This window comes from Salmo salar, chromosome 04, assembly GCF_965601325.2.
Source record: "Salmo salar chromosome 04, fSalSal1, whole genome shotgun sequence".
Lineage (NCBI taxonomy): Eukaryota > Metazoa > Chordata > Actinopteri > Salmoniformes > Salmonidae > Salmo > Salmo salar.
The window spans coordinates 59,018,071-59,248,874 of NC_138294.1; the positions used below are offsets into that span (position 1 = coordinate 59,018,071).

Here is a 230,804-nt window from a genome sequence, read left to right on the forward strand (position 1 = left end):
GAGCGTCGCTGCACAGCCATTTTCAGGTCTCTCCAGAGATGTTCGATCGGCTTCAAGTCTGGGCTCTGGCTGGGTCACTCAAGGACATTCAGAGACTTGTCCCGAAGCCATTCCTGCGTTGTCTTGACTGTGTGCTTAGGGTCGTTGTCCTGTTGGAAGGTGAACCTTCACCCCAGTCTAAAGTCCTGAGTGCTCTGGAGCAGGTTTTCATCAAAGATCTCTCTGTACTTTGCTCCGCTCTTTCCCTCGATCCTGATCCTTTTGACAAACTCCAAATGTCATGTGCTAATTACTGAGGAGTGGCTTCCATCTGGTTGCTCTACCATATTGGCCTGATCGGTGGAGTGCTGCAGAGCCGTTTGTCCTTCTGGAAGCTTCTCCCATCTCCACAGAGGAACTCTGGAGCTCTGTTAGAGTGACCATCGGGTTCTTGGTCACCTCCCTGACCAAGGCCTTTCTCCCCTGATGACTCAGTTTGGCTAGGCAGCCAGCTCTAAGAAGAGTCTTGAGTGGTTCCAAACTTCTTCAATTTAAGAATGATGGAGGCCACTGGGTTCTTGGGGACCTTCAATGCTGCAGAAATGTTTTGGTACCCTTCCCCAGATCTGTGCCACGACAAAATACTGTCTCAGAGCTCTATGGACAATTATTTCAACCTCATGGCTTGATTTTTTTCTCGGACATGCATTGTCAATTGTTGGACCTAATATAAACAGGTGTGTGCCTCTCCAAATCATGTCCAATCAATTGAATTTAGGTGGACAGGTGGACTCCAAGGAAGTTGTATAAACATCTCAAGGATGAACAATTGGAACAGGATACACCTGAGCTCAATTCCGAGTCTCATAGCAAAGGGTCTGGATACTTATGTCAATAAGGTATTTCAGTTTTTTATTTGTAATAAATTTGCAAACCTTTCAAACATTTTTTTATTTAATCAATTTTAGAATAAGGGTGTAACGTAACAAAATGTGGAAAAAGTGAAGGGGTCTGAATACTTTCTGAAGTATGTGGACACCCCTGCTTTGCTGGCAGGATTATAAAATAAAGCACACAGCCATGACATCTTCATAGACAGATATTGGCAGTAGAATGGCCTTACTGAACAGCTCAATGACTTTCAACGTTGCACAGTCATAGGATGCCAACATTCCAACAAGTCAGTTCGTCAAATTTCTGCCCTGCTAAAACTGCGCCAGTCAACTGTAAGTGCTGTTATTGTGAAGTTGAAACGTCTAGGAACAACAACGGCTCAGCCATGAAGCTCTCAGAATGGGACCGCCGAGTGCTGATGCGTGTAGCGTGTAAAAATCGCCCGTCCACGGTTGCAATACCGAGTTCCAAACTACCTCTGGAAGCAACATCAGCACAAGAACTGTTCATAGGAGCTTCATGAAATGGGTTTCCATGTTCAAGCAGCCGTACACAAGCATAATATCACCATGCGCAATGCCATGCGTCGGTTGGAGTGGTGTAAAGCTCACCGCCATTGGACTCTGGAGCATTGGAAACTCGTACTCTGGAGTGATGAATCACGCTTCACCATCTGGCAGTCCGACGGACAATCTGGGTTTGGCGGATGGCAGGAGAACGCTAATTGCTGAATGCATAGTTGCGCCTGTAAAGTTTGGTGGAGGATTAATAATGGTCTGGGGCTGTTTTTCATGGTTCGGGCTAGGCCCCTTAGTTCCAGTAAAGGGAATTCTTAATGCTACAGAATACAATGACATTCTAGACGATTCTGTGCTTCCAACTTTGTGGCAACAGTTTGGGGAAGGCCCTTTCCTGTTTCAGCAAGATAATGCCCCCATGCCCAAAGCGATGTCCATACAGAAATTGTTTGTTGAGATCGGTGTGGAATATCTTGACTGGCCGGCACAGAGCCCTGACCTCAACCCCATCGAACACCTTTAGGATGAATTTGAACACCGACTGCGAGCCAGGCCTAATTGCCCAACATCAGTTCCTGACCTCACTAATCTCTTGTGGCTGAATGAAAGCAAGACCCCGCAGCAATGTTCCAACATCTAGTGGAAATCCTTCCCAGAACAGTGAAGGTTGTTATAGTAGCAAATGCCCATGATTTTGTAATGAGATGTTGAACGAGCAGGTGTCAGCATATTTTTGGTCATGTAGTGTATCTTAAAAACAAAACTATATCATATAGGACTTGTGGTGGGCAGAAAGTGTTGAGAGATGAAGTCAGCTTGATAGGTAAGGTGTGTGCATGGACCGTTAACTTTTTGATGCTAAATATCATTACACTGAAGGCTTCTAGGATTACTTAGATTGATATTTCTTTCTGAGCTTGCAATAAACTCAGAGTCTGAACTTGACTGCATTGATCGATCTAGGGGATTTACTAGATGGCTTTAAAGCCAATAATGATGCAGTAGTCAACTGAGACCATTTAATCTCTCTATGCACTGAAAACTTGCTGATCAAATGCCTTTAAACGTACAATGGATATGCCTACGTAATGGGATTCTCAAACATTTCCCATACACCTCAATATCCCTTACACAGTATGGTCTCCATGCCAAACTCACAGCAATAACCTGTTATCAATAACAGTGGATTTGGTTTTGAGATCTGTGTGATATGTTCCTATTATATCCATGGATGGATAGAATAGGAACGAGAGTGTACACATTGACCCTATTCCCTAATAGAGAAAATAGTTTATATAAGTAAAAAATGTGGCTTCGTCAGTAACATCGAGGCCATCAGCAGCAATCCATATAACACTTCCATCCTAGGACAAGACAACTACTGTGAGAGCTGACGCTAAGGGGAGGAAGTTGCCATTTTGGCTGGAAAAAAGGAAAAGAAACAACTTTCCATGAAAACCAAATCATGTCTTATCTATGAAATGCTTGAGTCTCCGTTATCACCTCATTTATCATCTGATTTACTTAACAAAAGTAACAAAATCCACTGTTATTTTAGAATGGCGCCGGAGAGAATGGCTGACGTTTTACGTGCTCCTAACCAACTGTGCTATTTTGTTCGTTTTTTATGTGTTGTTTGTAACTTATTTTGTATGTAATGTTGCTGCTACTGTCTCTTATGACCGAAAATAACTTCTGGTCATCAGAACAGCAATTTCTCACCTCGAACTAGAAGAAGCTTTTTCCTTTAACGAGTCCGACGCGAAGGATATACTGCTTTCTCGGGAACTAGCACAAAACCCCGTCATTTGCGTGAAGAAAAGACTGAGAAAAAGGGGGCGGAGGTCGGGCTTCCTTCTGAGAATTCGTAGGCGAGCGAGTAAACCCCCACTGCCATCCGTTCTACTGGCCAACATTCAATCATAGGAAAATAAAATCGATGACCTACGATCAAGATTATCCTACCAGCGGGACATTAAAAACTGTAAAATTCACTGAGTCGTGGCTGAACGACAACACAGATAACATAGTGCTGGCGGGACTTTCCATGCACCGGCAGGACAGTTTAGCTACGTTTGGTAAGACGAGGGGTGGGTGTGTGTGTCTATTTGTCAATAACAGCTGGTGCGCAATGTCTAATATTAAAGAAGTCTTGAGGTATTGCTCGACTGAGGTAGAGTACCTTATGATAAGCTGTAGACCACACTATCTACCAAGAGAGTTCTCATCTATATTATTCGTAGCCGTCTATTCACCACCCCAAACCGATGCTGGCACTAAGACCTGACTCAACCAACTGTATAAGGCCATAAGCAAACAAGAAAATGCTCATCCAGAAGCGGCGCTCCGAGTGGCCAGGAACTTTAAAGCAGGCAAACTTAAATCTGTTTTACCTAATTTCTACCAGCATGTCACATGTGCAACCAGAGGGAAAAAAACTCTAGACCAACTTTACTCCACACAGAGATGCATACAAAGCTCACCCCGCCCTCCATTTGGCAAATCTGACCATAATGCTATCCTCTGATTCCTGCTTACAAGCAAAAACTAAAGCAGGAAGTACCAGTGACTCGCTCAATACGGAAGTGGTCAGATGACGCGGATGCTATGCTACAGGACTGTTTTGCTAGCACAGACTGGAAAATGTTCCGGGATTCATCCAATGGCATTGAGGAGTATACCACCTCAGTCATTGGCTTCATCAATAAGTGCACCGATGACGTTGTCCCCACAGTGACCATACGTACATATCCAAGCCAGAAGCCATTGGTTTACAGGCAACGTCCACATCGAGCAAAAGGCAAGAGCTGCCACTCTCAAGGAGCGGGTCACTAATCCAGACTCTTATAAGAAATCCCACTTTGCCCTCAGATGATCCATCAAACAAGCAAAGCATCAATACAGGATTAAGATTGAATCCTACTACACCGGCTCTGATGCTCGTCGGATGTGGCAGTGCTTAAAAACTATTATAGACTACAAAGGGAAACCCAGACGCGAGTTGTCCAGTGACGCGACCCTACCAGACGAGTGAAAATGCTTTTTATGCTCGCTTCGAGGCAAGAAACACTGAAGCATGCATGAGAGCACCAGCTGGAAGCTGATGTAAGCAAGACTACCAGGACGTGTACGCAAAGCATGCGCAGACCAACTGGCAAGTGTCTTCAATGACACTCCCTGACCGAGTCTGTAATACTTATATGTTTCAAGCAGACCACCATAGTCCCTGTGCCCAAGGAAGTGAAGGTAACCTGCCTAAATGATTACCGCCCCATAGCCCTCACGTCTAGACCCACTCCGATTCGCATACCGCCCCAACAGATCCACAGATGACACAATCTCAATTTCACTCCACACTGCCCTTTCCCACCTGGACAAAAGGAACACCTATGTGAGAATGCTGTTCATTGACTTCAGCTCAACGTTCAACACCACAAAGCTCATCACTAAGCTAAGGACCCTGGGACTAAACACCTCCCTCTGCAACTGGTTGCTCAACTAAATGTTTTGCGATTATGCTACGGGACTTAGAGGTAATTTGTGGTTTAGTACGGTACCCTGCGTCACTACTTCATTTTCTAGACCAGAGCAAGGGTGCGTAAGAGCACTGATTATGCTTTTGGGTCCCAAGCGCTACTGTGTCTCTAACTGACACTTATTTTTTACTACTAGTCAGTATTACTTACTAAAACTGTTGTTACACTAAGGTTTTTATTCTAAGAGAAACTTAGACCATAATTAGGGAGTGGAAATGTTAGGATTATTTTGCTCTTACTGTTGTACTGTAGCCTACTCCCAACTGGTCACATTGTACAGCGCCCGAGAGGCCCAGCGGTCTGAGACATTGCAGTGCAAACTGTGTTGCTACAGATGCTGATTCAATACCATGCCGGCTGCGACCGGGAGACCCATGAGGTGATGGTAGGCTTTTGATTTCTCTCCCTTATATATTAGTAACAATGTCTCATCCCATGTTCAAGAATGGCCTTTTTCCTGCTCACTTTACATTATTTGAAAACGAAATCATCTCCAAAATATCATTATTTTTAATACAAAGATATTAACATTATTAATTCATTTAGAATCATATACAAGCCCCTTAGATATTCTCACAGATATATTATTAACCCTGTTTTTCACAAGTGTAGCAGGCTGTGAATTCTGCAAACAGCATTTCTAGCAGAACAATATATATTGGTCATATTGGTCTTGGCTCCCGAGTGGCGCTCAATGGGATTACCTTGCAGAGCAGAATGGCGATGGGAGGAGGAGGAAGGGGAGTGGGGCGGGGTGGACCCCCACCCCTTCCCACTGGGTGGCACAGAGCAACACTTTAAGGGGCATTGCATTAATAATGGTGCTGACTAGGGAAACGTTCCCGCTGTTCTTAGTGCCTGTCGTCACGTTCAGTCTAATACAATGTAACTAATAATGGCATGAAAAATGCCCCTTAGATATGAATTCGGAGGGCAGATATTATTACATTTTAAAGCGTTAGACCTCTCACTAAAGGCGTTAGTCAAAAGTTATTTTTAAATCTGAACTGAATTGAACAAAAAATGACATGAAAAGTGCATATTTGTAAATCCAAAACTCTAAAAGTAATTGGAAAGGTAGATACAAATTATTTGTGACATTGTGGTTACAATAAAGCATGTAAACAGGATGTAAACAAGATGCTGTGTTTTTATTTACAGTAGTAATGGACAGCTGGAGGCATTTTGAAAACAGGTTTTCAAACACAAGTGTACCGTAGCACTGTAGCAGGTGTAGCCCTACAGTATTAGACTCTTTAAAACCTTGCTGTATTTGTTGCGTTGTTGTATCGTCAATTTCTCTAGCCAAAACGTCTTAATGACCTTGACCAGTTCATCTTTTCTGAATATTTTCAGTTGATGCCAAACAAGTTCGATCGGGTTTAAATCAGGAGAACTACATGTAGAGATTTAAAAAACATTTTTAGATGGACTGTAGGCCTACCGTAGGTGTTGTACGGATTTGATTTGTTTATTTTTATTGAACCTTTATTTTACTACATAAAGGTCTACTTACTCTGCTGGCGTCTTGACCCAGTGTATGCCCTCATTTGCAATTCAAACCCGGGGGGCAATGTGTTTTGGGTCATTGTCTGCATTTGGAGAAGAAAATTTTTTATTTAGCCTAACAGCCAACATTAGGTACAATACTAGAAATATACATGTAAATAGGCCTAAACATAACAAAATATTGCTAGAGTGCCTTGCAAAAGTATTCACCCTCTTTGGCGTATTTCCAATTTAGTTGCGTTACAACCTGTAATTTAAATAGATTTTTATTTTGATTTAATGTAATGGACATACACAAAATAGTCCAACCCAATCAAGGTTGGGTTATAAAAAAAATTCAGAAATTTGAACATCCCACGGAGCACCATTAAATCCATTATTAAAAATGTTTAAGAATATGGCACCACAACAAACCTGCCAAGAGAGGGCCGCCCACCAAAACTCACGAACCAGGCAAGGAGGACATTAATTAATCAGAGAGGCAACAAAGAGACCAAAGATAACCCTAAAGGAGCTGCAAAGCTCCACAGCAGAGACTGGAGTATCTGTCCATAGGACCACTTTAAGCCGTACACTCCACAGAGCTGGGCTTTACGGAAGAGTGGCCAGAAGAAAATAGGCAAACATGTTTGGTGTTCGCCAAAAGGCCTGTGGGAGATTCCCCAAACATATGGAAGAAGGTACTCTGGTCAGATGACACTAATATTGAGCTTTTTGGCCATCAAGGAAAATGCTACGTCTGGCGTAAACCCAACACCTCTCATCACCCCGAGAACAACATCCCCACAGTGAAGCATGGTGGTGGTAGTATCATGCTGTGGGGATGTTTGGGACTGGGAAACTGGTCAAAATTGAAGGAATGAGGGATGGCACTAAATACAGGGATTTCTTGAGGGAAACCTGTTTCAGTCTTCAAGAGATTTGACTGGGACGGAGGTTCACCTTCCAGCAGGACAATGACCCTAAGCATACTGCTAAAGCAACACTTGAGTGGTTTAAAGGGAAACATTTCAATTTCTTGGAATGGCCTAGTCAAAGCCTAGACCTCAATCCAATTAAGAATCTGTGGTATGAGTTAAAGATTGCTGCATACCAGCGGAACCCATCCAACTTGAAGGAGCTGGAGTAGTTTTGCCTTGAAGAATGGGTTCGGGGCATAGCCGTTTCAGGGCGTAGCCCCCACTCCGCCTGCTGATCCCTCTGCTTTTGTGCCACCGGACCGTGGATCCTCGTCAGAGGAACCAGACTGTTGATCATTGCCGGAGGCTGTGGGCTGCGGGCCGCCGCTGGAGGCTCCGGGCTGCGGGCCGCCGCTGGAGACTCCGGGCTGCGGGCCGCCGCTGGAGACTCCGGGCTGCGGGCCGCCGCTGGAGACTCCGGGCTGCGGGCCGCCGCTGGAGACTCCGGGCTGCTGGCCGTCTCAGGAGGTTCCGGACTGCGGGCCGTCTCAGGAGGTTCCGGACTGCGGGCCGTCTCAGGAGGTTCCGGACTGCGGGCCGTCTCAGGAGGTTCCGGACTGCGGGCCGTCTCAGGAGGTTCCGGACTGCGGGCCGTCTCAGGAGGTTCCGGACTGCGGGCCGTCTCAGGAGGTTCCGGACTGCGGGCCGTCTCAGGAGGTTCCGGACTGCGGGCCGTCTCAGGAGGCTCCGGACTGCGGGCCGTCTCAGGAGGCTCCGGACTGCGGGCCGTCTCAGGAGGCTCCGGACTGAGGGCCGTCTCAGGAGGTTCCGGACTGCGGGCCGTCTCAGGAGGTTCCGGACTGCGGGCCGTCTCAGGAGGTTCCGGACTGCGGGCCGTCTCAGGAGGTTCCGGACTGCGGGCCGTCTCAGGAGGCTCCGGACTGCGGGCCGTCTCAGGAGGCTCCGGACTGCGGGCCGTCTCAGGAGGCTCCGGACTGCGGGCCGTCTCAGGAGGCTCCGGACTGCGGGCCGTCTCAGGAGGCTCCGGACTGAGGGCCGTCTCAGGAGGTTCCGGACTGCGGACCGTCTCAGGAGGTTCCGGACCGGGGACCGTCGCTGCAGGCTCCATGCCATGGATCATCACTGCAGGCTCTGCGCCATGGATCACCACTGGAGGCTTTGTGCCATGGATCGTCACTGGAGGCTCCGGGCCATAGATTATCACTGGAGGCGTCGTGCCATAGATCATCTCTACAGGCTCCGAGATTATCCCTACAGGCTTCTTGCCATGGATTATCACTGGAGGCTCCGGGCCATGGATTATCACTGGAGGCTTCATGCCATGGATCATCACTGGAGGCTTCGTGCCATGGATCATCACTGGAGGCTTCGTGCCATGGATCATCACTGGAGGCTTCGGACCATGGATCATCACTGGAGGCTTCGGACCATGGATCATCACTGGAGGTTTCTTACGTGGAGCCGGAACAGGTCTCACCGGACTAGGGAACGTCGCTGGAGGCTCTGGACTGGGAACTGTCACCAGAAGCTCTGGACTGGGAAGGCGCACTGGAGGCCTGATGCGTGGGGCTGGCACAGGTGGCACCAGACTGGTGACACGCACCTCAGGGCAAGTGCGAGGGGCAGGCACAGGGCGTACCAGGCTGGATATACTCACTGGAGGCCTGGTACGTGGGGCAGGCATAGAGCACACCGGCCTGTGAATGCGCACTGGCGACACAGTGCTTGCTCAGTCACTCGCTCCCCACGGTAAGCACGAGGAGTTGGCTCAGGTCTCCAACCTGACTCTGCCAATCTCCCCGTGTGCCCGTGGGATCTTCTGTGACGGACGTCAAAAGGAGTAGACCAAGGTGCAGCGTGGAAAGTGCTAATATTTATATTTATTGTAACTCAGAACAGTCAAACAAAATAACAAACCAAGGAACAACGAACATCACGTTCTGCAGGCTTACTGCATTGACAAAAACAAGATCCCACACTGAAGGGGGGAAAAATGGCTGCCTAAGTATGATTCCCAATCAGAGACAACGATAGACAGCTGCCTCTGATTAGGAACCATACTCGGCCAATCAAAGGAAAAAACAACATAGAAATATAACACATAGACTGCCAACCACACAGCCTGACCTAACAAAATAGAGAAATAAACCGTCTCTCTCAGGTCAGGGCGTGACAGATACAAACCCCCCAAAAATCTATTTTAATTCCAGGGTGTAAGGCAACAAAATAGGAAAAATGCCAAGGGGGTGAATACTTTCGCAAGCCACTGTATAATCCTACCTTGAAAGAAACAAACTTGTCCCAAAAACACCTCTCTGACACACCTCTCTGACATAGGGTCCAGCATATCTCTTATTTCCATATCTCATATTTCTTCCTCAAAGAATTCTCGAGTCACGATACCTGAAAAAGGAGGCAACAGTGATTTATTTAAGCATTCTTTTTAGCATTATTAGGCCTACTTTACAGTATTGTCGCCTACTGTGCCTGTTCATTTTCTGGGCTTTCGCGTTCGGCGTAGCACAGGCATTTGATGATAGTGTTTGCGAATAGCACTGTCCGTGGCCAAAATCCCCAAGTCTACCAGTATTTTTGAAATGTCTCCAGTAGATTTTCCGTTCCTCCTGAAAGCCCTAATCTGCTCACTTAAATGAATAGATACCCTGGTCGTGGTGCTACAGTATGTTGTTACAGCATAATCAAAGTGAGGACAATCGGCGATCTGCTGTATACTTATGGCCTATTGTAAGCACTTTCAGTTAAACCCACCAGAAAAAACAGAACAAAAATAATACAACAAATATTGTGGTTCAACTCAAATATCCTAATTCATTAAAAAAAAACATTTATTAATTGGAACATTAATCATGTAGAAGGGGGGAAAAAGTATAATTATTATTATTATGTATCACATCCGACCGTGATTGGGAGTCCCATAGGGCGGCACACAATTGGCCCACCGTTTCTCTCCCTCTAAAAACAGAAATAAATTTGTTTGCCTTTTTTAAGATTACAATCGCTCACTTTAGTTTTTTTGAAAACGAAATAATCTCCAAAATATCATTATCATGAATCATTAATCAAATTGATGGCACCATCATACAGCCCGGCACCTACATAAAGCTGAGTGACTCATTCATTCATGGCTTTGGATCAACATTCTTTCTGATAGTCTTTAATAAAGAAATGTTTTGGTTATCCTGACCTGTGTTATAATAGCCCATTATTATTGAAATGGGAAGTTTACAAATTTCTTGTTAACAAACTATAGTTTTGGCAAGTAGGTTAGGACATCTACTATGTGCATGGCACAAGTCATTTTTCCAACAATTGTTAACAGACAGATTATTTCACTTATAATTCACTGTATCACAATTCCAGTGGGTCAGAAGTTTGCATACACTAAGTTCAGTGTGGCTTTAAACAGCTTGGAAAATTCCAGAAAATTATGTCATGGCTTCAGAAGCTTCTGATAGGCTAATTGACATCATTTGAGTCATTTGGATGTGTACCTGTGGATGTATTTCAAGGCCTACCTTCAAACTCAGTGCCTCTTTGCTTGACATCATGGGAAAATCAAAAGAAATCAGCCAAGACCCCAGAAAAAAAATCTGGTTCATCCTTGGGAGCAATTTCCAAATTCCTGAAGGTACCACGTCCATCTGTACAAACAATAGTACGGAAGTATAAACACCATGGGACCACGCAGCCGTCATACCGCTCAGGAAGAAGACGTGTTCTGTCTCCTAGAGATTAACGTACTTTTGTGCAAAAAATGCTAATTAATCCCAGAACAACAGCAAAGGACCTTGTGAAGATGCTGGACGAAACAGGTACAAAAGTATCTATATCCACAGTAAAATTAGTCCTATATCAACATAACCTGAAAGGCCGCTCAACAAGGAAGAAGCCACTGCTCCAAAACTGCCATAAAAAGCCAGACTACGGTTTGCAACTGCACATGCGGACAAAGATGGTACTTTTTGGAGAAATGTCCTCTGGTCTGATGAAACAAAAATAGAACTGTTTGGCCATAATGATCATCGTTATGTTTGGAGGAAAAAGGGGGAAGCTTGCAAGCTGAAGAACACCATCCCAACCGTGAAGCACGGGGGTGGCAGCATCATGTTGTGGGGGTGCTTTGCTGCAGGAGGGACTGGTGCACTTCACAAAATAGATGGCATCATGAGGGAGGAAAATTATGTGGATATATTTAAGCAACATCTCAAGACATCAGTCAGGAAGTTAAAGCTTGGTCGCAAATGGGTCTTCCAAATGGACAATGACCCCAAGCATACTTCCAAAGTTGTGGCAAAATGGCTTAAGGACAACAAAGTCAAGGTATTGGAGTTGCCATCACAAAGCCCTGAACTCAGTCCTATAGAAAATGTGTGGGCAGAACTGAAAAAGCGTGTGCGAGCAAGGATGCCTACAAACCTGACTCAGTTACACCAGCTCTGTCAGGAGGAATGGGCCAAAATTCACCCAATTTATTGTGGGAAGCTTGTGGAAGGCTACTCAAAACGTTTGACCCAAGTTAAACAATTTAAAGGCAATGCTACCAAATACTAAACTTCTGACCCACTGGGATTGTGATGAAATAAATAACAGCTGAAATTAATAATTCTCTCTACTATTATTGTGACATTTTACATTCTTAAAATAAAGTGGTGATCCTATCTGACCTAAGACAGGGAATCTTTACTAGGATTAAATGTCAGGAATTGTGAAAAACTGAGTTTAAATGTATTTGGCTAAGGTGTATGTAAACTTCCGACTTCAACTGTACCTTTACCAACACCTCTCTGTAATTTGATACTTTGTGCAAGGCAATTGATCAGCATTAACAACTTGTGGCTTGGGCCACCCAAGTGGCGCAGCGGTCTAAGACACTGCGCCACAGTGCAAACTGAGATTCTGTTTCGATGCCGGCTGCCACCAGGAGCTCCATGAGGTGACTTTTAGTTTCTCCAGAAATAAATAATTCTAAATAACAAACTGACTTTATTTACAAATTAGTGAGAATGTCTCACCCCATGTTCAAGAATGGCCTTTTTCTCGCTCGCTCTCGTTTAAATGAAAACTATATAATCTCCAAAATATTGTTACTTTTTAAACAAAGCGATTATTATTATTGTTAATTCATTTAGAATGATATATTCTCAGATATTCACACAGATCCTAATGAAAAAATGTCCCTTAGATATTAATTTAGAATCCTCTAAATGTAATTATTGATGGAGAGTCCCGTCATTGAAAAAAATATTTTTTAGATATACTGTAGGCCTACCGTAGGCGAAATAAGTCTCACTAGAGTTGGGTAATGTGCTGTTAAAAGTGGTGTATGTCTTATTTATTTAAAAAGCATATTGAAGTTAGAAGCAATAGGATTTGAAGCAATAACTATTTCTGCATTGTTTCGCATTGCTCTGAGACAAGCATGGGGACTGGTCTTGATAAATCAATTATATTTTTATTTTCACTGAATCTCCATTTGGGTATTGGTTACACTACAATTAGGGTGTGGAAATGTTATGCCCCTTAGATATAAATTTAGAATCCTCCAATCCTCTTATGCTGTAGCCTACTCCCGACCGTCACGTAGTACAGCACCATATTTTCCATTCCATCCTAACAGAAACCCTGAGGGTTTCGTTTTTCATTTTTCTTGGAATAGAAAAATCAAATTAATTAAGCTACATTTCTTAAAATCAATCCCATATACTATGTTCTTACAAAAAAGGTTTTAAATTCTATAGTAATGCCAATATGGAAGACTATCAAATGCTTCTCAAAGATGTCCTCTGATGGTCAAACTATCACTAACTTGCATTAATGGTAAAAATGGCTGACAATTAAATAACGTGCCATAGAATTCTGCAGCAGCTGTAACGGTCGTCGTGAACACAGGACCAAAATGCAGCGTGGTAAGTGTTTGTCATTTTTAATGATAAAACTGAACACTAAATCCGACAAGCAAAACAAAAGAACAACCGAACAGTTCCAACAGGTGCAAAACACTAAACAGAAATGATCTACCCACAAACCCCAAAGGAAAACAGGCTGCCTAAGTATGACTCCCAATCAGCGACAACAAAGTACAGCTGTCCCTGATTGAGAGCCACACCAGGCCAAAACAAAGAAACACAAAGCCTAGAAAAAAGGACATAGAACGCCCACCCCAGTCACACCCTGGCCTAACCAAAATAGAGAACAAAACCCTCTCTATGGCCAGGGCGTGACAGCAGCCCGCAAGGTGTGCTGCAGTATGACGCAACTTTTAAAGGAGGAAACACTGTACATGTACAAATTACCTTGACTAACCTGTACCCCTGCACATTGACTCGGTACCGGTACCCCCTGTATATAGCCCCGTTATTGTTGTTTTATTGTGTTACTTTTTATTATTTTTTACTTCAGTTTATTTGCTAAATATTTTCCTAACTCTTTTTTGAACTGCACTGTTGGTTAAGGGCTTGTAAGTAAGCATTTCACGGTAAGGTCTACACATAAAGTTGGATTTGATTTGATTTGATTTGAAAAGGCACATCTCAACAAGTGGTCCAGATATCCTATTGAAAAAGAGCTGAAAGAGGTGCCGGTTTAGATAATAGGTACAACTGTCCTAGAGTCCAGGTTAGAGGACAGAAATGACCAGTAGGAGACAGATACACAGTTCACACATTTATTACCAGACAGACATTCCCACACAGACAGAAAACAGGAAGAGGATAATAATGAAAGTGTAATGATGGTGATTAGTGATGTTCTGTAGGACAGAAGAGAATATAGAGCATGTATTACATAATGGCACTAATGAGTATATAATAGCAATGCTAACAGTGCTATGCTAGCAGTATTTCACAGCAGTAGTACATAATGCAATCCCAAACAAATAGCAGTATAGTAATATAGGCTAGCAGAAATGGCAGTAAAGAAATAGCAGGGCTATAGGCTAGCATATATTGGCTATAGCATATATTGGCTAATAGGCCTTAGTCTATTGACTGGCATAGCAAAAAATATGAACGGTATACACATGGTGACTTTTAGCAGGGCTAGGCTCACAGTGTTGGCTAATGGGGTTGCTATAGCACACAGTATTCCTGTATAGACAATAGCAGGTAGCAGTAGCATGCTATGCTACTGGTGCTGAGCTAGCATGTTAACAATAGCAAGGCCATGGCTGCAGGAAGTGACCAAGTGCTCAGAACCAGTGCTGGTTGTGGGTCTGGCTGTGCTGTGTCCTCGGGGGATGGTGAAGGTTATGGACTAGGGCTGTAGCTGATGGCATTGGGCCTGTGACAGTGGATGGAGGGCCCAAGACTGGAACTGAGTCGGCTGGTGGGACCAGGGCTGGGCATTCAGCTCAGAGTTGGTGCTGGGTCTGGAGATGGGCCCAGGTCAGTGCTGAACTGGTCCTCAAGGACGCAGTGGACACTGGGTCCAGGACGGTGGTCAGGTCTGGTGACAGCAGGTCGACCAGGAGAGACATGGGTTGTGTCGGTTGGGGTGCCAGCTCAGGTACCGGTGGCTGCAGATTGGGGTGGCAGTCTGCAGGCGGAGGTGGAGCAGGCTGGAGCTCTGTTGATCGCAGGGCAGGCTGCAGCACTGGCAACAGCTTGTCTGACTTAGGTGCTGCTCGTGGTAGCACCGGCTGTGTTGCAGGATGGTGCTTGGCCGGTTGCTGAAACGAATTGGGCTCTAGTGGCTGTCGTGTTGGAGGCTCGAGCACCGGCAGTTGTTGGTCTGGCTGTACCACTGTTGACTGGGTGACTACTTGGAGCGTGTTGGAAGTAGTTGGATGCAACTCTGACAACTGCTTGGCTGGCTCAAGGGCTGGCAACTTGGTTCCGGCAGCTGGGCAGAAACAGGACTCAGGACTGGCGCTACAGGTCTTCTAAGCCTGGGTAGTTTCATGTTCTTTCTAAAATAGTTTTGGTAGGCCTCCAACTGCCATCTGGCTCGTTCCTTCCTGTAGGGGGACAGCAACCCGACTCAGGAGGTCTGCTGAACTTCCCAGTCCTAATTTTTTTGCCAGCGTGTGTGCCTTGTCAGGGGCATGGCTTGCGGCATGATCTGCATCCCGTCATTACTGGTCATAGTCCAGGACAATTGTACCTATCCGGCTTGAAGATCCATGAAAAAGAGCAGTCTGGTGAATAAAAGGACCCATGTTTTTTTGTCCCTTTAAGCTACTCTAATCCCATACAATCAGTACCTACTCAATGTACAGGATAGGATCATGAATATGTTGTATGGAGAGACTATTGATTTACAGCACCATAAGGTGTACTGTGGTGGAGCTAGCCAATCCTCTTCAGTCTGTGTAGAATGTTTCTATGGCTGACCCTAACCCATGAATGTCGTATTTATCCTTTCCACTGACAGCTGCTGCACACTTGTGCTTTCACGTACCAAGAGATACAGCCTTATGACTCAGTGCTGGTGGTCAATAGAGGAGGGTCTGCGTCAGAGGTGACAGAGACAATCAACACTCTACTCTAAATACATTGCACGCGACCAATGACTCTCAGTAGCGATTTGCCAAGAGGTTAATGCACCCCTGAGCCCATGCAGATGGAACGTCATATTAGCAATGTTGGTGTCAGACTGGGATGTACTGCCCAGTGATTTGATGTATGTCTGGGACTGAGGCATGAGGGACCATCATGCAGATATGTGAGGTGGTTTCTATTCCTGGAAAAAGCTGCAAGATTTTTGGTTCAAGTCCCACTCAGGTCACCCCCGAATTTGATGCACTGTTCTTATATTCTCCCTCTGGTAATGAATTGAGCTCTGGATACTCACTACATGTATGATGCAGAAGCTATTTTTGTATTCATATCACTCAATCACCTATATAAAGTTCTACGATCAAAGTAAGTTCTGAGACAAAAGTACTGTTTGATGTCAAAGCACTCAGGATGCCAGGTTTGAAGTAGACCAATATACTGAGTAGAATGGTGGTAGATTGGATAAATACACTGACTTTAGAGTAGGATGGTGGTACAATGGAAGTTAAAAACCAATGCAGTAGATTATTGATCCCCAGAGGTACGCAACTGATCCCCGATGGTACGGCAACTGTAGGTTACTGTAACACACACCCAGTTCAATAATGCTTATTTCATCTCCATTGAGTCATATGTTCGAAACAATCAATCTTCCCACTTCCATGTCATTATATACCCATGTCCCACTATCTCATAAAGAAAATGGTATGTACCGTATGCCACACCAGATGCCAAACAGACTCCATACCCCCACCCTCTCTAAACACACACTCGCACGCACACACACGCACACACACACACACTCCCTTAATCCCTTGGCCGACGGTGTGATTGCGTTTAACACATCCTAATTAAAGCAAATCAAGCTGCACTCCACGTCCTTCCCCAGATGCAATCAACATCCCACCTGACCTGGTGACAGAAAGCTCCATATTTCTCCTTCAGATCAAAGCGAAGAATTCAATCTGGCCCTGCCTTTTATTTATGACAGCAGTTTATAACGGCCAAGTGTGGTGGGCTGAGTAAATCTCTGTCACCACGCTTAATTTGTTGTGTACTTCAGAAGCGGATGGCGAATATAGTTGTCATGCTGAGTAATACGCCTTCCCATTAGTCTGTGATATAGGACTGTAGAAGCAATTTTCAGGCTGAGGTGTTGTTTGGGGAGCTCAGGCTGAATCTCCAGAGTGACAGTCTGGAAGGCTCTCAATCAATAGACCAATTTAGGAGAAAGGAGCTTCTCTACTCAAGTCACAGCTCACTGGGGGATTGAAATGGAGCAGTTTTAGCACCTAATGGGTTAAAATGACAAGTTGTGCCAGCAACTGACACCTCAACTCGCACCTCAGAGAGATTTTGTTTGAAGGGATTTAATTGTTAGGCCCTGAAACATAGCCTTTGCATTCCAGTAGCAACTGAGTGTGTTTGTTTAGGTTTCACTCATGCGAAGCAGTCCCATGAGAGTTGAATGTAGGCTAATTCTGACTGTAATTGGCACACACTTATTTGCAGCAGGTGCGTAAGGATTGATTAGTGTGATCCATCCTGGCTATGGATCCTGTCAGGTCTCATTCCCCCTCTCATTCTCCCTCTCATTCCCCCTCTCATTCTCTTAATAGTCTTTGAGAACACCACACACACAGATTCTCATTTCCAGGCCTCTACCAACAATATGTCACAGAATGGAAATCATCTCCTGGCTACACTCTTAGAAACAAAGGTGCCATCTACAACCTAAAAGGGTTCTTTACCTGTCCTCAAAGGACAAGCCTTTGAAGAACCCTTTTTGGCTCCAGCTAGAACATTTTGGGGTTCCATGTAGAACCCTTTCAACAGAGGGTTCTACATGGAACCCCAAAGTGTTCTATCTGGAACCAAAAAGGGAACCCTTTTGGAACCCTTTTTTCTAAGAGTGTACACTACTGCCTTAAATCCTATTGTTCCTCGATGGATTTGATGTCAATGTCCTTATCCGCTGATTATTGCTGATTAAAGCATCTACAGGTGTGACAGACTGAATAAGGGGGACAAACTTGACTGCTTTTGGGAGAGGCCCCTTTTGGGATAGCTTGCATCCAAAAATGAAAGGGGCAAAAGTTATCTCGACCAACATCAAAGAAGCTCTTATAAAACATTGACTCAAAAACAGCCCAATCGACTATTTCACAGAGTTATCATCATAGTTATTATCATAGTTCTACAGATAATCATATTCACAGGGGTATTGTCAGTAATAATCTTGTGATCATAAAGTTGAATTCAGCTGTTAACTCTGTTACTGTTAGCCCAATTGGGAAGCCCACTGTGGTGAACATGTCCAGTGCTATTATTTCAAATACCATAAATATGAATAACCCCTATGATTTAAAATCGCGTAGAGGGACCACAGAATCGTGTTTCTCATGGTCTGAGAGTCTTTAGGTTCCTTTTAGCAAACTCCAAGCGGGCTGTCATTTGCTTTTTACTGAGGAGTTGCTTTCATCTGGCCACTCTACCATAAAAGGCCTGATTGGTGAAGTGCTGCAGAGATGGTTGTCATTCTGGAAGGTTCTCCCATCTCCACAGAGGAACTGTAGAGCTCTGTCAGAGTGACTATCGGGTTCTTGGTCACCTCCCTGACCAAGGCCCTTCTTCCCCGATTGCTCAGTTTGGCCAGGCGGCCAGCTCTAGGAGGAGTCTTGGTGGTTTCAAACTTCTTCCATTTAAGAATGATGGAAGCCACTGTGTTCTTGGGGACCTTCAATGCTGCATACATTTTTTTGGTACCCGTCCCCAGATCTGTGCCTCGACACAATCCTGTCTCGGCGCTCTACGGACAATTCCTTCAACCTCATGGCTTGGTTTTTGCTCTGACATGCACTGCCAACTGTGGGACCTTATATAGACAGGTGTGTGCCTTTCCAAATCATGTCCAATCAATTGAATTTATCACATGTGGACTCCCATCAAGTTGTGGAAACATCTCAAGGATGATCAATTGGAACAGGATGCACCTGAGCTCAATTTCGAGTCTCATAGCAAAGGGTCTGAAGTAAGGTATTTCTGTTTTTACATTTTAAAACATTTCTAAAAAGCTGTTTTCGCTTTGTCATTATGGGGTATTGTGTGCTGATTCCTGAGGAAAATGTTTTATTTAATCCATTTCAGAATAAGGCTGTAACGTAACAAAATGTGGAAAAAGCCAAGGGATCTGTATACTTTCCGAAGGCACTGTATCTGTTGCCGGGGGGACGCTGTTGGTTCTATTTCTGAGTATTTCAAACCTTTTATGTCATCTGAGTAAGTTGTCTCAGGGGATTTTAATTTGGCTTACCGTGGCCTCAGACCATTTGAATAATATTTGTCTTGACTGCAAAACCCACACGGATGAATGTAAAAGATTCAGCAAACTCCTAACTGATTGACCTAATTCTGACTTAAAGCCCCCACAAGTAATTGTCCAATGGTGGCTTTGCTAATGATCTCAGTGATCACTGTCCTGTTGCATGTATTAGAGATATCAAACAGATGAACACTGATCCTCTTATTTTCGATTTAGGACAAAAAGTTAGTGCCTGAAATACTATTTCAAGTTTGGTACTGATAGTCCTGCTATGTCTTTCCCTCTTAGTAAGTTTGTTAATTTTATCTGGGATCGCTTACCTTGCCATATACATTTCAATACCACACTATGGACTTTATCCCAATAGCCAGAAGGGGGTGACAAGAGAAGCATTGAACTACAGAAATTCAGCTGTGGTAATATATTCATTTTGACAATAGATATTCTGCTGGTTAAAGCAACTGGGATGTTAGTCCATCTACTGAGGTAGAATTGATTTGTGTCAACGTTTCTATATAAAATAAATAGAGCCGCACACTCATAAGCTCCACCACGTACCTTTATTAATAAACAAACAACATTTCCATCCTACAAGGATCATTGAGGTGGTAATCAGATATGTTGGAGAGCCTTGGTTGTCTGTGGATTGTAGTTGGTCTTGTTAGATGTCCAGAATGGCATTCATGTGTGTCTCAATAACCAGTAGGTATTCAGTTAATTCTAACAATATGCTGTTCAGAGAATAAAAAAATGTAGGATTATATGAATTTGGAGTATACACACTAATAAAAGCATTTTTTTTTGCATTATACAGTTAAAGTCGGAAGTTTACATACACCTTAGCCAAATACATTTAAACTCAGTTTTTCACAATTCCTGACATTTAATCCTAGTAAAAATCCCTGTCTTAGGTTAGTTAGGATCACCACTTTATTTTAAGAATGTGAAATGTCTGAATAATAGTAGAGGGAATGATTTATTTCAGCTGTTATTTCTTTCATCACATTCCCAGTGGGTCAGAAGTTTACATACACTCAATTAGTATTTGGTAGCATTGCCTTTAAATTGTTTAACTTGGGTCAAAGGTTTCGGGTAGCCTTCCACAAGCTTCCCACAATAAGTTGGGTGAATTTTGGCCCATTTCTCCTGACAAAGCTGGTGTAACTGAGTCAGGTTTGAGTTCTGCCCACAAATTTTCTAAAGGACTGAGGTCAGGGCTTTGTGATGGCAACTCCAATACCTTGATTTTGTTGTCCTTAAGCCATTTTGCCACAACTTTGGAAGAATGCTTGGGGTCATTGTCCATTTGGAAGACCCATTTGCGACCAAGCTTTAACTTCCTGACTGATATCTTAAGATGTTGCTTCAATATATCCACATAATTTTCCTCCCTCATGATTCCATCTATTTTGTGAAGTGCACCAGTCCCTCCTGCAGCAAAGCACCCCCACAACATGGTGCTGCCACCCCCGTGCTTCACGGTTGGGATGGTGTTCTTCGGCTTGCAAGCCTCCCCCTTTTCCCTCCGAACATAACGATGATCATTATGGCCAAACAGTTCTATTTTTGTTTCATCAGACCAGAGGACATTTCTCCAAAAAGTACGATCTTTGTCCCCATGTGCAGTTGCAAACCGTAGTCTGGCTTTTTTATGGCGGTTTTGGAGCAGTGGCTTCTTCCTTGCTGAGCGGCCTTTCAGGTTATGCCGATATAGGACTCGTTTTACTGTGGATATAAATACTTTTGTACCTGCTTCCCCCAGCATCTTCACAAGGTCCTTTTCTCTTGTTCTGGGATTGATTTGCACTTTTCACACCAAAGTACGTTCATCTCTAGGAGATAGAACGCGTCTCCTTCTTGAGTGGTATGACGGCTGCGTGGTCCCATGGTGTTTATACTTCCGTACTATTGTTTGTACAGATGAACGTGGTACCTTCAGGCGTTTGGAAATTGCTCCCAAGGATGTACCAGACTTGTGGTGGTCTACAATTTTTTTCAGAGGTCTTGGCTAATTTCTTTTGATTTTTCCATGATGTCAAGCAAAGAGGCACTGAGTTTGAAGGTAGGCCTTGCAGTACATCCACAGGTACACCTCCAATTGACTCAAATGACGTCAATTTGCCTATCAGAAGCTTCTAAAGCCATGACATAATCTTCTGGAATTTTCCAAGCTGTTTAAAGGCACAGTCAACTTAGTGTATGTAAACTTCTGACCCACTGGAATTGTGATACAGTGAATAAGTGAAATAATCTGTCTGTTAACAATTGTTGGAAAAATGACTAGGCCATTCTAAGACATTTAAATGTTTCCCCTTAAACCACTCAAGTGTTGCTTTAGCAGTATGCTTAGGGTCATTGTCCTGCTGGAAGGTGAACCTCCGTCCCAGTTTCAAATCTCTGAAAGACTGAAGCAGGTTTCCCTCAAGAATTTCCCTGTATTTAGTGCCATCCATCATTCCTTCAATTCTGGCCAGTTTCCCAGTCCCTGCCAATGAAAAACATCCCCACAGCATGATGCTGCCACCACCATGCTTCGCTGTGGAGAAGAAGTTCTCGGGGTGATGAGAGGTGTTGGGTTTGCGCCAGACATAGCGTTTTCCTTGATGGCCAGAAAGCTCCATTTTAGTCTCATCTGACCAGAGTACCTTCTTCCGTATGTTTGGGGAGTCTCCCAAATGCCTTTTGGCGAACACCAAATGTGTTTGCTTATTGTTTTCTTTAAGCAATGGCTTTTTTCTGGCCACTCTTCCGTAAAGCCCAGCTCTGTGGAGTGTATGGCTTAAAGTGGTCCTATGGACAGATACTCAAATCTCCGCTGTGGAGCTTTGCAGCTCCTTCAGGCTTATCTTTGGTCTCTTTGTTGCCTCTCTGATTAATGCCAACCTTGCCTGGTCCGTGAGTTTTGGTGGGCGGCCTTCTCTTGGCAGGTTTGTTGTGGTGCCATATTCTTCCCATTGTTTTAATAATGGATTTAATGGTGCTCCGTGGGATGTATTTTTTTATAACCCAACCCTGATTTGTACTTCTCCACAACTTTGTCCCTGACCTGTTTGGAGAGCTCCTTGGTCTTCATGGTGCTGCTTGCTTAGTGGTGTTGCAGACTCTGGGGCCTTTCAGAACAGGTGTATATATACTGAGATCATGTGACAGATCATGTGACACTTAGATTGCACGCAGGTGGACTTTATTTAACTAATAATGTGACTTCTGAATGTAATTGGTTGCACCAGATCTTATTTAGGGGCTTCATAGCAAAGGGGGTGAATACATATGCACGCATCACTTTTCAGGGTCTTATTTTTTAGAATTTTTTGAAACAAGTAATTTTTTTCATTTTACTTCAGCAATTTGGACTATTTTGTGTATGTCCATTACATGAAATCCAAACAAAAGTCAATTTAAATTACAGGTTGTAATGCAACAAAATGGGAAAAACGCCAAAGGGGATGAATACTTTTGCAAGGCACTGTATTGCCATATTTAGCCCAAATGGATTTAATGCGCTGTTGCCACACAAGGAAACATTTTACTCCAGTGGGCTAAATCAGGGTCACACACAGTGTTTCCTGTTAGTCTTAAAGTATAAGACAAATACACCTCACACACATGGTTAGGGGCTTAAAAAAAGAAGACACCTGTACCGTGTCAGATATAGAGTTGAAATGTATTCAAATTTGAGTTTGTAACCCAATATCATACTTTATATACATTACAGAAGACTGAAATATAACAAAATTGTTTCACATAAACACCAGATTTTTGGGAGTATTTAAAAAAAAAAGTTTATTAATTATGTCATTATTACTGTGAAAATGTCCTGGACCATAGGCAATATAATTATAACAAGTTCAGTGCTCAGTATTAATAGTAATATTGTTCCTTGTACCTAAACATGAGGGGTGTCCTCATCATTGTCTGATTGTGCATGGATAGCCACCTGAATAATGAGCCAATCATGGGGTTCCATCTGTCGTCTTGTCCCCTTGTGTGTTGGATTTGATGTGCTTCTCGAAGAAACCATGTGTTTGAGGTATTTGATACCATTCCACCCAGCCATTAGCACAAGGCCATTCTCCCCAATTAAGGTACCTCCCCAATTAAACTGTGCACCAGTTTCAAGTCCTGTGATCCGCACATTTAATTTACGGGAATGATTTGAGTGATTCTATTTTCTCTTTTACGAGTTTAATTATCCCTTCCGATTTAGCTCGCGCTGTTTCCAGGTCATGGAGTCGCACCTCTGTCGCAATGGCTATCCTCACCAGACTTTCCACTTTAGTAGAATAGGTATCCACTTTAGCAGTGAATACTGCCAATGATTAATTTACCGGTTTTAATTGTAAGTCAATGGGAGAGATAATCTCCTCACAAACAATCTCTTGTATAGCAGTGACCAGCTCCTTCTGTTGTTGAGAGTTGCCATGTTCCCACAGTTGAATTGTGGACAGACAAATTCTAGTTGCTGGAGTGTAAAAGACCTGCTTGTTATTTCTTGTCACACAATGAATGCTCCATACCTTAATATAATTTTTAGGAAATAGGTCTGTCAATTCATAGTAATTTTGCAACAATTTGCAACATATTTAAAGGGATGGCTTAAGATAAATGTACTGAAAACCCTATTGAATGAAAAATTAGATAGGGTTTTCAGTACATTTATCTTAAGCCATCCCTTTAAATACGGTGTACCTTTAATTTCAATTTTATCGAAAGACTAGAATACATCGAGAGAATGGGTTCAGAATATAGGGATCAATGAAAGAAAGTATAAAGGCACAAGGTGAGACCCAGATGCAGACACGGGAGGCAGATGGTTTGAGTCTTCATATTTATTAAACAATCCAAAAGGGGAAGGCAAGAGAATGGTCATGGACAGGCAAAAGGTCAAAACCAGTTCAGAGTCCAGGAGATACAGAGTGGCAGGAATAATGGTCAGGCAGGCGGGTACGGTGTCCAGAAAACAGGCAAGGGTCAAAAACCAGGAGGACTAGCAAAAGAGAATAGAAACAGGAGTACAGGAAAAACGCTGGTTGACTTGAAAAACATACAAGACGAACTGGCACAGAGAGACAGGAAACACAGGGATATATACACCAGGGGATAATAAGTGACACCTGGAGGGGGTGGAGACAATCACAAGACAAGTGAAACAGATCAGGGTGTGACAGAAAGACACCTAAATATATGCATATTCGTCTCCGTTTCAACAATTGGTCAATTTAAAAATACTCAGATTTTGTAGATTATTTAGGCAAATTTTAGGGTCAGGAAAGTATGTTTGAATCATAAAAAACAGGTTTGGATAAACTTTACACACTAAATATATTAATGAATCATTAATACATTAGTTTGATTCATCCTGAAAGATGCCATATTCAAGTACAATCCATTAAATATTGCAAGGCGAAAAAAAGTGTACAATAGGAGTTCAACAATAGTCCTATAAATGTACCCTTAATCCTCACTATTCATGTAACTCTATTACAACAGTCCAGTTGTTGTGAACCATGTGCCAGGCTCCAGGTTTAAACTGCTACCTGGTCTGAGTTCCATAATGATTCAAATAGACTACATGTCCCAAATTACTGCACAACGTTAGCCTAATATGATCCACTAATGCTAGCAACCCCCAGGAACAACTACACGGACGGGAAAGAGGAAAGAAAGGTAAACAGAATGGAATGTAATGATGCAAATTGTAAGCAACAAATTGAAGGAAACTAAAGTGACAGTTCTAAATATATGTGGGTATTACTGACAGTGATAGGATTGTCAGTTTGCTTCCATATGACTGGTTTAACATTCACCTCCATGGATCAAAAGGAACAATTATCTAAAACAATTGCTATGTGTATTTACCTAGCTCTTAACAATATCTCTTATCAATTTATAAATTACAGTGAATTGAGAATGCTGTTATTTCTATTGGAAAAAAAGAAAGTCAATACTTTTCCCATTTATAACTGGCAGGTTCACTCAACCTTATTAATGGATTCCTCGCTCGTAAACGTGGTGGAATTATGGGGGAATTAAATTAAGGTCAGGATACAGCATATCTGTAAAAACACCTCCGCCACACCTTAATTTTGTTAATCTCCACCGCAAACGAATAGTGAGTGGGTGAATATCACGCTACTTAAATTCACGTCAGAATACACATAGAAAAAGTGCATAAAAGGGGAATTTAATTTAATTTACACATGCTTAACTCAGTTCGGAATTCCCCCCTTTTTGTCTATAAAGACCTCTTGCATAAACCTCCGCCATACCTTACGTCATTCATTGTTAACCTTCGGACGTATAAATGACCAGACCCGGACTCAGGGATGACCAACCCTAGAGATCCGTTCAGTCTCCAGCCAGTTAGGTAAATCTGCTTTTTTTCACCTGGAGATCATTTTGGAATGATCTCCAAAACTTCATAAAGTGGGTGGAGTTGGTGCCTCTAGGGCAATTCAGGCGGATGTTTCTATTTTACTGAAGAATGTGTTTGTTTCATCTGATTGTGTTATGATATTCATGTATTGTGTAATTGATTTGCATATAGATATGTATAGTGTAATTGATTTGCATATAGATATGTATAGTGTAATTGATTTGTATATAGATATGTATAGTGTAATTGATTTGCATATAGATATGTATAGTGTAATTGTTGTTTATTGATGTGTTCATGCAGGGCTCATCTGCGAAAGAGACTGTGGTCTCAGCATGACTCCCTGCTTAAATAAAGGTTAAATAAAAATTGTATAAGTCGATAGGAAGGAACAGTCTCACACCCTTCACAATACATTAAGTATGCAAGATGGCAATCATTACCAAATTTGCTCAAAGTTAGTGTTATAATCAGAAATATGAGAAGGTAAGTGTGACATTTGCCTGATATGACTGGAGGCAACTTGGAGATGATGAGTTAGATGAGGTATGTTATTCAATGCAATGCAGGTAGGCAGCTTAACTTTGCAACACTGCCACCTGCAGGCAAGGAGTTGCGCACATGTTAGCGTCGATGTCTGCGCCCCACCCCCGGAAATCCAATTAGCATTAAAAATCAAAATCCCCATCAAAATCAGTCTGTTTAAGCTTGAGATTTCTGTTTTTTTGCATGGGCTGCGTCTTAATCCACCGCATCTGCTGATGTTGACATTCCACATCTGTGGTGGAAGGTGGCAGAGGTACAGCGGGGTTTGTCAGAACAGGACACATCCCGAAAATCAGTCTTCTCACGATTAAGTCTGTAGTGGCCAAACGGAACATGACGATGTTCTACATTTTGCTCTATGACACCCACAAGCATCACAGGACGGTTCTGAGTCGGTACCGCCGATCTGCCAACATCTCTCTGTAGTGTCCAACCAGTTTGTGCTACACACTAAAGGCGTCTGCATAAAAAGTTTGGTTTGCTACTAGCAGAATGCGGCTAAGTGAAGTGATAACTCAAGAAATCTGTAACTAATTATGACGTTTTTTCCGAGGAGGTCTCACTCGAGCAATTTTACATCTAACTAAGATGTTTGGTGCAGTATTTCTCAAGTGAATGAAAACAAGTAATCTCTCATCTCTCATTAAGAAAGATGGTGCCGGAGAAGAAGGCAGACGTTTTATGTGCCCCCAGCCATTTGTTTTTTTGTTTGTTTATTTGTGTTGTTTGTAATATATTTTTTGTACTTATTTTGTACATAATGTTGCCGCTACCGTCTCTTATGACCGAAAATAACGTCTAGACATCAGGACTGCGATTACTCACCACGGAGTAGCAGAATCCTTTTTTTCCTTTCACGACTCTAATGAGCCAGAAGAGAAAGGTATACTGCTTCCTCGGGAAAAGGCCCCGATTTGCATGAAGAGGAGGTGGAGAAAGAGGGCTGAAGGGCGGGCTGCCTTCTGAGAATTCACTTCGCTCCATTCTGCTAGCAAACGTGCAATCCTTGGAGAAACAAATTGACGAGTTACGCTGAAGATTAAACTACCAACGGTACATTCAAAACCGTAACATCTTATGCTTCACGAAGTCGTGGCTAAATGACGACAATATCAACATACAGCTGGCTGGTTATATGATGTACCGGCAGGATAGAACAGCTGCGTCTGATAAGACACGGGGCGGCGGACCATGAATTTTTGTAAAGAACAGATGGTGCACGATATCTAAGGAAGTCTCAAGCTATTGCTCGCCTGAGGTAGAGTATCTCATGATAAGCTGTAGACCACACTACCTACCGAGAGAGTTTCCATCTGTATTCTTCGTAGCTGTTTACATACCACAACAGTCAGAGGCTGGTACTAAGACAGCATTGAATTAGCTGTATTCCGCCATAAGCAAACAAGAAAACGCTCACCCAGAGGCGGTGCTCCTAGTAGCTGGGGACTTTAAAGCAGGGAAACTTAAATCCGTTTTACCTCATTTCTATCAGCCTGTTAAATGTGCAACCAGAGGAAAAATAACTCTGGACCACCTATATACCACACACACAGACGCATACAAAGCTCTCCCTCACCCTCCATTTGGCAAATCTGACCATAATTCTTACAAGCAAAAATTAAAGCAGGAAGCACCAGTGACTAGATCAATAAAAACGTAGTCAGATGAAGCAGATCTAAGCTACAGGAATGTTTTGCTAGCACAGACTGGAATATGTTCCGGGATTCCTCCAATGGCATTGAGGAGTACACCACATCAGGTCATTGGCTTCATTAATAAGTGCATTGATGACGTCGTCCCCACAGTGACCATACGTACATACCCCAACCAGAAGCCATGGATTACAGGCAGCATCCACACTGAGCTAAAGACTAGAGCTGCCACTTTCAAGGAGCAGGACTCTAACCCGGAAGCTTATAAGAAATCCCGCTATGCCCTCCGACGAACCATCAAACAGGCAAAGCATCAATACAGGACTAAGATCGAATTGTACTACACCGGCTCTGACGGTCATCAGATGTGGCAGGGCTTGCAAACCATTACAGACTACAAAGGGAAGCACAGCTGAGAGCTGCCCAGTGACACGAGCCGACCTGATGAGAAAAACTACTTCTATGCTCGCTTTGAGGCAAATAACACTGAAACATGCATGAGAGCACCAGCTGTTCCGGAAGACTGTGTGATCACGCTCTCCACAGCTGATGTGACTAAGACCTTTGAACAGGTCAACATTCACAAGGCCGCAGGGCCAGACGGATTACCAGGACGTGTACTGCGAGCATGCGCTGACCAACTGGCAAGTGTCTTCACTGACATTTTCAACGTCTCCCTGTCCTCCCTGTTCGAGTCTGTAATAACTCGGACAGTCTGCATAAAACATGTTTTAAGCAGACCACCATAGTGCCTGTGCCCAAGAACATTAAGCTAACCTGCCTAAATGACTACCGACCCATAGCACTCATGTCTGTAGCCATGAAGTGCTTTGAAAGGCTGGTCATGGCTCACATCAACACCATCATCCAAGAAACCCTAGAACCACTTTAATTTGCATACCGCCCCAACAGATCCACAGATGATGCAATCTCTATTGCACTCCACACTGCCCTTTCCCACCTGGACAAAAGGAACACCTATGTGAGAATGCTATTCATTGACTACAGCTCAGCGTTCAACACCATAGTGCCCTCAAAGTTCATCAATAAGCTAAGGATCCTGGGACTAAGCACCTCCCTCTGCAACAGGATCCTGGACTTCCTGACGGGCCACCCCCAGGTGGTAAGGGTAGGTAACAACACATCCACCACACTGATCCTCAACACAGGGGCCCCTCAGGGGTGTGTGCTCAGCCCCCTCCTGTACTCCCTGTTCACTCATGACTGCACGGCCAGGCACGACTCCAACACCATCATTCAATTTGCTGATGACACAAGTGGTAGGCCTGATAACTGACAACAAAGAGGTAGCCTATAGGGAGGTCAGAGACCTGTCCGTGTGGTGCCAGGACAACAACCTCTCCCTCAATGTGATCAAGACAAAGGAGATGATTGTGGACTACAGCAGGAAAAAGAGGATTGAGCACGCCCCCATTCTCATCAACGGGGCTGCAGTGGAGCAGGTTGACATCACCAACAAACTAACATGGTCCACGCACACAAGACAGTCGTGAAGAGGGCATGACAAAACCTATTCCCCCTCAGGAGACTGAAAAGATTTGGCATGGGTCCTCAGATCCTCTAAAGGTTCTACAGCTGCGCCATCGAGAGCATCCTGACTGGTTGCATCACTGCCTGGTATGGCAACTGCTCGGCCTCTGACCTCAAGGCACTACAGAGGGTAGTGCGAACGGCCCAGTACATCACTGGGGCCAAGCTTCCTGCCATCCAGGACCTCTATACCAGGCGGTGTCAAAGGAAGGACCTAAAAATTGTCAAAGACTTCAGCCATAGACTGTTCTCTCTGCTACCGTACGGCAAGTGGTACCAGAGCGCCAAGTCTAGGTCCAAGAGGCTTCTAAACAGCTTCTACCCCCAAGCCATAAGACTCCTGAACATCTAGTCAAATGGCTACTCAGACTATTTGCACTGCTCCCCCCCCCCCTTTTTACACCACTGCTACTCTCTGTTGTCATCTATGCATAGTCACTTTAATAACTCTACCTACATGTACATACTACCTCAACTAACCGGTGCCCCTGCACATTGACTCTGTATTGGTACCCCCCTGAATATAGTTTCGCTATTGTTGTTTTACTGCTGCTCTTTAATTACTTGTTACTTTTATCTCTTATCTGTATTTTTTTTAAACTGCAGTGTTGGTTAGGGGCTCGTAAGTAAGCATATGTGACTAATACAATTTGATTTGATTTGAATGACAAAAACTTAATTGAAGAATCGCTACTGTTGACCAATCACTGACAAAGGGGCGTAAACTTTGGCTACTGAACTTCGGTTGCCTCAGGAAAAAAATGATTGTGCACGAACAGCCAAAAACACCCTTACTGAAGACCAAAACGAACAAAAACATCACAAAGTAATATATAATGTAATATACTGTATGCACAAACTGTTTCAGATGGGAAGCATGTGGACGCCTTAATATGAGCCCACCATTGAAAGATGGGACTCTCACGAACACATCGGTTGTTTTGCTCTAGGACGCCCACAAGCCCCACAAGACTTGTCTGAAGGTAGTCCGGGACCAGTTAAAAAATTCATGGAAGTATACTGTATATGGAAGTATGCTGTATATGGAGGTATGCTGTATATGGAATTACTTTAGTGACCAAAAAATTGTTAAATATGTGTAATTCTTTTTTTAAAGAATTTGATGATCTTTCTTAAATCTCTCAGATATAGGACAGACACTACAAAACATACTTCCTTTTTATTTTTTGGGACTATTTTGCCATGTTTGAATATTTTATTCAATGCGCTTCAATGGGCTAATAGCAGTAAGGCCAAATTCAATGTTTCATCAAATAATTTTCTACATATTTTGGGGGGATGCTTAAAGGGGTATAAATTAACCTTGGTATGATGATCTTAAAACAATGACATATGTTAGCTTAGTAGAAACCCAGCCACGGGCCCTTGGGGGGTTTAGTACTGAAAAAACATGAAATGTCATTGGTACAACAATATTTTTATTTGGAGAGTTTGAGTTTTATGAGACTCATGAGTGCTTTTACATAAACAGGAATTAGTGATAATCAGTGACTGTTGTTCAAATTCATTTCAGATGAATTACCCAACAATCCACCCCTATCACCACTCAATCACTGACTCAGTTCCTCGCTCACTTATTCACTCACTCACCCAGTGACACACCCCACCCACAACCTTTGCGGGCGTGCTCCTCTATCCGTGCCTCTAAACAACCCATCGCCAGTCATTCATGTCAAACTGTGAAGGATCATTTGGGGAACAGCCTTTTTATTAATAAAATGTGAACTGTGGGTTAGTTTCTCTTTATTTCAGTGCCACCATGGTGAACACCATGTTAAAAATAAAAAGCGACATCTTGTTAAAAGGAATATCATAATGAAGACAATTAAAACAAATAATATAAACTGGCAGTAATGACCACACAGCATTCTTATCAAACTCTCCCTCCAGGACTAAAATACAAAGAAAAATGGGCCAGGGTAAACAACAACTAAAACTGTGTAGTTATATCCACACTTTAGATAGACATTTCCCATAGATTTTGGTTTGGTTTGAAGGGGGGGATTGTCTCAAGTTTTTTCCCTGTAGAGGAGCATCACGGCAATGCAGCGACAATAAATCTACTGAGGAGGAGAGTGAGAGCCTTGAAGACTCGACCTAGTGCACTGAGAATAGGGGCTCTGTCTGGACTGTTGTTGGGGGTGTCGCGAAGTGCAAACCGTTATATCTCTGACCCTCCCTGTTCTAACTAACTTCATTTACCACCCTGGCAAATTAGCAGTGGTAAACTACACCTGAATACATAGCTGGGGTTTGTCCCGCCCTGTAAGTATACTAACATAGTTATTCTTCATTACAGTACAGTATAGAGCAAATAGTATCAATATAATTTTCATAATCTTTTTTCATATTGCACCATCAGAGTATGCGACACAGAGAAAGATCAACAGAGACTCCATTTCCTAATCAAAACAAGATATGTGCAAACATGACTAAGGACTTTATTAACCAAATCAATTCTTCCCTGTATCCACAAATAAAAGTGATTTCTCTTTTTATATATATATATATATATATATATTTATATTAATAAGAATAATAAATCTTCACATTTGATCATTTCATAGTGTGACAAAAATGGTCAACTGGGCTGTCCAGTCGTGATCATAATCCTCTTAATCGTCTTTAATTGGTCAGTCCCCATGCATCCATAGGAAATAGATTTTTTTTCTTCAAAAAAGTAATAATTTGAGAGCAGCTGACAAGTTTGGACTGGTGTTGATTGCTTCCATTCCAGATTTCTCCAAAGTTTCATTCTGTGTTTTAGAGGAAGTTTCCATAGAAAAAAATGACAGGCTCCAAATTATCATCTCATACTCCGGGAAAAAAGTTGTCCAGGTTCTAATTCAAATAGTGTAGTAATGGTAATAATCAATCATTTGTAATCAATAATTAATAATCATTAATAGTTGAGAACTAACAACAAATAATCAATGATTAATAATTCATGATTAACAATAATAATCAAGAATAAATAATGTTCCCTCATAACATAATTATCTTGGCAAGCTCCGCATGGAGTCATTTCAGATGAATGAATTTTCTCACAAGTTTAAAAAACAAAGAAAGAAAGCTCCAAAAATAAATAAAAGAAGATTAGTAAAAGTTACCCATCCTTTAAGAAGAAAGGGGACATTATATACAGGACTGTTTGGTGAGAGTCAGTTTACTGCACTTGTAAGTGTAATAAGTCCAGTGTTAGTGTGAGTTTTAGTCTGGCCCCATGCCACTGATGTTATACCAGCGTGTAGGACTTTGCGTAGGGGTTGTTGGTCTGTTTGAGGTGTCCTCGTGAGTCCAGCAGGGACTCTTGGGAGGAGCTAAGCTTGGCAGCCTGGGCCAGCTCTGAGCCCTCTCTGTGGGGCAGGGTGGCTGCTGAGCCGGGTTGCCACTGGGCCACTGGGTCCCTGCTGCTGGCCCTGCTGCTGGCCTGGGGGGCCTCCGTGGGAGTTGGGGGCGCCATGCGTGATGGCCGTTTCAGGGAGCGACTCTTCTGGGGCTCCAAGCAGGCCTGGCCCATGGCCCCCTCTCCCCCGGCGCCACCCCTCCCTCCAGTGCCAGAGCACGATATGCCGCGGTTCAGCAGGAAGTCCATGCGCAGGTAAGGAGGCAGGTGCACTAGCTCGCCCCCTAAAGGACAAAGGAAGGAAAGAGAGGGGAGTTAGTTATGATGCATTGTGTTTTATGGACAACAACCCCATAGAATACACATATGGCCAGTGGAATTATGGAAAAATCTCATTCAAAACACTTCAGTAAAGAGAAATGACTGGCCCTGGGGAAAAGGTTAGGTGAGATACAAGCTCATCACATCTTCCACACCAACCCACTAAACTAGGGTAGTTTATATGCCAAAGTCATCCATAGATTCTGACAGACTATTAAAGTATACTGCTTTGTCTGGTTATTGAGGTAATATGCCAAAGAATGTTCTTCATCTGAATTTGGCCTTGACCAACATTAAATGAAATGGCAATATTTTACAATGTCATTAAACCCCCCCAGATCCCATTATACTTATTAGGTTAATGGATGGAGAAGGAGACTGTTGCTTTTCTATAACATAAATAAGTAATGTTATAGATTTAAGACTCCAGCGCAGCTCATTACAAATGTATCTGAGTAAAGTCTACAGAGTTTAATAAAATATAACTATAATGAACCAAAACTATATAGAATGAATAAGATGAAGACTTTATCAAAAAGACTGAATTCATGAGGTGAAGTGACCTCATAGCAAGTGGCCTCAAACAGATTTGGAGTTTTGTCAATAGAATAAGCTTAATTCATTCATTAATACATTACCTTAATTAATTCATTAATTTATTCAAATCGCTGTCTGCAAAACTTCACATTTATTGCTGCAAGTAGCATTACTAGGGTTGCAAAATTCTGGGAACTTTCAATAAATCCCCTGGTTTTCCAGAAATCCTTTCATGTTTATTCCCTGTTGATTCCGGGAATCCTCCATCTGGGATTTCGGGAAAACCAAGGAATTTATTGAAAGTTCCCAGAATTGTGCAACCCTAAGCATTACTAGACCATTATCTTCAGAACAGTTAAATTGATATATCAGTAGTAAATATTTACGAACCCCAAACCCTGGGATATGATCTCGTTGGCCTGACATTTACGAGGGTGAGGGAAATGGCCCTGAATTGATTTGTTTGGTCTGACTGACCAGCTTTGTGTTTTAAATGGATATTACAGAGTTTGTTAGTTTTTATTGGCACATGAAGAACATAATACCTTGAAATGTTACGACACAGAGTTATTCAATTCAGCTACAGTTCCGCATACAGGTAACAGACCATAGACTAACCCCACAGTCTATATATGAAGAAAATATGTATCAGATCTTAAAGTGAACGTTAGGGTTAGGATTAGCGTTAGGGCTTGGGGGGGGCTCTCAAACCATAGCATTACAGGCATGGTGAAGGCTAGCAAACATTAGCAACAGAGCTCAGAGTTAGCTACAGCTACAGCAGAGTTAGCAATGTGTCTACGTGGCCTCACCCGGTCTGTGAGCTTTTGGTGCGGCCATGTTCATGACTCGGCTGACGTCCTGAGGCTTGGGCGGGGAGGCAGTGAACCTGCAGATGCCTGACTCGGAGGGTGTGCTGGACGTCAGGCTGTCTGTGTAGTCATTGGTGCCTGCTGTCATCTGCTCCGACGACGTATCCGAGATGAAGCACTCTGTGATGGTAAACTTGGCGTGCCGCAGCTGCTCCTCCATCTTGGCGTGCTCGTAGGCCCGCGCCAGCTCCTCGTAGGTGGACGAGGCGCTCTCTGTGGACACCATGCTGCTCCGTGCCCGGTCTATACCAGGGGTTAGGGTTAGAGGCCATGTTAGTAGAGCAGTTAGGGGCTAACGCTAGCAGTAGCATTGCTATAAACTGTTGGCATTGTTGAAAGTTCTACAGTAGGCAGATCTGTTTTTATTAAAGAGGTGAGAGGTGTTGTTATGGTTAAGGGTGATGTTACAGACATTCTTATATGGGGACTGTTACAGCGGTTGTTACAGACTTGTCTCATCTTCAGGTGCGTTGTTACCTGTGTCCTGAGATGGGCTGACGCTGTAGCTGTCACTCTCCTTGTCCACAGAGCCGGCCACCCGTGGCGTGGGCAGTCTCCAGTCAGTGCTCAGGGTGTGGGCCGAGACAGGCGGGTGTGGTCGGTTCAGGGTCCACTGGCTAGCGTAGCGGTTACGTGCGGCAGGGCCTGCTTTGGCTGTGCGGCGGGCTGTGGGATCTGACAAGGAAGGATACAGAAAATGACATCACAGTCACACACCAGGGTGTTATGTCACATAGCAAGGGTTCATCTTGAGTACTGCAATGCTCTGTTTTTTTAAGCTGACTGTGAGTGTTTTTAAGGGTGGCAGTAAGTGTGTATCTGGCAATAGCAATGACGGCTGGACACCCAATCCTCACATAAACCAACGAAAAGAAAACGCCCTTCATCACAATATCTCACCTGGAGTTCATCTCAGGACCTCGTGTCCACACAAATACAATAGCTTACAATAACAGTGAGAAAACGGTTTGATTGGGTTGACTGCAGCCCTCCACAAATATGTACATTTTTGATTGGATGCAATACACATACATAATCATTCATGTTTAGAATTGAAAATAATATAACAGCAATAATCACTGTGTTGAAAGTAAATGGTTATCAGTGTGAACAACATCAGTGGAGATGGTAGGGGCAGTGCTCCTAATGCTTCTGATGACTCTCTGAGGACTGGAGCTGAATGAAACCAGTCTGTTGTCTGGAATCAACTCTAGCTGAATAAATTCCAGCTGTATGAATGCAATCCTGATCGCACTTATTAATTCTAGCTCCACCGCTAGTAAAGTAAAGAGGATGTCCGTACTGGACTTACTGGTTCCTGGCCTAGCATCAGATACATCCACTAGAGGTCCGGTGGCCTGGGACAGGGACTGGTAGTGGACGGTGTGGGTAACCGTAGATGACTTCTGTTTCTGAGTCTCCCCAAAGTCATTGTCAGTCAGCAGCACTGTGGACCTGTCGTCTGAAATAGAGAGAATCATTTCACAAACATGGTCACCCACAGTATGATGAGAATCGCCACAGTAGATACTACTACCACATAGAAGGCCACAGATATGTGATATTCACATATTGTTATCCAATGTTACACAAGTTTCCCACTCGTATTTCCTACTTGGAAGCTCATTATGAGTTTTGACATGTCCGGGAGCTTTCCTGGAGTTTCAGTCCAAAGTTTCCGATAATTCAGAGAACACATGAAAGCAGCATAATGTATCAGTGTCCACTCACCGACTGTCTCCATGGTGTCTCGCTCCTCTATGAGCAGCTGGGCTCGGGGGATGTCGATGTGCATTCTAAGGGTCTGCTGCTGCTTGTTGATGGTGTCTGCAGGTCGTGTGTTTTTACTGGGGAACACAGGAAACAACATACGCTGGTCAATAAAGACCTCATTACACTGCATCAGATATTCAGATACTGGTGATTCTAATATGATTCTATAGATACAGTACTGAATGTTTTTTCTTCCATTAATGCATTAGACAATAGTAACTGTCTATAAAGTTATATGTCAAACTGCTCATGCTTACCTCATCAGCATCTCTGCCAAACTTTTCGCATCTACAGAGAAAACAAGAACAAAAATCACATTACATACAGATGATACTCACACTATACTTGACAATAGTTACAGAAATTTTATAGAAATCTAACCAATCAGGTGTTGCCCTGTTGCTGCTGTGACCTCTCACCTCTGAGCCTCTTCAGTCTCTGTTCCCTCCTCCTCCTCCTGAGGACTAGCAGCAGGACGAAGACCAGCACGATTCCCACCAGCACACAGGAGATGATGGTCACCATCTTCAGACCCTCGTTACTGGACGTACTGTCCACACTCACCGTTGGAGCCTTCACCAGTGGAGCAATGGTACCTTGAGAGGTCATAGAGATGTCATTAGCTGACAAACTATGACATGTGTTATGACAACATTATGTAGGTTGATGTATAACACCCTCAGCGGGGCTGGGTAAATTAGGTTTTCAGGGGAATTGGAAGAGTGCCTGTAATGCGACTTCCGCTTTGGCGATCTTAACTCCTCCTCTATATTTAGTGGATTGGTTGAATTGTGCAGAAGAGAAACTCCCTGACAGTTTTCTTTCTCGTCAGGACCAGAATCTGGGGCATCCCACTCAGGCGTTTCTTTAACGCCTGCTACGTTAGGTTACTTGTACAATAACTAGAAGGTTGTCAAGTGTCGCAACCAGGCCTGGTAGATGAGAGAATGACTGCAAAAAAATCATCCAAACACGAACACATATTAAGCCTATACAGCAGTGGAGGCTGGTGTGAGGAACTATAGGAGGACAGGCTCATTGTAATGGCTGGTAGTGGTTTCCATATGTTTGATGTGTTTAATACCGTTCCCATAATTCCATTCCAGCCATTACAATGAGCCTGTCCTCCTATAGCTCCTCCCACGAGCCTCCTCTGCTATGCAGTGTCTGTCGATGAATAGTAAATACTAAATGAGCTTTGTGTTAATGTTTAAAACATGGATCAAGCACCTGGCACAAGGTAACAGTGCCTCTACATCTTGAATCCCAATCTTAATGTATTTTCCATCAAACCCACCCAATCTGCTCCAACAAGCTGCTGCAGCACTGCGCTAGCTGCAATCAGCACCTGACCTTCTGCCAAACTGGCAGTAATGCCCACTTGACAGAAAATCAACTCATCCTTCTTAGCTGAAAACAAAGCTCTTTTTTCCCCCTTTTACACTTCCTGGATGGCTGGGGGGTTAGATGGATGTGGTGGGGACAAATAGACTAAGGTCTAGTGAAGGTGTGTGTGTGTGTGTGTGTGTGTGTGTGTGTGTGTGTGTGTGTGTGTGTGTGTGTGCGCGTGCATCTGTGTGTGAAATCGCCACGGCCACTGGAGTCAGCAGAACATCTACTTGAGGTACTTTACTGCCCCATTCATCAGTTAGGCCTAGAGCCTTTTAAAGCCTGGACCAGGGAAAGACTAGCATGAGACAGTCACTTTAATGGCAAGGAGGAGAGAAGAGCTCCAAGGACCAGTAAGTAGCTAAATATGAGGTAATTTCCTTCTCCTCTACGGCAGGTATAGGACATACCGTAAATGAACGTTTTTGATGGAACCTCAGGCAGTTGTGACACAATTTTCAAGGAATGGTTAGGTAAACTTTTAAACTACAGTTCTTCATTCTTTATTCAGATATCCTGAATAAGTCACTATAAACGTGTATAGACAAGTGAACTCACTGCCATCGTAGCTCAGAGTGGAAAACTTGACCCTCTTCTCTGCTGAGCCGGCGCTGTTAAACACCTTCATCTGCAGTTCGTACCAGGTGGCCTCGGCCAGGTCATACAGGATGTAGCTCTTGGTCAGAGAGGTGCGCTGGGCCGTGGTCCACGTGGGAGACTCCACCGAACGGTACTCTAACGTGAAGGATGTGATTGGACAGCCGCCGTTGTTCCAGCCAATCAGGTTGAGCCTGACACGTGTGGCATTGATACTGGTGAAGAGCTCCTGTTCTTTAGAGTACTGGGGTTCTGTTGGGAGTGAGGAGAGAGGAGTCAGACCACACAAACACTTCAATGAGAGGTCTTTCCATAAGAATGAGTTTTTCCATTAATTCAGTAAAAGCAATGGGGTCACTATTTATTAAAAACCATACGTAAAAGGATGTCACCATCTCCCTACCTTTCCCATGAGTCTTAGCCTCGATGATCTCACTGATGCGCCCTGGCCCCACAGCATTCTGGGCAGTCAGGGTGAACTTGTACCAGGTGCCACACTTCAGGTTCTCCAGTCGATAGGAACGCTCACTAGGGCTGATGGCAAAGTTGCCCCACTTCTCACTGTTGTCCTCTGAGTATTGCAGGATGTAGCCTGATGTGTGAGAGAGAGGTTGGGATGTTACAGTGTTGCCTGCTATTTAATAAAGTCAGTAAGTTGTTGTCCAAGGGAAAACAAAAATCTCCAATAATAGTTAGTGCTGCTGCTAGCTGCGTTGGTGTCTGACCTCGTATGGAGCTGCCTCCGTTGTCTCCTGGTATCCAGGACAGAGTGATGGAAGTGGTGGTCGTCTTGGTAACGGTGAGACGAGGCTGGTCCGGGGGAACTAGAAGTACAAATATGGATTTTATTTAAGTCCTTCTACCTCATGATGATATCCTTTCACTTCACTACCTATGACTAGCTATGATGAATACATGTCTATTTAGTATTGTTATGAACTGACCTGAAGACTGGTAAACTGGATTGTTCCACCATACACTAACTGACTTACCTTGAACCTGCAGGTTGAGGATGATTTTATCTGGCCCAAAACTGTTGCTAGCCACACAGGTGTAGTTCCCAGAATCCTCAGCTTTCACTGTGCGGATGACCAGGCTGCCGTTACCCTGAACGATGCGTCTACTGTCAATCACAGCAGGGGCGGGGCTTCCATTGCTGAATCACAAATGTACGAAAGACAGTCAGACAATGAACTACAGTGAGATACACCACAGAGAAAATCTTTGAAAAGTATTGGATAATGTTACAATACTTTTATGTGTATAGGAATATGCGACACATGTAAACAAACATAATTTTTTTACATTCTGCTGATAAGTGTGAAAGGATAGTGCAAACACACAAGGTCTTCACTGGTATTTAGTGTGCGTTAAAAGTGACTCAGAACACAGTCTGTACTAAGTTCTACTGTCTGTCCTACATGCAGCAGATGTGTTGTACTCTGTACTCACGTCTCCTTGAGCCACTTGACCGTGGGGGCTGGGTCGCCCACCGCCTTACAGGGCAACACGATGTCCCTCATCCAGGGGGTGGTCACTGTGCCGTTGAATGTCAGGATCTGAGCAGGAGCTGCACACACACACACCACAACCGGGTCAAATACTTTGGCTGACTTGATTTAGTTTTCCTGGTACAACAGAAGTAATGGAATAGACCCAAAGGTGGAAATTGATCCCAAATACTTTCAAGGGAAGCTCTATAAAAGCAGTGTAAACTGTTAGTTTCTTATCCAACTTTATTGAATTCCCCACCTCTTTGTCTACACCTGCACCCCTTAAGACATACAGAGCCCATCTCTGTGCTTAGACAGATATAAAGTGGTCTGTTTGCAGAGGTGTAAAAAGTATTCAATTGTCTTACTTGAGTGAAATTAAAGATACTTTAATGTAAAATGACTCAAGTAAAAGTGAAAGTAACCCAGTAAAATACTACTTGAGGAAAAGCCTAAAAGTATCAGATTTTAAATGGACTTAAGTACAGTGGTGGAAAAAGTACTCAATTGTCATACTTGAGTACAAGTATAAAGTAAAAGTAAATGCTATACCTCAAATTCCTTATATTTAGCAAACCAGATGGCACAATTTCCTTTTGTATTACTTTTTTTGATAGCCAGGGGCACACTCCAGCACTCAGACATAATTTACAAAGGAAGAATTTATGTTTAGTGAGTCCACCAGATCAGAGGCAGTAGGGATGACCAGAGACATGTGAATTTGACCTTTTTCCTGTACTGCTAAGCATTCAAATTGTAACTGTACTTTTGGGTGTCAGGGAAAATGTATGGAGTAGAAAGTACATACTTTTCTTTAGGAATGTAGTGAAGTAAAAATAAAAGTAGTCGAAAATATAAATAGTAAAGTAAATTACAGATACCCCAAAAAATGACTTAAATATTTTTACTTAAGTACTTTACACCACTGTCTGTTTGGGACGAGGATGGTCAGGCAGCAGATTGATTTCTAAAACACATCAGGTCTGGAACTCCAGACTGGAAACCACATGTATCACCCTTGCCTCTAACAGGATGAGAACGTCCAGATAATGTCGCGAGGTCCCGACTCTAACCACTACACTGCCTACCACTGCTCACCATCAGCTTATCAGTTCTCACCAAGAAGCACAGCGCTGTTAGCTTATCAGTTCTCACCAAGCAGCACAGTGCTAACAGCTTATCAGTTCTCACCAAGCAGCAAAGTGCTGACAGTTTATCAGTTCTCACCAAGCAGCACCATGCTGACAGCTTATCAGTTCTCACCAAGCAGCACCATGCTGACAGCTTATCAGTTCTCACCAAGCAGCACCATGCTGACAGTTTATCAGTTCTCACCAAGCAGCACCATGCTGACAGCTTATCAGTTCTCACCTAGCAGCACCATGCTGACAGCTTATCAGTTCTCACCAAGCAGCACCATGCTGACAGTTTATCAGTTCTCACCAAGCAGCACCATGCTGACAGCTTATCAGTTCTCACCAAGCAGCACAGTGCTAACAGCTTATCAGTTCTCACCAAGCAGCACCATGCTGACAGTTTATCAGTTCTCACCAAGCAGCACCATGCTGACAGCTTATCAGTTCTCACCAAGCAGCACAGTGCTAACAGCTTATCAGTTCTCACCAAGCAGCAAAGTGCTGACAGTTTATCAGTTCTCACCAAGCAGCACCATGCTGACAGCTTATCAGTTCTCACCAAGCAGCACCATGCTGACAGTTTATCAGTTCTCACCAAGCAGCACCATGCTGACAGCTTATCAGTTCTCACCAAGCAGCACAGTGCTGACAGCTTATCAGTTCTCACCAAGCAGCACAGTGCTGATAGCTTATCAGTTCTCACCAAGCAGCACAGTGCTGACAGCTTATCAGTTCTCACCAAGCAGCACAGTGCTGACAGCTTATCAGTTCTCACCAAGCAGCACAGTGCTGATAGGGTGAAATATCAGACTTATTTCATTCAGTTTGATGAGCTCGTTTCAACTACATTCACATCCTGAGATGGAGGTGGGGATAGTATGGTCTCCTCTTTTTACTGATCTTACCTAAATTCATCCTGATGAAACTCTCTTCCAACTTTTGTCAATCTGAGTAAACTCTAAGTTAGGCAACTCATAGGGAGAGGTTCTCAGGGTTATGCCCCTTTAAATGTTCTGATCAAGACTTTGACAGAAAACATAACTCAAATACATCAGCACACATGCACACAGTGAAAATGAGCTGATGTCTTTTGTGTCTTCTAAAAACATTCAGAGACTGAGACACCTCAACTTATCATCTGTTTCAGGATAATGAGAAGGGAAACAATAAGCTCCACCTACCCTCGGTCTGGGGCTTGACGGTGATGATGTCGCTGGCGTTGCCACGGCCGGCTGCGGTGACGGCCACCACCCAGATGCTGTACTGGCGGTTCCTGCTCAGGTTGGGGATACGGTAGAAGAATACGTCTGGAGCTGCTTCAAACTCACTGCTCACCTGTAGGCGGGGAGAGACCGGCATGATGTTAGCAGAGAGATACAGGACTTACTCCAAATGTCTGTACCAAGGTATCAATTATTAGAGTTGAACATTGATGTCACAGCCCAGACAATTTTAGATAGAGGGTTTATAAGCCAGCAGTACTTCATCAGTCTCCCTGTAGCCTTGTGCACCATGCAGGCTTCTTATCTAGTCTAGCCCTTGAACCTGGTGCCTCCCTCTCCTCCAATTATATCAGGTCTCTTAAATCTACTGTATGCCCACCACTGGCATGGCTTCATCCCTGTACTCTGAAACCCAGTACTCTGTGTCCTCCTTACCGTGGGGTGTGGGTTAGAGCAGAAGACTGTGTATTTCCTGATGATGCCGTTGAGTTTGAGAGGAGGGAGCCACGACACAAACACCATCGAGTTAGACGCCGCCGCTGCCTTCACGCCAGCCGGCGGACCAGGAACTGGTGAGGGAAAACAGTGAAATAGGGAAATATACATTATTACCCTTATCCTCGTTTTGTGTATCATCTAAGGAAACCACTCTGTATTTAAGTTTTGCCAGTGTCAAAATCAGTCATTCCAGTAACCGTGCCTGAACGTCTGATGCTACAGGGCGATCTGCAATATGCAGGAGCTGCAGTTTTTCAGCTACTTATGTGAGTCTTCTGCACCAACTGTCAACAAAAATTGATATAATTTCACACCAAATTCAAACAGAAGTCCTGTCATAATTATTTACTTTTCAAAACGCTCTTCCATAATGCAAGAGGGGATATGCAAATCTAGGCACGGTTGACCTACCACAGTTGACCCCTGACCTCTAGTATGATTAGTATGATGCAGTTTCCCCTACACAGTGATCTAAGGTCAGTTTAGCATCTTCCCCCTAATAGTTAAGGTTAGAATTTAGGGAGCATAAGCTGATCCTAGATCAGTGCCTGAAGTCTTCTGGTCTACTGGTGTGCGTACCGTCCTCCTTGGTGCGGGTGAAGATCTGCTCGCTGCGCACCCCGTCCCCGGCCCGGGTGAAGGTCAGCACCTGGATGCTGTAGTTGGTGTACTTCTCCAGACCATCCAGCTCCAGAGACGGCTTAGAGGTGGTCACGTTTCGGATCTCCCCCAGCTCTGAGATCGGAGAAGGAGAGGAAGGGATAGAGGGCAGTGAGAGGAAATAAGGGTAGGGAGCATGGAAAAGAGACAGGGAAGAAGGGAGGGAGAAAAACAAGGATGTCAAATGCAGAATTACTGTAAATGTCAACTAACTTAGATGAAAAGGTGCTTGTATGCTACAGGTAAATACAAAACATTAAGAACACTTGCTCTTTCCATGACATAAACTGACCAGGTGAATCCAGGTGAAAGCTATGATCCTTTATTGATGTCACTTGTTAAATACATTTCAATCAGTGTAGATGAAGTAGAGGAGACAGGTTAAAGAATGATTTTTAAGCCTTGAGACATGGATTGGGTATGTGTGCCATTCAGAGGGTGAATGGGCAAGACAAAATATCCAAGTGCCTTTGAACGGGGCATGGTAGTAGGTGCCAGGCGCACTGGTTTGTGTCCAGAACTGCAACGCTGCTGGGTTTTTCACACTCAACAGTTTCCTGTGTGTATCAGTAATGCTCCACCTTCTAAAGGACATACAGCCAACTTTACACAAATATGGGAAGCATTGGGTTCAACATGTGCCAGCATCCAGGTGGAATGCTTTTGACACCTTGTAGAGTCCATGCCCTGACGAATTGAGGCTGTTCTGAGGGCAAAGGGGGATGCAACAATATTAAGAAGGTGTTCCTAATGTTTTGTACACTCAGTGAATGCTTGTATAGTATAACACATACAGTACCAGGCAGTAGTTTGGACACAACTACTCATTGCAGGGTTTTTCTTTATTTTGTACTATTTTCTACATTGTAGAATAATAGTGAAGACATCAGAACTATGACATAACACATACGGAATCATGTTGTAAGCAAAAAAGTGTTAAACTGACCAAAATATATTTTTGATTCTTCAAAGTAGCCACCCTTTGCCTTGATGACAGCTTTGCACACTCTTGGCATTCTCTCAACCACCTTCACCTGGACTGCTTTTCCAACAGTCTTGAAGGAGTTCCCACATGTGCTGAGCACTTGTTGGCTGCTTTTCCTTCACTCTGCGGTCCAACTCATTCCAAACCATCTCAATTTTGTTGAGGTCGGGTGATTGTGGAGACCAGGTCATCTGATGCAGCACTCCATCACTCTCTTCTTGGTCAAATAGCCCTTACACAACCTGGAGGTGTGTTTTGGGTCATTGTCCTGTTGAAAAACAAATGATAGTCCCACTAAACGCAAACCAGATGGGATGGCGTATCACTGCAGAATGCTGTGGTAGCAATGCTGGTTAAGTGTGCCTTGAATTCAAAATAAATCACAGTGTCACCAGCAAATCACCCCCACACCTCCTCCTCCATGCTTCACGGTGGGAACCACACATGCGGAGATCCTCCGTTCACTTACTCTGCACCTCACAAATACGCGGCGATTGGAACCAAAAGTTTCAAATTTGGACTTATCTAATGTCCAATGCTCGTGTTTCTTGGCCCAAGCAGCTCTCTTCTTCATATTGGTGTCCTTTAGTAGTAGTGGTTTCTTTGCAGCAATTCGACCATGAAGGCCTGATTCACGCAGTCTCCTCTGAACAGTTGATGTTGAGATGTGTCTGTTACTTTTATTTATTTGGGCTGCAATTTCTGAGGCTGGTAACTCTAATGAACTTATCCTCTGCAGCAGAGGTAACTCTGTGTCTTCCTTTCCTGTGGTGGTCCTCATGAGAGCCAGTTTCATCATAGCGCTTGATGGTTTTTGACATTTTCCAGATTGACTGATCTTCATGTCTTAAAGTAATGATGTACTGTAACTTCTCTTTGTTTATTTGAGCTGTTCTTGCCATAATATGGACTTGGTATTTCACCAAATAGGGCCATCTTCTGTATACCACCCCTACCTTGTCACAACACAACTGATTGGCTCAAACGCATTAAGACAGAAAGAAATTTCACAAATTAACAAGGCAACTGTTAATTTAAATGCATTCCAGGTGACTACCTCATGAAGCTGGTTGAGAGAATGTCAAAAGTGTGCAAAGCTGTCATCAAAGCAAAAGGTAGTTACTTTGAAGAAGCTCAAATATAAAATAAAAAACACTTTTTTGGTTACTACATGATTCCATATGTGTTATTTCATAGTTTTGATGTCTTCACTATTATTCTACAATGTAGAAAATAGTAAAAGAAGACAAACCCTGGAATGAGTAGGTGTGTCCAAACTTTTAACTGGTGCTGTACATAAAATAATATGTCCAAGGATGTCATAGCAGTGATAGCACAGCCTTGAATCAAAACATGGACACAAATACAGGATTAAAAAGCCCATCCAAGGTCTGTTCTGGTGTGTCTGCCCTTGACTCTGACGATGCTTTTCTAAGTGTTGAATAATGGATGCCTCTCCCTCTCTCTATTTCTCGATCTTCCCCTCCTCTACTGCAGTCTGGATTAGAGCCACAGTCTGTTAATGCTCCATCCTCCCTGTTAGTACACTTAATAGGTTTATGAGTCATAATAGTGTGATTTGGAAACGTGCAGTAAAATATATGCTGTATACTACAATAGCTGTGATCAATGAATTCTGACTCACTGTACTGTAGGTACTGTGCATTCGGTAAATATTCTGACAATTTCCCTTTTTCCACATTTTGTTAGATTACAGACTTATTCTAAAATGGATTAAATAAAACACTTTCCTCATCAATCTACACACAATACCTCATAATGACAAAGCAAAAACAGGTTTTTAGACATTTTTGCAAATGTATTACAAATAAAAAACAGAAATACCTTATTTACATAAGTATTCATTTGCTATGAGACTCAAAATTGAGCGTCATTTGCTATGAGATTCGAAATTGAGCTCAGGTGCATCCTGTTTCCATTGATCATCCTTGAGATGTTTCTACCACTTGATTGGAGTCCATCTGTGGTAAATTCAATTGATTGGACATGATTTGGAAAGGCACACACTTGTCTATATAAGGTCAAAAACCAAGCCATGAGGTTGAAGAAATTGTCCGTAGAGCTCCAAGACAGGATCGTGTCGAGGCACAAATCTGGGGAAGGGTACCAAAATATTTCAGCAGCATTGAAGGTCGCCAAGGACACAGTGGCCTCCATCATTCTTAAATGGAAGACATTTGGAACCACCAACACTGAGCAATCAGGAGAGAAGGGCCTTGGTCAGGGAGGTGACCAAGAACCTGATGTTCACTCTGACAGAGCTCCAGAGTTCCTCTGTAGAGATGGGAGAACCTTCCAGAAGGACAACCATACCTGCAGCACTCTACCAATCAGGCCTTTGTGGTAGAGTGGCCAGACAGAAGCCACTCCTCAGTAAAAGGCACATGACAACCCACTTGGAGTTTGTCAAAAGGCAACTAAAGGACTCTCAGACCATGAGAAATAAAATTCTCTGGTCTGATGAAACCAAGATTGAACTCTTTGGCCTGAATGCCAAGTGTCCCGTCTGGAGGAAACCTGGCACCATCCCTATGGTGAAGCATGGTGGTGGCAGCATCATGCTGTGGGGATGTTTCTTAGAGGCAAGTATCGGGAGACTAGTCAGGATCGAGGGAAAGATGAACAGAACAAAGTACAGAGAGATCCTTGATGAAAACCTGCTCCAGAGCGCTCAGGACCTCAGACTGGGGTGAAAGTTCACCTTCCAACAGGACGATGACCCTAAACACACAGCCAAGACAACGCAGGAGTGGCTTCGGGACACTCAATCGAACATCTCTGGAGAGACCTGAAAATAGCTGTGCAGCGACGCTCCCCATCCAACCTGACAGAGCTTGAGAGGATATGCAGAGAAGAATGGGAGAAACTCCCCAAATACAGGTGTGCCAAGCTTGTAGCGTCATACCCAAGAAGACTCGAGGCTGTAATTGCTGCCAAAGGTGCATCAACAAAGTATTGAGTAAAGGGTCTGAATACTTATGTAAATGTGATATTTCCGTTATTATTATTTTTATACATTTGAAAAAAAAACTGTTTTTGCTTTGTCATTATGGGGTATTGTGTATAGATTGATGAGGGGAAAAAACTATTTAATCCATTTTAGAATAAGGTTGTAATGTAACAAAATTTGGAAAAAGTCAAGGGGTCTGAATACTTTCCGAATGCACTGTATATGAAATCCATAAAATATCTGATAAATATACACCATTGATGGGTGCTGAGTTAGATTACTGCAGTGACAGACTGGTGCCAAATGTTTAGAGCAGAGTTGATGGATAAGACAGTTGCTCCACCATCTTAGAAAAAGGGCCTATATCCCCCTCTGCTGGTGCATGAGGTGAACAACCCATGATACTTTCCCAACAACAACATTTATATTGCTCACATTTAAAATATATGAAGAGCACAACAGGCCCTGGCTGAGGGTTTAGACAAGTGTCTTTGACAATAAATACATCAATATGATATCTATCACACATATCACACATTCTTAGTATATATTTTCAGTGAATATATGGATTGCATTTGGATTACTGATACAATGTAATTTGGGTTGTTCATTTAATTCCTTCTGACATTTCTTAATTTCTTAATTTTAGATTATTTGTATATTTGTTTGACATTTTACTGCACTGTTAGGAGCTAGACATTTTACTGCACTATTAGGAGCTAGTAACACAAGCATTTTGCTGCACCCACTATAACATCTGCTAAAAAACTGTGTACGCAACCAATACACTTTGATTTGACATAATTAGTGACATTTTTCATTTAAATGAATAATATATGTATTCATATGAATTGTTGTTAATGTTACATAAGATATCAATATATATATAATATATGTAATACATGGCTATGGCTGTAGTATTGTTGGGAGTGTGTCCCAATATGACATGCACTGTTACTATGCAAACTAGATTGAGTGTTGCTTTTCAATTGGTGCATCCAGGGGCCATCAGAGGGGATGTGATATGACAGATGAGGAGTCAAAAGCAACGGGGCTGTCAGAAGCCATCACTCTGACGTCTCTCCAGCACGTGGCGACTGCATGCCATGCCAGGCTGTCTGACTTGGACTAGAAAGCCTGGGTCACTGCTAATATGTCTCATTCACCCACTTGAATTATCATGCATAGGTAATCATGTTGATACTGTATACATTCTATGTGTCTTGGAGGTTACGGACTAGGGCAGATACAGTCTAACATCTACATCATTCTCTCTCTTTGTGTGTGTGTGTGTGTGTGTGTGTGTGTGTGTGTGTGTGTGTGCCTGCATGCATCTGTGTGTGTGTGCCTGCATGCATCTGTGTGTGTGTGCCTGCATGCATGCGTGTATGTGTGTGTGTGTGTGTGTGCCTGCATGCATCTGTGCGTGTGTGCCTGCATGCATCTGTGTGTGTGTGTGTGTGTGTGTGTGTGTGTGTGCCTGCATGCATTTGTGTGTGTGTGTGTCTGCATGCATCTGTGTGTGTGTGTGTGTGTGTGTGTGTCTGCATGCATATGTGTGTGTGTGCCTGCATGCATCTGTGTGTGGTGTGTGTGTGTGTGTGTGTACTGTACCTCCGTCGGGCAGGTTGGCCCAGTAGATGACTCTGAAGCCGAGCAGGATGCCGTTGAGAGCGTCTTTAGGAGGGGTCAGCCAGGATAGAGAGATGATCTCTGGAGACGCTGCTGTGGCCTGGACGTTCTCTGGAGGCCGGCTGGGAACTGTCACAACCAGGGAGGAGGAAAAACAACATTGTTACCTCAGTCTCCAAACAAGTAGAATGAACAGAGGAGTTTACTGAAGAGAAGAGAATATTGAGATACTCTTGGAAGTGAACTTAATAATGCTTAAAACTAGTGTTTTGGGACCAAGCCTTCATCAGGTATGTTTTTAGCCATGACAAAAATGACCAGCCATGCATGACAATACTGAACATGATAGACACGGTGTCACTATATCAGCAGTACCAACATCATCCACTAGATGTCGATAAAACTCCATCCTGGGAGTTCACTTCCTTCAGAGACAAAACATCAGCCATTTGACCCTTGATGCACCACAATACTGTTTGAAATCAGTCAGATTTCCACTGTCCACAATATTGTTACTGATAGCTAAAGGCAGACTGTGTGTGTGTCCTCCTCACCATCCTCCAATGTGGTAGAGATGACCTCCTGGGAGGAGGGTCCTGTCCCAGCGCTGTTGCTGGCCTGCACCACCACTCCATACTGGGTGAACTTCTTCAGGTTGTCCAGGGTGACGCTCTCACTGTGGTCGTTGTCCCCCGTCGTCTCCATGCTGATGACGTTGAACTGGTAGTTTCCCCCGGTGCTGAACTCCCTGTAGCCCACCTGGTAGCCACGGATCGCCCCGTTCTGGAGGTGCTTCTTAGGGGCCTGGTGAAGGACAGAGGGAGGGAAGAGAGGGGAACGTACATTTAGGTATTGGGGGACATCTTCTTGAGGACAGAATAATGGTTGTGGCCCTCAATGACCTGATATGTAACAGACCATGTAGCTAGTAGACCACTGAGCTACAGTAAATTCTTCTCAGTCCTGATGGAATTGATTGAACATATTTTACCCTCCAGGAGACTCTGATGCTCTGAGAGGAGAAAGCTTCAAGCTGCACATCTTGTGGGGGACCATCAGGAGCTAGAAGGAAGAACATACATCAAGGTCATTCAGATCTGAGCTACTGTCAGTTGAGTAGAGAAGGTGCAGGAAGGCAGAAATTAGTCAGCAAAGGAATTAAACTATCCAGTCTGAGTGTATTCTGTAGATTATTCCAGGGTTAAGGCAAAGATCCTGAGACATGGAAGGCTAAGGTTCTACTGTATCTTTGGGTTGACCAGAGTATTTGGTCTCAGATGGCCCAGCCCACTTGAACAGTAATAAAGATGGAGGTCATGTTTATGAGAGGTCATGGGGGACAGAGTCAGAAGAGAAGTGAGAGAGAGAAGTGCAGTAAGGGGATTTGGAGGAACCACCAAAGGGAATGGGAGCAATTTACAGAGGGGCTGGCCAGTGATCTATTGACCGCAGTGTGACATTTACAACATGGTCTGCTAATTGAAAAGTCACGCTTTTAGTGCAGGGTCAGCATGTGTTCAATAATGCAACGGAGCCAATGGAGCGGATGTCACTCTGCTGTTAATGAATTGACTTCCTCATCCCCATTACCCTCTTTTCTACCTCTTTCATCCTAGTCACTTATGTAGGTCTTTCCTTTTGCAGTTCATCATCCTGCCTGTTTGCCTTATGTATTTATGTAGTGCAACAGTCTAAATGTGTATGTACAGTATAGCTACGCATGTCTGTGTGTGCTTGCCTTGTTGTTGTTGTATGTCTGTGTCTGCATACAGTGTGTGTATACATATAGTGGTGGTCTAATACCTGCTTCGTCTGTGGTGATCGTGAGTTCGTTGCTGGCCTCACTCTTGCCGATGTGGTTCTTGGCAAACATGCGGATGCTGTATGTGGAGGAGGGGTGCAGGTCTATGATGGTGGCCTGGTTGAGCTGGGGAGACACGTCTTTGGTCCTTTGGGCCATTTCCCAGGAGCCTGTGGGGCCGGGGTCAAGGGTCAAGGTTTACAGCTAAGTGGGGCTGTAGGTCAAAGCCTGCTAAGTGCATTAGTCTGCTGTATTGAATTATAGCACTGAGAAAAAGTTTTAAAAAATCATAAAAAATCATTATCTGGAAGGCAAGAGGAGCACATTCAGCTTAACATGAGGATACAGAGAATAATTTCATCAGGAGAGACCTTAAAAATACACAAGAAGTGAAAATATTTGTGTTCTGTGCCATACAGAAAAGATAACTCTTGTTTGTCTTGTACCTGATTTGTTCTTGCACTCAATGTCGAAGCCTGTGATTGGGCTGTTTCCATCGAAGCCCATGGTCCAGCGGAGGGCGATGGTCCTGTCCTTCACCTCTCTGATCTCCACCTCAGGAGGGTCCGGGGGCTCTGAGGGACACCACAAAGTCATACAACGCTAGGGTGTTGATTTTGCATCATTACCCTAATTGTGGGGTTATATTTTGTATTTCATTATGTTTTCATGACAATTGTCAGTGGAAGGCAGCTGTACCTTGCACTGTTAGCTGAATGATCCCTCTGTCTTCACCATAGGAGTTGATGGCATGGCAGGAGAAGAAGCCAGAGTCTTCCCTCACTGTCGGCCGGATCTATGTGAAGGGGAAAAGAGGGTCAGCTACATAGATGAGGAAGTGCATGGGCTATATCATTCACAGACAGGGCTCATGATGAGCCATCATCAAACCTGTCTACAAACTGACGAACTTAGTGCAGGCTTTTGCTACACCGCTTTACTCCAAGCAAATGCCCTGCATACCCAGTAGTTCTCCACCTGGCCTCAGCAGAGGTAACTGGGAACAGGGCAGCACCATTCCACTGGTGTGTCTGTATACCTGCAGGGTGGAGATGACCTCGTCGGCCACCTCTTTGACGGTGACCACGTAGCGGTGGCTGCTCTCCGGGTTGATGATGCGCTCCTCCTTCTCCCAGCGCACCATGATGGGTTTTTCCCCGTGGGCCGTGCAGCTCATCCTCTTCTCACTGCCCTGCGTGGCCAGCGTGGTGTTGGGGTACGACGTGATCATGGCCGGGACTGGAAGGGAGAGAGAGAGAAAAGGGGGAGGGAAAGAGAGAGAGAGCGAGACAGACAGACAGACAGACAGACAGATAGATGGACAGCAAGAGAAGAGAGGGTGAGAGAGAGAGACAGCAAGAGAGAGAAAGAGAAAGAGTAGAGGAGAGGGGGAGGGAGAAAGATAGAGATAGAGAAAAGAGTAGAAGGGACATATTACATTAGTTATGAAGTAAGACAGGCTGAACATAAACACGGTTAGCCATAATCCAATTCCAGTTGGACATCATAGTGATACCTGTCACATGGAGGGTCGTTAAAAGACAGGGGAACAGTGTAATGAATCAAATCTCTCTGCTCAAATGACACTTAATTGAGTCATAGTAAAGCTAACCAGTGGTTGCTAAGTGTTTTGGTTTACATTCTGCAGACATTGCTCCAATTTCTAACATAAAACACAGTGAACGCCATGCTTCTTGTTGAACTGTGACAACAAACATCTTATGACAACAAGCAGTCAAGGCTTGGATCTGAGAAAATCCCTATTGGCCGGTCCCTGACAGCACACTAGAACAGCACACTACACACACTAACGACTCACACACACAGCTCATTACCCCCACAACCGAGTGTGTAATGCACACACACACACACACACACACACGGCTCGGCTCCTGTGATGTGATGGAAAGTGTCAGGCGAGGGGTCCCAGATGTTTAAGCTTCATCTCTTATTCATTCCCCGGCCATTTTGAGACACGCTGCAGAAAAATAAGGTTGATTTATTTTGCATGAAAACTATGAATTTTTTGTGAGATGCACTTGAAGTAGTGAGGGAAAAAATAACTCCTCACCCCTTCGGTAAATGTTAGCGTTTTGAGCAACGGTAGTCTCATTGTGCCATTTAAAGTGGCTCCGAGGTGAAAGTTTACCCCAGACAGAGACTGACACTACACTAATGGGTTAATCATAAACTATAATGAACCGCTATGACCTCGACCACTACATTCTAAGAAAAAAGGTGCTATCTAGAACCTTAACGTGTTCTTCGGTTGTCCCCATAGGAGAACCCTTTGAAGAACACCTTTTGGTTGCAGGTAGAACCCTTTTGGATTCCATGTAGAGAACCCAAAAGGGTTCTTATAAGAGTGTAGTATTACCATGATTATGACATAGGTAAGCTCAAACTAGCCTAGCTAAGCCACTGATGAGATCAGGTGAGAGCCCTCCAATGGGACACTACAGTGTTGATGCGTAGTCAATGAAACACCTATTGTACAGAAGGACTACATGAGGTGAGGTGGCCATAACACAGGGGGAGATCACACAGACAGGACCAATGTAATCAGTGTGTGAGTGGGAGAGTAGCACAGCTGTGTCTGTCTGCCCCGAGGCACATGCCACGGTGCCAGGCTGTTTCATGGGCCTGTAATTGCTGTGTTGATGTATTTTTTTAATATCCGGCAGAATTATGGGTAGAGGAACACGGCTCTGGGGGCGTGGGGGCGAGGTGACTCCTCCACTGGGAGACTCAAACATTGGACAGACACTCATTTTTTATTTCACACAGTGAACTACATAAACACACATGCACATGGTTTAATTAGCAGTACTGACTGATATGTGTATCTCTAGCTGACAGAGTAGAGGTTAGGAGAGCCCCGTCTCTAAACCTGAAGCCCAGAGGGCAACAAACATGATTTATATCAGCCTGCCTCACTAACTGCCTGCAGGGAATTCTGGGATATTCTGCTCCCGTGAGACAAAAGCTGCAGCTCCCCCTCCCAGGCTCCCTTTCACCAGACCAGGTTACCATGCCAACTAGCATCGGACAAGCTATATCTCCCTCTCCCTCTTTCCCTCCATCCCTGTCCTCAAAGGAGGCCATTTATAGTATCCAGGAATAGAACATGGAGCAGCCATTGATTTTCTACAGGACCATGATTACATTATCCCAGCCCAGAATGTCGCAATGCAGACCCAAAATGAAAACAGGGATATACAGTACCAGTCAAAAGTTTGGATAAACCTACTCATTCAAGGGTTTTTCTTTAGTTTTATTATTTTCTACATTGTAGAATAATAGTGAAGACAGCAAAACTATTAAATAACACATATGGAATCATGTAGTAAGCAAATAAGTGTTAAACAAATATATATATATTACATTTTAGATTCTTCATAACAACCACCTTTTGCCTTGATGACAGCTTTAAACACTCTTGGCATTCTCTCAACCAGCTTCACCTGGAATGCTTTTCCAACACTCTTGAAGGAGTTCCCACATGTGCTGAGCACTTGTTGGCTGCTTTTCCTTTACTCTGCAGTCCAACTCATTCCAAACCATCTCAATTGGGTTGAGGTCGGGTGATTGTGGAGGCCAGGTCATCTGATGCAGCACTCCATCACTCTATTCTTGGTCAAATAGCCCTTACAGAGCCTGGAGGTGTGTTTTGGTCATTGTCCTGTTGAAAAAAAATGATAGTCCCACTAAGCGCAAACCAGATGGAATGGCATATCACTGCAGAATGCTGTGGTAGCCATGCTGGTTGAGTGTGCCTTGAATTCTAAATAAATCACAGACAGTGTCACCAGCAAAGCACCCCCACACCTCCTCCTCCATGCTTCACAGTGGGAACCACACGGTGGGAACCACACAACCTACTGGTGGACCGCAGACCTATACAGTCGCCCATGGTCTGTGAGTCTTCCACACCCTTCTCTTGTCCACCACGGTCTAATAGCCCCTCTCACGCCTGCCGAGAGACATCGGAGGTTACGTGAAACCTGCGCCTCTATTGTGGAGAGAGTTACCACCTACTCAATAGCTGTCCTATTCGCCCCCCACAAAGGGGTGACCACAACCCCTCCACTTCCGCCTGGGTAAGCACCTCTACATTTTTGAATATTACCAAAAGGCAGTTTGGTATCCCGGCTCTTCTTTCTGCTAATGGGGTCACTCAGTTTGCGGAGGGACTAGTGGACTCGGGGGGCTGCAGGTAATTTCATTGACAAACATTTGGCACAACAGTTAAGAGTCAAACTAATCCCTGTTAATCCGCCCCTTAATGTGCTGGACGGACAACCTCTCGGAACTGGTCTTGTGACTCACATGACCGAAAGTATAACCCTTCAGATTGGCCTCCTTCACTCTGAGGTCATTCAGTTAACCTGTTGGGGGTAGGGGGCAGTATTTGCATGGCCGGATAAAAAACGTACCCGATTTAATCTGGTTATTACTACTGCCCAGAAACTAGAATATGCATATCATTATTGGCTTTGGATAGAAAACACCCTAAAGTTTCTAAAACTGTTTGAATGGTGTCTGTGAGTATAACAGAACTCATATGGCAGGCAAAAACCTGAGAAGATTCCTTACAGGAAGTGACCTGTCTGACAAGTTCTTGTTCTTCTTGGCTCTGTTTATTGAAAACTGAGGATCTTTGCTGTAACGTGACACTTGTTACGGCTCCCATAGGCTCTCAGAAGGCGGGAAAAAGCTGAATGATGTAATTCCAGCCACTGGCTGAAAAACATTAGCGCTTTTGGTAAGTGCTCTATCAGAGGACAATGGGACGGAGGCGCGTGCACGAGTCGACCCCATGTTTTTATTTTCTCTCTCTTTGAACCTAAACACGCATTCCCGGTTGGAATATTATCGCTTTTTTACGAGAAAAATGGCATAAAAATTGATTTTAAACAGCGGTTGACATGCTTCGAAATACGGTAATGGAATATTTAGAAATGTTTTGTCACGAAATGCGTCGTGCGCATCACCCTTCTTTACCATTCGGATAGTGTCTTGAACGCACGAACAAAACAGAGGATATTTGAACATAACTATGGATTATTTTGAACCAAACCAACATTTGTTATTGAAGTAGAAGTCCTGGGAGTGCATTCTGACGAAGAACAGCAAAGGTAATAACATTTTTCTTATAGTAAATCTGACTTTGGTCAGGGCTAAACTTGGTGGGTGTCTAAATAGCTAGCCCTGTGATGCCGGGCTATCTACTTAGAATATTGCAAAATGTGCTTTCACCGAAAAGCTATTTTAAAATCGGACATAGCGAATGCATAGAGGAGTTCTGTATCTATAATTCTTAAAATAATTGTTATGTATTTTGTCAACGTTTATGGTGAGTAATTTAGTAAATTCACCGGAAGTTTTGGGTGGGAATGCATGTTCTGAACATCACATGCCAATGTAAAAAGCTGTTTTTGGATATAAATATGAACTTGATTGAACAAAACATGCATGTATTGTATAACATAATGTCCTAGGAGTGTCATCTGATGAAGATCAAAGGTTAGTGCTTCATTTAGCTGTGTTTTGGGTTTATGTGACATATATGCTTGCTTGGAAAATGGCTGTGTGATTATTTGTGGCTATGTACTCTCCTAACATAATCTAATGTTTTGCTTTCGCTGTAAAGCCTTTTTGAAATCGGACAATGTGGTTAGATTAATGAGAGTCTTGTCTTTAAAATGGTGTAAAATAGTCGTATGTTTGAAAAATTGAAATTATTGCATTTTTGAGGTTTTGTATTTCGCGCCACACTCTTCCACTGGCTGTTGAATAGAGTGGGACGGTGACGTGCCACCTAGCCCATAGAGGTTAATGGTGTTGTCTTCACCTAAAGAACCCCTCATCCTCGGTCACCCCTGGCTAAGCCTTCACGACCCTGCCATCTCCTGGCGGCAAGGGGAACTACTGTCATGGTCTCCCGCCTGTTTTAAGAACTGCTTCAATCTACTCTGTCGAGCCACCTCTATAGAAGGATCGGAGACGGCCATTCCAACCCACATCCCACCTGTATATGCCCAGTTCCAGAGTGTCTTCAGCAAGAAAACGGTGTCCATTCTGCCCCCTCATCGCCCGGAGGACTGCACGATCGACCTCCTTCCTGGGGCATCGCCCCCTGAGGGTTGGATCTACCCCTTGTCCATCCCAGAGAATGAGGCTATGGACACCTATATAGAAGAGGCGGGAGACCATGGGATTAATCCGTCCATCCACATCTCCGGCTGCATCCAGTTTCTTTTTTGTGAAAAAACTATGGTAGTCTCCATCCCTGCATAGATTACCGACCCCTCAATGACATTACTATCAAGAATCGCTTCCCTCTTCCTCTGATTACGGCCGCACTAGAACAAGTTGGACAAGCTACCATCTACTCCAAGCTGGACCTACGTAGTGCTTACAACCTGGTCCGTATCCGAAGTGGAGATGAGTGGAAGATGGCGTTCATCACCACTAGGGGTCACTATGAATACCTGGTTATGCCCTACGGTCTCAACAATGCTCTCGCAGTCTTCCAGTCCTTCATGAATGATGTTTTCCAGGACATGATCAACCAGTTCCTCATCGTGTACATTGACGATATCTTGATCTACTCAACAGGTCCTCCAATGGCTACAGGACCACCATCTTTATGTCAAGGCTGAGAAGAGTGCCTTTCACGTTACTACGGCCTTCCTAGGTTTCGTGTTGACACCAGGAGGGGTCAACATGGATGAAGGGAAAGTCACGGCCGTACTTAGCTGGCCCAAACCTACCACCGTAAAGGAACTACAACATTTCCTAGGATTTTCCAACTACTACCGCCGGTTCATCCGAAACTGCAGCAGCACAACCGCTCTTCTCTCAGCTCTCACCAGTCAAAAAACTTGTATCCTCCAATGGACCGACACCGCCCTTACTGCATTTGAGATCTTGAAATGCCTCTTTGCCTCTGCACCCATCCTTAGGCAGCCAGATCCTACCCTTCCTTTTGTTCTGGAGGTTGATGCATCCGAGGTCGGCGTAGGAGCGGTTTTCTCTCAGCGGATAGGGACACCTCCCAAATTACACCCATGTGGCTTCTATGATATCAGGAACCGAGAGCTCCTTCAGCTGGCCATCGAAGAGTGGCGCCACTGGTTAGAGGGAGCTCATCACCCATTCCTTGTCCTTACCGACCACCGCAATTTGGAGTACTTCAGGAGTGCTAAGAGGCTCAACCCCAGACAGGCTCTGTGGACACTCTTCTTCACCCGATTCAACTTCAACTTCACCGTCACCTATCTACCTGGCAAGAAAAATGTGAAGGCTAATTCCCTATCCCATCTATTTGACTCCCCTTCCTCTAACCCAGCTCCCGAGCCTATCCTGCCTCCGTCTTGTGTTGTGGGACCCATACAGTGGGAAATCCAATCAGCCATCCAAGAGGCCCTATGCCATGACCCAGCACCTACCGACACCCCTGCAGGCAACACCTACGTTCTGGCGTCCGTCAGACCCCAACTAATGCAGTGGTGCCATACCTCGCTGAGTTCTGGCCATCCGGGATCACCCAGACCCCGGAGCTACTGACATGCAAGTTCTGGTGGTCATCCCTAACAGCAGACATCCGAGATTACGTTCTTTACTGTCCCGTCTGTGCATGGGCAAAGAGCCCTCACCAACTACCTACCGGTAAGCTCGAGCCTTTACCTACACCACACATACTATGGTCCCATATTGCCATGGATTTCCTCACTGATCTGCCAGACTCTTCGGGCTTCACTACTATTTTAGTTGTAGTGGACCGGTTCTCCAAGATGTGCTGACTCATCCCCCTTCCGCATCTACCTAAGGCCATGGAAATGGCCGAGTGCATGTTCCAACAGGTGTTTCGTCTGTATGGGATCCCGGAAGACATCGTTTCGGATCAGGGACCCCAGTTCGTCTGCAGGGTGTGGTGAGCCTTCTGCGACCGTCTGGGGGTCTCCATCAGCCTATCCTCCGGATACCATCCACAAACCTACGGGCAGACGGAACGCCTGAATTAAGAAATAGGGAAGTACCTTTGCCAACACTGCACCCACCAACCACACGAGTGAGGTTGCTATCTAGCCTGGGCCAAATATGCACAGAACTCCCTGGTTCATTCCTCACTCCATCTCACTACTTTTCAGTGTGTCCTCAGATACCAACCCCCTGTGTTCCCATGGGAGACAGAGCCCAGAACTGTGCCTGCCATCGATGAGTGGTTTCGACGGAGTGAGCAGGTTTGGGAGACCACACATCGGCACATAGATCAAGCTTCCCTCTCCCAGAAACAGTTCGCTGACCGGCGTCGCCAACCTACTCCACTCTTCCACCCTGGGCAACATGTGTGGCTCTCAACCCGGGACATCCGGCTTCGTGACCCCTGCAAAAATTTCAGTCCCCGGTTCATTTGTCCCTTCAAAATAACACACAGCATCAATCCTGTCACCTACCATCTCCAGTTGCCCCGCCATTACCAGATCTCCTCACCCTTCCATGTGTCCCTTCTCAAACCTGCGAGGTACAGCCCTCTCCATCCTCCAGTAGCGCACCTTGGCACACCCCCTCCATTTGACGTCGGCAGTGCACCGGCTTATTCCGTCCAAGCCCTCCTTGACTCCAAGAGCCTGGGTGGTCGCATCCACTACCTGGTGGATTGGGAGGGGTACAGACCCGAAGAACGGTCCTGGGTCCCTGCCCAGGACATCATCGACCCAGCCATGATCCTGGCTTTCCACCGTAACCGTCCTGCCCGCCCAGGTTCACGTCCCCGGGGGAGGCCCCCTGCTCAGCTTCCTAGGCCTTCAACATACACTCAATTAGTATTTGGTAGCATTGCCTTTAAATTGTTTAACTTGGGTCAAATGTTTCAGGTAGCCTTCCACAAGCTTCCCACAATAAGTTGGGTGAATTTTGGCCCATTCCTCCTGACAGAGCTGGTGTAACTGAGTCAGGTTTCTAGGCCTCCTTGCTCGCACACGCTTCTTCAGTTCTGCCCACAAATGTTCTATAGGATTGAGGTCAGGGCTTTGTGATGGCCACGCCAATACCTTGACTTTGTTGTCCTTAAGCCATTTTGCCACCACTTTGGAAGTATGCTTGGGGTCATTGTCCATTTGGAAGACCCATTTGCGACCAAGCTTTAACTTCCTGACTGATGTCTTGAGATGTTGCTTAAATATATCCACATAATTTTCTTTCCTCATGATGCCATCTAGTTTGTGAAGTGCACCAGTCCCTCCTGCAGCAAAACACCCCCACAACATGATGCTGCCACCCCCGTGCTTCACGGTTGGGATGGTGTTCTTTAGCTTGCAAGCCTCCCCCTTTTTCCTCCAAACATAACGATGGTCATTATGGCTAAACAGTTATATTTTTGTTTCATCAGACCAGAGGACATTTCTCCAAAAAGTTCCATCTTTGTCCCCATGTGCAGTTGCAAACTGTAGTCTGGCTTTTTTATGGTGGGTTTGGAGCAGTGGCTTCTTCCTTGCTGAGCGGCCTTTCAGGTTATGTCGATATAGAACTCGTTTTACTGTGGATATAGAACCTTTTGTACATGTTTCCTCCAGCATCTTCACAAGCTCCTTTGCTGATGTTCTGGGATTGATTTGCACTTTTCGCAACAAAGTACGTTAATCTCTAGGAAACAGAAAGTGTGCATCATCCTTCCTGAGCCGTATGATGGCTGCGTGGTCCCATGGTGTTTATAATTGTGTACTATTGTTTGTACAGATGAACGTGGTACCTTCAGGCATTTGGAAATTGCTCCCAAGGATGAACCAGACTTGTGGAGGTCTTCAATTTTTTTCTGAGGTCTTGGCTGATTTCTTTTGATTTTCCCATGATGTCAGGCAAAGAGGCACTGAGTTTGAAGGTAGGCCTTGAAATACATCCACAGGTACACCTCCAATTGACTCAAATGATGTCAATTAGCCTATCAGAAGCTTCTAAAGCCATGACATTATTTTCTGGAATTTACCAAGCTGTTTGGGCGAGCGTCCCACCACGACAACATCCTGTGAAATTGCAGAGCGCAAAATTCAAAATACAAAAATCGTAATATTAAACATACATGAAAATACAAGTGTCTTACATCGTTTAAAAGCTTAAGTTCTTGTTAACCTCTTATGGCTAGGGGGCAGTATTTTCACGGCTGGATAAAAAACGTACCCGATTTAATCTGGTTACTAATCCTACCCAGTAACTAGAATATGCATATACTTATTATATATGGATAGAAAACACCCTAAAGTTTCTAAAACTGTTTGAATGGTGTCTGTGAGTATAACAGAACTCAAATGGCAGGTCAAAACCTGAGAGATTCCTTTACAGGAAGTGGCCTGTCTGACCATTTCTGGAACTTCTTTGCCATCTCTATCTTTTACTAAGGATCTCTGCTCTAACGTGACACTTCCTACGTCGTCCATAGGCGCTCAGAGCCCGGGAAAAACCTGAATGTCGTCATCCCAGCCCCAGGCTGAAACACATTATCGCCTTTCTCAAGTGGCCGATCAAGGTACTCTGGGCTTAGGCGCGTGACCTGGTCGCCCCCGTCTTTGTGATTTTTTCCTCTGTTTGCCGAAAAGGAGATTCCCGGTCGGAATATTATCGCTTTTCTACGAGAAAAATGGCATAAAAATTGATTTTAAACAGCGGTTGACATGCTTCGAAGTACGGTAATGGAATATTTAGAATTTTTTTTGTCACGAATTGCGCCATGCGCGCGACCCTTCTTTACCATTTCGGATAGTGTCTGGAACGCACGAACAAAACGCCGCTATTCGGATATAACGATGGATTATTTTGGACCAAACCAACATTTGTTATTGAAGTAGCAGTCCTGGGAGTGCATTCTGACGAAGACAACAAAGGTAATGAAACTTTTGTAATAGTAAATCGGAGTTTGATCAGGGCTAAACTTGGTCGGTGTCTAAATGGCTAGCCGTGATGGCTGGGCTATCTACTGAGAATATTGCAAAATGTGCTTTCACCGAAAAGCTATTTTAAAATCGGACATATCGAGTGCATAGAGGAGTTCTGTATCTATAATTCTTAAAATAATTGTTATGTTTTTTTGTGAACGTTTATCGTGAGTAATTTAGTAAATTCACCGGATGTTTGCGGGGGGTATGCTAGTTCTGAACGTCACATGCTAATGTAAAAAGCTGGTTTTTGATATAAATATGAACTTGATTGAACAAAACATGCATGCATGGTATAACATAATGTCCTAGGGTTGTCATCTGATGAAGATCATCAAAGGTTAGTGCTGCATTTAGCTGTGGTTTTGTTTTTGTGACATTATATGCTAGCTTGAAAAATGGGTGTCTGATTATTTCTGGCTTGGTACTCTGCTGACATAATCTAATGTTTTGCTTTCGCTGTAAAGCCTTTTTGAAATCGGACAGTGTGGTTAGATAAAGGAGAGTCTTGTCTTTAAAATGCTGTGAAATAGTCATATGTTTGAAAAATTGAAGTTTTTGTATTTTTGAGGAATTTGTAATTCGCGCCACGCCTATCATTGGATATTGGAGCAGGTGTTCCGCTAGCGGAACGTCTAGATGTAAGAGGTTAATCCAAACGCGTTGTCAGATTTCAAAAAGGCTTTACGGCGAAAGCATACCATGCAATTATCTGAGGACAGCGCACCGCATACACCAGCATTAAAAACATTTTTCAAACCAGCAGAGGCGTCACAAAAATCAGAAATAGCGATAAAATAAATCACTTACCTTTGAAGATCTTCCTCTGTTTGCAATCCCAAGGGTCCCAGCTACACAACAAATGGTCGTTTTGTTCGATAAACTCCTTCTTTATATCCCAAAAAAGTCTGTTTAGTTGGCGCGTTTGATTCAGTAATCCACCGTTCCACTCGTTCAACATGCAGACAAAAGGAATCCCAAAAGTTACCGGTAAACTTCGTCCAAACAAGTCAAACAATGTTTCTAATCAATCCTCAAGTACCCTAATATGTAAATCAAACAAGACAGAATGTAGTTTATTCAATACCGGAGATAAATAACGAAGTGCATGCCCTCATTCACGCGCGCTACAAGATTAGAGTCCTACTGAGGGACACCTTGAAAAACTACAACTACTTGATCATTTTTCAAAAAACAAGCCTGAAACCCTTTCTAAAGACTGTTGATATCTAGTGGAAGCCATAGGAACTGCAATCTGGGAGGAATTATTTTGAATATTCCATAGACTAGCATTGAAATTGCCTGTGACCTCAGAAAATACATTCCTGGATGGATTCTCCTTGGATCTTCGCCTGCCATATCAGTTCTGTTATACTCACAAACATTATTTTAACAGTTTTAGAAACTTCAGAGTGTTTTCTATCCAATGCTTCCAATTATATGCATATCCATATCCAGTTTACTTTGGGCATGTCAGTCATCCGAACTTCCGAATACTGCCCCCTAGCCCAAAGAGGTTAAAAGGCACAGTCAACTTAGTTTATGTAAACTTCTGACCCACTGGAATTGTGATACAGTGAATTATAAGTGAAATAATCTGTCTGTAAACAATTGTTGGAAAAATTACTAGTGTCATGCACAAAGTATATGTCCTAACCGACTTGCCAAAACTATAGTTTGTTAAAAAGAAATTTATGGAGTGGTTGAAAAACGAGTTTTAATGACTCCAACCTAAGTGTATGTAAACTTCCGACTTCAACTGTATATTCGGAGCTCTGTTTTTCCCGTAATTTAATCCTCCCGTGTATCATAGTTTTTGCCTGCCTCACTAATGACGCCTTTTGCCTATTATTCCCTGCCTGTACCTTAGCCTATCGGATTTCCTGTTATCAACCTATTGCCTGATCTCCCGGACGACGTTACTATCCTTTACCCTGCCTGTACTGTTGCCTTTCTGGACCCCCTGTGTATGACCTTCTGCCTGCCCCTGGACCCAGCTACCTGCCTCCTCCTGTGTATGACCTTCTGCCTGCCCCTGGACCCAGCTACCTGCCTCCTCCTGTGGTCCTTTACAAATAAACACCTGCTGCGCCCTGCGCTTGAAACCAGCTATCTGTCTCCCATCGTGTTCATTACAAAGGCTAAGATTGGCTACTTTGAAGAGTCTAAAATAGAAAATACATTTTGATTTATTTAACACTTTTTGGTTACTACTTCCAGACAAAGACATGAATAATATTGCTTCAGGTTGTCTTACCAGCCAGGCTTATATACATTCAGGTCCATAATTATTGGTACCCTTGATAAAGATGAGCAAAAAAAAAGACCGTATAAACCAAATAATACAAATATTGAGCTATATTGTATGCAAAAAAAAAGGGAAATTATTTATACTAGTACAATTGCTCAGATAAAGTAGATTTTTTTATTTGTTATTATCAATTAATAAAAAACATCTAAAAAAAGATAGGAGTCAAAAGTATTGGCACACTTGTTTGCAATACTCTAGCACTCTCCCTTCGCAAGGATAACGACACTGAGCCTTTTTCTAAAATGTTTTATGAGATTGGAAAAAATGTTGGGAGCAACAGTATCTTAGACCATTCCTCCATACAGAATCTTTCCGGATCCTTGATATCCTTTGTCTGCTCTTATGGACTGCCCTCTTGAATTCAAACCACATGTTTTCAATGTGGTTCAAGTCTGGAGACTGAGATGGCCATTAAACATTTTGATTTTGTGGTTAATTAACAATTTCTTTGTGGAATTTGATTAGTGCTTGGGGTTATTGTCTTGCTGGAATATCTACTTGCGGCCAAGTGTCAACCTCCTGGTAGAGGTAACCCTGTTTTTGGAAAGTAATTCTGACCTCTATCTTTTTTGTATATTTTTGTATTACTTGTTAAACAAAATCTCTTTCTCTGAGAAATTGTATTAGTATGAAATAATATAAGCACAGTATTTGTATTATTATTTATTTGATTGTCTTTTTTTATTATTATTATCAAGGGTGACAATAATTATGGACCTGACTCTCGATCTACCATACTTATGCCAGATGTGAAATATACAGTAGGCCTACATGTCCACCATCTTATGTAGTCAGTTGAAACAGACAAAACTTCCTGTCTCCTACCAACCTTTTTATTTTATATATATATTTTTTAACCTTTATTTAACTAGGCAAGTCAGTTAAGAACAAATTCTTATTTACAATGACAGCCTACCAAAAGCCAAAAGGCCTCCTGCGGGGACTGGGACTGGGGCTGGGATTAAAAATTACAAATAAAATACAAATATAGGACAAAACACACATCACGACAAGAGAGACACCACAACACTACATAAAGAGAGACCTAAGACAACAACATAGCATGGCAGCAACACATGGAAACACAGCATGGTAGCGACACAACATGCCAACAACATGGTAGCAACACAACATGGCAGCAGCACAACATGGCAGCAGCACAACATGGTAGCAGCACAAAACATGGTACAAACATTATTGGGCACAGACAACAGCACAAAGGGCAAGAAGGTAGAGAGTACAATACATCACGCGAAGCAGCCACAACTGTCAGTAGGCCTACTTGTCCACCATCTTATTCAGTCAGTTGAAACAGACAAAACTTCCTGTCTCCTACCAACCTTTTTGTTTTTTTATGACACCACTGTTCCATCCACATGCAGTACATTTAATCATATCCATATCTACCCAGCATGGACATCTAACAGTAACATTAACCTATGACTGTAGATTCCAGGTCGAATAGATAGCCGCAGGCATCAGGCTCCGTTTACCCCACCAGAGTGAGTGTCTGGCTGTGGAATGTAGGCCACAGGGTGCCCTGGTTGGATGACTGGGCCATGGGTGTGAGACGAGAACAAGACAAGATCACTCCCTACTGGAACCCACTGCCCCTGGGGCATTGTGTGTGTGTGTGTGTGTGTGTGTGTGTGTGTGTGTGTGTGTGTGTGTGTGTGTGTGTGTGTGTGTAGGTAGGGGGAAGGGCGGTGATGGCACAGATTTGACTGGTTCACTGGGTGCTAGCTCCACTCACTGCACCAAAATAATTCCCTTAGCTGCACAATTGGGTTGGACATTGAGCATGATGCTGAGTATATGGCTGCAGACAGGCTGCTTTGTGTGGGTAGTTGGAGGGCTGAAACAAGGGAAGGAATGAGAGAAAGAAAGCGAGAGTGAGAATAATTCTTACTTCAGTCTGAGGGAAGCGGTCTGATTGGGTGATTGGGAGCTTGGCGACCAGGCGACAACGCTGTTTTTCTCCAGTTAAGTCTCATTATGTGTGTGCTCTCATCATTGTGTCTCGGTGCGTTATGAGTGTAATGCTCTTAATTGATCCTAATTGGCACTGATAAACATTGAGTGGCTGTTGACCCACTCTGATAGAATAAACCTACTCTGGATTAGTGATGCATCCAGTCAATTGCATCAGTGGAGGTAGGTATACGGTAGAGGAGACTGTCGTCATTTACACATGGGAATGGGTTCAAATCCTGTTGTTGCCCTCAGCTGCACAAAATATAAATAAAGACATGGATAGTTTTAAGTAAGGTAGACTTAAGTATTAAGGTGTCTAGGCAATATGCCAAATATTATGAACCTATGATGAATAAAGAGTGAATACTGTGAGCACACACACAAAGCTGTGAAAATACTGCTATTGCGACATAAGCAATTTCAGCTGACTGTGGGTGTCTGTGACATCGTTCATATACGAGGATGCATGGTGTATTATGGTTAGGCATTAGCCTATGCACAGACACTAATCACAATAAAAGTGTTTCACTACGACATCACAATAGCTGCAATTCATTTCCCTGTGGGTCCGCCACAATAGCCTGGCCGAATGGAATCTGTCGAAACCACTGAATTACAGTAGCAGCCTGCGAGGGCCATGATTCTTCAGTAATGGCCTCTCTCTCTCTCTCTGTGTGTGGTGTGTGGTGTGGTGTGTGTGTGTGTGTGTGTGTGTGTCTATTAGTGTCTTTTCCAGAAACACAACCAAGTAAACTTGTGAGCGGGGTAACCCAGCCAAGAGCTCATCCAGTACTGTATATCACCTGACCACTTTACAACCAGTCAGTTCCAGTGATGCTGTAATTGTCTCCTAAGCCTCTTAAGTGGCAGCAGCTTCTCCAGCAGCAGTGGTGTCGTATGGCCTGGATAAACAACACACACCAGCACAGCACAGAGTGTACTGTACGCTACAGTAGTCTGCTGAATGTTTACTGTCTATGAAGAGGAGGACACAGTCTGGTGTGTGTACAGTATGTAACATTACACCTGCTCAGAAGAGGACAGGTTCAGTGGGTTAATGAGGGTCACGTCTGGCACAAATGCACTGATCCACAGGACACCAGGGAAGAAGGCTCCCAGGGAGGCTCAGGTTCCAGAGAGCAGGAGGGCCAGACACAACCAACACCCTGACCACACGACCACCCGCACAACGATCAAAACAACAACCTGAACCTGAGCTCAGCTGAGGGAGAACACTGACACAGGCTCACAAACAGATACACACACACACACACACACACACACACACACACACACACACACACACACACACACACACACACACACACACACACACACACACACACACTACAGAGGGACATTAATAACAGGGTGTGTTCATGTGTGTGTGTGTACGTGTGCGTGTGTGTGTGGACACAGAAAACACTCGAAGCAGCCTATGTCCAAACAATTTACACGGGGATGAAAATCGACCACTGCTATGGGTACTCTGCTGTGTGTGTCTAGACATAAGGTTTTAGCTACTGTAAGTACATATAATTGTGTTTATCGGGGTGTGCATCCATTTGAGTGTTTGTAAGTGTATGTGTCCTGGTATATGTATTGTGTGTGTGTTTCTAAGTGTACGTGTCCTGGAACATGTATTGTGTGGGTGTGTTTGTGTAAGTGTGTGAGAGTATTATATGAGTGACTGAGTCAGAGAGACTGGCTTGGCAATCTCAAATGGAGGTCGCTATGGAACATTTTCAACGGTGCAGTGGCTGTGTTTATTTTGTTTTATTCCGGAACAATGTGGACTGCCCTGACTTTCAACGCAGCAACTGTTTGCTTGCAGAGGACTATAGGGTCGAAGTAGCTACTCTTAGAAAACAAGTAGCGAACCTACACAAGCTACTTGGGAATCCACGCCTGTATACTTTTTCTTTTTCTTCTACCCCAGTAGCAGGACGCCGTTCTGGTCTGGTGGAAGTGTCGCCCCAGTGTCGGCTCTCCACAGACAACTTGTCGGTACTGTGCAGGGATCCCTCCCCGGAGGGGCCTCCCCCTTCCCTGGAGAACGAAGCTAGCAGGATGCTCCTGGATGATGGGGGATGTTCCTGTTCTTGACCCAACCAACCAGCCATGGAGATACAGTGAGGGAAAAAAGTATTTGATCCCCTGCTGATATTGTACGTTTGCCCATTGACAAAGAAATGATCAGTCTATAATTTTAATGGTAGGTTTATTTCAACAGTGAGAGACAGATTAACAACAACAAAAAATCCAGAAAAACGTATGTCAAAAATGTTATAAATTGATTTGCATTTTAATGAGGGAAATAAGTATTTGACCCCTCTGCAAAACATGACTTAGTACTTGGTGGCAAAACCCTTGTTGGCAATAACAGAGGTCAGACGTTTCTTGTAATTGGCCATCAGGTTTGCACACATCTCAGGAGGGATTTTGTCCTACTCCTCTTTGCAGATCTTCTCCAAGTCATTAAGGTTTCGAGGCTGACATTTGGCAACTCGAACCTTCAGCTCTCTCCACAGATTTTCTATGGGATTAAGGTCTGGAGACTGGCTAGGCCACTCCAGGACCTTAATGTGCTTCTTCTTGAGCCACTCCTTTGTTGCCTTGGCTGTTGTGTTTTGGGTCAATGTCATGCTGGAATACCCATCCATGACCCATTTTCAATGCCCTGGCTGAGGGAAGGAGGTTCTCACCCAAGATTTGACGGTACATGGCCCCGTCCATCGTCCCTTTGATGCGGTGAAGTTGTCCTGTCCCCTTAGCAGAAAAACACCCCCAAAGCATAATGTTTCCACCTCCATGTTTGACGGTGGAGATGGTGTTCTTGGGGTCATAGGCAGCATTCCTCCTCCTCCAAACACGGCGAGTTGAGTTGATGTCAAAGAACTCCATTTTGGTCTCATCTGACCACAACACTTTCACCAGTTGTCCTCTGAACCATTCAGATGTTCATTGGCAAACTTCAGACGGGCATGTATATGTGCTTTCTTGAGCAGGGGGACCTTGGGGGCGCTGCAGGATTTCAGTCCTTCACGGCGTAGTGTGTTACCAATTGCTTTCTTGGTGACTATGGTCCCAGCTGCCTTTAGATCATTGACAAGATCCTCCCGTGTAGTTCTGGGCTGATTCCTCACCGTTCTCATGATCATTGCAACTCCACGAGGTGAGATCTTGCATGGAGCCCCAGGCCGAGGGAGATTGACAGTTCTTTTGTGTTTCTTCCATTTGCGAATAATCGCACCAACTGTTGTCACCTTCTCACCAAGCTGCTTGGCGATGGTCTTGTAGCCCATTCCAGCCTTGTGTAGGTCTACAATCTTGTCCCTGACATCCTTGGACAGCTCTTTGGTCTTGGCCATGGTGGAGAGTTTGGAATCTGATTGGTGTCTTTTATACACGTAACAAACTGAGATTAGGAGAACTCCCTTTAAGAGTGTGCTCCTAATCTCAGTTCGTTACCTGTATAAAAGACACCTGGGAGCCAGAAATCTTTCTGATTGAGAGGGGGTCAAATACTTATTTCCCTCATTAAAATGCAAATCAATTTATAACATTTTTGACATGCGTTTTTCTGGATTATTTTGTTGTTATTCTGTCTCTCACTGTTGAAATAAACCTACCATTAAAATTATAGACTGATCATTTCTTTGTCAGTGGGCAAACGGTACAAAATCAGTAGGGGATCAAATACTTTTTTTCCCTCACTGTATGTCACTCATCATGTATCATGGAGATACTGTATGTCACTCGCCATGGAAGTCGAAGAAAACGTCCTCTGGCAAAGAGGGCCTCCTTGGAGATGTTAAGCCCGGACCGGACACAGACCAGAAACGGCTTTGCTGCCCTGGATCCAGAGGTTCCGGCGCATTCTGCCCTAGTGGTGTGGTCATGTACCACAAAGAGGGATTTAGGAAAATTACAATTGGCTCAAAACAGGGCAGTACGGCTGGCCCTTAAAAGTACACGAGGAGCTAACATTAATGATATTTGTATTGAAACTTTATTTAACTAGGCAAGTCAGTAAAGAACAAATTCTTATTTACAATGACGGCCTACCAAAAGGCAAAAGGCCTCCTACGGGGATGGGGGCTGGGACTAAATATTTTAAGTAAATAAAATAAAAATATTGGACAAAACACACATCACGACAAGAGAGACAACACAACACTACATAAAGAGAGTCCTAAGACCAACAACATAGCATGGCAGCAACACATGACAACACAACATGGCAGCAGCACAGGGTACAAACATTACTGGGCTCAGACAACAGCACAAAGGGCAAGAAGGTAGAGACAACAATACATCACGCAAAGCAGCCACAACTGTCAGTAATAGTGTCCTTGATTGAGTCTTTGAATGAAGAGATTGAGATAACTGTCCAGTTTGAGTGTTTGTTGCAGCTCGTTCCAGTCGCTAGCTGCAGTGAACTGAAAAGACAAGCGATCCAGGGATGTGTGTGCTTTGGGGACCTTTAACAGAATGTGACTAGCAGAACGGGTGTTGTATGTGGAGGTTGAGGGCTGCAGTAGATATCTCAGATAGGGGGGAGTGAGGCTAAGAGGGTTTTATAAATAAGCATCGACCAGTGGGTCTTGCGACGGGTATACAGAGATGACCATGATATGCATGTCAATCTCTAATGGCTCAAAATGGAAGAGAGATTGACTTCATCACTACTTGTTTTTGTAAGAAGTGTTGACAAGCTGAATGTAGCAAGCTGTCTGTTTAACCTACTAGCACACAGCTCGGACACCAATGCATACCCCACAAGACATGCCACCAGAGGTCTCTTCACAGTCCCCAAGTCCAGAACAGACCATGGGAGGCGCACAATACTACATAGAGCCATGACTACATGAAACTCTATTCCACATCAGGTAACTGATGCAAGCAGTAGAATCAGATGAAAAAACAGATAGAAATATACCTTATGGAACAGCGGGAACTGTGAACAGACACTCACAATGGTACAGACACACGCATTCACACACACGAGCTAGCACATGCACTCTACAAAAATGTACATTGTAATATTGTTGTATGGTGGCATTAACCATTTAAGCAATAAGGCCTGAGGGGGTGTGGTATATGGCCAATATACCACGGCTAAGGGCTGTTCTTATGCATGACGCAATGCGGAGTGCGTGGACACAGCCCTTAGCCGTGGTATATTGGCCATATATCACAAAACCCCAGAGGTGCCTTTTGCTATCATAAACTGGTTACCAACATAATTAGAGCAGTAAAAATAAATGTTTTGTAATACCCATGGTATACGGTCTGATACACCACGGCTTTCAGCCAATCAGCATTCAGGGCTCGAAACACTCAGTTTATCATTTGTATTCTAGACATGTAGTGGTGTAATAACGTTATATGATGTACTGTTTTATCTTTTATTTTATATATAACATAAGTGCCTTAATGTGTTTGGACCCCAGTAAGAGTAGCTCAGCTGATGGGGATCCTTTATAAATACAAATACAGACCGACAGACAGTAGTCATGAGGGAGCAGTATTTAGCTGTGGCAGACAGACAGACACTCTGCAGGGCGGCCTCTGCTCTGGCCAGATAACAGCTACAAGGATATAAGCCCCCACACTGTGTGACTCGGATCAAATGAGCACCCAGCCCAGCCATAGGGGAGCAGCGGGACATCGCACATGCATGCGCGTACAGATACACACACATGTACACAAACCGTGCACACATACAGTACCAGTCAAAAGTTTGGGCACACCTACTCAATGCAGGGTTTTTCTTTATTTTTACTTTTTTCTACACTGTATAATAATAGTGAACACTTCAAAACTATGAAATAACACATGAAATAATTTAGTAACCAAAAAAGTGTTATAAAAATCGAATTATATTTTATATTTGAGATGTAAGGGCTATTTGACCAAGAAGGAGAGTGATGGAGTGCTGCATCAGATGACCTGGCCTCCACAATCACCCAACCTCAACCCAATTGAGATGGTTTGGGATGAGTTGGACCGCAGAGTGAAGGAAAAGCAGACAACATGTGCTCAGCATATATATGAACTCCTTCAAGACAGGTGGAAAAGCATTCCTCATGAAGCTGGTTGAGAGAAGGCCAAGAGTGTGCAAAGCTGTCATCAAGGCAAAGGGTGGCAACTTTGAAGAATCTCAAATATACGTAATTCCATATGTGCTATTTCATAGTTTTGATGTCGTCACTATTATTTTACAATGTAGAAAATAATAAAAATAAAGAAAAACCTTGAATGAGTAGGTGTCCAAACTTTTGACTGGTACGCACACAAACAACACATACCTCTAAGACACACTAAGAGCCTGATTTACCCAACAACTTTGGCGTATAATGTTTACGTTGATTCAGGAGAATCAACAGTTCCTCTTTCATACAGAAAATCTATGCAGTTTACACAGTCTATTCACCATCAACATCAAAAGTGGGAATCCTTCAACAGACAAGATAAAAACAATAGTCTAGCCTCAATTTTCTACAGTTTACTTTTTTTCACCTGAAGAGGGCAGTGTTTCTATTGGGAAAATCTACAGTGAGAACGTATAGTATAGTATAGTATAGTATAGTATAATGCGGTATGCATGTGGGAGCAGCAGACTGAAAGTAAGGAACGCTTGGAGGGATCCCGCTTTTGATTAGTTGTCAAATAAAACTGCTTTCATTTCACTTGAAGCACAAGAATATGGTACAGTGCATGTCATCTAGGTTGTATAACTACTTTGCATCGTAAGAAATAATGCCACATTTCATTGTAGAGATAACGTTAGATTGGGAACCATGTCTGAAGAGGCTGAAAACATCAAATCAATGGACGTGTGTGTGTGTGTGTGTGTGTGTGTGTGTGTGTGTGTGTGTGTGTGTGTGTGTGTGTGTGTGGTGTGTGTGTGATGAGGGGGATGGAACTGGCTCTAGAGAGGGGGTGATGGGCACAACTCCCCATCATGTCACTACCAATCAAATCCCAGTGGTTAGACTGGGAGACATACAATGATGGGAGATGGAGGGAGGAGGGAGGAGAGATAGATACAGACAGACAGGGGAGGGGAAATCATATTGCATCAGAAATGAAATACAGTTAAATACTACACACACATAAAGACAGAGAGGGAAATACAGAAAGGGAAGACTGAGCAAAATAGGAAGCAGAAGAGGAGGAGGAGGAGGAAAAGGAGGAGAGGAAGCCAGACATACAGAAAAGCATCCTAGGGAGGGGGAGAAGAGAGAGAAGGGAAGAAAAGGGAGGGAGATAGACTGGTAGCCCATCCCTCCCCCATCCCTCTTTTCCACATGGCAGCCTCTGCCTGCATATAGAATTCAGAGCCTAATGGAGGGGAGCTAAGTCCATGGCCACTCAGCGGATAAACGTCTGTGTTTCTCAGAGAGAAAGAGAGCGATGGAGACCGGCGACACTGCATGGTTGCTTTTGTGGGATGTGTTCAGGCAGAATGACACAGGGCCGTGGTGGTGGTGGCACCACACTGGTGGCCTCTCTGTCACAGAGCACAGTGACTTCAGTCATCTTAACCTTTAGCCATTTAACGCCACCACCACCACGCAGCACTTTACTGGATCACCCCACTGTAAATACAGGGAAAGATGACCAGCTAAAAACCGCTGTCCATCCATACAGGCTGAAATGTGGATCTTTATAACACATTATTCCGAAACAGAGACACTCACTCCAGCACAGAACAGTAATATGACTCAACAACAAACAGACTCCACAAAATGAGTGCTATAAATGTCTCTAATGGGGGCCAACATGTAGCCTACTGCTTCCCCATGGGTCTCTCTTTGGAAGTTACAGTACATGATCCTTTCAAGAAGAGAGGTCTTACTTTTAACACTGAGCTTTAAAAAAAAATGGACATTGGAGAACACAGACATTCCAGGATAAAGAGGGGGTCTTCCATTTGACACTGAGATCCATGTATAAAGCCATGAAAGATGGGGGTCTTTAGTGACTTACTTTTGACGTTGAGGTACATGGACTTGCTGACGTCAGCTCCCACGTCATTGCTGACTTTACACAAGTAGTAGCCGCTGTCCTCCTCCAGCACGTGTTTGATTAGCAGAGAGCCGTTGACCAGCACCTGGATACGGAAGCCTGAGTTCAGGGCTATAGGCTGGAACTGGGGAACCCCCGCACCTGGGGAGGGAGAGAGAGAAAGGGAGGGGTGGATGGAGGGAGAGGAGGAAGATGCTTTAATAACACCCTTACATTGTTTATGATCAAATTACGAGAAATTATTACATAATGGATGGATGTTTTGCATCAACAAACATTACAGTACATTTCCTTTTACTCTGTTATCGTAATGTGAGAAGCTGTTGCTTTCCTTTCTCTTACTGTTGGTTTAGACTTACAGTACAGTGCTGTGCTTTCACCATTCAACCTCAAGGCTGTGGACACTGTGTTTGCTGTTTTGGCTCTCATAAACTAATAATCTATAATAAAAAAGCTTGCCGTAGAACACACAATGTTGTGTTTACGCAATTCAGCAAGATAGTCAGAGGAGTAGAAATGGAAGATGCACAGTTACAAAATAACTCTGTTCTCCTCAATCATGAACCCAGTGTGTAAACAGATCATCATAGTGGTCAGAAGCGAGAAGAGTAGCTTCTAATTAATGCTGGGATGTGTTCAGCAGGGTACACTGTACTGTAGCAAAACGTTTTGCAATGGAAAATGAACATGTGTGTTCTAATTGGACAGGTTCAGGCAGTACCACACCATTTCACTCCATGTCAAGACATTTACTCTCTACTAAACACAACCCTTGTACACTGAGTGTACAAAACATTAGGAACACCTGCTCTTTCCATGACAGACTGGCCATGTGAAAGCTATGACCCCTTATTGATGTCACTTGTTCAATCCACTTCAATCAGTGTAGGTGAAGGGGAGGAGACAGGTTAAAGAACGGTTTTTAAGCCTTGAGACAATTGAAACATGGATTGTGTATGTGTGCCTTTCAGAGAGTGAATGGTATATATTGACTCTTTTTTTTTAGGGGGTAGATCAGCTATAATATTACAGATAGATTATAGCTTTCATCAATGTAATTGTCTGCATCATTTACAATCCCCCCTATATTTTTAAGTCTCTGAATGTCCTTGAGTGGCCCAGCCAGAGTACAGACTTGAACCCAATCTAACATCTCTGGAGAGACCTGAAAATAGCTGTTCAGCGACGCTCCCAATCTAAACTGACAGAGCTTGAGAGGGTCTCCAGAGAAGAATGGGAGAAACTCCCCAAATACAGGTGCGCCAAGATTGTAGCGTCAAACCCAAGAAGACTCGAGGCTGTAATCACTGCCAAAGGTGCTTCAACAAAGTACTGAGTAAAGGGTCTAAATTGTAAAAAAACGAACTGTTTTTGCTTTGAGTACAGGGTCTAGGTATTCTTATGTAAATGTGATATTTCCATTTTTTATTTATGATACATTTGCAAGAATTTCTAAAAACCTGTTTTTGCTTTGTCATTATGGAGTATTGTGTGTAGATTAAGGAGAGAAAAAAAACAATTTCATCTATTTTAGAATAAGGCTGTAACGTAACAAAACGTGGAAAAAGTCAACAACAACAAAAAGTCAACTTCACAGATCTTCATTGTAAAGGGTTTAAACACTGTTTCCCATGCTTGTTCAATGAACCATAAACAATTAATGAACGTGCACCTGTGGAACGGTCGTTAAGACACTAACAGCTTACAGACGGTATGCAATTAAGGTCACAGTTATGAAAACTCAGGACAATAAAGAGGCCTTTCTACTGACTCTGAAAAACAACAAAAGAAAGATGCACAGGGTCCCTGCTCATCTGCGTGAACGTGCCTTAGGCATGCTGCAAGGAGGCATGAGGACTGCAGATGTGGCCAGGGCAATACATTGCAATGTCCGTACTGTGAGATGCCTAAGACAGCGCTACAGGGAGACAGGGCGGACAGCTGATTGTCCTCGCAGTGCCAGGACCACGTGTAACAACACCTGCACAGGATCGGTACTTCTGAACATCACTCCTGCGGTATAGGTAAGGGATGGCAACAACAACTGCCCGAGTTACACCAGGAACGCACAATCCCTCCATCAGTGCTCAGACTGTCCGCAATAGGCTGAGAGAGGCTGGACTGAGGGCTTGTAGGCCTGTTGTAAGGCAGGTCCTCACCAGATATCACCGGCAACAACGTCGCCTATGGGCACAAACCCACCGCCGCTGGACCAGACAGGACTGGCAAAAAGTGCTCTTCACTGACGAGGCGCAGTTTTGTCTCACCAGGGGTGATGATCGAGGTGGAGGGTCTGTCATGGTCTGAGGCGGTGTGTCACAGCATCATCGGACTGAGCTTGTTGTCATTGCAGGCAATCTCAACGCTCGGCGTTACAGGGAAGACATCCTCCTCCCTCATTTGGTACCCTTCCTGCAGGCTCATCCTGACATGACCCTTCAGCATGACAATGCCACCAGCCATACTGCTCATTCTGTATGTGATTTCCTGCAAGACAGGAATGTCAGTGTTTTGCCATGGCCAGCAAAGAGCCGAATTTCAATCCCATTGAGCACATCTGGGAACTGTTGGATCGGAGGGTGAGGGCTAGGGCCATTCACCCCAGAAATGTCCGGGAACTTGCACGTGCCTTGGTGGAAGAGTGGGGTAACATCTCACAGCAAGACCTGGCAAATCTGATCTGGTGCAGTCCATGAGGAGATGCACTGCAGTACTTAATGCAGCTGGTAGCCACACCAGATACTGACTGTTACTTTTGATTTTGAATCCCCCTTTGTTCAGGGACACATTATTCAATTTCTGTTAGTCACATGTCTGTGGAACTTGTTCAGTTTATGTCTCAGTTGTTGAATGTTGTTATGTTCATACAAATATTTACACATTGTGGTAAACCGTGGGGTGTTGGGTTGAGCGTGCTGAGATTGACACAGAGACAGGGAGGTTTTAGTCCGCAAAAACAACTTTGCTAAGACAGAAAATAAACATAACAAAGAAAATCACTTCGGTTTGGCTTGGTCCTTCTTCTCTACTGTGGCTTGGTGTCGGTCTCTCCCCGTTCTCTCTCGCGGTGTGGCACCGTGCTCCTTCTATTTGGCCTCCATGGCTGGTTGGCACTTTCCTCTAATTACCCCCACTTAGAGCTATCCGTGTCGGGGTGCCCAGCTCCTGTATTCCCAGCAGAGGGAGCCAACGTCGCCTCACGTACCTCCCCTCTATTACCATCCCCCGGGGTAGACCACCTGGGATACCACAACATGTTAAGTTTGCTGAAAATAAACGCAGTTGACAGTGAGAGGTCGTTTATTTTGTTACTGAGTTTATTTAAGATATAATTGGAAAAGATTCTATAAAGTTATATAACATTTCAAAAAATAATGTTCTTTTAATCAATTACTATATTTGAGTTTAACCACAATATATGTTGTATTATTTGTTCTTTCTCTTATGGTGGATTAAACTGAAATTGCAACCTTTCTATGGCTTGTTTAAAAATATACATATTTTGGAGATGATTTCATTTTCAAATAACCGAAAGTGAGAGGTTGTAATCTGAAAGGGGAAATGGGAAAAGGGCATTCTAGAACATGGGGTGAGACAGTTTTACTAATCTGCTATAGAACCAGTTTTAAGTATAACTTTTGTATGACTGACGCCTTTAGTGAGAGGTTTAATGCTTTAATATTTAATCATTTCTGTCCTCTGAATACATATTCATTATATAAATAGGCCCGTTTAATTATGTCTGGCTTGCTGTTCCAAATAAAATTGAATATTTTGGGCTCATATAGTTTAAAAAAACAGGTCACTAGGTGTAGGCAAGACCATAAGCAAATATGTAAACTGGGATATGACTAAAAAGTTAATCAGGGTGATTTTTCCACAAATATACAGGTATTTATCTTTCCATGGTAGCAAGATCTTATCTACTTTTGCTAACTTTCTATTCAAATGTATTGAAGTGAGATCATTTCTTTCTTTGGGGATATGTATACCGAGTATGTCCACATCACCGTCAGACCATTTTATTGGTAAACTACACGGTAATGTAAAAGTTTTATTTTTTTTGTGATCCAATATGTAATATAGAACACAATTTGGTTGTAATCCAGAGAGGTTAGAAAAAGTATCTACATCCTCTATGAGGCTGTGGAGGGATCCAAGTTGTGGATTTAAAAGAAAACATGAATTATCAGTGTACAATGACACCTTTGTTTTTAAGCCCTGGATTTCTAACCCCTTGATATTATTGTTGGATCTGATTTTATTAGCTAACATTTCGATGGCCATAATAAATAGATACACAGATAGTGGACAACCTTGTTTTACTCCTCTTAACAGTTTAATACTTTCCGAGAAGTATCCATTATTTACTATTTTACACATAGGGTTACTATACATAACTTTAACCCATTTTATAAGAGATTCTCCAAAATTGAAATATTCCAGGCATTTATATATATCAATTCCAGTTGTACTTAATCAAAAGCCTTTTCAAAGTCAGCTATGAATACCAGGCCTGATTTCCCAGATGTTCATAGTGTTCTATTGTTTCCAGTACTTGTCCTATATTATCTCCAATATATCGTCCATGTAAAAAACCTGTCTGATTAGGATGAATAATATCCGACAATACCTTTTTAATTCTATGCATTTTGCTTGAATTTTTGCATCACAACACTGAAGTGTAAGGGGACTCAATTTTTTTCAATGGACTAGGTCTTAATATTTACCACTTGGATACTGTTTCAGTAATAGCGGCATGTAGCCTAGTGGTTAGAGCGTTGGACTAGTAACTGAAAGGTTGCAAGATTGAATCCCTGAGCTGACAAGGTAAAAATGTGTTGTTCTGCCCCTGAACAAGGCAGTTAACCCACTGTTCCTAGGCTGTCATTGAAAATAAGAATTTGTTAACTGACTTGCCTAGTTAAATAAAGGTAAAAAAAAATTGTTGAGTATCTGATAATCTACCATTTTTATAGGAGTGGTTAAAACATGCTAATAAAACAGTCCTCTGAGTATTTCAAAAAATGTTTTGTATACCTCCACTGGTATGCCATCCAGCCCTGGAATTTTCCAGACTTAAAGGCTTTAATTGCATCAAGAAGTTCCTCCTCTGTAATTTGGCCTTCACATGAGTCTTTCTGCACAGCTGTTAATTGTACATTATTAATAGAAAAAAAATCCATACAATTAACTTCGGTTAGTTGAGATGGAGGTGACTGAAACTAATACATATGCTTTAAGTACTTTGCTTCCTCTTTCAAAATATGGTTTGATGAATCATGGGTGACTCCGTCATTTGTAACAAGTTTTAGTCAATCATTTTAGGTAGCATTTCTATGTTGAAGATTAAAACATTATTTGGTGCATTTTTTCCAATATTCCATCCATTTCGCTTTACTTGTATAATATATTAAACTCGATTTTTCTGGAATAAGTTCCTCCTTTTATTTTTGTTTTTCCTTTAACTAACTTCTGTGCCTCTATGGTACACATTGACACCTTATAGAGTACATGCCCTGACAAATTGAGGCTGTTTTGAGGGCAAAAGGGGGTGCAACTCAATATTAGGAAGGTGTTCCTAATGTTTTGTACACTGAGTGTATATTGTGGTGCTATTTACCTTTGGAATACTTCCACACTATGGTAGGGACGGGGTATCCCTCTGCAGAGCAGTTGAGGATCACAGCTTTCCCATAGATGCCATCCTGGTCCTTGGGCTGCACCACAAATTTGGGAGGGACTGGTTAGGAGAGGAACAGAAAAAAGGTAATTGATTATTGTATACCTTTATTTAACTAGACAAGTCAGTTAAGAACAAATTGTTATTTACAATGACGGCCTACCCCGGCCTAACCCGGACGACGCTGGGCCAATTGTCTACCTCCCTATGAGACTCCCAATCCCGGCCGGATGTAATGCAGCCTGGATTAACACTGGTTATACGGTTATGGTGTTTTAGTTTGAGTTTGTAATACATTGTGGCTTAAATAGTGGAAATTAGAAATTATATATTTTCACACCGAGTGTAAGAAAAACAAGAAGAGCCAATGCTAACGTAGGTTAGCATATTAGCAGGGTTGGGGTCCATTCCATTTCAATTCCAGTCAGTTCATAAAGTAAACAAAATTCAAATTCAAATTTGTTCCTCATTGAAAAACATCGAAGAGAATTGGAATTTCAGTTTCCTTTGTGAATTGACTGGAATTGAAATGGAATTAACCCCAACCATGCATATTAGCCTTCAGTAGTGGAATCTCACATCACAACATTAAAATAAAATTACGGTAATCGCTGCTATTGGGATTACATGCTGACCAGAGCGAAAGGGTCGCGTGCTCGAGTGTTACAAAATAAATTTACACATACATGTTATTCAATCATTGCAGCCACACTGCTCGTGGTGTTTTATGCGCGTCAGCGAGCATCTGCGAAGCCAGGTGCTAAAATAGAACTTGGTTCTATTTCTGACGCTCAACGCGATGCAAGTCCTGCCTTAAAGGGGTTTGGGATCAGCCAGGATGTTCTGGAGAGGGTGTACAGCAGCTTGGTGGAGAGCATCCTCACGTTCAATATGGCAGTCTGGTATGGTAATCTGAGTGTGAGGAGCAAAATCAAACTGACCAGAATAGTAAACACAGCCAGCAGAGTAATTGGTTGACCACAGGCATATTTGAACATTCTGTTCCACAAGGCAACCAAAAAGAAGCCACTGGCTGTCATTGGCGACCCCTCCGACCCTCTACACCCTCAGATTGAGAGGCTTCCCTCTGGCCGGCACTTCAGAAAGCCCATGACCAAGAAGAAGAACATGTTCAAACATGAATTCGTTCCTTGTGCTGTTGGACTACTAAATGCAAAATAAATTGTATCGGTATACAGTTGACGTCGGAAGTTTACATACACCTTAGCCAAACACATTTAAACTCAGTTTTTTAAGGTCAGTTAGGATCACCACTTTATTTTAAGAATGTGAAATGTCAGAATAATAGTAGAGAGAATGATTTATTTCAGCTTTTATTTCTTTCATCACATTCGCAGTGGGTCAGAAGTATACATACACTCAATTAGTATTTGGTAGCATTGCCTTTAAAAAAATTTACTTGGGTCAAACGTTTCAGGTAGCCTTCCACAAGCTTCCCACAATAAGTTGGGTGAATTTTGGCCCATTCCTCCTGACAGAGCTGGTGTAACTGAGTCAGGTTTCTAAGCCTCCTTGCTCGCACACGCTTCTTCAGTTCTGCCCACAAATTTTCTATAGGAGTGAGGTCAGGGCTTTGTGATGCCACAATACCTTGACTTTGTTGTCCTTTAGCCATTTTGCCACAACTTTGGAAGCATGCTTGGGGTCATTGTCCATTTGGAAGACCCATTTACGACCAAGCTTTAACTTCCTGACTGATCTTGAGATGTTGCTTAAATATATCCACTTAATTTTCTTTCCTCATGATGCCATCTAGTTTGTGAAGTGCACCAGTCCCTCCTGTAGCAAAGCACCCCCACAACATGATGCTGCCACCCCCGTGCTTCACAGTTGGGATAGTGTTCTTCGGCTTGCAAGCGTCCCCCTTTTTCCTCCAAACATAACGATGGTCATTATGGCCAAACAGTTAAATTTTTGTTTCATCAGACCAGAGGACATTTGTCCAAAAAGTACAATCTTTGTCCCCATGTGCAGTTGCAAACCGTAGTCTGGCTTTTTTATGGCGGTTTTGGAGCAGTGGCTTCTTCCTTGCTGAGCGGCCTTTCAGGTTATGTCGATATAGGACTCGTTTTACTGTGGATATAGATACTTTTGTACCGGCTTCCTCCAGCATCTTCATGAGGTCCTTTGCTGTTGTTCTGGGATTGATTTGCACTTTCGCACCAAAGTACGTTCATCTCTAGGAGACAGAACGCATCTCCTTCCTGAGCGGTATGACAGCTGCATGGTCCCATGGTGTTTATACTTGCGTACTATTGTTTGTACAGATGAACATGGTACCTTCAGGCGTTTGGAAATTGCTTCCAAGGATGAACCAGACTTGTGGAGGTATACCATTTAATTTTTTTGAGGTCTTGGCTGATTTCTTTTGATTTTCCCATGATGTCAAGCAAAGAGGCACTGAGTTTGAAGGTAGGCCTTGATTGACTCAAATTATGTCAATTAGCCTATCAGAAGCTTCTAAAGCCATGACATCATTTTCTGGAATTTTCGAAGCTGTTTAAAGGCAGTCAACTTAGTGTATGTAAACTTCTGACCCACTGGAATTGTGATACAGTGAATGATAAGTGAAATAATCTGTCTGTAAACAATTGTTGGAAATATTACTTGTATCATGCACAAAGTAAATGTCCTAACCGACTTGCCAAAACTATAGTTTGTTAACAAGAAATGTGTGGAGTGGTTGAAAAAAAAGTTTTAATGACTCCAACCTAAGTGTATGTAAACTTCCAACTTCAACTGTATCTAGTGCAGTTGGGACACCGGTTGTTTGTGAATGAATGTATTAATGTCTTCTATGTTTTTAGTGTATGCAACATGATGGACATGATGGTTTAAATGTGTATGATGTGAGAATGTCTGATTATTTTAATGAAGGTGATGCCAAAAAAAATAAATGTCCATCCTGGATGGACAATAAAGTTTTATTCTATTCTATTCTATATCCTCATTGTTTTATAGGGGCATACACCCAATGCCATCTCCTCATAGATTTTTAGGAGCATATACCCACATGGGTGATTAAAAGATGAATTGAGGTCCACACTCCGGTCAGTTATGGTAACGCACCTTAAAGTAGGTTGCCAACCGCCATATGAAGTCCAAAGAAGAAGCAGTTTGAAGGAAGGAGGAGATGACTAGAAACAAATTCGGTTTTATCTGTGGATTAATTGACGGAGTGGAGAACCTTGTGAATTACAGGTAAAATAACAACCCAATGTTTATATCCCAGGACAAATTAGCTAGCAACAGCAAATTAATATAATTGGTTCAGAGTTTGTTTCAACCTGCGTGTCCTGATCGCTACTGGTGTGGGTGGACAAAATCAACTTGCGTGAGATAGCGCACGTGGGCGCACGCGTTCGTGCGGTCTGGTCAGCATGTTAGGGTTATATTTTGTTTAAGCATATAGTTTTGCCAGGTTTTCCTGAGCTATACCCAACATAGGCCTAGTGGTAGGTTGATTTGGATCCACTCCAACTGTAGGGGAACATATGAAGAGAGTTGTATCTAGCAAAATACTGTCAAGCCTTCTCGCCCCTTTTCCCCATCCTCCCTCCCTCCCTCCCTCTCTCCCCTTCTCACCCCTCTCCACCCCGCCCCTCCCAGCCCACCTCCACCCTTTCTCCCTCCCCTCCTCCCTCACCCCTGACAATGAGCTGACTCTGGTGTTCCACGATGGCGGCCTGGTTGCGTGCAATGCAGGTGTAGTTGCCATTGTGCAGGAGAGACAGGTTGGAGATACGCAGGGAGCTGGTGAAGTCTATGTTGTCGATGGTTACACTCAGGCTGGCCGGGATTGGCTGACCGTCCTTCTGCCATGTGATGAAGACAGGCTGGTCACCTGACATCACCACACATGGAATGAACACACGCTGGCCGATGGAGAAACGAGGGAACTCGAAGGGATGGATGGTGGGAGGAACTACGGAAGAAAGAGAGGGGTTGAGTTAAGGCAAGCATATTTATTTATGTCTCTAAAAGCAAGGATTCAACTCAGTCAGTTGTATTTGTGCATTGTAAGTTTAGCAGGTACCATCCTGTGAAACCCCTGTGAAAAGATTTCCCTAATCAACCATCATCACATCCAGTCCATCACCTTATTAATAGCATGGCTTAACACAGTGGAGATGCAAGTGAGAGAGATAAACTGATTATATTTCCCATTGTGGGGAGGCAGAATTCTCACTGAAATAACACGAATATGCCTGACTGCATGAGCATGGATGTGCTCTCCCTCTCCCTCTCTCTCTCTAGGGACACTGTAGACATCGTGAGAAACAGATGCTTTGGAGAATTAATGATTTAAAATAACATTGGAATAAGCAGCACTTCAGCGCTTATTTAATTCACAACAAAGTAGGCATAATGGGCTCCTGGGGATTCCCTCTCCTCTCCTCTCCTCAGCCTCGGAATGCTAAGCAGCCGAGAGGCAAATTAGGCAGAGTGGGAATGACAGTGTTCCCAGCTTTGTCTAGGGCCGTAGCCAGCGTGATTTCCCCCGCCTTGCACACTCGTTAACGTGTAAATCACCAACAGTGTCACCAGCAAGCACCCCCACACCATCATACCTTCTTCTCCATGCTTCACGGTGGGAACCACACATATGGACATCATCCGTTCACCAACTCTGCGTCTCACAAAGACACGACAAATCTCAAATTTGTACTCATCAGACCAAAGGACAGATTTCCACCGGTCTAATGTCCATTTCTCGTGTTTTTTTTGTTGTTTTTTTTAAGAGCAAATTCTTCTTTTACAATGACAGCTTACCCCGGCCAACCCTCCTCTAACCCAGACGCCGCTGGGACAATTGTGCGCCGCCCTATGGGACTCCTGATCGCAGCCAGATGTGACACAGTCCGGGATCAAACCAGGGTCTGTAGTGACGCCTCTAGCACTGAAACGCTGCGCCTTAGACCGCTGCGCCACTCGGGAGCTTGGTCCATGCAAGTCTCTTCTTCTTATTGGTGTCCTTTAGTAGTGATTTCTTTGCAGCAGTTTGACCATGAAGGCCTGATTCACGCAGTCTCCTCTGAACAGTTGATGTTGAGATGTGTCTGTTACTTGAACTCTGTGAAGCATTTATTTGGGCTGCAATCTGAGGTGCAGTTAACTCTAATGAACTTATCCTCTGCAGCAGAGGTAACTCTGGGTCTTCCTTTCCTGTGGCGGTCCTCGTGAAAGCCAGTTTCATCATAGAGCTTGATGGTTTTGCGACTGCACTGCAAATTTTCCGGATTGACTGACCTTCATGTCTTAAAGAAATTATGGACTGTCATTTATCTTTGCTTATTTGAGCTGTTCTAGCCATAATATGGACTTCGTCTTTTACCAAATAGGGCTATCTTCTGTATACCACACCTACCTTGTCACAACACAACTGAAACGCATAAAGGAAAGAAATTCCACAAATTAACTTTTAACAAGGCACACCTGTTAATTGAAATGCATTCCAGGTGACTACCTCATGAAGTTGGTTGAGAGAATGTCAAGAGTGTGCAAAGCTGACATCAAGGCAAAGGGTGGCTACTTTGAAGAATCTCAAATATAAAATATACCGTTTTTTGGTTACTACATGATTCCATGTGTTATTTCATAGTTTGATGTCTTCACTATTATTCTACAATGTAGTAAATAATATACATTTATTAAAACAATGGAATGAGTAGGTGTGTCCAAACTTTTGACTGGTACTGTAGCTCTAGGTCGGGGAGCCCTGCGTTATATGTTTATTAACTGAGTCTGGCAGAGTGAGACCTGGTTTGAGTGCGTACTGTACCTTTCACACTGACGTGCACACTTTGGCTGGTGGAGAGAGAAGGTGAGACCAGCACGCTACACGTGTACTCTCCCTCATCCACATCCTTCTGTACATCATACAGCTTTAGCGTGCCATTGTTCTCAAACGCCCGCTGCCGGTGGTTATAGGGGAGCAGGTTGGCATCCTTGTGCCACTTGATGGAGTAGTACGGGTAGCCAATGACGCGGCAGTGGATATACATGTCCCGCCCAGCAATGGCGGTGAGGTTTTTCATTGGTCGTATGCTGGCAGGCCCTTAAAGGAGACAGAAGAGAAATACCTCTCTTAAAATGATTTTGAGGCTAAGAAATGTGAAACTTTAGAAGTGTGAGATGTTGAAGTGTGTCAAAAACCATGGATACAGACAGTGATTCATTCTGAAAGACAAAGGAAACATTTATTGGGGATTGTAACATATTAAAACAATATCTTACTGTGGATAATAGATTGGTATAATATCAACACCTCTTTTCCCTGTAATTAGTAAATAAAGGGTAAGAATTTACATTAAAAAAACAATTTACAAAAATAAATACTTCTCTATTATAAAGCAGTGCTCATTTATGTAAATTCTTGCCATTTATTTCCTATAATAGTCTTATGGAATAATAGCAATATAAAATCACCTCGTCCTGGGACCTATCCATAGCTGAGTGTTCCAGAAGGGGTTTACCAACCTTCCAATTTTACTCTCTCTGAGGTGAAGTGAATATTATTATACTGTTCTAGCACCTGCTAGACGCCAGCCATGATTGTGTTTGACAAGCATTAGAGTACAATGTTCCCATTCTCCACTCATGAACCTATTATCAAAACTATTACTCATGTTCCCCCTGCTCTCTCTTTCACTGCTGGAAAACCCAAAGCATATATAACAAATATGACTCCATAATACAACCCCTATCAGGGATACTGACTGACTATAAGTATATTTGACATACTGTAGATCAGTGTTTCCCAACCCTGGTCCTCCAGTACCCCCAACAGCACACATTTTTGTTGTAGCCCTGGACAAACACACTTCATTCAGCTCAATGAGGGCTTGATGATTAGTTGACAAGTTGAATCAGGTGTGCTTGTCCAGCGTTTCAATAAAAATGTGTACTGTTGGGGGTACTCGAGGACCAGGGTGGGGAAACACTGTACTAATCTACATTTGGATACTGTAGCTCGATACAGTGCCTTCAGAAAGTATTTACACCCCTTGGCTTTTTCCACATTTTGTGGGATTAAAATGGATTTAATTGTAATTTTTTCTTAACGATCTAGAAATTCTAACATTTGTAAAACATTTATGAAAATCATACACTTATATATCTTGATCAGATAAGTATTCAAGAGTCAATACATGTTAGAGTCACCTTTGCAAATGATTACAGCTGTGAGTATTTCTGGCTAAGTCTCAAAGAGCTTTCCACAGCTGGATTGTGCAACATTTGCCCATTATTATTTTCAAAAGTCTTCAAGCTTTTGAAATAAATAAATTCTCCCCAATTTCGTGATATCCAATTACGATCCAATTACAATCTTGTCTCATCCCCGCAACTCCCCAATGTGCTCAGGAGAGGCGAAGGTCAAGTCATGCGTCTTCTGAAACATGACTTGCCAAGCCACGCTTCTTAACACCTGCTCGCTTAACCCGGAAGCCAGCTGCACCAACGTGTCGGAAGAAACACAGTTCAAGTTACAACCGTGGTCAGCCTGCAGGCGCCCAGCCCGCCACGAGGAGTCGCTAGAGCGCGATGAGCCAAGTAAAGCCCCCCCAGCCAAACCTTAACCTGGACGAGGCTGGGCCAATTGTGAACCGCCCTATGGGAGTCCCGGTCACGACCGGATGTGACACAGCCTGGGATCGAACACCAGGATGTAGTGACGCCGTAACACTGTGATGCAGTGCCTTAGACCGCTGCGCTACATGGGAGGCATAGCCCATCTTTCTGATGCTGTATGGTCAAAAATAATATGATATTGTTGCCACCTGTAGTATTGAATGCAAGGGAAGCCATCAACCATTTGGCCTCCCTTCATAAAAAAAATATGCAATAACAGCCAATCAGCGTAGCACTAAACTGACTGAGCTCAACTGTGAATGGCCCTGGCGCACTAAAAAAAAGTGTCAATGGAAACCAGCTTGGATTTGGCTTCACAACAATCACATCACATCAAGCCAAAAGTAATTTGACAGAAATAAACTTGAATTGTTGCATCTCATTGTGTTGTTGTCCAATGGTGGCTAGTTAGCATGCTAGCTAAAATTGTCCCTTTCCTAAATTAGCCATGGATGGAGATAGGGATTTGGACTTGTGGTTTTACTTAATTCTCTGTACTGGCCAAGTATTATAAGGATAATTCTGATCCAACCGTAAATTCATACATAGTGCCTCTGGCCTGGGAGGATGGAAGTTCAATATATAGATAGATGTAGTAGGCTAATGTTAACTAACTGGCTAATCGTTGCCCATGAAAGGAAGTTTGGCTAGCGAGCAAGTATTTTAACCAGGTAGCCTTAGACAACAAAAACTAAAAGCGTGTACTGTACGACAGAGTCCACCTTTACTGCAACATGAAAGAGAAGAGGACGGCATTGGCGTTTCTCTACAAGTAGGGTGAGCCAACAGGTTTCTTCTACACGCAGACACACACACACACACACACACACACACAAATTAGTACTATAGACAGCCACATGATATTTAGCTTACATTGATTGGACTAAATTGTTTTTGGAATCTTTTAGTTGTCACTGTATTAGTGATATGTGATTTAAAGATGTTGAAATGTTGAAGTTGAAATGGTGCTGGAATAATGGAGGAAGCTCTTGTTTTCATTGCGACTTGCGGAAACTCCCCAGTGTTCTAAATCAATAGTGGGTTAGTAGTCTGAAAAGGTCGGAAACATTAACTTGATTGACCATGCTGTAGGTAATGTAACTAACTGTTTGTTACATGCAATATCCTTTGCTGACTCCACCGGACAGATGTTGCTCTCCAGTTTTGTGATGAAACAAAGGTGTGATTGAATTTATTCTGCCACTGTGTCTTATTGTCTTGGCCTTAGGCCTATATATCACAGTGGCAAGGCATTTGAACAAACAGGTTCAGGCTTGGCTTTCCCAGTTATTTTACCCACGCACTGCTATTGCTGGCAACTGAGTTAGGAAGGACACCTGCGTCTTTGTAGTGATTGGGTGTATTGATACACCATCCAAAGAGTAATTCATAACTTCACCATGCTCAAATGGATATTCAATGTCTGTTTTTTTATTTTTTTACCCATCTGCCAATAGGTGCCCTTCTTTGTGAAGCATTAGAAATCCCCCCTGGTCTTTGTGGTTAAATCTGCTCGACTGAGGGACCTTAGAGATTATTGTATGTGTGGGGTACAGAGATGAGGTCGTCATTCAAAAATCATGTTAAACACTATTATTGTACACAGAGTGAGTCCATGCAACTTGTTAAGCAAATGATTACTCCTGAACTTGTTTAGGCTTGCCATAACTAAAGGATTGAATACTTACTGACTCAAGACATTTCAGCTCTTCATTTTTGATTAATTTGTATACATTTTTAAAACATAATTCCACTTTGACATGATGGGGTATTGTGTGTAGGCAAAAACAACAACAATGTAATCCATTTTAAATTAAGGCTGTAACACAACAAAATGTGGAAAATGTCAAGTGGTGTGAATACTTTGAAGGCACTGTCGAATAGAAGACAGTTTAACTATGTGGTGGTGTGCACCTCTAGTGCATTGCACAGGCATCCACGCTGCTACTCTCTTTAGCACGATTAAGGAGCCAACGATGCGAGAAACAGTCATTACACTATCTCCGCAATGGCACCTGTGGAGATTTATCTTCTATGCTTGGCTGCATTCAGTGCTGTGCTCTGCGCTAGGCTAGCTAGCCTACTGACCTGGAGACTTTAACATCCCTTCACTAAGCCCAAGCTAAAGCTGCAACATGGTGATTTCCAGTAGGGTTGTCATGATACCAGTATCGCGTTACTAGGATACCTAATAATTATAAGAATTGTTCTTAACTGACTTGCCTAATTAAATAAAGGTAAAATAAAATAATCAAAAAACAGATTTTCCATGGCAAAAAGGAAAACACAAAGCAGACTAAACTCTTTGGTCCTTTAAAAAACCTACTCTATGTAAAATAGTGTGTGCTATAGCCTGGGAAAAAAACGTGATTCTAGTTGACAACATAAGGTTGCTTGTTTCCAACATTAGGACTGTTTTCCTTCATGTTTTGTTTCCTTGCCACGATACCTCTGAGTATCGCGATACTGGTATTGTGACAACTCTACTTTCCATGGGGCAAACCATCAAAAGGAGTTATTCAATCCGTAACACATATGCCTATCCTTCTCTGTTTTGAATTAGCATTAAGTAGAGGATGGAGGGCCTGGAGTCTCTAGATAGACCCCCAGAAACCATGGTGACAGTCAGTCCTACAGTAGCTGGCTTTAAAGCTGCCTGGCACCTCCCTGCTGAGTGTAGATTGCTCCTCAGTCATATGCTAGTGCAAGTGTAAATCAACTTAATGGTGTCCCAATATCAAGCCATCAGCGGGTGTTAGATAGGGCATTAGAGAAGTTACCACTGACAGCAGAGAGTGATGATCGCAGCACTATACGAGCCCCTAGGATAATTTGCCATGTTCTGAATAGGAAATGAAAGCAAAAGGGGAAAAAATTGGGACAGACAGACAGAGGAACTAGTTGACACAAAGAGACCCACATCGACACAGACAGGACGACAGATGGGGAAAACAGACCAGATAGAACACACAGACACACACATCAACACACACCCAGAGGAAGACACACAAGTACACAAACCCAGACACACGTACACCTCTTTGTGATGACATACGTAAACAAAACATGAAGGAAAGAAACAAACAAATGGTGCACAACTAACACAGCACACACAGAAAACACACACAACCAACATAGAGACCCTGGAAAGAGCTCAAAAGAGGTTATTCAGGCACACTCAAAGGAGCTTAGCAAAAAAAAACACGCATCAGGAAAAACAACAAAAACAACAAATTCATTCATAAACATGTGTAAAATGTAATTGTTTTGGAGGAGCTGATCTGACAAGCACCTCTTACGTTTATTCGCGCCTGGTAGGAGACCGCCCCGGCCGAATTGTTGCAGATGCACCGGTAGACACCCCCGTCCGGCCCCGTGGTCTGGCTGATGTTCAGGTGGCTGACCACATGGCCCTCCTGGTTGGTGTAGTGGCTGATCCGGTGGCGGGAGTCCCTGATCACCGGCTCATCGTCCAGCGTCCACGTCACCCTGGGCTCCGGAGTGCCTTTCACCGTGCAGAACAGTGACACAAACTCATTGGTTCCAAACACTTTCTCACTGAAGGAGGAGATGATCTTGGGCGTGCCATCTGGAGAGAAGGGGAGAGAGAGACAATATGGGAGGTGGGTTAGAGCTAAAGGTGTTTCTTCTAGTAGATGTGGGGCGGGATAGAGCTAAAGGTGTTCTAGTAGATGGGAGGTGGATTAGAGCTAAAGTTGTATCTTCTAGTAGATGGGAGGTGGGTTAGAGCTAAAGGTGTTTCTTCTAGTAGATGGGAGATGGGTTAGAGCTAAATGTGTTTCTTCTAGTAGCTGGGAGGTGGGTTAGAGCTAAAGGTGTTTCTTCTAGTAGATGGGAGGTGGGTTAGAGCTAAAGGTGTTTCTTCTGGTAGATTGGAGGTGGGTTAGAGCTAAAGGTGTTTCTTCTGGTAGATGGGAGGTGGATTAGAGCTAAAGGTGTTTCTTCTAGTAGATGGGAGGTGGGCTAGAGCTAAAGGTGAATGTTCTAGTAGATGGGAGGTGGGCTAGAGCTTAAGGTGAATGTTCTAGTAGATGGGACGTGGGTTAGAGCTCAAGGTGTTATAGTAGATGGGAGGTGGATTCGAGGCAAACGTGTTTCTTCTAGTCGATGGGAGGTGGATTAGAGCTAAAGGTGTTTCTTCTAGTAGATGGGAGGTGGATTAGAGCTGAAGGTTTTTCTTCTAGTACAGTGGTTCCCAACCAGGGGTACCAGGACTTGGTACTTGGCTTATCCATTGGGGGAACTTGAGAAGACTCATTAGACCATAAGCTTAAAATGCACACGAGGGAGCACTTCAGGGGTATTTTGGGCAGAGCAGAATTCAGTTAGTGGTACAGTAACCGAAAAAGGTTGGGAACCACTGTTCTAGTAGATGGGAGGTGGGTTAGAGCTAAAGGTGTTTCTTCTATTTACAGATCTAAGGTCAGATGCATATTCTCCCCCTAAAGGTTAAATTGGATTTGAAGGTGAGGATTAGGTTTGGGTTAGTTGATCGTAGATATGTGTCTACAGACAATTTCTACCTGGAGTGTATACAAAGAAGCAGTGCATTAGCTGACAATAAGTAAACATCACTGTTTAGCAGGTACAGTAAATCAGGGAGAAATAAAATAGTTGACTTTAATTCACATGCATTGAGGGACCCATACGAAAAAAGGTATATTTATTTTAAGTATATTTAAAATATATTTTAATTAAAATGTTCAAATAATGTGTTTAATACATTTTAAATACATTCCAACATATATTCTGGATGTCACAACTTCCGTCGAAGTCGGTCCCTCTCCTTGTTCGGGCGGCGTTCGGTGGTCGACGTCACCGGCCTTCTAGCCATCGCTGATCCACTTTTCATTTTCCATTTGTTTTGTCTTACACACCTGGTTTCATTCCCCCAATTACTTGTTCATTATTTAACCCTCTGTTCCCCCATGTTTGTTTGTGAGTGATTGTTTGTTTGTAATACGGTCCGTTATTGTGAGCTCGAATTATTGCATTGCATTTGTTAATATTTGAGTAAATTACATTTATTACTCATATCTGCTGTCCTGCGCCTGACTCCTCTACACCAGCTACACACAGGCACTATTACACTGGAAAGTATTTAGAATGTATATATAAATGTATACAACATTTATATCCCAATATATGTTAAATGCAAAATTGATTTAATGTATTTCAAAATCCATTCTGAAATACACTAAGCAATGTATTATAGAATATATTTTCACATGTATTTATTGATATATTTGGTAAATGTATTTGGAATTGTCTTATGAAATATATTACATTTTATTGTAGTTGTAAGAAATATATGTCACATTAAAATGTATGGCAAATATATATATATATATATATACACTGCTCAAAAAAATAAAGGGAACACTTAAACAACACAATGTAACTCCAAGTCAATCACACTTCTGTGAAATCAAACTGTCCACTTAGGAAGCAACACTGATTGACAATACATTTCACATGCTGTTGTGCAAATGGAATAGACAACAGGTGGAAATTATAGGCAATTAGCAAGACACCCCCAATAAAGGAGTGGTTCTGCAGGTGGGGACCGCAGACCACTTCTCAGTTCCTATGCTTCCTGGCTGATGTTTTGGTCACTTTTGAATGCTGGCGGTGCTTTCACTCTAGTGGTAGCATGAGACGGAGTCTACAACCCACACAAGTGGCTCAGGTAGTGCAGCTCATCCAGGATGGCACATCAATGCGAGCTGTGGCAAGAAGGTTTGCTGTGTCTGTCAGCGTAGTGTCCAGAGCATGGAGGCGCTACCAGGAGACAGGCCAGTACATCAGGAGACGTGGAGGAGGCCATAGGAGGGCAACAACCCAGCAGCAGGACCGCTACCTCCGCCTTTGTGCAAGGAGGAGCAGGAGGAGCACTGCCAGAGCCCTGCAAAATGACCTCCAGCAGGCCACAAATGTGCATGTGTCTGCTCAAACGGTCAGAAACAGACTCCATGAGGGTGGTATGAGGGCCCGACGTCCACAGGTGGGGGTTGTGCTTACAGCCCAACACCGTGCAGGACGTTTGGCATTTGCCAGAGAACACCAAGATTGGCAAATTCGCCACTGGCGCCCTGTGCTCTTCACAGATGAAAGCAGGTTCACACTGAGCACATGTGACAGACGTGACAGAGTCTGGAGACGCCGTGGAGAACGTTCTGATGCCTGCAACATCCTCCAGCATGACCGGTTTGGCGGTGGGTCAGTCATGGTGTGGGGTGGCATTTCTTTGGGGGGCCGCACAGCCCTCCATGTGCTCGCCAGAGGTAGCCTGACTGCCATTAGGTACCGAGATGAGATCCTCAGACCCCTTGTGAGACCATATGCTGGTTCGGTTGGCCCTGGGTTCCTCCTAATGCAAGACAATGCTAGACCTCATGTGGCTGGAGTGTGTCAGCAGTTCCTGCAAGAGGAAGGCATTGATGCTATGGACTGGCCCGCCCGTTCCCCAGACCTGAATCCAATTGAGCACATCAGGGACATCACGTCTCGCTCCATCCACCAACGCCACGTTGCACCACAGACTGTCCAGGAGTTGGCGGATGCTTTAGTCCAGGTCTGGGAGGAGATCCCTCAGGAGACCATCCGCCACCTCATCAGGAGCATGCCCAGGCGTTGTAGGGAGGTCATACAGGCACGTGGAGGCCACACACACTACTGAGCCTCATTTTGACTTGTTTTAAGGACATTACATCAAAGTTGGATCAGCCTGTAGGGTGGTTTTCCACTTTAATTTTGAGTGTGACTCCAAATCCAGACCTCCATGGGTTGATAAATTGGATTTCCATTGATTATTTTTGTGTGATTTTGTTGTCAGCACATTCAACTATGTAAAGAAAAAAAGTATTTAATAAGATTATTTCTTTCATTCAGATCTAGGATGTGTTGTTTAAGTGTTCCCTTTATTTTTTTGAGCAGTATATATATATATAAAATTGTCAAATTATAATGAATGGTGACTGTTTTAACAATGGAGCTCTTTAGTATCACATGCACTTACACTGAGTGTACAAAACTTTAGGAACACCTGGTCTTTCTATGACATAGACTGGCCAGGTGGATCCAGGTGAAAACTACGTATGATGCCTTATTGATGTCACTTGTTAAATATACTTCAATCAGTGTAGATGAAGGGGAGGAGACAGGTTAAAGAAGGATTTTTAAGCCTTGAGACAATTGAGACATGGATTGTGTATGTAACAAATATGTAAATATGGTACAGTATGGTAGTAGGTGCCTGGTGCACCAGTTTGAGGGTGTCAAGAACTGCAACGCTGCTGGGTTTTTCACACAACAGTTTCCTGTGTGTATCAAGAACGGTCTACCACATAAAGGACATCCAGCCAACTTGACAGTACTATTGGAAGCATTGGAGTCAACATGGGCCAGCATACCTTTGGAACGCTTTTGACACCTTGTAGAGTCCATGCCCCAAGAAATTGAGGCTGTTCTGAGGGAAAAAGGGGGTGCAACTCAATATTAGGAAGGTATCCCTAATGTTTTGTACACTTTGTGTATGTCAGTCTCATTAAGACTACAGAACTGGTAGTGTACAAGCTAAACCTTTAATAACAAGGTACAAGATAACACATGAATTGACATGACACTTTCTCAGATGGGTGGCCTAACCAAAACTCACTCAAGGCCACGCCTCCAACAAGCCACATCTCCAGATCCACAGGTGGCCGCAGCTACAATACATTTTGTCCAAATTGATTTTATTGTACTTAACACATGCCAAAAGCATACCTAAAGCACTCAAATGCATTTAAATGCATTTACAGTGCATTCAGAAAGTATTCAGACCCCTTCACTTTTCCCACATTTTGTTACTTTACAGCCTTATTCTAAAATGACTTAAATTGTTTACACACTATATCCCACAATGACAAAGCAAAAACAGGTTTTTAGATTTTCTTTTGCACATTTATTAAACATAAAAAACTGAAATGTCACATTTACATAAGTATTCAGACCCTTTACTCAGTACTTTCTTGAAACACCGTTGGCTGCGATTACAGCCTCAAGTCTTGGGTATGAAGCTTGGCACACCTGTATTTGGGAGTTTCTCCCATTCTTCTCTGCATATCCTGTCAAGCTCTGTCAGGTTGGAAGGGGAGCGTCGCTGCACAGCTATTTGAAGGTCTCTCCAGAGATGTTAGATCGGGTTCAAGTCCGGGATATGGCTGGGCCACTGAAAGACATTCAGTCCTGAAGCCACTCCTGCGTTGTCTTGGTTGTGTGCTTAGGGTCGTTGTCCTGTTGGAAGGTGAACTAGTCCGAGGTCCTGAGCATTCTGGAGCAGGTTTTCATCAAGTATCTCTCTGTACTTTGCTCTGTTCATCTTTCCCTCAATCCCGACTAGTCTCCCAGTCTCTGCCACTGAAAAACATCCCCACAGCCTGATGCTGCCACCACCATACTTCACCGCAGGGATGGTGCCAGGTTTCCTCCAGACGTGACACTTGTTATTCAGGCCAAAGAGTTCAATCTTGGTTTCATCAGACCAGAGAATCTTGTTTCTCATGGTCTGAGAGTCCTTTAGGTGCCTTTTGACAAACTCCAAGCGGGCTGTCAAGTACTTTTTTACTGAGGAGTGACTTCTGTCTGGCCACTCTAACATAAAAATCTGATTGGTGGAGTGCTGCAGAGATGGTTGTCCTTCTGGAAAGTTCTCTGGAGCTTGGTCAGAGTGACCAACGGATTCTTGGTCACCTCCCTGACCAAGGCCCTTCTCCCCTGATTGGTCAGTTTGGGTGGCCAGCCAGCTCTAGGAAGAGTCTTGGTGGTTCCAAACCTCCTCCATTTAAGTATGATGGAGGCAACTGTGTTCTTGGGGACCTTCAATGTTGCAGAAATGTTTTGGTACCCTTCCCCAGATCTGTGCCTCGACACAATCCTGTCTCGGTGCGCTACGGACAATTCCTTCAACCTCATGGCTTGGTTTTTGCTCTGACATGCACTGTCAACTATGGGACCTTATAAAGACAGGTGTGCGCCTTTCCAAATCATATCCAATCAATTGAATTTACCATAGGTGGACTCCAATCAAGCTGTAGAAACATCTCAAGGATGATCAATGGGAACAGGATGCACCTGAGCTCAATTTCGAGTCTCGTAGCAAAGGGTCTTAATACTTACATAAATAAGGTATTTATGTTTTTTCTTTTTAATTTAATCAATTTTAGAATAAACCTGTAACGTAAAAAAATCTGTAAAAAGTCAAGAGGTCTGAATACTTTCCGTATGCACTGTCCTCCATTGTCTTCGTTGTTTTAATATTATATGGCCACAGGGAGAAATGATGGTACCTGTAAGTGTGACATAGCCTATTTCAAACAAGTTGATGTTTTGTTAATAAGTTATTATTTTTGTTCCTGTCACGCCTGCTCCCGCTCTCCCTCCCTGGCGCTCGAGGGCGCCAGGCTGCCCACCATTATGCACTCCTGCCACCATCATTACGCACACCTGCTTCCCTCGTCACACACATCAGCGATTCATTGGACTCACCTGGACTCAATCACCTGTGTCATTACCTCCCCTATACAGTATCTGTCTGTTCCCCAGCTATGTTCTCCGCTTCTGCATTAATTGTCATATGTCGTTGTGTTACCCGGTTCTGACGCTGTTCCTGTCCTGTTCCATGTCTGTGCAAAATGAAATGTTCACTCTCTGTACCTGCTTCTCTACTCCAGCGTTGGTTCTTACAGTTCCCTCTTTAGGCCTTATCAATAATGAATTGAATCTTGCTTATTGAAAATGTTTGGCATGTCCATGCTGAGCCATAATGTAATTTACAATTGGCCTAGCCCCTATATCAGTGTGAATGCTATTGAAGCCATGCAATTACTTAGAACAATGTGGACTGCAAATGGGTTCAAGTTAACGTATTTAGCAAAGATAGATCTTCATTTTGTTATTTAGTGTCTGTAAGCCATTTCCATTCACTCTGGGCTCCTGAGTGGCGCAACGGTCTAAGGCACTACATTTCAGTGCTAGAGGTGTCACTACAAACACCCTGGTTCAAATCCAGGCTGTATCACAACCGGCCATGATTAGGAGTCCCATAGGGCGGCGAAACAATTGCCCCAGCGTCATCTGGGTTTGGCCGGTGTAGGCCGACATTGTAAATAAAAATGTGTTCTTAACTGGTTTACCTAGTAAAAAATGAAAATAATTTAACAAACTATAACAGACTAACATTGGAGTTGACTCCAAGGAAATACATAAAATACCGTAAATGCACAACTTAAAGCAAGCACATATTTCGCCATAAAGCATGTTCTGATTGGCCAGTGAGGGGCCAAGACTTGACATACCCACAACTTATTCATCAAAACCCAGCCCTTCCGCACCAACGCCAGCAAGTGTGCCGATAATTGTGATAGTGAAAATAGCAAAAATGTTTTTCACACTCCCCTGAACCTATTGTGCTTCCGCCTGTGCTTAGATTTACCATTGCGTTAGGTTTGTTAAAATAGAGCCCTAGATGTCATAGCCATGCATTTCTGGAATTGTCAGGCATTACATGCACTTGAGCAAAAATGCAAATGTACATGTATTTGAAATACATTTTACTTGAAGTTAAATATATTGAAATGTCTGTATGGGGATCATGATGAGCACATACTGTCCATTCAAACTAATACTGTATATTTCAATATACTGTGTGGATTTCACACGTGGGCCAGCGAGAGAACTGAGTGGAGAGAGGTTTTGAAATTGTTCCTCCTCCTTCTCATCACCATTATAGATTATCAATACCGTCTTTATACTGGTCCATGGCAATGGGAGACAGTTGCCCCAGCAACGGAGCTCAGGCGATGTGAGCAATGCGAGGCTCATTCTGATAATCTAATAACAGGGGCTGTGGCAGGGCTTTACTGCAGCCCTCATTAGCACACACACACAGACACAGACACACACACACACACCTGATCAATTGTTGGTGTTCCCCCATTCTGCATAGTCACACAAACATACACAGAAACATGCAGGCAAGCACACATAGTGTATGGACACACTATGCATGGTCACACAACGCTCACGCGCACATATACACTAAAAACACTCAAATACCTAAACACAAAAACCCACATTCAGAGACGTTCCCTACTGTTATTCACAGTAACATCATTCATATGTAATCAAATAACTCCCTGACCACACAGACATCCACTGATTGTACTGACCTTCCAGGATGACCTGGACAAAGTCCTGGGCGGACATCTTGCCATTCCTGGCGAAGCACTGGTAGGCTCCTCCATCACTCTTAGCCATCCCAGCCATGACCAGGTTCTCCCGGTTGTTTCCAGTCATGCGGACACTGTTTCCAGGGTAGATGATCTCTCCATTCCGGTACCAGGACAGCTCGTACTCCTCCGAGCCACTCACGCTGCACGACAGAGACACCTGGCTACCCACGCTGCCTTTCACCTTCCTCGGGCTGACCACCGCCTTCAGCGGCTCTGGGAGAGTTACACATATGTCAATGTGACATACTCTATGTCAGCTAAATACATATCAACTCTGAAATGGATTTTAAACTCCAAAGACAAACATCATCTTAACAACAAACATACTGTACATTTAGCACAACATGCTGCACACAGTCTATTACTGACCTTTGACCTGCAGTCTCCCCACCACCTCTGCATTGCCATAGCTGTTCCACACCTCACACACGTAGCTTCCCGTGTCACTGGGCTGGGCCCTCTCGATCAGCAGGCCCGTCACACTCTGCCTGAAGCGGCTGTCCGGCTCCAGCGGTCGGTTGTCCTTCAGCCAGCGATATTTGGGGGCCGGGTGACCAGATGCCTTGCATGGCAGCTCCACCCGGTGTGATGTCATCACCTCACGACGCTCAAAGCCATCCAGGATGGCCGGCGCCGAGTTAGTGGGGTCTGAGGGAGGAGCAATGGCCAAAGGTGAGATGGATTCAATATTTAATGCATACTGTAGCATGGTCAAAGGTATGCATTGTTAGCCATACTCTGTTAACTAGCTTGGAGCAGGTTCAGACTGAAGGAGTGAAGGGAAACAATAGTCAAACCTAGCAATATTCAGAGTGTATTCCATGCAAACAGTGGCACCCAGACTTGCACAACAGAAAGGCATCCAAACTGTAATGTCCCTCTGCTTACCTGACAAAAAGAGGCGTGCACTGTTGCTCTGCCTGGTCTCTCCTGTGTAGCGGTGGCGTGTCATACACCTGTAGTTATACAATCCATCCTCATTCTGCACGTCCAGGATGTACAGGGCTCCTGTGGAGGTGATGAGGAACCTAGGCGCTGCAAGACAAAACATACATCACATCGTTAGACATACTGTACATACAGCAACATGCTGTACAACCATCTGTAGCTTTGCTTTTGAATTGAAATTCACACCAGAATGGAATCAAATCAAATTGTATTGGTCACATGCGCCGAATACAGTGAAATGCTTACTTACAAGCTCTTAACCAACAATGCAGTTTTAAGAAAATACCCCAAAAATAAAAAAAATAAAGTAACAAATAATTAAAGAGCAGCAGTAAAATAACAATAGCGAGGCTATATACAGGGGGTACCGGTACAGAGTCAATGTGCGGGGGCACCGGTTAGTCGAGGTAATTGAGGTAATATATATATGTGGGTAGAGTTATTAATGTGACTTAGGCATAGATAATAACAGAGAGTAACAGCAGCGTAAAAGAGGGGTGCAATGCAAGAATGTCTGGGTAGCCATTTGAATAGATGTTTAGTAGTCTTATGGCTTGGGGGTAGAAGCTGTTTAGAAGCCTCTTGGACCTAGACTTGGCGCTCCGTTACCTCTTGCCATGCGGTAGCAGAGAGAACAGTCTTTGACTAGGGTGGCTGAAGTCTATGACAACACCACCCTGTGTAGACACTATAAAAACACTCAAAGCCCTACTAACAGTAGTACATAGAATATCAAAGTGGCTTTGTAAATATTTGCCTGGCCATGAGACTACAAACACTGAACACCAGTTCCAGCCCATTTAGATGAACACATTTGAGAGGAAATATGACAGTGTTGTGTTGTGGCAGTCTAACACAGCTCTTTATCATGTAGCGCTCTCTTTCTCAGACTAAAGCAGAGTGACCCAGGGATAGAGATTGCACAGAGCTTTGATATGGCACCGTGGCACGGCGCAGCTCAGGTCGGCTGTGCTAATATCATGCTAATTGGTGGGAAAGCTGGGAATGGGGGGAAGTCGTCAACGTGTAGGAGGGCTAATGCCTGATGGCTGCCGGAGCTGTCATAGCAGGCTGGGAGGATATTCCTCAGTCACAGATGATAGAGGATACTGTTTGGGATGGTGTTGGGGATGGCATGTGTACAGTACCTCCCATTTCCTTCCCATCTAGACTATGCCAGTCAGTATTGAAGCTATGAGAATCAGTTCAGTGACCGACACCTCTTATAGAATATTGTCTCAAAAACACAAAACCCATTACAGCACTGCTTCAATCTACACTATTTTCAACATATTTTGCCCGAATTTTCTTTTTGATATAGAAAGGGAAACATTTGTATTGCGACATACTGTATTGTTTTTCCACTGGGCACGCCAGGTCATTTCAATGTGGATAATTGGGTAATATTTTGTTGAGACGTTGACCAATGAGATTACAACTAGGAATTGATTCACCGATAAGCATCGGTTCCCAGTTCAAATGTTTGAGTGCATGTTGTGGCAGTCTAACAAACTCCAAAACGATCCAAATGTAGCATTCATCGATCAGAAAATCGATTCAAACCTTACGAATCACTGGTTCATTAAAATATTTTGGTCATATTACTTTCTTTCTAGCTTCCAAAAATACCTTTAATCTTTTGTGACAAATGCATCCTCTCCTTCAGTGTCGAACTAAACTGCAGATGATGTTGACAGTCGTTAATCTACAAGTCATTTTGCATGCTGAACAACCCCGGGCAATATCAGCAGCCTAACTGCACACTGTGGGCAGCTTCGCACGATGACCAATGAGAGGTAGACCTATTCCTGATGTGGCACATGTTTGTGTCACCTTCAACATTCAAATATTTATTAAATGGCTTGCATAGTATTAGGCTTTATTAGTTGAGTAACAACTAAATGTTTTTTTACCGGCATAAAAGTAGCCTAAACTACTGCTGGAGTGTCACAACTTTAGCCGAAGTCGGCTCCTCTCCTTGTTCGGGCGGCGTTCAGTGGTCGACGACACCGGCTTTCTAGCCATCGCCGCTCCATTTTTCATTTTTCCTTTCATTTTGTCTTGTTCCCTGCACACCTGGTTTTCATTCCCCAATCACACTACATGTATTTATTCCTCTGTTACCCCTCATGTCTTTGTGTGTGATTGTTTGTGAGTTACGTGTTTTGTAACGCGCCAGGCTGGCGTTCGTTATTTTCCGTGTTATTTTCACAAAGCTTGTATGAATTGTTAAACATTGATGTTTTGTGACTGTTTTTACGCGTGTTACACTTTGCCTTGTTGGCTGGAGGTTTTTGACGCAGCTGCGTCCGTCTGTATATTTCTCCTGACGAAATAAAGTGTGCGCCTGTTCACAATTCTCTGCTCTCCTGCACCTGACTTCACCACAAGTACGCACACGCCTGACATGGAGACAACTCTCATCTGGCTATAAGTAGGCTACATGCTGATCGGGGCTTGCATTACATTTTATTTGGATTGTTCAGATTCACTATCAGCAAATTTGGTTTGAAACAGTCAGTATTTATGGTCATTTTTAGATATACAGGGTAAAGTTGATAATTTCATAATGAGGACAGCGATCTCTTTTGCTACCCGCACTGCATGGTCCAAGAGGGAGAAAAAGAGAAGCTAACACTTTTAATCTGCAGGGCCTTCCCTGTGGCTCAGTTGGTAGAGCATGGTGTTTGCAACGCCAGCATGGTGTGTGCAACGCCAGGGTTGTGGGTTCGTATTCCCACGGGGGGCCAGTACAAAAAAATTAAAAATAAATAAATAATAAATAAATAAAATGTATGCATTCACTACTGTAAGTCGCTCTGGATAAGAGCGTCTGCTAAATGACTAAAAATGTCAAAAGAAACGTAAAAATGATGATTTCAAATGAAAAAAGAAAATAATATCTTCCTAATATTGAGTTGCCCTCAGAACAGTCTCAATTTGTCGGGGAATGGATTCTACAAGGTGTTGAAAGCGTTCCATGCTGGCCCATGTTGACTCCAATGCTTCCCACGGTGGTGTCAAATTGGCTGGATGTCCATTGGGTGGCGGACCATTCTTGATACACAAGGGAAATGGTTGAGCGTGAAACACCCAGCAGCACTGCAGTTCTTGACCCACTCAAACCTGGCACCATTCTAAGGCACTTAAATGTTTTGTCTTGCCCATTCACCCTCTGAATGGCACACATGCACAATCCATGCCTCAAGGCTTAAAAATCCTTCTTTAACATGTCCCTTAATTTACATGGATTGAAGTAGGTTTAACAGGTGACACCAATAAGGGATCATAGCTTTCACCTGGTCAGTCTATGTCATGAAAAAAGCAGGTGTTCTTAATGTTTACACACACACACACACATAACATCAAACCGAATCGCATCGATTCGTTCCTCTATTGAAACCGAATCCCACCGAATCGTTTAAAACTAAAACGTTTCGTTCCTGTATTGTATTGGAAACCATGTATCTACTATAAATATGCATCGTCTTGAACGGGCAAAAATGCACATTCCTTATTACAACCTATATTCACCCACTCAAAAATCAGCCAAAATTCTTTCAACCATCTAAAAGCACAACAAAATTCCAATGGAAAAACAATTTCTGATTATTGTTTTAGTTGTTACCCAAATGTCTATAACTGCGCTTTCAACTATTTAAAAGCACAGCAAAGTTCAGGAATACAATGTGAATTTATTTTTATTTATACATCAAATGAATGTGTTATCACTGTGCTTCATCTAATAGCAGAACCAAATCACGTGGTTTGCCATTGAGATTACATTAAAAGTTACTCATTTTAAGGTTGAATGTTGTAAGATAGCCTTTACTTTAGGCTATTTACTGTATTACAAGTACTATTATATAAGTAATACAACAAGTAATACAATAAGTAAGACAACTCAACCAAATATCAACATTTAAAGGAGCTGTATCTACTGCTTGGATAGTTACATCTGAGCCACTGGCTTAATCACATTCTTTAACTTAAAATGTTGGTTGAGTTGGAGACATGAATCTATCAAATCATTTGTTAACTTGTCGACAAGTTAATATGCTTTTTATTGTATTTGAAAAGTGATACTGAATTGTGTTTGGTTGTCAAAGCAACCAAATATAAACATTTCAGGGAGATTTAAATCTGTTTGGATGGTTCCATCTGCGCCGGTCGACAGGAAGTTAAAGCTTGGTCATAAATGGGTCTTCCAAATGGACAATGACCCCAAGCATACTTCCAAAGTTGTGGCAAAATGGCTTAAGGACAACAAAGTCAAGGTATTAGAGTGGCAATCACAAAGCCCTGACCTCAATCCTATCGAAAATGTGTGGGCAGAACTGAAAAAGCGTGTGCGAGCAAGGAGGCCTACAAACCTGACTCGGCTACACCAGCTCTGTCAGGAGGAATGGGCCAAAATTCACCAAACTTATTGTGGGAAGCTTGTGGAAGGCTACCCGAAACGTTTGACCCAAGCTAAACAATTTAAAGGCAATGCTACCAAATACAAATGTATTTAAACTTCTGACCAATGGAAATGTGATGAAAGAAATAAAAGCTGAAATAAATCATTCTCTCAAGTATTATTCTGAAATTTCACATTCTTAAAATAAAGTGGTGATCTAACTGACCTAAGACAGGGACTTTTTACTAGGATTACATGTCAGGAATTGACAAAAACTGAGTTTAAATGTATTTGGCTAAGGTGTATGTAAACTTGCGACTTCAACTGTACATGGTTATACCTCATTTGCTCACTTTGTATATCGACTTATTTTTCTACTATATTATTGACTGTATGTTTGTTTTACTCCATGTGTAACTCTGTGTTGTTGTATGTGTCAAACTGCTTTGCTTTATCTTGGCCAGGTCGCAATTATAAATGAGAACTTGTTCTCAACTTGCCTACCTGGTTAAATAAAGGTGAAATAAAATAAATAAATAATAAATGGTTCAGGTGATCAATGCTGTTCGAGATTCTGCACAGATTATTACAGCAATTGTGAAGATCTCCACAGACCTGAAATAACTTATGCATGTTACATTAGCCTTAACTTTAGACTCTTTACTGCATTACAAAAGTAATATTGAATTGTGTTTGGTTGGAAACGTAACAAAATACCAGGTACAAATTCAAGGTTGGTCTATGTTGAAATTTGTTGAAATGGTTACCATGATGATGATGGTTGAAATTTCACTCTCAAAACAACAGTTTTTACTTTTTTCAAATAGAATGTTTTTAGACGTAGATTCCACGTCACAATACGTTGACACATTATGTTGAAGTAACGTTTATTCTATCAGTTCGTGCCCGGTGGAATGGGCCTGTGTATAGAATGCTACAATAATCCAAAGAAAGCAGTAAAATGAACCTCTGTTCATGTAATTGATGTTTAATTAAAGAATATTGATTCAACCTTGTGGGGTTTTACATTTAATAGAAATAAGAGAGTTGACATAAAGGAGAAAAAACATACACACAGAGAAAAACTGAAATAGAGAGAGAGAAAGAGAGAAAGATAGCTAGAGAAGGAGAGAGAGAAGGAGGCGAAGAGGATGCAGCAGCAGTAGTGTATTGTGAGGAGCGAGCGTTGACCTAGTTAGAGCATAGATTTGATATCCTGAAGGGCTTTTCAGCTTGTGGTCTAGCTGCAGTTGTGTGTGACAAGCAACCACTGGTAAAATAAGGGGGAAAGGAGAGTGTGCATACATCTGTGTTATCAGAGGGGGAAGCAGTCAGTCTCTCCTGTCTTTCTTTCTCCTCCTCCTTCTCTTCTCACTTTCTCCTGAACCTTGCCTGACAAGCTGCTAGATGTCGAAAGGTGAAAAGATTTTGTTCTATGGGTTTATGAATGAGAGGCGCTTTCATTAAAACAGACTGCCCTTCATCCATGGGTAATGTGAGTGTGAAACAAGGTGTGTGTGTGTGTGTGTGTGTTTTTGTGTGTGTGTGTGTGTGTGCGTGTTGCGAGGGGTGTGTGTGCATGCGCGCTTCAAAAGCATGTTAAAACAGCACCAATGCTGGGTTAGCGACAAACAAACACACACACACACTGTCTTGCTCACTCACACACAAACACACACAGAGAGCAGCTACATTGTTGAATCCCTCTCCTCCTCTCAGTGCAGGGCTGTAATCAGATTTCTGATTCATGCGAGGGGTGTGTGCACGTGCTTCAAAAGCCTGTTAAAACAGCACCAGCACTGGGGGTCTGTGACACACACACACACACACACACACACACACACACACACACACACACACACACACACACACAGACACACACAATTACACACACACAGAGCCTCTAGATTGTTGTATACTGAATCCCTCTCCTCCTCTCAGTGCAGGGCTGAAATCAGATTCCTGGTGCATGCTTAGGGGTTTCTCTCTACAACCATCCATGATCATATTTATTTTCTCAAGCCCAATTAATCAATACATTTTTTAAACAATTCTTTGGTGATAATTTAGCATTTTGAATGTTCTACTGTCCCCTACTACAGTAACCATTGAGATGAAACATTTGTCCATACATCTGACCTCATACCCCAGTCCTCTCTGTCTGTGTCCCTCCCTTTCTCACACCCTCCCTCCCTCATGAATAACACAGTCAGGTCAGGCCTTGGCATCTCTGACCTCCAATAAGTATCCCACAGTGCACTGGGGCACTGTACTGCCTCTGCTCTGCTCGGCTCTGCTCTGCTCTGCTGAGAGATGGATCCTAGCTGGGACCACGCCTTAATGGAGAAGACCCTCCCTCACCTCATCACGCTCTCTCTCTCTCTCTCTCTCTCTCTCTATTTCCACTCTCTCACCTTCTCTCTCTCCCCATTCCCCCTCTCTACCACCATGTTCACTGTCAAGGAGCTCTGTGTCTGAGAAAAAAATTGCCCTGTTAGTGTGTGTGTGTGTGTGTGTGTGTGTGTGTGTGTGTGTGTGTGTGTGTGTGTGTGTGTGTGTGTGTGTGTGTGTGTGTGTGTGTGTGTGTGTGTCTCTGCAGCACAGGGCTACACAGATGATAACAATCCACAGCGCTCTACTATGCCCTTCCCTGCTCCCCCAGTCCGCCTGCTGCATACTAACACAAATAAGGTCTGAGAAAGAGAGAGAGCCCTCTGTGTTAACGCAAAGCTGTGGGAGTGTGTGTGTGTGTGTGTGTGTGTCAGTGAAAGTATCTGTGTGTGTCTGAGAGTATGGCAATGGCATCACCAACCCCAGGTGGCATCAAGCCCCTTACATCCCTTTCCCCTCTCCTTCCTCTAGCCAGGTGCTTGGCATGGCCATAGTCAGGGACACAAGTCCCCCTTCTGTGTGTTTCCACAATATATTCAATTGTTCCTCATACAAGCTGCAGAGCTTTCACATAGACTCTGTATTCTCTACATTGGAGGATTTTGCTGAAACTTCACGAAATCACATCCATGGATAGTAATTCAACAATATTACACCAAAAAATGAATAACAATAACAAATCATGTGATGACATTGTTGAGCTCTTCCTCCAGGCTGACCGTTACTTGCTGGGTGACAAATGCCATCTGCCTAAAAGGTGACTTTCTCCATGTCAGTCAACAACACCACTGCATAAGACCCGCAGCTCAGCTCTGAGGCTTCTGCTGATTGTACACTAATACACAGAGAGAGAGAGAGAGAGAGAGAGAGAGGGAGAGAGAGAGAGAGAGAAAGAGAGAGAGAGTGAGGATGGATATTATGAGTCTGGGATACAATCACTCTGTCATCTAAAATGACTTACAAATTAGCATGCACCAATGTACTCCCTGTGCAAGAAAGATAGGAAAAAAGAGAAGACAACTTTCATATGCTAATATAGATCATGGCCAGGCAGAGCAATTATCAAAGAAATATCAGCCATATCTGTTTGACAGATCCCATCAGGCGCCTGAAAAATCTGACCTCACAGACTCGCTCTCTGTCTCTGTCTCTGTCTAAATGGGAGGAGAAACATAGTTAGGCATTTAAATGCTTCTTTCACAAACATTTTTCTCATCCCTTTGCTGAGTTAATGGTATAATGTCACAATGCAAGCTGTCTTTTAGGAGCATAAAGACTTTCATATCACTTTTGAACTGAACCGTGGCAGCTGATCAGCACGCTCACATAAATAAAAACTACACCCCAGCTATCTTTCAACAACAAAAATAGAAATTTGCTTCATCATCATTCTGATTCTCCTCCAAGGAGGGCAGAAGCCCAGTCCCTCTAGAGCCAGCCTGCTAACTGTAGCTGGTGCTCTCTGCCAGGCTGTCTGTGCCAGGCTGTCTCTGCCAGGCTGTCTGTGCCGTGTTGGGGTGTGGAGGTTGGTTCACGCCCTGAGACATGGGTTATTACTGTCACTATAACCTTGGCCAGTCAGTCACACTACCTAACATTAACAGCAGTATGGTGGCCCTCCTGCAGCTATCTGCATCTATAATATATCCTCTACACGCTCTCTCTGTCTTCACTCCCTCTGTGTGTATGCGCGCGTGCATGTGTGCGTGTTCCCTGCTGCGCTGAGACTTGAACCTGCTGTTGAAAAGACATGAACTGCATAATTATCATGTTCTCTCCACTTCTGAAAGACTCTTTTAAGTATTCACAAGATTCCACATACTATAATTATTTTCAACCCAGGACTGCTGTGTACAGTAAGTTCTGTCCTGTGTACGGTGCATTCGGAAAGTATTCAGACCCCTTCACCTTTTCCACATTTTGTTACATTACAGCCTCATTCTAAAATGGATTACATACATTTTTCCCTCATCAATCTACACACAATACCCCATAATGACAAAGCGAAAACAGAAATAGCTTATTTACGTAAGTATTCAGACCCTTTACTATGAGACTCGAAATTGAGCTCAGGTGCATCCTGTTCCCATTGATGATCCTTGAGATGTTTCTACAACTTGATTGGCGTCTACCTGTGGTAAATTCAATTGATTGGACATGATTTGGAAAGGCACACACCTGTATATATAAGGTCCCACAGTTGACAGTGCATGTCAGAGCAAAAACCAAGCCATGAGGTCAACGGAATTGTAGAGCTCCGAGACAGGATTGTGTTGAGGCACAGATCTGGGGAAGGGTAGCAAAACATTTCTGCAGCATTGGAGGTCCCCAAGAACAAAGCGGCCTACATCATTCTTAAATGGAAGAAGTTTGGAACCACCAAGACTCTTCCTAGAGCTGGCCGCCCAGCCAAACTGAGCAATCAGGGGAGAAAGGCCTTGGTCAGGGAGGTGACCAAGAACCAGATGGTCACTTTGACACAGCTCCAGAGTTCCTCTGTGGAGATGGGAGAACCTTCCAGAAGGACAACCATCTCTGCAGCACTCCACCAATCAGGCATTTATGGTAGAGTGGCCAGACGGAAGCCACTCCTCAGTAAAAGGCACATGACAGGCAGCTTGGAGTTTGCCAAAAGGCACCTAAAGGACTCTCAGACCATGAGAAACAATATTCTCTGGTCTGATGAAACCAAGATTTATTTATTTGGCCTGAATGCCAAGCATCACATCTGGATGAAACCAGGCACTGCTCATCACCTGGCCAATACCATCCCTACAGTGAAGCATGGTGGTGGAAGCATCATACTGTAGAGATGTTTTTCAGCAGCAGGGACTGGGAGACTAGTCAGGATTGATGGAAAGATGAACGGAGCAAAGTACAGAGAGATCCTTGATGAAAACCTGCTTCAGAGCACTCAGGACTTCAGACTGAGGTGAAGGTTCACCTTCCAACAGGACAACAACCGTAGCTGTGCACGACACTCCCCATCCAATCTGACAGAGCTTGAGAGGATCTGCAGTGACGAATGGGATAAATTCCCCAAATACATTTACATTTTAGTCATTTAGCAGACACTCTTATCAAGAGTGACTTACAGGATCAATTAGGGTTAAGTGCCTTGCACATCGACAGATTTTTCACCTTGTCGGCTTTCGGTTACTGGCCCAACACTCTTAACCACTAGGCTACCTGGAATGTTGGCACAATACAAGCTCATACTCAAGAAGACTCGAGGCTGTAATTGCTGCCAAAGGTGCTTCAACAAAGTACTGAGTAAAGGGTCTGAATACTTATGTAAATTTTATATTTCAGTTGTTTATTTTTATTGAATTAGCTAAATTAAAAATGAAACTGTTTTTGCTTTGTCATTATGGGGTATTGTGTGTAGATTGATGAGGGGAAAAAAAAACATTTTAGAATAAGGCTATAATGTAACAACATTTAGAAAAACTGAAGGGGTCTGAATGCTTTCCGAATGCACTGTATGTAAGAGTAGAAGAGGCCCTGACTTGTACTGTAATTAGCAGGCCTCAGAAGTAGCTGTGTATCTATATCGCAGTAATGTACTGCACAGAACAGTAGAGGGGGATCCCACCACATTACCCCTCCTGTAATAACCACCATTTGTCACCATTACAGGAAGCTGTTGACAGCTGCTGGGGTTGTCAGGGCAACGCTATCCCTCTCCCAGAACCTTCCCACCAAACAATTGTCTGCATACTGTACTAAGCACACAATAGAAACACATACACATGCATGGACAATAAGTTAGTACACACACATACCGATTTACACAGATACATCACGTTTTCTCTAGCGAAATGTTCCTCTCTTACCTGGTTGAGCTTACATTTTGGGAACAGTAGAAGGCAAGTTAGACTATCTAACATTGAACCCAGGCAGGCCATGTAGTGTAGATGTACATTATGTATGCAGAGTTGAGTGAGTAACAGTTTCTCTACATGGTGATAATCAGGAGCAACATCCCGCTCTTCATTAACTAGTCACAGTAGCCTGGGGCTAATGACTCCCTCCTTCACTCCGTATGTATGTACGCCTGCGTGGAAGATAAAGATGTCATATTCTGCCTGACTGAACACACACTACTGCTATTAACTGTGGATGGACGTTTAACATTGTCCCAGTGACAAGACAATAATAGTTGAACTAACGATGTCCTGGAGCAAGAGACTGTATCAATCACTCACTACTGTCTGTTCTTGGTCATTGCACGGCATGTTTTAAATTCATATTTAACGTTCATATATTGATATATCTAACGAGGATCAAGGCATTAAAAATGATTAAAAAAAACAAATCAATTATCATCTGCAGTACAACCCCATGACAAGAGCAGGCCGAGACGATGTTCCCTTGATACAAGAATTTCTAAAATAGGGTCACTCACACGTACACAGACACAGTAGTGGCTTAAGGGCATGATGATGTGATGAGCAGAACTGTCTCAATGCTCATACTGCTCATTAGGACTAACTTACAGCAATTCAGCGCTGTCTACTACACACACTCCTACTGTACTGAAGCAGTTTGTACTGGAGCTAAGATTTCTATGGAGCTGAGGTTCTTTGGTTCTTTTGCTCTTTCATGGCCAACTCACATGCATGCAAACACATACAAAAGCGCCACGTGTCTGGTGTTTGGATGTGAATACAGGCTCGTTTCAGCCTCTTTTCTTCTGAAATGAACAGGGGCCATTGGGCCATGGTGAGTGACTGTGCGTCCTAATTGGCCAGTGTTAGACTCAAGTCATTAAGCCACTGATGGCTGTGCATTTACAATGCTATCATTGGCTTCTCCCTGGCCAATGCTAAATGGCCCCAGTGTTGGGCCTCAGCTGTATACCTCATGAATATGTATAGTATTCCCCTCTCAGCTGCACTGATGTGAAACCTTTGTGCATAAGGCTACCGCACCACACTGGCAAGCATTAAGGAAGCTATCATTATCTATTCAATTACTATCTATGATCTGAACACCCAAAATGATGCCACATTTGGAAACAAATGAGCTTTCTATGCACATGACAAACAAGTGGGCCTTTCTCCAGAGAGAGAGAGAGAGAGAGAGAGAGAGAGAGAGAGAGAGAGAGAGAGAGGATTCCACATGCACGCACACACAAACACCTGCCCACTTTCATGTCCAAACTGTTTTTTTTTTGTTTTTTTTTAGAAATTCTGTATTGTAAAATGTGATGTCAATGCAACCTCTGATAACCAGTGAAGCCTCTTAACACACCTATGAAAACCCAACTCAGCTAAGTGAGAGAAAAAATGTCAGTGGAGAATCTTTTAATCCTTGTGATGTTTTATTTGTGCTTCCCATGACCGGGTTATTGTATTTTAATGTGTATATATACACACTACGTGGCCAAAAGTATATGGACAACTGCTCGTCGAACATCTCATTCCAAAATCATGGGCTTAATATGGAGTTGGTCCCTCTTTGCTGCTATAACTGCCTCCAATCTTCTGGGAAGGCTTTCACTAGAGGTTGGAACATTGCTGCGGGGACTTGCTTCCATTCAGCCACAAGAGCATTAGTGAGGTCGAGCACTGATGTTGGGCGATTAAGACTGGCTTGTTGTCGGCGTTCCAATTCATCCCAAAGGTGTTCATTGGAGTTGAGGTCAGGGCTCTGTGCAGGCCAGTCAAGTTCTTGCACACCAATCTCGACAAACCATTTCTGTATGGACCTCGCTTTGTGCACGGGGGAATTATCATGCTGAAACAGGAAAGGGCCTTCCCCAAACTGTTGCCACAAAGTTGGAAGCACAGAATCATCTAGAATGTCATTGTATGCTGTAGCGTTAAGATTTCCCTTCACTGGAAATAAGAGGCCTAGCATGAACCATGAAAAATAGCCCCTTATCATTATTCCTCCTCCACCAACTTTTAAACTAGTAATATCATCCACCATGTGTAGTTAACTAGTGATTATGATTGATTGATTGTTTTTTATAAGTTTAATGCTAGCTAGCAACTTACCTTGGCTTCTTACTGCATTCGCGTAACAGGCAGGCTCCTCGTGGAGTGCAATGTAAAACATGTGGTTAGAGCATTGGACTTGTTAAATAAAGGTGTAAAAAAATGTTTTTTTTTATGAAAACTTGAAATCGGCCATTCCGATTATTCGGTCGACCTCTATAGTGTTCTCCTGGAATCCGCCAAACCCAGATTCGTCCGTATGACTGCAAGATGGTGAAGTGTGATTCATCACTCCAGAGAACATGTTTCCACTGTTCCAGAGTCCAATGGCAGCGAGCTTTACACCACTCCAGCTGACGCTTGATATTGCGCATGGTGATCTTAGGCTTGGGTGCAGCTGCTCGGCCATGGAAACCCATTTCATGAAGCTCCCAACTACAGGGAGGAGGTAAAGGCCCTCGGAGTGTGGTGTCAGGAAAATAACCTCACACTCAACGTCAACAAAACAAAGGAGATGATCGTGGACTTCAGGAAACAGCAGAGGGAGCACCGCCCTATCCACATCGACGGGACAGTATTGGAGAAGATGGAAAGTTTTAAGTTCCTCAGTGTACACATCACGGACAAACTGAAATGGTCCACTCACACAGACAGCGTGGTGAAGAAGGGGCAACAGCTACCACTAGAGTGCTACCACTAGAGTGAAAGCACCGCCAGCATTCAAAAGTGACCAAAACATCAGCCAGGAAGCATAGGAACTGAGAAGTGGTCTGTGGTCCCCACCTGCAGAACCACTCCTTTATTGGGGGTGTCTTGCTAATTGCCTATAATTTCCACCTGTTGTCTATTCCATTTGCACAACAGCATGTGAAATGTATTGTCAATCAGTGTTGCTTCCTAAGTGGACAGTTTGATTTCACAGAAGTGTGATTGACTTGGAGTTACATTGTGTTGTTTAAGTGTTCCCTTTATTTTTTTGAGCAGTGTATATGTTATAGTTTCTTTTTTCATGATCACAATCTTGTGAAACCCGAACCCTCCAAAATCTCCCCACAGTTCCCCAATCGCTGTCCCTCAACCAATCGAGACCCCTCACACAGTCCCGCCCCCCCACTGAAAAAAAATACAATTAATTCCATTCCATTCCCCACCCCCAAGAACCCCCCAATGCACCAACAACCAAGAGAATGAACTAACGAGAAAAAAGGAAAAGACAGAAGAAAACAGCAAACAACAATGCAAAAAAAAGTAATAATATTCCATTTAAAACAAAGGACATCAAGAACAACTGAAATCTTTACAGCAATGCCTACTTTCTATGTTTGTGTGCATGTCTGGCACTATTACATGTATGTGTGTGTTCTTGTATGTGTTTATTTGAATGAGAGTGTGTGTATATGCATGTGTACAAACACCTGCACGGCATCAGCCTCAGGTAAACCGGCATTAGTTGTAAAAACACTGCCACTTAGTGTCATTCAAATGTATTTTTATTATGTTTTATTTTGACTTTTTTTTCTCCTTTATCTTTGACCATCATTCTCTCTCTCACACAGCAACTCCACTCCCACTTGTCTCCAATTCCACATACCAACCCTCAGCTTCCCTCAGCCCATCCCATCTATCTCTGCTGGCCACCCACTTCGTGTTTCTACACAACACATATCTTTCAACTATGCAATGATGTTTAACATACAATTTCAATCTATCTAATCAAATAGAATCTACAGATTGCATGTTGAAGATAAATACTTTTACTAAGAGTATTAGTATATTAGTAATTGACTGACCCGGTCGCTCCAGATCTCCTAACAGTACTATTTCTAGGGTCAATTTTAGATCAATGCTATGCATTTTCAGCCATTCCTGAACCTGAGACCAGAAACAGGCTACCTTGATGGCAATACCAAAATAAATGGTCTATTGATTCTGTATCCTCACAACAAAATCTGCAGAGCTTCGATGATTTTATGCCCCAAATATTCAACATTTTGTTGGTGGCAAGAATTCTATATAATAATTTTAGCTGAAAAGCACGAAGTCTTGAATCTTGCGTTGTTTTATATATCAACTCATACACCCTGTACCATGGAATCGGTACATCAAAAATCTCTTCCCATCTATTTTGCAATCTGTACGGCACAGTTGTAAACTTCCTGGTCCTCAAATGAAACTGGTATACTTTCCTATTTATGCTATTATTATTCCTCTGCCAGTTTTGATCCTTTATATTGGGCAGACAGACCAGTTCCTTACCTCCTCCCGCTGCCACCCGCCTCCTCCATTTTTGGGGCTATGCTGTAATCAATTGGTTGTACTCTTGGATTGAGCAGACCTTCCCGTACAATTCTGATAACTCCATGAAGGACATAACTCTACCATTACAATTTACAATATCATTTAAGAACAGAATACCCTTTTCAAACATCTTTCCCATAAATACAGGTATTTTATCAACCAGTACATTTGAGTTCAGCCATAATATTTGTTGTAATATTTGTTCTCTCCTTTCAGGGGGATGAAATTGAAATTGTAGCCAGCTCTGCAATGCTTGTTTGAAAAAGACAGATACTCTGAAAAAAGTATCATTTTCAATTCATCGAATCTGCACAAAGGCAAAAAGGCAATTTTTAAACAATGGATGAGCTTTTCTTATTAATCTACTTGAGAACCATTTAGGGTTCAAATAAAACTTTTGAATGAGTGAAGCTTTTAGAGAGAGTTTTAGTGCTTTTATATTTAATAATCTCAACCCACCCAATTCATATTCATTATATAGATAGGCTCGTTTTATTTTGTCTGGTTTAGCGTCCCAGATAAAGCTAAATATTTTTTGCTCATATGATTTCAAAAACAAATCATCAGGAGTAGGCAGCGCCATAGGTAAGTGAGTAAACTGAGATATGACTAAGGAGTTAATCAGGGCAATTTTTCCATAAATAGACAGGTATTTACCTCTCCATGGTTGCAGGATCTTGTCTATTTTTACTAGTTTTCTATTGAAATTCAATGTGGAGAACTTATTTATATATTTTGTGATATGAATACCGAGTATGTCTACTTCACCATCAGCACATTTTATAGGTAAGCTGCAAGGTCATGTAAAAGTTGTATTTTTTAAGGATCCAATACGTAATATTGTACATTTATCATAATTAGGTTTTAGTCCAGAGAGTACAGAAAAGTTATCTAGATCGTGAATGAGACATTGCAGGGATCTAGCTTGCGGACTTAACATAAAACTTGAGTCATCGGCATACATGAACACCTTTGGTTTTAAGCCTTGGATTTCTAATCCTCTAATGTTGTTATTGGATCTGATTTTAATAGCTAGCATTTCGATGGCCATAACGAATAGATATGGTGACAGCGGACACCCTTGTTTAACTCCTTTTGACAATTCAAAACTCTCTGAGAAGTAGCCGTTATTTACTATTTTACACCTGGGGTTGCTATACATTATTTTTACCCATTTTATAAGAGAATTACCGAAATTGAAAAAAATCCAGGCATTTATAAATAAAATCCAGTCTTACTTTATCAAATGCCTTTTCAAAATACGCTATAAATACCATTCCTGGCTTCTTATATGTTTCATGATGTTCTATTATTTCAAGTAGTTGTCATATATTATCTCCAATGTATCGTCCATGTAAAAAAAACCTGTCTGATCAGGATGAACAATACCTGGTAAAACCCTTTTAATTCTGAGTGCTATGCATTTTGCTAGTATTTTTGCATGACAACATTGAAGTGTAAGGGGCCTCCAGTTTTTTAGATAGACCGGGTCTTTATATTTGCCATCTGGGTCTTGTTTTAATAATAGAGAAATCAGACCTTCCTGCTGAGTACCTGACAGACTACCATTTCTATAGGAGTAGTTAAAACAATCTAACAATGGAGCTTTTAGTATATAAAAACATACTTGATATACCTCTACCGGTATGCCATCAAGCCCTGGGGTTTTTCTAGACTGAAAGGATTTTTAATAGCCTCAAAAAGTTATTCCTCTGTAATTTGGCCTTCGCACTGATCTTTCTGTACATTTGTTAATTTTCCATTTTTTATATTATTTGGAAAGAATTCCTTACCGTAATCTTCATTCAGTGGGAGAGGATGAGACAGAAAAGAGAACATCTGCCTAAAATAATTCGCTTCCTCTTTTAAAATATCATTCGGAGAATCATAGATGACTCCGTCTTCAGTAACGAGTTTCTGCAAATTATTTTTGTTAGCGTTCCTGTATTTGAGATTCAGGAATAATTTTGTGCATTTTTCTCCATAGTCCATCCAGTTTGCTTTATTTTTGTAATAGATTACATTAGATCGTTCTTGAATAAGTTCCTCAAGTTCTTTTTGTTTTTCCTCAAACTTATTTTGTATCTCTGTAGTATCATTTCTATTGCTATCTACCTATACTATTAGTTCATGGATTTCCCTTGTTAGTCTTGTTTCTTTAGCCAGAAACTGCTTTTTTATTATTGAGGAATATTGAATTGAATGACCCCTGAAGGTACATTTAAAGGTATCCCAAACAATAAGGGGATTATCTGAACCTATATTATACTGGAACAATTCAGTTATAAATTCTTTTGTCTTAGTTAAAAATAAGTTGTCCTCCAATAAACTTTGATTAAATTTCCAATATCCCCGTCCACGTGGAAAATCTATAAGAGTTATGTGAATGCCAATTAGATGATGATCCGATCGCATTCTGTCTCCTATTAAAAAACTTTTTTAACCTTTGATGCAAGAGAGAAAGAGACAAGAAAATAGTCAAGACGACTAGCTTGATTAAGTCTCCTACATGTATATCTCACTAGGTCGGGGTTTTTTAGTCTCCAAATATCCACTATTTGTATAATGTGTCCATAATATTTGTGATTTCCTTAAGGGCACGGTGATGATAGGTTGTAGAGCGATTACCTTTATGGGCCATTGAGGTACTTAACACTGTGTTATAGTCTCCTACCATAATGATTAGATCATTTGTTGCATGTAAGTTCAATAAATTGGTATAAATGTTTTCGAAGAAGTGTGGATCATCCTGATTTGGACCATATAGAATAATGAGCCAAGTCTATTTTTTTGTCCAATTTCATATTCAAAAGGTACCACCTTCCTTGTGAATCATTCCTGATTATTTGCACATTCAGATTGAAATTTTTGTTAATTAATATCATCACACCCTTTGAGTTCCTTTGTCCATGACAGAAAATTATTTCACCACCCCATTCATTTTTCCACACAACTTCATCTAAGGATGTAGAGTGAGTTTCCTGTAAACAGTATATGTTATATTCCTTTTCTTTTAGCCATGTAAAGACTGATCTTTTTTTATAATCTGCCAAACCGTTACAATTATAACTAGCTGTACTTATTTCACCCCTTACCATAACTAGATACTATTCTCAGGCTAAATTGACCATAATTAGTGCTTGTAAAGTTACTGCCATCAGAGGTATTATGAAGGTCAAAACTAGAGCTTTCAAATGTCTGATATTTAGAATTCAAGAAATAGGTTCTAGCAATATTTTTTGTATTCCCTTGCCTGTTTGCCTGTGAGCCAATGCCACAAATGTTAGAAAATTGAGACAAATTATGTGTGTAACAAATCTGAGTAGGTTGATGTGTATGATATTGGATATGATATAATGAGAGTGTGTATGATGTCTGTATAAGAGTAAGACTATAATGTGTGATGTCCAAATAAATAATAACTCTGCCAATTTGCATGTTTGAGTGTCTATGTGTGTAACATGTAGTGCATATAGCCTTAATATTCATAATTGTAATCCATATCGTATCCCCATCATAGTTGCATCATAATTACCTTTAACATAATTGAAAAACACATCCCAGCATTTCCATAGCAATTGACGTTTCGCATGATCATGAAAGAGACCTTGCATTACTCTAAAGACGGCTTCACTACAGTACAAATGTATTCCGTACAATATGTTATTATTCCCCAATGCCCCTATTTTGATATCTTCCCCTTGCTTGTTGTAAGCATATATAAACTTGTAGACAAATACATAAAAAGATAGACAAACAATAAACACATTAAATTCTAAAACAGTTTTCGACAATAGAGAGAGAGGGAGAGAAGAGAAGAGAAGAGAAAAGAGAGAAAGAGAGAGTGAGAGAAGAGAGCGAGAACAGGTGTGTGTTCATATCCACTTCATAATGTTCAGATATTTTAAACAGTTCCCATACCGTCTTTTTTTTCGTAACCTGAAGTCCCTGTAGAATTTAGTACAGCCACGGTGTTATGGAGCTGTCTCAGAATAGCTGTCCATCTATAAAGAGTTTGTCCACAATGATAAAGGCATGCCTACCATCCATCCTTTGTTGTCTTTGTACCGGATACAGTCTCTTACGACGTTCGTTTATCTCCTTTGGAAATTGGTCATTGAGACCGAATTTGGTCCCTTTAAGCTCCCTTCCTCTGCTTTTGATCAGCTCCTTTTGTTGGTAGTGTTCAAATTTTGCGATGATCGGTTGGGGACCCTTGGTCTTGTCGCTCCGAGCTCCAAGTCTGTGTACTCGGTGAAAAGCCACCTTGTTTACAGTCTCTATAGGAAGTTTCCATGCGGATTTCATGAATTCTCTGATCGCGCCCTCTGGATTATCGGATGCGTCCTCAGGAATACCAGAAAAAAAATGATTTTCACGCATGCTACCACTTTGTATGTCTAATAGCGTCTCCTTCATCACCCTGTTTTCCCTGAGTAGACAATCCATGTTGGAATCGTGTATTTTTACCTTGGCTGTGAGTGTCTTGTTTTCTCTTTGGAGCTTGAGAATTTCACTCTGGCTGAACTCCAAACTCCCCCTCAGCCCTGCTACCTCCTCACACAACTTTTCCATTGTTGCATGGATTCCAGCCAGAGCACTAGCCTCTACCTCAATGGTAAGTAAATCGTCCGTGTCTGTAGATGAATCTGTTTTTCTTTTTTTGTCAGGTTAAAGTTATTTTGTGAGGTGGTCCTTACCATGAAGGAGTATGTTGTTCCTCCATAGCGTAAAGCTGTTGGTACTCGTCGATTTCCCTCAGGATCTGCTTGGTATCCAGATTGCTCTATACTGCAACCAGTTGTTTTACGAAAAGATAACAATGAGTCTTTCCCACGACGACGACAGGTGTCTGTAGTACAGCCAGCTAGCACTCGCGGAATCCACGCAAAAAAAAGGAACAGAAACTTGCAGTCTCAGCCGTAAAGGCTAACTGCGTTGTGGAATCCTTAGTAACAAAACTTTAGTTCGGATTAAAATCGATTTAATGAAATGGTTTTAATGTAAACAACAAACGGAGTGTAGACAGTACAGTGTCCTGTTGCGCGCTCTGATGACGTCTCTCTCTCTCGTAACACGACAGTGTTTTAGTAAATAAACAAACCAAACAACACACCGACATGAAACAGAGTCAATAACACCTGAGGAAAGAACCAAGGGGAGTGACAGATATAGGGAAGATAATCAAGGAGGTGATGGAGTCCAGGTGAGTGTCATGAGGGGCAGGTGTGCTTGACGATGGTGACAGGTGTGCAGGATAATCAACAGCCTGATGACCTAGAGGCCGGAGAGGGAGTATACGTGACAGTACCCAGGCTCCAGCCGCAGGACGCCGACAAAGGGGATGAACCTGGGGATCAGGAGCGGACCGGTCAGCCCTGCTGAAGCGTGGGAACCTGTCACGCCGGCTGAGACGTGGGAACCTGTCAAGCCGGCTGAGGCAGGGAAGCCTGTAGCGGCTTCCGGACCCAACGTCATTCCCACCGAAAAAAACACGAGGCGCTGGTGTGCTTGACCATGGTAACAGGTGTGTGGGATAATCAGCAGCCTGATGACCTAGAGGCTGGAGAGTGACAGTGTTTATTTTTGTTCAGTGTAGTTTGGGTATAATGTGCATATTTATGTTGTAAAAGAGACCTAGGTCTCAATGTCTTCCCTATTAAAATAAAGGTTACATAAAACATTTAAAAAGATGTCTGTACTCCTATAGTGTAGTTTCCTTTGACTTCCCGTTGGCCTCAAGTATAGACTGGTCTTAGGTAAATCTAGTGTTCATTGGCATTTCATGGTAATTTGTGGAGGCAAGCGGAGGGAGCAGGCAGTGTGCAGCACGGTAAGTAAAACAGAAGGGCAAGGGAAGGATTAGATAATCAAACAGTGTGCCACTTTAAATAATCTCTGGCTCCTTTGGGATTGGTGAGACTCAAAGCCCAGGCCATTCTGCTTTAATTGTCTGATTCTCCCTTCATTATGGTTAAGGGCCTCCGTAATTCTGCTACCATTAAACATTCAGGAGCCAGACAGAAAAAGAGAGAGAGAGGGGGATGAGAGAGAGAGGGGTGAGGGGGGGAGCGAGCGAGAGGAGAGAGGGAAAGTGAGAGCGAAGGAGAGAGGCTGAGAGAAGACACACTGTGTGAAGATATCCCTCCGTGCTCTACCTCACTCGCTCTAGCTCTTAACAGCAGGCATATTAAAGCTGGGAATCTTTTATATGAACAGTTGCTGATCTTTTATATGAACAGCTGCTGATCTTTTATATGAACAGCTGCTGATCTTTTATATGAACAGCTGCTGCCTGATTGATGCAGTTCAACATGCATATGTTCCACTGAGATAAAACAATCACAACCACTTGTATCATGCTTCATGTAAACTGGCTTTTGACTTTTTAAGAAACCTTTTACGCTGGAGTAAAGATACTGTATGATGCTGCAGGGGAGTTGCTTTAGTTGATGACCTGAAACTGTTTCAAATAAAAAGGAGTGAAAACAAACCACTGAGTACTCTTTGTTTAAGGCCAAATAGCATTCTAGTTTGCTCAGTTTTTTTGTTAATTCTTTCCAATGTGTCAAGTAATTATCTTTTTTTTTCTAATGATTTGGTTGGGTCTAATTGTGTTGCTGTCCTGGGGCTCTGTGGGGTCTGTTTGTCATTCTGAACAGAGCTCCAGGACCAGCTTGCTTAGGGGACTCTTCTCGAGGTTCATATCTCTGTAGGTGATGGCTTTGTTATGGAAGGTTTGGGAATCTCTTCCTTTTAGGTGGTTGTAGAATTTAACGGCTCTTTTCTGGATTTTGATCATTTGCGGGTATCGGCCTAATTCTGCTCCGCATGCATTATTTGGTGTTTTACGTTGTACACTGAGGAAATGTTTGCAGAATTCTGCATGCGGAGTCTCAATTTGGTGTTTGTCCCATTTTGTGAATTCTTGGTTGGTGAGCGGACCCCAGACCTCACAATCATAAAGGGCAATGGGTTCTATAACTGATTCAAGCATTTTTAGCCAGATTGGTATGTTTAATTTTATGTTCCTTTTGATGGCATGGAAGGCCCTTCTTGCCTTGTCTCTCAGCTCGTTCACAGCTTTGTGGAAGTTACCTGTGGCGCTGATGTTTAGGCTGAGGTATGTATAGTTTTTTGTGTGCTCTAGGGCAATGGTGTCTAGATGGAATTTGTATTTGTGGTCCTGGCGACTGGACCTGTTTTGGAACACCATTATTTTTGTCTTACTGAGATTTACTGTCAGGGCCCAGGTCTGACAGAATCTGTGCAGAAGATCTAGGTGCTGCTATTGGCCCTCTTTGGTTGGTGACAGAAGCATCAGATCATCAGCAAACAGTAGACATTTCACTTCAGATTCTAGTAGGGTGAGGCCGGGTGCTGCGGACTGTTCTAGTGCCCTCGCCAATTTGTTGATATATATGTTGAAGAGGGTGGGGCTTAAGGGCAGCAGGTAGCCTAGTGGTTAGAGTGTTGGACTTGTAACCGGAAGGTTGCAAGATCGAATCCCTGAGCTGACAAGGTAAAAATCTGTCATTCTGCCCCTGAACAAGGCAGTTCCTAGGCTGTCATTGAAAATAAGAATTTGTTCTTAACTGACTTGGGGTGAGACAGGGATGCAGCTTATTTTACTAGTTAAATAAATAAAATATAAATTAAGCTGCATCCCTGTCTCACCCCACGGCCCTGCGGAAAGAAATGTATTTTTTGCCCATTTTAACCGCACACTTGTTGTTTGTGTACATGGATTTTATAATGTTGTATGTTTTTCCCCAAACACCACTTTCCATCAATTTGTGTAGCAGACCATCTGCCAAATTGAGTCAAAGGCTTTTTTTAAATCAACAAAGCATGAGAAGACTTTGCCTTTGTTTTGGTTTGTTTGTTTGTTTGTTTGTCAATTAGGGTGATGTACGGTAATTTGGTAAAAAGCCAATTTGACATTTGCTCAGTATATTGTTTTTACTGAGGAAATGCACGAGTATGCTGTTAATGATAATGCAGAGTATTTTCCCAAGGTTGCTGTTGACGCACATCCCACTGTAGCTATTGGGGTCAAATTTGTCTCCACATTTGTGGATTGGGTTGATCAGTCCTTGGTTCCAAATATTGGGGAAGATGCCAGAGCCAAGGGTGATGTTAAAGAGTTTAAGTATAGCCAATTGGAATTTGTTTCTGTATATTTTATAATTTCACTGAGGATACCATCAACACCACAGGCCTTTTGGGGTTGGAGGGTTCGTATTTTGTCCTGTAGTTCATTCAATGTAATTGGAGGATCCAGTGGGTTCTGGTAGTCTTTGATAGAGAGAGAGAGAGAGAGAATAAACTGTCTCGCTCTCTCTAAGGGAGGGGAAGGCAGGGGGAGTGGCAAGGCAGGCCACTCTCATGCAAAGGTGGCCCTGTGTTGCCATGGTAACAGTTAGGACACAAGGTCAGGCTGCTTGTTCACTGAGGCCTAGACTCCTTCATTAGTCCAGCCTCAGCTTTATGGCCAAACCGCACAGGTTTACACACACACACAGACACACACACACACACACACACACACACACACACACACACACACACACACACACACACAGACACAGACACACACACAGACACACACACACAGACCCACACACACACACACACACACACACACAGACACGCACACGCGCACACACACACACACACACACACACACACACACACACACACACACAGACACAGACACAGACACACACACACACACACACACACGTATGCAGTCACACACACACACTCACACACACGTGTATGCAAAGTACTGTATATATTGTGCCTCATTTCAGCAGTGTTGATACAGGATTTGGGGGTTGACCAACACGTATTCTCATGATTCCTTTCCACAACACCACCATTTTCACCACATGCTGCAGTGTTAAATGAACCTCCCCTCCCCCTCTCTCTGTCATCAACCTCCCCTCCCCCACTCTCTAGCTCCCTGAACCTTTCTCTACCCTTACCTCTACAGCTCCCCTCTCTCTCTACTTCACTTCCTGTCTCCCAGCCCCCACCACTCCTATTTCTCTCCCTGACCTCCATCCCTCTGGCGGATGAGAAGAGTGTTAGCCTGCAGTGGTCAGCCCTGCCACTCCACCTGAAGAATATCAATCAATGTTACTGTGGAGACAAAAAAGAACAGAACAGAGCTTCTCTCGTCTCTGGGTTCTCTTCCCTCTCTGTGTACAGTGTAAACATACTGTACAGTTCAGTGCTAACCAGAGTCATTCACTGAGAAAAGAATTGTCCATATATATTCAATGGGGTGCCATTGCAGTAGGCTCTGTCCATGTCATCTACTGTATTCTCAAACTATTACAACACAGTCTCACAAGTCTCGTCTGCTGTGCGGGGTAGTTGGCCAGTCATTTCTATATATCTATCACTAAATTGTTTTTAAAAATCACTGTTGTTTTTCTCAAGACCTTGGTTAGGATTGCATCCCTCCTCGGGGTCAGAGAGGCAAGGCGGATGGATATGCTGCTGACTCACTTAAGCACTCAGAGACAGATAAATGTGAGTAGGATTATTTTTACGTCTTGTGTAGCTAATTACTTTGAGGTGCGACTAATTAGGTTTAGGATGCAAACTCTGAGATGTCTCCAGCTATCACTCTAAACAACACAACCAGACAGATAGACATGCAAAGAGATGGAGATGTCTGCCACCACTGACACAGTCACTGACACATCAATCAAACACTGCACCCTGAGTCTTCTTATGGAGATTATCAGCCTAAAAATAGCGTTGGATTAAAAAATCTAAATTAGTCAAAAACCAGCAGCCCAGGCACCATGCATGCCCCAGCACAGCTCCTCTGCTGTTGATATACAACACCAGTCTCCCCATAGACCCACCAGGCCAGAGCCAGAGCCAGAGCCAGAGCCAGACCAGGGTAAGCAAATATTGGGCGAAGAGGAAGGAAAGCAGCTGCTGTCTCAGTCTTATTGTGTTCCTGCTCTCTCTGTCCCAGACCCAGGCTGGCTGGCTCGCCAGTATAAATCACAAAGAGCAATTAGTGCAGCATGTCCCCTTGCCCTCGTTAACCAGCAGGAGGGAACCCCATTTACATCATGCTCCACGATGGCTGGAGACACGCCTCTAGTCTGGAGACACTGGATGGGTTAACTGGGCTGGAGCCTGCAGGGAGGATACATACACCATACTGTACAGATAGACAGGCTAGGTACCTCCATTACAAATCAATGCACCTTCAATGTAATCAACGTCCCACTATTTCCATCAATGAGTAACTTGTATTCTGTGAGAGGGGAAATTGATGTGGGTATGTGTGGCACTATAAGAGTACAACATACATAGGATGAGGATGAGGAAGAGGGTGATGTTGATGAGAATGATAGTTTAATAACAGTATCAGAAAAATCTAAATGATTAGTCCACTACCCAGTACCCATCATCTAAAATGATCTGAAAGGTAATTCCACAAGATGAATAAATTAAAATAAACTGCTTAGAGAAATAGCCATCAACACCCTCATTTCCATATCGCTCTAAATTACCACAATCACCAGGGGAGCCTTTAACATGTGACAGCCCCCTTGCCCCCCCATCCATTGAAAAATCCCTCTTGCAAATAATGTCAAAATGAATGTAATTGATTTATATTGCGTTTTAGCTGTGATTGCCGCGGTAACAGTGGCTGTTGTGTCCAGGATAATTAGGTGGTAATGAGGGTGTAATTGGCGGCGTCTGAGCATGTGCAGTAGGGCGCAGAGCAAAGCGTGCTAGTGCTCAGGTGGCAAACCAACGAAGGACTAGCCTTGTCTCTGGAACGAGACTGCCTGCAGGGCTACTCTACACACTGGGGCTGGGCAGACAGAGACAGCTCCCCCTCCACCAGGAGAGGGATGGGGAAAGTGAAAGGAAGGAGGGAGGTGGGTGGTGGTTTGTGATGGGGAATTTTGAAAAAATATGACTGTCCTGTGAAGCCTGCAAATGTACAAAAGCAAGGTTGTCATGTCAGAAACGCCCCACGCCCTCCACACATACACCTCCTTCTCCCTCTCTCCCTCCCCCCTCCACACATACACCTCCTTCTCCCTCTCTCCCTCCCCTTCACACATACACCTCCTTCTCCCTCTCTCCCTCCCCCCTCCACACATACACCTCCTTCTCCCTCTCTCCCTCACCCCTCCACACATACACCTCCTTCTCCCTCTCTCCCTCCCCTCCACACATACACCTCCTTCTCCCTCTCTCCCTCCCCCCTCCACACATACACCTCCTTCTCCCTCTCTCCCTCCCCTTCACACATACACCTCCTTCTCCCTCTCTCCCTCCCCCCTCCACACATACACCTCCTTCTCCCTCTCTCCCTCCCCTTCACACATACACCTCCTTCTCCCTCTCTCCCTCCCCTTCACACATACACCTCCTTCTCCCTCTCTCCCTCCCCTTCACACATATACCTCCTTCTCCCTCTCTCCCTCCCCCCTCCACACATACACCTCCTTCTCCCTCTCTCCCTCCCCTTCACACATACACCTCCTTCTCCCTCTCTCCCTCCCCCCTCCACACATACACCTCCTTCTCCCTCTCTCCCTCCCCCTTCACACATACACCTCCTTCTCCCTCTCTCCCTCCCCCCTCCACACATACACCTCCTTCTCCCTCTCTCCCTCCCCCCTCCACACATACACCTCCTTCTCCCTCTCTCCCTCCCCTTCACACATACACCTCCTTCTCCCTCTCTCCCTCCCCCCTCCACACATACACCTCCTTCTCCCTCTCTCCCTCCCCTTCACACATACACCTCCTTCTCCCTCTCTCCCTCCCCCCTCCACACATACACCTCCTTCTCCCTCTCTCCCTCCCCCCTCCACACATACACCTCCTTCTCCCTCTCTCCCTCCCCCCTCCACACATACACCTCCTTCTCCCTCTCTCCCTCCCCCTTCACACATACACCTCCTTCTCCCTCTCTCCCTCCCCCTTCACACATACACCTCCTTCTCCCTCTCTCCCTCCCCTTCACACATACACCTCCTTCTCCCTCTCTCCCTCCCCCCTCCACACATACACCTCCTTCTCCCTCTCTCCCTCCCCCTTCACACATACACCTCCTTCTCCCTCTCTCCCTCCCCCTCCACACATACACCTCCTTCTCCCTCTCTCCCTCCCCCCTCCACACATACACCTCCTTCTCCCTCTCTCCCTCCCCCCTCCACACATACACCTCCTTCTCCCTCTCTCCCTCCCCCCTCCACACATATACCTCCTTCTCCCTCTCTCCCTCCCCCTTCACACATACACCTCCTTCTCTCTCTCTCCCTCCCCCCTCCACACATACACCTCCTTCTCCCTCTCTCCCTCCCTCCCCCTCCACACATACACCTCCTTCTCCCTCTCTCCCTCCCCCCTCCACACATACACCTCCTTCTCCCTCTCTCCCTCCCCCCTCCACACATACACCTCCTTCTCCCTCTCTCCCTCCCCCCTCCACACATACACCTCCTTCTCCATCTCTCCCTCCCCCCTCCACACATACACCTCCTTCTCCCTCTCTCCCTCACCCCTCCACACATACACCTCCTTCTCCCTCTCTCCCTCCCCCCTCCACACATACACCTCCTTCTCCCTCTCTCCCTCTCCCCTCCATCTCTCTCCTATTATTTCTTCTCCCACTGACAGCTGTATCTTTTCTGGGGGAGTTCTGCATGGCGCTGGATAAAAACAGAAGAAAAACAGAAATGTGAAACAACAATTTGCCATTTCTGAAACATGTCTCTCGCCCTTTTTGGGGGGATGGGGGGTGTCTACGCTCTCACTCACTTCAAGACCCCCTCCTCACTCCCTACTTCCCTCCCTCTCTCCCTCCCTCTTTCTCTCTCTCCTCGCCAGCAGACATATTCTTCTCTTTAGGTGCACTGTGACTGGAGAGAGAGGTGAACTGGTTACTGTGGTAACCAGGAGAGTGACTCTCAGGCGATGACATGAGCATGGGAAGAGAGGGTGTGGAGTTAGGGAGAGAGGGATGGAGGAATATGAGAGGGGGGGTTGGAAGAAAGCAGGAGGCAGATCAGAGGGAGGTGTCAGTGGGTTACTCCGAGAAGCAATGCACCCTCTTTTTTTCTGTCAGAAAAAAGGAAAGTAAAAACAAAAGAGTCTGGTGAATGAGTGCTGGATTGGGCCGTCAGAGCTCTGCTGTTAACAACCTGACCTGGCTGTTCCTGTTCCTAGGGACACAGTGCAGACTGGAACTGCAGAGGATTGGGTCTGCATTTCCCTCTGTGAATACAATATCATCTCAGTCCATACAGATAGATGCATCATCTGTAGCAATTTACTCTCAATTACATACACTAAATGCATTGGATTAGAACATTTATCAGACAAATAGTGGAATTGACCAAAATTAGGTTTTCATTTCCTCCAAACCAGGTCAGACCAGTTCTGTTGCCATTGACTATACTCTGACTCACACAAAGCGTCCTTTAGCCTTCCCAGGATTGAATGAGGCAGACCAGTAGACCAGTAGCTAACGGCTAGAGATGGAACTACTGTGACAGTCTTGGAGTGCTGTGAGGATGAGTGTGATACTGTAGCTCTTTGACCTTTAGAACGAGGTGAGGGGAGCCCACAGAGAAACAGACTGTCAGGGACAAATTGAGCTATGGGTTGGCTGTAGTAAATATGCTGCCCAATATGATGGGGATGACCTTATGAAAGCAAAAAAAACAACAACAACAACAAACCGTGGATGCTGCAATGCCTGCTGGGAGCTGCCTATGTGGAAGGACAACGGTTTGAAATACCAATTGGAACCAGGTCTCATCCACTATGACTATCTGGTTACACACTATTAAGTTACAATAACTCACGAATAAGCCATTATAAATGATGATCCTTTATAAATGATTTAAAAAATGATGTACATGCACTGTTCTAATATCATACTTTGGACAAAACAACCAATCATAGCCAGGAATACTGCAGTCCTGTTTATCCAACAGCCAATCAGTGAGGCCACACATTCAGTCCCATGACAGAGAAGTTGATGTCCCTATCAGACTGGACACGATCAGATCTGATGATGTCATGGTAATAGAGAGGTACACTACATGACTAAAAGTATGCTCGTCAAACATCTCATTCTAAAATCATGGGCATCAATATGGAGTTGGTTCCCCCTTTGCTGCTATAACAGCCTCCACTCTTCTGGGAAGGCTTTCTTCTAGATGTTGGAACGTTGCTGCTGGGACTTGCTTCCATTCAGCCACAAGACCATTAGTGAGGTTGGGCAATTAGGACTGACTCGTTGTCGGCGTTCCAATTCATCCCAAAGGTGTTCGATGGGGTTGAGGTCTGGGCTCTGTGCAGGCCAGTCATGTTCTTCCACACTGATCCCGACAAACCATTTCTGTATGGACCTTGCTTTGTGCACGGGGGCATTGTCATGCTGAAACAGGAAAGGTCCTTCCCCAAACTGTTTCCACAAATTTGGATGCACAGAATCGTCTAGAATGTCATTGTATGCTGTGGCGTTAAGATTTCCCTTCACTGGAACTAAGGGGCCTAGTGCGAACAATGAAAAACAGCCCCAGAACATTATTCCTCCTCCACCAAACTTTACAGTTGGCACTATGCATTTGGGCAGGTAGCTTTCTCCTGGCATCCGCCAAACACAGACTTGTCTGTCGGACTTCCAAATGGTGAAGTGTGATTCATCACTCCAGAGAGCAAGTTTCCACTGCTACAGAGTCCAATGACGTCAAGCTTTACACTTCTCCAGCCGACCCTTGGCATTGCGCATGGTAAAATTAGGTTTGTGTGAGGCTGCCCGTCCATTGAAACCCATTTCATGAAGCTCCCGACAAACAGTTATTGTTCTGACGTTGCTTTCAGAGGCAGTATGGAACTCGGTAGTGAGTGTTAGACAGACAATTTTTACGTGCTACATGCTTCAGCACTCGCACTCTAGCAGGCCGAAATTTTACGAACTAACTTGTTGGAAAGGTGGCATCCTATGACAGTGCCATGTTGAAAGTCACAAAGCTCTCCAGCAAGGCCATTCTACTGCCAATGTTTGTCTATGGAGATTGCATGGCTGTGTGCTCGATTTTATACACCTGTCAGCAACTAGTTTGGCTGAAACAGCCGTATCCAGTAATTTGAAGGGGTATCCACATACTTTTGTATATGTAGTGTATTTCATGACACACTATCTACTTCAAACATTCCAGAGTTAGCTAATGGTTATCAGAAGTCTCTTTGCTCCAGTGTATCATGCCTGCTGCACTACCTGTGACTGCAGTGTAAGGTTAACAGACTCCCCTCATTATGCAAGAGGAGCTACACATGGGGTCTGTGATCTCAGCAACACACTCTGTATCAAAAGGTAACAGCCAGCGCCACGCACTACACGATGCCAGAGAGGGAAAGACACATCCTTATGTTTCATAGACGGCAGGGGACTTTCAAGTCATTGTGAAGGAGACCTCAGGGGGGGGGGGGGGTCACAGCCAGGCATATGGTACCTTGAATTTTTGGGAAATGACAAGTGACAGGTTAACTGAACAGTTGGTGGGGGGTAGCGCGTGGTAGGGTGCAGAGGGAGAAGGGTAGAGAATAGGAGGAGAGAAGTAGAGGGTGGGGGGGTAGCAGTAAGGTTGCTAAACGCTCCCATCTGTTCCTATCCCGAGGCACTCCAGCTCTAGAGTACCTGCAGTCTTATGTAGATGAATCCGGAGCGGAGCTCTTCACTTACAGACCATATATAAATATATTTGAATAATGAGAGCAGTCAAATGTGAAAAGCAGGAGCGTATGGGATCAACTGTTGCCTAGAAGTGTTTCAGGATGTTGCCGGTAACTCCTGCCAATGGTGCTCTCCTCATTAAGACCTGCTTTGCTCTGTGCCCTAGCATCGTCCCAGGAGAGATGGGCTTAACGGGGCTCTTCTATGGACTGTATCTCAAATCATACATTATCTACAGAGCCTCAGACCAACATGAAGCAAATAGCATCATGCTTACGGTATTGTGGATGTATCTGTGAAATCTACTGCTGTTCCTCTGCTGTTACTCTACAGGCCTATTGACAGGCCTACTGACAGTGACTGAAGACTTGTAACCTGACCTGTGAATGATATGTTACAGTACATAATCTTGTTTTCTTTTATCTAACATACTGATCCAGTAATGACTTCCTTAAACCATTCCAACTAACCAGTTTAAGGCATGATATAGCAATTTCTTCCTTATGATTTAAAATCCACAAAACCATTTACAAAACCATTTACAAAACCATTTACTAGCTCATACGTATCAAGTTGTATTTTATTCATGTATCTATCTATTAATCTGCTTGCTGTTTTTTAAAGGGTGTGTGTGTGTGTGTGTGTGTGTGTGTGTGTGTGTGTGTGTGTGTGTGTGTGTGTGTGTGTGTGTGTGTGTGTGTGTGTGTGTGTGTGTGTGTGTGCCAGGCTGCACTGTTAGTCACACATCTATACCCCAAGTTCTACGATAAAACAGTGAGATTTGCGGCTAGACATTGGTTCTGTGTCTATAGATGTGGATCTCTAAACTGAGCGGATGAATAAGAGAGAATACTGGGGTCATCCCTGTCCATGTGCTCAGTTTGTGCTCCCATTAAACGATAGCATATTCTAATGAGGATAAGGAGCTTTGGTGAGTGTGGGACAGTGAGAAGTGGGTGAGGTAAAGCACTGGCAGATTTACATCTTGAAAAACTTTTATATAGTGGGATTACCAGTAGAACTCTCTGGCAAAAATAGAGGCCCTAGTTATTTACTAGCCTTACAGCTGCAAACCATCTGTACTTAATTGTAAGACACAAACTTTATAAAGATCAACAGGAGATTTGGCCACAAAGCCTCTTACCCTGTGGAATTGGTGTCCACTGGTCCTAAAGAGAAAGGGAGGTTGCTTTGGACTCTCATCACATCATGTGCTTTAAGAAAACAGATGTCACTAATCAGACTGCTCTGTCTGTCCTACAAACACCCACTTTTTGTCTCCATGTCCAAATTAGGGGATTTTGTCAAGTGTGTGTACTATACTTTTCAATCAAAAGGCCTATATCACTGTTATTTACAGTTTAGTGCAACATGGACGTAGAAATGTTGAGGTAGAAAAACACCTAGAGCAGTCAGTAAGCATCAAAGCAGCTAATTGCCTTGAGCCTGAGTGCCCTTCAGTGTGAGGCCACCCATTAGATCCCAATTAGGCATGAAATGCCCCGCTATCGGTGCTTAGCTAACAATGCTTAGCTATGGAAATCAGTACTGAAGGGAAACTACTAGTAGTATAAAAGCTAATCACTGGAGAGGGGCAGCACAGGTATCATAATATTGGTATTATTATTATTCAATATAAATAGTCCCATGTCGTTGTTGGCAGCCATTTGCAAACCAGGAGATGCATAAGAGTACTATTTTAAGCACCTAGCGACAGCTAGGCAGGTAGCCAGTCTAATCCTATTTAACAGGATCTGGCTGTGATGCACGAGGGTGGCTGGGCTGGGGCGATACCAGGAGTGCAAGTGGGGTCAGGGATGGTGATGTGTTAGCCTATGTGGCTCAGTTGGTAGAGCATGGTGTGTGCAACGCCAGGGTTGTGGGTTCGATTCCCACGGGGGGCCAGTACAAAAAAAAATGCATGAAATGTATGTATTCACTACTGTAAGTTGCTCTGCTAAAATGTAAATGATGTGTTAGCCCAAACCAGGCATAGACCTATGTCGTTAGCCCTTAACTCACCTCGAAGCACCTCATTCAAACCTGCACCCTCCAAATCATCTGAACAGGCACCATTTGGAGCATCCATTAGGTAACATTCAAGAGAAGAATAAGGTGTCCTTTAGTCATGCAGTATGTTACTGAAATGCATCTGAGATAACACCCAAAGAGCCAAGCCATGCCATCAATCAAGGCTTTCCAGAAGTGTCCCAATCTGTTCCAAGAAACTCTGCGGTAAGGCAGACCGGTTAGCCAAGACAAAATATTGGGGCCCTGAGCTGCTGGCCGCTTTAACTCATTTATTTTCTTCCGCTGTGTTAATTCCAGCCATCTCCATATGTTGGGGAGATTAGAGACATATTACAACCATACTGTCTGGACCAGACCAGGCCCTCCCTCCCTCCGTAATCACTGGGACCGGGAGAGGCAGGGGGAGGCTGGCTTTAATTCTGTGAGAAGTGCGCCCGACTGACCGACCAGGTGGATGCAGGCAGAGTGAGGCCCCCCTGGGTAAAGGCCAAGCTAGAGCTAGTCTGGGCTGGTATACTGACCCTACTCTCTGACATTAGGCCTGCCATTGGCCACCACAGCTGTGGCTACTGGGGTTGGGGGTTATAAAAACAACTTGACCGCTAGATCTCAAAGACTGAGGGAAGGAAGGATGTTGGAATCCCAGGAAGAAGTCTCTTCCATAGAGATATCTATGTAGAAGTAGAGGTATCAGTCTCTGTGGGCACTTAACAAGGAGATAATAGTTATCTACATGAGACACCAACCTTGGGCAAGTCCTCAGAGCATTCTTTTGACATGAGGGTGGGAGGGGATATTAGCCTCTAAAACTATTGTGAGCATTATACAGTCACACAACTTCAGAATGAAGCTCTTTTTCTGTGTTCCACTTTGTTGTATATTATGCAACAATGCATTTCCTCCTAAATAAACACAATATGGAGGGTGTAGGTAATAAAAAAAAAAGATTGTCATGACAACAACCTGCCCTCACCCTAGATTTCCCTCCTACCTCCTCTCCATCCCTCCATAAAGGGCTTAGAATCTGGCTCAACAGGCTGTTGTTGTGTTGTCAGGAGTAGAGAGGAGAGGACAGGGGTCAGCTTGCCACAGATAAGCTCACAGGGGACACAGGGTCAGACAAGTTCTTTGGCAAGGTGACTTCATAACTGTAACAACCTACCCACCCTGCTGCCCACCCTCCTGTCCCACGCGTTCCCACAACCCCCTCACCCCTCCTCCACCTCCTCCACTCATTAGCAGGTATAATCCCTGTAGACCCATCTGCCAGACACACGGCCACAGAGCAGCAAGCAAACAAGCCTTAGAGAAACGACAATTAGAACAGCCATTATGGGCTATTTGAATTGGCTAGCTGATCACCTACCTCACCTGACTGTCTGCTCTGCCTGTACAGATGCAGACAATAGTGCCATTATAGCGTCTCTCTTTCACACAAGATAAGGAACTGTTTGAGTTGCAGGAAAATGATTGTGGCTGATGAACAAGCACACCTGTTGCTGGGTTTCTGTTATGGTATGAGTCTCCCGTCCCTCCGTCTCTGTCTCTGTTTCCATCAGTAGAAGACAGCGTCATATCTCTGATGCAGTGTCTGACACCAATGCAACCATGCTGGAGTCGTTTGAACTTTTATAAGAGATAAATGAAAAAACTCCATGTCAGAATGTTTGGTAGAACATTCCCCACCTATGGGTTCTAAAGGGTTAAACCTAATATTTTTCCTTGTGTTACTGAACTCTACGTTTCGTCACACAGACACTGAGAATAGATAATCGACCAACTATGGTATTATCACTTCATATCTCTTCACCCATAAGACTATAGCTAGGTTTCCATCTAATTGGCAACAGATTTTCATGTGAATATTCTAAAATACGCATAAAAAAATGTGTTTTCATCAAACTGACTTGCTGCAGATAAAAAGCTGTGTGTGATAACGTAGGGGACATAAAAACACGTAAGGTTCCATGTACCAAAAACAGAAGTTCAATGTGTTTCCATCACATCTTCAACTCTACCGATGGTTTTGTCACAAAAACTGTTGCGATAAATAGCAAACTTGCCCAATCTGGTTTTGGCGCATGCTCTTCAGACAGCAGTTCACTGATGAAGTGGACAGGGTAGGTTATATGAGATACATATAAGAGCACAATCATTTTTATTTGATGATTGGCAGCCAAGCACCGATCGTCATGTCACCAGCATTCAAATAATACCACCGATATGCACACAACCACCATAAGATATACAGTTCATAATAACTTATTTCATCTGCCTATAAACTCTTCATGCCAACATCGTGGTGGTATCCTACAACATAGCATATCATCACGTGACTCCAAGTTAACTTCGACATGATGGCTATTATCAGTATTTTTATTATCAGTATTTGCACATAAATGCATTTCCACCGCAATTGTTTCGTTTCACCGACAGAAAAATGATCCACCCTTGTCTAACGTATTATGTTTTGTTGACATCGGGAAATTTTTTAGACAAATTTGCTGTTTCCATCAGGCCTGTCGTGACCTTTAGTGAGGTAATTCATCCGCTTGAAATGGTTGGATTGAAACCTGGTTATTGACTAGATATTTGATTTAGAACTCATTTCAGCTCTTTAAAGAATTTCATTAACAGCCTAGGGGAGATAGAAAAGAAAGACTGTGCTGATTATATTTTTTCTATATTGATCAATTCATCTTTTCAATACTCAGGGAGTCCCAGGCAGCACTGTCTTCGATGTAGTATCAGAGGCCTGCTCACAAAATGGCTGCCGTTGGTTCACAACATAGCCCCATGGCTCCCAGCAGTGCTCCCTGGAAAGAATAAACTCATTACCAGCGGCCTTCCTTCTCTGTCTGTCTATTCACCCTGATTGGGAGCAGATTCAGAACTATCTGTTGTATAAGATAGTTGATTGCTTTTTCTTCAAGAGTATTGCCATGGATGCCAAGAAATCTTGGGTTGCGTCGCACTCATTGAACAAGGCTTTGTGGAAAAGTAATCCTGGTTTGGGGCTAAACTAGGATCAAGGAACCAGAAACACACAATGTAATCAGTGACACATCACACCCAATGAATCAGACACTAGGATAAATCAACTCAGATGTTTACCTACAATGTCAATTACAACATATGTTATAGCGTACTAATTGGAGAGTATTAAATGTGCCATTCAAGGATTCGAGGAGCCTGTGTCAGAACACGTCGTTGCAAAACAAACAAAAGAAATGTACAGTGCTACCAAATTCTACAGTTCCATTCAGATATTTCTGAGAGTTCATAAGAGATATAAATAATAGAGAGAATCTGTAGCCTGTCCATAATCTATTAAACACCTGCAGGAACACTAATTTTGGCATTTGTAAATACTTAAAATACGCATCTATTCAAATAAAATATTAAAAATAATATAATATTCAATATCAGTTCATAAATTGCAGAAAAACATATTTTTAAATGGCATTAAAATGGCAGGAAATTCTGTGGTGTAGAGGAGTGCATGGTGCCTTCCACAGAGGGGGGTTCTTCCACTACAATCCTAGGGATGTGTGAGAGACCCCACAGTGATGTTCTGTGTGTGTGTGTGTGTGTGTGTGTGTGTGTGTGTGTGTGTGTGTGTGTGTGTGTGTGTGTGTGTGTGTGTGTGTGTGTGTGTGTGTGTGTGTGTGTGTGTGTGTTTGTGTGTGTGTGTGTCTCTCTCTCTCTCTCTCTCTCTCTCTCTCAGTGAGACAGAGAGAAAATGGCTGCACAAGGTCACATGGTCTAGCCTCCATTTTGAAGTTTGAATAATGTTTCTGCAGGTTCAACTGCTGCCTGTCATGTGAAAAACACCACACACACACACACACACACACACACACACACACACACACACACACACACACACACACACACACACACACACACACACACACACACACACACACACTCTCACACACACACACACACACACACACACACACACGGTAAAACCTACGCCACAGTGCCGTGAGTGCACACAGGCGAAAGCTTTTAAAAACCAGAATTAAAAAAGAAGAAGAAACTGTCTAACATACAGTGAACTTAATAGCTGTTGAGAGAGAGGAGCTTATCTTCCCACCACAGATAATATGAGCTTCTCAATGAGATGAAAGCCTCGCTCCCTTTCTTACATTTTTAGTTCAATTTCTCCAGGCAATTTTGGAGAGAAAAAAACAGTGTACGCGCTGCAAACGCTATTGGCTAAGCATTCGACAAGTCATCCACCCAATGCACCAATCCGGTGCCTCAGCTAACATCAACTGAGAACCTCAGCAACAACATGGCTATTTACTGTAGGTTCAGGGATGTTATGGAAATCCTGACAGACAAATATTAATACATCAAACACAAAAGACATCACATTAAATAGAATTTCATTACTCAATATTATTTGACAAAAATTTTGTTATATATTTGTTCTATAATTTTCAAATATTTCATACATATAGCCTAAATGTACACACTGGTAGGCTCTAAAACCCGAAATTATTTTGCATATTGTATTGCGTGATCAAAAAATTCAAATCAATGGCATGGACAAGAGCAATGACACACACCAGATCATGTTTCATCATGCCATTTAAAAGGGTTCCTCCGCATTTGAACGCTGTCACTGGTATTTTTAGTTAACACACTTCCTTCTGTATTCTGTGTTATAGATTAGCCTGGATTATGCAAAGAACCCTACACACACATTTATCAGTTTAATTCCTTTGTGCCCAGAATCATTTTTACAACTGACTCTCCTAGTATTGTATCTCTCTCTGCAGCTGCAAGTGTAACTAAAGGATTATGCAAGCAGCTTCCGAAAGCAAATAGATTTCTACACCTCAGAGAGAAAATGCTGGATGAAAATGCTGTACCACTGTCCACCATACATACACAATGTGCACTTGAGTTGTATGACTAGGCTTTCAGTGTGCATGTTAGGGGGATGGGGTCCAGGGTGAAACTGACCTTGACATGGGAACACTGTATATCTTTATCAAATAAGAGCTCACCTGTGATGGGCCACAGTTTTATTTTTTAAGAATGACACTCCTATATTTACATAGATTACAATATATACATACATTTACATTATTCTAAATATATTTTGTAATAAATATTTACAGTGGAAACATAATTTGTTGACTGAATTGAAAAACAAAAACAAAAAGATTTGATAAATATCTTTAACATATCAATAAAAAATCTATGAGCATGAAAAAATATAAATGCAGTCTTTTAATGAAAATAACATCAACGACTAATTATATTATCTATACAAAATCTCATTACAAATGTAGCTTAGAAAATGCAACATCAAAATATAAATGTGTTATATTTAGTTTCATTTCATTACTTCAGATATGTAGAATATAATCATTAAAAACACTACAACCACCATCATTTGTTTGTATTACAAAATGTAACAACAGTGAAATTCACTATAAGTAAAACAAATATAATTTCCATATTCAAATTTTAAATTAGCAAACATTGTGATCATAAATAGATTTTTCATTCATCTATCTACTAAATTCTACCTATTTACGTTATTCGAAAATAGATTAATTACTACTCATGATAAGAAAATCGCCTAATACAAACACCCACAAACAAACAATTTCTAAGGGCCTTAGAGTGTAGACACACTACTTAGCATACATCTTCCAGTCATCGTTCCCCATCTGTTCTTCAATACCACATCAAACTCAAGGTCCTTTATTACAGCATTTAATAAATACACTTCTAAGAGTAAGACATGACATGACAGTGCATCTGGATAGGGGAGACTGGGACCTGCGTGGGGTGAGATGGGGGCTGGGGTGGGAGGTAGAATTCCCAGAACCCACTCTGGTATTCGGCACAGTGATGTGCCCAGGGATGTCACTATCCCAGCTGCCCAACATGTCTACCTATCTATCAAGGTGATTTCCCCTGGTGGGGAGGTACTGTAGCCTTGGAAACACCTTTGGGCAGGTCACCTGATGGCAGGTCAGCCTTATCCTGGCAGAGCACCTCCCTCCCTGATGAATTAATGAACTGTATTATTCTCTGTTCTGATTAGCATCATGACCTTCGGGGGGTTTCATCATCACTATACACTATCTGCTTTTGACAAACTGGGAAGGGAGGGACGGGATGGGGATGACTGAGCTCTTCCTCTGATTAAGTTGATCAAGATTCCTACATTTTTATATTCAATAATTGAAAGTATGTTGTCAATAAATAATATTTAGTCTACATACAGTTTGGATGAGCAAATCAGGCATGTTTTTGAAAGAGGATTTGTTTTGCAGCTGAGGGGATCTCAGGGCCATGGGACTTGTAACCAAGGTGATTTTGTTTCTAAGGGCACTGTAAACATTGGTTCACTCGGCTGTGAATTACACATGATTCCAAAAATTCATACAGATGGGTTGATTTCTGTATCAAAACGGTACAAATTATATATCTGCAGAAGTGGTGAAAAAGAATGGGTTGTTGTAATATATTATATACATTTTTATATCTCAATAAATGTATGTAATACATATGAAGAGTTTATTTTCAAAACGCTATATCCACCAATTTTTCACAATTGTGTTGTTTCATCAGAAATGATTGCTTATGGGTACCTTTATGTGTGTGTAAAATATTACTGATCTCAGATTTTTAATTAATAGATTTTAAATATCTATTAAAACATTTTTTTGTCGCAAAACACTATATATCCATTGTTTAGCTGGAATGGAATGTTCGTATCCTGTATATTTAACATATAAATAGAATATATAAAACATAAATATTTTCATGAGATGACTGGTAATGTTGTATAGTTTTAGAATGGTCTGGAACTCACATTTCTGTTAAGAATAGTTATACATTGCTGAGATGACACAAGCTCAAGTACATAATACAAAATTATGAAAAGTGGGGCTTGAAATGACTGAAATGCATTCTAAATATAGTAACAATAGAATTATAAATGACTTACTATAAGAATTCACCTTATAACTGTAAAATAAATCTAATCATGCTTAGTTAAAGAACAATATTTCATATAACTGACAACAGAGAATTTTCTCCTAAATGCCCACTGAGTGGCACAGAGACACCATTCAAATGTGTGCAGACAGCTTTAAGCACAAAGTCATTTTGTCCATTTGTGACTAAGAAAAATTATTTTTGTTTAAATTCTATAAAATGATTTACTATTTTTTCATGTTGAGAACTCTAAATCTCGCTGACAATATCATGAAACCACAACGGTTGGATTCGCTAGACTGTCACCTTTCAAATGCCAGGCTAGTCGTTCAGAGGAAGAGAAAATCTATTATTTGTCTGGATAGGCCAGAAAACGTGACACGTCACCCTAATGTAAATGTGGGGTCTGAAACTTGACACTTCAAGTCAGCTCTGTTGAGGGAGTGGAAGCAGAAAGCAGACAAATGGGTATTTCTAGCACTATAAGGCACGGGACCCTATGGCGTTCACAGAGTGCTCTGTACACCAAAACGTCAGTTGGAACCGGTCCAGAACCACTCAAAGTCCCTCATACAGTGGACTTAACATCTAAGAGAAATAGCTAATTTACCAACATTTCTGAAAATGGATATGTAGCATTTTGGAATGAAACTCTTCATATATAGTTAAAAATGTAAAGGTCTATTGAAAAGTGAAATCCAAGTGTAAACAAACACACACATCCTACCATGCACACACACACACACGCACACACACAAACATCATAAGAGCAATGCTTTGATGTCAAATGACGTTTCACTTCTCGCCTGTCTTCTGAAATTGTGAAAACATGGACCCATTTGTCGTGTCTCCATCAAAGCTCAAGTCATGTTTTTCTTATTTCCTTCTCACTCACTTGACAGTAAATGCAGCGCAGGCAGAGAGACAGAGGAAGAGAGAGAGAAGAGAGAGAGAGACAGGAACAGAGAGGAAGAGAGAGTGTATGGGTCTTTGCTGTGAATAGGGAAAGTGAGTGGCATGCATGGACAGCCCCTCTGTCTCTCAAAGACGCTGCAGCAGCTGCACACATACGATAAGAGCAGCCATTCACAGCATACGCCCCCCCCCACCCCCCACCTCCCCGCAAACACGCACACACCTCTCTCTGCCATCAGCCTACTGCAGTTTCCATGCAGATGTCAAGATTGCGCTACGCCATTTTCGCCAGTTAAAGGTCGGTCTTATGGATCACCTAATGGTGATGTCACCATTATCAACAGTAAGGTTAAACATGGGCAAAATGGAGGGTTGGAGGGATGGAGGTGGAGATGAGGAAGAGGGAGGAATAGCCTTTCCTCTCTTTTCTCGCTGAAAGAGAGTCATATTGCGGAGACAGAAGCACAGCCATTTGTTTCTCTCTGGCTGAGTCTGACGCTCGCCTCGTTGTGTGTTTGTCACCATCATCTCTAGCTCCAGTACAATGCCATTTTTTCTGCCTTACTTCTCCTTGCTGCTGCTGCTCGTACATTATGGTTCAAGACTGCCTATATGCTGGAAGTACAGCACAAAAAAAACAGTAAAGCCTCAAAAGACCAACCAGACAGAAATCACGACTAGAAAATTACTATTTATAGAAAGGCCTAAATACATCTACACTCTTACAAAAAAAAGGGTTCCAAAAGAGTTCTCCGGCTGTCCCCATAGGAGAACCCTTTTTGGTTCCAGGTAGAACCATTTTTGGTTCTAGGTAGAACTCTTTCGTGTTCCATGTAGAACCCTCTGTGGAAAGTGTTTTACATGGAACCTTAAAGGGTTCTACCTGGAAACAAACAGGTTCTACCTAGAATCAAAAGGGGTTCTTCAAAGGGTTCTCCTATGGGGATAGCCGAAGAACCCTTTTTGGTTCTAGATAGCACCTTTTTTTCTAAGAGTGTATGTTTAGAGAAAATGTTGTTTGTCTTGGCATTTGTTCTCTGGCACCCTGATGCTGGTTAGCAACACCTGTTCAGACGGAGAGAGTCATAAGTCTCCATCTCGTTCCTGAGCTAATGAGCCCTATCGTGACAGATACACTGAGCAACATTACTGTCTGTCTCTGCAGCCTGACTGTGATGTATAGGCAAAGAAAAGGCCTTGTGGGATGAACAGGGTTCATATGTACCTTGTCTTGTCACGTGTGGCTCGGCGCAAAACAAGAGGAACCCAGAGAAACACTAGTGTCGTTCAAGCCATCGGAAACGCCGCCATCGTAATGTCACAAAAACACACATTCTCCACTCTCTTCCCTTTGACCAAATGATAAATCAGTGCCTCCAAAACATCCAGTCCACAGAAAGAAATGCTAATTCATGTGTGGTTCCTTCCATGATTAGCTCATGTTGCGTTTATCGCTAATCTATATCTTGGACCGGGGCCACGTGGGATCTGGCAAGGGGGGGTTGCTGAGGAGTATTTTTGTAATACTCCACAGTATTTTAGTTTTTGCTCAATCTGATTGGGTGGTTCAGGCAGGGTCTGGCTCTTCCACCACTACCAACACCAAGATACATGTGCCAAACTGTAGCAGCACCTAGGAGCCCTTGCTCAGTGTAAATATAAAGCTGTGCTTAGTCCCCCTCCCACACACCGGCTCACAGCTCTAATTGTTCCCAGCCCCTAGAGTTTAATAAGGAACAAATTGTGGTTATTCGTGAGCAAACAGCCACAGTGCGGAGGTGGGAGTTTGATCAGCGCAGGGAACGTGATGGTGGTGTTGGTGGGGGAGAGAAGGGAATTAATATCTCTGACTTTCTAGGTCTGGGAGTGGAGCAGGGGAAGGATGAGATAATCTAGACTGTTAGAATCTAGCTAACCACATATGGATCTGAATTACATTATTTATTAACACTCACAAATGCTCACTGAGTGTCTACGACAGTATCAGGATCTTCATAGAATCTTTAAGAAATGTCACAATCTAATAGAATGCATGGATGGTAAAATATGAGGGACATTTTGGCTTCCCCTCCTCTCTCCCCCCTTACCCCCATGCTTATCATGCTGTGTGCACACTGCCTTGCACACAAATGCATCTCTCCCGTCATGTTCTCATAATGCTTTGTGGCAGCCGCAGTCTGATTCATGTGCACAGGTATTGATTTTCCTCCCTCTCTTTTCTTCTGTGTATCCCTTTATTTCTCCATTTATTTCTCATGCTAAGCCCCCTGCCACTGGGCGTGGGGGGAGAACCAGCCGGGAGCCTGTGAGAGGAGGACAAGAACACTGGCTACATTAGAAACACTTGCTCCCTCACTCGCTATACAGCACACCATTTATTTTGATTTATCTCCTTTATTCTTGTAAGGAACGCTCGGCTGCAGAGTACATTCAACCTTAGTTCGAGCTGTGTGTGTCTGTGTCTGCGGTCTGTACATCTGTACAATCACTCGATCCTCCACAGGCCGCCTGACCCATTTTCTGTGTGTATAACAATACTCCAGCCAATCATGGAGAGAAGGAATGACGAGCACTCGAAAAATACTCTTCATCTAGCCTGTCACACGTCAGAGTCCAAACCCTGCCTGTCGACAGAGAGAGAGAGAGAGAAAAAGAGGGAGGCAGAGGTAGAGAGAGGAAGAGAGAGAGAAACCTCACACCACCTTCCTCCTGCAACATGGCTACGGCTCCCAGAAACACAGCCATGTTAGTCATTCTCCCTCTCTTCTTTCCCCTTCCTTCCTTCCCTCCCTGCTTTCTCTCTCTCTGTCTTCAGCACACAGGGACCAGTAAAACCATTATCCCTCCTCCGCCCCAGCCCCCTTCTCAAGGCTGTGCTGCATTCACGAAAGCCTATGCTGCTTCCATACTGTCTTACCAAAGGGCAAAACCGACAGCGAGCATGCTATACTGTATGAACGCTACCCTATACATTCAACACACCATGACACCTGATACCTGTGGGCTACAGTTAAAGTATTATGAGAAATTACTCACTCCCATTTTATCTTCCACTCAACCAGGGTCTACATCAATACAACTGAATTACTATGGACTTTTTACCTTCTAAAAATGCTGATCTTATACTTAACTGATGAATAGCTACAAAGGCTACAAACCTGAGTTTTATGCTCATTTACATACAGAACCAGTCAAGAGTTTGGACACACCTACTCATTCAAGGGTTTTTGTTCAGTTTTACTATTTTCTACATTGTCGAATAATAGTGAAGACATCAAAACTATGAAATAACACATATAGAATAATGTAGTAACCAAAACAGTGTTAAACAAACAAAATATATTTTAGATTTTAGATTATTCAAAGTAGCCACCCTTTGCCTTGATGACAGCTTTGCACAGTCTTGGCATTCTCTCAACCAGCTTCATGAGGAATGCTTTTTCAACAGTCTTGAAGGAGTTCCCACATATGCTGAGCACTTGTTGGCTGCTTTTCCTTCACTCTGCGGTCCAACTCATCCCAAACCATCTCAAATGGGGTCGGGTGATTGTGGAGGCCAGGACATCTGATGCAACACTCCATCACGCTCCTTCTTGGTCAAATAGCCCTTACACAGCATGGAGGTGTGTTGGGTCATTGTCCTGTTGAAAAACAAATGATAGTCCCACTAAGCGCAAACGAGAAGAGATGGAGTATCGCTGCAGAATGCTGTGGTAGCCATGCTGATTAAGTGTGCCTTGAATTCAAAATAAATCACAGACAGTGTCACAAGCAAAGCACACCTCCTCCTCCATGCTTCACGGTGGGAACCACACATGCGGAGATCATCCGTTCACCTACTCTGCGTCTCACGAAGTCACAGTGGATGGAACCAAAAATCTCAAATTTGGTCTAATGTCCATTGCTTGTGTTTCTTGGCCCAAGCAAGTCTCTTCTTATTGGTGTACTTTAGTAGTGTTTTTTGTTGTTGCAGTAATTCAACTATGAAGGCCTGATTCACGCAGTCTCCTCTGAACAGTTGATGTTGAGATGTGTCTGTTACTTGAACTCTTTGAAGCATTTATCTGGGCTGCAATCTGAGGTGCAGTTAACTCTAATGAACTTATCTTCTGCAGGAGAGGTAACTCTGGGTCTTCCTCTCCTGTGGTGGTCCTCATGAGAGCCAGTTTCTTCAAGGCGCTTGATGGTTTTTGCAACTGCACTTGAAGAAACTTTAAAAGTTCTTGAAATTTTCCGGATTGACTGACATCCATGTCTTAAAGTAACGATGGACTGCCATTTCTCTTTGCTTATTTGAGTTGTTCTTGCCATAATATGGACATGGTCTTTTACCAAATAGGGCTATCTTCTTTATACCACCACTACCTTGTCACAACACAACTGATTAGCTCAAACGCATTAAGAAGGAAAGGAATATGGTGTTGAACACAGCTGAGCATCAACACTGTCATGCCTGAAACCCTAGACCCACTCCAATTCGCATACCGCCCCAACAGATCCACAGATCACGCAATCTCAATCGCACTCCACACTGCCCTTTACCACCTGGACAAAAGGAACACTTATGTGAGAATGCTGTTCACTGACTACAGCTCAGCATTCAACACCATAGTGCCCTCAAAGCTCATCAATAAGCTAAGGACCCTGGGACTAAACACCTCCCTCTGCAACTGGATCCTGGACTTCCTGACGGGCCGCCCCCAGGTGGTAAGGGTAGGTAACAACACATCCGCCACACTGATCCTCAACACAGGGGCCCCTCAGGAGTGCGTGCTCAGTACCCTCCTGTACTCCCTGTTCACTCATGACTGCACGGCCAGGCACGACTCCAACACCATCATTAAGTTTGCCGATGACACAACAGTGATCACCGACAACGACGAGACAGCCTATAGGGAGGAGGTCAGAGACCTGGCCGTGTGGTGCCAGGACAACAACCTCTCCCTCAACGTGATCAAGACAAATGAGATGATTGTGGACTACAGGAAAAGGAGGACCGAGCACGCCCCCATTCTCATCGACGGGGCTGTAGTGGAGCAGGTTGAGAGCTTCAAGTTCCTTAATGTCCAAATCACCAACAAACTAACATATTCAAAGCTCACCAAGACAGTCCTGAAGAGGGCACGACAAAACCTATTCCACCTCAGGATACTGAAAAGATCTGGCATGGATCCTCAGATCCTCAAAAGGTTCTACAGCTGCACCATCGAGAACATCCTGACTGGCTGCATCACTGCCTGGTATGGCAACTGCTTGGCCTCCGACTGCAAAGCACTACAGAGGGTAGTGCGTACGGCCCAGTACATCACTGGGGTCAAGCTTCCTGCCATCCAGGACCTCTATACCAGGCGGTGTCAGAGGAAGGCCCTATAAATTGTCAAATACTCCAGCCACCCTAGTCATAGACTGTTCTCTCTCTGCTACCGCACGGCAAGTGGTACCGGAGCGCCAAGTCTAGGTCCAAGAGGCTTCTAAACAGCTTCTACCCCAAAGCCATAAGACTCCTGAGCATCTAAACAAATGGCTACCCAGACTATTTGCATTGCCCCCCCCCCCTCTCTCTTTTCCACCGTTGCTACTCTCTGTTGTTATAATCTATGCATAATCACTTTAATAACTATACCTACATGTATGTACATATTACCTCAACTAACCGGTGCCCCCACACATTGACTCTGTACCGGTTCCCCCTGTATATAGTCTCGCTATTGTTATATTACTGCTGCTCTTTAATTACTTGTTACTTTTATTTCTTATTCTTACTCATATTTTTTTTAACTGCATTGTTGGTTAAGGGCTTGTAAGTAAGCATTTCACATGTTGTATTCGGCGCATGTGACTAATACAATATGACTTGATTTGAATTCCACAAATTAACTTTTAATAAGGCACACCTGTTAATTGAAATGAGTGTGCAAACTGTCATCAAGGCGAAGGGTGGCTACTTTGGAAAATCTCAAAAATAAAATATATTTTGATTTGATTAACACTATTGAGTGAGTCCAAACTTTAGACTGGTACTATGTATGACATAGAATATTAAATGGTGTTGCTCCAACGCATTACAAAATGTAATACTGATATTAAATATATTTATATTGTATGGTGACTTCATGGCCCCAGTGACAGAGCAGACTGTTTACACACCGGCTGCCATGTTCACTGTGGTGTCTTCACTGTGTCCATGGTGACATACAGACCAGTAACAATACACCAGGGGGAAACTGGCTCTGGCTGGGCCTCAAACAAATGCTACAACATGATTCCACACAGAGAGAGGGAGAGAGGGAGAGAGGGAGAGAGAGAGAGAGGGAGAGGGAGAGGGAGAGGGAGAGAGAGAGGGAGAGAGAGAGAGAGAGAGAGAGGGAGAGGGAGAGGGAGCCCATGAACACATGATGATAACGGCCTGGCTTTTGATAAAACTCTTGATATTTACTTCAAAGCCACATTACACACAGCCAATTAAGCACCATGGTGTGGTTGGCTTGTCTCCCTCAGAGCAAACACCAGCCAGGTGACACACGACTGACAAGCTGGCCACTAAACGACTTGAAAATGTCAACGAAGCATGAGCGATCAACTGAAATACAACAGATAGATAGGCAACTCCCAACCAGAAGAATAAATCATCTTGTATGAATACCAATGAAACAGGAATAAGAACAACATGAATAATGTGTTGTTTCTGAACACCATTATATCACATATATTTTGGGTAGATGACTCAACAAGAAATACAACACGTTCAGGTGTAATACATACAGTCAGACACCCTGTACATACTGATACTATCAGGATACTACTAAGACAACTGATGGTAGATTTTCAATATTGATTGGATGACTTCCCATTTCATTATGTATCTTATCACTTTGCTCCTAAGTACAAGGACAGAGAGTGACTGTGGAACGAGAGGTAAAGAGAGAGAGAGATATGGCAGGGTGGAGCAGAAAAGGGCTATGTACTATGATGGCCAATGGCCCTGCTGTGTGGCTCGTGTGTGGAATGAGAAAGAGTGTATAGAGCGTGTGTGTGTGTGTGTGTGTGTGTGTGTGTGTGTGTGTGTGTGTGTGTGTGTGTGTGTGTGGAATGAGAAAGAGTGTATAGAGCGTGTGTGTGTGTGTGTGTGTGTGTGTGTGTGTGTGTGTGTGTGTGTGTGTGTGTGTGTGTGTGTGTGTGTGTGTGTGTGTGTGTGTGTGTGTGTGTGTGTGTGTGGAATGAGAAAGAGTGTATAGAGCGTGTGTGTGCGTGTGCCTCTCTGCAGTGCTGGGGTCCGGCCACAGTGAATGCAGAGGGGGCCAGATCAGACCATGGCAAATCCCTACAAGGCCTTCCTCAGTGACTGCAGCACAGCACAGCCCAGCCCTGCACCTGGGGAATGGGGCAACACTGCTAGGGCTGTGTCTCTCTCTCTCTGTGAGGCAACAGCAGCAGAATCAGCAACCCAATCCCAACACGACACAAACACATCCAATAAGAACACTCATTTTGGTATTGATGCAGAATAAGTGTTGGGGTTGGTTTTACAAATAGAATGTCAATCAATAAAATATCAATAGAATTTAGAGTTTACTTCTGCATGAAACAAAAACGGTTTTGTCAGAACCTATCTACACAACAAATATGCATTGTTGCAATATGAGAAGCTCTTTTGAGGTTTCAGTTGAATTTGATCCTCAGTATCATCAGCATAGTTGATACAGGAAGAGCTTGCCACCAATATCCATTTCATTAATTGGTACTGATACTGACCTTGTATATAGTGTATATTATCTAGTGCATTTCTTTCATTCTTGTGTGTACTCTACAGAGGGTGTATTTAATTTATTCTTGTGTGTACTCTACAGAGGGGGAATTTAATTTATTCTTGTGAGTACTCTACAGAGGGTGTATTTATTTTATTCTTGTGTGTACTCTACAGAGGGTGTATTTATTTTATTCTTGTGTGTACTCTACAGAGGGTGTATTTATTTTATTCTTGTGTGTACTCTACAGAGGGTGCATTTATTTTATTATTGTGTGTACTCTACAGAGGGTGTATTTATTTTATTCTCATATGTACTCTACAGAGGGTGTATTTATTTCATTCTTGTGTGTACTCTACAGAGGGTGCATTTATTTTATTATTGTGTGTACTCTACAGAGGGTGTATTTATTTTATTCTCATATGTACTCTACAGAGGGTGTATTTAATTCATTGTTGTGTGCATTTCTTTTATATGACTGCATTGTTGAGCATTTCACTGATTATACCTGCAGTGCCCGTGACAAATAAACTCTGATTCGATTTGGTACTATTAGACATATCTCATAATATCCCTTGTCTAAGTCTGACTCACCAACAGTAAAGGTAAGAAGACTGAATCCATGATGAGATTCATAAAATGGTTCTCAGAAGGACCAAATCTATAAGACAGTTGCGGATGCAAGGTACCCTTCACTATTGGAATGAAAACATTCCAGAGCTTAGAACCAAGAACAATACATAACAGGATTGATCCTGCATTCTGCTATTGCAGCCAGCCAGCCACACAGCAGAGCAGAGAAAATATAAATGTGTGGGTGCTTTATCCGCACCTATATCTTCACCCATATCTTAGTGCTTATCAGAGGGGAGCATGTAGCTATAGACACAATTTAATGGGATATGGGCCTTACTTTTCCCTCTTCAAATCATTGCAATAATTCCTGCCACACGATCATCACTTTACCATTTTGCCTTTCCATCTAAAATAATGTTACCATATTGTTTGTGTTTTGAACCATGTCATGAAAAAGGTTCAGTGTAATTATGTATCATCTATTAGATTCACCAGCGGTCCTCAACTCTGAGCATGGAGAGCTACAATATATGGTGTGCAGCTTTTTGTTCCAGCCCTGCATTAACCATCTGGTTTAACTAGTCAAGGTCCTGATAAGCAGTAAATTGTTTCAATCAGTTGTGTACTATAAGACAGTGCTGGGCTGCAACAAAAGCCTGCACACCCGGTAGTTCACCAGTACCAAAAATCAAATCAAATCAAACTGTATTTGTCACATGCGCCGAAGAGAACTTTACAGTGAAATGCTTGAGCCATTCCGAACAATGCAGAGTTCAAAAATAAAAATAGATAATAATAAGAGTAAAATAAAGAACAGAGCAGCCAGGGTTGACCTACAACTACTGACATAGACAATGCACTTTAATGCAATGCAACTCCTACCCAGTGTCTTCTTAAATGTGTGTATTTTCCACGGTCATTAGCACATCTTTCCACGCATGCAGACACTGGAGCTCTTTGAGTGGTGTATCGTTAGGTTCTGCACAGCAACCTAGCCTAAAGTGGGCCTAACCCCAGTGAGACTTACAGAGGAATGGTTAAAGGGGGACTGCTGCCTGCGCTTCATGGTACACCTCTCCAAACAGAAATACTACCATCTATAATTCATACTACCAGATACAGAAAAGCTACATTTTTTCATGTCTAAGTGTTGATATTCTCATTTTTAACTCATTAAACATTTAAAAGGTGGGCTTTGGCGGCCCATCGAAAACAAGAGTAGGGCTTGGAGATCTGTCTAGAGCCACCAGTCAACATGTATACCACATACACACAAACACACAAACACACATATTCTTTCACACACGCAGACTCTTTAAATTGCACTTCATATGCATGAGCCATGAAGAATGGGGAGAATGGATGGTGGGTTTGTGCGTTGAGACGTGGATAAAGACTATTTGCTCATGGATTCATAGACTTCCATCATTTATTATTAAGCATGGAGAAGAGCACTGGATTGGTGGCGGCAACATTTTTCTGACAGTGTTTACATATGGATTTTAACCTGTTGGGGCTAGGGGGCAGTATTTTCACGGCTGGATAAAAAAACGTACCCGATTTAATCTGGTTACTAATCCTACCCAGTAACTAGAATATGCATATACTTATTATATATGGATAGAAAACACCCTAAAGTTTCTAAAACTGTTTGAATGGTGTCTGTGAGTATAACAGAACTCATTTGGCAGGCAAAACCCTGAGACATTTTCTGACAGGAAGTGGATACCTGATGTGTTGAATTACCTTTAAGCCTATGCCATTGAAACACACAGGGGTTGATTAATGTTTTGGCACTTCCTATTGCTTCCACTAGATGTCACCAGCCTTTACAAAGTGTTTTGAGTCTTTTACTGTGAGATCTGACCGAACAAGAGCCATGGAACGGTGATGGCCGATTAGACTCTGGCGCGCGAGTTCATGTTGGGTACCCTCGTTCCAATACGTTATAAAAGAGAATGCATTCGTCCACCTTGAATATTATTCATGTTCTGGTTAAAAAAGGCCCTAATGATTTATGCTATACAACGTTTGACATGTTTGAACGAACGTAAATATATTTTTTCCCCTCGTTCATGAAGTGAAGTCCGGCGGGCTTAGATCATGTGCTAACAAGACGGAGATTTTTGGACATAAATGATGAGCTTTTTTGAACAAAACTACATTCGTTATGGACCTGTGATACCTGGAAGTGACATCTGATGAAGAGAATCAAAGGTAATGGATTATTTACATAGTATTTTCGATTTTAGATCTCCCCAACATGGCGGCTAGTCTGTATCGCAACGCGTATTTTTCTGGGCGCAGTGCTCAGATTATTGCAAAGTGTGATTTCCCAGTAAGGTTATTTTTAAATCTGGCAAGTTGATTGCGTTCAAGAGATGTAAATCTATAATTCTTTAAATGACAATATAATATTTTACCAATGTTTTCTAATTTTAATTATTTAATTTGTGGTGCTGACTTGACTGCCGGTTATTGGAGGGAAACGATTTCCTCAACATCAATGCCATAGTAAAACGCTGTTTTTGGATATAAATATGAACTTGATAGAACTAAAAATGCATGCATTGTCTAACATAATGTCCTAGGAGTGTCATCTGATGGAGATTGTAAAAGGTTAGTGCATCATTTTAGCTGGTTTTATGGTTTTGGTGACCCTGTCTTTGAATTGACAAAACATTACACACAGCTATTGTCAATGTACTCTCCTAACATAATCTAACTTTATGCTTTCGCCGTAAAACCTTTTTGAAATCGGACAACGTGGTTAGATTAAGGAGATGTTTATCTTTCAAAGGGTGTAAGATAGTTGTATGTTTGAAAAATGTGAATTTTGACATTTATTTGGTTTCAAATTTGCCGCTCTTGAAATGCACCTGCTGTTGATGGAGTGCACCACGGGGGGGACGCTAGCGTCCCACCTAGCCCATAGAGGTTAACAGTGCAAAGTAAACACTTTGTTTTGTCAGTGAAGTTCACTTTTGAAAGACAGCTAGGAAAAAGGCCTATTTAGCCTTGCATTAGAAAATGATGGCATTGCATCCATACAGTACATACATGTAATTCATTCATATGAACAATCAATCAATCTTTCAAACACTCAAGTATTAATTCTAGGAATGAAATGTAACTCAACATTATGAAAAATATGTATTCCATAAACCATAACCCTGTATACCCTCAGCTCCAAAAGATCCTTGCGGCAAATCCATTTATGGACGATTAAGAGATTCATATAGATTTCAACATGGTTGCTTTCACCTCAGTAGACAAATTGTAAAACGTCAACAAAAAAGAAATCACTGCATTTGCCCTCCGTTCAAAAGCCAAAACAACATTAGCTTTGTCTATTGAGTTTGTTAAATGCCCAACATAAAGTGAATTTGCCCCCGGGGGCTAGGAAACAATCGAGTAGACGAGCAACGCAGACCGAGTAGACGAGCAAGGCAATGGCTCCCATCACCAGAGAACTGGGTCAATAGCAGTGAGGCTAAGTGACACCACAGGGTTGCCATGCCCTCGTCCCTGCTCTCGTGGAAGACTCTCGTCCAGCCTGGGTCAGCAGGGAAATAGGGACACTCTGTCATGGGGTCCGACAGATGTGGACACACAACAGAATGCAACGAGCTGGTTGCATGGCTGGAACAGGGGCATGGGTGCTAATCTACTAGTCCAGTCTGACCTCAAAAGGCCTTGCAGACAGACAGCGCAAAGCACATCCACACATCCCTTGGGTCAAAACACTTAGCTATCTCAGAACTATGGCCTTCTATTCTTGCAGTGAGATACTCACTTACCAGACTGGTATGGTGAAGATTTTTACATAACATGTTCTCTATATACAGTTGAAGTTGGAAGTTTACATACACCTTAGCAAAATACATTTTTACATTTAATTCTAGTTAAAATTCCCTGTCTTAGGTCAGTTAGAATCACCAGTTTATTTTAAGAATGTGAAATGTCAGAATAATAATAGAGAGAATGATTTATTTCAGCTTTTATTTCTTTCACCACATTCCCAGTGGCTCAGAAGTTTACATACAATCAATTAATATTTGGTAGCATTGCCTTTAAATTGTTTAACTTGGGTCAAACATTTCGGGTAGCCTTCCACAAGCTTCCCACAATAAGGTGGGTGAATTTTGGACCATTCCTCCTGACAGAGCTGGTGTAACTGAGTCAGGTTTGTAGGCCTCCTTGCTAGCACACGCTTTTTCAGTTCTGCCCACAAATTTTCTATAGGATTGGAGGTCAAGGCTTTGTGATGGCCACTCCAATACCTTGACTTTGTTGTCCTTAAGCCATTTTGCCACAACTTTGGAAATATGCTTGGGGTCAGTGTCCATTTGGAAGACCGTTTTGCGACCAAGCTTTAACTTCCTGACTGATGTCTTGAGATGTTGCTTCAATATATCCGCATCATTTTCTTTCCTCATGATGCCGTCTAATTTGTGAAGTGCACCAGTCCATCCTGCAGCAAAGCACCTCCAAACATGATGCTGCCACCCACGTGCTTCACGGTTGGGATGGTGTTCTTTGGCTTGCAAGCCTCCCCCTTTTTGCTCCCAAGGATGAACCAGACTTGTGGAGGTCTACAATTCTTTTTCTGAGGTCTTGGCTGATTTCTTTTGATTTTCCCATGATGTCAAGCAAAGAGGCACTGCGTTTGAAGGTAGGCCTTGAAATACATCCACAGGGACACCTCCAATTGACTCAAGTGATGTCAATTAGCCTATCAGAAGCTTCTAAAATCATGACATCATTTGCTGGAATAATCCAAGCTGTTTAAAAGCACAGTCAACTTAGTGTATGTAAACTTCTGACCCACTGGAATTGTGATACAGTGAATTATAACTGAAATAATCTGTCTGTAAACAGTTGTTGGAAAAATGACTTATGTCATGCACAAAGTAGATGTCCTAACCGACTTGCCAAAACTATAGTTTGTTAACAAGAAATTTGTGGAGTTGTTGAAAAACGAGTTTTAATGACTCCAACCTAAATGTATGTAAACTTCCTACTTCAACTGTACATTATATAGTGATTAGAGAGTGATTAGAGAGCAGAGACTTACTCTGGACGTTGATAGACACTGTGTCTTTCTCCCAGGACACAACAGTGATGTAGGCCTCCACCGAGGCTGGGATAATGCACTTGAACACCGCCACATTGCCTCTCATGGCTTTCTGGTCCTCCACACGGACCGTGTAGGGCTCTCGTAGAACTAGAAGAGATGGGGGAAACAACAAATGAGAGTCCTCAATTAATTGACTTTCATTTTTCTGTTCTGGAAAATTATATGCTGTCTATATATTTTGTTTCTTTGCTTTCTTCACTGCTTTAATCACAAGCATAACAAATGTGACATCCCTGGTTAGACTCTGAACATTACCAACTGAAATGTTTAGCAGGTGGTCACTAGTCACCCAAGTGGTATACTATACCCCATTTAGTGACCAACAAGCTTCTGTTCAACATCTCCACACTGTCTGCAGCCCTAATTCCCACCTCTGTAATCAACTGTCCATTTCCTTAACCACACTGGACACTGACCACTATACTGTAGGGCTGGGATTTGCCAGGGACCTCACTATACAATATTATTAATATTATTAACAACTACAGACCAGTATCCCTTCTTTCTTTTCTCTCCAAAACTCTTGAATGTGCCGTCCTTGGCCAGCTCTCCTGCTATCTCTCTCAGAATGACCTTCTTGATCCTAATCAGTCAGGTTTCAAGACTGGGCATTCAACTGAGACTGCTCTTCTCTGTGTCACGGAGGCTCTCCGCACTGCTAAAGCTAACTCTCTCTCCTCTGCTCTCATCCTTCTAGACCTATCTGCTGCCTTTGATACTGTGAACCATCAGATCCTCCTCTCCACCCTCTCCGGGTTGGGCATCTCCGGCGCGGCCCACGCTTGGATTGCGTCCTACCTGACAGGTCGCTCCTACCAGGTGGCGTGGCGAGAATCTGTCTCCGCACCATGCGCTCTCATCACTGGTGTCCCCCAGGGCTCTGTTCTAGGTCCTCTCCTATTCTCGCTATACACCAAGTCACTTGGCTCTGTCATATCCTCACATGGTCTCTCCTATCATTGCTATGCAGACGACACACAATTAATCTTCTCCTTTCCCCCTTCTGATAACCAGGCGGCGAATCGCATCTCTGCATGTCTGTCAGACATATCAGTGTGGATGACGGATCACCACCTCAAGCTGAACCTCGGCAAGACGGAGCTGCTCTTCCTCCCGGGGAAGGACTGCCCGTTCCATGATCTCGCCATCACGGTTGACAACTCCCTTGTGTCCTCCTCCCAGAGTGCTAAGAACCTTGGCGTGATCCTGGACAACACCCTGTCGTTCTCCACTAACATCAAGGCGGTGACCCGATCCTGTAGGTTCATGCTCTACAACATTCGCAGAGTACGACCCTGCCTCACACAGGAAGCGGCGCAGGTCCTAATCCAGGCACTTGTCATCTCCCGTCTGGATTACTGCAACTCGCTGTTGGCTGGGCTCCCTGCCTGTGCCATTAAACCCCTACAACTCATCCAGAACGCCGCAGCCCGTCTGGTGTTCAACCTTCCCAAGTTCTCTCACGTCACCCCGCTCCTCCGCTCTCTCCACTGGCTTCCAGTTGAAGCTCGCATCCGCTACAAGACCATGGTGATTGCCTACGGAGCTGTGAAGGGAACGGCACCTCCATACCTTCAGGCTCTGATCAGGCCCTACACCCAAACAAGGGCACTGCGTTCATCCACCTCTGGCCTGCTAGCCCCCCTACCTCTGAGGAAGCACAGTTCCCGCTCAGCCCAGTCAAAACTGTTCGCTGCTCTGGCACCCCAATGGTGGAACAAGCTCCCTCACGACGCCAGGACAGCGGAGTCAATCACCACCTTCCGGAGACACCTGAAACCCCACCTCTTTAACCTGTTAGGGCTAGGGGGCAGTATTGACACGGCTGGATAAAAAACATACCCGATTTAATCTGGTTACCACTCCTACCCAGTAACTAGAATATGCATTTACTTAGTACATAAGGATAGAAAAGAACCTAAATTTTCTAAAAGTGTTTGAATGATGTCTGTGAGTATAACAGAACTCAAATGGCAGGTCAAAACCTGAAAGATTCCTTTACAGGAAGTGGCCTGTCTGACCATTTCTTGAACTTCTTTTCCATCTCTATCATTTACTAAGGATCTCTGCTCTAACGTGACACTTCCCACGTCGTCCATAGGCGCTCAGAGCCCGGGAAAAAACAGAATGTCGTCATTCCAGCCCCAGGCTGAAACACATTATCGCCTTTCTCAAGTGGCCGATCAAGGGACACTGGGCTTATGCGCGTGACCCCGACCGCCCCCGCCTTTGGGATTTTTTCCTCTGTTTGCCGAAAAGGAGATTCCCTGTCGGAATATTATCGCTTTTCTACGAGAAAAATGTCGTAAAAATTGATTTTAAACAGCGGTTGACATGCTTCGAAGTACGGTAATGGAATATTTAGAATTATATTGTCACGAATTGCGCCATGCGCGTGACACTTCTTTACTATTTCGGATAGTGTCTGGAACGCACGAACAAAACGCCGCTATTCGGATATAACGATGGATTATTTTGGACCAAACCAACATTTGTTATTGAAGTAGCAGTCCTGGGTGTGCATTCTGACGAAGACAACAAAAGGTAATCAAACTTTTATAATAGTAAATATGATTATGGTGAGTGCTAAACTTGCCGGGTGTCTAAATAGCGAGCCCGTGATGCCTGGGCTATGTACTTAGAATATTGCAAAATGTGCTTTCACCAAAAAGCTATTTTAAAATCGGACATATCGAGTGCATAGAGGAGGTCTGTATCTATAATTCTTAAAATAATTGTTATGCTTTTTGTGAACGTTTATCGTGAGTAATTTAGTAAAATGTTAGCGAATTCCCCGGAAGTTTGCGGGGGGTATGCTAGTTCTGAACGTCACATGCTAATGTAAAAAGCTGGTTTTTGATATAAATATGAACTTGATTGAACAAAACATGCATGTATTGTATAACATAATGTCCTAGGGTTGTCATCTGATGAAGATCATCAAAGGTGAGTGCTGCATTTAGCTGTCTTCTGGGTTTTGGTGACATTATATGCTGGCTTGAAAAATGGGTGTCTGATTATTTCTGGCTTGGTACTCTGCTGACACAATCTAATGTTTTGCTTTCGTTGTAAAGCCTTTTTGAAATCGGACAGTGTGGTTAGATTAACGAGAGTCTTGTCTTTAAATGGCTGTAAAATAGTCATATGTTTGAGAAATTGAAGTAATAGGATTTTTAAGGTTTTGAAAATCGCGCCACAGGCTGGCAGTGGCTGTTACGTAGGTGGGACGCAAGCGTCCCACCTAGCCCATAGAGGTTAAGGAATACCTAGGATAGGATAAAGTAATCCTTCTAACCCCCCCCCCCCCCCCCCCTTAAAAGATTTAGATGCACTATTGTAAAGTGGTTGTTCCACTGGATATCATAAGGTGAATGCACCAATTTGTAAGTCGCTCTGGATAAGAGCGTCTGCTAAATGACTTAAATGTAATGTAATGTATTATCACAATACTTAGGTGCCCTTAGGTGTATCACGATTCTATAAGTATTGTGATTTGATACTGTGATTTTATTGTGATATGATGTTCCTAACAGAGACAAGAGAGAGCCATGACAAAACAAGTTTTGATCAGTAATGGAAATAAAACTGCTGAATACATGTTGGCTCACCATGTAAAAAGAAGATGGAGAACAAGCTATAGAAGGAGAAATACTGGTGTTTTGGAACAGGTACAACAGACTAGCGCTAGATAATGTTAACTACCTAGAAGTTCCGGAACTCCAATTTGAGCAGCAGCAGCTGAAAAATGAGCTCCTACAAATATTGAAATTTACATGGTTTTTAGAGTGAAGTACATCGGAAAAAAGCAAAAGAAAACTGCAAGACTGAATAGGAGAAAAAACATGCAACAAACAAAGAAGATAGGCTTTTGAAAAATAACTATTTTTCATAAAATTCTAGTTATCTTAGCTAGCTGAATTGTTTACCAGTTGCTAAGCAGTTGCTAGGGACTCTTTTGGAAGAAGCTAGCTAGCTAAAGAAGAACAACAAAGAATATCTAGTTAACAGAAGAAAAGAAAGAGAAAATTAGGACAGAAGAAAAAGGATATCAAAGTGAAACAGTTCTCTAAAGACACAAGAGACAATAATACAAGAAACAACACTTCTGTAGCTTGTCAACTATGTGTCTGTCTATCCCTGTTCTCTCCTCTCTGCACAGGCCATACAAACGCTTCACACCGCGTGGCCGCTGCCACTCTAACCTGGTGGTCCCAGCGCGCACGACCCACGTGGAGTTCCAGGTCTCCGGCAGCCTCTGGAACTGCCGGTCTGCAGCCAACAAGGCTGAGTTCATCTCAGCCTATGCTACCCTCCAGTCCCTAGACTTCCTGGCGCTGACGGAAACATGGATTACCACAGATAACACTGCTACTCCTACTGCTCTCTCTTCGTCTGCCCACGTGTTCTCGCATACCCCTAGAGCATCGAGCCAGCGGGGTGGTGGCACTGGAATCCTCATCTCTCCCAAGTGGACATTCTCTCTTTCTCCCCTGACCCATCTGTCTATCTCCTCATTTGAATTCCATGCTGTCACAGTTACCAGCCCTTTCAAGCTTAACATCCTTATCATTTATCGCCCTCCAGGTTCCCTTGGAGAGTTCATCAATGAGCTTGACGCCTTGATAAGTTCCTTTCCTGAGGATGGCTCACCTCTCACAGTTCTGGGTGACTTTAACCTCCCCACGTCTACCTTTGACTCATTCCTCTCTGCCTCCTTCTTTCCACTCCTCTCCTCTTTTGACCTCACCCTCTCACCTTCCCCCCCTACTTACAAGGCAGGCAATACGCTTGACCTCATCTTTACTAGATGCTGTTCTTCCACTAATCTCATTGCAACTCCCCTCCAAATCTCCGACCACTACCTTGTATCCTTTTCCCTCTTGCTCTCATCCAACACTTCTCACTCTGCCCCTACTCGGATGGTATTGCGCCGTCCCAACCTTCGCTCTCTCTCTCCCGCTACTCTCTCCTCTTCCATCCTATCATCTCTTCCCTCTGCTCAAACCTTCTCCAACCTATCTCCTGATTCTGCCTCCTCAACCCTCCTCTCCTCCCTTTCTGCATCCTTTGATTTTCTCTGTCCCCTATCCTCCAGGCCGGCTCGGTCCTCCCCTCCTGCTCCGTGGCTCGACGACTCACTACGAGCTCACAGAACAGGGCTCCGGGCAGCCGAGCGGAAATGGAGGAAAACTCGCATCCCTGCGGACCTGGCATCCTTTCACTCCCTCCTCTCTACATTCTCCTCTTCTGTCTCTGCTGCTAAAGCCACTTTCTACCACTCTAAATTCCAAGCATCTGCCTCTAACCCTAGGAAGCTCTTTGCTACCTTCTCCTCCCTCCTGAATCCTCCTCCCCCTCCCCCCCCCCCCTCCTCCCTCTCTGCGGATGACTTCGTCAACCATTTTGAAAAGAAGGTTGACGATATCCGATCCTCGTTTGCTAAGTCAAACGACACCGCTGGTCCTGCTCACACTGCCCTACCCTGTGCTTTGACCTCTTTCTCCCCTCTCACTCCAGATGAAATCTTGCGTCTTGTGACGGCCGGCCGCCCAACAACCTGCCCACTTGACCCTATCCCCTCCTCTCTTCTCCAGACCATTTCCGGAGACCTTCTCCCCTTCCTCACCTCGCTCATCAACTCATCCTTGACCGCTGGCTACGTCCCTTCCGTCTTCAAGAGAGCGAGAGTTGCACCCCTTCTGAAAAAACCTACACTCGATCCCTCCGATGTCAACAACTACAGACCAGTATCCCTTCTTTCTTTTCTCTCCAAAACTCTTGAATGTGCCGTCCTTGGCCAGCTCTCCTGCTATCTCTCTCAGAATGACCTTCTTGATCCTAATCAGTCAGGTTTCAAGACTGGGCATTCAACTGAGACTGCTCTTCTCTGTGTCACGGAGGCTCTCCGCACTGCTAAAGCTAACTCTCTCTCCTCTGCTCTCATCCTTCTAGACCTATCTGCTGCCTTTGATACTGTGAACCATCAGATCCTCCTCTCCACCCTCTCCGGGTTGGGCATCTCCGGCGCGGCCCACGCTTGGATTGCGTCCTACCTGACAGGTCGCTCCTACCAGGTGGCGTGGCGAAAATCTGTCTCCGCACCATGCGCTCTCACCACTGGTGTCCCCCAGGGCTCTGTTCCAGGCCCTCTCCTATTCTCGCTATACACCAAGTCACTTGGCTCTGTCATATCCTCACATGGTCTCTCCTATCATTGCTATGCAGACGACACACAATTAATCTTCTCCTTTCCCCCTTCTGATAACCAGGCGGCGAATCGCATCTCTGCATGTCTGTCAGACATATCAGTGTGGATGACGGATCACCACCTCAAGCTGAACCTCGGCAAGACGGAGCTGCTCTTCCTCCCGGGGAAGGACTGCCCGTTCCATGATCTCGCCATCACGGTTGACAACTCCCTTGTGTCCTCCTCCCAGAGTGCTAAGAACCTTGGCGTGATCCTGGACAACACCCTGTCGTTCTCCACTAACATCAAGGCGGTGACCCGATCCTGTAGGTTCATGCTCTACAACATTCGCAGAGTACGACCCTGCCTCACACAGGAAGCGGCGCAGGTCCTAATCCAGGCACTTGTCATCTCCCGTCTGGATTACTGCAACTCGCTGTTGGCTGGGCTCCCTGCCTGTGCCATTAAACCCCTACAACTCATCCAGAACGCCGCAGCCCGTCTGGTGTTCAACCTTCCCAAGTTCTCTCACGTCACCCCGCTCCTCCGCTCTCTCCACTGGCTTCCAGTTGAAGCTCGCATCCGCTACAAGACCATGGTGATTGCCTACGGAGCTGTGAAGGGAACGGCACCTCCATACCTTCAGGCTCTGATCAGGCCCTACACCCAAACAAGGGCACTGCGTTCATCCACCTCTGGCCTGCTAGCCCCCCTACCTCTGAGGAAGCACAGTTCCCGCTCAGCCCAGTCAAAACTGTTCGCTGCTCTGGCACCCCAATGGTGGAACAAGCTCCCTCACGACGCCAGGACAGCGGAGTCAATCACCACCTTCCGGAGACACCTGAAACCCCACCTCTTTAAGGAATACCTAGGATAGGATAAAGTAATCCTTCTAACCCCCCCCCACCTTAAAAGATTTAGATGCACTATTGTAAAGTGGTTGTTCCACTGGATATCATAAGGTGAATGCACCAATTTGTAAGTCGCTCTGGATAAGAGCGTCTGCTAAATGACTTAAATGTAAATGTAAATGTAGAAATGATTTTTTAAATAATAATAATAATAATTCTCACATCACTGCTACTGTAGATAAACAACCCTACTGTACAATATACAGTATGCATAAACCAAGCAGATAGACCCCTCACCAGCCTTAATATGGACATCTTGGCTCCTGATTTTCCCTGAGGGGTTCTCCGCTGTGCAATAGTAGGTGTTGTCATGGATGAGGTTGCTGAAGCTGGAGGGGTTGAAGTGGAAGATCTGGAGGGTGCCATTGGGGTGCACGTGGCGGATCCCGGGGACATCGTAGATTTCCTCTCCGGTGGCCAGGTACCAGCGCAGCGAGGCGGGGGGCACGCCCACGGCGGGACAGGGCACCGAGGTCCCTGTGGTGCTTGCAAACACTACCTCTTGCACAGATGCATTGACAAAATATAAGCTGGAACGTAGATCTTCACTGAAAACTGCAAAGAAAACAGAGCAGAGGAGGGAATGTTAGTCATTGGTAGTGTTTAGGTTTTTTGCTGCCCATCTTCTCAACTAACGTTCAGCCTTTAGCTACCTTTGATTTTTACCAATATATACTGTATATCTCTGATCCTGATCAACGTGAAGAAAAAACACTGAGCCTTTTTAAGTTTTTGGAAAATATTTTTCTGAAATGTATTCTCTATCCCCTTATTTGGAGGGGTATTTTTATGGGAGTTGTTTTACAATGTAACATTTTGAGTGAAATAAACAACCGATGAATGGCCAGAAGAACCAGTCTCCATCTTAACAATGGAGGCCATTTTGCAATATTTCTAAACTAAAACATCTGAATGCCTCGTCAGCAGAGCTCCACTATGCATTTATCTCTAAGACTTCTTATGTTGTATTTCACTTTGAGTCTGTGGTGCTGTAATGGTGTTGTGCTCTGACTGCATGGCCAAAGTGCTATTTTCAACTGCAGTGAGGAGGAATGGAGAAAGGAGAGTTGTTCAGTATTAAGAGGCATTTCAGAGGAGCCGAGGGAGAGGAGAGGAACTTGGAGGGCCAGCATAGCACCAGACCTGATTACAAACACAGTGCATAATGGGAAACTGGGGCTGGAGGGCTGCTTGTGAAGGGGTGAGCCATGACCCCGCTAAGAAATGTGGCGTGTGTGCAGGTGGATGCTGCTACTCCCTCCCACCCAACACAATACTGAACCAATCCTTTATGAGCTGGTATGGTGTACTGCGTAGGCAGGCACCGAGGCTTCTGGGAAATCAAAGATACTAAGCAAGCACTCCATGTAACCTAGTGTGTCTGCAAATAGATTGGAATTGTTGTTGGGTCTTTGTCATCTCATCACAGTTTGTAACAACTTAATTATGTAAAAAGTATTTTTCCAGACTATTCCCACAACCTGCCTTGTCACTGTAGACAGCCTACCTGTTGGTGTGTGATCCTACACTCCCTGTCCTGTCACAACTTATCACTGAAGCAATGTACTTTGTGATGTACTCAAAGGTGCTCTATTATAGAGTACCCAGCCTGCCTCATTCCCTGCCCTGTCACTACCCAGCCTGCCTCATTCCCTGCCCTGTCACAACCCATCCTGCCTCATCCACTGCCCTGTCACTACCCAGCCTGCCTACATGCCTGCCCTGTCTCTACCCAGCCTGCCTCATTCCCTACCCTGTCATTACCCAGCCTGCCTCATTCACTGCCCTGTCACTACCCAGCCTGCCTCATTCCCTGCCCTGTCTCTACCCAGCCTGCCTACATGCCTGCCCTGTCTCTACCCAGCCTGCCTCATTCCCAGCCCTGTCTCTACCCAGCCTACCTCATTCCCAGCCGTCTCTACCCAGCCTGCCTCATTCCCAGCCCTGTCTCTACCCAGACTGCCTCATTCCCAGCCCTGTCTCTACCCAGCCTGCCTCATTTCCAGCTCTGTCTCTACCCAGCCTGCCTCATTCCCAGCCCTGTCTCTACCCAGCCTGCCTCATTCCCAGCCCTGTCTCTACCCAGCCTGCCTCATTCCCAGCCCTGTCTCTACCCAGCCCACCTACATGCCTGCCCTGTCTCTACCCAGACCGCCTACATGCCTGCCCTGTCTCTACCCAGCCTGCCTACATGCCTGCCCTGTCTCTACCCAGCCTGCCTCATTCCCAGCCCTGTCTCTACTCAGCCTGCCTCATTCCCAGCCCTGTCTCTACCCAGCCTGCCTCATTCCCAGCCCTGTCTCTACCCAGCCGGCCTACATGCCTGCCCTGTCTCTACCCAGCCTGCCTACATGCCTGCCCTGTCTCTAACCAGCCTGCCTCATTCCCAGCCCGGTCTCTACCCAGCCTGCCTCATTCCCAGCCCTGTCTCTACCGAGCCTGCCTCATTTCCAGCATGTCTCTACCCAGCCTGCCTCATTCCCAGCCCTGTCTCTACCCAGCCTGCCTCATTCTCAGCCCTGTCTCTACCCAGCCTGCCTCATTCCCAGCCCTGTCTCTACCCAGCCTGCCTACATGCCTGCCCTGCCTCAACACAGCCTGCCTAAATGCCTGCCTGTCTCTACCCAGCCTGCCTACATGCCTGCCTTGTCTCTACCCAGCCTGCCTACCTGCCTGCCCGTCTCTACCCAGTCTGCCTACATGCCTGCCCTGTCTCTACCCAGCCTGCCTACATGCCTGCCCTGTCTCTACCCAGCCTGCCTACATGCCTGCGTGTCTCTACCCAGCCTGCCTACATGCCTGCCCTGTCTCTACCCAGCCTGCCTACATGCCTGCCTGTCTCTACCCAGCCTGCCTACATGCCTGCCCTGTCTCTACCCAGCCTGCCTACATGCCTGCCCTGTCTCTACCCAGTCTGCCTACACGCCTGCCCTGTCTCTACCCAGCCTGCCTACATGCCTGCCCTGTCTCTACCCAGCCTGCCTACATGCCTGCCTGTCTCTACCCAGCCTGCCTACATGCCTGCCCTGTCTCTACCCAGCCTGCCTACATGCCTGCCCTGTCTCTACCCAGCCTGCCTACATGCCTGCCCTGTCTCTACCCAGTCTGCCTACACGCCTGCCCTGTCTCTACCCAGCCTGCCTACATGCCTGCCCTGTCTCTACCCAGCCTGCCTACATGCCTGCCCTGTCTCTACCCAGCCTGCCTACATGCCTGCCCTGTCTCTACCCAGCCTGCCTACATGCCTGCCCTGTCTCTACCCAGCCTGCCTACACGCCTGCCCTGTCTCTACCCAGCCTGCCTACATGCCTGCCCTGTCTCTACCCAGCCTGCCTACATGCCTGCCCTGTCTCTACCCAGCCTGCCTACACGCCTGCCCTGTCTCTACCCAGCCTGCCTACATGCCTGCCCTGTCTCTACCCAGCCTGCCTACATGCCTGCCCTGTCTCTACCCAGCCTGCCTACATGCCTGCCCTGTCTCTACCCAGCCTGCCTACATGCCTGCCCTGTCTCTACCCAGCCTGCCTACATGCCTGCCCTGTCTCTACCCAGCCTGCCTACATGCCTGCCCTGTCTCTACCCAGCCTGCCTACACGCCTGCCCTGTCTCTACCCAGCCTGCCTACATGCCTGCCCTGTCTCTACCCAGCCTGCCTACATGCCTGCCCTGTCTCTACCCAGCCTGCCTACATGCCTGCCCTGTCTCTACCCAGCCTGCCTACATGCCTGCCCTGTCTCTACCCAGCCTGCCTACATGCCTGCCCTGTCTCTACCCAGCCTGCCTACATGCCTGCCCTGTCTCTACCCAGCCTGCCTACATGCCTGCCCTGTCTCTACCCAGCCTGCCTACATGCCTGCCTGTCTCTACCCAGCCTGCCTACATGCCTGCCCTGTCTCTACCCAGCCTGCCTACATGCCTGCCCTGTCTCTACCCAGCCTGCCTACATGCCTGCCCTGTCTCTACCCAGCCTGCCTACATGCCTGCCCTGTCTCTACCCAGCCTGCCTACATGCCTGCCCTGTCTCTACCCAGCCTGCCTACATGCCTGCCCTGTCTCTACCCAGCCTGCCTACATGCCTGCCCTGTCTCTACCCAGCCTGCCTACATGCCTGCCCTGTCTCTACCCAGCCTGCCTACATGCCTGCCTGTCTCTACCCAGCCTGCCTACATGCCTGCCCTGTCTCTACCCAGCCTGCCTACATGCCTGCCCTGTCTCTACCCAGCCTGCCTACATGCCTGCCTGTCTCTACCCAGCCTGCCTACATGCCTGCCTGTGCTGCCAATCCCCTCCTCTGGGAACAAACATTTTAGTGCTTCATCAATTCCTAACAAGGGCTCCATCTACCACAACCTGCTTCCACCTAGCCTGGATGGCATGTGTTGTCATCAGTCAGGGTTGTTTTAGTTTCTAAATTGAGACTTCCATAAGCATGGAATGACGAAGGGAAGTGCATGACCGCTCCATTCTTATGGATCTGCTAACAGGAAATCGTCAGACCCCAACATTAACAGTTCAATAGATTGGCTGTTTGGGAGCACGCACACAACCAAGATTCACGTTTGACTGATGAGTGGTCTGAATAGCATGGTGTAGTAACGCCTACTGTGTCTGTGTGTGTACGTGTGTGTGTGTGTGTGTGGTGTGTGTGGTGTGTGTGGTTGCGTGCATGTGTGAGTGTGACTGTGTGTGTCCTACAGTAGGACACACACACTACCCCTGTGGTTAACACAGAGATCAATAGCTCTCAGACCAGCTAGTCATCATAGTAATAATACATGCTAAGAGTTAGCCTGAAGCTCTCATAAATATAAATCCAACCAGCTGCATCGTCAGCCATTACAGAGGGAATGGATGAACAATGAGTGGATCCCACTTAGCAAGGCAAAGACAGGGTTGAGAGACAGTCAGAATACATACAGGTTCCATAAGGTTTGTAGCTCTTGTTTGGAGAATAGGGCCAGCCTCCTCTGTTGTACTTTGCAGGTTCTAAATGCGAACAAAGAGCCATCAAAGCTGAACTCTGAGTGTGTTTGAAAGGTGAAAAATGAAGAAAGGCTGCCTCATGACTGCTTTTGTCTCAATCCACCTTTTTACATACTCATTAAAAATGTAGCTCCCGTTTCTACACGGCTGATTCCTTAAAACAGTGAAGCCGTGACGGACGAATGCAGGCGCTGCTAGAGCCCAGAACCCAATGGAGGAGAGCAGAGAGATACTTTACAGAGCATTGTCAAGGAAAACAGTGAGGTATAGTGGAGGAGAGAGAGAGAGAGATTGAAAGCACTCAGCCAATAAGATACAGGCAGTTACTAGCAGAGAGAGAAAGAGAGAGACAGAGAGAAAGTGAGAAAGGCCACTAAGAATGTCAGAGGCATTCTCCCACTCTCTCTGTCTCTGCAGCTCTCCACTGCTCTCTCCAGAAAATGACCACCCCTCCTTTTTTCTTATTCACTCTGTCTCTTTCTCTCTGCCTTCCCTCTCCATCCCACTCTCTCTCCTCTCCTCTTCTCTCCTCCTTTCTCTCTCTCTCTCTCTTCCCTCTCCATCCCATTCTCTCTCCTCTCCTCTTCTCTCCTCCTTTCTCTCTCTCTCTCTCTTCCCTCTCCATCCCACTCTTTCTCCTCTCCTCTCCTCCTTTCTCTCTCTCTCCCTTCCCTCTCCATCCCACTCTCTCTCCTCTCCTCTTCTCCCCTCCTTTCTCTCTCTCTCCTTTCCCTCTCCATCCCACTCTCTCTCCTCTCCTCTTCTCCCCTCTCCTCTCCTCCTTTCTCTCTCGCTCCCTTCCCTCTCCATCACACTTTCTCTCCTCTCCTCTTCTCCCCTCCTTTCTCTCTCTCTCCCTTCCCTCTCCATCTCACTCTCTCTCCTCTTCTCCCCTCTCCTCTCCTCCTTTCTCTCTCTCTCCCTTCCCTCTCCATCCCACTCTCTCTCCTCTCCTCTTCTCCCCTCCTTTCTCTCTCTCTCCCTTCCCTCTCCATCCCACTCTCTCTCCTCTCCTCTTCTCCCCTCCTTTCTCTCTCTCTGCCTTCCCTCTCCATCTCACTCTCTCTCCTCTCCTCTTCTCCCCTCCTTTCTCTCTCTCTCCCTTCCCTCTCGATCTCACTCTCTCTCCTCTCCTCTTCTCCTCTCCTTTCTCTCTCGCTCCCTTCCCTCTCCATCTCACTCTCTCTTCTCTCCTCTTCTCCCCTCCTTTCTCTCTCTCTCCCTTCCCTCTCGATCTCACTCTCTCTCCTCTCCTCTTCTCCCCTCTCCTCTCCTCCTTTCTCTCTCGCTCCCTTCCCTCTCCATCACACTCTCTCTCCTCTCCTCTTCTCCTCTCCTTTCTCTCTCTCTCCCTTCCCTCTCCATCTCACTCTCTCTCCTCTCCTCTTCTCCTCTCCTTTCTCTTTCTCTCCCTTCCCTCTCCACCCCTCTCTCTCCTCTCCTCTTCTCCCCTCCTTTCTCTCTCTCTCCCTTCCCTCCTCTCCTTTTCGTGCCTCCTTTCTCTCTCCCCTCCCTCTCATCTCACTCTCTCTCCTCTCCTCTTCTCCCATCTTTTCTCTCCCCTCCCTCTCCATCCCACTCTCTCTCCTCTCCTCTTCTCCCCTCCTTTCTCTCTCCCTTTCCTTTTCTCAGTTTCTCGGTACCATTCAGCTCTTCATGGTCACCTGACCCTGTCTCTCACATCCAGGCTTGCTCAGCCCGTATAGAACAGGGGGACGCAGATGCAGGAAAACAAACAACAAATAACAAGACAGCGCATCTCTCTAACACAGAGAGTAGAGTACACATACGGCCTGGCCGAAATGGCCATTTATTATCTCCTCCTGGACCTCCATGAATGCCCACACTGACTCACAGCCCAAATGACTGGAGTTAGACAGTGGATAACGTAGAGATACACAGAAGATTAGCAAACTGCAATCGCCATCACACTGCACACTGCCCTATCCCATCTGGATAAGAGGAATAACTATGTAAGAATGCTGTTCATTGAATACAGCTCAGCATTTAACAACATAGTACCCTCCAAGCTCATCATTAAGCTAGAGGCCCTGGGCCTCAACCCCGCCCTGTGCAATTGGGTCCTGGACTTTCTGACGGGCCGCCCCCAGGTGGTGAAGGTAGGAAACAACATCTCCACCTCGCTGACCCTCATCATTGGGGTCCCACAAGGGAGCGTGCTCAGCCCCCTCCTGCACTCACAGCTGCGTGGTCATGCACGCCTCCAACTCAATCATCAAGTTTGCAGACGACACAACAGTAGTGGGCTTGATTACCAACAACGACGGTGAGGGCACTCGGAGTGTGGTGTCAGGAAAACAACCTCTCATTCAACGTCAACAAAACAAAGGAGACGAACGTGGACTTCAGGAAACAGCAGAGGGAACACCCCCCTATCCCCATCGAAGGGACAGCAGTGGAGAAAGTGGAATGTTTTAAGTTCCTCGGCGTACACGTCAATGACACACTGAAATGGTCCACCCACACAGACAGTGTGGTGAAGAAGGTGCAACAGCGCCTCTTCAACCTCAGGAGGCTGAAGAAATGTGGCTTGTCATCCAAAACCCTGACTAACTTTACAGATCAACAATCGAGAGCATCCTGTCCGGCAACTGCTCCGCCCACAACCGCAAGGCTCTCCAGAGGGCGGTGCGGTCTGCACAATGCATCACCGGGGGCAAACTACCTGCCCTCCATGACACCTATAGCACCCAATGTCACAGGAAGGCAAAAAAGATCATCAAGGACAACAACCACCTGAGCCACTGCCTGTTCACACCTCTACCATCCAGAAGGTGAGGTCAGTACAGGTGCATCAAAGCTGGGACCGAGAGACTGAAAAACAGCTTCTATCTCAAGGCCATCAGACTGCTAAACAGCAATCACTAACTCAGAGAGGCTGCTGCCTACATGGAGACCCAATCACTGGCCATTTTGACAAATGGATCACTAGTCACTTAAAACAATGCCACTTTAAATAATGGCACTTTAATAATGTTTACATCACTCTGATCATATGTACTGTATATACTGTATCTTATATCATCTATTGCACCTTGCCTATGCCGCTCGGCCATCGCTCATCCATGTATTTATATCTACATATTCTCATTCACCTCTTTTAGATTTGTGTGTATTAGGAAGTTGTTGTGGAATTGTTAGATTACTAGTTAGATATTACTGCACTGTCGGAACTAGAAGCACATGCATTTCGCTACACTCGCATTAACATCTGCTGACCATGTGTATGTGACCAATAAAATGTGATTTGATTCTATGTGATAGATACAGTCTGGGGACTTGTATGCACTCATGTTCAAGTTCAAGTCATCTTTATTGTCCCAATTGGGAAATGTGTTGTGCAGTCAGGGTTCAACAATAACAACGGTGACAACCATACAACCTATATATATATATACATAACATGAAGCAATGAGATGGATAAAAGATGCAATCATTGTGCAAAAGTGCAGCAATTTAAATACATTTCACTTCATGTGCAGATTCAGAAAGTTTATGGCCTGTGGGATAAAAGAGTTCTTGTATCTGCTGCTATTGGGTTTGGGAAGTCTTTGATGACCTGAGGGGAAAAGCACAACATGGTCAAGCAGGGGGTGATCAGGACAGTCTAGGATACTGTTAGCTCTCCTCACCACTTGCTTTCTGAATGTCACCGAGAGATGTGCCTGTTGCACCCCGTTATCACCACTTTATGCTCTGCTGTAATGTCAAATATTACCACAAACACACACAGCAAAAAATACTTAGCTGTCTCTTATGACCAAGCTATCTTCAGCTGTCTTATTAACTGAATGACCTAGTCAAACTGAGGTAAATCAACAGACTGTTAGGACCAAAAACGACCATGTGTGTGTGGGTGGTGCTGGCAGTGAACTTCTAGAGGGTGGCTGTGTGAATAATCATCTCATTAACAGCAGTGATAAAACAGTCAGATCACATGAAATAAACATTGCTGCCTGGCTGAAGTATATACAGTTGCTTTAACAGAGTATCAGCTATACTTCTGAGAATCTATTGATAATACTGAGAGGAGAAAAGCAAGGGAAAGCTCAAAACCAGGCCGAGGGAATTTTAAAAAGACAGATGAAAAATTAATGTGTAGCCTATCAATACACATCCATCAGCCTGGGCCAGACTACAGATGTCTGTCTGTCTGGCTATCTGTCTTTCTGTGTGTCTGTTTGGTCTGAAAGGCTACTATAGAGGCTACTAGCTACTATAAGGCTACTATCTATATAATAGCTTCCAACACTCTACTCAACAAACTGGATGCAGTCTATCACAGTGCCATCCGTTTTGTCACCAAAGCCCCATACACTACCCACCATTGCGACCTGTACGCTCTCGTTGGTTGGCCCTCGCTTCATACTCGTAGCCAAACCCACTGGCTACAGGTTATCTACAAGTCTCTGCTAGGTAAAGCCCCTCCTTATCTCAGCTCACTGGTCACCATAGCAGCACCCACTCATAGCACGCACTCCAGCAGGTATATCTCACTGGTCACCCCCAAAGCCAATGTTTCCTTTGGTCGTCTTTCCTTCCAGTTCTCTGCTGCCAATAACTGGAACGAACTGCACAAATCTCTGAAGCTGGAGACTCATATCTCCCTCACTAGCTTTTAGCACCAGCTGTCAGAGCAGCTCACAGATCACTGCACCAGTACATAGCCCATCTGTAAACAGCCCATCTATCTACCTACCTCATCCCCATACTGTATTTATTTATCTTGCTCCTTTGCACCCCAGTATCTCTACTTGCACATTCATCTTCTGCACATCTACCATTCCAGTGTTTAATTGCTATATTGTAATTACTTCGCCACCATGGCCTATTTATTGCCTTAACTTACCTCATTTGCACTCACTGTATATAGACTTTTTGTTTTCTTTTGTTCTACTGTATTATTGACTGTATGTTTTGTTTATTCCATGTGTAACTCTGTGTTGTTATATGTGTCGAACTGCTTTGCTTTATCTTGGCCAGGTCGTAGTTGCAAATAAGAACTTGTTCTCAACTAGCTTACCTGGTTAAATAAAGGTGAAATAAAATAAAATGAAAATAAATAGACTTACTCTAGCTCTGCTGATATCTGTTATTTGCAGGTGTTTTGGATCTTATACATCCACCACAATTAGGCTATGCGATTATATGGGAATGAAGATATGTGTGATGATGTGCCTGTGAGCTAGGCCTATTGCCACGTCCAGACATTTTTCTCCATTTCTCCCCAAACAAATGGACTGATTGTTAGGTACAAGCATTTCTTGCTAACCCTGTGCTATCGCTAATCCCAAACAGTATGTCTTACTGTATTAGGCCTATATAAGAGCACAAACCAGGGGCGTAGGCACGGGTGGGCCTGGGTAAGCCCCACCAATCAGATTGAACAGATGTTATGCTCTTTACTTGTCAGTGTTCCAAATGGGACATTATTTGTCTTTTTACCTAAACATGCAAACACAGTCAGATAGAATTCATACCAAGCAGTGCACTGGGTTAGTCAGATTTTATTAAATATAACAGACCAGATAAACGAGAATGACATTCGCTCTCACTGGACGGGTTGCCAAAAAGAACTAACTGAAAGTCACACCCACAATAAAACACGAATATGACTGCATCGAGGCATAATTATGTCACTGAGCTTCTATGGCTATATATAACTTGCCACTGCCTATTTCATTTGATAATTTAACAAACAAGACAGTGCATAATCCAGTGCCTTTATCACAGTCAACACACCTATGTTTTCATTTTAATTAGCTTTAAAAATGCTAAATGTTCTCTCAGCCTCATGGCAAAATGTATAGAATTGCAGGAAATTTGCTTTAAAACAGCAACATTTTCTCTCAGTTTCATGGCAAAATTTAGAATAGCATGAGATTAGCTATAAAACTGCAAACCTTTTTCTTTGCTCCATGGCAAAATGTTCCAAATTGCAGGAAGTTTTCCCCACCCAAATTTCTGCAGGTCCATCCACCAATACATTTCTGGCTACACAACTGGCACAAACACCAGAGTCTGTTTACCATTATATAAATATTAGCATTGTTTCTCTTTGTTTGGTACTGCCAACCCATTTATGCAAATTATGTCTTTGTTATCATGAATGTGTTATGTAGGCTATTGGCCATGTTTATGTCGAGTGTGCAATAGTATTTCCTTAAAAGTAAATTTACACGGTTTATTTAAAGTTGTCAGTGATTCATGCCAGGTTAGGGCAGGTCATTTAAGGATCCTGACTTCCTCATTCAAGAAGAGCAGCTTGTATACAGTGCCTTCGAAAAGTATTCAGACCCCTTGACTATTTCCACATTTTTGTTACGTTACAGCCTTATTCTAAAATGGACTCCAAATTGAGCTCATGTGCATCATTCCATTGATCATCCTTGAGATGTTTCTACAACTTGATTGGAGTCCACCTGTGCTAAAATCAATTGATTGGGAAGGCACACACCTGTCTATATAAGGTCACATAGTTGACAGTGCATGTCAGAGCAAAAACCAAGCCATGAGGTCGAAGGAATTGTCTGTAGAGCTCCGAGACAGGATTGTGTTGAGGCACAGGTCTGGGAAAGGGTACCAGAAAATGTCTGCTGCATTGAAGGTCCCCAAGAACACAGTAGCCTCCATCATTCTTAAATGGAAGAATTTTGGAACCACCAAGACTCTTCCTAGAGCTGGCCGCCCGACCAAACTGAGCAATCAGGGTAGAAGGGCCTTTATCAGGTAGTTGACCAAGAACCCAATGGTCACTCTGACAGAGCTCTAGAGTTCCTCTGTGGAGATGGGAGAACCTTCCAGAAGGACAACCATCTCTGCAGCACTACACCAATCAGGCCTTTATGGTAGAGTGGCCAGACGGAAGCGAGTCCTCAGTAAAAAGTACATGACAGCCCTCTCTCTCTCTCTCTCTCATGCACTCACGCCCACTCAACCAAAAGTCACACATACTGTACACCATCCACTGACCTCAGTCATCCTCACAGACACCTCTCTAAAAGCCCTAACACAATCAGTGACCTGTAACTTTAATCAACATCATTTTTCCATGAGCCAAACCACAAAGAACTAAAAAGTGATACTGTTCAATAATGAATCCAACACATATATAATGAATGGGGCTTTTGTATTTCCCTCTATCAGCAAAGATGAGGGGTCTAAGGGTGTGGCTGGTTTGGATGTTGGGTTTGGAAGAGGGATTTCTCTTGGTGTGAAATAATGTATGACACTGCAGTTGTGTCACTCCCTGTTGGTGAAGGCCCATAGCGAAGGCTCTGATTCTGGATTGCTGGTGACTCTAATGCTCCCTCCCTGTCCTGTCCGCTCAGGTCTGGCTCTGAGTGCTTCCTGTCTGTTACACTGCTAGAGGCCTACCTGCCTAACAGTTCAAGGGCACGCACCATCACACACTCCTCCAGTCAAGGTGAATGTGTGTGTGTGTGTGCTGTAGGGCAATCCAGCTAGTGGCGCTGAATGAACATATTTGGTGGTGTCCATCTACAATCAACATTTTCTTGCTCTAATCAACAATAGAGATAATAATGTGAAACAATCATGTGGAATCTACCAGCTCCTCATGCTGACTAGGAGAGGAGATTTTCTTTGTACGGAACACTTAAAACTCTCTCTGTCTCTCATGTGAAGATCAACGGCTGCTCAATCAGCCCCAGTGAAACGTGTCCAGGGACAGTTTGTAACTGCCCATCACCGACTGCTGCTTTCAAAACCACCCAGGTGATTTATTTAAGTAAATGTAGGAACAGAACTGACCGAGCTTACAGCTCTGTGTACGTGTTTACCTCCACTAAACAACACCCACCCAACAGATGACAGCCAAGCTCCTAAATGTTCCTAATTTCAGTCTCCCGAATTCTTAATAGTGTCCTCCATATTCACAAGTGTGTGCAACAACGGTACAGTATCTCAACATCCCTTGACCTTCATACAGTTATCAAGCAACTGTCCATATTATGTCCTCCAGTCCATTCCTAAGACAAGGCTGTCGGAGTGATAGCGGCTGTAGCATTGTTGGTTTGCTGTTAGCCATTACAGCATGGCCATGCTTGTTGAGGACAGTCTGTGGTGTGATCTGGTCCGGTGCTGGGCTGCCTTCCCCAGTGGCAGACAGTGACTGTGGTACACTGACAGGCCATGTCGGGGCTCAGGATTGTAGCTGCAGGTGATTAAGGCAGAGCACCTCGGGAGAAGAGAGGAAGGAGGGGGTGGGGTGGGTACGGAGGGGACGGGAGGGTGTGGAATAGGGGTGTGTGGGAGGGGTAGGATAGGATGGGGGAATGTAACAGTGAGAAAGCACACTCCCACACCCCCTTCCCTCTCCTGCCCCCAGGGCTTACACGACAAGAGGCGCATTGCTACAGCCCAGGAACGAAAAGGCCCACGCCTGCCTGCCGTTGCTGCAGACTGACTCCCCGGCTCCCAATTTGCTCTCATGAATAATACTGAGAAGCATGCTTAGTGGCACTGTGCTCCAGCGCTATGTAAAACCAATGATATCCTCCTCTGATGTGGATCCTCCTGAGGACACGCAATGAGATGAGGGTCGTTCTCACACTTTTCTCTGAGACACTGATGTCTGAATCACAGAGAGGAGAGAGAGAGAGACAGAGAGAGGAGTGAGTGAGTGAGTGAGTGAGTGAGTGAGTGAGTGAGTGAGTGAGTGAGTGAGTGAGTGAGTGAGTGAGTGAGTGAGTGAGTGAGTGAGTGAGTGAGTGAGTGAGTGAGTGAGTGAGTGAGTGAGTGAGTGAGTGAGTGAGTGAGTGAGTGGGTGACAGAGAGAGAGAGAGAGACAGAGAGACAGAGAGAGAGAGCGAGCGAGGGGAAAGGGAGGAAGCGGGAGGAGAGAAGAGAGAGAGAGTGGGGGAGAGCTGGCTTGATGAGGAAACAGAGAAACTCTTTTTACTAATGGCTGAACGAGCTCCCTCTACTGCCGTTATAAAGCTGAACGTGCACATAAACACACAAACTCATATGACAAAACCTTTATAATACTTCCTTTATAATCCCTTTATAATGCTTTGACTGACAACATTTGGAATGACAAGTGGTGTAAAGTTCTGAAGTAAAAAATACTTTACTTTTACTTTTACTTCACTACATTCCTAAAGAAAATAATGTACATTTTCCTGAAACCTAAAGGTACTCGTTACATTTCAAAAGCTAAGCAGGACAGGAATGGTTGAATTCACGCACTTATCGAGTGAACATCCCTGGTCATCCCTACTGCCTCTGATCTGGACTCACTAAACACAAATGCTTCGTTTGTAAATTATGTCTGACTGTTGGAGTGTGCCCCTGCTTATCCGTATTTTATTTTTTAAAGTAAATTGTGTCTTCTGGTTTGTTTAATATAAAGAATGTGAAATGATTCATACTTTTACTTTCGACACTTAAGTATATTTTAGCGATTACATTCACTTTTGTTAGTTAAGTATACACTACATTGCCAATAGTATGTGGACACCTGCTTGTCGAACATCTCATTCCAAAATCATGGGCATTCATATCGAGTTGGTCCCCCCTTTGCTGCTATAACAGCCTCCACTCTTCTGGGAAAGTTTTCCACTAGATATCGGAACATTGCTGTGGGGACTTGCTTTCATTCAGCCACAGGAGCATTAGTGAGGTAGAGCACTGATTTTGGGCGAATCTGGACCTCGCCAGATTCGTCCTGTCGGACTGCCAGATGGTTAAAAGTAATTCATCACTCAAGAGAACACGTTTCAAACTGCTCCAGATTCCAATAGCAGCGAGCTTTACATAACTCTAGCCGACGCTTGGCATTGTGGATGGGGATCTTAGGCTTGTGTGCGGCTGCTCGGCCACGGAACCCATTTCATGAACAGTTCTTGTGCTGACGTTGCTTCCAGAGCAGTTTAGAACTCGATAGTGAGTGTTGCAACAGAGGAAAGACGATTTTTACGCGCTACGGCATTCAGCACTCGGCATTCCCGTTCTGTGAGCTTGTGTATCCTAGCACTTCGCAGCTGAGCCGTTGTTGCTCCAAGACGTTATCACTTCACAATAACAACACTTACAGTTGATAGGGGCAGCTGTAGCAGAGGAAAACATTTAAGAACTGACTTGTTGGAAAGGTGGCATCATATGACGGTGCAACTTTGAAAGTCACTGAGCTCTTCAGTAAGGCCTTTCTACTGCCAATGTCTGTCTATGGAAATTGCATGGCTGTGTGCTCAATGTTATACACCTGTCATTAATGGGTGTGGCTGAAATAGCTGAACCCACTAATTTGAAGGGGTGTCCACATACTTTTGTATACATAGTGTATATAACTTTCAAAATACAGAAATACAGTCACTATTTTAGGGTGCGGTAATAAGGAGACCAATAATGGTTGCAATTGAGATCAGCTGTGCGGGTCAATTTAGCGCTATTGATTGTTTAACGAGACATCAGCTGGCGATAATATAGTGCCATCAATGGTTGCAATAGCCCCCTTGTAATTTGATTATATTCCAATAGGCTACATTCTGTAGGCTACCCGTTAGCCTATCCATTGTCACATAATGGAAGATATGAAAACCGATAAAAGGCTACCCTACTGTTTGTGTTTCCCTGGCTGAGTTGATGAGCTGATTTCGGCTATCAGTTGATTGACAGATGTAGGCCTACTGTAGAACAATACACTTTCCTCCAGTGTGGATGCTCGCCAACGTTTTATAGCTTGTTTCTGTTTTAACCCTGTAAACACACAGAATTAATGTGTAAAAAATAAACGTTCATCTGTAAATCAAAGGCAGTGGGCCGGATTGTAATTCATGCCGACTCTGGCATATGTGTTGGGGTCAGTGGCTGTAACTGCAAAACCACACAGGCACGGAGCCCAAAAAATATATTTATTCTGCCTTCAATATAAACTCAGCAAAAAAAAAAGAAATGTCCCTTTTTCAGGACCCTGTCTTTCAAAGATAATTCGTAAAAATCCAAATAACTTCACAGATCTTCATTGTAAAGGGTTTAAACACTGTTTCCCATGCTTGTTCAATGAACCATAAACAATTAATGAACATGCACTTGTGGAATAGTCGTTAATACACAGCTAACAGACAGTAGGCAATTAAGGTCACAGTTATGAAAACTTAGGACACTAAAGAGGCCTTTCTACTGACTCTGAAAAACACCAAAAGAAAGATGCCCAGGGTCACTGCTGATCTGAGTGAATGTGCCTTAGGCATTCTGCAAGGAGGCATGAGGACTGCAGATGTGGCCAGAGAAATAAATTGCAATGTCCGTACTGAGACGCCTAAGACAGCGCTACAGGGAGACAGGACGGACAGCTGATCGTCCTCGCAGTTGCAGACCACGTCTAACAACACCTGCATAGGATCAGTACATCCGAACATCACACCTGCGGGACAGGTACAGGATGGCAACAACAACTGCCCGAGTTACACCAGGAACGCACAATCCCTCCATCAGTGCTCAGGCTGTCCGCAATAGGCTGAGAGAGGGCTTGTAGGCCTGTTGTAAGGCAGGTCCTCACCAGACATCACCGGCAACAACGTCGCCTATGGGCACAAACCTACCGTCACTGGACCAGGCAGGACTGACCAAAAGTGCTCTTCACTGACGAGTCGCGGTTTTGTCTCACCAGGGGTAATGGTCGGATTCGCGTTTATCGTAGAAGGAATGAGCGTTACACCGAGGCCTGTACTCTGGAGCGGGATCGATTTGGAGGTGGAGGGTCCGTTATGGTCTGGGGCGGTGTGTCACAGCATCATTAGACTGAGCTTGTTGTCATTGCAGGCAATCTCAACGCTGTGCGTTACAGGGAAAACATCCTCCTCACTCATGTGGTACCCTTCCTGCAGGCTCATCCTGACATGACCCTCCAGCATGACAATGCCACCAGCCATACTGCTCGCTCTGTGCGTGATTTCTTGCAAGACAGGAATGTCAGTGTTCTGCCATGGCCAGCGAAGAGCCTGGATCTCAATCCCATTGAGCACGTCTGGGACCTGTTGAATCGGAGGGTGAGGGGCTAGGGTCATTCCCCCCAGAAATGTCCGGGATCTTGCAGGTGCCTTGGTGGAAGAGTGGGGTAACATCTCACAGAAAGAACTGGCAAATCTGATGCAGTCCATGAGGAGGAGATGCACTGCGGTACTTAATGCAGCTAGTGGCCACACCAGATACTGACTGTTACTTTTGATTTTTTAACCCCCCCTTTGTTCAGGGACACCTTATTCCATTTCTCTTAGTCACATGTCTGTGGAACTTGTTCAGTTTATGTCTCAGTTGTTGAATCTTGTTATGTTCATACAAATATTTACACATGTTGTGTTTGCTGAAAATAAATGCAGTTGACAGTGAGAGGAGGTTTCTTTTTTTGCTGAGTTTATAATGAAACAATTGACAAAAAAATATATAATCTTCCCTAACGAAAACTACATCTACCCCCTACAAATATGTCAATTTATTATAATCCACATAACAATTTACACGAAACGCACTGTAGCCTGCATGTAGTCTACTGTACATAAGGTAGCATACAATGTAGGTATGGTACTGCATTGAAGTTTACAGTTTATTCGCTGTTAGTCAGCACCTCCACACAAACACATTTTTCTGGGTGTGGGCCAGCTAATGTTTTTTATACTGCATTGTATACAAACACCGCTTCCAGCAGCCCCCTGGCGGCAATTCTAAATATTTATTCAGATATTTCCTGCTGCGATGAAAAGGGTCAAAATTAAGATCCGACATCTGTACACAACACTGCCCCCACGGATGCACAAGGAATGATACAGCTCCAAGTACTTCGAATGTCGGCGCATAGTACAAGCAGCCACCCCATTTGTGACAGAAAATTATATTGCAACACTATCCTTCGCTCCGAACATTCATCTCTGTACTGCTTTAAGACCATCCACATGGCATGCAGCATCAAGAATTCTGCTGCTGTGTGACACGTGCTTGGTAAAGGGCAAGCAGTTGACAGAGAATCACAGTAAACATTTGAACATTGACTATTAATGGTTGATTAGTATCGGGATGACACATGCCCTTTCCATATCTGTAGGGTTGCATGAAGAAAATGGTTGACGTTTCTGTATACAGTGTCTTCAGAAAGTATTCAGACCCCTTGACTTTTTCCACATTTTGTTACATAACAGCCTTATACTAAAATGGATAAAATAAAAAAAATGTCCTAAGCAATCTACACACAATACCCCATAATGGCAAAGCAAAAACAGGTTTTTAGACATTTTTGAAAATGTATTAACTTCTATGGGCTACACAGCCAGTGAAATATCAGGGCGGAAAATTCAAAAACAACAAAATGTCATAATTGAACTTTCTCAAACATACAACTATTTTACACCATTTTAAAGATAAACTTCTCATTAATCTAACCACATTGTCCGATTTCAAAAAGGCTTTACAGCGAAAGAAAAACATTAGATTATGTTAGGAGAGTACATAGACAAAAATAATCACACAGCCATTTTCCAAGCAAGGACATGTGTCAATAAAACCCAAAACACAGCAAAATGAAGCACTAACCTTTGACGATCTTCATCAGATGACACTCCTAGGACATTATGTTACACAATACATGTATGTATTGTTCGATAAAGTTCATATTTATATCCAAAAACAGCATTTTACATTGGCGCGTGATGTTCAGAAAATGCATTCCCACCAAAACGTCCAGTGAATGTGCACATCAATTTACAAAAATACTCATCATAAACGTTGACAAAATATACAACAATTATTTTAAGAATTATAGATAGACTACCCTGGATGCAACCGCTGTGTCAGATTTTAAAATAGCTTTATGGAGAAAGCACATTTTTCAATATTCTGAGTACATAGCTCAGCCATCACGGTGAGCTATTCAGACACCCGCCAAGTTCGGGGCAACCTAAACTCAGAATTAGTATTAGAAATATTCTCTTACCTTTGCTGATCTTCATCAGAATGCACTCCCAGGACTGCTACTTCCACAAGAAATGTTGTTTTTGTTCGAAATAATCCATATTTATGTAGAAATACCTCCGTTTTGTTTGTGCGTTCAGGTCACTATCCAAAGGGTAAAGCGCGAGCGCGGAACGAGAGACGAAAAGTCTAAATGTTCCATTACCATACTTAGAAGCATGTCAAACGCTGTTTACAATCAATCTTAATGGTATTTTTTACGTAAAATTGCGATAATATTCCAACCGGACAATAGCATATTCATTCAAGAAGAAAAAGAAGGAGGGGCGCACTCGCGGGACCGAGCATATCCAATCCCTTTGTTGCCAGGCAGACCACTCAGTAACTGAGCTCCTATTATCTGCCCAGTGACAGGAAAATGCTCAAACCACTTTCTGAAGGCTTTAGACAGCCAATGGAAGCCTTAGGAAGTGCAACGTCACCCCACAGACACTGTAGCTTCGATAGAGAATCAAAAGAAGAACTACAATTCTCAGACTTTCCACTTCCTGCTTGGAATTTTCTCAGGTTTTTGCCTGCCATATGAGTTCTGTTATACTCACAGACACCATTCAAACAGTTTTAGACACTTCAGAGTGTTTTCTATCCAAATCTACTAATAATATGCATATTCTAGTTTCTGGGCCAGAGTAGTAACCTGTTTAAATTGGGTACGTTTTTCATCCGGCCGTGAAAATACTGCCCCCTAGCCCAGACAGGTTAACAATGAAAAACAGAAATACTTATTCAGACCCTTTGCTATTAGCTCAGGTGCATCCTGTTTCCATCGATCATCCTTGAGATGTTTCTACAACTTGATTGGAGTCCACCTGTGGTAAATTCAATTGATTGGACATGATTTGGAAAGGCACATACCTGTCTATATAAGGTCCCACAGTTGACAGTGCATGTCAGAGCAAAAACCAAGCCATGAGGTCGAAGGAATTGTCCATAGAGCTCTGAGACAGGATTGTGTACCAAAAAATGGGAAGAGTACCAAAAAATGTCTGCAGCATTGAAGGTCCCCAAGAACACCGTGGCCCAGGGGCGGAAATCCCGGGGGGGACGGGGGGGACACGACCCCCCCATCCTGGGAAAAATATGATTTGTCCCCCCCAATATATCACTGAAACATAACTATGTAATTTAAATAATATTAATAATACGCAATGAAAGCAATTGTGCTGATTATAGACCCTTAATAGCGCGTTTTTAAGTTTCAAAAGATTGCGACCCCCCCGCCCTTTGCCTCACAATGGTTTGATCCACTGCCAGTTCCTTAGTTTGCACGTAACTGCCGTGAGGTTCATCCAGTCAATCGCGCACACACACACTAGCTGAATATGCAGAGCTAGCGCGCAAATATTAACTATTAAGCTAGCTAGTACCTATTCCATTTATGTGGCGTCGTCAAAGATGGAATCAGCATGCAGATGATGTAAGTTAGTGCTTAAAAGTCCCTGTGATAAGGTTAGCGATAAACTGAAATCCAAACTGAACAGAACTACACTCTCTTCTACCATTGTCTTAAATATATTTAATGGTCTCGTTGCAAAAGCTAAATTGTCGCAAGGGAACTTTTATTTATTTATTTTATTTCACCTTTATTTAACCCGGGTAGCAAAGATTATAGCAAACACCACTGAAACTGAATTGGTGCTCGCTAGCTTTGCAAATTCAGCTATTGTTGGAAGCCAGCCAATATGAAACAAACTATTACAATTACAAAAGGTTGCAGCATATGTTGTGTAAATGGTGAACTCATACAGCTGTCAACTCTTGTCATTTTAATCCGTTTCACATTTGCTAGCTACCTTTTAGATCGAAGCCCAAATAGAATGATTGAAGATGATAGAAGCCCATCTCCTACTGTAAATAACCTACACACTGTGTGTGTGTGTGTAGCCAGCCAGCCAGCCAGGTAGAAAAATGGCAGAAAAATAAAAGACGGACATCAGAGTATTTTTTCAATACACCAAAACGCATAGTAAGAACCCTAGTAGCCTAATATCTCAAAGACTAGTTGATAAAATGTTCATAAGAAAGAAATGAAATTCTAATGGAAATGTTTCACAATGATGTCATTAGGCAGAGCAGGCAACAGATGGCACACAGACAGCAGAGTTGGGGACAGATATGCAGGGACAGACTGGCAGAGACAGGGAGTCTCAGGTAAGTTTGTTGAGTCTTTGTTTGGCAACATTATGAAAGATTCTCAATTTTTTTTACTTGTAAAATAGGAACATAATTGGAAAATGCCATGGATACCCCCACTCTCAACTTAAACTGGTGACTGAACTAAGATTTGTTAAAGGCAATGGTATTGCTGTTGTGATTAGTTGTGTAGTTTAGGGTACCGGTAGTTAGGAGTACGGCAAACACCTTATTTCTTTGGTTCCTCAATATACATTTACCATATTACAATGTAGGCTATGTGTTACAGCACTACTTTTGGTGTCCCCCTCAGGAATTGCTCTTGAGAAAATTTAATGTAATTGTCCCCTCCAAAGTGGATATCAGATTTTCGCCCCTGCCGTGGCCTCCATCATTCTTAAATGGAAGAAGTTTGGAACCACCAAGACTCTTCCTAAAGCTGGCCGCCTGGCATTACTGAGCAATCGGGGGAGAAGGGCCTTGGTCAGTGAGGTGACCAAGAACCCAATGGTCACTCTGACAGAGCTCTACAGTTCCTCTGTAGAGATGGGAGAACCTTCCAGAACGACAACAATCTCTGCAGAACTCCACCCATCAGGCTTTTATGGTAGAGTGGCCAGACGGAAGCCACTGCTCAGTAAAAGGCACATGACTGCCCGCTTGGAGTTTGCAAAAGGCAACAAAAGACTCTCAGACCATGAGAAACAAGATTCTCTGCTCTGATGAAACCAAGATTGAACTCTTTGGCCTGAATGCTAAGCGTCACGTCTGGAGGAAACCTGGCACCATCCCTACGGTGAAGCATGGTGGTGGCAGCATCATGCTGTGGGGATGTGTTTCAGGGGCAGGGACTGGGAGACTAATCAGGATAGAGCGAAAGATGAACGGAGTACAGAGAGATCCTTGATGAAAACCTTCTCCAGAGCGCTCAGGACCTCAGACTAGGGCAAAGGTTCACCTTCCAAAAGGACAACATCTCTAAAGAGACTTGAAAATAGCTGTGCAGCAACTCTCCCCATCCATCCTGACAGAGCTTGAAAGGATCTGAAGGGAAGAATGGGAGAAACTCCCCAAATACAGGTGTCCCAAGCTAGCATCACACCAAAGAAGACTCAAGGCTGTAATTGCTCCCAAAGGTACTTCAACAAAGTACTGAGTAAAGGGTCTGAATATGTAAATATTTGCTGGGGTTAAAAGGGATTGTGGGTCAGATGACTAGACATCACTGCCTTCCATCCCGCTCACAGCCATTCCCTGATGTTTCATAAAACATGCCCTTCACTCTCCCCCTCTCTCTATCTATACCTCCCTCCCTCTTTCTCTCTTTCCCCCACCACCCTTTCCACTTGCCTCACAGGCAGGGCTTTTCCATCTTGGGTAAGCCTACTGCAGTGGAGTCCTCTCTAATACCACAGTGGGGCAGAGGGAGAGAGAGCCAGGTATCCTCTCTGTGTGTGTGTGTGTGTGTGTGTGTGTGTGTGTGTGTGTGTGTGTGTGTGTGTGTGTGTGTGCGTGCGTGCGTGCGTGCGTGCGTGCGTGCGTGCGTGCGTGCGTGCGTGCGTGCGTGCGTATAACCCAGAGAACACCCAAAATGTTGCCCAACAGGAGGGTTGTAGGGGACACGCAGGAGACTGTCCTCATCAGTCAGTTTTAAAGTTAACTTCCTGCAATTCTACATATTTTGCCATAGGGTGGAGAGAAGATTTTGCAATTTCATAACTAAGGGTGGAGGCAAATGTTTGAAGTTTTTAATATGATAACTGATGATCAATGGGCCCCACCACGGTCGGTAATTCGACCATGCTTACTACAAGTTTAGATAGCTGGCCGCTAGACTAATTTACCAATCTAAAAACAATTAGCTGACATGGGCTAATTTAGTGACTGCTGGTGCACAAACACCTTGCAGTAAGTTGAGACCCCGACTGAGTCCCCCCCCCCAAAAAAAAAATATATATAATTGGTCCGAGAGCCTACAAAAGGGCCCATCCCTGCTATAAATCATTGTGACGGACACATGGCCAACTGAGGGTACACAAGACAGGCAGGAAAATCCCTAGGACAATGATCATACCAACCTGCATTCAGGCTATACTGTACTCTACTCACTGCACAAATAGGCTAAACTAACATTTATTTAACACTACAATTATGATACACGTTAAGACCAAAAAAAATGTGGGTTAACTTTTATAAAGAAACACAATCTAAAGTGACACATCATATTTTATTTCCTAAAAATAACATTTGTTTATCTTATCTTTTTATCTGGATAGTGTGTCTCAGTCATTCTCTGGTCACCCCTCCCTTCCTCCGTCACGTCTGCTTGCCTAGTAACTGGGAACGTTAGCTCTGCAAAGCCAGGCAGCCAAGCGGACGTAAATGTATTCGCAACGTTTAGTGCTCAGGATTAATCGAATTATAATTTAATCATCTGATCAAACAGTAATTAGCATAATCACTTCTGGGGAAGGCCTGATAAGGCAGAGACTGAAACAGAATGGACCTGGGGCTAGCAAAACTTTAATGAGACATTTATAGAGAATCTTTGAAAATGGCTATAGAAATTGTGCCGATATTTGAATACAAATCAGGGCTTGTTGGATATGCCTCAAACTCATCCAATAGTCAGCCGAGCAGCTAACAATCAAAGACACTGGCTTAATAACACAAACACGCATTAATACACACATTGACACGCAATAAAACACACTGACCTTGTATGTAGCTTTGTTATAATTGGGGTATTTTTTTATTTTCTAATTTAATATGTTAAACTCATAAGGGAAACATTTTAAAAGCAATATGAGTCATGTAATTGTTCCTCATTTACAAACGTTTTAGAGGGCTCTTTTTTCAGAATTATTTCTATGGACAGAAGACAATTCAAACATTTGATAAAAATCATCCAAATTGGCTACACAATTTTTATACACAATATTGGTGCAATAGGATACAATGTATAACATTGTATTTAAAGGGCGGCTGAACTTCCTGATTTGGCCTTGTTTTAGATATGTTTAATTAACATTTGCTGGTGACTGAATTGAAATGTGAGTTGGTTTGGTGTAGTTTGATGTGGGTGTCTCGTGTGTCTGTTAGCAGGTGGGAAGAGTTAGTCAAATTATTTTACCAATTAGCTTCAAGCGGCTGGTGTGCGTCCATGGCAAAATTGGTTTGACTTTGGGTAGCCTATCTGCGGGACTATAGGGACCGTCAATAAATGTACACAATGTAAAGTAGACAATATTTTCATGTTGCACACCTTTTCGTTTTCACATTAAATGCTTTCAATATGTATATATGAATGTATACAATTTATAGCTGGTTTTAGGTTTTTAACTCATTGAAATTTGCAGCTATTGTAATTTGAACATGTTTTTCCATGTACAGTTACTTCATACCCCTTGACATATTTCCACATTTTGTTGTCTTACAAAGTAGTAATTCAATGGATTTAATTGTCATATTTTTGTCACAAAATACTCTGTAATGACAAAGGGGACAAAAAATTTGAACATTTGTAAAAATAAAATAAAATAAATGAAAAACGCTAAGTATTCAACCCCCTGAGTTATTGCATGTTAGTATCACCTTTGGCAGTGATTACAGCTGTGAGTCTTTCTGGGTAAGTCTCTAAGAGCTTTCCACACCTGGACTGTGCAACAATTGCCCTGTCAAATTGGTTGTTGATTATTGCTAGACAACCGTTTTTAGGTCTTGCCATAGATTTTCAAGCCGATTTAAGTCAAAACTGTAACTCGGCCACTCAGGAACATTCATTATCTTCTCGGTAAGCAACTCCAGTGTAGATTTCAAACCAAAATCAAATCAAATGTTATCAGTCACATGCGCCATGTAGACCTTACAGTGAAATGCTTACTTACAAGCCCCTAACCAACAATGGAGTTAAAAAAATACAAATAAGAATAAGAAATAAAAGTAACAAGTAGTTAAAGAGCAGCAGTAAAATAACAATAGTGAGACTATATACAGGGGATACCAGTACAGAGTCAATGTGCGGGGGCACCGGTTAGTCGAGGTAATTGAGGTAATATGTACATGTAGGTAGAGTTATTAAAGTGACTATGTATAGATAATAACACAGAGTAGCAGAGGAGTAAAAGGGGGGGGGCAATGCAAATAATCTGAGTAGCCAGATGATTTGGCCTTGTGTTTTAGGTTATTGTCCTGCTGAAAGGTGGCAGGTGTCCCCAGTCCTTAATGATTACAAGCATACCCATAACATGATGCAGCCACCCCTATGCTTGAAAATATGGAGAGTGGTACTCAGTAATGTGTTGCACTGGATTTGTCCCAAACATAACACTTTGTATTCAGGACAAAAAGTTAATTGCTTTGCAACATTTTTTGCAGTATTACTTTAGTGCCTTGTTGCAAACAGGATGCATGTTTTGGAATATTTTAATTATTTTCACTTTGTCAAATAGGTTAGTATTGTGGAAAAAGTGCAAAGTTGTTGGCCCAGCCTCAGTTTTCTCCTATCACAGCCATTAAACTCTGTAACTATTAGCCTCATGTGAAATCCCTGAGCAGTTTCCTTCCTCTCCGGTAACTGAGTTGGGAAGGGTGTATTTACTGGGTGTATTTACACACCATCCAAAGTGTAATTCATAACTTCACCATGATCAAAGGGATTTTCAATATCTGCTTATTTTATTTTTACCCATCTACCAATAGGTGCCCTTCTTTAGGAAGCAATGGGAAACCTCCCTGGTCTTTGTGGTTGAATCTGTGTTTGAAATTCAATGCTCGACTGAGGGACCTTACAAATAATTGTATGTGTGGGGTACAGAGATGAGGTGGTCATTAAAAAATTATGTTAAACACTATTATTGCACATAGAGTCCATGACTTGAGAAGCAAATGTTTACTCCTGAATTGATTTAGACTTGCCACAACAAAGGGGTTGAATACTTATTGATTCAAGACATCAATAAGTCATATTTATTTTTTATTAATTAGTAGAAATTTAGAAAAACATAATTCCACTTTGACATTATGGGGTATTGTGTGTAGGCCAGTGACAAAAAAATCTCAGTTTAATCAATTTCATATTCAGGCTGTAACAAGGAGTGTGAATACTTTCTGAAGGCACTGTACGTTGTGTAATTTGCCAATGGTCCCTAACTAGCCCCATAGGGATATTCAAAGTCAACCCAAATTTACCACAGGCATTACGATCGGGTCGGGTGCAGCTGCACTCCGAATTGATGATTACTTGTGTGTTGCCAGCTGTGGGCATGTGGGCAGAATTGAAACAAACCCATCCTTCATTTACGTTGTGATGCAGTCACAACCACAAGTCTGACAAAACTATGTTTTGAACGAGACTGACTTTATGGCCAAAATGATCCGATTTACACTTTGTAGTCAATTATGACAGAATAATATTTTTGGGGGACTCATATCGATGTTTTCTAAAGGAGAAGTTGGTTTTTAGGGGCAGTTGCTCTTTAATGGGCTACATTGCATTGTAATATATAGTATTAATTTGATCAACTATAATGTTATTCCCTAGAGAAAAAGAAGAGAGTGTGTTCTGTGTTGATGCATAAGACACCTCACCTGCCTCCTATGTCAACTAAGGAGATAAATCAATTTGGGCTTTTTTTCATGGCAGGGTACCTGTCCCATGTGTTATAAATGAGCCTGACCTGGTGTGTATGTGTATGTGTGTGTGTGTGTGTGTGTGTGTGTGTGTGTGTGTGTGTGTGTGTGTGTGTGTGTGTGTGTGTGTGTGTGTGTGTGTGTGCGTGCGTGCGTGTGTGCGTGCGTGCCTGTGTGTGTGAGTGAGTCAACCCTGAAGGCAGTCTTTCTGTAGAGGTCATTTGCCACTTCTTCCATTACCCATGTGACAGCCTTTAGAAATTGCCTCCTAAAAATAGCTCTGCAGTGTGTCTGTGTATGTGCACAACATTACATACAGAAACCCACCAGGCAGGAAACTCTTCGCCTGGCAAATACTGTTTCCTGATCTGGTGACCCCAGCAATCTCTGCCACTGGCATTTCCTGTCTCCAGATCTGGAACCTGGGCACAACCCTTATCTCAGGAAGAACTGTTGGCACTGGTGTTCTAAAGCTTGTTCAAAATAGCAGATAATGGCGCCGGAGGGGTTGGCTGCCGTTTTACAGGCTCCTAACCAACTGTGCTATTTAGTTTGTTTTTTCGCATTGTTTGTAACTAATTTTGTACATAATATTGCTGCTACCGTATCTTATGACCGAAAAGAGATTCTGGACATCAGAACAGCAATTACTCAACCTCGAACTGGACAAATATTTATTTCTTTAATGAGTGTGACACGAAGGATATTCTGCTTTGTCGAGACAAGGCCCAAATCCCCATCATCCGTGTGAAGAAAAGACGGAGAAATTCGCCGACAAGTAGGTAAGCCATCACTACCCTCATTATTATTGGCCAACATGCAATCATTGGAAAACAAACTGGACGATCTACGATTAAGACTATTCTACCAACGGGCCATTTCACTGAGACATGGCTAAACGATGACACAGATAATATAGAGCTGACTGGCTTCTCTTTGCATCGGCAGGATAGAGCAGCTACGTATTGTAAGAGGAGGTGTGTCTATTTGTCAATAACTGCTGGTGCGCAATGTTTAATATTAAAGAAATCTTGAGGTATCGCTCTCTTGAGGTAGAATACCTCATGATAAGCTGTAGACAACTCTATCAACCAATAGAGTTCTCCTCTATATTATTCGTAGAGGTATATTTACCACCCAAAACTGATGCTGGCACTAAGACCGCACTCAATGAGCTGTATAGGCCATAAGCAAACAAGAAAATGCTCATCCAGAAGCGGCACTCCTAGTGTCACATGCCACATGTGCAACAAGAGGAAAGCATCAATACAGGACTAAGATTGAATCGCACTACACCGGCTCTGACGCTCGTCGGATGTGGCAGGACTTGAAAACTATTACGTACTACAAAGGGAAACCCAGTCACGAGCTGCCCAGTAACACGAGCCTGCCAGATGAGCTAAATGACTTTATGCTTGCTTCGAGGCAAGCAACACTGAAGCATGCATGACAGCACCTGCTGTTCCGGACAACTGTGTAATCACGCACTCTGTAGCCGATGTGAGCAAGACCATTAAACAGGTCAACATTCACAAAGCCGCAGGACCAGACAGATTACCAGGACATGTACTCAAAGCATGCACGGACCAACTGGAAAGTGTCTTCACTGACATTTTCAACCTCTCCCTGACCGAGTCTGTAATACTTACATGTTTCAAACAGACCACCATAGTCCCTGTGCCCAAGAAAGCGAAATAACCTACCTAAATGATGAGCGCCCCATAGCACTCACGTTGTTACCCATGAAGTGCTTTGAAAGGTTGGTCATGGCTCACATCAACACTATCATGCCGGAAACCCTAGACCCACTCCAATTCGCATACCGCCCCAACAGATCCACAGATCACGCAATCTCAATCGCACTCCACACTGCCCTTTACCACCTGGACAAAAGGAACACTTATGTGAGAATGCTGTTCACTGACTACAGCTCAGCGTTCAACACCATAGTGCCCTCAAAGCTCATCAATAAGCTAAGGACCATGGGACTAAACACCTCAACTCTGCAACTGGATCCTGGACTTCCTGATGGGCTGCCCCCAGGTGGTAAGGGTAGGCAAAAACACATCTGCCATGCTGATCCACAACACTGGGAACTCTCAGGGGTGCGTGCTTAGTCAACTCCTGTACTCCCTGTTCACCCACGACTGCGTGGCCAAGCATGACTCCAACACCATCATTAAGTTTATGCAACAGTGGTAGGCCTGATCACCAACAACGATGAGAGAGCCTATAGGGAGGAGGTCAGAGACCTGGCAGTGTGGTGCCAGGACAACAACCTCTCCCTCAATGTGAGCAAGACAAAGGAGCTGATCGTTGACTATAGGAAAAGGAGGGCCAAATAGGACCCCATTAACAATGATGGGGCTGTAGTGGAGCGGGTCAAGAGTTTCAAGTTCCTTGGTGTCCACATCACCAACAAACTATGATGGTCCAAACACACCAAGACAGTTGTGAAGAGGGCACGACAACAGCTTTTCCCCCTCAGGAGACTGAAAAGATTTGGCATGGGTCCCCAGATCCTCAAAGTTTTACAGCTACATCATCGAGAGCATCCTGACCGCCTGGTATGGCAACTGCTCGGCATCTGACCGTCAGGCACTACAGAGGGTAGTGCGTACTGCCCAGTACATCACTGGGGCCAAGTTTCCTGACATCCAGGACCTATATACTAGGCGGTGTCAGAGGAAGGCCCTAAAAAAATTTTAAGTCTCCAGTCACCCAAGTTATAGACTGTTCTCTCTGCTACCGCACGGCAAGCGTTACAGGAGCGCCAAGTCTAGGACCAAAAGGCTCCTTAACAGCTTCTACCCCCAAGCCATAAGACTGCTGAACAATTAATCAAATGGCCACCCGGACTATTTACATTGACAACCCTCCCTCCACCCCATTTATTTTTACACTGCTGCTACTCGCTGTTTATTATCATCTATGCATAGTCGCTTAACAAATTACCTCGACTAATCTGTACCCTCACACATTGACTTGGTACCGGTACACCCTATATATAGCCTCGTTATTGTTATGTAATTTTCTTGTGTTACTTTTGATTTTATTACATTTTCTTAACTCTTTCTTGAACTGCATTGTTGGTTAAGGGCTTGTAAGTAAGCATTTCACGGTAAGGTCTACACCTGTCGTATTCGGCGCATGTGACAAATAACATTTGATTTGAAGGAAATAGTACAGTGCCATGGTGATTTCAAAGAGGGCAAGAGTGAGCATGTGAGCACAAACCATGACTTTAGCAGGAATGTCACGACTCCTACCGAAGGTAGCTCCCCTTCCTGCTCGGGTGGTGCTCAGCGGTCGTCGTCACCGGCCTACTAGCTGCCACTGATTCCCTTTTTTCCCCTTTCTGTTTATTGGTTTCACCTGTTTTGTGTTAGGCTGATTAGTCGGGTTATTTTAGCCAGTAGGCCCGCCTGCTCTGTGTGCGGGATTGTTTGTGTGTTGCATCTGTGCACGCTTGTGTCTGACGTGTTTCGGTCGTGGGTTTTTCCGGACTGTTTCAGACCCCAGTGTTTGGGGCATTTGTTTTGTGTGCGCCCTGTATTTTCTTGGGGTGGCTTATGTTCGCCGTGTGTGCAAATAAAGCACTACCCTGTACTCTCTGCTTCCTGCGCCTGACTTCGCACCCACTACACCCAGAGCCTTACAAGGAAACATTTTATTTCAGCTGATCCTGGAGCTGCACAAATTGGATGTATATATTAAATGTCCAACGCCAAGTCTACAGTATACTGTAGGCTATGTGTGTGTGTTGGCTTAAGCGCCTGTCCCTCTTTGACCTGACATAGTACATGACATATCTTAAACTACTCATCCTGTATACTCAACTCATCCTAAAATATGTACCTTTCAGGCCTCAATCTATGATGATATTGTATCTGAAGGGGTATCTGTATCTCAAAGGTAAAAGAGGGCCTATTATGCTGAACGAGGATAGTTTTTCCTTTCTCTACATAAAATCTCATACAAAATTGACAAACTGGAAGTTCTGACACACGGCACAGTACAACAGTCAAATATCAGAAACAAATTTCAAGCAGGACACTTGTAGTGCCTTTGGTCCATACTGTAAAGGCATACTGTAGGGCCTTTGGTCCACAGCATCCCCGATTGTAGGATAGTTGTGCCACATTTAGATCAGCTCCTGCCATCCTGAAGGGTTAGGGCATTAGCCTACAGTCTCACTTTAACGTGGAAACATTAGCATGCCAGCTAAGTTGAAAACAAATGATATAGGCTATCTACTAACTACTGATCTTGTTTTATTAATTCACTGATATAAAACTCCACCTACCAGCACGAACCTGTGTGCATGTGGGAACTTGCCCTTGACTAGTAGTTTAGTTATTTACAGTGTGTGACACATGCTGACTCTCCCGCTCTCTCTCCCGCTCTCTCTCTCTCTCTTGCTCTCTAGCTCTTACTCTCTCTCTCTCTCTCTCTCTAGCCCTTTCTCTCTCTCTTGCTCTCTAGCTCTTACTCTCTCTCTCTTTTGCTCTCTCTCTTGCTCTCTTGCTCTTGCTCTCTCTCTCTCTCTCGCGCTCTCTCTCGCGCTCTCTCTCGCGCTCTCTCTCGCGCTCTCTCTCTGCTTAGTTGCACACCATCATCTCTTTAAGCATTCTGGCCTGGGTTAAATGAAACAGTTAACATTTCAATGTGCATCCATTACCATATGGTTCAGTCTGTTCTGCATGTAACAGCCAACTAACTCCAAGCTCAGGGATATGTTAGGAGATGACATTACATCCATCTTGCACAATGTTTTAGATATTGCAAATACCTGCCACATTCAGATTTTTATGGGGAAGGATGTATTTTGGAAGGCTTTATTTTACAGTGCTGGTATTTATATTTATCTATCTACCAAAGGATACCACCAGCCAACACAGATCCAGTTTCCCACTGACCTAAACACGACCTCCAAACGATGTTGTCTTATGTTTTTACTGCTAATAACAACGATAATAGGATAAGGGCGTTTTCTTTACAGTGTTCACTGTCTTTCATAAGTTAAAATTATTCACATTAGGTAAAGAGAAAGGATCCCAAACCAAATCTATGAGTTGCAGATATCAGGTTTGGAGTGCAGGTTTGTTGATTTTTGATATTTTAAGCAATGAATGGAAAGAAGTACAGTATCTAGATTTTTTTTAAGGATTCCGTATCTAGTACAGAGTGATTCAACACAATGGGGATCTCTCTGAATACTCATAGTCGGTTTTCTTCTCCTCACACTTTCAGATATAAAGTGAAGATAGACTTTTCCTTCACAATGACACAGTTACCTACACTACATGACCAAAAGTATGTGGACACCTGGTCGTCGAACATCTCATTACAAAATCATGGGCATTAATATGGAGTTGGTCCCCCCTTTGCTTCCGAGTGGCGCAGCGGTCTAAGGCACTGCATCTCAGTGCAAGAGGCGTCACTGCAGTTCCTGGTTCGTGACTGGGAATTGGCCCAGCGTCGTCCGGGTTTGGCCGGGGTAGGCCGTCAATGTAAATAAGAATTTGTTCTTAACTGACTTGCTTAGTTAAATAAAGATTACATTTATACAATTTTTTTACAACAAAAATAACAGCCTCCACTCTTCTGGGAAGGCTTTTTACTAGATGATGGAACATTGCTGCGGGGGCTTGCTTCCACTCAGCCACAAGAGCATTAGTGAGGTCGGGCACTGATGTTGGGCAATTAGGCCTGGCTGGCAGTCAGCGTTCCAATTCATCCCAAAGGTGTTCGATGGGGTTGAGGTCAGGGCTCTGTGCAGGCCAGTCAAGATCTTCTACACCAATTTCGACAAACCATATCTGTATGGACCTCGCTTTGTGCACGGGGGCATTGTCATGCTGAAACAGGAAAGGTCCTTCCCCAAACTGTTTCCACAAAGTTGGAAGCACATCGTCTAGAATGTCATTGTATCGTTAAGATTTCCTTTCACTGGAACTAAGGGGCCTAGCCCGAACCATGTAAAACAGCCCCAGACCATTATTCCTCCTCCACCAAACTTTACAGTTGACACTTTGCATTGGGGCAGGTAGCGTTCTCCTGGCATCCGCCAAACCCAGATTTGTCCGTTGGACTGCCAGATGGTGAAGATTGATTCATCACACCAGAGAACGTGTTTCCACTACCCCAGAGTCCAATGGTGGCAAGCTTTACACCACTCCAGCCGACACTTGGCATTGCGCATGGTGATCTTAGGCTTGTGTGCAGCTGCTCGGCCATGGAAACCTATTTCATGAAGCTCTTGACGAACAGTTACTGTTCTGATGTTGCTTCCAGAGGCAGTGTTGCAACTGAGGACAGACAATTTTTACGCGCTACGCGCTTCAGCACTCGCCGGTCCCATTCTGTGAGCTTGTGTGGCCTACCACTTCACGGCTGAGCCATTGTTGCTCCTAGACGTTTCCACTTCATAATAACAGCACTTACAGCTATTCAGTAAGGCCATTCTAGTGCCAGTGTTTGTGTATGGAGATTGAATGGCCTTGTGCTCAATTTTATACACCTGTCAGAAACGGGTGTGGCTGAAATAGCCGAATCCACTCATTTGAAGGGGTGTCCACATACTTTTGTATATATAGTGTACACACTGATCTTCGGTGTGTAGATATTCCTGCTGTTTGTGATAAACGACATCCATCATTCGCACATACATTTACACTCAAAGTACAATTGTCATTTTCTTCCACCCTCTCATCCCTGACTGCAATGACAAAAACACAGTGTCCAATTACTAAGTCAACATGTCTGCTATGATCACCCCAAACCTGGGTCTCTCTTTCTGTAGATCTCCCAGATGGGTTGATTAAAATCTCTGTGGTCATGACAGCTTTATCAAGGTTAATCCTGTAGCCTGGTTCCCTGGGCTATTCCTGTTCTAAACGAGCAGTCTAACTGATACTGACAGCTATTCAGATGCCAGGCCTAGGATGGCTTTAATCTTCAAAAGAAGGAGTCCTCCTACTGGCAAGCACAGATGAAGGTATTTTCCACATTGGAACTCTTACTCCTGTATGTGTTTAAATAAGAGGAAGCACACAGGGAGAGAGAGAGAGAGAGAGAGAGAGAGAGAGAGAGAGAGGAGAGAGAGAGAGAGAGAGAGAGAGAGAGAGAGAGAGAGAGAGAGAGAGAGAGATAAAGAGGGAGAGAGAGAGAGATAAAGAGGGAGAGAGAGAGAGAGAGAGAGAGAGAGAGAGAGAGAGAGAAAGAAAGAGAGAAAGAGAGAGAGAGAGAGAGAGAGAGAGAGAGAGAGAGAGAGAAAGAGGGAGAGAGAGAGAGATAAAGAGGGAGAGAGAGAGAGAGAGAGAGAGAGAAAGAGAGAGAGATAAAGAGGGAGAGGGATAGAGAGATGAAGAGGGAGAGGGATACTGAGTGCCAATTGAGGAGCATTGTTGTATATTTGCACTGATTATTAGTGTCCAATTGAGCGTGTGTCCAATTTGCCCCCTGGCATTGCTGAGCAAAAACAACATTATGCCATTTCACCAATCTGTCTCTCCATTTATGTTCCCATCACATTTGGGTTTTAATAGAGATACTGATGCAAGAGCACTAGAAAAGTGTCATTGAAATCCACTCTACAATGCTTTTTATTTGTTGCAACTGCAAATTGTTTATGATTGCAAATTATATCCACAGACAAGATGAGTTTGCACCTCAGTCGTGAAAATGGAAAACAGCATTAAGTATATGCAACACAAAGAGTCCGGTAGATTTAAATGTTTAAATGTCAGGCTGTTGCTAAAAACAGAAAACATGATCTAACAACTTTTACATAAATTGCTCGATACCTTTACATAAATCACAAACTATAAATAAACAATCTAAAACAAGATCTAAAGCAAACAAATAGACTTGAGCTAATTATCACTGATTGGGGTAGTCAGTCCTGAAAAAATAACACAAACCTGGGAAAATTGTATCACTGTCAACTGATGGACAACTCACCACCAGAATAACATCTTTAATACATGCAATAATAACCTTCACATCTCCTCTCTCTATCTACAATAATATCACTTGGCTGCAGGAGTGATAGGTCTAATCCGTGGGGAAGAACTTCCGGGGTCACCTGCACAGAGCGTGGCCTTGCTCAGACCCAGTCCACACTGTGCCAACACTCATTAGCCATGTTTCCATAGAGACAGTAGAAGAGTAGCTGCAGCTTTCGCAACAACTACTGGGGATCCTAATAAAATACCAAATACCAAAAGACCACCTCAGGAGCATGTGCTGTTTGACCAGAACCCTAAAAGCCTTTATTTCTGGAATCCAATATATCTCTCTCCCTCCCCCCTCTCTCTCTTGCTGCCCAGAAGAGCTAGGCTACACATTGCACTATTCAAACAGAGGATAGTGCTGGTGATGTGGATGTTGCTTGGACATTAAAACAATACAAATCAGGAACAAATAGAGCAATATGCCAAGTAGACGGATATCATAAGCAAAACTGCTGTATAAGACCTATTTTTCCCATGTTTTGAAAGAAACAAGCATAAAAAAGGAAAGAATACTGCATAATATTATTGTATGCAATTCCTGACCACAAAACAATAATTTGAATAACTTCAAAGATTGACAAAGTGACCCCTGCATAAAGTGCATCTGTCAATAAAACACAGCGCATCAACATCAACCATAGACGCTGCATGCATCATAATCCACAATGGTATTTTCATTTTACAACGCTGTAGCCTGCATGGTCAAAACACACTATGTGAAGCCGTTCAAAAGCCTAGATAGAGATAGTGCTCTCAGCTCACACAAGGGTGTATTGTAGAACATCATTGATTTATATTTGTAATGGACATCATACCATGGAACAGGTGCTCTCTCTAGAACCAGTCACGCCTCAGTTGTGTTAAAATGCATTTGTACACCTCCCTCACTGCCTTAATGTATTCTCTGTGGCAAACAATGACTGCCTCATTCAGCCCTTCAGCACTGCCACAAAATGGTTTTCCTGTCATCTTTGGTTGATGCATTGCCCTCTCTCCCCTCAGTTTACATGCATGTGTCCACTTTTCATTCCCTCCCGGAACCCTCCCTCCAGCCGTCCATCCGTCCATCTTTAAAAAGACCCTCTAAATGCCCCAATTTTCTCTCTGACTTCATTCTACCCCCCCCCCCCCACACACACACACACACACACACACACACACACACACACACACACACACACACACACACACACACACACACACACACACACACACACACACACACACACACACACACACACACACACACACACACACACACACCCCTCACACACACACACCCTTCTTGTATTCGCTAAGTGTTCAGGCAGCCCCAACCCAAAATAACATTTGCCTCTTATATATCCATCCATATTTTGTAGGAATTACAGGCCAATCACCTTTGCATTGTGTAAAACAAAAGGAGTGGGTTAAACTGTTTCAGTGGGAACAGAGGGAAATGGGCGATAAGGGGCTTGCCTCAACTGTTTTATTTTTTTTCCTGATGCCTCCATGTTTGTACTTGTAATACGGCGGGTGTAACGCCATAAAAAAATTTTTTTAAAAGACAGCACCAACCTAGTTGTTTCCTTTTTAAGTATTATCTCAAAGGATACCGGACTGATTGTACATAAATAAACAGATTATCTCGTGCAAAAATGAATTTACTTAATCCCTAGATGTTACTGCATTTTATTTTTTATATAAAACATTAATTGGCCTATTGCATCTCCCATATAGCAAACAAGCATCCTTTTTTTCAATGAATCAATATACCGTATGTGGTTAGGAGAAATCATTACATTTTATTAAGTGGTACACTATTTAAGTGTAATTCACATGTGATTATGCTGTTATGAATGAATATATGGAATTAGTAATTGTATTGATGTAAGTATGCAAATTAGCTACAATAATCCCTAATTGGTAATTATGAAGAAAAATAAATATTTGATATCAATTTAAACATGAAGTTAATCTTCTAAACAGTTTAAAAAATAAATCAAAATACACAATATCACTAAATTTCATTAGATTCAAAATTCAAAAAAGTACAATTAGACCAAACTGAAATAAGGTTACTTATTATTGAAGTCTAACCTGAGAAAAGTATCAAAATGATACAAGCATTTAGCTAGTATTTTCATATAAAGCCATCAGGGGAAAGAAAATATAAGCATCAGCCCATATACACTGCCTATGCACTGTTACACTATTCTAGAAATGTCTTACTATCAAATATTCTTACTATCAAAGAAAAAGTGGAGTCTATAATGTTTTATTCCGTGTTTTTAAATTAGTGTTTTCACATAGTTGTAACCAGCTATAGGCATTAGGTAATTAACCTGGATGTGACTGGCAGGCATAGCACAGCCGGTAGAGTACTTCTGCTGCTGCCCAATCCAACCTCGCTCTCCCCTTGGCCTCTCAGGACATAGCATCAGCCCTTAACTATTTCATTTTCTCACAAAATCAATTATATTATTCCGAAAATAATCAACACAGAGCTTGTAGGCCATATCTGGTAAGTTTTGTTCAGAGGTAAATTAACATAAATAAATTAAGTTCATTTTAGATAGCACAACTCACCATTCAAGATGCACTGGAAAAAGATGATAGCCAATATCCACATGCCCCGCTCCGTTCAATATCCAAGCTATGCTTTTTCTTCTTTTCACTCCACACACTTTCTTCCTTAATATTCTTTATATTTCTTCAATATGGCAATAGCAATTGACGATGATCTGTACAAATCAGTCTCTATCTCTCTCTCTCTCTCTCTCTCTCTCTCTCTAGGTTGGGAAGAGGAGGTATGAGCTTCTGGTGATTGTGTTTTGGTAAGAGCTGAGATCGAACTGTAGGCCTACGTCTCCCTTGAAGTGGCTACGCGGTGCCTTAGTGCAGCCTTCCCGGCGTCTGGGCGCGATACTCTGCGGGATTCGCCTTTCTTGAGCTCTGGTCCAGGTGAGTGCTGCTGAGTCAGAGCGGAGACTGGAGGCTGAAGACGCGACACGAGGAGGGTTAAGCGCAATATGCACAGGTGGAATTCCCAAAGAAAATAAAGAATTAAGTAAAAAAATCGAATTTCAAAAGAATGAAAACACTATGAATAAATAATTAAACAAAAAAAGTTTCCAGTGACCAAAATCATAAAGTTGGATTTGTAAAAAAAGAACGTATGAATTTTGAAGCAGGAGGCAATAGTTGTTGGCTGAAGCCTAGTGAAAACTAATTTCCTTTTCACCGCCTCTCTCCATCCAACAAGCAACAAGCACACGCATCTTCCCGCATCCGTACAAATCACACTGGTCCCTGCGCTAACCCTCCCTGGCTCAGAGCATTATGGAATAACCCTAGCCTCCTCCGCAGCCGCTTTTCTTCTTCATTGCCTTAAAGGTGCAGCAGCTCGCCACTCCATCCCTTCAGCTGAGCGCTAGATTTCATGCAGGGGCTTGTCTCCACTCCTTATGAGAGACAGGATACCAAGGTGTCCATTCAGGGTAAAGGAAATTAATATTGCCTACATTAAAATAATCAAGTGATTCTTAGCCCAATGATTATTCTAATCCACTCCAGCCCCGAAAAAACCCTAAATGATCTCAATGTGAAGGCATCAAGTCATGTCCTTTAATGTGTTTTCTGTATAATTTATGAGCCCCGCGGGCGTGTAGGGATTCAGCCAGCCTTTGACTGCATTTATTAATTGACCTTGACAAATATGAGCAGCGGCCTTCCTCGCACCAGGGGCGTCAACAGCAGCCATGTCAGGAACCCCTGCTCGTGCGACTAGGGAGACCACACAGGAGATGTATCCAATCCATCAGCCGATAGCCTAGCCAACTATACGCTCAAAATGGTCGGTGAATGGTTGGATAAGAATAGCCTCCACTGCGGCATGTCAATGTTGTCGAAGTGCCATAGCCTCAGCCGACTCACCTCAGCCTCACTCTCACCAGCAAAAAAAATACTGTTTTCTTTTGTCACGTGCTGCACATCTTCCCGCGGTTTCCCTCCTGTCAAGTTTTGAGGTTCGTGAAAATTGCCTTTCAAAGCTGCGAGCCAACATATTGAACACAATGCAACATGGGAAGGCCTATACAGCAATCACGAACTGTGATCTGGTAAAATAGGCCTGCATTGTTTGTAATTTTAAAAATACTTGAAATACATGGCTTACAAGGGTTTTAAGTTTGAGCAGGTTCTCTTGTGTATTTCTGATCCACAGACAACCACTCAATCCTCACAACAGATCAGCACCATGAGCAATGCTTTTTAATTGAACCTCTGGGATTGCTTCAAAAGGTTACTATTTGAAAGGCCAGTACTAAGAGAGTAGACATCATTCTCGCACTCAGGATTACACTACTTTCCATTACATTAATATTCCTTTGATGTGAATAAGAGTTATTTTATGCTATACAAAATTAAACAATGTAGTTATGCCAGTTGTGCATTGTTTATCACATGGATATTTTTTATATTCTATTAGGTCTACTCTTTTCTATAATCAATTGTTATGATATATTTTGGCTCCCGAGTGGCACAGCGGTCTAAGACACTGCATCTCAGTGCAAGAGGTGTCACTACAGTACCTGGTTAGAATCCAGGCTGTAACACATAATGCCATGATAGGGCGGCACACAATTGTCCCAGCGTTGTCCGGGTTTGGCCGGAGTAGGCCGTCACATAATAGAGATATATAATACACTGTTCTATATAATTATGTAATCAGTATCAATAGTCTACCCTAGAGCAGGGAGACTGTATATGTATTGTCATCCTGGGCTGCCAGTGTCTTTGTTCTGTTTAGTGGGCCAGTCAAACTGCAGCACTCTCCACCTAATGCAGCCTTCATCTCATATACTTAGCATCCACATCAGACCTGTACATGCACTGCACTAGGAATACAAGGCCTGTCTGTCACTTGCCATGCAGTGTGTGCTGTGCCTGTGGCCACCCAGACCAAAATAAAACATATTTCTTAACATTAAGCCTGACTTCAATCCTCCCAACCAAGATGGAATGCAAGGAGGTCTTCAAATGGACACCCATACACTGTGTAGTCTACTAGATTGTACTTTTTTTACTATTTGTGATTGAGCAGTGTTGGTTTTGGTTATTGTCGTTTTCTCTCTCGCTCTCTTGCTCTCTCTCGCTCTCTCCGTGAGGGGTGTGTGTGTTGTTCATCCAGTTATGGCGCTGTTCTTGGTAATCTGCACAGCTCCAGTCCTCTCTGCCTGCTCCTGGCTGCCGCTGCAACCTGGTCTCAGAGCATTTCCTATTATTCTGTACGTAAATCCAAGACACCCATTTAGTATGTTATGTTGGTATGGTATGTATTAATTTGTGAATGTCCATCATTCATTTTGTACGATATGTTACGAATAATAATGTTACGAATATGCAAAACATTCAATATGTTACGAATGTTTTAAATGTACAATATGTTACGAATTTGCAAAACGTATGAAATGTTATGAATTCTAATTTGTTGTGGCTAACGTTAGCTAGGTTAGGGATTAAGGTTAGCAGTTAGTGTTAGGGGTTAAGGTTAAGGTTAGGAGTTAGGTTAACCTCTTAGTGACCCCTTAACACGTGAATCACGTTAGCGGGATCGATTTGACAACAGCCAGTGAAATAGCGCAGCGCCAAATTCAAAAAACAAAAATCTCATAATTCAAATTTCTCACACATACAAGTATTATACGTCACTTTAAAGATAAGATTCTCGTTAATCTAACCACCATGTACGATTTCAAAAAGGCTTTACGGCGAAAGCAAAACATTAGATTATGTTAGCACATCACCTAAACAAGAAAAGACAAACAGCCATTTTCCAAGTAAGGAGAGGCGTCACAAAAACCAGAAATACAGCTAAAATTAATTACTAACCTTGGACGATCGTCATCAGATGACACTCCCAGGACTCAATGTTAGACAATACATGTATGTTTTGTTAGATAAAGTTCATATTTATATCCAAAAACCCCATTTTACTTTGGCGCGTGATGTTCAGAAAATGTATTGCCACCCAACACTTCCGTTGAATGAGCACATCAATTTACAAAAATACTCATCATAAACGTTGATAAACTTTACAACAGTTATTGAAAGAATTATAGATACACTTCTCCTTAATGCAACCGCTGTGTTAGATTTCAAAATAGCTTTACGGCGAAAGCACATTTTTCAATATTCTGAGTACAGAGCTCAACCATCAAAGCAAGCTATACAGATACCAGCAAAGTTCTCGAGTCAACTAAACTCAGAAATAGTATTATAAATATTCACTTACCTTTGCTGATCTTCGTCAGAATGCACTCCCAGGACTCCTACTTCCACAAGAAATGTTATTTTTGTTCGAAATACTCCATATTTATGTCCAAATACCTCCTTTTGTTCGCGCGTTCAGACCACTATCCAAAGGCATAATGCGCGAGCGTAAATCCAGACACAAAAAGTAAAAATGTTCCATTACCGTTCATAGAAACATTACGAATGTTGCTTACAATCAATCCTTAGGGTCTTTTTAACATAAAACGTCGATAATTTTCCAACCGGACAATAGCGTATTCATTCCAGAAGAAAAAGAAGGAACAGCGCGCTCGCATGCTCGCGCATAACCAAGTCCTTTGTCCTCAGGCAGTCCACTGATTGACTGAGCTCCTATTCTCTGCCCAGTAACAGGAGAAGGATGAAACAAGTTTCTAAAGGCTGTTGACAGCCAATGGAAGCCTTGGGAAGTGCAACGTGACCCCACAGACACTGTAGTTTCGATAAGGATTCAAAAGAAAAACTACAATTCTCAGATTTCCCACTTCCTGGTTGGATCTTTCTCAGGTTTTTGCCTGCCATATGAGTTCTGTTATACTCACAGACATCATTCAAACAGTTTTAGAAACTTCGGACTGTTTTCTATCCAAATATACTAATAATATGCATATCCTACCTTCTGAGTCTGAGAAGCAGGCAGTTTAATTTGGGCACGTTTTTCATCCGAACGTGAAAATACTGCCCCCTATCCTTAACAGGTTGGTTAGCGTTAGGGGAAGGGTTAGCTAAAAGCATTAACGTTAGGGCTAGGGGAAGGGTTAGCTAACATGCTATGTAGTTGCAAAGTAACAAAAAAATAGTAAGTAGTTAAGTAACCATACGAAACGTAACATATCATACTAATTTACTTGTGTCAAATATACGTTTTCTATGCTACGCCTAGTCTATGACACCAGGCTGGGCTGCCTGTCTCTCTACAGACACTGGTCTCTCTGCAGTCTGCATGCCTGCCATTTTCAACGCCCACTAGCCTTTTCAACTGGATTATTAAAACAGTTTATTGAATACTGTAGCTCTGAAGCTCTCACCAATCGCTCAACAGTTTAGCTCTCCAAATATGGCAGCTTTCTTACATTTACATTTACATTTTAGTCATTTAGCAGAAGCTGTTAGCAATATTAAGCATTTTCTCAGAGAATTTCATTAATGCTTGACCACTTATTATTAGCATTTATCTTTGTTTATCAGTCTATTGTTACATTTATAACGTTTTTTGTCTTATTCACTAATAGGTCTATCATCCTTAAAATATGTATTATTTCTCAAATAGTTGTGAATAGTATAACAATTTCTTTCTTGTTCTGTTGTAATGATAATGTGAATTAGCTAAAGATTTTTACCTGATTACCCACCTTTCTTTTCAATTTTGTGCATATGTTTCATGAATCATATATTTATCTGAAGTTATATGAAACAGATAAGGTTATTTTAGTCAGTGGCTCTTAATCCCAGGGGTTTGTTTGGGTGTAACGAGATCATCTTTAAAATCAATGTCAGAATGGTCATAATCCCATGGTCTCTAATCCTTAGTTTTGCCACATGATTTGCTATGAGGAGGTTAAGATGAAATCAAAGGTATTATGGCTCTAGATCATTATATCGTGGCAATGATCTAGTCAACACAAAATCCATAAAGACAATCAGCATCCAGCTAATTTCAGTACAGAAGCTGAAAATATAAAAGTTTGAAAATACATGAACAGATTAAAGTAGCTTTTTAAAAATGATTTGAAACAAGGACGCGGTTTTCACTAGAGACTGTATCATGTCATTCAATTGCACATGGCTTTTGACAGAGTTTGTTTTATTTCCTGTGATACCAAATCTCCAAGTTTCTCCCAAACCACAACTGTTATTTGTATGTGCATTTGTATTGTGTTCCCAATATTCCATGATGTTCTCTTATAACATTTCAATAAAGCTGTCTTGTTGTTGTTGTTGGTGTTACTGTGTGTCAGGTGACTGTATCCCATACTGCCCTGCAGGAGCGGCTTGTTCTCCCTGAGCTTCCACAGCGCCACATACAGAAAGAAAATGGCAGAATCTCTGTTTCACCATCCCTTTGTTGTCCAAAACAATGGCTCTGAGAGATACAGACAGATTAAAGGGGGATGGTGAAAGGAAGAGAGAAAGCGAGAGAGAGAGATAGATAGAGAGCGAGCGAGAGCGACAGCTAGGGAGGGAGAAAGCTGATTTGAGGCTAGTTGCACTATCCATCTATTATGGTAAATAAAATGTGAGTGCAACAGCGAGCCTGTTCAAGGCACTCAATACGTAGACACAATATCAGAAAGAGCCTACATTGTGACATGCACTCGTCAAGTCGCAATTACACTGCAGTAGATGTTCACTCATGTCTGGGCGATTAGGATAGACCAAAAGCATGTGAGAAGTATGATGTTGATGGAACAGTCAATGTAGGTCTCAGTGAACTCACCATCAAATCATACAGTAACAAGTGACCATTTGAGAAAATAATAATTTGGTATTCATACTCCTCCCTCATGGTAATGGGTAGCTTGCCCCTACGTGAAAACTCAAAGGCCATTGAGTATTTTGATAACATTAAAACCACAATTAAACCCCAACCCATCATACAGGCTTTGACAGAAGACACCAAATAAAATAAAATGTTATTTGTCACATACGCCGAATACAACAGGTGTAGACCTTACAGTGAAATGCTTACTTACAAGCCTTTAACCGACAATGCAGTTTTAAGAAAAATACCTAAAAAAAAGTAAGAAATAAAAGTAACATAATTAAAGAGCAGCAGTAAAATAACAATAGCGAGGCTATATACAGGGGTACTGGTACAGAGTTAATGTGCGGGGGCATTGGTTAGTCAAGATAGCTGAGGTAATATGTACATGTAGGTAGAGTTGTTAAAGTGACTATGCATAGATGATAACAGAGAGTAGCAGCGGTGTAAAGGGGGGGGGGGGGCAAGGCAAATAATCTGGGTAGCCTTTTGATTAGATGTTCAGGAGTCTTATGGCTTCGGGGTAGAAGCTGTTTAGAAGCCTCTTGGACCTAGACTTGGCGCTCCAGTACCGCTTGCCGTGCGGTAGCAGAGAGAACAGTCTTTGACTAGGGTGGCTGGAGTCTTTGACAATTTTTAGGGCCTTCCTCTGACACCACTTGGTATAGAGGTCCTGGATGGCAGGAAGCTTGGCCCCAGTGATGTACTGGGCCGTACACATTACCCTCTGTAGTGCCTTGCGGTCGGAGGCCGAGCAGTTGCCATACCAGGCAGTGATGTAACCCGTCAGGATGCTCTCAATGGTGCAGCTGTAGAACCTTTTGAGGATCTGAGGACCCATGCCAAATCTTTTCAGTCTCCTGATTGGGAATAGGTTTTGTCGTGCCCTCTTCAGGACTGGCTTAGTGAGCTTTGAACATGTTAGTTTGTTGGTGATGTGGATGCCAAGGAACTTGAAGCTCTCAACCTAATCCACTCCAGCCCCATTGATGAGAATGGGGGCGTACCCGGTCCTCCTTTTCCTGTAGTCCACAATCATCTTCTTTGTCTTGATCACTTTGAGGGAGAGGTTGTTGTTCTTGCACCACTCGGTCAGGTCTCTGACCTCCTCCCTATAGGCTAGCTTGTCATTGTCGGCGATCAGGCCTACTACCACTGTTGTGTCATCGGCAAACTTAATGATGGTGTTGGAGTCGTGCCTGGCCGTGCAGTCATGAGTGAACAGGGAGTACAGGAGGGGACTGAGCACGCACCCCTGAGGGGCCCCCGTGTTGAGGATCAGCGTGGCGGATGTGTTGTTACCTACCCTTACCACCTGGGGGCGGCCCGTCAGGAAGTCCAGGATCCAGTTGCAGAGGGAGGTGTTTAGTCCCAGGGTCCTTAGCTTATTGATGAGCTTTGAGGGCACTATGGTGTTGAATGCTGAGCTGTAGGTTAACTTAGTGTTCTTGGGCACAGGGACTATGGTGGTCTGCTTGAAACATGTTGGTATTACAGACTCAGACAGGGAGAGGTTGAAAATGTCAGTGAAGGCACTTGCCAGTTGGTCAGCGCATGCTGAATGTTGACCTGTTTAAAGGTGTTACACACGTCGGCTGCAGAGAGCGTGATCACACAGTTATCCAGAACAGCTGATGCTCTCATGCATGTTTCAGTGTTATTTGCCTCGAAGCGAGCATAGAAGTTATTTAGCTCATCTGGTAGGCTCGTGTCATTGGGCAACTCTCGGCTGTGCTTCCCTTTGTAGTCTGTAATAGTTTGCAAGCCCTGCCACATCCGACGAGCGTCGGAGCCGCTGTCGTACAATTCGATTTTCAATCCTGTATTGACACTTTGCCTGTTTAATGGTTTGTCGGAGGGCATAGAGGGATTTCTTATAAGCTTCCAGGTTAGAGTCCCGCTCCTTGAAAGCAGCAGCTCAGTGCAAATGTTACCTGTAATCCATGGCTTCTGGTTGGGGTATGTACGTACAGTCACTGTGGGGACGACGTCCTCAATGCGCTTATTGATAAAGCCAGTGACTGATGTGATGTACTCCTCAATGCCATCGGAAGAATCCCGGAACAAATTGCAGTCTGTGCTAGCAAAACAGTCCTGTAGTTTAGCAGCTACTTTATCTGACCACTTTTTTATAGACCGAGTAACTGGTGCTTCCTGCTTTAATTTTTGCTTGTAAGCAGGAATCAAGAGGACAGAATTATGGTCAGTACACGTCCTGGTTATCCGTATGGCCCTGCGCCCTTGTGAATGTTGACCTGTTTAAAGGTCTTACTCAAAAAAAGGGTCCGATCCTGAAGAGGTTTTAAAGGTCTTACTCACATCGGCTGCGGAGAGCATGATCACACAGTCGACGAGCGTTGGAGCCGGTGTAGTACGATTCGATCTTAGTCCTGTATTGATGCTTTGCCTGTTTGATGGTTCGTCGGAGGACATAGCGGAATTCTCCAGTAATGGAGAATTCATTTGAATGAGCTCAATTTGAAACTTGTTTAGTGCCCTTTTAAAACCATCTATTAGAAACACTATGTTTTACTACCACCTTTGCTGTTGAGACTATTTTGTTTTGCATTACTTCAAAAAATTGTCTTGCTTTCATATGCAAACTTTGAAAAAAATGACAAGTCAATCTTTTAAAGGTAGAAATAGCTTGCAAAAATCCGAACAGTTAACCTAATTTCAGTTTGTGACAAAACAAGTAGTCATTGTGTAAAGAATCATTGTACCGCTGTGAAATATATTTTCCATAACCCATAATATTGTATTATCAGAGGTTTGAAACTAAAATTAAAAACTGGAAGCATAGAAAGAAAAAGAGAAAAAGCTTCAAACTGTAACCAATGCCTGCAACCTGGTTCAGGTTATCAGTCAACATACCAAAGTATTTACAAACAGCACAGGAATTAATTCATCAACATGTATTGATCACATCTTTACTAATGCTGCAGAAATCTGCTTTAAAGCTGTATCCAAATCCATTGAATGTAGTGATCACAATATAGTAGCCATATCTAGGAAAACCTAAATTCCAAAGACTGGGCCTAATCTAGTGTATAAGAGGTCATACAAAACGTTTTGTGGTGATTCCAATGTTGGTGATGTAAAGAATATTTGCTGGTACACACGTAATGAGGAGCAACCAGACGCTGCACTTGACACATTTATGAAATTTCTTATTCTAGTAACTAATAAGCATGCACCCATTAAGAAAATGACTGTAAAAATGATTAAATCCCTGTGGATTGATGAGGAATTGAAAAATTGTATGGTTGAGAGGGTGGAGTCAAAAGGAATGACAAATAAGTCTGGCTGCACAACCGATTGGCAAACGTACACTAAACTGAACAAAAAGAAGAAGAAACTGTACTATGAAACAAAGATTAATGATGTAAAGAATGATAGTAAAATGCTTTGGAGCACCTTAAATTAAATTTTGGGCAAATGGCAAACAAAAGCTTCATTATTCATTGAATCAGAAGGCTCACTCATCACAAAACCCACTGATATTGCCAACTACAAATTATCTTTTCATTGGCAAGATTAGCAAACTTCTTGACAATTTCTCGCATGGAATAGCATTCATTTCTCAGAAGAAGAATAGACTGAATATACTTTTTTTCAGAAAAAAGTGCTTTGTTTCTGGCCATTTTGAGCCTGTAATCAAACCCACAAATGCTGATGCTCCAGATACTCAACTAGTCTAAAGATAACCTGTTTTATTGCTTCTTTAATCAGAACAACAGTTTTCAGCTCTGCTAACATAATTGCAAAAGGGTTTTCTAAAGATCAATTAGCCTTTTAAAATGATAACGTGCCATTGAAACACCCCCTGCTATATTGTGGATAAATAGTTACCTGTCTAACAGAACATGGAGGGTGTTCTTTAATGGAAGCCTCCCCAACATAATCCAGGCAGAATCAGGAATTCCCCAGGGTAGCTGTCTAGGCCCCATACTTTTTTTAAATCATTACTAATGACTTGCCATTGGCTCTGAGTAAAGCCTGTGTGTCTATGTATGCAGATGACTTAACACTATACACGTCAGCTACTACAGTGAGTGAAATCACTGCAACACTTAACAAAGAGCTGCAGTCAGTTTCAGAATGGGTGGCAAGAAATAAGCTTGTCCTAAATATTTCTAAAACTTAGAGCATTGTAGTTGGGACAAATCATTCACTAAACCCTAAACCTAAACTCAATTTGGTAATGAATAATGTGGAAATTGAGCAAGTTGAGGAGACTAAACTGCTTAGAGTAACCCTGGATTGTAAACTGTCATGGCCAAAACATGTTGATGCAACACTATCTAAGATGGGGAGAAGTCTGCCCATAATAAAGCGTTGCTCTGTCTTCTTAACAACACTATCAACAAGGCAGGTGCACAAAGAGGAACTTAGGAAAATTACAACTGGCCCAGCTGTTCCGGAAGACCGTGTGATCATGCTCTCCGCAGCCAATGTGAGTAAGACCTTTAAACAGGTCAACATTCACAAGGCCGCAGGGCCAGACGGATTACCAGGACGTGTACTGCGAGCATGCGCTGACCAACTGGCAAGTGTCTTCACTGACATTTTCAACCTCTCCCTGTCTGAGTCTGTAATACCAATATGTTTTAAGCAGACCACCATAGTCCCTGTGCCCAAGAACACTAAGGTAACCTGCCTAAATGTCTACCGACCCGTAGCACTCACGTCTGTAACCATGAAGTGCTTTGAAAGGCTGGTCATGGCTCACATCAACACCATTATCCCAGAAACCCTAGACCCACTCCAAATTGCATACCGCCCCAACAGATCCACAGATGGTGCAATCTCTATTGCACTCCACACTGCCCTTTCCCACCTGGACAAAACGAACACCTATGTGAGAATGCTATTCATTGATTACAACTCAGCATTCAACACCATAGTGCCCTCAAAGCTCATCAATAAGCTAAGGACCCTGGGACTAAACACCTCCTTCTGCAACTGGATCCTGGACTTCCTGACGGGCCGCCCCCAGGTGGTAAGTGTAGATAACAACACATCCGCCATGCTGATCCTCAACACGGGGGCCCCTCAGGGGTGAATGCTCAGTCCCCTCCTGTACTCCCTGTTCACTCATGACTGCACGGCCAGGCACGACTCCAACACCATCATCAAGTTTGCCGATGACACAACAGTGGTAGGCCTGATCACCGACAACGACGAGACAGCCTACAGGGAGGAGGTCAGAGACCTGGCCGTGTGGTGCAAGGCCAACAACCTCTCCCTCAACGTGATCAAGACAAAGGAGAAGATTGTGGACTACAGGAAATAGAAGACCGAGCACGCCCCCATTCTCTTCGACAGGGCTGTAGTGGAGCAGGTTCAGAGCTTTAAGTTCCTTGGTGTCCACATCAACAACAATCTAACATGTTCCAAGCACACCAAGACAGTTGTGAAGAGGGCACGAAAAAACGTATTCCCCTCAGGACACTGAAAAGATTTGGCATGGGTCCTCAGATCCGCAAAAGGTTCTACAGCTGCACCATCGAGAGCATCCTGACTGGATGCATCACTGCCTGGTATGGCAACTGCTTGGCCTCTGACCGCAAGGCACTAAAGAGGGTAGTGCGAACGGTCCAGTACATCACTGGGGCTAAGCTTCCTGCCATCCAGGACCTCTATACCAGACGATGTCAGGAGGAAGGCCCTAAAAATTGTCAAAGACTCCAGCCACCCTAGTCATAGACTGTTCTCTCTGCTACCGCACGGCAAGCGATACCGGTTCGCCAAGTCTAGGTCCAAGAGGCTTCTAAACAGCTTCTACCCCCAAGCCATAAGACATCTAATCAAATGGCTACCCAGGCTATTTGCATTGCCCCCCCCCCCTTTTACACCACTGCGCTACTCTCTGTTGTTATCATCTATGCATAGTCACTTTAATAACTCTACCTATATGTACATATTACCTCAACTAACCGGTGCCCCCACACATTGACTCTGTACCGGTTCCCCCTGTATATAGTCTCGCTATTGCTATGTCACTGCTGCTCTTTAATTACTTGTTACTTTTATTTCTTATTCTTATCAATATTTTTTTTAATTGCATTGTTGGTTAGGGGCTCGTAAGTAAGCATTTCACTGTAAGGTCTACACCTGTTGTATTCGGCATATGACTAATACAATGTGATTTGATTTGAACAGGGCAGCATGGCTGGCCCTTAAATGTACACGGAGAGCTAACATTAATAATATGTCGGTCAATGAATGCACCAAGCTGTCTGTTTAAACTATTAGCACACAGCTCGGACACCCATGCATACCCCACAAGACGTGCCACCAGAGGTCTCTTCACAGTCCCCAAGTCAAGAACGGACTATGGGGGGTGCACAGCACTACATAGAGCCATGGCTACATGGTACTCTATTCCACATCAGGTAACTGATGCAAGCAGTAGAATCAGATAAAAAATATATTAAAATAGACTTTACGGAATAGGGGGGACTGTGAAGAGACACAGAGACAGGCCCAGACACATGCTTACAAATACAGTTCACATGATAACACATGCACTCTACACACATACACATGGATATTGTATTAGAGTAGTGGCCTGAGGGCACACACTTCATATGTTGTGAAAAGTGTAAATAATGATAGTAAAAAGCTTTGGAGTACCTTAAATGAAATTTTGGGCAAAAAGGCAAACTCAGCCTTGGCAGCAGCTAATGGCAATCCTTAATAAATACAAATACAAATAGTGCACATAGAACCAATCTACCGCTTATTAGACTTGCTTTCAATGAGAATGGCATATCTATAACTGATATTTCTTTGTGAATTTGGTTGGTTCGCACAAAAAGTTACATTTTGCAGCTTTAAGAAGCACTGTTAGTTGAATTCACTAATGTATTGTCCACCTAATTATTTTGTGCCTTTTTGTCACTCGAACTGGTGATGCTGCTTGTAACATCAGGAGAAGAGAGACAACACTGTTGTTGAGATTTAACTTTTACATCTGTGAAGATACAAATTGCATTTAACAAAGCGTCTTGCTTAATCTTACTTACCTCTTACAAGTCTAGAGAAAGTCTAGTTAAATATCGATCTATGGAAATGACCTGAATTCGCCTGCTGTGTGGAGGATTAACCAACGTTGCAACCGGAGCTATCCTGGCTTCATCGGATCGGGAACTGTAGAGGATGGCTTTGTTCCGAGACGAGCAGAGAACAGAACAGAGGACGCTGGACATATTTTCTATTGCATGCAGGGCATTTTCTGCCATGGATTACAGATAGGCATTGGCTTTGGAATGATTGTTTCAAGGGGTTTGCTATAGTACCGTGGTTAACATTGGTTTTCCATTCATTTCCTGAATTATTCATGTTTTTATCAAGATTCATTGAGCTCCAACGTGCCAACGTTAGCTTGCAAGCTTGCTAAGTTGAACAGAACTGGGACTGAGTTTTAAAAGTGCACTCTATACTCGGGGCGTTCTATTTGTATTTCTATATTGTGATTGATTGTGTTGTGTGACTGATCATTTTTATCTGATAATACATCCAGCAGCATACCACCCTGCATTCCACTGCTGGCTTGCTTCTGCAGCTCAGCAGGGTTGGTCCTGGATGGGAGACCAGATGCTGCTGGAAGTGGTGTTGAGGGGCCAGTAGGAGGCACCCTTTCCTCTGAATGTGGAAAAAGTCAAGGGGTCTGAATACTTTCTGAATGCACTCTATATTTACATACATTTTTTCAACTGGTACCAGGCGACCTTCAGATGAGGCCTGTGGGCATCCTCGAGCAAAATAATGTACAACACCAGTCAAAAGTTTGGACACACCTACTCATTCAACGTTTTTCTTTATGTTTTACTATTTTCTACATTGTAGAATAATAGTGAAGACATCAAAACTATCAGATAACACAAATGGAATCATGGAGTAACCAAAAAAATGTTAAACAAATCAAAATATATTTTAGATTCTTGAAAGTAGCCCCCCTTTGCCTTGAAGACAGCTTTCCACACTCTTGGCATTCTCTCAACCAGCTTCATGAGGAATGTTTTTCCAACAGTCTTGAAGGAGTTGCCATATATGCTGAGCACTTGTTGGCTGCTTTTCCTTCACTCTGCGGTCCAACTCATCCAAAACCATCTCAATTGGGTTGAGGTCGGGTGATTGTGGAGGCCAGGTCATCTGATACAGCACTCATCACTCTCCTTTGTCAAATAGCCCTTACACAGCCTGGAGGTGTGTTTTGGATCATTGTCCTGTTGAAAAACAAATGATTGTCCCATTAAGCGCAAACCAGATGGGATGGTGTATCTCTGCAGAATGCTGTGGTAGCCATGCTGGTTAAGAGTGCCTTGAATTCTAAACAAAATCACAGACAGTGTCACCAGAAAAGCACCCCCACACCATCAAACCTCCTCCTCCATGCTTCACAGTGGAAGCCACATATGGGGAGATCATCCATTCACCTACTCGGCGTCTCAGAAAGATGCGACGGTTGGAACCAAAAATCTAAAATTTGGACTCATCAGATCCAAGGACAGATTGTCAATGGTCTAATGTCCATTGCTCGTGTTTCTTGGCCCAAGCAAGTCTTTTCTTCTGATTGGTGTCCTTTAGTAGTGGTTTCTTTGCAGCAATTCGACCATGAAGACCTGATTTACGCAGTCTCCTCTGAACAGTTGATGTTGAGACGTGTCTTTTACTTGAACTCTGTGAAGTATTTATTTGGGCTGCAATCATAGCGCTTGATGGTTTTTGCGACTCCACTTGAAGAAACTTTCAAAGTTCTTGAGATTTTCTGCATTGACTGACCTTCATGTCTTAAAGTAATGATGGACTGTTGTTTATCTTTGCTTATTTGAGCTGTTCTTGCCATGATATGGTCTTTTACCAAATAGGGCTATCTTCTGTATACCACCCCTACCTTGTCAAAACCCAACTGTTTGGCTCAAATGTATTAAGAGGGAAATAAACGTATTAAGAAGGCACACCTGTTAATTGAAATGCATTCCAGGTGACTACCTCATGAAGCTGGTTGAGAGAATGCCAAGAGTGTGCAAAGCTGTCATCAAGGCAAAGGTTGGCTACTTGAAGAATCTCAAATTTAAAATATATTTTGATTTTTTTAACTCTTTTTTGTTACTACATGATCCCAAATGTGTAATTTAATTGTTTGGATGTCTTCACTATTATTGTAGAATGTAGAAAATTGTTTAAAAAAAAAAATAAAACCCTTGAATGAGTAGGTGTTCTAAAACTTTTGACCAGTAGTGGAATCACTGGCAACTTTAATAATGGAACACTAGTCACTTTAATAATGTTTACATACTGCTTTACTCATCTCATATGTATATACTGTATTCTATTCTACTGTATTTAGTCAATGCCACTCCGACGTGGCAAATCCTAATATTCTTTTACTTTTAGATTTGTGTATTGTTACATACTACTGCACTGTTGGAGCTAGGAACACAAGTATTTCGCTACACCCACAATAACATCTGCTAAATATGTGTATATGACCAATAACATTTAATTTGATCTATGCTCTACCAACTGAGCTACCCGGGACTATATAAGTGGAAGTACCATGGTACATTTTTGTAAGGGAGTGGAGGATACCTAACCAGTTGCACAATTGAATGCATTCAACTGAAATGTGTCTTCTGCATTTAACCCAATGCAGAAGAGGTGCATGGGGCTGCTTTAATTGACATCCACATCATTGGCACCTGGGGAGCAGTTGCTGTGGGTTCACTGCCTTGTTCAAGGGCAGAACAGCAGATTTTTCCACCTTGGGGTTTAAACCAGTGACCTTTTGGTTATTGGCCCAATGCTCTTAACCGCTAGGCTACCTGCCGAATTAATGCATAGAACTGCATGAAATTAGTTAAACAATTGCATTATATTCTCTCTGCTCCATGGCAAAGGTGCAGAATTGCAGCAGACTTGCTTTAAAACTGAAAAATGTTCTCTACGCTGTCAAGAGGAGGGCCGCTAAAATGTTTTGCTCACAACAAAAGTTTACGTAGGGCCCCCAAAAGGCTAGGGCTGGCTCTGACTGCATGTGTGGGTATGGATGTGGGTATGCAAACCCGCAAACCATTGCGGCCCCTCATGATGAGTTAAGATTTTTTATCACCCCATCCTCGTCAAAGTTGCCAGTCCTTGTTTTAAATGGTTGAAAGCTCAGTGATAACACATTCAGGTGACAATTAAACCAAAAATCGGACATAAATTTTCCATTGGAATTTGGTGGGGCTTTTAGATGGTTGAAAGCATAGTGATAACACATTGGGAATTCAACAAACCTTTGGCTGTATTTTTGAGTGGGTGAAAAGATGTTGGAATCTCATTGATCAACGTATCTACCAAATATTACCCAATTCTCCACGTTGAAATGACGTGGTGTACCCACTGGGCTGTCACACTACCAGCTGCAATACACATATTTCAGTTTGACTTCTCCGATTCGCAACTGTCCAACACCGGGTGGCAGCAGCGTTGCTTAGTAACCACAGCACATGGTTGACCTTATCGGTGTGGTCATAAAAATGTATGAAGTCCTATTATTTATTTTACTTAATTCCTTCTCTGCCTTGTAGTCTCTCTCCCCCTCTCCCCTCTCCACCTGCACCTCTCCTTCTCCCTCACCCTCTCATTCTCACTCTCACTCATACTCACGCTCACACTCACTCACACACACATACACACAGGAATCCAGGCCAGATAGAGCAAACAGAGGTTACATTCAACCTTGTGTGAGTGCACCTTAGAAATAGAATGAATAGAATGGGCTTGGAACCTCTAACCTTGACAATTTGACTGGTAAACTAATGGGTACACTCACAATGGCTACCTGGTACTGTGATGCCATAATTTCCATGGTAGTGTACAAAGATCATTCAAATTAGGATAACTGATGTGGCTCATGCAATGGAATGTATTTTTTTGCTATGTCAGTTGACACAGCACAGATTGATGTGTACACTTCCTGCTTTCACTTCCTGCTTTTACTTCCTGTTTTGCTCCAATGGGTACTCTCAAAATTCAGCCATCATTGACTTCAATGGGGACGTCCGTTCTATTCATTCTATTTCTATGGTGTGCACATGATTTTGTGTGTGTGTCTGTCTGTGCACGAGTGTATGTGAGGGACAGTGGTGGTAATGAAGGGCTATCTGACACAAGTCACAGACTGTAACAAGCAGTCGGCAGGGTGGCTGTTGGGGAACAACATTCAGGGACGGACACATCAGACATGACAGGCCACAGACAGACAGACATGACAGGCCACAGACAGACAGACAGACAGACAGACAGACAGACAGACAGACAGACAGACAGACAGACAGACAGACAGACAGACAGACAGACAGACAGACAGACAGACAGGCAGACAGGCAGCCAGAGACACAGAGACACAGAGACACAGAGACACAGAGAGGTAGGACCATACTGACTTTGAATACACTGTAGGATTTTTAGCCTGTTTGGACATCAAGCTTTGGAAGGATCTGGTATGCTGAAAATAATTGTGCGTTTCAAAAAACCCTTGCTGTGGGATTGAGAGAGAGGATGACATTTAGATTGGTCACTTATTCCCTGATGTGGAGTGTGATGCAATGTGCTTGTCATATTAATGACATACTGTATTAATCTATCAAAAACATTTTTTAAAGGCCCTTCATATGGGGTGACACGGTTTGATTCATTGTATTGCAAATCCACACTATCTGTAGCCCTAAATGCAGGGGTGGAACTAACGAATTACAAATACTCTCCTTACTGTAATTGAGTAGCTTTTCTGAGTACTTAGTGTTTTTCTAAGTCAGAAATTTAACTTTTACTTAAGTATGTTTTGAATTAAGTGCTTTACTTTGCTACCTTTCTAAAACCATCTGTTACAGAGTACAACTTTGTAGGCTATCCATGATAGTAAATCATGATTGCACAGAAAGTTTGAGGGCGGGAGCCCCTTGGACCCAGATTTTTTTTTATTGTTGTTTATTCAGTGATCAATCAAATACAATTTCTTGCATCAAGTGCAAAACAGGCCAATCAAATCAAGCTGTGCACACAAACTAAATGATGATGATCAGAAGATTTTCAAAAAGTCAAAAATAACCAGATTGTGTCGAGGCACAGATCTGGGGAAGAGTACCAAAAAATGTCTGCAGCGTTGAAGATCCACAAAAACACAGCGGCCTCCATCATTCTTAAATGGAAGAAGTTTGGAATCACCAAGACTCTTACTAGAGCTTGCCGCCCGGCCAAACTGAGCAATTGGGGGAGAAGGGCCTTGGTCAGGGAGGTGACCAAGAACCCGATGGTCATTCTGAGAGAGCTTCAGAGTTCCTCTGTGGAGATGGGAGAACCTTCCAGAAGGACAACCATCTCTACAGCACTCCACCGATCAGGTCTTTATAGTAGAGCAACCAGACGGAAGCCACTCCTCAGTAAAAGGCACATGACAGCCCACTTGGAGTTTGCCAAAAGACACCAGACCGTGAAAAACAAGATTCTCTGGTGTGATAAAACCAAGATTGAACTCTTTGGCCTGAATGCCAAGCGTCACGCCTGGAGGAAACCTGGCACCATCCCTATGGTGAAGCATGGTGGTGACAGCCTGATGCTGTGGGGATGTTTTTCAGCGGCAGGGACCGCGAAACTAGTCAGGATCGATGTAAAGATGAACGGAGCAAAGTACAGAGAGATCCTTGATGAAAACCTGCCCCAGAGCACTCAGGACCTCAGACTGGGGCGAAGGTTCACCTTTCAACAAAACAATGACCCTAAGCACACAGCCAAGACTATGCAGGAGTGGCTTCGAGACAAGTCTCTGAATGTCCTTGAGTGGCCCAGCCAGAGCCCGGACCTGAACCCGATCGAACATCTCTGGAGAGACGTGAAAATCGCTGTGCAGCAACGCTCCCCATCCAACCTGACAGAGCTTGAAAGGATCTGCGTCGAAGAATTGGAGAAACTCCCCAAATACAGTTATACCCAAGAAGACTCAATGCTGTAATCGCTACCAAAGGTGCTTCAACCAAGTACTGAGTAAAGGGTCTGAATATTTATGTAAATGTAATATTTTAGTTGTTTTTTTAATACGTTTGTAAAAAATTCTAAAAACCTGTTTTGCTTTGACATTATGGGGTATTGTGTGTAGCTTGATGAGGATTTTTTTTTAAATCCATTTTAGAATAAGGTCTGAATACTTTCCGAAGGCACTGTATATACTGTAGACAGGTGTGTGCCTTTCCAAATCATGTCCAACAAATAGAATTTACCACAGATGGACTCCAATGAAGTTGTTAAAACATCTCAAGGATGATCAATGGAAACAGGATGCACCTGAGCTCAATTTCAAGTCTGATAGCAAAGGCTCTGAATACTTATGTAAATATGATATTTGGCCTTGGCGAAGTGGTGCCAGGAAAATAACCTCTCCCTCAACGTCAACAAAACAAAGGAGCTGATCGTGGACTTCAGGAGATAGCAGAGATAGCACGCCCCCATCTACATCGACGGTGTCACGTCCTGACCAGCAGATGGAGCTGTTGTTGTAGTTTTGGGGTCAGGACGTGGCAGTCTTGTGTTCTGTGTTGGTCTTGTGGCTCCTAATCAGGAACAGCTGGGGATCGTTGTTCCTGATTGGGAGTCATATATGTAGGAGTATGTTTGTCACTTGGGTTTGTGGGTAGTTGTTTTTACACTGCGTGTATAGCCTGTAAAACTGCTACTGTTGTCACCGTCATTGTTTTTTCAAGTGGATGCTTTACTCTTTTTTTTGGTAATAAAATAACCATGAGTATTCACATACCTGCTGCGCCTTGGTCCATTCATGAAGACAACCGTTACAGAACTACCCACCACCAAAGGACCAAGCAGCAGAAGAGGAGGAAGCCACAGGAGAAGGAAATGGAAGAATGGACCTGGCAGGACGAGAGAAAATTCTGGGCGGACAAGTTAAGGGAGCTAAGGGAACCCGAGAGGCAGCCCCAAGATTTTTTTTGGGGGGGGCACACGGGTAGTTTGGCCAGGCCAGGGAAGAGCCGTAAGCCAGCTACCCGTGACTACAGGGCGTTGCGTACGAGGTGGAGGGCGTCATGTTACGCTGAGGTGCGCACCATCTCGCCTATACGGACGCACAGCCCAGTGCGCCCAGTACCAGCGCCCCGCAGGTGCCAGGGCAAGGGGAGCATCGAGCCGGAAGGGGTGATGCCAACCCTGCACTCAAGACCGCCAGTGCGCCCTTTCGGTCCGGTGTTTCCCGCTAGACACACTAGCATGGAGGTGCGTGTCTCCAGGCTGGTACGTCCAATACCTGCCCCACGCATCAGGAGTCAACAGTCGTCAACGGAGCTGCCCGCCAGTCAACAGTCGTCAACGGAGCTGCCCGCCAGTCAACAGTCGTCAACGGAGCTGCCCGCCAGTCAACAGTCGTCAACGGAGCTGCCCGCCAGTCAACAGTCGTCAACGGAGCTGCCCGCCAGTCAACAGTCGTCAACGGAGCTGCCCGCCAGTCAACAGTCGTCCGGAGCTGCCCGCCAGTCAACAGTCGTCGGAGCTGCCCGCCAGTCAACAGTCGTCGGAGCTGCCCGCCAGTCAACAGTCGCCGGAGTGGCCGGACTGCGCTGAACTGCCGGAGTGGTCGGACTGCGCTGAACTGCCGGAGTGGCCGGACTGCCCTGTTCTGCCAGAGTGGCCGGACTGCCCTGTTCTGCCAGAGTGGCCGGACTGCCCTGTTCTGCCAGAGTGGCCGGACTGCCCTGTTCTGCCAGAGTGGCCGGACTGCCCTGTTCTGCCAGAGTGGCCGGACTGCCCTGTTCTGCCAGAGTGGCCGGACTGCCCTGTTCTGCCAGAGTGGCCGGACTGCCCTGTTCTGCCAGAGTGGCCGGACTGCCCTGTTCTGCCAGAGTGGCCGGACTGCCCTGTTCTGCCAGAGTGGCCGGACTGCCCTGTTCTGCCAGAGTGGCCGGACTGCCCTGTTCTGCCAGAGTGGCCGGACTGCCCTGTTCTGCCAGAGTGGCCGGACTGCCCTGTTCTGCCAGAGTGGCCGGACTGCCCTGTTCTGCCAGAGTGGCCGGACTGCCCTGTTCTGCCAGAGTGGCCGGACTGCCCTGTTCTGCCAGAGTGGCCGGACTGCCCGGTTCTGCCAGAGGTGCCCGGCCTGCCCTGATCTGCCAGGGTGCCCGGCCTGTCCTCCGGTCCAGCCCGAGTGGCCCTCCTGCCCTCCGGCCCAGGCCGAGTGGCCCCCTGCCCCGGCCCGCCCGGTGGCCCCCTGCCTCCGGCCCAGCCCGAGTGGCCCTCCTGCTCTCCGGCCCAGCCCGAGGGGCCCTCCTGCTCTCCGGCCCAGCCCGAGGGGCCCTCCTGCTCTCCGGCCCGGCCCGAGGGGCCCTCCTGCTCTCCGGCCCGGCCCGAGGGGCCCTCCTGCTCTCCGGCCCGGCCCGAGGGGCCCTCCTGCTCTCCGGCCCGGCCCGAGGGGCCCTCCTGCTCTCCGGCCCGGCCCGAGGGGCCCTCCTGCTCTCCCGGCCCGGCCCGAGGGGCCCTCCTGTCCCCCGGCCCGGCCCGAGGGGCCCTCCTGTCCCCCGGCCCGGCCCGAGGGGCCCTCCTGTCCCCCGGCCCGGCCCGAGGGGCCCTCCTGTCCCCCGGCCCGGCCCGAGGGGCCCTCCTGTCCCCCGGCCCGGCCCGAGGGGCCCTCCTGTCCTCCGGCCCGGCTCGAGGGGTCCGTCTGCCTGGCGCAGCTATCGGCTCCACCGAAGTGGGCGACGCCGAGGGTGGAGCAGGGTCCACGTCCTGCACCGGAGCCACCTCCAGGATAGGTGGGTTGGGGAGGGAGGGTGTAGCACAGTGCCGTCGTTGACGGCAGCCACCCTCCCTTCCCTCCCTTATTGTTTAGGGGTTATTGTTTATGGGTTTTGTTGGGGATTTTTGTTTGTTGGTGTTTTTTCATTGTTAGGTGCATTCCGGGGTCTGCACCTTGAGGGGGGGGTACTGTCACGTCCTGACCAGCAGATGGAGCTGTTGTTGTAGTTTTGGGGTCAGGACGTGGCAGTCTTGTGTTCTGTGTTGGTCTTGTGGCTCCTAATCAGGAACAGCTGGGGATCGTTGTTCCTGATTGGGAGTCATATATGTAGGAGTATGTTTGTCACTTGGGTTTGTAGGTAGTTGTTTTTACACTGCGTGTATAGCCTGTAAAACTGCTACTGTTGTCATTGTTTTTTCAAGTGGATGCTTTACTCTTTTTTTGGTAATAAAATAACCATGAGTATTCACATACCTGCTGCGCCTTGGTCCATTCATGAAGACAACCGTTACAGACGGGCCCCAGTAGAGGGTGAAAAGCTTCAAGTTCATCGGCTTGCACACAGTGAAGTAACGTACTTGAGTAAAAATACTTTAAAGTACTACTTAAGTAGTTTTTTTCAGTATCTGTACTTTACTTTACTATTTATATATTTGACAACTTTTACTTCACTACATTTCTAAAGAAAATAATGTACTTTTTACTCCATACATTTTCCCTGACACCCAAAAGTACTCGTCACATTTTGAATGCTTAGCAGGACAAGAAAATGGTCCAATTTACGCACTTATCAAGAGAACATCCCTGGTCATCCCTACGGTCTCTGATCTGACGGATTCACTAAACACAAATGCTAAGTTTGTAAATTATATCCGAGTGTTGGAGTGTGACCCAAAACAAAATAATTGTGCCGTCTGGTTTGCGTAATATAAGGAATTTGCAATGATTTACACTTTTACTTCTGATACTTAAGTATATTTAAAATCAAATACTTTTAGACTTTTACTGAAGTAGTATTTTACTGGATGATTTTCACTTTTACTTGAGTATTTTTTTATTAAGGTATGTATACTTTTACTCAGGTATGACAATTGAGTATTCTTTCCACCACTGCTTGCACATCACTGACAACCTGAAATGGTCCATCCACACAGACAGTGTGGTGAAGAAGGTGCAACAGTGCCTCTTCAACCTCAAGAGGCTTAAGAAAGTGGGCTTGGCCCCTAAGACTCACAAACTTCTACAGATGCATAACTGAGAGCATCCTGTCAGGCTGTATCACCTCCTCATACGGCAATTGCACCGTCCGCAACTGCAGGTCTCTCCAGAGGGTGGTGTGGTCAGCCCAACACATCACTGGGGGCACACTGTCTGTCCTCCAGGACATCTACACTACCCGGTGTCACAGGAAGGCCAAGAAGATCATCAAGGACCTCAGCCACCTGAGCAACGGCCTGTAGCCCATTACCATCTAGAAGGTGGAGACAGTACAGGTGCGTCAAAGCTGGGACCGAGAGACTGATAAATAGCTTCTCTCTCCAGGTCATCAGACTTTTAAATAGTCTGATGACTGTTGCCATATGTACATAGTCACTGAACACTTTAATAATGTTTACATACTGTTTCACCCACTTCATATGTATATTCTGTATTCTAGTCAAGTCTCATCCTATATACCTACTGCTGTACACACCCTTTCTATTCACATACTGTCTATACACACGATTATATACATCTACACTGAGTGTACAAACCATTAGGAACAGCTCTTTTCATGACATAGACTGACCAAGTGAATCCAGGTGGAAGCTATGATACCTTATTGATATCACTTCTTCAAATCAAATCAAACTTGATTTGTTATATGCACCGAATACAATAAGTGTAGACTTTACTGTGAAATGCTTACTTACAAGCCATTAACCAACAGTGCAATTGAAGAGATAAGAAAATATTTACCAAATAAACTAAAGTAAAAAAATCTAAAAAGTAACACAATAACATAACAATAACGAGGCCATAATCCACTTCAATCAGTGTAGATCAGTGTTAATCACTATTTTTTGTAAGGAGGCCACTTTGGGTTGAGACAATCATTCAGGGGGCTGCACAGATCTTTAATTTGTTGTACTTTTTCTTCCAATATTATCAATTGAGAGCAAATTCAGAGCAATAGAGCGCATGCAATTGATTTGATGTACAGCACATCACAAATACATACATACGCACATCAAATAGGCTACATCACATGTATAAGATCCATATTAAGGGTTACATCAGTAGTTGGATGAGCAAAAATGTCCCTTCTGCTCCTTGACTTAATTAATTCTAAATGTATAGTCTGTTGTTGCTATCCTTGTGAGGCAATCCAGGTCTGCGTTGGTCAGTCTGTTTCTCTGTTTTTGTTTCACAATGTTCATTGTTGAAAATGTTGCTTCACATGAATAAGTGCTGATAAAAAAATGATGTCACCTTTTGCACACACTGCTTCAGAAGTGGATACTCTGTCTGACACAAGGCTCCAGAAATGGGTAACACCTGATTTTAGTTCACCTTGCAATGTGTCATTTGCCTGCAGCTCCACTATCTCACTCTCTGTTCCAGCACGGTCAGGACAGAGGGCTGTGATGACTGGGGTCAGAGATGACACTGGCACATGAAAGGGGTTCTCAATGAAGTTGAAAAACTCCTTGAACTCCATGATATCCTTGAATCTTGACTCAAACTCCAACTCTTCCAACACACGCACAAATGCATCATAGCTAAAATGTTGCAGTATGTCTGGGTTGGATGTGGTGACTGCTCTGAGTTTTGGGAAATGAACAAACTGTCTGTCAGGTATGAACAGTGTGGTGATTTATTTTGAAATACTGGGACCACACGCAGAATTTTGCCTGGAGTTTTAGCTTTCCCTTGGAGCTGGAGATTCACCGTGTTCAGGAGGCAGGTGATGTCAGTTAAAAAAAGCCAGCTTTAATATCCAGCTCTGGCTCCTCTCTCCCCTTGTTTGCAACAAATTAATGGATTTGAGGGAGGAGAGAGAGAAATCTTTCCAAAACTCTGCCACGAGACAGCCATCTCACCTCATTGTGAAATATCAAGTCGCTGTATTCTGTCTGATATTCCTCCAGCAACTCGCGGAATTGCCGGTGATTCAGGATAACTTCAATCACCAACTTACCATCCTGAGACAAGGCCGAGTATAGCCCACAAAGATCTCCGCCACGGCACAACCCAAGGGGGGGCGCCAACCCAGACAGGAAGACCACGTCAGTGACTCAACCCACGCACCCCTCCTAGGGATGGCATGGAAGAGCACCAGTAAGCCAGTGACTCAGTCCCTGTAATAGGGTTAGAGGCAGAGAATCCCAGTGGAGAGAGGGGAACCGGCCAGGCAGAGACAGCAAGGGTGGTTCGTTGCTCCAGTGCCTTTCCGTTCACCTTCACACTCCTGGGCCAGACTACACTCAATCATAGGACCTACTGAAGAGATGAGTCTTCAATAAAGACTTAAAGGTTGAGACCGAGTCTGCGTCTCTCACATGGGTAGGCAGACCATTCCATAAAAATGGAGCTCTATAGGAGAAAGCCCTGCCTCCAGCTGTTTGCTTAGAAATTCTAGGGACAATTAGGAGGCCTGCGTCTTGTGACCGTAGCGTACGTGTAGGTATGTACGGCAGGACAAAATCGGAAAGCTAGGTAGGAGCAAGCCCATGTAATGCTTTGTAGGTTAGCAGTAAAACCTTGAAATCAGCCCTTGCCTTAACAGGAAGCCAGTGTTGGGAGGCTAGCACTGGAGTAATATGATACATGTTTTTGGCTCTAGTCAGGATTCTAGCAGCCGTATTTAGCACTAACGGAAGTTTATTTAATGCTTTATCCGGGTAGCCAGAAAGTAATGCATTGCAGTAGTCTAACTTAGAAGTGACAAAAGCATGGATTTATTTTTCTGAATCATTTTTGGACAGAAAATTTCAGATTTTTGCAATGTTACGTAGATGGAAAAAAGCTGTCCTTGAAACAGTCTTGATATGTTCGTCAAAAGAGAGATCAGGATCCAGAGTAACGCCGAGGTCCTTCAGTTTTATTTGAGACGACTGTACAACCATCAAGATTAATTGTCAGATTCAACAGAAGATCTCTTTGTTTCTTGGGACCTAGAACAAGCATCTCTGTTTTGTCCAAGTTTAAAAGTAGAAAGTTTGCAGCCATCCACTTCCTTATGTCTGAAACACAGGCTTCCAGCGAGGGCAATTTTGGGGCTTCACCATGTTTCATCGAAATGTACAGCTGTGTGTCATGCGCATAGCAGTGAAAGTTAACATTATGTTTTCGAATGACATCCCCAAGAGGTAAAATATATAGTGAAAACAATAGTGGTCCTAAAACGGAACCTGGAGGAACACCGAAATTTACGGTTGATTTGCCAGAGGACAATCCATCCACAGAGACAAACTGATATCTTTCCCACAGAAAAGATCTAAACCAGGCCAGAACTTGTCCGTGTAGACCAATTTGGGTTTCCAATCTCTCCAAAAAAATGTGGTGATCAATGGTATCAAAAGCAGCACCAAGGTCAAGGAGCACGAGGATAGATGCAAAGTCCATACCTCTCCTCCCCCCTCTCCTCTCCTTCTTAATCCCAGCCTGTCCCTCTCCTCCTCCTCTTCCCCTAGCCTGTAATTACTCTGCATCCAATATCGTGTGGAAATGCCAACAGATGCCCAGCGTCTAAGACAGGTATTATATGCTTAGCGGATGTCCTGGTAATGCTGTTTTTTGCCAGGCTGTTGATTATGACTACATTGCATGGTGTGGTGATGGTGAAACGCTGTGCAGTGGCGCGAGGCAGGCAGGGGACAACAGGTGGACAACATCACGGCTCAATGCTGCCGACGGTCAAAACAGCCTGACTGGGACATCTGTGTGTTTGTGGGATTGGAGGAACTGACGGATTAAGATTCAAAAGACATTAGAGGAAAAATAATTTCTGTTCACTGTCAAGTTCCGCGTAACCATTTTGTGGTTGAAGGCTGAAACAGTTCAACTGATGGAATCTTAAAAAAAATCTTATAGGGCAACTCTTTTCAACCTCATTGTCATTATCTCCAGCACAATACCAGTGGCAACATATGTGAAAACGGCACATTTCTATATTTTGTAGAAACAAATATAAAGTTCTACCCAATGACTTCATCAAAAGTTAAAACATTTAAAAAAAAATGTGATTCTCAAATGCTATGAGATTCACGGTCACATAACATGGGGAGCAAGAAAAGACCTTCCTTTGGGCTAGAAACTTGTTCCAGGTTTTGAAGGCCACCGTTTTTTTTACTTCTAATCCTACCCTGTGATGTCACAGAGAATTCAATTTTTTTTACCTTTCTTATCTTTTTAACACAGAGATCATAGAAATGCGCTGTTTTTACATATGCAGAGGCTGGTTTGATGCTGGAGATGATGAATATGAGGTTGAAAAGTGGTGGAATTGCCCTTTACGTAAAACACAATATGATTGCAAAGTAGCAACAACTGTCTCCTGTGTAGTATTTTATACCATGTTACTCATCAAGAATTCAAAGCCTGAGAAGCCGAGGACTTCACTTGCCATCAGAGAATGTGTCAATCACTGTGACTCTGGGAGAAAGTGGTTTGTCAGGGCCTGAGGGGGCCACACTGACCTAAATATTAAAACTGTGGACAGCATCACATTGACCAGCTAAAAGAGGGCACTGGGGAAATAAATACCAGTAGTCAAATACTAACCAAGGTCTCCAAATTTGTATAATTCACTGTTCCTTCATCTCAATAAAAAATCTGAAGTTTCTTTAGAAAGGGGAAAGCTCTTCATGTGTTGATTTGCTTGGGAAGTGGGGGGCCATTAACGTCTAATTCCATTGTTGTTTACATTTTCTTATGCGATGACAGTTGTTTTTATTGTTATTATTGTTGATATTGTTCTTAGACGGAGTAACCACGTCATCTAACACTGTATGGAGCTCCTGAAGATTAAGATTCACTGGCCCAGTAAAGAGGATTTGGAACCATAGAATATTCCGTAAGCAAAGTCCCAATCATGACAGTGCGTGTGCTCTCTAATGTAAAGTAGAGCCCTTCTACTGTATGTCAATGCAGAAAAGTGCCCTCCCCTGGTCACGAGTGGGACTGCAAAAGAAAAGGAAACGAAGAGACTAAATCAAATGAGGGAATCCCTGCTTTTTCTTTTCTCCAAATATACTGCAGTGAAGACAGCAAAGAGACATTGTCTTTTTGCTTTTTTGTCTTCTTTTTCCATTTCAGCCACTTTTCATTGGACAAAGTCACTAAAGCATATATCAATTGACCATACAATTGTGTAAAATAAAACAAGAATTCCTTTTGAATAAAAACTCCAGTGATGACCACCTTAGAGATGTATACGTTGTCTAAAACTACTGCATACAAGGCTGTGTGGTGGTAGCTGAGCTGCACCCATAGCTCAATACTAGTTGACCTGCAAAACCAGTGCTGATGCTCATCACAACTGCAGGACTCTGGTGTGTCGTAAAGACTCACGCTGCTCTGGGACTCTATGAGGCTTGACGCGTGACATCAACCTTATAAAAGAACAGGAGAAAAAAATAAACCCATAACTGCCCAGTAACAAATGCTGTCTCCTCATTGGTTGCGGAGGAATGAACGTTGGTTTGACCATACCCTCTAGACTAAATGACACACACACACAAAATGCTGTTGAGAACTGGGGCAGAATCACACCCATGAGCCACTTTTTACTTAAATCTCCTCTGAATTATTCACTCAAGATTAGCATATAGCCCTGTGTACAGTGTTGTAATTTTGTTAGTACTCATCTCTGCCAGGGTGTTTCATACTTAATGTCACATTATTCTCTTTCTACTGAGGTGGTTTCAAAACAAGCAACCATTATCCTATATAACTTTTTGTTATAAATGATAGAAAGTGAAAATGTGCTGTCATCACAAATTATAATCTGTTTTTAGATGATTGTTTGAGAATTTGAATTTAATGGATAAATAAACATGGTTAATATAATTAATAATAATGTTAAATAATATGTTTTACTGATGAGACAATTTCTTGAACTTTTATCGACAACATTTCCCTTGCATTTTTATTACTTTCTTAAAATTCCTGCACCTTCATTAAACTGCAAGTCTGCATACATCTATACTGAACAAAAATATAAACGCAAAATGCAACAATTTCAAAGATGTTGTTGAGTTAAAGTTCATATAAGGAAATCAGTCAATTGAAATAAATGCATTAGTCCCTAATCTATGGATTTAACATGACTGGGAATACAGATATGCATCCGTTGGTCATAAAAAAAAGCAGGGGTGTGGATCAGATTATCAGTCAGTATCTGGTGTGATCACCATTTGCCTCATGCAGCGCGACATCTCCTTCGCATATAGTTTACGTGGCTGTTATTTGTGGCCAGTGGAATGTTGTCCTATTCCTCTTCAATGGCTGTGCAAAGTTTCTGGATATTGGCGGGAACTGGAACACGCTGTCGCTCATATTGATCCAGAGCATCCCTAACATGCTCAATGGGTGACATGTCTGGTGAGAATGCAGGCCATGGAAGACTGGCCCTGTGACCTTCCCATAGATGGCCATGTTACAGCAATGCACTGTATAGGGGCCAATGGGGACCAAAGAAAACAGATGGCACATAACTACTTTGACCTTTTCCATTTCTCTACCCATCCGAATGTACTGTATACCCGTCTAACTTAACCAGTAATCACTCACGATTACGAAATATGTAGAGGGCTCATTTAGCCCATCGCTGAGCGTTTGTTTGTCAACACACCAGGGTTTCCCTTCCCTGCCTCCCCATGCCTCGTTTAAGAGAGAGAGAGGCATCAAAAACAGCACATAGATGAAAGGCAAGCGGGTGGTCCCCTGGCTTGGATGATGCAGCGCCAACGAGGGCCCTTGTGCTAAACAGGCGGCCATTGAAATTAGTGACTAATTGCAGCATCTGTTAAGCCATTGAAGAGGTGTCAGTGCTGTGGCAGTGGTCTGTTAATTGGTACAAACAGGTAGCAGATGCAGCCTCTGTGACTGAGCATCTGCCAAGCCAGGCTCAATGAGCTGTGAATCAGCAGCCATGCTGATGGAGAGAGGGGAGAGAGGAGAGGGAGGAGGAGGGAGAGAAGAGGAGAAGGAGGAAAAGGGGAGAGAAAGGAGAAGAAGGAGAGAGCGGAGTGGAAAAGAGAAAAGAGAGAAGGGAGAGCTAGAAATATTTAGGTCAACAGAACACAATATCGGGCTTGAGGGTTGACTAGGTGGTATGCACAGCAAAATCAAATGTTTCTTAGTATAGATGTTGGAGCACCACCCTGAGGAAGGTGAGCTAATAGGCCTATACAGTATCTATTGCCATTTTATCCTATCCTCCAAGGCCCGTACTCATAAAGCATCTCAGAGTAGGTGCTGATCACAATGAAAAGGATTATATGGACAGGGTCATAGATCAGCACACAACATTACTCTGAGACATTGTCTTTTCTGAATGTTTATCTGCATTTTTTGTAACGAGACCATTTTATATTTTGTTTTTATATTAACTTTCCTACTCTAGCATAACCATGATTGTCAATTATTGCAGTTACCTGGTTTGTGTCAGTGTACAGTCCGCAAATCTTCTGTGGTCTTGCCTGGTACTTTGGCGCTGGCCGCCTTTTCCCTAGAATAGAAAGAGAACAGAACAAGCCAGGTCAAAGCAAGTACCGGCACTGGAAGACATCAGATTAATGTACATTATGAAGTTATACAGTTGAAGTCGGAAGTTTACATACACTTAGGTTGGAGTCATTAAAACTCGTTTTTCAACCACTCCACAAATTTCTTGTTAACAAACTATAGTTTTGGCAAGTCGGTTAGGACATCTACTTTGTGCATGACACAAGTCATTTTTCCAACAATTGTTTAATTCACTGTATCACAATTCCAGTGGGTCAGAAGTTTACATACTGTAAGTTGACTGTGTCTTGAAACAGCTTGGAAAATTCCAGAAAATGATGTCATGGCTTTAGAAGCTTCTGATAGGGTAATTGACATCACTTGAGTCAATTGAAGGTATATCTGTGGATGTATTTCAAGGCCTACCTTAAAACTCAGTGCCTCTTTGCTTAATGTCATGGGAAAATCTAAAGAAATCAGCCAAGACCTCAGAAAAAAAATTGTAGAGCTACACAAGTCCGGTACATCCTTGGGAGCAATTTCCAAACGCCTGAAGGTACCACGTTCATCTGTACAAACAATAGTACGCAAGTATAAACACCAGGGGACCACGCAGCCGTCATACTGCTCAGGAATGAGACGCGTTCTGTCTCCTAGAGATGAACGTACTTTGGTGAGAAAAATGCAAATCAATCCCAGAACAACAGCAAAGGACCTTGTGAAGATACTGGAAGAAACATGTACAAAAGTATCTACAGTGGGGGAAAAAAGTATTTGATCCCCTGCTGATTTTGTATGTTTGCCCACTTACAAAGAAATGATCAGTCTATAATTTTAATAGTAGGTTTATTTGAACAGTGAGAGACAGAATAACAACAACAAAATCCAGAAAAACATATGTCAAAAATGTTATAAAATGATTTGCATTTTAATGAGGGAAATAAGTATTTGACCCCTCTGCAAAAAATGACTTAGTACTTGGTGGCAAAACCCTTGTTGGCAATCACAGAGGTCAGACGTTTCTTGTAGTAGGCCACCATTTTTGCACACATCTCAGGAGGGATTTTGTCCCACTCCTCTTTGCAGATCTTCTCCAAGTCATTAAGGTTTCGAGGCTGACGTTTGGCAACTCGAACCTTCAGCTCCCTCCACAGATTTTCTATGAGATTAAGGTCTGGAGACTGGCTAGGCCACTCCGGGACCTTAATGTGCTTCTTCTTGAGCCACTCCTTTGTTGCCTTGGCCGTGTGTTTTGGGTCATTGTCATGCTGGAATACCCATCCACGACCCATTTTCAATGCCCTGGCTGAGGGAAGGAGGTTCTCACCCAAGATTTGACGGTACATGGCCCCGTCCATCGTCCCTTTGATGTGGTGAAGTTGTCCTGTCCCCTTAGCAGAAAAACACCCCCAAAGCATAATTTTTCCACCTCCATGTTTGACGGTGGAGATGGTGTTCTTGGGGTCATAGGCAGCATTCCTCCTCCTCCAAACACGGCGAGTTGAGTTGATGTCAAAGAGCTCCATTTTGGTCTCATCTGACCACAACACTTTCACCAGTTGTCCTCTGAGTCATTCAGATGTTCATTGGCAAACTTCAGACGGGCATGTATATGTATTCTTGAGCAGGGGGACCTTGCGGGCGCTGCAGGATTTCGGTCTTTCACGGCGTAGTGTGTTACCAATTGTTTTCTTGGTGACTATGGTCCCAGCTGCCTTGAGATCATTGACAAGATCCTCCCGTGTAGTTCTGGGCTGATTCCACACTGTTCTCATGATCATTGCAACTCCACGAGGTGAGATCTTGCATGGAGCCCCAGGCCGAGGGATATTGACAGTTCTTTTGTGTTTCTTCCATTTGCGAATAATTGCACCAAATGTTGTCACCTTCTCACCAAGCTGCTTGGCGATGGTCTTGTAGCCCATTCCAGCCTTGTGTAGGTCTACAATCTTGTCCCTGTCATCCTTGGAGAGCTCTTTGGTCTTGGCCATGGTGGAGAGTTTGGAATCTGATTGATTGATTGCAGGTAGCAAGCTGCGGTTAGGAGCACTCCCTTTAATAGTGTGC

General features: G+C 43.7%; 1 protein-coding gene across 2 annotated transcripts; it reads right to left on the reverse strand.

Moving 5' to 3' along the window:
* Nucleotides 1-31,030: 31,030 nt before the first annotated feature.
* Nucleotides 31,031-199,364, reverse strand: dscama (Down syndrome cell adhesion molecule a). 2 transcript variants are annotated; one of them, XM_014197409.3, is made up of 33 exons: nucleotides 198,010-199,364; nucleotides 160,907-161,224; nucleotides 153,509-153,658; nucleotides 99,349-99,495; nucleotides 98,830-99,108; nucleotides 98,398-98,673; nucleotides 90,459-90,755; nucleotides 85,317-85,592; nucleotides 83,181-83,459; nucleotides 79,454-79,573; nucleotides 73,792-73,971; nucleotides 51,614-51,813; nucleotides 51,274-51,370; nucleotides 51,021-51,149; nucleotides 50,577-50,744; nucleotides 49,765-49,835; nucleotides 49,328-49,577; nucleotides 48,756-48,902; nucleotides 43,105-43,260; nucleotides 42,463-42,596; nucleotides 41,986-42,139; nucleotides 39,628-39,745; nucleotides 39,168-39,331; nucleotides 38,901-38,999; nucleotides 38,579-38,767; nucleotides 38,137-38,427; nucleotides 36,609-36,785; nucleotides 36,447-36,477; nucleotides 36,148-36,263; nucleotides 35,720-35,878; nucleotides 34,894-35,091; nucleotides 34,357-34,659; nucleotides 31,031-32,970 (listed from the first exon to the last, which is right to left on the reverse strand). In XM_014197409.3, the coding sequence occupies exons 1-33, from the start codon at nucleotides 198,050-198,052 to the stop codon at nucleotides 32,576-32,578; spliced, it is 6,111 nt and encodes a 2,036-aa protein (XP_014052884.3). In that variant the 5' UTR covers nucleotides 198,053-199,364; the 3' UTR covers nucleotides 31,031-32,575. The 2 variants fall into 2 exon arrangements, with proteins under 2 accessions (XP_014052884.3, XP_014052885.3); XM_014197410.3 differs by having other exon boundaries at nucleotides 35,729-35,878; nucleotides 198,010-199,363.
* Nucleotides 199,365-230,804: the final 31,440 nt, after the last annotated feature.

Excerpts from the sequence above, each read along its gene's own strand:
- dscama (XM_014197409.3), bottom strand. The coding sequence starts at position 198,052 with ATGTGGATATTGGCTATCATCTTTTTCCAGTGCATCTTGAATG. Across the intron at positions 99,496-153,508 it reads AGTGTCTATCAACGTCCAGA|CGCCTAGGTTCCTCATCACC; the intron begins GTAAGTCTCTGC and ends TTTGTCTTGCAG. Across the intron at positions 85,593-90,458 it reads GGCGCGAATAAACGTAAGAG|GGCCTGCCAGCATACGACCA; the intron begins GTGCTTGTCAGA and ends GTCTCCTTTAAG.